At 39.0% G+C, this 288,358-nt stretch overlaps 9 protein-coding genes and 4 long non-coding RNA genes across 21 annotated transcripts; 7 read left to right on the plus strand and 6 right to left on the minus strand.

Annotated features, from left to right (window-relative positions):
* Positions 1–1,260: 1,260 nt before the first annotated feature.
* LOC116694473 (gonadotropin-releasing hormone II receptor-like) lies at positions 1,261–1,836 on the minus strand. Its single transcript, XM_032524191.1, has one exon. The coding sequence runs from the start codon at positions 1,742–1,744 to the stop codon at positions 1,271–1,273; it is 474 nt and encodes a 157-aa protein (XP_032380082.1). The 5' UTR covers positions 1,745–1,836; the 3' UTR covers positions 1,261–1,270.
* Positions 1,837–13,699: 11,863 nt separating this feature from the next.
* On the plus strand, positions 13,700–39,102 carry LOC116694393 (uncharacterized). Its single transcript, XR_004333142.1, has 3 exons — positions 13,700–14,603; positions 32,606–32,609; positions 39,091–39,102. It is a non-coding gene; the product is annotated as an uncharacterized LOC116694393 (long non-coding RNA).
* Positions 33,813–35,749, minus strand: si:dkeyp-59c12.1. Its single transcript, XM_032524125.1, has 4 exons — positions 35,538–35,749; positions 35,397–35,450; positions 35,236–35,312; positions 33,813–34,883 (listed from the first exon to the last, which is right to left on the minus strand). Exons 1-4 carry the CDS (start codon positions 35,584–35,586, stop codon positions 34,458–34,460), a joined length of 606 nt encoding a protein of 201 aa, XP_032380016.1. The 5' UTR covers positions 35,587–35,749; the 3' UTR covers positions 33,813–34,457.
* A 12,245-nt stretch (positions 39,103–51,347) lies between the features above and the next one.
* On the plus strand, positions 51,348–106,055 carry slco3a1a (solute carrier organic anion transporter family member 3A1a). Of its 2 annotated transcripts, XR_004332974.1 has the most exons (11): positions 51,348–51,506; positions 61,563–62,019; positions 81,913–82,011; positions 82,107–82,379; positions 83,010–83,174; positions 83,267–83,465; positions 85,938–86,106; positions 86,438–86,610; positions 86,810–86,874; positions 87,587–88,307; positions 106,044–106,055. XR_004332974.1 is itself a non-coding variant. In XM_032522834.1 (10 exons), exons 1-10 carry the CDS (start codon positions 51,348–51,350, stop codon positions 87,937–87,939), a joined length of 2,112 nt encoding a protein of 703 aa, XP_032378725.1. In that variant the 3' UTR covers positions 87,940–89,363. The 2 variants fall into 2 exon arrangements, 1 of the variants encoding a protein (XP_032378725.1); XM_032522834.1 differs by lacking the exon at positions 106,044–106,055 and having other exon boundaries at positions 87,587–89,363.
* st8sia2 (ST8 alpha-N-acetyl-neuraminide alpha-2,8-sialyltransferase 2) lies at positions 93,969–107,623 on the plus strand. Of its 2 annotated transcripts, none has more exons than XM_032522836.1 (6): positions 93,969–94,024; positions 96,837–96,890; positions 97,733–97,873; positions 97,968–98,225; positions 101,629–101,922; positions 105,043–107,623. In XM_032522836.1, the coding sequence occupies exons 1-6, from the start codon at positions 93,984–93,986 to the stop codon at positions 105,350–105,352; spliced, it is 1,098 nt and encodes a 365-aa protein (XP_032378727.1). In that variant the 5' UTR covers positions 93,969–93,983; the 3' UTR covers positions 105,353–107,623. The 2 variants fall into 2 exon arrangements, with proteins under 2 accessions (XP_032378727.1, XP_032378726.1); XM_032522835.1 differs by lacking the exon at positions 93,969–94,024 and adding an exon at positions 95,067–95,534.
* A 10-nt stretch (positions 107,624–107,633) lies between these two features.
* Positions 107,634–114,488, minus strand: fam174b (family with sequence similarity 174 member B). The gene is made up of 3 exons (XM_032522837.1): positions 113,847–114,488; positions 110,655–110,786; positions 107,634–109,784 (listed from the first exon to the last, which is right to left on the minus strand). The coding sequence occupies exons 1-3, from the start codon at positions 114,125–114,127 to the stop codon at positions 109,781–109,783; spliced, it is 417 nt and encodes a 138-aa protein (XP_032378728.1). The 5' UTR covers positions 114,128–114,488; the 3' UTR covers positions 107,634–109,780.
* A 3,645-nt stretch (positions 114,489–118,133) lies between these two features.
* Positions 118,134–145,849, plus strand: chd2 (chromodomain helicase DNA binding protein 2). 4 transcript variants are annotated; one of them, XM_032524469.1, is made up of 43 exons: positions 118,135–118,420; positions 119,701–119,766; positions 119,896–119,963; positions 123,019–123,076; positions 124,624–126,524; positions 128,021–128,053; positions 129,893–130,127; positions 130,784–130,870; positions 131,077–131,138; positions 131,591–131,707; positions 132,768–132,950; positions 133,506–133,645; positions 133,764–133,989; positions 134,078–134,178; positions 134,272–134,313; positions 134,461–134,639; positions 134,726–134,850; positions 134,951–135,167; positions 135,266–135,355; positions 135,469–135,659; positions 135,756–135,944; positions 136,043–136,205; positions 136,371–136,523; positions 137,093–137,164; positions 138,508–138,657; positions 138,756–138,904; positions 138,990–139,086; positions 139,177–139,269; positions 139,386–139,559; positions 139,686–139,855; positions 139,960–140,001; positions 140,098–140,237; positions 140,320–140,458; positions 140,573–140,723; positions 140,995–141,117; positions 141,224–141,343; positions 141,797–141,937; positions 142,174–142,290; positions 142,398–142,576; positions 142,664–142,763; positions 142,870–143,059; positions 143,649–143,910; positions 144,016–145,849. In XM_032524469.1, the coding sequence occupies exons 8-43, from the start codon at positions 130,784–130,786 to the stop codon at positions 144,299–144,301; spliced, it is 5,160 nt and encodes a 1,719-aa protein (XP_032380360.1). In that variant the 5' UTR covers positions 118,135–118,420; positions 119,701–119,766; positions 119,896–119,963; positions 123,019–123,076; positions 124,624–126,524; positions 128,021–128,053; positions 129,893–130,127; the 3' UTR covers positions 144,302–145,849. The 4 variants fall into 4 exon arrangements, with proteins under 4 accessions (XP_032380357.1, XP_032380359.1, XP_032380360.1 ...); XM_032524466.1 differs by lacking the exon at positions 128,021–128,053 and having other exon boundaries at positions 118,134–118,420; XM_032524467.1 differs by lacking the exon at positions 128,021–128,053 and having other exon boundaries at positions 118,136–118,420; positions 143,670–143,910.
* Positions 145,850–146,775: 926 nt separating this feature from the next.
* rgma (repulsive guidance molecule BMP co-receptor a) lies at positions 146,776–158,471 on the minus strand. The gene is made up of 4 exons (XM_032524470.1): positions 158,458–158,471; positions 154,365–154,480; positions 151,976–152,493; positions 146,776–149,707 (listed from the first exon to the last, which is right to left on the minus strand). The coding sequence occupies exons 1-4, from the start codon at positions 158,469–158,471 to the stop codon at positions 149,003–149,005; spliced, it is 1,353 nt and encodes a 450-aa protein (XP_032380361.1). The 3' UTR covers positions 146,776–149,002.
* Positions 158,472–232,833: 74,362 nt separating this feature from the next.
* Positions 232,834–240,081, plus strand: LOC116694735 (dynein heavy chain 6, axonemal). 2 transcript variants are annotated; one of them, XM_032524588.1, is made up of 17 exons: positions 232,834–233,143; positions 234,034–234,129; positions 234,261–234,337; positions 234,480–234,659; positions 234,751–234,855; positions 235,198–235,512; positions 235,689–235,823; positions 235,914–236,016; positions 236,132–236,195; positions 236,442–236,628; positions 236,782–236,883; positions 236,972–237,079; positions 237,224–237,313; positions 237,415–237,535; positions 238,607–238,758; positions 238,999–239,151; positions 239,405–240,079. In XM_032524588.1, exons 2-17 carry the CDS (start codon positions 234,054–234,056, stop codon positions 239,609–239,611), a joined length of 2,175 nt encoding a protein of 724 aa, XP_032380479.1. In that variant the 5' UTR covers positions 232,834–233,143; positions 234,034–234,053; the 3' UTR covers positions 239,612–240,079. The 2 variants fall into 2 exon arrangements, with proteins under 2 accessions (XP_032380479.1, XP_032380481.1); XM_032524590.1 differs by lacking the exon at positions 232,834–233,143 and adding an exon at positions 233,400–233,645 and having other exon boundaries at positions 239,405–240,081.
* Positions 240,082–245,802: 5,721 nt separating this feature from the next.
* LOC116694396 (uncharacterized) lies at positions 245,803–261,967 on the minus strand. Of its 2 annotated transcripts, XR_004333144.1 has the most exons (4): positions 261,758–261,967; positions 248,256–248,389; positions 247,473–247,565; positions 245,803–246,199 (listed from the first exon to the last, which is right to left on the minus strand). It is a non-coding gene; the product is annotated as an uncharacterized LOC116694396 (long non-coding RNA). The 2 variants fall into 2 exon arrangements; XR_004333143.1 differs by lacking the exon at positions 245,803–246,199 and having other exon boundaries at positions 247,103–247,565.
* Positions 254,364–270,878, plus strand: LOC116694397 (uncharacterized). Its single transcript, XR_004333146.1, has 3 exons — positions 254,364–254,374; positions 256,203–256,206; positions 270,787–270,878. It is a non-coding gene; the product is annotated as an uncharacterized LOC116694397 (long non-coding RNA).
* lysmd4 (LysM, putative peptidoglycan-binding, domain containing 4) lies at positions 263,657–273,327 on the minus strand. Of its 2 annotated transcripts, none has more exons than XM_032524127.1 (3): positions 273,201–273,327; positions 265,218–265,495; positions 263,657–265,109 (listed from the first exon to the last, which is right to left on the minus strand). In XM_032524127.1, the coding sequence occupies exons 2-3, from the start codon at positions 265,479–265,481 to the stop codon at positions 264,564–264,566; spliced, it is 810 nt and encodes a 269-aa protein (XP_032380018.1). In that variant the 5' UTR covers positions 265,482–265,495; positions 273,201–273,327; the 3' UTR covers positions 263,657–264,563. The 2 variants fall into 2 exon arrangements, with proteins under 2 accessions (XP_032380018.1, XP_032380017.1); XM_032524126.1 differs by having other exon boundaries at positions 273,248–273,326.
* A 3,130-nt stretch (positions 273,328–276,457) lies between these two features.
* Positions 276,458–278,871, plus strand: LOC116693633 (uncharacterized). The gene is made up of 3 exons (XR_004332966.1): positions 276,458–276,541; positions 278,376–278,441; positions 278,612–278,871. It is a non-coding gene; the product is annotated as an uncharacterized LOC116693633 (long non-coding RNA).
* The last annotated feature ends 9,487 nt before the right edge of the window (positions 278,872–288,358 follow it).

The raw sequence follows: 288,358 nt of genomic DNA on the forward strand, positions 1-288,358 counted from the left end.
TCCAGGGTCGGTACTCGCTCTGAAGCCAATCCCTGTCACTCTCTCACTCGATCTACCACACACTCCACACGCATACTGGCTAAGCTATTCTCTTAAAGAGATATTCCAGAACGTCCCAGACATCAGCGCACAAGTATTAACTTGCGTAGAGCCCCCGCAGAGGCATGAATCCCTCTTTAAGCTCTTAGGCGCTCTTAAACTGCATCACCTTATTTCTTGATTTTCTACCATCACAACTGCTATGGCTACTATAAGTGTAAATATACGCCGTAATTGCTGCTTGAACAAGGGGAGGGGAAGGACAGCATACTTTATTTATACAACGTAAACTTATTTTCAAGTTGTTAAATTCCCCAAATTCCCAGAAAGAATAGATTACATGCCCAATGTGTGACTAAATCACAAATTAATCACAAACTTAATCACAATTTATAATCACTAAGTTTGACAAGTTTAGTTGTCAGATCTTAACTTTTTTCAGTTTGGTTCAGTCACACTATATGTTGAGGAAATAATAAGGTAATCTTCCACTTGATGAGGTACTTGATAAACATTTCGGATATTTGCAAACCTCCTGAAAGCCTTTCATGTCAATGATCCCTCAAAATCATGCAAGACCTAAGTAGAAATCCAATCCAATTCATAGGAGTTATTGTGTTCAGCAGTTTATACCAAGTCCTGTTGTTCAGCAACCAGTGACCTGGAGCTTGTGCTTGTACAGTATGTGCTGGAGCAAATCATAAGCTAATGTTGAGTAATGTGAGGCTTCCCAAAACTTGCAATTTTAATTAACAATAACACTTAATTTAATGAGCGCAACAGGTGTTTTGTTGAGTATCAAATGGCAAAGTGTACCTATTCAGATATTTTATAATGTCTTTCACAAACATTATTGCAAGCAGCCCTGCCAACTGCATTTTTCAGGTTACATACGATTTGTTTGTGGGCCTTGAATACCTGGATGTTTTTCATCATGTCCCCTGCAGACTCAAACAATTATTTAATTAACCATCACCTCCATTTCTCAGCAAAGCTAAAGATAGATTCGCTAGGAGAAATCACACTGTCAGAGTTTCTTTAGCCTTTTTGAACGAGGTTTTATTTTCCTGCTAATCAAAAGCCAGTATGTGATGGGAGAGGTGTACAACCATTAGCTGTCATTTGACAAGAATCCTCATATAAGTGTAGAGAGGGGATTGACAAAGCAAACCGAATGGGTTTTCTCTTACCTGAGGGAGCGAGAGGACTACACTCATTGTCCAGGCCACAGTCAACATGATTTTGCTTTTCCTTTGGCCTCACTGATGCCCAGAGGATTGAGAATGGCAGACTGCCTATCCAAGCTAATGACCACAGTTACAAAAGCGCAGGAGTACATCGCCACCAGTTTCATGAACATCAGCAGCCTGCAGGCGACATCTCCAGCCTGCCACTGTACCGTGATGTTCCACACTGCGTCCACGGGCATAACGATGAAAGTCACCAGCAGGTCCGCCACAGTCAGGTTCATTATGAGGATCCTGACGTGCGACTTGCGCTTGCCGCCGTTGCCGGCTGCCCACAGAACAACCAAGTTGCACACAGCTGACACCGCGCACAGAGTGAAGGTTATGATGACTCTGACTTTGGCCGCCGTGGAGAAAGTGGGCAGCTGGAGCGCGTCTCCATTAGCACTGTAATTGCGCGCTGAGGTGGGTCCCTGGCAGCTGCCATTCATGGTTTGATCCATCAGCTGGTAGAACATAATGAACTGCGGAGTCTGACTGACAGGAGGCACATACAGGCAAATATCCCAGCTATCGTAGACGCGGTCTTAATTACTTCTCCAACTACAAGAACTTCCACCGTCAAAACTAAGAAGAAGAAGAAAAAAAACAATTATTGGTCCGATTTGTTATGCTGGTGTTTTAAACATGCCGCAATGTGCAGGTGATGGTCGATAGTGACACTTGTAACATGCCGTTCGGTAAAAATTCCTGGCACGTGCAACTTAATGTTCGCACAACAAATGACCAAACACCACGTTATTTAGCTTCTAGGTAGGCATGCAAAGTGACCACACAAACAGTCATGATCATAAATCAATTTAGAATAGAAAAAATATTACTAAACAGCAGGAAAAAATACGTGAGGAATACTGAAGTAGCCTACAGCTCTATTTGCTCAACTTCTAACCTTCATCTTTCATTTTTTTCACGGGTCCACAATCGCTTCCCTTAATTAAAGGTAGCCTACCTGCCTCGTTACTGCCCCCAAGGAAGAGAAAGAGAGAAAAGAAGGAATCTGAAGTAAACCAATTATGCAGCCAGATACAAATAGCGTCCCTGCAATTAGGAGCGGAGCTGACAGTGAGGGGGATCTCACTGAGCGGGTTTCTATTGCCGTCACTGCAGATGTTGCTTCATTCCTCCACTCCGACGCGCAAAATGACAAACGTTAGTGGGCTATCAGCCGCGTTGGTTTGATCCTTAAACGAACCACTGGAGCTCCTCTTACATTAGCGGGGGCGCGTGTGTTTTACCATTTTAAATCTCTGGTGAATATAAAAAGTGCTTGTGTTGATGCACCATTCAGTTTCAAATGTGAAAAAGAGTGCACTTTGAAGGACGATTAAGTAGAATGGCAATTAACTAGATGACACGTGCAGCAGGTATCTCTGTTACCTCGGTTACCGCTGAATAGGATGGAGACACCGGGTGAAGACTGCATGGTCCTTATGCAGTGATTAGAGAAGTAGCTTAGACCTACTCTAAAGTGTTCCACAATGTTGGAGCTTTATAAACTATTTTCAACAGGCCTGTTGATTTGTTGTAGGAACTGTAAAATAAAGACCGATGTTTCTGTGGTTATTTTACAACAGTCTGATGCTGGTTGCTACCATCTGACAATTTTTAGTTCCCAGAACGTTCTGGGAACATTTGTTTTTGATGGATCGGAAAGTCACACTCAACACACAGCCACTAGTCATAATGCAAAAAAGAGCAATAAGAATCATTCACAACGCCGGATTTCGGGATCATACAAATTCATTATTTCTAAAGTCTAAATTGCTAAAATACCATGATTAAATTGAATATCAAATTGCAGCATTCATGTTCAAAGTAAGAAATAGCCTATTGCCTGGGAATATACAAAAGATGTTCTCTGAAAGGGAGGGAGGGTAGCCTACGATTTAAGGGGAAGGGGAAATTTTAAGAGTAATAGATGTAGAACATCAAGGAAAAGATTATGTTTATCAATTTGCGGAGTTAAATTGTGGAACAAAATAAATAAGAACCTAAAGCAATGCCCAAACATATTCCTTTTCAAAAAAATGTACAAAGAAATTATTTTCAGAAGGTATAGAGAAGCACTGTAGAAAGTTTTGTTTGTGTTTTTTGTTTTGTTTATTTGTCTATATGTATGAGGGTATATGTGTATATGTATGTGTGTATGTATATGTGTAGGTATGTGTATATATATGGAAATATATAGCAACATAATTATAAATATTGTAAATTGAAGGAATGCAAGAATTAAAGGTGTAGGAGTACATAAGTTTTACTTCTTCCTACTCCTTTTCGCACATGTGATAGAGGTATGTTAACACAGGAAAGAAGGGTAGGCTACCTTGTTTGTTGTTTTTCTCTCCAATGTTTTTAAACATTGTTTTATTGCTTTTTTTATTTATTATTTTGTTTTTTTAGTTTTATTTGTATACACTTTCTCTTGCATGTTCGAAATAAAGATATCAATTCAATTCAAATTCAAAGTTTTCTTAATGTTCTGGGAACGTTCCCCTAACGTTATCCTAACGTTGCAACCTTTAGAGAACGTTCCCCTAACGTTATCCTAACGTTGCAACCTTTAGAGAACGTTCCCCTAACGTTATCCTAACGTTGCAACCTTTAGAGAACGTTCCCCTAACGTTATCCTAACGTTGCAACCTTTAGAGAACGTTCCAAATTATGGGTTATTTTTTCAACAAGTAACCATTTTCTGGGTTATGTATAGGGCTAATAGTTTGACCAAATTCCTGGGTTTCTGGGTTATTTTTCAAAGAGTAACCCATGTTCTGGGTTATAGGGACGGCTTGGGTATATCTCTCTCTCTCTCTCTCTTCTCTCTCTCTCTCTCTCTCTCCTCTCTCTCTCTCTCTTCTTATGGATTTTTTGTTGGAGGGGTGTATTTTATGGAGTTATTATCATGTCAACATTGTTTATAATACATTGTTGTAAAACATTGTTGTGTTGTGTACATTATGATAAAACAGTATCACCATTTGTAGGAGATATAAAGTGACACACCCTTTAAACATGAACTAGCAAAGAAATAGAAGAAATAAGTTAATATATTACATCCTTGTCCCTATAACATACACATCAGTCTGCCAGAAATTCAGAAGAAGAGGAAATAACGAAAGAAAACACCCCATTTTCCATTACATTTGATTAAAATAGGAAAAAGGGAAAATAAATAGGTCCAAGTGTGTGTTTGTATTATATACATTTTAATTTACTGTAATGCAATAAAACTGTAAAAGTGTTTAAAGTCTGTAATATAATGTAAAAAAATGTTTTATTTTCTGAAATAAGGCATACTGGCATAGCAACCCAAGTTTTTTCACCCAACTCCTGGGTTATAAAGGGAACAACTAATCTCTGTGCAACATGGTGGCCCAATGGTTAGCACTGTGGCCTTGAAGCAAGAAGGTTTTGGGTTTGAATCAAAGATATGTATTGTGTTATTTTAACCAAACATTTGGGTCAAGTATTTAACCCAGAAGTTGGGTCAAAAAGAATAACCCAATTTTCTGGGGTGAAATAACCTAGAAATTAGTTGGTCCCTTTTTAACCCAGGAGTTGGGTCAAAAATAACGATAAGCATATTATATCATATATAATTAAATATTATTATATACTGTATTAGAAGATATTTTCCAGTGAGTGCTGAGTGTTACTGCGCAGCCTCCAACTTGCAGATGTGGATGTGAAGTGGGCACCTCTGAAAGTTTTAAGTCTTCTGGTAGCTGTGCCAAGAGAAATCTCAATCTTCCAGAACTGGAGAGTGTAGGTACAGTGGGGCTCGAGAGTTTGGGCACCCCAGGTAAAGATTTGCAATAATGTGCATAAAGAAGCCTCTGATTGGAATGTAATTAAGAAAGGCAGTCATCAGGAACAGTGGAAGTTAAAGCAAGAGTGGAAAAGCCAAAAAAAAATATCAGGGCAGAACAGCTCGCAGGATTGTGAGAAAAGAAAGTCCAAAACCCACGTTGACTGCACGATCCATCCAAAAAGACCTGACAGACATGGAGTTGGGTTTCACCAAATTTCCCCTACAAAGAGATACTTGTACAAATATGGTCTTCATGGAAGAGTCATCAGAAGAAAACCTTCTACTACGTCCTCAGCACAAAAATCCGCATTTGAAGTTTGCAAATGAACATATAGACAAGCCTGATGCATTGTGGGAACAAGGTCTGTGGACCGATGAGGTTAAAATAGAACTTTTTGGCCGGAATGACCAACGGTACAGTATGTTTAGAGAAGAAAGGGCACAGAATTTAATGAAAAGAACCTCTGTCCAACTGTTGAGCATGGGGGTGGATCAATCATGCTTTGGGGTTGTGTAGAATGATAATTCCGGAGGCTTAATACTCTTTAGCCGGAGCTATTCCTTTTATTGAACACATGCAGTTGTCGCCAGTAAAAATCACATACATTCTTGCGATAAGATGCGAGGCTATGGCGAGATCTCACTTATTCTCTGTGCTACCTTAAAACCCATAGTAATGAACAGGCCAATAAAACATCCTTACATGTCATCTCCCCCCTTTTCTATCCTGTAACATTAAGTCAAACTGAAAACGATTATTGTGACAACCCTTGCCACTGTTGGCACACAAACCAACACATACTGGACCTCTTTCAAGCCGACCTATATACTAGAGTGGTACTTTATTAATAACTGTTTCTTAACTCATAATTGCCACATTAATTTCAGTAACTTGAATTTACCGTGAACTACATTATCAACATCAGTGGCAATACTCATTGTCCCGCTGTCCCTACTGTCCCAAACCGTCACTGGTCTACAGGTTAAGCCTGGTGACTGGTTTGCAAACTCGTCCAGATCTGGTCACAGTCTGATTGAGAAGAGGGTTTAAGGATGCTGCCTCACTCTGACTAAAAGGAGCAGTCTCTACCATGGCGGCACTTTCAGAGTGGGTGCCTGTCTCTGTCATCTCACAGGGCAATGCCGTTGTCGGCTGCGGAACTGGTCTAGGTTAAAGATGACGGCAATTTCGCCGCAGCACAGCTGCTTGTTGTGTCTTGATGACGAATGATCTTGGGGTGCTGCTGTTACTCAAGATCACCGCAGGTGAAGACCATGATTTTTTGTGATCCAACTTGGAGAATACATCTCCTGGCTGCAGGGCAAATACAAGTTATTTATTATCAACACAGAAAACAAAAGGTTATGAGGCTGCTTCAACCAAGTAACACATTTGGTAGCCTACACACTAAAAACTCCTGGGTCAAAAATAGTTATTAATATATATATATACATACATGTATATGTATGTATATAAATATATATATATATATATATATATATATATATATATATATTTTATATATATATATATTATATATATAAGCTGTTCTGTCTGATATTTTTCTTGGTCTTCCAGATCTTGCTTTAACTTCTACTGTTCCTGATGACTGCCATTTCTCAATTACATTCCAAACAGAGGCTTCTTTATGCACATTATTACAAATCTTTACCTGGGGTGCCCAAACTCTCGAGCCCCACTGTACCTACATGCTCCAGTTCTGCAAGATTGAGATTTCTCTTGGCACAGCTACCAGAAGACTTATGTGAAGGTGCTCACTTCACATCTACATCGGCAAGCTCAGTTGGAGGCTGCGCAGTAACACTCAGCACTCACCGGAAAATATCTTCTAATACAGTATATAATAATATATAATACTATATAACATATAACATAATATGCTTCTAAAATCCTTCACTGGTCTTGGTCCAGAGCAACGTTGTTCCCAGAACAAATGTTGGTCCATTTCTTTAACTGTCTATGGTGTTATCCTTTCTTTGCAGGACATGTCAAACAGCAGGGTAAAGTTTGCTCAGATCAACTGTTACTAATTATATTAACCATATACCTGTGGCGATGATGGCCTTCACGCAACCATTGTCGAAACACTTTAGCAACACGTACTGCCACAGGAGGAGGAGAAGAAAAGGAGAGGATAAGAAGAGGAGAGAAATAAGAGAGGAGAGACAATGAAGAAAGGAGAAGAGGTGTTATTTGTCAGCTAACATTTCATGATGGACTAACTGACCAACTGACTGACTTCTGACTGACTTCAGGCCAAAAACACCAACAGCTGTTTTCACAGAGATGAGACTTGAAGAGAGGAGGAGAGGAAGGAAGGAGAAGTGTTATTTGTCAGCTGACATAACGTCACGATGGCCTAAACCCACCAGTCTCCATGTAAATAAACAGTCAGCAGTTTAGCATCGTAAAACACACTCATAAGCGTTAAGTCACTTAACACTTCACCGTTAAAACACTGTATGCATTTAAAGTGTAAGCAAAATGGTGGTAGTATATATATATTGCTAAGGTTCACAATGCTAAACCCACCAGACTTCATGTAAATAAATAGTCATTTTAGCATCGTATAACACACTTCATTCAAACTTGACAGAAACCAAATAAAACTATGAAAAGCCATTTTTGCTCTTCTCTACACTTTTCCAAACATCAAACTCTAGTGTTGGTTGAAATAAACACATACTTTACCGATTTTCATGTGAAAATATGTTGGTTCTATACATGCCAAAAGTACTGTTTTTTTATATGGAGTCGGGTTAGTTTAGCACTAGCTACTTCATAGCCGTTTCTAGTCACAAGAAAGGTCATAAATACGTTATAAAAAGGTCTATCTCAGAAGGGATAAAACACTTAACACTTTAAATTATTTTATAATGAGTTTTATTGTTATTCGGATGTGCAGCAAGTAGTTGTCACACTGTTAAAATTTCTTGCGGAAATTTCTAGTTGTTCTTTATGATATACTGTGTGTATATCATAACACAAATCGTAACATCAGTTATCTCAAAAAAAGAAAATGGGGGGGGCTGTTTTCTAGATTAGAGCAATAGCCCCTCCAAATGTCTCAGCACATCCCTGCACTGCAGACAAACATGGAGTAGTAACAAAAGCCTAAGAACTAAGAAGTTTTCACTTTGCTTTTGGAAGTTAACACAGTGGTGACAGATCTCATCCCAGGTTGGATAGTTTGTTATAGAGAATAGGACCAAAGTGGATGAAGGTAGAAATAGGAAAAGAAGTTACAAAATGTGAATGATGTACATTACTTGACTATCTTTTCTGATAAGTTCATAATGTAGAATCAGTGAATACTTATTAAGGATGAAATTCATTGTGTGTGTCAATTTGTGTTATTTTGATTGCAAATTTGGCAATATGCACTGTTGAATCATAGTCGTAACTCAGGCCTATAGAGCCACTTACCAGAGCTACCAAAGCCACAGTGTCAATGTAATATATGGTGTATAGACTGCATTACACCCATAGCAACCCTAATGTAGAATAACACTGTGAGCAAACAAGCACAGGGTGCTGAACCACCTCAGTATGCCATCATTATGGTCCGGGGCAATCATTAAAATGGCCCTATATTCCAGAACAGTTTGCACCATGGGAGCTCCTAAATTATATATTCATTGGGTGGCACACAATCAGGCAGAATATTAGTGAGACTCGACAACTCCCATAAAATGCCTGCCCACACTATTAAAGATACCTCACACTGACTAACAGATGGCAACAAAACACTGTGGGCAACATTTAGCTCACAAGAAATGTAAACACATTTGTACAGAATATCATAAACATTTGAAGACATCATTTATTGGCCTACATACATTTTGTACATCCTGTACATTCAAACCCAAACCACTGACTCATGGCTCAGGGGTTTGTGTTTTGTGTTCTGCACACCAGGTAATGGATCTTTGTGCGGCAACATGAGTACCTGCTTTTTAAGACTTTTTTGAGACTCTGTCACAGAGGAGATTATTACATTTTGTGGTATTTTTTGTGGCAGTATATTTGTGAAATTCAGTAACCATCATATTGATGGTTTTATGGGACGGATGCAGTTCCAAATTTTTTTGAGATTTATCTCTTGTTCTTGTCATTGCATCCTCACCCAGTAAACAACCCTGTAGGTCGATTGTGCAAGCAGCTCACAATGACTCATACCAAATACCAAATTCCAAGTAAAGAGGCAGGTTGGGGTGGGTGGGCTTTGACTCAAGAGACTGGGTTTTTGTCCCCTGTGAAACTAAAGTCAGCTGTCTTGAAATTGATCAAGGTTTATGGATTTTTTTCTGTGACGCAATTACTTTCTCATTTTAGCGGTTTTACGTCATTTTTGGCCAATCCCTGCGAGGTAGGGCACAGAGCACGGAGGCAAAGACTGCGGAGGTATACGTCTTCTTTAATTCTGGGTTTGGTTATGCTCTGAAAGGTTAGACACAATCAGGTCAAAGTTTAAAATTAATTTAAACTTTGAGTTTAAAATTAATTTAAACTTTGAGTGCAGCACTCAGCAGCAACATTGAACAGTGCACCACTCCAATGGGAGCGCTTCCTCCAAATTGTCTTCAGCCCTCTCCCCAGAAACAATGGCACAGCCAGCGCAGAGCGGTTTCATCACGGATTGTGTGTAAGATGCAATACCTGCTATGTATTTATGTTATGACATAGTATTCTTTCAGTATAACATACCCACGTGAATTTAAATTCTCATCAGATGTTTTTTTGGTTTTAATGAATTCATTTCTTGCTGCAGTATCTACAATCTAATGTGTCTGTAAGTCTGGAAATAGATGGAGACAATTCTTTGTTTTTTGTCCTCAACGTGCTCTGTAATTTATTATGTATAAATTATATAACATCTCCATTGCTCTTTTTTAATAGAGGAATTAGAGAGGCTGCATAGGAATTTATGTATTAAAGAATACAGCTGTTGGTTCCTTCCTTTCTAATTCTCTTTTACAAAGAACACAAAGCCAAGAGAATAGGTTTGGTGAAGCCTTTACCAGTTTTGTCTTTAATTTGCACAATTAAATTCTGGGTTCAGACTCATCAATGCTGTCTGGAAGCAATTGCTGAACCATTATTGAAATTACACAATGGTCATTTATATTGTGTCCCGTTTGTCATAACGATACAGTCATTTTGAAAGTATAACTGATGTGTTGCATTTGTCATCCTTTAATTGCAAAGAGTGCATTCAGTCTGAAAACAAATCTACTGTAGAGATGTGTGTGTTTGGGACAATGTTCAATATACTGTCAAATTTTTGACATTTGAAATGGTGTGTTTCTCTGTCACAGAGAAACACTGTGACATTGCATATTTTATTGGGTAGAAATTGTGTTGTATCCCTAATCCATACAAACAGTGAAAACCAGTAGACCTCATTTGTTCTGATAAATGTTAGGCGTTACACCTTAAATACCTCAAAACAAACCTAAAACCCATTCAAATTATGTGGTCTCAGACAACACACTAATAGATAAAAGCTCCTTTCCAGTCCTGGATAATGGTGAGAGAGCTCACAGAGGCAGAGCGATTGAATACATCTCATAATCATATTTATTAAATCTAAGGGATGAAAAACAAATTTAAAAACTGTATTTCACACAGGTACTGCTCCATTTCTTTATTTTGCAGTTAATTTAACACACTAGTAATTCAGGGTTTGTGAGATGAAATAAAACAAAGGTGTGTGGGTTTGTTGTGAACCAGAAGTAGTTGGTCAGCAAAATAAACAGTTGAGATGGGAGATCAGTGTAATGCGATAATTACATTATAATAAAGATCTTCTGTTTTTGCTTCTTTTTATGGTTGATTCTTACATGCTGAAATGAAAAGGGAAGCTTGAAAGCTTTTGTGTGACTTTTGTTTTGTGTACGGGACAAGGTACAATGTCCCCGTAAACTATCTCTACCTATACATTCTTTCTCTTGGCAGTTGAGATAAACAGGATTTGTAACCTCGGGGTGAATGGCGTACAGAGGGGAAGAAGCAAAGTGGCACCAGACTGTCTCTTGTGTTTAGATTGTCTATCAGAAATGCTGAGTCATGTTTACAAAGGGGTGCTCCTTACACTCTGGGATGTATAAGCCATTTTTCTCTTCTACTTCACTGAAGACCTTTCCACACTGTGTTGCTGTTCTCTGTGAAATTGTTATTCCTATACCTGCATGTATAAATAAAATACAAAGACCAAACTCGGTTTTAGTTCTCAACCCTCTTATTTTTGTTTTACTCTCAAAACACTCTGCTGCAACAGAAACTTCCACAACAAACTTGGCGTTGTCGCCAGGATTGATTGGAAGCAGAGAGAGGACTCATTGGGTCGCTGAGGACTTGCTGTGCAGGGATCAAAAGATCGCTTGCCTCATTCCACGCTTAAGACGCATTCAGAGAGAGAGGATCAGAACCATGGAGGACTCTTGACTGATTCCACACCGATCCGACAAGCAAGGAAGCAATTTCAAGCAGCAGGGGTAAGATCAAAACTAAATGAATTAATTCGAAAGTGATTTGAATTGGATAATGAATCTTCCAGAAACAAATGCGTGACAAAGAAAGGACAAAAAAAGGACAAATTATTATCTTTATTGTTGGTACTACTGAAACAAATTCTGATGTTGTGAATTGAGTGAGTTGATATCTTTTGGGGTTTTTGTATATCAATTATGTAACTGGATTCACGGTCATTATGGTTGTATTTTTGAACAGGTAACGGGCATATTTTTGAGTATTATGGGGCGAAGAGGACAGGACCGCCAGCATCCGTCACATCTGCATTGAGTGGAAAAACCAACCAATATGTGGGAAAACCATGTTTGAAGAGTCTGTTTGCATGTTACAACAACCTGGTGGGCAACATTTGGAGAGCAGACCCCAAAAATGCCGCAGCCACGAAGGGCATGGTCGAGCCAGAGGAGGCTCCAGACACGGCAGAGGAGGCCAAGGTGGGTACCGTGGACAAAAGGATGAGCCCTAGAACCCAGACCAGTGTTGGTACTGCAAGGACTTTGCAGATTGGGTACATAACTGCCCAAAGAAAAAGCAAAAAACCACCACAGATGGACAACAACACCAAAGTCCAGAGTCCAAAACCTGATGAGGAAGGTATTTCAACCACACACACACACTCGCTTCAAGCAATGAAGAAATGCTTGGTACTGATACACAGTTTTTCTTTGCTATTAGGGATAATTGACAGGTTGGAAAGTTTTGAAAAAGAATCTAAAAAGTTAAAACTTACAGTATGTCGTCTTCTGAAGCCTACAAGAATGCAATGCCGTCACTGTTTAGTGTAAAGTTTACAGGGTTCCACTAGCGTTTTTGGTTTGACTCGGTCAAAAGAAACTCGTCCTTATGTATAGAAAAGGATTTCGCACCGAACTTTATTTGGTGTCTGTTTATTAGGTCAATTGGTGATCATGATGGCAAACAGTTAAACAAACAATTAGATCTTGTTCCCACTCTCATATACATGGAAACCGTGGGCAGAACTAGTTCCTAGCAAGCACTCTGTAATTCTGGTTGTCTGATTTATTCCACTTCATTGCACTCAGTTGTCGTGCTGATAATGTGCACTTTTAACATTGGTTTACTTCACACGAGGATTGAGAATTTTGTTCATGCTGGCACTGACATAACACATTTGTGTAGATTGACCATGTGCCTTTAATGCCCACTGACCATTGTGGCGTCTGTAATCCCCTGCCTCTGACTGCATGAGACTGACACTGCCATTGCCACAGCTAGTTTAGTACGGCGCCTGATGAAGAATCAGAAAGAGTATTTTCAGTAGGTACATAACTGGACATGTACCAAACCTCACATCCTGATTGTGCACTGATAACTGTTGCATCTGTTCGAACTGACACAAGTCGCTTTTTAATGGCACCACTTGTGTGGTGTTTTTCTCCTCTCTCAAGTGCATTGCTGCAATCCTCTCGCTAAATGAGAAGTTTTTCATCTGCTTAGGCCGTTTTCCTTGTAAATCACAGAATGCAGCTATTTTCAGTTTAGTTTAATTAGGATTTATTGAGACTGTGCCCCAAATGTCTGTGCACATCCCTGATGTCACTGTAAAACTTCTTGTTCAGAAGGCTATGAAGCTATTTTTCCAATTGGCTACTCACTTTGTTCAGCAGGACGTTTTTTTTTCTCTGGGTCATGTGATCACAGTTGATGGCAAATCCATCTCAGCTAACTGAAACTTTCTCAAACATCTCATTTAGAAAAGTCTTCTCCTTCTGGAAATATGATCCTATTACATATGTTTATTTCTAGTTATGCATTTATGGAAGCTCCATTGAGCTCCCTGATCCATAGTCACGTTCTCAGTTCACATCAAAGAATCTCTTGGATGCCCGAAGCTGATGAATCGTTGTGAATATGAAATTGACTCTGCAGTCTACCCCGACGCTGGGACTGCCAGATTCCTAAAAACAGTTTAATGCGGACCGTTGACAAGCACAAGAGCTACATGATCTCTGTGTTGCTACAACACCACGGCAACAAACTCCGCCCGATTGCGAATTTCTCTGCTGAACTTAATTCTGTGATACGGTGATGCCTCCGTCCAGTGGCTGCCGCTGAGGAAGCATTAAATGCATCCAGAAACACTGTAGGCTACTCAGACGTCGCGCTCCCTATTCCACATTCTGTGTCACACATTTTGTGGGAACAGAATGAAAAACTCATATATCTGGGGTTATGACCTTAGATACTCTACTACTGCACTGTTGTTAATCCTGCATTTCTTCTCCCCACATCCGATGACAGAGAGGAACAGTTATGTTGCACAGCTACAGGTGGTCTGTATACCACGGCCTGACCTCTTTAACACACCTCTCACTAGCCCTGATTTAATTGTTTATGTTTACAGTTCTGCTTCCAGAGACTCTGACACTGACCTGAACCATGTGGGTTTCTCCGTTGTACCTGATCCTGTTGTTGTTGATTTGGACCTCTGCCAACTCATCTCTCAGTACAAGCAGTGGAGCTCATTCACTAACAGAAGGCTACCCAGCCATTTCTTTCCTCATTTTCAAAAGTTGACACATGGGTTGGACCATGTGTAAAAAGGGGGATTGATCAGTATGGAAAAACAATTGAGGGACAAACAATTGTTTCAAAGTTATGAAACAACATTGGTTCACAAGAATACTGTCAGGCATGTGTCATGTCAAAACACATGCCTGATTGTGTAGTAGCCAAAGCCCTACTCACTGAAATAATTCCAAAATGGAGACTTCCAACCAAAATCTCAAGTATAGTGGTTTGCATTCAAAGTGCAACATGCCTACCCTTGACAGAAGCTCTGCCTATTGTACTGATGCAAATGAGAATGTGCACGCGCGAGCGACTTAACCTGTCACCCTTTTTTTTTTTTAAGCACCTCCACACATTGGACTTGGGCCAAGAGGACACCCACCGGACACACTGTCGTGTGAGGACCAACTGGTAATATATTGTAATATATTGTAATGGTAACCCCTCACTGCAGACTAGGCTTACAGAGGAGCAAGGCCATAGCACTACACAAATACACACACCCAGAGATAAGAGACAAACAGGAGTTGTGCATGTGGAATTTAGGTTCAGTAATGATTTTGATATACATTTTTGTTATCAATTACACAATGTGACATGTTCCCATATCAGGTAATAAATTGGATAAATAGACTTCATATTAGAAGTGCTTAGGTTTGATCTACTAGGCCTAAAAACTTTAATTCATAATGATTTTTAGAAATACCAGACTGCAAATAGTATTAGTGAATGTTACAAGCCAACAAAAAAAATATCATGAACAACATATTTGTGTTTACATTTGTCTTAGTTTATTGGTTACATTGAAACCAATAAAGGTTGACAGGAGATTTCCTCCTGAAAGTTGTTCATTTAATATTGTACTCTAGTGAGTTCTTCAGAAAAACTGCAATATTGACTTTGTATTTTAAGTGACCATATTACAAATTGTCTAAATTATTAATTGATATTGATGTTGCAAAACATTTTATTTTGGTGACCTGTGGATGCTGGGTGAGGTTTAGTGCTGAGAGGGTTTGAAACCCTGATGATTAAAACCATGTATCAACAACTTTAACACAGAGATTATGATTAATACAAACATTTAAATGAAAGTGTTTAATGTTGACATGAATGCCTAATGATAAATGAGAAAATGGTATACACATATTCATTTAATATTTACCCTCATATTTATATGTTCTCATATTATGCTTATTGAAGGTACAAAATGTTAAATTTTTTTTGATGATGCAAAAGTAATTCAGGTAAACTTACATACTTATATAATATAAGTTAAAGATACTTTCTTGTAAAATATGAACAACGTTTATAACATAAAGATAATAATATGTAATCTACTAATGTACGTGGTATATTATGAGAGACAGGTTCAGATTTCACAAGCAGGCCAGCCCAGTGAGGAGGAGTCTGAGAAGACTGTCACTGAGCTGCTGCCTGTAGGGCACACACATAGAAACTTTAAAGACTAAAGAGCTACGAGATAAGTAAATGTACTTTGTAATTAAGATAATGGGTTGCCTATAGATGGATTGTTGAGGAGTTAAATTTAACAGTTACTTTCACTCAGAAGTTAATTATGGTTGACCTACTGCTTGCCTTTATCTGAGAGACATTTAAATGATAGTTTTCCTATTAATAGAGTAAATATGCTTTTTTTCCAAAATGTCAAAAGCTGATGAAAATTGTAAAAATACAAAAGTAAAGTGCTGAAAATCAAAAATGCAGTTGATTAGAAGTTGAAAAAATAAACCTGACAAAGACTAAATATATTTCTGTGATTGAAATTTTAAGTTGCTGTAACTAGGGAATTTCCCCAGTCTGGGCAAAGTAAAATCTTTCTTATCTTATGTACAGTAGGTAGGTGATAAAAAAAACAGTTGATTTTTTATTTCAAAGACAAACTATGTCATTTTTAGGAATGACTAATTTCTTCAAAACACAAAAGAGTTAGTAGCAGAGTTTTGTCAAACTGCTTTCAGATATTGATGCAATCTGACATGTTTTGGTTAAGACAAATTGGGATTTCTTTCGTTTGCTTATGAAAAAAATGTGTTGTCATGAAACCACCCAACAAATATATAGGCCTACAAGTCCATCTGAAATGATTGCTTAATCACTTAGCTTGACAGAAGTGGTTTGATCATTTCAAAGAGTTGAAAAGAAGTGTACAACTGTGTAGAGTAGAGTGCATAGTACAGTTTTTCTTCCTACTCCATACTGATGTCAAAATGTGCCAGAGAGAAAAAAATAACCCAGAACATTCTTCTAAGCTTAAGAACAGCTTGATTCCACCAAATAACTTTGTCTGGCATCAGTCTGTCACTGTAGTTACAGTAGTCACTGTAGGCACTTAAAAGCACTTTCTCCAAAGAATCATTTGCTAGGAATTGTTAGATGTAATGACAAAAAGACAGGAAGTGAAAAGTCATAAAATCACCACTTATTCAGTTAAATCTGAAGTAACAAAAAAAAGAAACTCTAATCTGTGTTTTTCATCATGTTGCAAGCCCATGTATGCTGGTTGGAAACTTCACTTTAGTACAGCTGCAACTGACATTGATCCCCTGTGAGTGCTATTTTATCCACACTCTTGAACCAGTAAAAATAGTCTTTAAGTCACACACCTATTGAGATGACAAAGCGTGTTTTCAGTTCTGCAGTCTGTATTAAATGGTGTGTGTGTGTGTGCCTGTTCCTTTAGCACAAAGGTCATTGGCTTCAGCAATTTTAAACAGGATGATGGTCTTTCACACCAACAGAGGAAGGTTGAGAGAAATAGAGAGAAGCGGAAAAAATCATTTAGATTTTCATTTTACAAGCACGTCTGGAGACACTGCTATAGGCTGTATTCTAGAAATTATGTTTAAATACATCTGCCAGTGACATTATGATGGAAATTTAATTGCTGCAGGGATTAGGATCAGTGGGAAAGTTTTTGTCTTTTTTTTGTTAACAGAAAAACAGATAGCGAACAATCCCTGTCCTGTACTCGTAGACTGAAACACATTACCTACCAAAAGTAAAAGCATCTTTCTTAAGCTTTCTTTTAACCAGGAAGACAATCTTTTGAACCTTTTTGTCTGCCTGAACCTAAAAAAAGTCTTGCTGGTATGCCTTTTTTCTAGTTACAGGATTCCCAAATAAGCAACACTCTCATGGGTAATTTTGAAATTCCCTGACAAACAACCTATTTCATTGTTGCTCCACTTTGCACACGTTTGCCTTGCAAAGCCATTTTGGGTTAAATTGCTGCTTGCAGCTAGCAAATATCATCTTTTTGTTTTGTTAGGGGCAAGCCGAGTACACAATCTTAAAATAAAGTGTTGTTTTTTAAATTTAAGTGAAAGTCTGTCACATTTGACAACACTTAAACCTGTACTGCAGTGCCCCTGCGGTGTGTTTCAGCTATAGATGTCTGCATGTACCATCAGACAACACTGTCGTGAAGTGCACTGAGCGTTCACCATTTTCCCATAGGGTGGTTGTGGCTCAGTGGTAGAGCGGATGTCTGCCAATTGGAAGGTTGGGGGTTTGATCTTTGACCCTGCAATCACATGCAACCTTGGCAATAGTGTAAAAATATGTGCGTGAATGGTTCCTGTGCTATCAGTACTTGTTGAGGTGAGAAAAGCACTGTATAAGAACAGAGCCTTTACAATACTTTGAGCTTCTTTCTATTCTAGGTTAAGGTCAGGGTAACCGTTATGCTATCACCATCTTGTTAGGTCAGCTGGTTAGATTAAGGGATCATGCTAGAAAGATGTTTTCGCTGACGTTGGTTGAGCCATTTATGCTGACAGATCCTAATTTTACCTACTACATACATTTTGTTTGTATACAACAATTTTCACTAGCATTTTTTGGTGAAACAATGGCATTTGGCAAAATCATTTCATTAAATATATCTAGAAAATGTTCACTGGCAATAGTTATTATTTGGGTATTTCTTTATTATGTGCATCCACAAAGAATTGATTGATTGATTGATTGATTGATTGATTGATTGATTGATTGATTGATTGATTGATTGATTGATTGATTGATTGATTGATTGATATCTTTATTTCAAACATGCAAGAGAAAGTGTATACAAATAAAATGAAAAGAATAATGAACATGCAGATGTTTACTGTAGCAGGTCTAATGTAGACCATCTTAGCTGACTGGGATAGCATGCTTACACTTGCTAATTAGCACTAAACACAGAGTACTGTTGAGACCGATTGGAATGTCATTAGTTTTACAGGTATTTGGTCACAAACCAAAGCGTTGAACAAATGATGAGGAGAGTTAGATTAAAAGTCAGGAGGATTCATCCCGAGGGGGCATGAACGTGTGTGTCAAATTTCAGGGCAATAGTTTTTGAGAAATATCACAACACAAATGTGACCCTCATGGTGGTGCTAAACGTTGCAACTATGCTTCACATTTCTCTCTCTCTCCAATCCTAATCAGCTGAATTGTCATCAGCCGAATGTGGGCGTTTACTCTTTCACTTCAATCAACCCTATTTTGCCACAATTTCTGTGAGCTATTGCGTGTGTTGCATTCAAACTTTAAATCTACTCTTTGCTGCTGTAAATTTGTCATTTTAGGCTAAATCGATGTGACCCTCCTCCACTCCCTTCACCTCCAGTTCTCATCATTGCCAAGCACCCAGGGTTTCTTGATCATCAGAAGACCTGCTTCAAATCGCATCCATCCAGATCTTCAGGCTTCCTTTATCCCTTCATCACCTCCAGCAGTGTCTAGACTCCATCGGGGAATAAATTCCTATGTATATACACAGCCTCTGCACCCCTAATAATTTAATATTGCAATGAGTCCAATCACCGAAGACTCTTAACACATCAAAATATTATGCACCATGTTCAAACAACTTATTTCACTTCTAAATGAAGTTTCTCCTGATTGAAATGCAAACAGTGAACTGCAGCAGCACCCAAGTCTGACTGTAGAACCAATATTTTCCTCTGCAATTTTCTTCTCACTTGTGTATTGCTGTCAGCTTCCCAAAGTAGTGTGCAGTAATCAGCATGCTGATACTCTTCTCCACATGTGGAGCCTTGGCTCTGGACTGATGCTCTGACAATTGGAAAATGATCCACACAGAGATTAATTTGTTGTGCTTCAACATGAGCCCACAATTCAAACCTCTGTTGCCAGATCAAAACAAGACTATTATAATTTTAGATTGTCAAAAAGTGATTCATAAGGTCTACTTTAAAATTACAGTGATGACTTGACAGACAAAGAGACAGAGACAAATAGACATGCAGGCAGAGAGACACTGATAGACAGATAGACAGACAGACAAATAAAAAGCAGATAATTCCGACGTGCAGCCCTTTGCTGCTTGTCAAAATATTCTTTCAAAACCAAAAACTGACAAATGGGGGCAGGCAGAGAGACATACAAATACAAAGCAGACAAATAGACAAACAGGAGAAAAAACAGACAGACAGGCTTACAGAGTTCACTGAGCAGTTGATTTTTTGACACAGCTGCCCTCATGTGATCATTTTTAGAAATACAGTTTGTGGGCCCAATGGGGCAAAGTATATTGTTGTTGTAATGTAAAAAGCTGTAAATAAAGCTTTGATTTAATCCAAACTTAACAACTACACAATCATTCCAGTAGATGTGTTGTTCCTTTCTCTCCTGCAATGTTTAATGTCTTGTAATTTTATTTCATCATTAGACAGAGTTATATACCCTATGTGCGTGTTTATGTTGTGTCAGTAACCTTTTTTTACAAGAAAGTAAGTAGCTAGTAAATCAAAACAAACAGAAAGAAAATAATATATTTATTGTTAATTTTTCAACACACAGTTGAGTTCAAAATAATGGCAGTCCAACATCACAAACCTCATAAATCATATTTTTTGGTAGAAGTGATGTTTCTACATGTCAAATAATTTACTAGTAATTGTTGCAGAGTCATAGAAAATTCTCATTGCTCTCAATGCTCATTCTGTGTAATTGAATCTGTAATTGAAAGGGGCATGTTCAAAATAATAGCAGTGCTGGGTTCAATTAGTGAGGTGATTGATTCTGTGAAGAAAAAGGTTTCAATTATGGCCCATATTTAAGGAAGGAAGGAAGGAAGCAAATGTTGGGCATGCTGGTTATAGTGCATTTCACACTGAAATGCTCAGCAAAATGGGTTGTTCCAGACATTGCTCTAAGGAACAGCGGACTTTGATTAAAAAGTTGATTGGAGAAGGGAAAACATAAAGAAGTGCAGAAAATTATGGGCTGCTCAGCCAAAATGATTTCAAATGCCTTGAACTGGCAGCCAAAGACTGAACGACGTTGGAAAAAAACACTACCATTTGAATGGATTGAAGATTAGCCAAAATGGGACAGGCTCAACCAATGATCAGCTCCAGGAAAATCAAAGAAGACTTCCTGTGAGAAGTTACCTGTGAGTACTGTAACGATCAGAAGAAGGCTATGTGAAGTAAAGCTACCATCTAGAAGTCCCCGCAAAGTCACATTTCTGAAAAAAGACATGTACTGAATAGGTTGAAATTTGCCAAAGGACACACTGACTGGCCAAAGGAGAAATGGCGCAACATTCTGTGGAGTGATGAGAGCAAAATTGTTCATTTCGGATCTAGGGGCCGCAGACAGTTTGTCCAACGACCCCCATGCATTAAATTCAAGCCACAGTACACTGTAAAGTGGTGTTGGGCCTTTTTATATCATACCAAGGATCATGTATCAGTTTCAATAAATCAAAACACTTGAAGGTCATGTTTCCTTATGCTGAAGAGGAAATGCCTTTGAAATGGGTCTTTTCAACAAGACAATGACCCAAAACACAACAGTAAGCAACTAAAGTCTTTGTTCCAGATAAACAAGATTGATGTTGTCGAATGGCCAGCCCAATCCCCGGACCTCAGTTCCACAGAACACTTGTGGGGTGACATCAAAAATGCTGTTTCTGAGGCAAAACCCAGTAATGCAGAGGAAGTGTGGAATGAAAGTTCAAGTGTCCTGGGCTGGAATACCTGTTCACAGGTGCCAGAAGTTGGTTGACTCCATGCAACACAGATGTGAAGCAGTTCTCAGAAAAACTGATTATGCAGCTAAATGTTAGTGCAGTGATTCAAAGTAAAGCAAACCCTTGAGACACTTTTCAGTTCATACAGTAAATGTTTGAGTTTTTAAAGAAAAATGCAAATACTGCTTTTTTTATTTATTTATTTATTTATTATTTTTTTGAGCAGCCAAACATTACTATTTTCACTTTCTGTAAACAAACTTGATCAATTTCGGTCATGTTTTGATTTGGAATTGAATGTGCAGTGTTCCCAATGCATTGATATTATGGAATTAAAAGCTATTCTAAGGATTTTGAGCATTATTCACTTCTTTTAAACCCATCATTATTCTGAGCACAACTGTATATGTATTTTTTTTATTTTTTATTTTTTATTTTTTTTACTTGATTAACAAATGTTGAAAGATGAACAATAAATAGTTTATTAGGGTTTTGACCTAAATATATGATACTGTATGTGAATTCCTTTAGAATGTGTACATATTTACATCTTTTGTTTCTTACATGCTTAAGACTCAACACTGTTTATCCCTACAAGAGGCTGCAACAGCACCTTATGTGAGAATAATGAGCATTTCTGAAATCAAAATTTGAGTTATTAAAATGACCCAAAGAGCTTTAGCACTCTAAACTTATGTTGAAATCATCACATTAGACTGAATCTTTCTGCATCAGTGTAAGCGTAGCCAAAGCTGTATATGTTTGAATAATTTAGTTGTCAAAATCTCTTGCATTACCTTGAATTTGTTGCGGTTATGTGAAGCTCCGTCTCATTCATCCATCAACAAATGTTTTAGCTAATAACGTTAAGTGATGATGGGCGGTAGATTGTCACAAATGTCCCATCACTTCTAATTTTCTTGTCCGAGTTGAGTGCTTTCCCCCCCCAAACATCTGATGTTTCCAAGGGAACAGGAGTCTGTGATGCTGGCCTGCTGCCCAGCTCCAGAAGACTTTGACACTGGACAGCACTTTGTGCAATGAAGCACACAGACAGATGGCTATCAGCTTGATCAAACACACAAACATGAACCAAGGGAGCTGGTCTTACAACTCTGCTGTGTGTCATCTTGGAAAGACAAAATCAGCTTCACCCCTCATCAAACTACTGGAGGTAATTATTGATGTGCAGTAAAACAATGACATTGCTTTAGATGATTTTTTTTAGTACTTTGTTTAGTTTTTTAATACTAATAAGATGTCAATATCAACATTGACATTAGAAAACCTTTGTAAAACAAGTATAGGTTCCATTTTAATCTAAAAAGATGAACTTAAAGGAATAGTTCCACGTTTTAGGAAATATGCAAATTTGCTTTTTGCTAAGAGTTAGTAATTTAGACCGATATCAATATCATATCTGTCCATTCAACCTGAAACCGCAGCTAGCAGAGGGTTAGCTTAACATAGTGCAAAGAATGGAAACAAGGGAAAATAGGTAGCCTGTTGAATTCACAGTTTTTACCTTTCGGGTTTGGTACCATTTAAAGACACAAGATGCTTTAGATTAATTAGTGCACTTAGACTAGACTTAGACTTAGACTTCTCTTTATTGATCCTTTTGGGATGACTCCCGCAAGGAAATTGAAAGTTCCAGCAGCAGTTTTAGCAAGAACAAATAATCAAAAAATGGATAAAGACAGTATAAAGAAAACAAAAAATAAATAAATAAATAAAAATAGTAACAATAAGAACACTCATCAAGTAAACAAAGAAAAGACCATACATTATTATTAAAGTGACATTGTTGAGTACAGTGTTAAAGTGATTAAGTGACCAGGTGTGAATTTAAGTCCAGGTGTGCATGTATGTATGTCTGTATGTCTGTATGTGTACTGTATGAATGTACTGTATGTATGTCTGTATGCATGTATGCATGTATGTCTGTATGCATGTATGCATGTATGTCTGTATGTATGCATGTATGCATGTATGCATGCATGTCTGTATATCTGTATGCATGCATGTCTGTATGTCTGCATGTATGTTTGCATGTAGGCATGTATGTCTGTATGCATGTATGCATGTATGTCTGTATGCATGTATGTCTGTATGTCTGCATGTATGTTTGCATGTATGCATGTATGTCTGTATGCATGTATGCATGTTTGTCTGTATGTATGCATGTATGCATGTATGCATGTATGTCTGTATGTCTGTATGCATGCATGTCTGTATGTCTGCATGTATGTATGCATGTATGCATGTATGTCTGTATGCATGCATGCATGCATGTCTGTATGCATGTATGTATGTTTGTATGTATGTGTATGTGTATTGTCCTCTCTGCCCTATTTCCTCCTCCCCCCTAGTGAGGAGTTGTATAGTCTAATGGCATGAGGAACAAAGGACTCCTTGAGTCTGTTGGTCCGGCACTTGGGAAGGAGCAGCCTTCCACTGAACCGGCTCCTCTGGGTGCTGATGACGGTGTGCAGGGGGTGGCTGGCATTGTCAGTAATGTCCAGCAGTTTGTCCAGTGTCCTCCTCTCTGCCACCGTCACCAGCGAGTCCAGCTTCATGCCGACCACAGAGCCGGCCCGCCTGATCAGTTTATCCAGCCTGTGGGTGTCCTTCTTTGATATACTGCCCCCCCTCAGCACACCACAGTGTAGAAGAGGACACTGGTGACCACAGACTGGTAAAACATCCACAGCAGTTTGCTGCAGATGTTAAAGGAGCGCAGCCTCCTCAGGAAGTACAGCCGACTCTGTGTTTTCCTGTATAGGTGGCTGCTGTGTATTGTCCAGTCCAGTTTGCTGTCCAGCCACAGCCCGAGATATTTGTATGATTCAACTGCCTCCACCTCAACTCCCTCTAGCAGGACCGGTTGTGGTCTTGGTCTGGACCTCCCAAAGTCAACGACCAGCTCCTTCGTCTTAGAGGTGTTGAGCTGTAGGCAGTTGGTGCGACACCAGAGAGCAAAGTCCCCCACCAGACTCCAATACTCCTCCTCCCTGTCACCCCTAATACACCCAACGATGGCTGTGTCATCTGCGTACTTCTGTATGTGACACAGCTCTGAGTTGTAACAGAAGTCCGAGGTGTACAGGGTGAAGAGAAGAGGGGCCAGCACTGTGCCCTGGGGGGCTCCAGAGCCCCCCAGGGCACAGTTAAGTTAAGAGGTGCTAGTCAAATTTAGTTGATAAAATAAGATAACTGGCTGCTGGTAAGAGCTTTAAATGTATCCACACACTAATAGTATCATGATACTAATGGTATCAATCATCTAATGAATACTAAGGGTATCAATCTTTGTAGGAGCCATTTGTATCCACTTTTTTAGTTAGGTTAATTTAGTTATTTATCTTAGCCACTTGGGGGAGTATTGCACTGGGAGTGGGACGTCACTGAGAATTAAGTATATTTAAAAGTGTGGTAATTAGTGAGGGAAAGGTGTGGATGGCGGGGAACACATGGTTCTCACTGTAGCCGTGAGCACGCCACAACACTTTCAACACTGGGTAAAGTACCAATTTATGTGAAATACCCTTTTTCTACTTTTTTAGTAAACGGGAACACCACCCAAAGACAATCAATGCCTGGACTTAAGATATTTTTGCTACGCGTTAAGAGCACCATGCCATCCATACCGAGGCTTATAGGATAGCCTCCACAATCTTCTCACCTTATTCTCAGAAAGAAAGCAAATTAGTGTATTTCCCAAAATCTCACCATTCTTTTAATAAGTACATTTCATCTTCAAAGCAATTATCTGAATTAACTGGATACAATTCTTTTTTCTTTCTATTTAACTTTGTTTACAATGAAATCTATTGTTGTGATGTCAGTGTTAAACTTGGTAAAGCCACAAAAAATTGAAAAGAAGCCTCCGGTGGACGTGTCAGAAACAACAATGTAAATGAGGGCCAAAAATACAAACTCAGTCAGCTGCTTTCTTGTATTTACTGTATTTAATAGCAGTTTTGTTAAGGTTTTAAGAGTTTTCTGCAGCACTGCTCATGAGGACTCATGAATTCCCCAATTTACCTGACACAGAGGTGACTGCGGTTTCCTCTCTCCTGTTTTTGTGTGGAGTTCCTTTGGAGTTTATTCCAAAGACATGCAGCATGTCAACTGGAGTCTATAGGTGTACTATAATCACATCTTTATGAGTCTAAGGTGTTTCCCTGCCTTAGGCACAAGGACATAAGATTGCTATGCAGATGCCATTCATTTAGCAAAAACAGCCTAAAGGATTCATAACTAACATGCAAAACTATTTATGGACCTATTAGTCCTATTAGTCTCTAATATAATAAGTGCCCCACGAGACATCTTGCTCTGTGATCCTGAATTCTTTGGCAATACAAGCAATGCCATTCTTCACATTCAGTACACATTCCCTGCAACTCCCCTTTTCTCTGCATATTTCAGAGGATGAATATTAGACAAAGGGGCTGGTACACCACATCAGACCCCTGCAGTAAATTCTGCGTGGAAGGCTCAGCTGCGGAGATGTATGTGCATACTAAGAGGACACATGCTGTCCATGCTGTGTGGAACATTTTGCATGTAACCTGAATATCATGCAAGCCATCATTAAGGGTGAATCCAGGGTAAAACAACCTTTACATTTTGCATGTAGGTCACTCGTGCCACATAAGGGTTAAAACTTGACTTCAACAAGCAGAAAATGAATCTCTGATTCAACTAAAATATTATCAAGAGACCATGGTAATTTCCACTAGTTATTCATTGAAAAATGTTTTTGGATCCGTTTAGTCTATGAGTTTTAACAAATTCAGATAAAATGTTAAATGTAAAAAACACAATAAAAGTTGAGCAGCCAATGATCAGAGGAATTCATTTGGAAGGTCACAGAACATCTACTGATTTAAATCTCTTTAAAACTGCTTATCAGTCAACCAGTATCTTACTGTGGGTGATGTGGTCCTGGACAGATGTTGGGCGGTTTCTGTCTCAGTCAATCAGATCTGATCAAACATACACAGTTGTGATGAAGCAGATTAGCTGATTAGATTAATTATTTAATGTTAAATAGAAATACAGCAAAGGTTTTTCAGCCAAGTTTCCAGTGGCTTTTTCATCTGTGTTTTTGTACATCATCAGTTAGTTAAAAGTCTGTTGCCTGGCAACCTTACAGTAACATCAATCCTCAGTCCGATACACTGAGATAGAAACGGTGACAGTCTTTTCATCTAACTCTCGGTAAGAAAGCAAATATGCCCATTTCCGAAAATTTTGAACTATTCCTTTAGTTCTATACTGAGACTGAAATTTTTTTAAACAGTTTGAAATACACAACATACAGTTTTGTGATGTTAGAATAAATAGGAACAACATAGTTTAAAGTTAAAATATTTAATTGCCATTTGTGGCTCTGTATAAGAGCACGTATGGCCAGTTACTGCAGGCAGTATTTGCTGCAGGGCAAACCTGGTCAACTTCTCAACACGCATTACGGTGTGATGAGTCACTCATCACCATGCCTGATTTAATTTACCGGCTCACAGGCGCTACCCTGTCTCACTCACCCACCACATAAACCCTTCATGTGAGAGGAAACGTTTTCCCAACTCAATCACCCATTTTATATTAGATCAAAGCATTATCAGCTTACAGCACTATCAGCTGGACATGACTACCCTGCACTCAGTGGTGTGTCTGTATTAAAGGCTCAAGTGAGCATATAATCTCCTGTTTTGCAGGAGCTTGTTAGATGTTATGATTTAGATGCTAAAGCTGAAATACAAATTGCGTTTTGTCATTTAATTACTGTTGATGGGAGAAATGTTGCATAATCAAGTACAAACCTTTTCAATTATCATGTAAATTGAGAGTCTGGTAGATCAAGAGTGGTGGGCTTGAGACTGAAGAGACTCCTGTACCTGTTACAATCACTCAAGCCATTGTACACATCAAAGAGCACTTGTCAACAAAAAACATCCGCATTGCTGCCTTTAGTGACATTTGAAAGATTAAAAAAGGAAAGAATGGAAAAAAGTACAATACAATCTAGCACGAGCAGCAAAAGGTATTTGTGATTTATTGTATGCAAAAGGTCTGTTAGCACCAGCAAGATAAACCATTAAAAAGCACTACTGAACTTTGAACTTTCACTACTTTCAGCGCTGGGGGTTAAAGGATAGTTACTGTGTATACACACCAGGACCTATTTGCAAATCTGCTGAGCTGTAGAGCGCTGCAGGGGGTAAGTCTTTGCAGGGGAGCTCAGCAAAGGCAAAAGGGCATAAGCAAAGGGATAGTTGGCATTCTTGAAGAGTTAACACATTTCTTATTAAATCTGGTTAACAAAAAGGCTCATTGAGTTTGTTTTACAGTCCACACATTCCAGACCCCCCTATGTAAATCCTGTATTAGGAAATTGAAAGTTATTGTCAGATGGACAAAGCCTGTAATGCCATGAGGTAAGAGTCTAGGTGTTAGCATGCCTCAGCTCAAACAGGGGACATTACATTTTTGTAATTCTGAGAATTTTCTTCCTATAAAAGTGCATGAACCTACTTGTTCAAACTTGAGTTACTAGGCTAGAGATTTATCATTTAAAGTAACATTTTTGGAAAATGTGCTTACTTGCTTTCTTGCCGGGAGTTAGACAAGAGGATTGATACCACTCCATAATGTTCTATAAAAATACTCTATAGTAAAACATTATTATATTAGGTCTGTATTTAGCATACAGACCTAATATAATAATGTTTTCTTTCGTACAGAAACCCAAGAGTAAAAATTACAAGGTCCTGTTTTATGAGAGGTTATGTGTGAGACTATTTTTAAACTAGGAGCAGTTGACAGGCAACCAGAGTAGACTCAAGAAAAATGACCTTCTCTAGGCCAAGAAATGATCTAGCACATAACTCCCAAATATCAGGCATGTCACATTGTGTTGTGTTAGAACAGAGCCAAGCTAGGTGTTTCCTATTGTTTCCAGTCTTTATGCTAAGCTAAGTTAGCCAGCTATTGGCTCTAGTGTCATGCGTACATGGTAGAGTGGTATTGACCTCCTCATCTAATGCCCAGCATTAAAGGGGGTGAGCATATGTCCCAAATTCTCAAATTATTCTTTTAAAATAAATATTATGACACCACGTTGTGTGTGTGTGTGTGTGTGTGTGTGTGTGTGTGTGTGTGTGTGTGTGTGTGTGGTGTGTGTGTGTGTGTGTGTGTGTGTGTGTGTTCTGTCATGTCTATTTTAATAAGACTGTAACTTAAATGAATAGTAGAAAAGCAAAGATATTTAAACAGTTGATCCCAGTAAACTTTAAACTAGATCATACCTAAATTAATTAGTAAAAACCCTCTTCTCCTTTTTATTGTTTCTGTAGGGACAGCTCTCTTCCTTTGTGGGACAGAGCAACTGGTTGATTGATTGATTGATTTTATTGGAATATTAAAAAAGACAGTATGGACTGGAGTAACATACTGCAATTACCCAGTCGTTCTTGAAATGGTCTTAGCTGATTCACTACAAATAATCACATTTCAGTTTATATTTGGTCATAAACGCAATACAGTCATTCTGTAATCTCACCATTTCTTTTACTTCTTTGTTTACCAGGTCGCTGAACTTGTTGACCTCCAAGTCCATGCATCCTATTTAAGTTGCTCGCCTAGTAATGAAATTAACCCTGCTTGTATTTATTAAGGAAAGTAAATGAGAAAATGACACTGTGTTACTGCATTGATCGGTTGTGTTTCTTGAAAACGTGTTGCCAGCCAGGCATGAAACAGCACTCAGTTGAGGTCCAAAACGTGACCTGAAGCTATGAGATATTGATGCATGTGTTAGATTGTATTTCTGTTAGTTGTTTCTCTCCTATATTGTTTAATGTCAGATTTCTCTAAAGTTATGGTTGGCTGTTAAATCAGAAAATACAGAAATCTTTCTTGCGTATTATATTCCTTGCAAACAGAAGATTGGTAGGTTTCTTTACAGAAAGAGACTCACTCTGATTACCTGCAGGTAGATCTGGCATAATCATCAACTGCCTCAGAAACGTTTGGATTACAATCCACAGACTGTGTTGTAAATTAAAACTAATCAAGACATTAAAATGTCAAAACTTTTGCTGGTGAGCGCATTGTGTGATCTTGGTTTGTTTTAAGGCCTTAAGTATTTTCTAAGGAAACTTAAGGAATGCTTTTCATACTTTTTCATGGATACTGCACAGTACTTCATTGTTTACTCACTTCATTCTTCCATTAAGTGACTTTGGCTCAAAGCATCCAGTCAGAGTCCAATGATTTAGTTACTATTTGACTAAATTTTAAAAGGTGAGAGTCACGATATGCAATTTTGAATGAGTTGCAGTGCCAGATGCACTGAGACCATGCTCTCAGGAGCTGATAAACTCCTGGGATTCAATTGGACTAAATGGTGTTGTAAACAAACTGCTGATTACTTGTGGGTAGAAAATGCATTTTGGATGTAGGGGATTCATGATACTGTTGTTACAAATAGCAGACAGGCCACAAGTATTCAAACACCATCTCAGCATCAGTCTCAAAACGATCACTTTCTCAAACCTTAAACCAGTTGTTCCACTGTAGCTTGGTCTCTAGCAGTGATCACCAGCAATTCAGTTTCTACATGAGATTTTAAAGCCTCTTCTTCATGTGACAACCCACCGTTTCTGTTGGAGAAAAAGCATGTTGAAGACATGTGCCCAACTCTGACCCATGGACAGTGACACAGGCTAGTTAGAGCAGTATAATGATGTGTGGACTGGTTTCTTGCCCGGGGCTTTTTTGAAAGCAGGTTGTAAACATTGTTGCTAACCATAACATCTATTTTCCAATGATTAAATGTGGTCGGGCGCCTTGTTGTGAAGCACTTCCTACCTCTAGTTGGTTTCAGAAATAAGACATTAAGAATTGAACCCCAGTAATGCAGTCTCAAAAATCTGACTCAACAGATCTCTTCAGGTATAATGGGATGTGTTGTGTAATACGAAAATTAAGAAGAGACAAACACACAAGTACACAACATTCACTGAATAGACTATCATATCATTTACAGCCCTAGCGGATTCGCACAATTGTCCCCATGGGCTTTTATAAAAAGAATTACAAATAGATCAGGGAAATACAAAATACATGTACAAAGGTACAGACAATAAACAGAAAGTACAATTTAGAATAGAAGTGCCATAAATTAAGAAGAAACAACAAAAAGTAATAACATTTAAAAACTAGAAGTGCACTCAGGGTGTGCAGACCTCCGCCAAGGCCATGCCCTATCATGCAAAGTTAACATAAGTGAAAAATAATGTGTGTATCTGCCCCATGATTCAGATCTACTCCAAAGTCTAATGGCTTCTTCCTTGGCCAAAGCCTTCCACCAATTTTAATAAAAAATCGGGCTAGTAGTTTTTTCCCATATTCCTGTTGACAAACAAACACACAAACAAATAAAAACAAACTAGGCAAACAAAAAAATATATCCTCCTCGGCAGACGTAATATATACTAAAAGACACTTGATCACCCATCATCCCTCTTCACCCTTTAAAACTGTTTCAACTGGAATTTGCAAGGATTCCAGTTAAGATCCATTTTGGCTCTCACGATCCGCTGAACAGAAAAAAAGGTTGTTTCAAAGTGAGCTTTCAGCAATGGTTCTTCTTCAAGCATCAATGCTCAAACGAGGTCCCTCAGTGAATGAGAATTGCAGATGTCAGAGTGAGCAGGTGTCTTTTATTTCATGTAGGCCTCAGTACATGGAATCTCAGCTCCAGCAACTCTAAAAAGCCTTTATTTTGGTAACAATTGGAAAAAAAAACTGTTTTAATTCCCCATGGATGCATGATGACAGTCATTGTACAAAATGTCTTTAGAACATGGAAAAGAGTTTAGTTTCATAATTAGACTGATGCTTTAGTTCAGTGTCAGGTTGCTGTTTTCTGCAACTGATCTCTCCGATACCATCAGGTAGGTAAACATTACTGTACCTTGACTAATTCTTGCCTTGCAACATATAGGCTCCTCTGAAGGCAGAAGTATGTCATACACCAGCAAGGTATTTAAGAATAAGTGGCTTTTAGATGAATGTGATAGATATCTGAGATGTGCTGTGAGGCTTTGAAGTGTGAAGCTATAAAGACCAGCAGCACAAGTCTTACTTGAAATACTGGAGGACACACAGCTATTTTGTACTGTATTAGTGTTGGATGTAATACATGATAATGTACAGCTCTTTGAGGGGCATCTAGTGTAACCTGCTGCATGTGTGTACCATTAGTATGATGCAAGCAACATGTACTGTTATCATGGGATGAGCAGCCAAGAATATAGTGCACACAACGCATTTTCATGACACTTTTCCAACTCTTCATGTTGTACATAAAATGCATTTAATGGTGGAAAGTGCTTCACAGATGCTATTTGAAAGCTTTTTACAAACACAATTGGCAAAATGCCTGATTTGTTTCCCCTTTGTGCCAGTTGACATGTGTTAAGTGCATATTAATTAAAATTAATGTGAAAATTAGCTGAGTAGCTAACACTGGCGCATTTACAGGAATTTACAAAATAAATAAATCTTATATTCAGTGTGCCAAGTGTCCCAAAAGTATCTTTTGTTCACAAAATACCATTGAAGAAGTTTTATTTCAAAGGTTGTGAAGTAAGATGCTAATTATTATGCTAATGCTATTTTGTAATTTATCATTTACATTTTTCCAAATTCATTTTCCTCAGTGGCATGATGAGTGGTTACAGCTCATCTCTTGCTTGAGTCAACATTTTTTCATCTCAAACCGAATGATGTGGTTTGGAAATGTCTTTTTTACATATTTACATTTTTCTGTACAAATCTTGCTCCTTCCCTGTAACTGTTGGTGTTTTTGTGCCAGCAAAGAGAGACACATGAAAACAGATCTTGTAGGTGAAATATCTCTGTCAGGTCTCAGTTTATTCTGGGTCATGCTGTGAAGTGACCAGAGACTGTGACGTGGACCTGCAGGGGCCAGACTGCCCCAGTCTTACTTTGTTAACCCATGCCTTGTTCCTGTCAGATTCCTCATACACAAGAATAGAAGAGAGGGGGCGCTGGCACCAGATTACCTGCCATTTGACCTCCCATGCTGCTGCCTTAATAGCCACACAGATGGACATCTTCTTGACACCAAACAACAGAGGTTGAAGGGAGGAAAAGAAGAATAGACGTGTCTGCTGCCTAATGTTGGGGGGTCACACTAAGTTTACTGGAGCAGGCCAGCCACAAATTAGAGGATTTTTTCATGTGGGAAGTGGTCTCCTAGTTTCACAGAGGAATTCACAGACCCTCACTGGAAAAGAGGATGGGTCTGATGTGTCAGTATGATTTAGGATGTGGGGAAGACTGGGTGAGAAGTGAAAAGGTTCATTCAGATATGTGGATGTTTTAAAGCCAATATCATCTATGTGGACAGGCCCATTCAATAAACTGAATACTAAAACAAAGGTACTCAATCTCCTTCTCATAACTAAACAAATACTCAGTTAACAATTTTCGGCATGGTCTTTGATTTTGGACTGAACATCCACACATACAAGAGCTGTACCAAATGGGAGCGTGGCTGTTGGCAGTTAGTTCACAGAGTTTAGAGCCAGGACAGGCACAGTGCTGAGCATGCATCATTTCCTCCATGTGTCCATCATAGAAATATTATACATACTCACACAAATGAGGATGCAATTCTTGGCCAGCTTCTTCAAACATAAGAGTCCCTACCCGGTCCCTGGTGGCATTAGGTCGATACCAGTGCCAATACCAGTACCCCTAAAGTGATGCTGATGCCAATTCAATCAAGAGAGACTTTGTTGCAGATATGTAAATAATTATTGTACATTAGCATATAGAAATGTATAGAGTCTTTGGGGATTAGACTCTATCGTTGGAGCCTAGACATTGTTGATGGCGGAGAAAGAACCCAGAGACCGAACAAAGGAGCTGTCTGCTGGAAAGGGACTCAGGTTGCCGTGGCCGATGCAGCCCGGAGGTGGAAGGGGCGGAGGAGGGTTGCACGTTTTCCTGCAAAGACAGCTGATAGCAAGGAGAGAAGACTTTTAAAGCAGGATGTCATGCTGTGATTGGATCATGAATTTTGTGGCCAATTTTGGTTGATTTACTGACAAGTGAACGCCTCTTAACAGCTGAATAGTTTGAGGAAGAAAAAATGGTGATTGAAGTTATTTAGAAGTCTTCCTGAAAGAATTTGTGCTGAGTTCCGTTAGAGTACTTCATTTGATACTTTTTTCATTCATTGATTTTTTTTAAATATCTAGGTACAAAAATGTTTGAATTCAGGTATCGCTTGACTGGAGAAGTTTCAGTACTACTCAGTACTAGTTTATTATTACATTTGGGTATTGATACATAAAGTATCAAGGTCTCAAGTATTGATACATAGCCCTAGCAATTACTTTGAGATATAATGCATATGATGAATATAGTCCATAAGCTACCATCTTGCTCAAGTGCCTGCCACTAAGTTTCTACCAAATCTAGCCTTGTTTATCTGACTCCTTGTAATGTATGATGGTTTTCTCATTAATAAATAATCATGTTAACAGATTTTTAGAATCAACACAAATAAAAATCTTATTTTATGGTTTATTCAAATCCTTGTAAGACATAAAGACAGGTTTAGACGAACAAAACAGGACCCATAATTAATGAATTAAACATATCAGAGCTCATAAATATAGAAAACACTTTGGTATTTTGCTTTACGGTGTTTAGACTTGAATTACTACAAATATGTATTTTTTACTTCAACATGATTGAGCACTTATCAGTCACTTTTTCCACAAACGTTTCACTTGTGAATTGAAGAGCTTTTTTTTCAACCTTTGGTGATTATCGTGGCTAAAGGCACATTCAGTTTTTGCGTAGAATGTCTTCTTTTTAATTAAGCCACAGCTTAAACATATTGCATACCTTGTTGCACTTAATAGTATACGTATTACATGTCAAGCATCAGTATAACGATTGAGAGTGTAATCCATCAGTTTTGTGTGGCTTGAAGTGCAGCTAACTTCAAAACCTGTCACCAAAAAAACATCTGTAACATTGCTTTGTATCCATGAAGCTTAATGGCTTTTTTTCTTTCTGGAGTACCTTTGGCACATTAACATGGTAAAAGTTCACTGACAGACTGTGATATCCATCCAGTCAAACACACGTAATGTGTAACCTCTCTCCTGCATATCTTCTGTCTTCTGTCTTGTTGTGGTCTGACTAAAAAGAGTCTGTCCGTCTTCTGGCAAACACTGCGGACATGCTTTTCACTATACCCCTGAACCCCAGGGGCCTCTTCATTGTCAGCTTGGTGTCCTTCACCCTGTCCAACAGCCCGTGAAACACCATGAGCACGCTGTGATAGTTCTCGGCCGCTGACACCTCGTAGAAGAGGCAGTCCGTGTTGAGAGCCAGCATCTGGCCCTCCTCGCTCAGCACTATCCGCCTATGGTGCAGGTCCCTCTTGTTACCCACAATCACTATGGGTGCTTTGTCTGCTTTCAGATAGTCTTTAGTGGACTTGATGGTCTGAATGAGCCTGCTGACGGTGTTGAAACTGGCCCTGTCGCAGATGCTGTAGACGAGAACGTAGCCGTCTGCCCACTGGACCTTCTTCTCAAAGAGTGACGTCTCCATGGAAAAATCCTGTAAACATCAGATCATTTAGGTTGAAAAGTAACAAAATAGGCCTACATTTACTCAAACACTGTTCTTAAGTACAAATACCTGTAGTTTACTTAACTTTGTTCCATTTTATGTTACTTTATATTTCTATGCCACTAAATGTCACACAGAAATAATGTACTTTTTACTACGCTACAGCTATACTCATTAGTTACTTATTAACTTTTTTTATTAAATTATTTTACTTAATTTGAGGATTTGAGGAGTAGGCCTTGGCCTATACTTCATCTACCACAGCACAGCTTGTCAGCAGAATAAAGCATTCGATCATAAATCATTGATAAAAATTGTCAGATAGTTATTTATACCTTACCTCAGAACAAGGTGAATCCCAAACATTGAGAGTGATTTCCCTCCCATCTACCATATAACTGTGACTGTAGATGGATTCTGCAAGACAAACGTGAAGTTAATGGAAAGTCAGATGAAAGTAAAAAGCTGCATTTCATCGATGTTAATAAAACAGACACTTACCAATATTTCCATACTCTCCGATGAATCTTCGAGTTAAAAGACGCACAGTCAGCGCTGAAAAACAAAAGGCGTTAACGCATGTGTAACAGAAACGTGCCTAGGGCCAACCTCTAACTATTTCTCCGCTACAGACGTGTTTACCTGATTTCCCGACGCTTTCTGTCCCCATAACAACAATGTTGGCGTCCATGTTCAGTGAGACAGCTGTGTGTGGAGCCGCTGAGCTCCGTGTGAGGAGGAGGAGGCTGCTATACTGTTATTATAGGACACACAGGTGGGCGGAGTAAACAAATCACCCGTAACAACACCAGCAGCAGCAATAATGTAATGAGGGGGCCCTCACGTGTTCTCGAGCACGCGTCTGTGTGTGTCAGGAACCCGCCGCAGGTGAGCAAAAAAAACACCGCTTTAGTATCAATGATATTCCATGTGTGTTGTCATAAATGTAGAATAGATTTATCCTTTCAAGTGTTATTGTTTTTTTACAACAACACACAAGACTTAACCTCTGCTTTCTTATGGTGGTCATTTCAGTAGATTTATTGCATTATTGCATTAGGCTACTTCAAGTAGGCCTACTACTTCTCTAGTAAGCTAGTATTCACATGAAATAAAACAATAAAACATTGAGACCATTCAACAAAGCACACTGGGTAATAGCAATAGCCCATATAATCACTCAGACACTTTTCCCACTTCGGTCCCCCTACAGGTTGTTTCAATGGAACTACAACTTGCGCTATGGTCCCCGTACAGGTTGCCTCATAGGACACTAGCCTACTGGAAATAGTATCCATTGTTCGTCTACTATTTCATTACTAAATTCACTTCTGAGACTATTTAAGCGAGAAATCAACTATGTGGGGCTCAAGCAGTTTAACGAAAATTGTTGGCTATTGCAAATTTGTTCTGACTGTGTCGGATTTCAGAAGCTCCACAGTCTGACGTGGCAGCCGGCACAGCAGCCGGCCGCCTGCCGGGGGTCGCCGGCACGCCCAATTACACCTGACTGCAGTCCGCAGATCGGGGCTAGGCTTCACCCCGCTGTGAGCTGGCTGGAGCTCTCTCAGGAGACTCGCGGACAAGAGGCGTTTATTTCCCCGATCTCTTGTTCAAATAACTCAACACATAGCCTACATCCATTCTAGGATTAACTGGAACCTTTGGTTTTTCTAGGTTAAACTGCTCCACAATCATTGCGGGCGTAAGAAGCTCGCTGAATGCCCACGGTGAAAGGGCAGAAAGATACCCGTCTCCCTTTAACGGTCTTGTAAATAAGTTGTAACGTGTAAATCCGTCAGTCTTCCTCTATCATAGGCACCGATTTATGTATTCAGCTGTGCGTGGCCAAGGTGCACGCCCTTTAAAAAAAAGTAGTGGTGTTGCTGTCATGTTGCGATTGGTGTTGGGTCAGACCTATCTGCTAGCGATGGGGGGCCGAGAGCCACATGGAAAAGTATGCACCAAACAAGCTACTTTGAAATTTGCAGTTTTCATGAACACAAAGTTTGGGTGACCATCGCCCCTGGACTTAAAAAACGTTGGGTGACCCTCCCTTCAACAAAAAAATAAAAAAGACATAACCCTCCCCTGTTTTCCTCCGGTGGTCCATTCCAGAAATACCAAACGGTCCCTGGTACATCTTTGCCAAGCGCAAACAGTAGGCCCACAGAAAACATTACAAATTGAGGTCATGCCTTTTTTTGCCATTCATTTTGGAGGGACATAGAAAAATGTTTAGTTGGCGAAGGAATGGATCACGTTTGTTTTGACTAAAGATCTCAAAACCTCTCCGGTAGCCCCTTTATTAAAAGACGAACAGTCCATCCATCCAGTCCCTTATAGGCTGATTTTTTTTATCATGACATTTTAAGTAAGATCAGCGGTAGTGTATTTTATTCATATATTTCCATTACATGACACGTTATAGCCTACTTCTACTTTACTACGTTTCAGAGTAAAACATTGCACTTTTTACTACATTTATCTGACAGCTAGGCTACTTTGCTATTTATAATTTGACACAACTAATATGATAAGCTTATAAAATATGATTCATTGTTATAGATTAAACTACCCAATAGTATATAAAAACTAGCTCCACCTCAATCAACTATTAAAATGCTGTAGGGCCTACTCAGTTATAACAATAATCTCATGATATAAACCAATTTATAATAACACATGGGTCATTTTTCTACATTCATATCATAATATTTTAACTTTTGATTGTATACTATTATTTAAGTAACATTTTAATGCATGACTTTTACTTGTAACAGAGTATTTTTACACTGTATAGGCGTATTGCAAGTTATTAAAAAAGTAGTCCAAGTTGTAATCTGTGTGTTGATCCATTTAAGAGTTGCAGGTGTGGAAGTTTTAGAAGGTTTCACCTTTGAAACTTCAATCCAGTCTAATAAATCAATGTTTACTATTTGCAGCTGCAACATTAACAGCAACCACAAGGAGGAAGTAGATTTCAATAAATGTCTTACACTAACAGATGTATCTTCCTGAAGCCAGAAAAGGCAGAGGAGGCCAGTTGGACACTGATTGGCTTAACAGAAGCAGACCCTCAGGTAATTAGAGCTTGTGTGTGTGTGTGTGTGTGTGTGTGTGTGTGTGTGTGTGTGTGTGTGTGTGTGTGTGTGCGTGCCTGTGTGCGTGCGTGTCTGTGTGGGTGCGTGTTTGTGTGCGTGCGTGTCTGTGTGCGTATGTGTGTTTCCAGCTTCCCACAGGCTACTACACAATCCTGTTTCAATCTGCCTTGTGCCAGTAACCTGGTTTCTTGTGTGCACTTAAATGTTGTGCAGACAACATCAAGTCAGTCCAATATAAGATACACTTTTACTGAAACATGTTGTTTTTTTAAACATGTTTTCCCCAATAATCGAAACTGGCCAGTGCAACCCAACCCAAAAAAACTATTGTAATTTCCTGTACATAAATAAAGAACTCTGCAACAAATTGTTACAGAAAAATTCCCCAGAATGCAGAAAATGAAGTGTTTGATGTTCAAAATTTCAATTTTGCTCAGGAGTGGAGCTCTCCACACCAAACTGCCAAACTGTATGTATGTGATGTTAAATGAACGTGCAGTGAATGATGCAGCATCAAAGACTATTTTAGAAATAGAATTTCTCGGATTTAATGAAGCAAACATCTTTATCTTGCATGGTCATTTTAAATCCTCAGATACTTTGACAGAGAGAAATCTAAGGGTTTATTCATTTCCAAAGACTTGGGGATTACTGTAGGTATTGAGGTTACTACCAAACATTCTTTAGTACATTAAAAATCATATAGACTTTTTTATAGTCATAAAGACTCAGACCTCTGCACTGTTCAGAGGTATAGTCGTTACATACTCGTTTCATTGAAAGCCGTTTCACAAGAACTTGCTCAGGCTGTGTGCTTATGCAAATAAATCTTCTTACAGACTTAACTCACACTCGCTGTATGTGTGTGCGACAATTCCACTTTTCCCTGTTTCAAAACTGTGATAAGGAAATACACTGAAAACTATCCTCTCAACAAAAGACGCCAGATGGCAGGCCTTATTTAAATTTACACTTGATTTGCAATTCCGTTTGGAATGTGCCACTTTGAATAGAGAAGGATAAAACTGAAGTGAGTTGGTAATACACAGCTTGTCTGAAGGTGTGCACTTTATATTTACATTTCTTTTCAGCTCACTTCAAAACTATTATGCAATAAGTGTTTCATAGGATGCCGGTGAAGAAGACATTAAGATTCCACATATTCAATGTCTAGAAAACCTGTTTGCAAGGTTCATACCCTGTGGACATATGTTTCACTTCTCTGTGTAACAAGAAAAACCGACTGAGACTGAGTCCTCCTTATACACTAAGCAAAGGAACTTAAATGCTCAGGGTTTCTTATATTGGTTGATTGCTGTATGTATTTACAGTCTGCAACAGTCATGCATCTGTGCATTTTCTTGTCATAACAATTGCATTGCCAGACCTATCTCCACAGCACTGTGGATTAAGGTCTGGTTACAACACACATACGTTCTGGGAGAAGAGGAAAAAAAATGCCCAGGTTTTTTTTGCATTTCTTTAAACCAATCACAATTGTCTTGGGCTGTGCTAAGCTCCAGACGCAAATACGTGGCTCTGCGAAATGGTCTCGTGAAGGAACTTGTTTAGGTGTGATATTTGCATCCCAATAAAAGAAAATGCCACATACATTATTAAATCAAGTTAACTGTGCACACAATACGTGAGCTATTTTAATTTGCTGGATACATGGCTAAATGTTATTTGCTCTTTCCAGCGTATCACCCTGTGTTATGTTACGTCATCCACAGCAATCCTCCCACAATCTCTCCCAAAACGTCCCAGTTTGATAGTAAATGTATAGTAAACTATAAATTACTTGTAGTACTATGTCAATGAATAATAGTAATATTCTTTGTTAATCTTTTCTCTTTGGGTTTGGATAATTCTCTTTGGGTTCATCACTAAAAACGATTTCTCCTTATGATGGCAAGTAAAGTCCAGTCAAGAGGATCACAAAAGTCTGTAAGATTCATCTTCTGCCCATGAATGTCTGTAACAAAACAAAAACATAAAATAAATGGGGGTGCTAGTAGCTCAGTCCATAGGGATTTGCGTTGGGAACCGGAGGGTTGCTGGTTCAAATCCCCGTACGGACCAAAGTATGGTGGTGGACTGGTAGATGGAGAGGTGCCAGTTCACCTCCTGGGCACTGCCAAGGTGCTCTTGAGCAAGGCACCGAACCCCCAACCGCTCGGGGCGCCTTTCCATGGGCAGCCCCCTCACTCTGACATCTCTCCATTAGTGAATGTGTAGGTCCTGAGCATGTGTGTGTGTGATTCAGGCCTGTGTGTAATGTGTGTAATAACAACAGAGTGAAAAGTGTAGCTTCCCCTTGTGGGATTAATAAAGTATAATTAAAAAAAATTGCAATCTATAAGACAGTTGTTGACATATTTCAGTCTGGATGAAGAGATGGACCGACCAACAGACCAGCACTGCTAGCATGGCTAAAAACATTATATAGAGCATCTTTAAATATGTGTAAACTGAATAGCAGTGTTTAGACTGAAAGTGCATTTTTTTGGTCTGCATGTTGTTAAACAATGATATATTAATTGAGAATATTTCTATCACTAAAGGATGCGGAACAGAAGTCTACATATGGACATCTGCAGATAAAGACAGATTGAGATTTTAGTCCAAAGAAAAGAGATCATTTCTAAAGAACTAATCAGTTGCTTGCAGCTGATAAAACTGAAGGCATCCATCAGCAGCAGCCACTTAACACTTTAACACTGATGCTCTCATTAGACAGCTGTGATACAGGACTAGAAAAGAGGGAAGAGCAGGCCATTAGCATGTAATTTCCCAGACAGGAAGGAAGCTTTCATACTTGCATCATCAGAATTACAGGATGAGGAAAAAAGAACAGGGCACACCAGCCTTTACATACAGAGACTGAAATTATTCCTCCTCCCCTCCTGTCAGCACTGGCAGCTAAAGAGGGGGAAAGAGACCTTTCCAAACTAATATGTGGAGTAGTTATTTAAAAAGCCTTTACAATGTCCTCAATTCTGTTTTTAGCTTGGGTCTGATTGAAAATATAATAACTTTGACGTGTTGTCCTTGCAGATATTATCATACTTAATTCCTCCATGTCATCTAAAAGATGTGGTTTAATGGCACACATACTGACTCCACTCAATAAAAAAAGATCCTTTCCAGGCTGCTGTTCCACTGCAGCTGAGTTTGTCAAGCGACCATATGTTCACATGTTGCTTTTAGTTCAGTTGCATTTTCAAGAAGGGGTTGTGTGTTTACTGGGAAAAGTGCTGCCTGAATATTTCATGGTATAAATATGGTAAGTGGTGTGCAATGGTCTCGGGAGGCTCTATAGAATTTCACATAATATCTATGCCATATCTCCTATGTTTCCTCTCAGACTGTGCCCCAGGGCAAGAGAACTGCTGAATGTTTTACTTACGTAAATGAATTTTTGTTAGAAATAACTTTAACTTAAATAGTACAATGTTAAGCAAAAACATTGACTATTTCAACATTATTGTGCTTAACGCATGAAGGATTGTCAATAAAATAATCATTTGGGTTTTGTGTGTCCTGGAGTTGTGAAGAACCAAAATGTCTGTGGAACACATAAACACGTAATTAATTTTATATCTTTAAAGATGCACTAATCAATGTTTTTACACTAGCAATGGAACAATTCATATGTAATGTGGAAGGGACGCTTGTAGTGATGAACTCACATGATAATGAATCTCCAGTCCACATAAGCTCCACACCGTGTTTTAGTATATTTCACTCATTGTTTTGGTTTTACAGCAGCATCTTTTCTGTTTTGCCAGTCTCACAGCTCTCATCTGCATCATTTCCAGAAGCAGACAGCTGGGTATTTTTATTAGCTAAAACACTTTGATAATCCACCCTACACTAAGTGTAAAGAGACACATATTTCTTCACAGTAGTTTTAATGTCAACTGTGAACAACAAAAAATCAGCAGAGTGCTGAGGAACATTGTGTTGCGATCTGTGGAGACTCCACTGTCCCACGAGCATACGTATTTTCTCTAGTCCTGGATTTGTTTTTCTCACTACACTTTAGATTTTCCGTAGATCAGAGGACAATCACGTTACTCCTGTGATGCTGCAGATTGTGGAGGCAGGAAGGTCCACGCACACTGAGTAGCTTTCTGTTTATTTGCATACATTTACTGTATGCAAATGTGCTTGAGACAGACTATAGCAACAACACTGCCTGTGACTCCTTTCATTCTAGGTCTCTTTTTGGCGATGTTTTCAACCAGGATTGCAGAAAAGAAAATTAAAAGATCAAGATTTTAATCTTAAAAATCAGTGTTAAATAGTGATAGTAACAAAATCAAATGTTAAAATGTTGAATTCAAGTTGTGAAACCAACACTACACTGAGACTAGGAGTAGCACTGAGGCCAGGAAAGTCACATGAATATCTTGTGCTGTGCTGAGCAAAATGTGAAGTGAATTATCTCTTCAATTGCATGAAATCACCTTAACTCTGGACAGCCTCCAGTGACAGAGAGCCTTTTGGATGTGGTGCCCAATTAGTCAGCTTTTCAACATGAATTATCAGCTCACCACATGCCAAACATTGACAATCAAAATGTCAGCGACTAAAATATCTCCCTTGCAAAAGGAGCGATGAAATGTGCTGAGTGAAGGGATGGAGCCTACAAAACTGCTTGGCTGTCACTATGGACTGTTTCATGCTTTAAGCCCACACTGCAGAGGTATGTGCTGGTTACTGTTTCTCATAAGGATGGCTGTGAAATCCCACCATGTGGATAACCCCCATCTATCTTAAACAAAGCTGTGCTTTAACTTCCCCTTTAAGTCCAGGATGGCGACGTTTGATTGATGAGTCTGTTCCTCCGTAGTTGCCAGTTGTAGCTGAGCCATAGAAAGAAGGCTTTAATTAAAGGAATTATAGGCGTGTGGTGGTAATTCCCTTTCAAAAGAAGTCACATGACAAAACATGTACTTAACATAAACGTATGCACTAAAAGCTTTTTACCCTCAACCCTCTACTCTTAAGTAAGTAGACTAACTCTCAACTCGTCACGTATACGGGCGGATGGTCAGGACGCTTTGGCGTAATTTTTCAATGTGCTGGGTAGTCCGATAGACTTCAACGCATTGTTAATATTGTGAATTTAAACAACACTACTTGGTTAGGTTTAGGACAAGATCAGGTTAAATTAAGTTGTTAGAATTTCACGTACATAAATAACTTCAAGTATTTAAAATGAGTCACGGTTGACTTTTGCCTTCACACGAGACACAAGTGTCCTCCTGGTTAAAAAGTCCTGTGTTCGTTGTTAACTTATTTTAAGTTGATATGTTGAACTTGTTAGCAAACTGTTGATTATTTAAACATCCAGCAGACACTGAGAGACATTATCATTCATACAGGGTCGTGTTTCTGTCCACCTGATGAATGCAAATCCAATATTCACTCTCTTTTAACTCTCCACCAACTCCTGAGGGAAATACGGGGTTCTTTAGCTGCTAAATGATTTACTATGTTCACTAGCTATTCACTAACTGTTTGTCTGCTGTTTGGCGCTGAGCAGGAAGTGTACAGTAACTGTATAGAGCTGTTTACACTAAAAACAGCTTCAGCAGTGAGAGTGAACCAAAGCAGTGAAGTCGCAACTGGACAGTTAAACATTGAGCTGAAGTCACTGTTACTCATTGTTGTCACTGTAAAGCTCCATCAAGATGAGAGGAGCTGAAGATCCATGTATTCATTTTATACAAGTCCATCACTGATTGCATCCGCTTTCATGTTGTTATCAGGCCACAAAGGCCATAAGGCCGACAAGGCGAAACATGTAAGTCCGACAACAGTTGTTTTCGGTACTGTTGCTGGAGTTTTGACCTCTTGTTTGTCCTGTTGTACCACCAGATAAATAATTCTATAAATATCACATAAAACAGGCAATATACCATTTGCACAGCTACAAAAGTAACGCACTTGAACACAGGACCTAAACCCCAATCTTTTTGCTAATCTTATCTAGTCATTTTGGTGCCTGAACTTAAACTGGCATCGCCGCATGAGGGTTACCTTTTGTCAGCTAAACTTAACTGCAACAGCCGCATAAACAACCGGGCCTTGCGGTTAACTTCACAGCACAGCACGGTACAATATCATACATGAAAATGTGTAGGATAAAAACATATTAACTGTGCTTAAGTGTCTCTGGAGGGCAAACAAAATGAGTTTGGATTCAACTGTAGCACAAAATCCAGAAGCATGGGACTGCTGCTTAAGCCCATATAAGGGCTTTTTCTTAAACATCTTAACACAAGATACACAGTATACAATAACTCTTGTGATAAGCTGTTTAACTACCTCTGAATGTTATTTCAGATCTGTTTGCCTTCAGCCTTGTGACACTTTGTATAGCAAACATGAGATTAACCTGCAACGATAAAAGAGCACTTTAGGATATTTACATAGGGCATTTGTATATTTATGGTGTACATCATAATAAAGCTATACATTGAGGCTCATAAGGTCATTGAAGCCTGAACATGAGTCAACACAGTGCCAGTGCAGTTGCTCCAGGTTACATGTTGATGACATCATGGTGGCTCAGCTCTGTGGTTTCTTGCTTTGGGAGCAAGTTGTTCCTGTTTGCAAATATTGTTTGGACAGACAAATGGAGGCTGATGTGGGAAAACAAAAATGAACAAAAAACTGTGACTAGTCGAAGCCTGACGGAAACGTCCTCTCAACAGGTCCTCGGGGTGATCTTTTCTGTCCTGCCATTGTTTCCATCTCGCCCCATTTGTAACACTAAAATTTGTATGTGCATCCCCATGCTCAGCTAGCCCACCATTCTTCTTCCTTACCCTTTGTTAGTATGCCATCTGACTCGTCTTTCGGGTTTCAGCAGCTTTGCATTCTTCCTCCCTATAAACACATTCATGTGCCCATGTTTGGCATTGGGCTGGTGTTTCACAAGTCCTCACGAAGAAATATGCAGTTGTGTTTTGGAGAATGCCACCTCAGCTGGGTGGAGTAACTTGTATGTGAATCAAATGTTTGTAGTAGCATATGTTCCAGGAATGATCATTTAGATTAATGCTGAGTGAATAGCAGCTTCATGGGGCGAGGTTGCTTCCCGAAAATAAGCACATGCATCCCTTGGCTTTATTCAACCTGGAGAGAAAACTGGACCATGTTACTTTTTTCAGTGCTATGTTTGAAACCTTCTCCCCAGCAGTGAAGACGGTATTACTCTATTTTAAAACCAGACGCTGCCATCTCTATTGGTATTGGTGTAAAAATAGATAGCAGAGTGGCAGCATGGAATGGTTTAAAATTTAGAACAGACAGAAGCACGATATATTTAGACAGACGACAAATGAAAAAAGTGCCCTGTGACTTAAGCACATTATTTTTATAACTTCCCATTGGATTTGCAAATGCCATTTCATTGTCATTACGTTTATGTAGTATTTATGTGCCCTGAAGATCTCTGTCTGAGAACATTTACTTTGAGGTATTACTTCACTTCTGCTCACTCTGACTAACTGCAAGTAAATGGACAATGGCACTAATTATTGGTAGGCAAATCTGCACTCTTAAAGTCTGACGTCTCAATTACTCTTCCTTTTGTCAGAGTTGTAAGCAATGAGGGATTAAAACTGATCTCTTATTGAGAAAAGAACAATTAGTTATAAAGTCTAAACAGTTCTGCAATATGAATCCAGTTAAAAGTGATCTGCATCAAGTTAATAGTAAATCCAACACTTAACACAGATGGTTTCTCAGTACATGGCTTCATTCCAGCAGCAGCTAAAGGAATATCTTTACATTGTCTTTGTTTTGTTTTTGCGTTCCGGCCTTAGAGTTTTGGCACACGATGAAACTGAATTCTCAGTGAGTTATCTGAGGGAGACTTGACACCACAGGATATCATGGTGGGAGTTATCCACCAAATATTTCCTTGCAGTTGCTGGGAGTTTTAAGTAAACACCGTCCTCTGCAGAGGCTGCTCCCTCCAGGTGAATTCCAGCTCAGCAGCACTGCTTGGCTGAGGGGATGCAGCGCCTGAAGCCGAACTGGCTGGACATCAGTCTGATAGAGACAACTTTGGACTCAGAATGAAGGAGGATTCTGTCACTGTCTGAACATGCAGTGGAATTCATAGAGAACGGGTGTCAGTCTGAGTTTGTTAGAACTGAGAAAACTTTGTAACACTGGCGCTTTTTGTGCGTTTTTGCATAAATAAAAGTGAGAGATAACTTCAGTCATTTCAGTTACAATTATTGTCTTCAGGTTACATAATAATGACAGTATAGTTTTCCATTCTAAGAATAAGACTGGCAGAAGTTAAGAAATATAACATAGTCTTGACATAAGAAAGGATGTAGTTAGAAATAGACAACGTGAAGCAAGGAAAAGAAGATCAGAACCACTCTCATATCTTTGTGTTAGCTGGAGCCAGGGGACAATTAGCTTAGCTTAGCACAAAGACTGAAAACAAGGGGGAAATGGCTACCCCCCTCTGTCCAGCATAAGTTGCATTGAGTGATAAGTTAAAACAATTCGAACAAAGGCAAGCATTTAAACTTACTGTATATATACTGTATATATTATATATATTGTGTGGTTGGTGTGTGTGTGTGTGTGTGTGTGTGGGTGTGGGTGTGGTGTGTGTGTGTGTGTGTGTGTGTGTGTGTGTTTCTAGTCTAAAAACTTTTCCTTTGGTAGACAACAGTAACAGGTAGTGGAGGTATGTTTTCCTTTAGGCAACTAAAGGAAAACTAAAAACTTTAGGCAGTACTCTCAGTTATTCCTACCACTACCATGTTCCAGTGTTTCCCAGCAGACGGGCTGGGCTTCTTCTCCACAGTCCAACCCTTGTGGGGTGGAGCTGCTATTCCAAATTCTATAAATAGCAGTTGTTTCAGAGGCCAGAACAATAGTCTGCAGGCTTTTCCATTCACACATTCCTGGCACCAGTCCGAGCCGTCTCCACCCACAGCCTGTTATACAGTACCTGACTCATGTCCCTGGACGTCTACTATATGTAAACAGTGCTGCAAACACACACACACACACACACACTGACAATTGCATGATCAAACTCACACACATTTCTGCACTACATTTTCAATCCAACTATTCTCGTTCACAGAAACTCAGAAACTGGTCTAAACAGACTAGTTTATTAGAAGAATTACTGTATATATATGTATTAATGGATGGTACACAGATGTAGCATCTGTGGCGTTACAAGATAATTAAAAGGACAAACATCTCTTACACATATTCAGTTTAAAGCTCCTACTCAGATGTAGTCTGGCACCCACACAGGTGTTTCACTTGTCTGATGGACCTCAATCTTCTCAGAACCGTGTGGCTGTGTACGGACTGACTTTCTTCACTTTGGTTCTGCTGCACTTGTTAAGACATTTCACACTCGAAAGTGGCAAAGGTAATCTGTGAGTCCTGACAAAAAAGGCAGTGCTAGGAAAAAAAGGAGTCATCCCAATGTTTACAGGGTCTTATGCTCTTGATACAAACTAACATTGTAAGAGATTGGTATGTTTAAATTGCAAAAGAACAAAAGGACATGGACTGTAAAAAATATGTTCAGCCCCTGAAATTGAAATTGATGCACATATGAACATATTAACTTGAACATAAGGGAATAAAAAACATTGCTGAGAACATTAAACTTTAAGGTCTCCTTAATGTGTCATGAGGATATTGAGCTGGGGAACATAGGACCCTGGGAACATCAATACACTCCTGAGAAAATACTAGCTAGTCGGGAACATGCTACAACTAGTATTTAAGAATTAGGATCATAACAGCTTTCTGAGCTTACTGGCTAGCTCATTAAAAAAAGCAATATATTGTTTTAAATATGGCTGTGACTGAGCCTGAGATTCAATTAGGTTGAGAGAAAGTATCTCTTCTTATTATACTGTGAGAAATATATCAATTTGAAAGAGGGTTTCTTTGAATAAATAACATATATACTGTATATTCTGAGTTTATACAATACTCAGAAACAGCCCTATTTATGCAGAAGTTTGAGAATGGCAACACACAGAGAGCAAAAGGTGGGGGAAATCTTGTGTGCTGTCAGGTAACTATCCTGGAAATTTACCTCAATTGTACTTTTCTTGTGTAAAACATAATTATTGAATAATATGTAATTTACCTTTGTAAATCTTGAACATTCAGAACACACAACACACACACACACACACACACCACACACACACACACACACACACACAGGTAGCTGTTGCAGCTGTGTAGGTTACGGGGTCTTTGAACCATTAATCTTTCACACAATTTGAAACTAACATGTGGCTCAAACCAAACTATAGATTTACATTTCTCATAATGTTGTTCCTTTAGCTTTTAACATTTACATAGTACTTCTCTCAGTTTGGGCTCATCAGCACTCGGTGGGATATTAGTAGCCTAAGACTGAAACAGAGTTTGTCTGATTCAAGCTTCTGACTCTAAAACTGTCAGCTTGACAGTCAACATTTCGCCTTCGCTTCCAGCAGGCTGAATGTAGGAAGCAACATGCAGAAGCGTAGGAAGTATTTCTATGTGGGAGTTTGCTGGTCGAGAGGGAGGGAGCGTCTACAATTGATGACCATTTTGCATTGGACATCTGCCAAAAACTCAGTCAGAGATTGAGGGGGCCGCCCTGAATCACAGTTGACAGTTAAATTATGCAGCGATCATTTCTAGTTTTTATTGTGGGTTCATGTGTTGTTCTAAGAAAGTGAGACAGAGTAAGTTTCAGGTCCTCTGGGTTCACTACACGTGGAACTGAGGGTCATGGAAAATATTTTATTATTTTATTGCAGAACTATCACAGGGTTATCCTGATGTCGAAATGTACATTTTCTAGGCTTCAGTAATCACTGTCACAGGATTTAATCATTCACTCTGTTGAATCAAATGTTTTTTTGTGTTTTGCATTGGAGGAAAATGTTATGTTAAGATCTCAAAACGTAGCTTTCTTTGTTTTGTTTATTCGTAAGAACTAAAACGGCATATTAATATAATTTATTAGAGACGATAATGGATTTATTCTCTCGACTAGAATATTATCACGTAGTCTTATGAACTGTATGTTGTATCATTTTATAAAACGTTGGTACTGAGTATCTCAAGTAACAGGTCAAACAAGACAGACCAATAGTTTATGTGCAGGCTATAGTATTTAGGGCTGCAAGTAATGCTTATTATATCAATTAATCAAAAGTCAGAAAATAAAAAATATGCATTACAGATGTCTTAAATTGTCTTTTTCATCTGAGCAACAGTCTACAACTGAAATAAATATGTGGTTTACAATCTAACTGCCAATCAAGGACTTTTTACACAAGAAAGTAAAAAAATACTGGGAACCAAGCAATTGGCCCGTTCTGAACTGGCACACGTTTCAAGCCGGCACTGCACTAGTGATATAAAATAGACAAAATAGCAAACCCTTACATTGGGGAAGCCACAGGTTGGGAAATATTGTGCATTATTGATTGTAAAATTACTTGAGCACTTATCAATTCAGCTCTAATATAAAAGCATTGGTCTGAAATAGCTATAACCCTGTAAACCATTTTACATGTGACTTTGGTGTTTAGATGTGATGATGATGATCTCCTTGACCTTTGCATGTCTTCATGTTGCTGCTTCCAAGACTAGACAAAAAGCTGTGCAGAAAACCCTTGCAGCCTTTACACAAGATTTGTTTATAATCCTCTGTAGTTCCACCCCATCATCATCACATTATGTGGTTACATTACATCATAACCATCGCAATACCTCATCGTAGACATGCTGACAACATGACAATCCAATGGTGTATGTTGGAAACATCACAGCCCCTGCTACAACTTCAACAACGTGCTGTTAAAGAACGAGAGCTGCAATGATTAGTCAATTAATCATATTGTTGAGGGATTTGGTTTGAATGGCAACTATTATGAGAATTTAATTTAATTGTTTTGGGATATATGCTCATTTTCTTTCTTGCCAGTTAAGAAGTAAAGATTTATGTCACTCTCATGTCTAGAGTCATGCTAGCTGGGAATGTGGGAACTTTTGATGGATACATTTAACTATTTGCTGACATATTATAGACCAAATGATTAATCAAGAAAATAAGATCAATCGATAATGAAAATAATCTATAGTAGCAGCCCTAATCACTTTTAATGCCTGAACACAAACTATTTATTGTTTTCTATTTTCACTCATCGCTTTGTTTGACTTGTTGGAGATTATCAGGGATAATTCAAGGTTCTTACAATATAAGATATGATTGTTAGAAAGACTTTATGGTTGGCGGATACATCTAATTGATAATCCAAAAATATTCAGTTTACAGTGATATGAAAACACAGAAAAGCAGCACAGTCGTACATTAGAGAAGCCTGAACAAGAGAATGTTTACCATATTTATTTTGATAAATCAAAATCTTTTATTCTCAGCTAGTTTAATCTCTAAAATAATCCTTAGTTTCAACCCTGAGATTTAACAATCCCAATCAGCACCACAGATATAATCCCTGTAGATTTATGGTGGGGAAATTATACATCACAAAATGGCAGTGAGTCACTTTAAAACACCACAACACACACACACACACACACACACACACACACACACACACACACACACACACACACACAACACACACACACACACACACACACACACACACCACACACACACACACTTGGGGTCCCACAAGACTACTGCAGTGATTTTTCAAGTCAGAGGCAAGTTGAGCAGACTTGTGATGCGGCCTGCTACACAGCGCCTCTAGGGACATGCGTGCATATGCTGACAGAGGAGGAGAGTAGTAGAGAGAGGTGGGAGCGCGGAGACGGAGAGCAGAGCAGTCATTGTGCGTGAAGGACCTGACAGTCCGGAGCGGCAGGAGTTGGACGAGAGGGAGAATACGCCTGTAAACAGTACCTTCACCTGCAGCTGAAACCCAGAAAACCCCGCAGCGAAAATTAAAAGCGGCAATTTGACAGAAATTCGCTCCCGCGTGGTTAAACGTTACTTGTTCCTCTGCTAACACCTCAGGAGGGAGTTCACATGTTTCTGTACGTCGACGAAGAGGCAATGTTGCTAGGCGCAGACTGCCGGCAGAGCCCCGCGGAGTTTGGACGTGTGTTTCGTAGCTTGTCACATGTATGAAGACTATTTAACAACTGAATCCGGAGAAACAGTAACAAGGAGCACCGCGAATGTAGTCTTCAGGGGGGAAAGCGAGACACTGTACCTGCCAGTGTCTTCCCGCGGTCATCCTCTTGCGTCTTTCGGTTTCTCGCAGTACTGTGTGTGTAAAGTAAAGGGAGGATGCAGGTGAAGAAGCACCGGGACTCGGACCGCAGCGGCGGGGACATGCTGGAAGGAGACGGCCCCCGCAAAAACTCCTCATGCTTCTCAAATATCAAGATATTCTTGATATCGGAATGCGCCCTCATGTTGGCTCAGGGCACAGTTGGAGCATACCTGGTGAGTGCAACACAAGCCGAGTTTATGCGGGATTCACACTTTTAACGCTACTGAGACCCTGCTATTGTAGGACATATTAGCTATAGCTACATTTGACGTTACGTTGTATTCATAACGTTATATAAATTATATGAACATGGATATTGTTAACTGAACTATTATATTAAGGTTGGCTTGGTCAGCAATCTTACTTCTAACATTACTAACTAACTAACTTGGACTGAAGCTAAATGTTTCAACCATATCAATTCACGTTTCTACTAAACTTATTTAGCTATTATATAGTTAGCTAGCGTTAGCTAACTACTTCAACCGTTAGGTTAGCTAGCTAACCACTTCAACCGTTAGCTAGAACTACTTCAACCGTTAACTAACCGTTTATCCATTACTTTAGTAAACCATTTGAATTGGTTAACGTTAGTCATTACTTTTAATGCGAACTAGTTATTTCGTATTCTTTACTCTTAGCTAGTTAAGTCTTTCAAATAGCTAAAGGTCTTTTCAACTTTTAGCTATATTAACCGTTTATCCTTTACAGGGATGGGAACCCCTCCCATCCCTGTTATTTCCTGACTTTTACTCGCTATTTCACTTTCACTATTAATTGATAAAGAAATAAGGTTTTCAATACGTCCTCTTTTATCATAATACTTCAAAATGTGTATTTTCACGATGCAGTAGCAATGAAAACATTTAAACATAGAAAGATCTGAACTCGTGCAGAGACTCTAATATAGATTTTGTGGGACAATGTTCCAAAATATTCCTCAAAGCGTCCCAGAGGAGCTTAACAGCTTCAGGCAGTCACTGTGAACATTTAGTTTCAACATAAGCTATGTTTATTCTCCACGAATCACATGTTTCCTCGGGCTGCTCCCAATTAATAGTCTAAAACTTGAATGCCTTTGCCATATTTGGAGTGGAACATCTTATCTTCTCGGTTAGTGGACCTGCTGAGCATCAAGCATCCCGCAGCTCAGAGCAGCGACAGCACGTCTGTGCAACTCATAGTCAGTTAGGATGATTTCCTGAAGCAGACATCCTCTTTATTGTTTATTTCTAATAAAACCGGCATTACAATTGTTCTGCTTTCTATGACACATAAGCTTTGGACACCTGTTCAAACAGTTTGAACAATAAACCAGGTGAGGTTGGAAATTATTTACCATACTCACAAAAACATATGGTGCTTTTCAGGCCTACTTTGTTCGTCAACACAACAGAGCTAATTAACACAGAGCTTTATTTACGTACTGTGGTCACAACATTAGGAACATTAGGTTTTGGAGACAATCTGGTGATTGAATGATGGGACTAAAGAGCGCTTGCTGGCAGTAAGGGTAGAAAACTCAACTATCATGACCCCCTTTACTTTCTGTGAGCTGCTTACTGTACAAGGCTTTTAGCAGCCTGACTGCAAGTAAACACACAGTTGACCTGCACAGGCAAATACCACAGAAGAACAGACTTGAGTGTCATTGTTTCCTGATTCATTTAGGTTTTTCTCAGTTGTCAGAAATTAACTTTGCTATTTTTACAGTTTTTGTGTAAGTGATAGTGAATTAATGGACAGATTCTTTTCAGCAGTTGGTGACTTAGTCCCATGGACTTAACGGCTGCAGAATATTTTGATTAATCAAATAAATCATTTTGTGTATACATGTCAAAAAGGTAAGGGGAAAATGGCAATCACTACTTCCCCAAGCCCAAGCTGACATATTCAGATGTCTCATTTTATTTGTCTGACTAGAAATCTTAAACCTAAAGTTATTTAGTTTATGATATACTGTATGACAAAGAGAAGCAGAAAATCTTAAACTACAGGAACATGTGTATTGTTCCCACTTTTCTTAGAGTAACTTCATCAGATTGTAAGTGTAGTAGTAGTTGCTAATGCAACATCTACACTACTACGTCTTGGTTAAAAAACTAATATCTTTTGCTACGTTTACGCCTCTCATCCACAATACTACAGATTTTCCAAGCTCTTTAAAACGGAGACATTTGGAAACTTCTTCCCCCATTTAGGTTTGAAAACTCTGGGGTTGCTATGCAGTCAGGAATACATATCAGTTAGTCTTATCAGTTAGGTAGGCTTATATACCCTTTAGTAACAGTTCACCTCATCGTTGGTCCAAGCAAATAAATTCCGGGTCTTACTTTTTATCATTGTTCTTTCTCCAAAATATTTTTTTCATATTTTTAATTTATACTTCCATGATTTTCAATCTGTGAGTAATGCAAGAAGATCTTATTTCTGTTTGTACTGTCACATGCCTAGTGTGTGCATGCCCAGTGTGTACTAATGGTCATGGATATGCGTTGACAGATGTATAAATATGGACGGAGATTAGTTCTGCTACTAGAGTGGAATGGACAGAGATCATATTTGTTTCAAAACGGCGCATAAAAATGAAAACGTAGTAGATATAGCCTAAGCCCTGGGAAGCTCTATTTGTGATTTCTGTGTATGCAGCACCTGACGCTCTAAGCTTGGTTATAGTCAACAGATTCTCACTCCCATCGTGTAAAATACGGACGCTCGGTCAGGGTGCTTTTGGTATTGTTATTGACATGATACGCGGGACCAACAGGACAGTTGGGTTGGGGAAAAGAAGAAGGGACGGTTGCGACAGTTGGTTTAGGAAACGTGACACCTGGGACACGGTTCTTGGTCTCCTGGGTGGAAGTCCTGTGTTGTTTGACTTGTCCACCACCCCAACCAACCTCCCTATGCAGATTTTTGGCCTTTCATACTACTCCCTACCATAGTCGCTCTCAGTGCTACGTCATCTTCAAACCCTGTGTAGCTGCTGCTCTCCCTGGTGCATTCTACTAACGGGGCTTTTTAACAGCCACTGTCCAAACGGCCTTGTTTTACAAGTTTGGAATGAGAAAACGGTTGTTATAGTAACATCTAACTAACATCTTCAGACACTTCAGAGCTTGAGCTGCAAAGTGCAACTAACACCTAAACCGGGTTTCGTCTCAGCTGAGCAAACCTGTCAGACTGCAGTTGCACTGAATCAGCTGAGCTTTGGAAGAAGGGAGAGGCCCAAATATTTTTAAAAGAACATTGCCATTTTAAAACCATATTACATATAATTATTAATATCTGTGTTTCAGTAAAGAGCATTTGTTTGCCTAGATATCACTTACTTAGTTGCTTAATTTTTCATTAAGTGAATTTATTCTGAGATTTCAAATAATTAAGGTTAATATACAGACATAAATCAAAACATACAACACTCAGGTAATTTAGTATCACTGTGTCAGCCTTGGGACTTTTTTATTACCTTACACACTTTAGCCATTTACAGAATACTTGACGTCAGGTGCCCTTAAGAAAGTGTTAAAAGTTTATTAATCCAATGTCACAAGTGTTTAAGTTCAAACATTTTTAGCATTAAGAATAATAGACAGTTTATTCATATAGATAAATATTAAGAAACTTAAAAAATAAAGGGAATGCACATGGCTAACACTACAGATGTAGCTTATTTTAGGCACCTATAAAAGAACGCTTTAAAATTGTTAATTCCAAGCAATTAAAATACCTTTAGCTAACCTTCAGTTAACCTGTAGTAGGTTACACCTCATAAAACTGAATGAAAGCCAAGGCTTCAGTTAAAAACGTCAGCTGTCCCTTTTCAAATAGCACAATTTCAGCACTTCAACGTCAGTACCAAACCTTAATGTGTTGGAAGTAAATGTCAGCATTTACCTGTTTTATTGCTGCTTGCTGAAAATACAGACCCTGAAAAACAAGTATGGAAGTGTGCTCAGACATGACTCGTTCTTCTATTAGGTGAAGTAGGGATGTCGCACAACATGACGAGGTTTGTTTTGTTGCCATGCAACAGATTAAACATTTCCACAGTTTGACTTCAATGGAGAAAATGTGATTGTGACACACTGACCACTATGTAGTCCACTCAATTTTTCCTGTATAATTTATACTGGGTGTAATCCTCCTGGAAGCCTGCCTGTTTAAGTCAGAGTGGAAGTGCATAAACATGTTGAACCTGGAGACGAGGGATTAACTCACTCTTTCCACTGCTGAGCTGAGAGCAGAAGCGTTCAGTCACTCTGCTCGACCATGCCCCATGTAATGAGATGGGATGTGATCGGATTGGATGATGGCTTTGCTCCTCTACTATACTTTGTTGCAGTGTCACAGTCTATGCAGAGCTGAAGCTAATGTCAACTAGAGCCTGATTTAATATTATCGACAGGCCGATACTATCGGCCGATATTAGCATTTCCTGATCGGTATCGGCATTTATAATGGCCGATTTAATTCATCAGAATCATTTATGACAAATAAATGATTTTGATAAATGAATATTTAAAAAATAAAAACGGAATGTCAACCATGTCATGAGCATTGTTGTTGCATAGTTTGTCCACCAGGGGGAACTCTACAATGTCTGTGTTGGCAACACTGATTTTTTGTTGTTTTTGTTCAAAGGACTTTAAATTTTATATCTTAATTTTGTATTTTTATACATTTTATTTATCAGAACTTTAATATATTTTGATGTTCCTCTGTTCTGAAATTATATTATTTTATTGAAAACTCATAAATAACCACAAATAACTAATGGTAGGGAAATCTGTTTATGTTTTGTAACGCGTTTTTGGATTATTATTATTTTTTAAATATATATTGTCCTATAAATATTTTTAAATAACCAAATATTCGCATTGGTATCGGCTAAGGGTGATCCGATTGATCGGTCACTGATCGTTATCGGCCAATAAAGGCTTTAAATAGGTTGATCGTTGGTCTCCATAAAGGCTGATCAGATGGGCTGATGAGATGACGCACTACTTGTGAGAAAAAAAATTCTACCCACAGCTAAAATGGCTACATTCAGTGGTCTGGCAGTTCTACAAGGTGTCTGAAAAAGACAATACATTAGCGATTTGCAACATGTGTGCCAAGGAAATTCCACGAGGCGGAAAGCTCCAAATACATTTCAACACCACCAACTTCATCAGACATTTGAAGATTAGTCATGGAAAGGAATACGAGGAGTTTTCAAAGTTAGCTAGCGCTAAAGCAAAGAGAAAGCGGGGTCATGTAGCAGCTCCGGCGCCACCTACTCAGCTGTCTGTAACAGAGACATTGCAACGACAGCAACCCTACAGTAATGACAGCAAGAAAAAAAAGAAATAACAGCCAAAATAATGGAATTCATACAGTACAGGCCAAAAGGTTGACACACCTTCTCATTCAATGCGTTTTCTTTATTTTCATGACTATTTACATTGTAGATTATCACTGAAGGAATCAGAACTATGAATGAACACACATGAAATTCTGTACCTAACAAAAAAGTGTGAAATAACTTTTAAATAGGTCTTATATTTTAGATTTCTCAATATAGTCACCCTTTGCTTTTTTTAAAGCGCTGCAAACCCTTGGTGTTCTCTCAATGAGCTTCATGAGGTAGTCACCTGAAATGGTTTTCACTTCACAGGTGTGGCTTATCAGGGTTAATTAGTAGAATTTCTTTCCTTATTAAGGGAGTTGGGACCATCAGTTGTGTTGTGCAGAAGTCAGGTTGATACACAGCCGACAGCCCTATTGGACAACTGTTACATTCATATTATGGCAAGAACCAATCAGCTAAGTAAAGAGAAACAAGTTGCCATCATTACTTTAAGAAATACTTTAAGAAGGAAAGTGATGGAGTGCTGCGCCTCCACAGTCACTGGACCTGAACCCAGTTGAGATGGTTTGGGGTGAGCTGGGCCGCAGAATGAAGGTAAAAGGTCCAAGAAGGGCTAAGCATCTCTGGGAACTCCTTCAAGACTGCTGGGAAACCATTTCAGGTGACCACCTCTTGAAGCTCATCAAGAGAATGCCAAGAGTGTGCAAAGCAGTAATCAGAACAAAAGGGTGGCTACTTTGAAGAAACTAGAATATAAGACATGTTTTCAGTTATTTCACACTTTTTTGTTTAGTACATAATTCCACACGTGTCCATTCATAGTTTTGATGCCTTCCGTAAGAATCTACAATGTAAATAGTCATGAAAATAAAGAAAACTTATTGAATGAGAAGGTGTGTCAAACTTTTGGCCTACATTGTATGCATCAATCACCAGCCACTGTCAGTTGTGGAAGACAAAGGGTTCCGGCGACTCATGTCTTACATGGATTCACGCTACACTCTCCCAGAGCGTAAATATTTCACTGATGTTTGCCTGCCACAGTTATTCCAAACAGTGTTTGCACATGTTGGCACCCTTATGAAGGACAACATCACATTAATTAGCTTCACAAGTGACATTTGGAATTCAAATGTATGGCCCATGTCCATGTTGAGCCCAACTGCGCAGTTTATTAATCAAAACTTTTGAACTAAAAAAGAGTTTATTCTCAAGAATTTTCAGGGTCACACACCGCAGAGGCACTTGCTGCCGCATTCAGCAACATGTTTCGCAAATGGGGAATCCCAAAGGAAAAAGTGCAAGAACATAATGCCAAGAACATGGTAAAGGCCATGAGGGATGCAGATCTACCCAGCCTGCCGTGTATGGCTCATACACTGCAGCTTGCCGTTGCCGACAGAGTTTTATCACAACGCAGCATCACTGATATAATAGCCCGTGGAAGACGCATCGTCGGTCATTTCAAACATTCCCAGCTTGCCTATTCTCGACTTCAAAATATTCAGAAGCAACTTGACCAGTCTATTAAGAGGCTACAACAGGATTTACCTACCAGGTGGAGCAGTACAGTTAATATGCTACAGAGTCTGATGGAACAGAAGCGGGCCCTATGTGCTTATGGAGCTGACTATGACTTGCCTTTCATGTTCACCGGCAGCCAGTGGAAATTGGTGGAAAATATGATTTCAATACTTGACTCATTTGAAGAGCTCATGTACCAGATAAGCTCATCAACTACATTGGCTGCAGATGTTATACTATCTAACAGACCTGTAACTCATCTTCTGGAGAAAACAGCTGAGACGGACCACAGTGTAAAATCTTTGAAAGCCACGTTGTTGGAAGCAGCCCAGAAAAGATTCAGTGAAATTCAATCAAAGCGCCTGTGCACGCAACAGTGCTCAATTCGAGGTGAGAACTTCATTCACACATTCCTCTCTCTCTCTCTGTGTCTGGTAGAATGAAGCTAAATTTAAATAATTTCACTGTTAATTGAAAATACTGAATTCTCAAGGAGGCTTCCTAATTCATCTTGCAAGAAAATCTAACTGGGCCCAAATGATTGATACATGCCTGAAATAATTACAGTGTGCTAATCTTTTTGTAGGCAGGCTGGCTGGCATTTCCTTCAAATTGACTAAATTTACTAGAAAAATAAACATTTACAAGAAGAGTTAAGACTACAGAGTAAAAATGCAAATTTTGAGTATGCTATTGCCTATTAAATAAATCCATGTTTTGTTTTTCTTTTTAACAAAAAAAGGTATAAAGACAGATATTTCTCCGTGGCACTTAAGCCCCAGATTCGCGGCCTGCTTTCTGATGTCCTTGCCACTGGACAGGAGCAGCAAAATGGTGAGGCGAGTTTTGAAGCGACTGGCACCGAGCCCCAGAGAAAGTACCACGAGCTGGCTCCTTACATGCTATGTATGCTGAGTTGTTGGATGAAGATGGGGAACATGGTGACGGTGACATCAGCAGCTCAACATCATCGCAGATGAACCTCTACCTATCAGAGCCAGTCATCCCACAGAGCGGACAGCTACTTGTTTTTTGGCGGAACAATAAAAGTCGTTACCCCGCTCTTGCACAAGCAGCACGAGCCTACCTCTGTGCACCATGCACAAGTGTAGATAGCGAGCAACTTTTTAGTATAGCAGGGAATATTGTAGATGAGAAGGTGAACAAGCTGTCTGCCAAAAATGCAGAGATGCTTATATTTCTAAAGAAAAATCTGGCATTGATGCTTAACAAGTAACCTTTAGGAGATAGGGCTTTACTAATCTCTATTCCTCTTCTGTCTTTCTCATTGAATCATGATGCAGAAGACCTCATGACAGTGTAGCTGTGGTTCTGTTAATATGCAGTTCTTGAAATCCCAAGAGATGTAAAGTTTTTTTTTATGCTGTGCACTTTAAATGTATTTAGATTTAAAGGAGCTAAAAGAACATTTACAGTTAGAATTTTTCTGAAATTGACAAAACTACTTTGTTACTACTACTGAAAACATGTCTGCAGTGATTGAAAGGACAATTTTTAGATTTTGAGGACAAAAAGATTTATTTGTAAATCAAAAACAATTACTGAAATATTCTCTAAACATGTATGACTGTTATGTCATGGCTTTTATTTTCAGTTCATTACAGCAGGAGGACAAGCCTGAAATACTTTATACCTCATGCCTTTTTATCTTGACATCCCAAGATATGTGGATTTTTTTTCTTTGCTCTGCACTTTAAGTTTAAGTACAGTTTAAGTTTGTGTTAATTAACAATGACAGTTTTTTTGTAATTTATTTCAGAATAAGGCTTATTTGTTAAGCTCTAAGCTGATTAAGGTGTGTTTCTAACAGAGGAACTGGAATGTTGAACGTTTCCTGTCAATAAAAAGAAAACAGTTGACAATTCACAATACATTATCTGCTGTTAATTTTAATACATATGCATTGTTGTTTAGACTATTAAAATGAATATATTATAAATATATGACATGATAAATCGAAGGCTTCAAATAGACCCTATGATTTGTATCAACCAATACTGCTTTAAGCAGTCGGTGAAAGAAATCCTGAAAAAAATCCTGATCGGAGCACCCTTAGTATCGGCCTCAAAAATCCTTTAACGGTCGAGCTCTAATGTCAACAGTTTATTGGGGCCTGGCTTCATTTTTAACAACATTTTGTGAGAAAGAGCCACCAGAGGGGCAGAGATGTCATGACTCATTCTGAAGTTTTCTATCTACTCAGTGCCACTTAAAGGACTCTTGGTCAAACCGCTCCAGACAACCATCCCCCAATGCTTTGATGTGTATTGAAGATGTCACTGCAGCTGTGTTCAGAGCAGCTGCAAGAACAACTTGCTGTCACTTCTGCTTCATAAAGTCACAAAGGACAACTTTATTTTTATTTATTTTTTACTCCAATGACAAAGCAAAAAGGCTCTCCAGTCAGTGTGTGTTGTAGTTGACAATGACATCTCATTTATATTCTCTCATTCTTATATATATATATATATATATATATATATATATATACTTTTGATCAGTCACCACTACATTTGGCCTCCTGGAGCATAATCGAGCATGGACACATTTTCCACTGAAAAAACACAAGTTGATTCATCATGCAGGGATGTTTGTGTTGGCAGGATCCCGTCACAGATTGGGGTAATGGAAAATTGTGATGCCCTTTCAAGGACAGTTTGGGACAGATCTGAAAATAGCTTATGTTTAAAATGTGATGCTGTGGTTCACATGGCACAGAGACTATTCCCATATATCACAAGCTAACACATTTCTGCTCTGCTTTAAAACAGATTCATTATAAAGTGTTTGACTTTGAAATATGATGAACTTAGTGTTTAACACAGTTCATGCACTCTCTCGCAAACTGAAAATAATTATTTTTTTGTATTGTTTAAACTGTGACAACTACAGTTAACAAACCAAACTGGGCTAAACAACCATTTTGCTGCATTTTCTTTAGCTGGAAGTTGCTGGTAGGCTCTAGCTCTTGTGGATGAAGCATCTAGGGAAAGAGAGAGAAGCTTGTGATGAGCCGTTCCTACTGAAACTACATGTTGCTGTGCCCAGCTAATCAGAAACAGAGGCCTGTTTCCAGGGAGGAGCCACAGCGGGAAACATCTGAACAGCTTCTTATTCATATATTCCAATGGAAAGGCATAGTTTAAAACTGATAATGAAAATGCACTGATTGCAGTGCGACTGTGCGTTACATTGATAAATCATACAATGAATTGTCTCTTTCAGTTGGTCACATTAGATTCACACATCCTTTCGTATTTGTGCTTCCTTTTGGCTGCATTCAGCATCATTCCCATGAGCCTGGTTTGATTTTGTGTCTTGTGTTTTTTAGGTGAGTGTGTTGACCACCCTGGAGCGGCGGTTCAACCTGCAAAGTGCTGACGTAGGAGTGATAGCCAGCAGCTTTGAGATAGGCAACCTGGCTCTGATTCTGTTTGTCAGCTACTTTGGGGCCAAAGCACATCGGCCCCGTCTGATCGGCTGCGGGGGCATCGTCATGGCGCTCGGCGCCCTTCTCTCAGCTCTGCCGGAGTTTCTAACTAAGCAGTATGAGATAGAGGAAATGTGGAGGACTGACATGGGTCGGGATGTTTGCTCCAACTCCAGCAGCACAGATGTTCAGTTGGCTGAGGATGTAGTATGTGGAAAAAGGGCCAACACCAACATGATGTACCTGCTGCTGATTGGAGCTCAGGTCCTGCTGGGGATCGGAGCCACACCGGTGCAGCCCCTGGGGGTGTCCTACATCGATGATCATGTGAAGAAGAAAGACTCATCACTCTATATAGGTGAGTCACATTTATAAAACTTTGTGAACAAAATTATGGTTGCAACTAATGATTGTTTTCATTGTCAATTATTTCTCAATTAATCAATTAGTAGTTTGATCTAAAAAATTGTGAAATTGTGCTGTTTAAAATAAGCAGTGTCTTAAGAAACGGATGATTATCACACTGGAAATTAAAAATCAATTTGCTGCACCACGCTAATTTCCCAAGGCAACTAAAACTGCTACGGTGGAAAAACAACCATGAACGAGTTTGTTCATCGGGTGCGATGTTTGCACACTTTGAGTCAACACAGTATAAATACATGCTCTTCTGCTGCACACCATATCCCTTTGTTCCAAGCACAGGCCTGCTCATGTGAGTGCCAGGTGAGCAGATCTTGGAGCTTTTTAATCTCCATTACAGCCGTTTCAGTGGCAAAGAGGCCAGATGCAGGTTAAATGTATCTGCTTTGCCCAATCCTCTCTCAAAGGCAAGATGCTGCTGATGTGGCTTCTTTAAGGTTTAAAGGTGCATTAAAAGTGCTTTCTGTGCAAAGTTCTGAATACACAATGGCTGTTTAGGGATATGTATTTGCTGTGATATGTACATTTAGCCATTTCAGAATGCAGAAGGAAGCTTTAATGCTTGGCTCATTAAGCCATTTTCACTTTTTCTGGAAATCCATGTCAGAAATTTTACAGGAACAACCAGCCAGTGAAATATGGTACAGTGCTCATAAATATGCTGTATATACGGCATATAGATGAGCAACATATGCTGAAGGGAGTTTAGCATTTTGGGAAATACGGCTCAACAGTCACAGCGGGTTCCAGAAGTAAAAATACAATGCAATTTCTTCATTAACAATTAGAGTATAAGCCCTAAAATCGTAACCGTCAATGGTAGACTTAAAACCAGCTACCACTTGACTAAACGATTGTTTGTGCTCATATAGATGCCAAAGGTTCATGGGGCACCAACCTTGTTTTGAGATAAATGTCTTTTATTTGCGATGTCTTGGATAAGTACTTCATTACCCCCAATCCTGAACAAACCCACAGTGATGCCTCTGATTGGTGGAACTCATGCTGGTGAGGAGGGGGAGCTGTCAGTACCCGATCTGTGAGCATGCGCAAGATGAGAATCATGTTTTACGAGGATTTACGACACTGCACGAATCACCATCTGTTCCCACGCTTCTGCCGTTAGCCTCCACCAGGAAGCTAACGTTAGTTTAGCTAACAGCTAATTTGGCTAACTGCTAGCGGACAGCTTGATTCGGTCTTAAAAAAAAGTTATTATAGTTATTTTAAAGTTATTATAACCTAGCGGTTAGCTTAAGTAGCTGTTAACTAAACAAACATTAGCTTCCTTCATTTAATAATAATAATACATTTTATTTAAAGATGCCTTTCTTGGCACTCAAGGACGAAGGATTTAGTTGTGCGCGGTGATTTATGGGATGAGTAGTTCCTTCGTTCAATAATGAAATTATGTACACAGTCTTTGACCTTTTGACTTTTTCTGGATTTGTTTTTTCACTTAAAATAATAATGTTGTGTGTTTATGAGTAGCTGATTAGCCTAAGGCATGGTCTGAAACGCTTTTTATACAGATTTTTCCAGACGTCAATGGGAGAAATGAATGGGAAATTTACTTTGGGAACCCAAGGTCTCTCGGAGGAGGGGCGGGACTGTTGAGCTCTATACAATCTTGCCAAGAGTTGGATGAGAAGATTGATTCCATTCTCCAGACATCAGAGGGTATCAGTCTTCTCATCTAGATTTTGCCAAGATTTTAATGTGTACTGGGCCACATTAAGGCCCGCCTACTCAACTCAGAGCAGAACTACGTACTCATTCAAAGTATTTCTCATGTCAAAGAAACCACTGAGAGTAAATCATATTTTTTGGATGTTATCATACTGTCGGTGATGTGTCAGTGTTTTTGTTCCTTTGCTGCCTGCTCTTATATCCCCCCTGTTGTCTGGAGGTCTGTGCCCCACGTTTGCATGGAACTGGCAGCTGCCGGTAAACAATAACCTTATATTTAATTTCATAAACTTCCCGCAATATGTAGGATATTACTACAGACATTTGTGTTCTTACGTCACAACTTCCCATTTTGCTATTTATTAGTCTTGCATTGCCAGACCTTTCTCCACTGTGCTGGATTAAGCAGACAAGGCTGAGTGGTCAACTGTTTCATTTTCTATAAATTCTTCACAAATAAAAGTCCTCCGTTATTTTTCTTTAAAAAAATGTTTATTACAAAGCGGCAAAATCAGGGATTGCTGGTTCTTCATCAACAGTAACGGCAACTCCTATATTCAAAAATTAAACATAAATTGAGAAGATATAATGTAGAAACTAAACTAAGAGATTTAGTTAGAAGCAATAAACATACTGAGCTAAGCACACAGACTTTTAAAAACGTCTTTCCTCCTAAAACGGTCCTGGCGCTGATCAGTAGACATCCTATTGTCAACACATAAATGTGGGCAGCGTGAGAGAAACAATTAAAATGTATACACACACACACACACACACACACACACACACACACCCAGCCTACCGGTATGTGCAAACAGGAATTATGTAACTGTTTGCATATAGAGCAAGGAAGTGAGAGCCGATCACAAGTGGTCATTCAAGACGCATTTGGAGACGCGTTCTGCTGCCTGGTGGGGACACACGTACTTAGAGCTGTCCACTTGGGATCGGATTACTCAGAGCAGATTTAAGACCAGGTGGAAAGGCGCCTTTTTGATGGAGTAGATGAGATGTGTCAGCATAATGTGTGCTGTTTGTTATCAACGTGGAGCAGAGACAATAAGAGCCTGAATAGAGGATGAGTTTAGCCTGGCACTCGCCTCTTTTCTGATCCAGCAACATGCTGACCTGCGAACAAAGGCAGCTGTGTGCTCTGTACTGTAATCTCAAGCCCAAAGCTGATTTCTTAATTGGCGTTCATTGTGTTTATTTGTCCTTAACGTGCTTAAGCTTATGTGTTTTTTCAAAAAACACATAGTTTGAAACAATAAAGGGCCTGACAAAATGCCACAAAAGTGGCTTGTTAACAGTTTACAGTGGGAAGTGGACTGCGAGTGATTAAAGTTTGGCAGGTGTAAGGGAAGCAAGATTTGGTTCTGTCCTCCTCTGATAAGCTACAAGGAGAGTTGGAGAAAAAAACAATCGGTGAGCAGCAAGGAACAATGCGGTATTGAGTCGCGCTCAGCTGATTGTCCTAATCCTTCTGCTGCAGGCATGTCATGTGCCCCCAGCTGTATGAATGGAGTAGATTGTCTAAAATTCTGTGAGATTTCCTTTCACATACTGATAATGTATTTGGGTTATTCATCAGTTTACATCAACAAGTTCACATTGTTACAGCTGCGATAGAACGTTTTGTTTCAAAACATTGTCATGGCCAAATATTTGCTTATTTCTTGTAGGTTTTGCATAACTTCTGTAGGCTTTGTCTTTAGTCTTGTATTTTATTTTAAATTCACTATAAAGATACTTGGGAATAACAACATCACACAATTAAGTTCAAGATATGATAAATGTAGCTTAATTGTAAGATTTACAAAACATGAGAGTAAATTAATCCATCATCTCATCAGTTATTTTTTATCGACAGACAGGTATTTGAGAAGGTTTCAAGGGGAATTCTTGGGTTGATTTGAAAAAGCCATTAGCGAGGAAAACACCTTTTGAATCTGCAGCCAGAAGCTTGACATTCGTCTCATTACAGCTGCAGACAGTCGTGCTGTATAAAAGCATCAAGTAAAACTTCCCCTGTGATCTTATTTGCACACTGCCAGATTAAAAGTGTGTATCCTGTACATACGTTTGGCATATAGACGTTTTTACAGCTTTAAGTGTTGAAACGTTTTCTCACATTTATGGAAGACTGGGTTAAAATCAAAGTATTTACTTCACTTTCATGGTTTAATTATCTGAGATCACATAATTTAACTTGCAAGTTAAAGGAACATCGTAAACCCTATTTTATGGTACATTACACTTAGTGTAATTAAAACAGCTATTTTTTCCCGCAACAATTGTTGACTGCTGATGTTGTCAGTGCACATTTTTGCCTAGTGATGTGTTATTGTTAACATTAGAGCCTTAGCCAAATGGCCAGGTGGAAAGACTGTGCCTTCGGTAGAGGCGAGCCCCACCCTTTAAGAGTATGGCGGTGCAGGGAGAGCAAAGCAGAGAGGCCTGGAGAAGAGCCATAATTACAGAGTGAGACAGGAATGCCAACCAGACAGCCATGAGGTGGGTCTGAGAGGCCGGGACACACATGCATACCACACAGGCCTGTGAAAAACAACTCCTTCCGAGGCCCCAAGTGCCTTCTTTACTGTGTATACTGCAGCGGACCCAGCTTACTGCTGTTTAAACAGCTGTAAAATATACTCAAGCAAAGTCGGCTGTGTCTCTTAAGAGAACTTTTTGTCTCTATCTGGTTAAGATCTGTTCATTGTCATTGTAAAGAATTTTTAGGAACTTGTTCGGCTATGTGGTACATGTTCTTCTTAAAAGGAAATACTCAAGTGTTCTTAAGAAACAAATTTGAATGCCTTCACTAAACAGAGTCAAACATGTATTTTATGGCATCTTGATTTTGGTTTGTTTCCCAAGTCTAGACGTAGGCACTTGTCTCTGGCCAAAGTAAATAAATATAATTGGACAGATTGCGTCAACAGGCTCTTCATTCCCACTGCTCTATGACCTTTCACTATCCACAGCTAATTCTGGCTCTTCCCACAGGACCCCTGACTGCATAAATATACTGTACAGGACACACAGAGAAGGGTTTAGAGCTGGCATCATTTATCGTACAGCACAGACTCCACCCTGCTGCCGCTCCAGGTTTCAGAAGCCTTTAGCCAGCCTGCGATTTCTTTATGAAACTATAATGTGCAGTAGGGAGGGAAAGGATTACATTAATTAATCCATCAATGTCATGCCTATTTATACAAATTCTTCCAGATTTAGAAATGTCAACATTGCTTGTAGCACAATATAGGAAATATATGATCAGATTCAAAAGTGCTGATGGAGAAGAGGCTTAAAGTGCAATTTTATAATGTAGCTACTGTCAAGGTTTAAAGTCTAAATTACATTAAGTTTGTTATATATATATATATATATATTATATATTATTAATCATACTAATTATTTATATATATATATGTTACATATTCCAGCAATTTTCCAATGGTAAATTTTATCATTTTGGGTTCACTTCAACTCTGCAGGACAAATTTAGCTACAGGTTTGTTAGGAAAACCGATTGTAGTGGATCCTCGAGAGACTTGTCAACATTCTTGCTAAAATGCTCTGACTCCAAACAGTTGCTGCAGTAGGGCGTTTATATAAGCTACTTAAACTCAGCGCATGTTAATGTCATCTTGAAGGATTAGATTCTAAATGGGTTTTTCCGTCTCTGCCATAAGCTGCATGCTGAGTTTGCCTAACAACACCAGTTTGTTTCATCTCAAGATGATAAACAGCATTGCAGTGAAAGTTCATCAGTCAGCCGCTGCTCCACTGCATTATTGTTATGAACTGTGTGGGTTTGTCGTTTCGCCATGTTTGACCGGATGCTCATTCTGCTGTGCTTCAAGCTAAATGACCAGAGACGTTTACTGTAAGTTCTACTGCAGGCCCGGACACAGTGGCGACCCCTGCTTGGTTACCTCGGGTTAGTCTTAGAGTGTAGAGAGGGCACTGAACATGAGATTATCTTGTATCCAACTAGTCAACAACATGCTGCTGCTGTCTCAAAGCTAATCAGTAATTATCCTCAAATACTCTAAGTATCATGTAAAGGAGTCATAAAGGAACACAGCTGACATAATGCTAAGCAGAGGGAGACTGCAACACTTGCTTGTGTTTTGGTAAATGGAAGGTCATTGTGATTGAGTATTGGCTGCCCGAAGTTAAAGTTTTGTTTAAGTCTGAGAAGAGACATTTGATTTTTTTTTTTATTTGATTTGAATCTTCTGTAATTCCTTGAATCTAATTTGGTAATTTTATTCCTGCCTGGTGAGGATGTGGCAAAACATAAAGAGCAAATTTCTCTGCTGTTAATGATTTTTTTCATCAGCCGTTGCAGATACTGAGCTGATTGAAGAGTTGTTTATTCAGACGTGGTTCTGATATGAATCGGATGGGTCAGGGTGCAAAGCTATCTGGTGGTAGTAGTAAATGAACCTCCGAATGGTGTAGAGTCTGTTGATTATTACATTCATATATTTCTGCTGTGTGTCAGGCCATGTGGTAGCCTTATAAGGACTTGTCATCTGGCTGCTTGTGAAACTAGATGAACTCCCCCAGCCAATCTGCTGTTTTTGTGGGATAGAATTGCAGTGACACAGTAATTATACCAGTGTATGTTTTGAGTCTGTACAATCCTGTCTGTTGGACGTCTGGCTGGTCAGATCAGATCAAACAAATCTAGGAAATCTAAAAGTTTCACGAAATTTTGTTTTGTTTCAAAATATTACACACAAAATAGGGGGAAGCAGCGGAATTTGTTAACTAATTTCCATTTTAACTGTTCTATTAAATAAATATACAGTAGATATTAACTGGTAAAGTTATTTAGACTTAAAACAAGTCTTTATTTTTATGAAACTATCTAACTTGCATTACACTAATATAAGAGCAGAAATCTGGACTGGTCTAACACTAACAGACCAGTGTAAAACATCTTTGTGGATTGGCCTTAGCATGGTGCAACTGGAGACCCTTTTAAATATTGTTTTTAAAGCTCAATTGATGATGGGCCAACTTTTCAGGCCTGATGAACCTTTCATCCTTTAGTTTGACCGTAAGGGTACTGAGGAAGTATCAGTGAAAAGAGAGTAAATAGGTCAGACCTCTGCAGGAAATGGACCAGTGTTGGATAACAGATATGATGCCCGCAGGCCATCTCACCAGAGCCTGCAGAGCTGAATGTTGAAGCTTCTTGCTATTGCCATTTCTACTAGATTGCCATTTGCCACAGAGGACCCTAAGCTCAGCAGCTTGAACGGTGCCCCATGTGGAATCCTGCTGCATTGTATCTAGTATTTTGGACTAACTGGGCTTGTGGTTCCTTTTCCACTCCATCATGAATCCCTGTGGCCTCAGTAAACGTCACCATGCCACCATTCAGACATCTCGAGGCAATCTGGGTCAAACTCTGTATCTGCTGATTAAAAAGGGGATTTTTGGTCATCCATTGGGGGAGGAGCGTGGGGATAAGAGGTGGGTGGAGACAGATCATAAACACAGCAGCATCAGCAAGCCGTTGCCACAGAAACGACTGGTTGTTAGGCTGTTTTTTTTTTAGTGTTGGATTGAGATGCTGAGTCCTGCTGTGGAGGGTGCAGCTGTCACTCTCTTCTGCCTGATCTAAAAACCACACAGAGTTTAAAAAATCACATGGCTGAGGATCAGCTCCCATCATGGACTTGCAAACACGTAACTGCTCTGAAAAATGAACAGTTTAAGTGTACTGCAAGACCTGACCTTGAACAAGGACTTTGCTTTAGGAAATATAGATTCACGCTGTGCTTGTGGCTTTGCCACAAATCCCAAGCCTCATTGATTGAATGGTGTGTAAGTGGTTGCTCTCTGGGCTCCTAGGATTACTCGGAAGCATGTTCAGCACTAAATCTCCATATCACTCATGGTGGAGAGTGAGGGATAACAGTGCCTAATTAAATGGACTCTGATCAATAGGTGGGCAGTAATTAAAGTTAACCGTTTTGATTTAGTCAACTTTTATTTAATCAATGTGTAAATACAAGTGAGTCTATTTCGTTCTGGCTTCACGCTGATCCAACCTTGTTTTGCTTAATTTGGCTGATTGTGTGTGATATAAATGCTCAGTTTCTAATTGGTGGCTCGATTTTCAACCATATTTTCCAAGCCTTTGGCTCTGTCAACATTTTTATTCCTCAAACACTTCCCACGTGTCCTTCCCCATCGATTCTCTTCCTCAGGATGCAGCACAACAAGTCACATTTATAATTGGTGGTAGACATGATGTTTAACAATTGTCCTTATATTGTGTGCCTGCGTCCCACATGTTCCTGGAGAAAAGGGGGAAACAGGCTGTTGGCATCTCTATCCTGATAATTAGGCCAAGCCACCTGCTGAAGAAGCTGTAACCAGCTGCTGTCAAAGAGTCCCAAACCTCTCCATGCTCCTAGTCTTCAATAAAGCAGCTGCAACTCTTCTTCAGAGAGACGTAGAAACTCTGGTCTTTTGCCCTTTCTTCTCCATGCCTTCATCCTACCACCCAACTTCCCAACAATGGAGACTGTGGGTAGCTCCGTCTTGGTGCCAAGCAAACATCTGAAGCAGGATTACAAACAGATCACTGTAACAGGGCAGAACGACAAGGCTTTGCTCTGTTACATTAACTCCTACCTAGCGTCCATCCGTCCTTCTCTCCCTTCTGTCTCTGTCTCTCTTCTTCCTCTGCTCACCCGGTGTTCACAGAGCTGGCAGTCTGCTTTCAGCATCACATCAGTGATCTGTTTGAAAACATGCCCAGTCTGTTTACGTAATCTTATGGCACAGAAAGACCATCATTAATATTGTAACAAAGCGTGCCTTACTGTAATGTTTAAAAATCACTAGCCTTACATAGAAAAGATCTGGCAGCATTGATTCACATTTAAAAGCTGGTAATTTATATGACGTGCACGTCTGGTAAGTAACAATGAAGATCATTTCACTAGTTAGAAGTGTGTATTTAAATCTGACAAACATAAAACAAATGGATGGACTTTTAGTTACAGCATACTAATACTGAAGCCATTTTTGTTAATGAGGGCTTTCACTGCTTCCTGGAATAGTTGAAGAGTAATGACACAAGGTTAATTGGACTCAAAGATTAACTGCATGCCAAGTTAAAGTAGCTTAATGCCACTGACCTACAAGGTAGAAAAAGAACCTGATTTAGAGGCAGTCTGAGCACAATGTCTCCGTTCTATTATATTGTGCATGCTGACAGTGAGCCAGCATGCACCATACCAGGACCCTGAAACTGAAGCAGCTAAATGGAATTCATCCTTATTAGTATTTACTCTGGTGCTTTTCCTGCTGTGACATGTCAAAAAGTCCAAAAACTGCATTAAGACCTATATGTACAAGTATTGACTGGGCTTGATTGACTTCTACCTCGGACCTCTACCTCTAACTCTTTTGTCAGCTTTTCAGGCCGGGACAGATGACACATTTATTATTCTTGTCCGTGCATGGATTCTAGTAGCATCAGAGGTGTTGATTGTTTACAAGATAAGAAAATAAAAGATAAAAATGAGTTCAGATAGGGGAGGCAGGACCACCCACATATTTTTATAAACCTGTCTTGTATCCATTTACAGTTGTTGATTTGGACAAAATGCAATAGATGCTTTTTAAACAATCCTTCTCATTTAATTTCCTCTTGTCTGTTCACTTTCCTTTGCTTTTTTTTTTGCAAAGATCTAAGTGTTAACCACTAATATTTATACATAAGGAGACACACACAGGATATGGACACACATACAGAGTTTGTTCTTTTCCCAAATTTAATATGATGGCTTCACTCTGTCTTATATAATCTAAGAGGGCCGGATGTTGAACACATTTTTTTTCCATGACAGGGCTTCTGTGTTCCAGCTCTGACGTGTATCTTACTAAAGACCTTTTTTTTTCCTTTTCCATCTCGCTGCTGTGTGTTTTACTTGTGATTAAGGATTTTTCTCTATACTTTCACCTAAAGAGTCCTGGGATGTGGCAGCTCGTCGTAGCCTCGGAATTCTAAAAGAGTTTTATTTATATGTGTTGTGTGTGTGTGTGTGTGTGTGTGTGTGTGTGTGTGTGTGTGTGTGTGTGTGTGTGTATATATATATATATATATATATATATATATATATATATATATTACCTTTTGATACAATGCAAAATACAAACTATTATTTGCATTTCCTACAAAATCTTATTCCAAGGTAACATCTTCAGGTGCTTTCTTTTGTCTGACAACAGTCTAATCTCAAAGATGTTCAATTTACAATAATATGAAATGGAGAAAAGCTGATAACAGAAAATGTTTGTTTAAAAAAATGACTGAAACAGTCCGTAATTAAATTAGTTCCTGATGTATTTTCTATCATTAGACTAACTGATTAATTAACTTAACATTGCAGCTTTAATAAACAGATATTTGTTTTACTTTTGTATTCTAATGTACTATTAAAACTAATTATGTCAAACATAAATTTAGGTTTTTAGTGGCGTCTTTTAATCCACTAAGGTTTAGACTAAATTTTTAGTATAACAAATTCACACCAATTAAAATAAAAAATTAAATTGGCATCTATCAACAGTTTAAGGGTTTTTATTAAGCTTGACAGTATTTTGATCAGTTTGAAAAGATTGATAGTAAATTAAATATTTGTGGTGTTAATGCATTAAATGTTACTTGGTATTTCCCAAATGATCCTAACAAGCCTCTGACATGAGGAAGTGAAAGATGGGAGATGGTGGCGTCTGCTTAAAGTTTAGTGTCACACTAGATGACGTAAGTGTGATGTTTTCTTATTACATTACATTTTTTATGTAAAGCACATTATGTTGCATTTTATTATATATGTAATGTGCTATATATGTATATATAAGCTATATATATAAGATATATATATTTCCAAATGCTATAAAATTGAATAAGACTCCCCAAAATTAATGAAATTAGAGATTTGTACTTGCCAAAGAAATAAAGTTGACATGACTAGTAAAACACAAACTGTATGTACAGGAGGCTTAGTGAAAGTCACATGATTGTCCTGCTACATTTAAATAATTTGGTTATAAGCTGTCTAGACTCATGTCAGGAGTCTAAATATGAGGTAGCGAAGCCTTCAGTGAGGCCCGACGCTAACCTGCCATTTCAGGCTGTGACCTCTCTGAGGCTAAGATTGAGCCAGAGCTCAGCTTAACGCGACAGGGTGTTGAGGGCCGCTGAGAAGCCAATGTGTCCGCCAGCCGCAGCCCAGTTGACGCTCTGCAGTAAACCCCTCTGCTTCATCCTCAGGGTCAAAATGCTAATAGTTTCAAATGTGTCCTTTAGCAGCACTTCTTATTTGGCATCAGTGAAACATTCGTCTGCTCCGATGCAAGTTAGCAGTTGACTAGAAGGGAAGACGCTGTTTTACTGTCCGTTATTAGTTGGACGTGTGCGGATGGCTGGTTTTAAATTTTAGATGGTTTGACATACAAGCGGAATTTAAAGCAGGATGATCCTGATGTAATGGCATTTGAATGTGAGTTGAGAGCCTTCTTTAAGCTTTGGCTTGTTATTTAGGTCATGGCTGTGTATAGCCAACAGGATTACTATAGGGTACAGCTGACCAACAAACAATTTCAGTGTTTGACCCTCTTTGTAACAACAAATTGATAGTTAATTAGTCAATAAACAGAGAAAAAAATTGTTAGTCATTTTTCAAACCAAACAATCACTGTTTTCAGCCTTACAAATGTGAAGATTTGCTTTATAAATATGACAGTAAACTGAATATATTTTAGGTTTTTTTAAACTCTTGAGCTTAAAACAAGGCTAGGTTTTTGTTTTGATCAGGATCATTCGGGATGGGGATCATTTTAAAAAATTACCAGTAGCAATACCCTTAAAGTGATACAGATACCAATAGAGTACTTCATTGACAGTTCATGGTGTTTACACTGTTGAATTCTTTAAGTGTTTCACTGTTTTTAAAATAACAAAATGGTAACATCTTTCCAAAAGTCAATGAGTAATTGTGTTATGTGTTAATAATTGTGATTGCAATATTGACCGAAATAATTGTCATTATGATTTTTCCCATAATCGCATGCTGATTAAAAGTCCCTTTTTAACATGTAATAAGTATGTACCTATTAAAATAAACCCACAGTCCAACGAGGTACAAGATAACTATGAAAAATGTTAGTTTAACCAGCCCACATGCATTTTTTAAAAGATACAAACAATTGATATGGGTCATTTCTTTTTTACAGTTTGGTTAGGTGATGTGCTCATTTTATGTGAAAGAAAAAAACGTTTTTGATGTTAATACAACATCTTATTTGTGTGTTAAAGAAGTAATATTTACTCTGAAAAAGGGCTTTCTGCTGCCAGTTTCCGCAGCGTCTACATGTAACATCAATGCAGATAACTCAACTATGTCCTCTCCCTTAACACCAGAGCGCTGATTGACAAGTTGACGACCACCAATAATTCTGAATGTGAAAATTGTAAATCCTGGACATTTGGTTGCTGGAAGGGGGTCTCGCCCTGGGAGTAATTCAATGTAGAACTGCCACTGCTGATCCAAAGACTTTCTGTGAGAAAAGGACACCATATTCTGGAGTGTAATTGTAAGACATATGATGCTTTTGAGAAACAATTGCTAATAAAGCAAAGCTAAGAAGAAGCTACATGCTTTATTCACCTTAGTCAATGTTACAGTTGACAATTTTGTCTATAACATCACTAGCTAACAACATGCTAGGTAACAATAACCAGCTAACAACCAACAATATCTTATAAGAACTGGATACAATTTAAGGCTATCCGTCGAAATATTCATTTACATGTCATAAATCCAAATTTTCAGTATTAACAAGTGACAAATAGCTTTAAACCCACACATACAGTATGATTTGAAGCTTGTGCTTTTCCTCAGTAAAAAATGCTTTCAATTTACTAAACCCAGTTAAGAAAACATAACCAGTGAATGTGCATACCTAGAAATAGCTGAATGCTGGTTCTGTGCAGTTGAGGAGAGGAGAGGAAGTGTGTTTTCAGGAAGCAGACAGATGGTTGTTAGGTGTGGTGTGAGTTGAGGTGTGTCTGAATCTTTTGTGTAACTGTCAGTGTGAGTGCAGCCACCTTCCTTCAATGGGCATTCAGGAAATGGCCTGTACTCAGTCTGATATCTCTGGCCTTTTTTGAGTGTTTCTCTGCAATCTTAAATATGTCTTTACGCTTATGCACAGAGGATGTTATGACATGATGTACGACAGAGGAAGAAGATGGAGCTTTTGTTTGAAAGCTCTTCAAATTGTGTGGTCTTAAAAATGTACATTCACTTTTTGTAACCTTGATATCTTGTGTCGGCTTTATGCACTTCTTCCATCCCAAGACTCTTTTTTTTCCTGCTCTCAACTGACATGTTCAGAGATGGAGCTGAGACACTGGCTCTTGGCTTTATATTCAGTATCATTTAGCTCACTCTGTTTTAGTCTGGGCTTTTGTGAAAGTGGCACAATACTGTAGGTTGTTTGGCCTCCAGCATCACACTGTCCCTCTGCTCTAATTTTCCCTTTGCTCAAATTTGGCCAGATTAATGGAGGAGGAGAAGGAATTCATAAGAGCATGAAATAAACTGAAGACGGTGCGGGCGTAATGCATCTGACATTTCCATTACTATGATTTTTTTCTGTTTAGCCTCAATTTGTATCGTCTTATAATCTCCACCCCTTGGCTTGGTTTGTCCAAAGAAACTAAACTTTGGTACAAGTGGTCTTTGTGGAGGACCTTGTATCTGTGTTGAACAGCATTCAACCGGCCTCCTACTGGGTTTCACCTGGCTCCACATTAATCTCAGGAGCTATTTTATGAAGAGTGCAGCCCAACCTGTCACTGTTATCATATTATGGCTTATTCTTTGCACAGTGTTTTGGCTGAGCCATTACAAAAGTGTATGAGATGGAGGTGCTTGTATTTGGTTACATATTCAAAGGAAACACTCTCCAAGTGTGAAGATAAATAGCATGACGTCAAGGTGGAGAAGTGCTACATGTGTAGTACTAATAACATCCCTCTGTGGTTTTGAAGTGAAAGCATGGGCATTTGTACATTCAAAATTTATTTTAAGTAAACTTTCCCAATGTAGATTGTACGATATGGAAAGCAGCAGTGGGTTAATTATAGAGGTGTGACGAGATATTGTCCCCACAAGATCTCGCGAGGTTAAACGTGACAAGATTTCTCGTTGAGGTAAAAAGTGTCTCGCAATATCAGTACACAAGTGCAGAGCTTGAACAGAACAAGGTGCAGAACAAGTTGACTTGGAGTTTACTTTTGCAGAGTGATATCCGAAGGAAAAAAGCTGCCTATAGACCCAGCGATAGAACGTTAGAGAGTACCGCCGGTCTCTCACTCTCTCTCTCTTTCTGTCTTTCCCTCTCTCCCTCTTTCTCTCTTGGCCAAGACACACACGCTTCCACAGCACACAGTTTACTGTAGTGCTCTCTCGCGCAGACCACTCGTTCTCTGTTCAAATGAGTCGGGAAGCAGACAGCAAAACCTAACTTTACTTTTAATTATAATAAACAGAAATGTTTGAAAATTGATACTAGAGTAGCCTACTTTCTTGTTTAGTGCTGCAATTAATAAAATGCAAAAGAGGAGAAAAGAGCATCTGTCTTCACAAAAATCATCATTGTTTGATGGTAATTTATTTGTGCTTTAGAACGTAATCAATGTCAAACAATATTAAATTAAGCTTTATTTCTTTCTGTCTACTGTACAATGACAAATTCAAGTACAAAACATTTGGTCTTAACTACTGCCAGAAAACACTGAGTTATATTGTAACCTTTGATTTCTGAGTTAAGAGACTATCTTCTCACCATACATATGGAATAAATAACGGTGTAAATGTTAGTTATACAGGAGTTATACAGAACCTTTCAGTGCTTGGTTTTTATTTTGGGACTTTTGATTGAATAAAGACTATTTTCCCAGTTATATTCCTTTGTTGTAGTTTTCTGTAAAATAGAGTTAAAATCTTGTCTTGATCTTGTGAACCCAATTCCGTGTCTTGTCTCGTGAGCTGGCTGTCTCGTCACATCTTTATTTAATTAATATCCGGAACAGGACAAGCCTCATGGACAGGAGCTTTCCCAGCCTTTTCTGTTGGTCTCTAAACAAATTAGAGGGAGACAAAAACGATAGAACCAAGCTTTGTTAATTGAATTATATCTGACTTGCTCCCCTGAGAGTATAATTCAAGGGATACTAAAAGGCTCGGGCAAACTACAACATGAACAAATTGGTTTGTTTTGTACTAATCTTGTAACAGGACCGCTGAACAGGAAGGGAAGGGATTTTGAGGCAGTTTAGAAAAGTAGTGTGTTATCAAGATTACCCACGGCTATGGTTGTGTATTGAGTTGACCTTCATGGAGATTTAATGTGCTTAACTTAGGTTTTTTTGGTTGTGTTTTTTTTTTCCTTAATGCTGTTGTGAAAAACATAAAATTAACCCTTTACAGCTTGTACAGGCACAGTTGTCTTTTATCTATGACCTGAGAGCAAAGATCAATTATTTGAAAAAAAGATAAGGAGAAAGATAACTGCAGGTAGATGGACAAAATAAATTTGTTGATAACATAACCAAGCTTGTCAGTGTGTGCCCATGAGAATACTTCATAGTTCAAATAAGCTCTCATTAATGGGCACGTGTTATTTATCTCCTGAAATATTGAAACATTTTTAATTTCTTGCAGAGAGTTAGAGGAGAAGACCGATGCCACTTTTATGTCTGTATGTAAAGTACATAGCAGGAGGCAGTAAGCTTAGCTTAGCATAAAGACTGGAAGCAGGGGCGATCAGCTATCCAAAACGATAGTGAGGTTGCCAAAAAACCGGTGGAGACTCTGCACAGAAGTGCTGGGTGGACAGAAAAACAGATTGATATTGTCCATCAAGTAATGGTCACACTACATAACTCCCTATTAAACTACAAATGGTTGTCTTTACATCCTGGTTTATACGGTGAAATGAATTAGTAAGCTTTAGAAGTGCTGGTAGGTGGTTTTTGTTAGCTTTGGACAGAGCCAGACTAGCTCTTTCCTCCACAACCAACCCCCACCCCCTGCCCCCCATCCCCCAAACCGCTAGTCTGGCTCCATGCAAAAAAAGCTGTGGTTTTACTGGGAATTACTTGCCAGACTATTTCTTGGCAGGACACGGTGATTTCCTGGAGTGATTGCCAGGCTAGCTGTTCCACCCTGCTAAGCTAAGCTAAACTAATTAGCTCCCAGTTCTAGCTCTGGACAGACATGAGACTGGTATGGACCTTCTCACCTAACTCTCAGCAAGAAAGCAAATAAATATAGTTCCAAAAAATGTGCAACTATTCCTTTAAGCCAAACTGTAGAACGTACCACTAGACATAGGGCCCTATCTTGCACCCAGCGCAGCACAAAGCCCAACGCAAGTGTCTTTGCTATTTTAAGACCAACGCAGTTGTGAATTTCCTGTCCTACTCCCACATAATTTAAATATCAAATGCACCTGTGCCCATCTTTGTGCCCATTCGCGTGCTGGTCTTACAGGGAGGTGTGTTCAGGTGAATTCTTTGCGTATTGCTATCCTGCGGCAGCAGAAAGTGATTGCACCATTGACCAACCAAAACCTGGTCTAAAGTCAATAGCGCAGCATTTCATTGAATTTTAACAGCGCGTTTGTCTAGGCTTGTGCACAGCGTGCGCACACTATGCATGTTACACACACACAGGTACGCGCAGCAGCACACACACATGCAAAAGATTACAAAGAAATATATTATGGTGCAAGTCCGCCATCATAATAACAATGAGCCAAGGTACAACGCACCTGGCTTTTAAAGGGAATGGGAGATGACACTCTGATTGGTTTATTGAATGTTACGCCCAAAACACACCTATGAATTAATAAAGACACTAAGTACAACCCTTTTGAACCTTGTGCCCAGCGCACAGACCCAGTTTTTTACCATCAAACTAGCAAAAGTGGATTTGAAAAATGCCCTGCATGCACCTGCGCCATGCGCTTTAGATCGTTATAATAGGGCAGAGTGTGTGTTTTTTAACATGTTTCTTTGTAGCAGCTCCCACAGAGGTAAACAGGTTTTTATCTGGAGCACCTCACATTAAGTAGATTAGGCTAAATTTAATGGATGAATAGATTAGAACTATACTGAAGCAATGTTGGACTTGATACTTTGCTTATGTTTTGATAACAAGACAGAGTTCATGTTCAGCTTAATCCTATTGTGGGAGACTCAACCTACTGCATGCTGTTCCTCCGATGGCTTTGACCTTTAAAAAAAACTAGCAGAAATATCTTTCATGTGAATATATTTTTTATGTGATATTAATACCAACTTCAAAATTGCATTTGCCCTGTTTCTTGTGCAGAAGTAGCAGATTGATAAGCAGGCATGGTCCCTCAAAGATTAGTGATCTCTTCCACATGCTGCGGCACAATGTTATCATTAAGGAGACAGCGTTTCTTAAAGCAACCGGGGGTAGGCACGGCTCTCTGTGGAAACATGTGGACAGCTGAGCTGTCAACTCCTGCAAGGTGATTTGTCTAACTGAATTTCCTCTTTGTGGTTTCCTGTGGTGAGAGAAATCGTGATGTTGTTGCTATGAGAAGACAACACTCAGTTTCTAAGGAAACACTTGAAACAGAGAGTGCACAGACCTCATTTGCAGCACCACAGGCAAATACGCTAGTCACATAACGGCTGCAGCCCTCCTTCATAAAAGTGTTGTTAAACTGCAGTTTCATTGGTATCAAGTAAAAACTCCCTGATGTGCCCCAACGGCTCTTTCCTCTGTTTGTGGGTGTGTCTTTCTGTAGCCTATAAAGAAGTGGTTTAACGCTGTTGTTTAAGCTTAATTGTTTAAAACTTTGACTTTAGTCTTGCATTCAGACTGTCACCAGAGTAAATTAGATTTATTTTCATATTGCAAAGCCTCAGAAGCTAGCTGAAGGTAGTCATGCTCTGGTGCCTCATGATCACACAACTGTTTCTTTGTTAATTTCCATCCGTTTTGGTCTGACTGTCAACCGCAAAGATGTTTCAGCTGTATGGTTATAGGGTAAAAAAAGCAGTATGTTTCCATCCCAATGCGAAAACTTGTTTTCTTTTGTTTCACTCCTCCTCTTGCCTAAATGAGTCAGTTTATACCGCGTTGTAGATAGGGAGCCGCACGTAAACAAATCTGTGAGCCATTTCCTTTATGGGAAGAATAAACTATGATGTGAATGAGGCTACAATTATGTTAATATGTTGACTCCCTTTCTATGTGGGTGGTCAAGGCGGGAAGCAGACTGCATTCACTCAGCACTAGCAGAGACGTACCGAGCTTAGTCACTGTTTCCACGCTTGTTCATTAAGTGGCTGGTCCTGGCATTTGAGCATCTTACTGGAGGCTCCGCGCTGATAGCAGCAATGTTCAGGCCAACCTGCAGCCAGTAAAAGGGGATGTCTGTAATGCTGCAGGGCCGGGGGAGGAAGTGGAGTAGCAGAGATGATTTCATTTAATTTTGGTGGTAATTTGTAGCAAGCATTTCCGGGGGGGTTTGAATCGCAAACGTAGAACAAGATCTGTTTTTTTTCATTGTGTGCCAGATACATTCTTAACAGTGCAGTCTAATAATACCACAGATCGCAGGACACACAGGGAGAAATTTGTCTCCCAAATTGAACTTTGAGTCTTCATTATCTGCCTGCAGTCTGAGTCACATTGCCAGACTTTCACCCCTGACAGATCTCTAATGAGGATTTTGGATCCAGCTTTACATTTTATTTCCAGCTGCCCACGAGAGCAGATGTGGGACAAACTGCACTACACTGGGTTGTTTCTGTTGTCAGGTGTCGTCCTTGCAGTGTTTGTGTTTGTTCAGTGCCTCACTCTGCAAGGGTGACAAGGCTGAGCCATAATGAATATAGTTACTGTGTGTAGAATCCACCGCTGCTGTGTTTGCCTTGTGGTTTTAACTGGGTGATTTGATCTATCATGACAGCCAAAATGTTTCCCTGTTTGCTGTCTTGCTTCCCACTGCACCACCTGGAAAAGACCACATCAGAGTAGGATAGGCCTTCCTTGATGTGGATACATTTTTAAAAGTGTCTTGCTGCTCTGCATTCACAATGAAATATTTTTAATATTTTCTTAACTACATGTTTTGAGTCATTCACACATTCACTAATTATTGCATGCCACATTGGGCTTTAATGTTTTGAAAATAAAATGTAACTTGTTTGTCCAACCAGAGCAAGAAATGCGTCTCTTTATCTCGCCAAAAACACAATACACATAAGCATTACAGTTCATCAGTATTGTATGTGCAAAACAGAGCTACAAAGATAAATCGATTAGTTGTCAAGTATTGAATTATTGGCCGGTTTGAGTTTTTTTATTTAAAAAAGGTTCTCTCTTAGGGAACATTGATTGCACTTGGTACAAAGCTTCCCTTAGATCATGGGCCTCAAACACGCGGCCCGGGGGCCAATTGCAGCCCGCGGGAGGATATTTTGTGGCCCCCTACTTTACATCAAAGTTAAGTGTTAGTGCGGCCCGCGCGTTCTGAAACTTTTTGTCATTGCGCTTGTCACTTATGGGCTACCGTAGTAGTCTCCTGACAGCGGCGTAACGGTTGTCAAGCTAGCTAAGTACTCTTTGCGGCAAATGCCTGAGGTTTGACAATGTGATGTCTGTTGTTGTGAAATTCACCAACCATATCAGATCTAGGGGCTTAAAGCACCGGCAGTTCCGCGCCCTGTTTGGAGGAAATAGTTTTTTTTTTTGGAATACTTGATGCGGCCCAGCCAAACCCAGACTCTACTTCCAGCGGCCCCCAAGTAAGTTGAGTTTGAGACCCCTGCCTTAGATGCTTACCGGAGGTGGCACTCAGAAGGCTTTAAAAGTATTACACAGAGTCATGATTTTGGCTGGTGACCTGCAGTGCAATATTCACAGCTCTTCTAATTGAACTAGCCTCCTTGTTTTTGTCACTATAAATGTATTTCTGAAAGTGTCAGGTGACTAACTTAAGACCAAACAATCAAGTAAAGTTGATATTGGTTTCTGTGCAGGGATCCTCTTTTCTACACTGGTGTTCGGGCCTGCCTGTGGCTTCATCCTCGGCTCCCTCTGTACCAAGTTCTATGTAGATGCTATCTTTATTGACACCGGTGAGTTTGATATTTGTCCAGTGTTCCAGTCTCCATTAATTTAACATGTTTTTCTGTGTATGTGGGGTATTGACCTCTACTATGACTCTCAACAGATAAGCTGGGCATCACTCCAGAAGACCCGCGGTGGATCGGGGCCTGGTGGGCAGGCTTCCTGCTGTGTGGTGCCTTACTCTTTAGCTCAGCTCTCTTTATGTTTGGTTTCCCTCAGTCACTGCCATCCGCAGAGAGAGATGAGGGGGTAGACAGTGAGCAGGTTATGCTTCCTCCTTCTCCTAATGCAGAGTATGAGACTCCAAAGCCCAGCAATGGGGTTGTATGCAGCCCCGAGCCTGCCAACAGCCCCACCTGCTGTCAGCAACTCAGGGGTGAGTGTGCAAGGTCCAGTGTAGTACTGGAGCGTTGTCATGCTAGGAAAATACACATCTTTTAAAATACGTGACATACAGTATGTCTATTGATCAATTTATTTTCTATATTTTTCATATGTGAATAAAACTAAAATTTTAAACTCTAATGAGTTTGGTGTTTGGCTGTTGAAATTGTTCTGAAATGGTAACAACTTAGACCTGCTTAGTGATTGAAGAAGTGTTCAGCTCCTTCTGATTAGGTAAAAGTAATAATATCACAATGAAAAATGCTTCATCACAAGTCAAGTGCTATGCTGGAAATGTTATACTGTTAAATTTATTTGTTCACCAAATTACTTAAACTTTCTTATTTTTATGCTCTATGCAGATTTTGGTAGGTTTTCCATAAGTAGAGAGAGCCTGAAAACCTTGAAATCCTTTATTTTATTCATTGAGTATCCACCAAGTAATTAGTTTATTATATATTGTATTATATTTATTATTATTGATATTTCATTGCTATACAAATGTTATCAATGTATATCAGAGCAGGTGCCGAAACAGACTTAAAGGCAACAAGAGAGTCTGTCCTGGTAGCCGACATGCTAGGATATTAATGATCATCCTTCCTTGTTTCTTTATGCCCAGTGATCCCCAAGGTGACCAAGCACCTCCTATCAAACCCAGTGTTCACCTGCATCATCCTGGCAGCCTGTATGGAGATCGCGGTTGTGGCAGGCTTTGCAGCCTTTCTGGGGAAATACCTTGAGCAGCAGTTCCATCTCACCACCACCTCAGCAAACCAGCTGTTAGGTCTGTGTTTACTGCAAACATGCACAAGCCCCCATATACTATATACTGTCTACCAGTATAATAAATAGGTTCTGGTCCACTTTATTTTTAAGGTATGACCGCCATTCCATGTGCATGTCTGGGGATCTTCATGGGCGGTCTGCTGGTAAAGAAGCTGAACTTGTCAGCGCTGGGAGCCATCCGCATGGCCATGCTGGTCAACCTGATCTCCACCGCCTGCTACGTCTCCTTCCTGTTCCTAGGCTGCGACACCGGCCCTGTTGCAGGAGTGACAGTCCCATACAGAAATGAGTAAGAGAGAAGCTGGATAAATGGCAGCCATTTGTAATACATTGAATACAGTTTAAGGCAGTACCAACATAAATCTGAGAAGTTGTGATTAGGATAGCAGAGAAAACATAATAGTAATCTAAAAGTTATACTAAGATTTTCAGTCTCCCAACGAAATCTTTTCTTGTAATTTACTGAATTATTATATTTCTCAGGACTATTCAAATAGAACAAGGGGAAAAAAATGTGATTAAACTTGTGACAACTGCGAGTACAGATTGACAATTCTTTGTTTTAAGGGTTTTTACAAGACAAAGACAGTTACGAACCACTGGGTTAGATCAGTATTATTCTGATGTACTGAAAATAGTTTAAGTGATATTATGACACCTTGGGTGACACCACCAGATACACCTCTTAAATGTATCTTATGGCAAAAAGTTTAATTTCCTGGTTAACTGGTCTTTTGACATCCTTTGTTTGCCCAAGATTTTCCAGTTTAGCTAAGAGTCTATTTTCATGAAAAACTGGTTTGGTAACAACTAGCCAATCACATGCAATTCAACAGATCAGAAGCAGAGTATTGTATGTAAAATCCCCAGGAGAATGTTTGGTTGAATTCAGTGTCAAAAACTAACATCTCCATCTAGATTCAGCAGAGTGAGCTAAACTATAGATGATGAGTAATCATATTTTTCCATTACACGGTCAATCACAGCATTCTGCGGTCTGCTATTTCTGTATAACAGACAGTTGCTGTGATCATAGACTCAGGCAGACCATTTTTAAATCACTAAAATTATTTTTGACTCAATGTATGTGCTCAAACAGAGCTCATGCCGCTGAACAGCAGATCACAAAGGGAGAGAGAGGATGAAGGAAACAGGGAACACTTACAGCGCTAATGGCAACAGTGCAAACAGAGCATTAGTTAGCTCCATGGTTAGCTCACTCACCGCTACGGCCTGACTTCCACCCGAGGACCGGGCTCATCAGTGGTAAAGTTAACCGTCCCAACCAGGACGCAGGCGTTGTCAGCGGGTAACCTCTGTATGAGTAGCCGTGTAATAAACCCAATAATGTAGAGCGAGCCCGTCATTGTTGGCAAGTTCTTACCTTAGATTCTAAATCTGGTCCTATCATAAGGACTCAGTCATTCTTATAAATAGACATGAGCAGTAAACAAAATGATTGCAGTGAAAAGTAACATTGCTGCCAAGGCTAGGGGACTTTATTAGAGGTGAACTGCAGAGGTTCTAAATGTGTGAATAAAGATTCTTATCACTGCCAGTCATTGGGGCAAAGTGGGCTTACTTATTTTGTGTCATCTCATCGAGTTTATGAAAAAAAAGGTTTTCTATTCAGAAGGTGGCCTTGTGTTCTCCTGGACTGTACAGACCAAATACCAATGTAACAGAGTTCTGTGAATCAGTCACCGGTCACATTATAAGCGTTTTAGAGCTAAAATATTATGCAACAGGACAGCTCATTCACTTTTATATTAATAAGTCATAAAAAATGAAACTTTGTTCATTTATTGTAGCCTGCTTTTGTCTAGAGCTAGGAGTAGTTTGAAATGTTCCAATATTAGTGGCAATACAAAACCTGATGGAGATACCAAAAACACTAATGCAATTTTTCAAGAAAAAATGGAAAAGATTCATGGGCTCCTGTTTTTGGACTGTTGCTTGAATGAAAAAAAAGACAGTTTTTAAAGTCATTTTGGATTGAGTTTGGTAGATTAATCACCAATTAATCAATGCAATAATAGGTAGGTAAATTGATAATTAAAATAATTGTTAGTTGCAGCCCTTATCACAACAATGCTCAACACAAAAATATCACTATATCAAACCCTGGCCTGAGCTGTAGGAGGGAGGGAGAACTTAGTATTGATTACAAGCAAATCCACTTGTGTTATGTGTTACATGGAAATGGATTAGTTCACTGCGCAAGTGATTAATCAGAGGTTATAGATCAATAGAGCTGTTGTCATTTCCTTTTATTTTGCAATAAGCCTCTCCATTGGAAGAAACACAATGAAATGCCTCTGGTCTATACCATTGTGTTAGTAGGAGGTTTTCAGAGATACAGGTTGAATATTATGCATTCTCTTTCTTGGAGGCCAATTGTCCAGGAGTTTAGATCTACATGAGTCCAAGTTATCTGGTCGGCTGCCCCAGTAAAAACATACTTTATGATACAGACACATTTTTTGTACAGAAAAAGTGTTAAGGCTTGATACACAGCCATATAGTTTATACTTTATACTATATACTTTATTTCTTGATATATCAGTGTCAAAGCAGTATTTTTGTCTGCTCCATAGCAGGATAGCTGTCCAGTGCATTTTCTATGGAGACATTAAAAGTAAACCATAGTATCACTGATGAAGAGTGCTTCTTTGATTTTGTTTGTGCCACATACTGAACAGATATAGTTGGTACTTCCAGTTGGAAATGATGCTCATTTTCTCTCTGTGTCTCTGTTCAGGACTCTGCGGGTGGGCGAGAAACCAGAAGCTCAATGCATCAGTCGCTGCAACTGTTTCACCTCCTCCATCAGCCCTGTGTGCGGCTCCAACGGTGTCACCTACCTGTCCGCCTGCTTCGCCGGCTGCACCGGAACAGGAAACCCTCGGACCACATCAAGCATCTCTCAGGTCTTTACCCTAAGTCTTGTGGTGATGGCAATTAGTAACTGTAATCTTCTTATTTTGCCACAGAAAAAACACCAAATGAATTACTGTTGATGCAAACTTATCTTTGAACTTCTTAAAATGTTCTAAATACTTTGATGTTAAAAAAAAAGAAATACCCAGTATTTCCCAGTTTTGACGTCAGCTATCACATGCTGGACAATCAAGTGTGGCTGTGGTTGTTACCAGATTAGATGCTTAGTTGTACTGTATTGACCAGTGCACCAGCTATAACACATTTCCCATGTAATTTAATTAAGTTGAAGTTAATTTTGCATGGTTGTTCTCTTCAAAGAACCTGACGGGATGCGCTTGTGTATCCTCTGAGAGTGAATTGGCCACAGCGGTTCCAGGGAAATGTCCGACGCCGGGCTGCCAGGAGGCCTTCCTCATCTTCCTGTGTGTGATCTGTGCCTGCAGCCTGGTCGGAGCCATGGCCCAGACGCCCTCTGTTATCATCCTAATCAGGTGTGTTTGATATAAGCACGTCTTGCCTCTGTGTGTGTGTGTGTGTGTGTGGTGTGTGTGTGTGTGTGTGTGTGTGTGTGTGGTGTGTGTGTGTGTGTGTGTGTGTGTGTGTGTGTGTGTGTGTGTGTGTGTGTGTGTTCTTGCACAAAATCTATAAGAACATCAAAATATTAATTTATTTTACCTGCTTCTCTTGAAGGACTGTGAGCCCCGAGCTGAAATCGTACGCACTTGGAGTGTTGTTTCTTTTGCTACGACTCCTCGGTAAGACCTTTTATCAGATAACACATTCATTTCCGATACTATGGTTCTTTCTCAATACTCACACTTGTGGCATTTGCCTGTCAAGTGTTTGTGGGTTACAGAGCTCACTGAGACACGCTTAGATATTATCATTACTCATGCCAATACAGGCTTCGATCAACCTGAGATGCTTTGTTGGTTTCATTTATTTTCCACATTGAATCAAATCAGATCAACTGTACAGTCTTAGAGTTGATGACACTGAAAAAAACAAATGCATATGCAGAAGGTGGGAGGAGTAATGGAATTAAGAATATCTAAATCGAGTTATCTAAAAGCATGCAGGTCTGCTTTTACAAGTCCTTAAAAAGATACTGTATGTAAAATATATTTCACAGTTCCGTTAAATATAACATGAATAATTACTGTATATTTAATGCCAAATCCAATTAACTTCAACTTCTAAAATGAGTGGTAGTGTTGGGACAGACCCTCTTTAATCTGTTGCTCTATCTGTTGCTCCTCTGTTATCTGAAAGAAAGCGAATAAACAAATTTCCCAAAATCTCAAAAGATCTTCTATTTCTTTTAGAATGGAAAAAATCTGGAAAAGAGAAAAATGTCCGATTTATGATTTGATATTGACCCAAAATGCATATAAAGTAACGTTTGTTATCTTTAAAGTTATTGTGGAAACAGAGTGTGTGGGCTCAGTCAGTGTTTTTGTTTTACAGGATTCATCCCCCCTCCCCTGATCTTTGGTGCTGGGATCGACTCCACTTGCCTTTTCTGGAGTTCAGACTGCGGCGACCGGGGTGCTTGCCTGCTGTACGACAACATAGCTTACAGGCATCTGTACGTGGGCCTCGCCATCATCCTCAAGGGCATCGCTTTCCTTCTCTACACCACCACGTGGTATTGCTTACGCAGGAACTACAAGAAGTACATCAAAAGTCACGAGGGCTACATGACGGCGACTGAGTTTTACCCTTCCCTCACTGACGGGCCCAAACCAGTCGACAGGACAAAGTTTATATATAACCTAGAGGACCATGAGGTTTGTGAAAATATGGAGTCCGTTTTATAGTTTGTTATGCAAGCAAAGGGCAATATGGACATGCATATTCTCTTAAAGGAATAGTTTATTCTTCTTTTCTTGAAAGGAGAAAACAAAATATTTTCAATAAAGGCAATCTATGTAACGGCCCGTTCAGGTCACAGGACACGTTGCTCTCTACTGCGCTACACATCCTAGCTAAAGGGTCCATTTTAGTTTACGTATCAGCGAGGCGTTGTCCAGTGTTGCCGGTGAATTCCTGCGTTGAATCGGTGGTAGAAGACGACTTCAGTACTGTCTAGCTCAGTCCTAGTTGATAAGTGAGTGGTCATGATGCTTTCATAACTAGTTGCCATATTGTTTTGGGTCTGTCATGATTCAGTCAGTCAGTGCACTGTGTGTTCTGTCTGTCACTCTAAAAATTAGATTTTTAAGATAAAAAGATAATAATTGGGATGGTTCTTCATTTTCAGTTATTCATATTTAAAGTTGCCAAGTGTTTACAAACTAATAGTTCATCTGTTAATAAGTTTTATTTTAATATAGGATGGTTTCTTACAAAATGAGAACAGGAACACAAAGGCTGGGTTATTAGAGTGGTCTATTAAATGTTTTAACTGCCAGTAAAGTCTAATAACTTAAAACAAGGTAGTGTTCTCATGTCATCTTGCACTGTTCAGTTTGTCGTTCTCTTGCTGTATCACAGGCACTGTTTTTGATACTGTTTAGACTAGACTGTGAAGTCTTGTCTTTTAGGTGCAATTCATATCTGATACATCCATGTTCATAACTAGTTTTTTGTCAGAATGCAGGTTTGTTTTTCTTTATAGCCGTTTGTTAATGTTTGTTTGTACATCTGCAGAGTGTATTCAACCTAACATGTCTTAATAAGGGATTATTCAAATAAGAATGTTAATTTTATTTTTACACCTAGTGTAAGAGCAAATGTGTTTTGGACATTCAAGTAAAATACACGAAGAGTAATATATTAGTTTCATTAGGTCCAGACTCTTTTATTAGATTGTATTTGAAAGGACAGTATAAATTATATATAATCTAATTATCTGAGGTGTGTGTGTGTGGGTGTGTGTGTGTGTGTGTGTCTGATGTCACAGAAGATTTGGGACAACTCATTGGGATGAAAGTATTATGTTGCATTATTGTGGCAAATAAACAAACTGGGCCTGTTATATCTGGGATTAAGGTTACAAAATTGCTACAGGAGTTTGTGTGTGCAAGGTCAAACAAAGTGAACAACACGAAGACCACACTGAATTTATTCCTGGACGTGTATTTGAAGAACTCTTTTAACGAAACTCTGCAAATACTGTACAACCTGTTACTCTGCTGATCTCTCTGCATTTACAGTTTTGACATTGTCCCTTTTCTTACACTTTTTGTATGGCAACATATTGTTTATTTTAATCTGGAAATAAATTATTTTTCAGAAAATACATTCTAATGTGAGTGTTTTTGTATTCTTGTTAATAGACCTTTTCATTTCAGAGTGCTGTTTTGTCCAGCGTTTGGTATTATTCTGTCATGAACAACCTATACACAAAAAACTTCCTAACAATAAAAGACTAATTTAATCCAATAAGAGACATTTCAGGAAGAAAACATAAAATGAATATTAAATTAAAAGCACTACATGTTCTCCATTGTACTTGGATGTTTTATTGTCTTTAATAAAGCTGCAAAACTTATACTTACTAGTGTATTATACTTACTGATGAGGTTCAGACCGCTAGTTTATTTGTGTTGCGCCATTTTCAACAGCGAAGCAATTCAAATGCTTTACATAAGACATAAAAGAAACACAAGGTAATAGAAAATAAGAAAATAAGAGTAACCTAAATTTAAAACAGAAGGGATAAAAACCGACAGGGCTGTAAAAAATAAAAATGAATCCCCCAATGATTTATTGACTTAAAAAATTTTTTGGGTTCTTTGCAGTCCAGTATAGGTAAAAAAAAACAAAAGCGTTCTCCATTTTTAAATTTTTGAATCGGGGGGAAAAAGCGACCTTCCCAGCGACCTGAAGCACTAAAAGCAGAAAAATTTAGAAATGTATTTCCCCATAAACCATAGGTTTTAAAAACCCAGCAGTTTTTTTTTTTTAACTCATGTGTTTTACCCCCCCGGGTTTGGGGGTTTGTCAGCATCCTAATTTTTCCAATCCTGCTGAGACATAAGTTCTTAACTTTTGTCATTCTAAGGGATAGAAGGGATTTTGTGTTTGCCCAAATCTGGAAATATCCTAATTCCTATTTTTTGAATAATTTCCAGTTAGAAAAATATATATATATATATTATTCTGTAAATATACAAAGCACCAAGAAAATTTTGAAAATTTTTTAAAAATTAGCCCCTTTTAAAATAAAAAGCCAAAAACGCATTTTTTATTTTCAGCCACATTCCTGATGAAAACATTGTGTTTGTATCAAAAAATACCCTTTTTGGGGGAGCATTTTCAGTGATTACGAATTTCAGCTTTGATTTAAACTTTGGGCCCGGTTGTGAAGGTGAAATAAGAGGTGACATTTATTTTTTCCCAAAAACCCACAAATTTCCCAAAAATATTTCAAAGGACGCTCCCACGTTTCAACAAAGAACTCCCAAAACCGCACACAGCCAATTAGTCTGCCCACGCAGAGGGCGGAGGGTTTTTGGTTTGGGGTGTGTGGGTGTTGTGGTGGGGTGGTGGGTCTGTAAGTTAATAAAAGCCAATGACATGTATGACAAAGCTTCGTAAAGCAGGTCTCTCGGTACAAACTTGTTCTGGTACCGTCAATCGGGGGACTCACAAAATGAAAAAAAACACCCCGGGAAAAAGGGCCTTGTTTAAAGTCAAAACAACACCCACAACAATACACACACACAATCACCCAAAAAAACAGCCAAAACCCTAAATAACGTGTGCAGGCGGAGTTTTTTTTCTTTTTTTCAAAAGGCCAATTGCCTAAGGTGCTCAGTAAGACGAACTGTTGCACAACAACTCCGGCGGAAAATGAAAACAATAAATCCTCTGTGGAGAGCTTTGACTTATGTCTTTCTCATACTGTTGAGGGATATGCTGTATATGATTACTGAATAATAATCATAGTGGAGAGAGTGACTGAGTTCAGCCTTCTGACATTTAGATTTTCATGCCTGGATGCTGATTTTTTCAACAAGATCACAAACTGTAGAATATGATTGCAAATTTTTCAAAATATGTTACCTATAGAGTAGGAAACAGCATTAGATATTACCAGCTTGAATATGATTATGAGTCTTGTCATTATGCACACTCTCAAGGCTCCAGCTGCACTTTTCACTTGATGTAAATTAGTCCATTATCCATGTCTATGAAATGCACTTGTGTAGATAATATATGCATGAAATTTGAACACTTTACATTTGCTTTGACTAATTAACGCTTAATTTGCAACTAAACCCAAACCAACCAATGTGCCAATGGTGTGGTCAGGTATCACGTATGTTTTAGTCGTAAAAGCTAAAGATGTCAGTTCATTTTGGCCAACTATAAAGTCTGATAAACAAGAATGGCTATCTTTCCAGCTCCCAGCTCAGTCTGTACTCTGTACAACAGACAGCTGGCCACCTCCATCTTACCACCCCTTGCACCAGGAGTTCCACCTTCTACCCTCTGGACGGACGTATCGGGGCCCTATGCCCACGAGCTCCAGACCTCAAGGCTCATTCATTCCAAAGGCAACGGCCGCCATTATCCATAAACTATAGTCCACTTTATTGCACTTAGTACATTCTACTACTTGTGCTTTTTTACTCATTGCACTTTGCAAACTTGATGTTTGCTACTACTTGATGTTTATAGTGTCTTTGTTGTTGCCGTATGTACAGTATGTTTCTTATTACTTGTTGTTGGTGGTGGGGGGGGGGGTTATCACCCCTTGTTTTGTCTTTTTGTTTGTTTTGTATGCTGCACCATGGACAATAAAGATGTATTGAGTTAAATTTGTGGATTATCATTGGATGACGATGAGCAGGACCAAGTGAAAGTCCTGAAGGATGATGATGATGATGATGATGATGATGAACAAACGTATAAACTGGTGGTCACGGTAATACAAAGACATAAGGTCTGATGCATTTCTTTTTCCAAGGTCAGCAGTCTTGCCATTTTGTACGACAAAAAGCCCTGTGCGTTGCAAAAAAATACTAAGTAATGTAAGCTTCAAACCCATTTCTTTTGAATGATAGCGGTGTCCAATATCCATCACTTAGTGGGGATATCTCAGCTGAATATGAAAAGAAAGAAAGTCATCTCAGTCTTTCTCCAAGTGACCTACTCCAAAAACCTGCGCCAGTAGTTTGAAGAAGTATTTAGATCCTTAATTCAAGTATAAATATCAATAATAACAATGATATAAAAAAATTAAAAATAAATACTCTATAACAATTCAAATTCCGGCACCCAAGTAAAAATATCATCAGCAAAATGACCGTATTGTTATTGTTAGCTGGTCAAGGTGGAGCTAGTTTTAACTAATTTATATTTGGGCCAGTGGTTCCCAATCTAGGGGTCAGACCCCCTCCAAGGACTCACAAAATAAATCTGAGGGGTAGCGAGATGAATCATTGAACTGGAAAGAAGAAGAAACAAAAGTTCTGCAACACAATATATCCATTCAATTCCCTCTCATTGTTGCTCTTTTGTGGAATATTGGATCAATTGACCTCTTTGGGTCTTAAAGAGTTCTAAAACCATGAAACCATGTGATAGGTTTAGAGGGGAAATCAGTCTTCGATGCGACTGCTAACAACTGGAGACAACTGCTTTTGTTGTAGGGTTTGGGACTTTGGGACTGGTTTAATCTTGAACAATGCATACGTTTATCATATCTGTTTTTTTATGTGAAATCTTTATGTGAAAAACTAACTCATTTCTACAGCTGTTTAAATATAGTGGCATAAAAAGAAGGCCACAATATTTCTCTCCAAAATGTAGGCTAGTGTTAGAAGTAGGTCTATCAAAGATTTTTCTTTTAAAATGTAAAAACTCAAGCAAAGTACAAGTACCTTTAAATTGTACCTATGCCCAAACCTTAACGTGCTTTGTTACCCTCCACTACTGGTGACATCTTTAAAAAGATGTCCGTATCAAATGCAGTATGATCAATTTGGGGCTCGCTGTGTTTGGTGGCCACACGAGTTTCATTGAAGCTCTGACCTCTATTTTGAAATGTAGGCTATCAGAGCACACATCCCACATTAGATAACACTGCTCTCTGTGTTCGGATACGACTCTGCTTGGTGCAAACCTGCCTCACGCACCTGTCTGACTGTCTGTAGGCTACTGCGGTCTCACTCCTCCTCTTATTGTGAGCCAACAACACCTGGAGGAGAGTGGAAGCAACCCGGTGTTTTGGTTTAACTGGTTTTTAAGTTAACTGGTGATAGAGGCAGATGTGGTGTAGGTGTGCCATGAGAAACTCCGCAGAAATGATTACGTAGGTAGCTGCAGTGATGCCTGTTTGAAATACTGCAAACGTCAATAAATCGTCAAAATGTTCATGCTGTCATTATTTGTGTCATAATTGTGTTTTAAGTGTTGGTAATGACGTTTATTTAAACCTTCTGAAGTGTTTGCTGACTCTGCAGATGGAACACAAATAAAGACCGCTGAAATAAGCAGAACAGCGCTCAGTGCGCCCGATTAACTTGTGTCACACAAGTACTAGCATCGTCATAGGCTCATATCGATTCATTTACACTTACAAATACCTAATATTTAACATGGGCAACAAAACAGCTGTGTTGTAGAAATAAAACCAAAGTTTCCACACGTCAACATGGTGCACAAATTCAAACTCAATATGCAATGTAAGATCTAGGTCGTGTTAAAGGAAATACATTGACTAAATGCTAAACGTCCTTACCATTACTTTAAACACAATTATGACACAAATAATGACAGCATGAACCATTTTGTCGATTTATTGACGTTGCAGTATTTCAAACAGGCATCACTGCAGCTACCTACGTTGTGGTCTTCGTTCTTGCAACGGCATCACAAGTTAATTTAATAACAGTAGGCCTACTACAACATGGATTACGGTTTGATATCTGTTACATTTCAATACAGCCTGTAAGTAAAACATAAGCTACATATGAGGTTTACACCCAGCTGAATGCAGATGTGGCAACATGTGCATCCGCTCAGATTACGTTGTGATACATAGGCATTTATAGGCTAGATGTAATTATATTTATGTAGGCTACGATGGGTTATGTTAAGTTGCACCTTACAATCACGTTCCTTAATGTGCAGAATGCCTACTCATTCATCCAATACAAATGATACCTCTCGCTTATTGAAACGCATATTGCATATAGCACAGTGGGTCGGAGAGAAACGTATTTTTTATTGCTCTGGGTGTCTGGCACATATTTAGAATTGACTTGAAGTGCCGGAGTTCGAGCAAGTGTTGGTGTAGAAAGTCAATCTTATGAATGTCTAATAGTTGCAACATTATAGTTAGGAAACAATGCAATTTCAGATATGTACAATCCAATTGTTTAAAAGTTATTTTAAGTTTAGGGTATCATAATTACAAAAAACATTCCAGATAGTGTAATTTAAAATATCCAAAACTTCACTATGCCTTAAATATTACATACATCGCTATGAATGATATCTGAAGTTGAGTTGAGTCAGTAGGCCTATATGAAAAATCCATTTCGAAACATAGAAGTGATAGGTCAAATAAATAACAGATAACATGAAACGTCCCCGCTAACATACATCGACACATTATCATTCAACAGTATGCCTATATAATACACCAGTTTGCTTACATTTCAGAAACAGTGCTTTAACGGTGAAGTGTTATAGTCACAAGTCGATCGGGGTGTACCGTGACGTGCAGTAAGAGACACAGTCGCCAGACAACGGATGATAGTTCGTAACGACAACGGCAAGTGTTTGCATAAATGTCTGTCGGGGCAGGAATTAATGCTCAGCAACTCGTTTTTATCGTAAAGTTCACAAGACACTGACAAATAAATGTGAAATAGAAGGAAAGCGATATAATGTTATTTCCCGGTTATCGGGAATGGGTCCTGAGAGACCACGCCTACACCACATCTGCCTCTATCACCCGTTAACTCAAAACCAGTTAAAAACCCAAACCGGCCGAGGTGAAGATGGAGTTGTTGGCCGCTGCGCCTTTAAGACTGCATGTGGTCCACAGCTCGCTGCTCCCATGGCAGGCTCTGTAGGTGCACCACGCTTTTCAAAGTTTTTACTGGGGAATAGCTCCGGGGCAGGGGACACGGCAGCAGCGTCGCCCCCCCGGAAACACACACAAGGAACCATCAACCGAAGAGGGGGGGGGGGGAAGGACCGCAGCTCGCCTGGGAGTGTCGATAAGAACAATGGAAAGAGGTGGATAAACGGCTTTTCGATTCTAAATGGGAAACGCAAGAAGGTTAAGTAACAGTGTTTTGCTGAAAGGAGGGACTCCCGGTTGCAGCCCCCCCCCCCCCTCTCTCACCCATGCCGCTTGTGTTCCGCACGCTGCTGTTCGGCTTTGTAAACCTGGCCCGTTGGGGTTTTTCCAAAATTGGAGATTTGCAAAGTGGAGGAAAGAAACTGCCGAAAGTCCCACCTTTAATTTAAACGTGGGGTGGGGGGTTTTGTGTGTTTTGTGTGTTTTGTGTGTTTGGGGTGGGTGTTTTGGTTTTTGTGTGTGTTTGTGTGTGTGTTGTTGTGTGTGTGTGGGTGTGTGTGTGTGTGTGGTGTGTGTGTGGGGTGTTTGTGTGGTGGTGTGTGTGGGTGTTTTCCTAAACGATTTTCTGAATTGAAGTTTGGAGTTAAATTTAAAAAGCCTATGTGGGGATTTTTTTCTACATTTGTAACACAGGGGAGTGCAGCTGTTCACAGCACCCGCCAAAGGGGCCCCAAAGATTTTTTGCCCCTTGAGCCCCCCCGCATGCGGATAGGTACGTTACACTATAAAGGGGGGTGGGTGTGTGGGGGGTGCAAACAATTGGAAACAATAGGTTTTCCCCTCTTTTTCTTTTTAAACTTTAAAATTTCTGAGAGTGCCCCAAAATTGCACAGCCCCCCATGCAGTTGACCCCGAAAAAAACCCTTAATTTTCCCCAAAAATCGCTGTGCTTTTAAAACCCAAACCAATCTAAACATGCCCCATCTTTCCCTTTTCCCTCCTCTTTAGCATCACATCAAATAAAGATCCCGGGTTATCTAAAAGGGCAAAAATGACTTTTCCCTTTTTAATTTTCTCTGTAAAGGGTTTTGATATTCCCCCACTTTTCCCTTCAGAAAGAATTTTTTTTTAAAATGAAATTATCCGGCTAGGCTCTGTTGTACTGAGGTCATTTTGGGTTTTTTGATTCCCCGTGGAAAAAAAAAAAAACCCCTCCCACTTGTCCTAAAATGCAGTTTTAACCATTCTAACAATATATCAAAAGCCCCCAAAGGATTGAAAAATGAGTGAACGGGCCCCCCTTCTGTCAGGGGAAAGCCTCCTCTTTTTTTAGCTTCACACCCCTTTTCAAGACCAACTTAAATCACTCTGCCCCAAGGTCGGATCCAAATTTGGGGCCATTTTAAGGGCACATCAATGTTTCCGGGAAAGGGCATCTTGGCGGCTTTTTAAACACCCCTGTAAAAAGATTGCTCAGAAACAAAAACCCCTTTTTTTTACGGGGGCTCCATTAAGGCCACATTTCTCCTCTTTACACAGCAATGGGCCCCCAGTGGATAGTTTTAAAAAAATCCTTGTGCTTAAAAAAACAAAAATACCGTCCCGTATTAAATCCAGTGGGGGCATTTTTGTTCAGGTTTGGGTCCCGGAAAGCCCCATGTACAACCCGGCTTCATCCCTGCTTTTTATTCAAACATCAAAATTTTTTTTTTTTCCTTTTTTCTCTAGAAATACTGGACATCCAGAAGATGAACTTGCACCCTCCCCCTTTAAACCGCAGAGGCTAAAAAAATCTAATTATGTCCAGGCACACACACACACACACACACACACACACACACACACACACACATACATGGTACACATTGTATAGTTGGCATTGATCATATAATTCCTTTGCAGCCTTGACATAGTGAGCATCTCATTACTTTTTACAGTGAGAAGGCAGTTGCTATAATTACCCATCAATGTGGTTTTATCCATGTGACAGTGAAAACAGCTGCCATAACAATAAAGCTAAATTAAAAATGCTGTCTTTTAAATAACATCAGTGTTATTGCATTTAAATTATGTTTAAGCCTCACTGAAGCCAAGTCAAGGGAAGTCTATTTTTTTCTACACAGTGGTGAAGGAAATATTCAGATCTTTTGATTGATTTGTGATCTATGTAAAAATACTCCATTACAAGCAAAAGTCCTGTATAATAAGGTACAAAAGTATTGTTGGTAAATGTATTTAAAGTATCAAAAGTACTTATTATGCAGTAAAATAGGTATAGCGCAATAAGAAGTACCATTCATTTAGTGGAGTAAAAGTATAAATTAGCATAAAAGAGTTAAGCTTTAATTACAGTACTTAAGGGGGAAAAAAATTGTATTTGAATAAGTGTATTTAGTAATATTCCACCACTATTTTTATAACTCCAAATCACAAATTTGGGCTTTACAATTGGTACAACATATGACACCCTATGTTCTTACACCCTCGATTCGGATAGGAAAAATAAAAAATAACCCTTAATTTTGGCGGGAGGAAGAGGGAGAAATTACATACGTAGACCAAATAACAAGGTTTTGTTTTTTAACAATAGTGTGTCATCACCATGTCTTTTCATTCTCATTTAGAAAGGCTGCAGCCCACGTGGATCCGACTGGTTTGACGAGATTAAGCAAAGATGTAAATCATCTCGGCCCGAGCTACAATACCACTGCCAAGCTCTCATCAACCAACTGGACCTTCAACAAGACCCTCTCCAGCCTCATCAGGCAGACTCTTCGCTCTCAACAATTATCTCAATACATTTTCACATTCAACAAAGCAGAGTCTTTTATAACTAGTGTGTATTTTCTCTTTTCACAGGAAGAATATTCTAAGATTTCTTGATCCGGAGAGAGACATATCTATCCTGAAGGGCACACTGAAGCCAGGAGATATCATCCACTATGTGTTTGATCGCCACAGCACCATAAACATCTCAGAAAATCTCTACCGTCTTTTGCCAACTGTATCGCCCATGAAGAACCAACATCACAGGCGCTGCGCCATTGTGGGAAACTCCGGGATCCTGCTGAACAGCAGCTGTGGACCCGACATCGACTCTCATGACTTTGTTATCAGGTATTTTGTTTTTTTTTAACAGAAATGACATAAATGATTACAGGGTTGGAAGTCTTCCACTTGAAATAAATGATAGAACATTCTGGTCAAATTTGGCTGTAGCTGAAATGGATTACCACATAAGTTTTCAGTTGTAGGCTTATCTCACTTTACTAAGAGTATCATTCACATTGGAATGATAATGACATTCTTTAGTTCTCAGTTTAATTCATGTTTAGAGTCGGTGTTCATGCAGCTGGAAATATATTAATTGGGCTTTTGAAAAAGCTGTCACAATTTTTAATGATTTTAAAGTTGAAAACGAGCTGCTGGAATGAGAGCAATTAAATGCATGATTATACATTAAACTGACATTTTGAAAAGCCTTTGCATCCAGCAGAAACAGAAGAAGCCTTTGCATCCAGCAGAAACAGAAGAAGCCTTTGCATCCAGCTTTTTTAGAGAATCACCAGCGCTCTCAGGGGTCCTGCTCTCATGTACCAGAGAGTTGTGTTTGTGAAGCCGGCTCTGTCTTGTTTCTAAAGAGTCGCTGAGTGGGTTATTTATCACTATTCATACTTGTCATTGGAGGAAAATAAACCCGAGACACTTTGAAACGTACTCTATGGAAATCGGGATAATTGAGGCCGTCTAATTTTGGCATATGACACACGACATAGCTAATGTGGTGATGTAACTGATATGTGAGTAATAATGATGAGGAGTTAGTTGTCTGTGTGACTAGAGAGGAACAGTAACTTGAGCAAGGATGACTTATATATGCAGAGGGGGGGGGCAGATGATGACCCCGGGAATGGAACATGCAAGATCTGTGGAAAACATCCTGCCATAAATCATGGACTTTAATGTTATATATACTATAAATGGAGCAGGAGTAGATGTCTGTTGTAGCACCTCTTTCAGCTAAATGATCAATAGCTGAATAGGCCTCAACATGACTGTCCCTTTTTTATTCAGAAAGGTATTCTGTTGTCAGCGCATCTTGTGTTTGCTAAGTGCTGCGATGTTATGCTGATGAGAAGAGGTCGTGGTTTCTAGACCACAGCAGCATGGTAATAACGTCAGGGCACGGCGGTAATGGTTGTCTGAAGGCAGACAAGAGGGAATGGGACCTTTTTAAAAGCTATAAAATTCTCTCTGGTATTCACATTTCAGCTAAATATAGTTCTATATGCTCTGTGCTGGGTTGTAATTGAATATTTTTGGGTACTCAAGCAATTAAAAAATTGCCCTTTCAAAAATAAACTAGTCAGCTGGTGATGCATATTTGCCGTATACTGTAATCTTTGAACCAATTATTTCCTTAAGCAGGTATAGTACATCAGTTGTATTTTTTTTTTTTTTTAAGAGGCTTTCCGCCTTCAATCTTTGAGAGGGAGAGAGAGGGGGAAGACATGCAGGTTGGATTCAAACCCTGGACCTATGCGTCCAGGCATAAACCTCTCAGTACATGTGCGCCTGCTCTACCACTGAACCAACCTGGCCACTCAGCTGTATTATTGACAGCAACTATGAAGCTGTAAAAGAACCAAGTCCCTGTCCAGTGAAAACCATGCATTTTCAGATTACTGAATAATCAAGTGTTCTTTTACTTCCTTGTGCACTAAACAAAACCAAAAAACACTGGATTATCTGAAAAATGAAATGTGACTAAGCTGAAATGTTGATGTTCTGGAGATGCCTAGTTTTCACTGGACAGTCAGCAGCCACAACAACAGTATGTTGAGTTATTAAAACCAAGTACTCCTGGTGTGTTTTCCTGCCACACTGCAGGGACTAGAGATGCCTCACCGTGAAGATAATTACCAGCTTTGTGTTTTCTGGTATTTACTTGGAGACCAAGGTTAACATCAATGAACAAAATGCCATCCTGCCTTAATGCTGAATTTCACTTCTATTTTCTGCTTTATTTCACTCCTGGTAGAAATGTCAGCTATGCAAATGAGTATTAAATTGAAGGGGAAAATAAATTTGTCCTTAGTAAGGTGTGAGCTACTGGGAGATTTTAAGATTTTTGAAAACGTCTATGTGTGTACGTTAATTAACATTGCTGTGTGGCAGCTTGTCAGTGATAGGTGGAATATTTAAGCATATAGGTTTTCATCTGTATTTCATCTATTCTAAGGATCTTCCACAGAAAGCTTAGTTTGAGGTAACCTAATCCCACAGTTGAGAATAGATGTGCAATGTGTCCATCTTTTAGAAGGGTGTTACAAATAAGGAGTGGTTTGAAGGCAACACTGTATCACAGTAATACATGAGCTGACATGTGTAAGGACAAGAAGAAAAGTATAAAAGAGGTGTTGTGTTGTGTGTGTGTGTGTGTGTGTGTGGGTGTGGTTGTGTGTGGGGTGGTGTGTGTGTGTGTGTGTTGTGTGTGTGTGGTGTGTGTGTGTGTGTGTGTGTGTGTGTGGGTGTGTGTGTGTGTGTGTGTGGTGTGTGTGTGTGTGTGTGGTGTGTGTGTGTGGTGTGTGTGTGTGTTGGTGTGTGTGTGTGTTCGTTCCTTGTTCAATAATTGAATAAAGCTGCATTTAATCTAACTTTATTGGACTCGTCATTGGGCAGTCTCCTCCATCATTTCTAGTCAAGATTCCCAGATATCAGTCACCATAATCAGTTTATGAAATGAAAGACCTATCACAAAAACGCTACTGCATATTATTATTCAAGCTCATTTTAAGGGCAATGTGCATGTTGTCTTTCATTTAAGCTCACCTGTCAATCTGGTTAATGAATGAAGACCACAGCACGTGAACAGCATATGATTCTCATAATCGTTATGTTTATCAAACCATTCAGTGACCCCTCACCTCCTGCATTTATTACCTCTGCATAAATGTTGCTCTCCACTCTTTTATTCGGGTTTTCAATTTGTCACCCATCTCTCTGTTCATGTCATAGATTTAAGAAAACAAATGAGGGAACTGGCTCTACTCGCTGTCTCTATATTAAGTTTCTGAAATCCTTGAGGCCAGCCAGGAGCAAAAGTCTGTTAAATCTTTTGAAATTGAGTTTGGGTTTTCTTTTACATTAAATGATTAACATCCCACTACTTACAGACACATTTCAGGCTCTGTCTTGGCTTGTGTGTGTGCGTGCGTGCGTGCATGTGTGTTAAATCAAAGAAAAAGAAAATGTGGATGTCCTAGCTTTATCAGTCACTGAATCTGAACTGCAAGGGGAACTTGTGTTAACTATATGATAGACCTGTCTCCTCCTACTAAGTTTCTTATACCTGTAAAGCTTATGCGAAGCTGCTTTGAAGCTTGTTCGTTGCTCAACACTTCATTGAGAAACTTTCTTTAGGTTTATGTTTGGATCACAAGACAGAGATACAAGATAATAAAGGAATTAACTTACATTGACACTGACAATGAGTGACGTGGCTTTGCTTGTTTTGCAGGTGTAACCTGGCACCAGTGGAGGAGTACTTTCAGGACGTAGGGTGGCGGACCAACTTGGTGACCATGAATCCTTCAGTGGTGCAGCGGGCCTTCCAGGACCTGGTCAGCGAAGAGTGGAGGGATCGCTTCTTGCAGCGGCTTCAAAGCCTCACCGGCAGTGTTCTGTGGATCCCAGCCTTCATGGCCAAGGGGGGAGAGGAGCGCGTGGAGTGGGCCCTTCGTCTCATCCTGTTGCACACTGTGGACGTGCGCACCGCCTTCCCCTCGCTGCGCCTCCTCCATGCTGTCAGAGGGTAAGATGTAGCTCAGGCTGGCAGCCGCTGATCCTGGTGTGCTGCGTCTATTAAGAACACCTGTGCGCAGCATAGGAAACGCTAATCTGCAGCCCAGGTGGCTATTTTTAAACTGAGCATTAAAGCTGCTCTCCAGGGGCAGATAGTGTTGCTCTTTCTTCAATCAGTGTGCACCTGGATTCGCTCCCCCATTCACCGGGTGTAAAATCTGTCTTTGTATATTTGGGTCTGAAATGAATGACATAGTTCAAGTAGACATACAGGTAACTGTTTTTTATGATTTATTTGTGTGCTAGGATCAGGCGTTTATGTCTCTCTTAAACGAATAGTTGAACATTTTGAAAAATGGACTTGTTTGCCTTCTTGAGTGTTCGATGAAATGGTTGCTAGAATTATCATTATAATTGTGAGTTAACATAATAATTGTGAGTTAACATTATAATTGCCTCTTTCAGTTTTACAAACAAATTCAAGTTTTGAATGAATCCCAGGATACATCTTTTGGTTATATCACTATTATGTGACCCAGATAATGTAGAAACACAGGAACACGACCTATGAAGTAAACCAAACCTCCTAATTATCATAAAACATTGTATTTCTTTCTTTAATGAACATAAAACTGACAATTAACATCAACAGTCATACCACTTAGGACCTTAGCTACTGTTAGCAATGAATTGGGGTTAAACAAAGAAACTGAATATGTAAAAATAAAAAGAATTAGCAATTAGACAATTATTTAATAATTGTTACAGGTCTAAAGGTCGCTACTACTCATATATTTGCGTGTTAAGTAAAAAGCAGGAGGTGTTTAGCTTAAAGATTGGAAACAAGGAAAAAGCTGGCCTGGCTCAGCTCAAAGTTCAGAAATATGCCTACCCCCTCTAAAGCTCACTAATTATCCCATTGTTTCTTTGTTTAATCTGCACACAAGCAGAAATGTAACAAGTACAAGAGTCTATAGCCACACTGGCGGCTAAATGCTAATGCCAGCATGCTAACATGCTCACAATGTCTTCGCTAACATCCTGATGTTTAGAAGGTATAATGTTTGACTAACAGACTGACTGATAGTCCCATCCCTAGAACAATTCCAGGGGACTCGCATGCTTTGACTATTTCTCGGTGATCGACAACGGCAACTTTCCAGAGTTTTGTCGTCACGGTGAGGTTACCAGGCAACCACATAGAAAGGCTGATCGGATAGATAAAATGTTGTTCATGGTATCGATCCTCTCATTTAACTCTCTGCAAGAAGGCAAATAAGCACATTTCCCAAAATGTCAAGCTATTCCTTTAATTGAAGCTGACATCTTCACTGTGACCAGGTGTTCATTCTCAGCTTTTTGTGCATTGATTTTGAGACCGAGTTACTGACTCTACTTCTGAAAATGCTTTATGAAGAGATAAATTTGCAGTATGCATAAATGTTGTGCAAAATATATTTGTTAGCTCCAAATTCTGTTATATACAGTAATGAAATCCTTCTGTGAATCTTTTGCTGCTGTCCTTGCGTGCTCTCTCACCACAACCAGATTGTGCTCGGGACCTTTTCTTCCTTTGTTAAAAAGCCTAACAACCACCGCTGGTCAGGGACCAAATGATGCCATTTTGTATGCCCCAACTAACACTCTGTGTTGCGAAGGGGTATAACTGGGCCATTCATTTATAATTCTTCATTTATGAGTCTATCTGATCAGTGTTGTACAAGAGAAAATAATTTGTCTGAAATGTTCTTGAAGATGAAATTCATGCCTTTTTTCCTTTTTAAAGTGCTGTCTGTTAAATACTCCCGACCTGACCTTCTCTCGGTGCAAATTAACTTTATGTCCCCATCATGTACAGGAGGGAACAGAGGAGCTGCTCATTTTCACTCCAACCAAATGTCACAGCAGACCATTTCACTGATTAGTAGACATCTCCTCTGCTTGTTAAAATGCTGATCACCTGCTGTCGTGTTTGGTTGGACTGTAACCTGCCCTGTGGAGTTTGCCCTTCATGGCACAGGAACTGCTTTAAATGGTTCAACCTCTGCATCTCAACACGGCCTCCCACACCGACCACTGAGTGCACACGCCAGAGGAGGCGGCAGTAGGCCAGAGGCTGGAGAAATGGGCCAGTGTGACTGGAAAGCGAAATAAAGTTAGGTCTAAGTGAACGTCTGACCATCCTCCTCTGAGGGCAGCATGTGGCATCTCACTATAATAGGAGTTCCTAGGTCACCTAAAGTAGAAGAGCGTAGTTTTGTTCAACATATCCACCTGAACAACTAATTAAACTAATATTTAGTCTTCAAGAGTTATTATTCTGAAGAAACATGCAGTTAAAGCTTTGCCAGTAGGGTGAGGGGAAAACTATTTGTCTGGAAACTAAACAAATTGAAAGTGTTTGTTTCCTCTCCAGATGGCTGCACTTGAATCAAGATTTTTGAGCCACCAAATGTTTGGAATGATCGGGCTGCAAGAAACAATTCTTTTTATTTTCAATAAGTAAAAATACCTTTTCCTAGAGCCTGTCATCTTCTGATGTTGTTCCAGTCAACAGTGCAAAACCCAATATATTAATTTTAAAAGGATATGAAGAGAAAGGTGTAGCAAAGCTCTTCAGAAGCTGGATCCAGAGAGTGCTTGGTGTTCTTGCTTCATAAATGACTTAACTAAACAATAAATCTGTCATAATTGACAATCGACCAGCTGCTTCAGCATTAGTTCAAAAATAAGGACATTTCTTGCAGTTCATCCACTTAGCAAATGGAACACGAGATGAAAAGGTCATTTATTGATCATCAGCAGACAGTCCTTAAAGGGGCAGCTTGTTGGTCTACAGCAGAGAAACATCGGGCAAGCGCTTATTTTTTTTTTACATGTGTGACTTCTTAGGCTTCAGCTCCCCTCTGTGGGCTCTGGCCTACTGTATATCTGGATTAATCAAAACCCAGAGGGACGAAGGTCTTGTGAAGGACATAAGTGTTGCTCCCTAATGAAGGCTTACCTATGCGCTACCTAGAAAAGAGCTCTGGAGACATTGAATATATTCTTCCTTTTGCTGTATTTCCTAGGTGACAGTTAACGAATCATTGGATGCAGCTAATTGCATACTATATATTTTCGTCAACAGGTATTGGTTAACCAACAATGTCCACATCAAGCGTCCGACCACTGGGCTCCTCATGTACACGATGGCCACTCGCTTCTGTGAAGAGATCCATCTTTACGGCTTCTGGCCCTTCCCACTCGACCCACAGGGCAGATCAGTCAAATACCACTACTACGACACTCTAAAGTACGAGTACACGTCTAGCTCCAGTCCCCACACCATGCCTTTGGAGTTCAGGACCCTGAGCGCATTGCACAGACAGGGGGCGCTCCGACTCCACACTGGGACCTGTGATGCAGAGAGAACACAGAAGGAGCTCCAGAGAAAATGAGCTTAAAGGAGGATCTCGATGGAAACTACTTTCTTCACTGAGCAGACTCTGTACAAATGGTTTTCTTGTTTACACACTTTTATGAAACTTGAATTAACTTATTTTCAGTAATTGGAATGAACCTTTTGTATTTCAAGCTATTTAATGACTTGTTTCATTGGTTAATGAGATTTCTATGGCGACCTTTAAAATAATGAGACCCTTTTCTGCTGGTGTGACCAAACTGTTAATAGAGATCCTGTCTTGTTCATCTGTTGGCCCCTTTTTATTTATTTTATACAGTTTCTAGTATGGTTATAAGTTTAAAATTAAGGGTTAAGAACATATTTTTATGTTTTGTGTTAAAATTGGTCATGATACGCCATCATTTAATATCCCCAGTTTATGATATGACAGGGCTCCATTTAAGGCTCTATTGTAATTTGAAGAGCTGTTGAATTAATGACTCTTGTTGTGAGTCACTTTTTGGGCCACAAGATGGAAGCACTTAAAAATCAGGGAGAATGATGATATAAGAAGACTTGTTTGTCAACTCTTCAAACAAGTGTATTTTAATTTGATGTTCAACTTCTGATAACAAATTTTCCCCTGATGATGAACTTTTGAATGCTTTTGTAGCTTCTTATAAAGGGTGTTTACCAAAAGTCCAGTCAACCAGAGCTGCCATGTGATAAGGTTGGTTAACCAAAAGGAAAAATGGAAGCCTGTTGAATTGTATTCAGCGTCTTTGAGGACAAAGAGGGAGTGTACCAGCTGTGCACATAAGAATGTTTACACAGACTTAGCCGGCAGTAAACTCACTAACTTTTCTCAAAGAACACCAGCCCTGTTTCTGCACTGGAAATGTTAGTAGTGAGGGCAGACTGTAGTTGTGTTGTGGTAGTAAGAAAAGCTTAGCTTTCTTTACATGAATGTATTGGTGATATTCTTACAAGTCCTGTAAGAAAGGATGCCCATGTTGTGCTTTAAATAAATTACAGAAATGAATTCCAGTTAGCAGCAGTGTTAGTGTAATAACACCGAGAGGACGATTAGCTCGTAACTTGTTTGCCTTCATTTTAAATGATGTATGAAATATGCTTGTATAGTATGTTAGGGTTAGTATTTTAACTAATATAGGTTGATACAGATATGTGGGGAATCTTCATTGGATTTGAGAGTACTTTGTGCCTATAATCACTCAAATCTACCATTTAAAATTGAACCATTCACATACACAGTAATAACTGTTCAGGATTTATCTAAATCATTCTTGACAGGCTGGGAAAGATGTCTCAATAGTATCACCCACTTCCAAAACCCTTTATGCAGGTATGAATAAACACTGAAATAACTTCACATAGATAAATATACTTTACTGGATACTTGTTAAGTAATTGTGGTTAGAAAAGAATTCAGTTATGTTTATTTTTAGGCCAACAGATTTCAGGTTGGTCAAACCAATACATCAGTTTAATGCTAGGTTGGATTATATTGTTGAACTTTGAAACTTCCCCTCAGTGAGAGTCTTAAAGTTTAGTTGAGTTTTTTAGGATTTGTCTTTAAACAGGACTTTTTGCCGCTTTGGGTGTTTTCTGCAACAAAATGCCTTCCAAGAGCTCTGCAGCTAAACAAGTTGCCTCTCATGTGCTTCCAGCCATGTGATATGTGCATAACAGTGTTGTTTTTCCAAGATGCGCCTGTTGACTCGCATTTTGGATACTGAAGTTGTACTAGAGAGCGACCGGTATGATGCAATGAATGGTTTATTTGTCTGAGCTCGGCAAAAATAGAAACATTCTTCAACCAACACAATTAAGTTAATTAACCCCAAATTTGCCACCGTTGAAAAAACGTCATACTGACGTGTAGTTTCTGCTGAAAATCGGAGGGGGTTGTGCTGTATAGTTTTATCTGACCTCTTTTCATGTATACCGTATGTAAACATCTGTTTAATGTCCAAATTTCAGCAAACATGTCAGCTTTTGCATGTTTGATCTTGACTTGATACATACAACTTTGGTATTTACATTTTTGTTGTTAAAAATATTCAATATGACTCAAGGATACTTAAATTGTGCAGTTATGACAAAGTGAATGTACTTTTCTGTGGCAGAAAACAAAACAACAGAATGGAAAATAACAAGACTCCCCCTTAAAACGATGTAACACTTCAAAGAAAGTTTTTTTATTTCAGTACTGTTTCAAATAAATGGAAACAACTGTGGTTACACAAAACATCTCTGTCAAAAACCAAACAGGGACGTTTTTTTAATAAACTTCCAAAACAAACTTGTTTTTGTTTTAAATGTGGGATTGGGGAAATTAGCTACAGTCTTCAAATAGCTACCACAATGCAATGACTTTGATTCATTTTACAACAGGAACTGTCTGTAGCACATGATTCCGTTCTAGTAAAAGTCCAGAATTAGCATCTTTAAATGAGCAGGGTTTTTCCACCATTTCACACACAACTAAAGATAAAATAAAATATGTTGCCAAGATGGAAGAGGATAACTGTACAAGGGGGGACATACTTGCCTGGGTATGACTGAGGGAGCTGCAGCTTTCTGTACATTCAGTGAAAGACTAAAATGAAACATGACTCAATACTGAAATGAACAGTGGTCACATAGTCTGATGGAAAACAGAGGAAATAGCCAGCAGTCTGCTAAAGCACATGTCACAAATATGGTTAAAAGTTGGATTCACATATGATTGAAAAACATTCCCATACACTCCATATGGCTTGTGTATCTAACAGTAAATGTAGTAGTCTTCTATAAATGGCCATAACTTGGTTTGGAACAACAGAAACTACACAGTGTTCTCTTTCTCCTGGAAAGAACATTTTTGTTCAAGTTGAGCATTGCCAGTGTCATTCAGAAACAGCTGCAGCTGCGGGCCATGGTGCACTATCAAATAACAGTTTAGATTAAAGCAGGAGATCACCTCAGCCACTCACATTTGCTGCAGAAACCTATTAGTTGTACTGTTGATAATTTACTGCAGTTACATTCAGAGTGCAGACACACAAGGTTTGTAAACGCCTCTGAAATTTCTCCTGTGTACTTCATGTGAGACTTTCAGTTGATCATTGTGTAATTTGGTATTTGGTCAAACAAATTTGACAAACCAGTAATGATTTTCATTGTCTTTATTAGTAATGTAATACTTATCTAATGGGCCAAATCGTTTGAGGTAAAACCTCTATTTTAAACCCACGTGTCAAAACATTTCCACCAAGATAAGGACAATATTCTTTTTTTAGTTTTTACCAGAATCTGTACTGCACAGAGAAGCAACTCTTCAGGGGGAAAACATCAGTCCTGTTCAAGTCAGACATACTGACAGAGTCAGTGAGCCGTTAATGGAAATTGATGTGGGAGACATTCCATAATACTTTACTAGCTGGTCACATACTATTTCAAACAAGAGAGAACTGATTTTGGGGATTTAAAAAAAAAAAAAAAAAGAGCAACTAGACATTTGGCGACATAATTGTTTTGATTTAGAAAATAAGACACTGGGTGCATGTCCAACATATTAAATACTGAAAAAAACATCACTGCCAACCTGTTGATATTTTTCAGTGGTTACTTGATGCAATGACATTGTAAATTTATTAGCACACCCGATCAAAACAGATTACAGTATTCACATTGATAGCAAATAGATGTATTTCATGAACACCTTACAAATATAACCTGACTATATTACTTGAGATTTTAACCAAATTTGAATCTCAAAAATGGAGAACTTCAGCTGAGATAGCAGCAAAACAGGAACGTCTACAACAACACACGGTAAAAAAATATACGCGTACTCCATTGATAAAGGACAGACTCCCTTCGACAGTATATATGCACAATAAAGTGGTTAGTAGATAGAAATATATTTGGTATGAAAGTTTAGTTAAAAATATCAATAGATTCTTCAGTGTGCATTTTGTTTTTTTACATTTCAATAAAGTAATTCTGCACAATATTTGTTGCATGTTAACATTGTATGCATTAACTGACTGTCTTTCGTTTTAATATGGGAAGATCATAGCTTTGAAAGCAGGCCTTGGTTCCTCCTACTAACTCAGAAAATGTAAAAAAGAAAAGAAAAAAAGAGAGTAATTTCCATGTAATGATGTTTCGAAGACAACTGAACACCAAGTCTTTAACAAGCTGATTACTGAATGACTTTTGAGAAGAAGTCACAATATAAAGCCATCTGATCTTCAACATCAGAAACAATTGTGCAAGTTATTTGTGCCACATGATAGAAGCGTAAGCAAAGCAACAAACAATGATATCCATACGGCTCCAGTCCTTTAAACACAGGTAAAAGCCACGCACAAACAGCATTGCTGAAGACTTGAACAGTGTAAAGATTTAAGAAATCACTTGAGATGTCCCAGGCAGAACAGGAGATATCAAATATTGGTGTCCATGCTGGGATTCACCTGCAAAAAAACATGAAAATTCACAGTGACTTGACTGAATTATAATTTATAGCTGATGTTACGACCCATTTGGTCATCAGGAAATATGTTTTCCTGCAGAGACCTGTCTGACTTGGAAGTCAAGAATGCCATGTAAACAGGACGCCATATCTTCCTTTGAGGAAGTGGTTGTGAGTTAAAGAACAATTGAAAGAACGGAAGGGTGAAACCTAATGTCAACATCAGATTAACTAAAACAATGTTTCTTTAAAATAGTGTTTCTTCAAGAGGAGCAAGCAACAAATACACATACTACCACTATACTCCTTTTTTGTCTGTGTGTTTTATACTGTATCACATTACTTAAAATGTGTGTGTGATTTAATATTAATACTATTAGAGGTCTACTAAAAGCAGTGAGACACTCCGACATCTGCTTTAGTAACACAAGCTGACTAACTGGCGTGCCACCTGGCAACATTTAATAGTCAAAACAGAGTTCTGAGGTGATTTACATAGGTGAATCAAGAGTAAAACATTTTGTGACTACCGTACAATTGTAACAAGTAAGATAAGAAGAGGCATTGAGAAAAAGTAAGACTCGCAAAAACAGGCAAATTCAAAAGTAGTAAGATACGGTAAAGGCTTGTGTTTTTTTTAAATATATATCTCTTTAAGACCATATGATGCATTTCTGTAAAAATAAAAAGGCCAGAGTGTGAATTAGGGACTCGTTTATGTGCCCGAGTTATCACAATGTATATCTCCCCTGTGTCTATAGAGGGATTTATAGATTTCCATCAAATGGGTAGAACATTCTCAATGGGATTAGGCCTGCAATAGTTCTTATTTGGGCAGTATCAACAGGAGAAAAAGAAAAAAAGAACAAACCTGTATTTGACATCAAAGAGGGTTGAGTCATCCTCATCATCGTTCTCCTCATTAAGAGGGGCCATCTCCACACGCTCCGCAGGTGTTGTTATAATGTCATATTTTCTTGTTTTCCTGATTCGTCTACCAGATCTGTGGGAAAACGTTGCCAAACATGAGATGAACACAAGAAATTAAATCTCACCATTTAGGCTGACCGACTGAACCACATCAGCTGTAAACCTATTTTATTCGTTTCCACATGGTGAGAGTTAAATGTTGAGTTCTAAGGACCATGCTCAATGCTTTCCTCAGAATAAATAGTGCTGAAATGATTAATCCAATTGTGACAATTGATTCATCAACCTAAATGCCAAATATTCTGTATAGTTACAGCTTTTCAAATGTGACGATTTTCTGCTTTTTCAGTTTTATATCTTTGCAAAGCATTTTGAAGACAACACACTGGGCTCCGGTAACTTGTGATGGCCATTTTGAAGTTTTTCTGATGTGTTACAGACTAAAAGATCCATTGATTAATCTAGAAAAAAATTATCAACAGATTAATCAGTAATGAAAAACCTCAATTTCAGTCCTAATATGAAATATGATTATAGTAAACCTAATACAGCCTAAAGTCAGTAAATGTGATAAATGAAAAGATGATTTTAAGATCAGAACTGTAAAAAAGATATAGGCTACTTCACACAGGTCACAGACACATAAGGACACAAAAAGCCCAGGTTATATAACACACACACACACACACACACACACACACACACACATTATATATATATATATATATAAAAACCATCAGGTTGCTTCAAGTGGACTAGAATTCCCTGTAGGAACATATGCCTAAAGGCCCTGAAAGGAACTGAAACAACCACATGCTCCTGATCGATTAATTTACCAGGATCACTAAATCGCGACATTTATAGGGTGATATCAGGTAAAATGGGCCATCAGCTAAAATGGGCCATTTAAGGTTGGGGGTCCCAGCCCCTCTGGAATTTAGAGCCAATGACTGCAAAGGATTTCAGACTGTTGTCATAACTGTGCTGACAAGTAACAGGTGATTTGATTGGTTTATGGTTGCTATGGTGGGCGGGGCAATAGTTCAAATCAAGACTGCACCAGAAAGCTGCATGGTAAGTAGCCTGGCATATAAAAAATCTAACTAAACTTTTATAAGGATGAAAAATTATAAAAAACAAACATGCACATAAAAAAAACTGTGCATAATATCTGTCTTGATGGCATCCCCCAGAAATAAGCTGGGTTTGTTTGTATATGAAAATTATTTTTGAAAAAAATGATGTTTTTCCTAGCGGGCCCCAAATTTTCCTTAACCCACTGGTAAAAAGGGCCACATGGTTTCAGCTAAAATGGGCCATCCTCTGTGTCACTCAAAACACACATACCACATGTGTGTGAGGGTGTGTGTGTGTGGCACATACACATTCGCCCACAATCGCACACCAACCAACAACGCACACATGCACGGACACAAACGGTGTTCAGCAGGGCTTGGGCAAAGGCTGCCACACGTTGAAAATGCCCAGGCAGGGTTCCGGGAGACAGGGATGTTCCCACTCAATAAAGACATCCTCCTGAGACTGCTTTTGCCCCAGCAAGACCACCAAAAGGGTGCTACCATCCACTCTACCATCCTCACCACAAGGCCGCAGTCTCTCCAACCCCGCCACTGGACCATGGTCGCCCCTGTTGACCTTGAACCACTCTGCCCGCCAGCCATCAGCTCTGCTCTCTGGACATCAGTCCTCCCCTCCACAGCCAGACCTCAGTCGCCTGCCGATCCACCAGCCAGACCTCAGTCCTCTGCTTCCCTGACAACCCCTGCTACCTGTGGAACCACTGTACTTTTTCCAGATGAGAAGGTGGTGTTTGAGGAGGTTGTGTTGGAGGATGGTACCGGAGGAAGATAATGATATCTTCACCAGTTCACACCACAGGAAGAAACACACTCCCGGATGAGGACCTTCCACCTCCAATATAAAGTAATATTTTACTACTTTCAAACTTGACTTGTACATGACATGTTACACATGCATGCTCACGCAAACATACACATGCACATTCATGCATGCACACACACACACACATACACACAATTAGTCCCTAAATCATATAAAATGTACACAAAATAATTATCCTGTCTTGCAATAACATAGGCTCTTTTTGTCATTTTCTTTTTGTTCAGTCTGTGACATCACTGACTTGATCACAGTGCCACAAAGGAGAGAGCCATCAGAAAACGTATGAAGCCACCCTCATATATCTTTCAAGTGAGGAACACATTGACTATATCACAAAAAAACATCCAGCAAGAAACCAGCAAAGCAAGCCAGCAAGTGCCCGCTCAGCAAGCAACCAAAAGGGAAAAGAAAGCAGAAAAGAAAAGCAAGTCACCTTGCAAAGTTTGCAACACCCACTAAGGATCCTAAGGCTACTGAGGAATGGGTAAAATGTGACCTTGTTCTGCCTGGTTTCACCAAACCTGTGGCGAAGAGAATGGGATCTGTGCTGACGGGGGTTCATTTGCAAAGACTGTGTTTGAAACACCTTTTCATCACATACATACACTATGATATCAATGTTTAATATATCAGTTACCAGTTTTGTATGAATTTTTGTAGTTTGCGCATTTCGTTCAAAATGTGTTCTTCACCACACACACACACACACACACTGATCTGTCACTGATCTGTCACTGATCTGTGCTGTTCCAAAAAATTTAATTGCACATTTGATATGTGAGTTTGTACCCACAATGTGTTTTTAAAGGCACATATGAATATTTGTTTGAAATTGATGATAAATACCATTCCCTTTGCATTTTGACTGGCCGAAACAGCTGGCCCATTTTACCTAGATGCTGGCCCCTTTTACCTGAAACTGCTTATGCAAAAAAAGTTGGCACAGTGGATGTTCAAGAACTATAGGGCCTAAATAATTTATTTTATGACATAATTTCAACACAAAATGATCAAAAACAGTCATTAGTAATCATAAAAACACTTGGAAAGGCATATATAGTATTATATTATTTTCCCAACTGATTTACCAAAAAGTGGCCCAATTTAGCTGATATCACCCTACTGTTATTTCCTGGGACTGTGTCTGTGAGGCTTCTTACTGGCCTTACAGCTAGGCTATAGAACCGTCTAAGAAGCATTACCTGCTTACCTGACCACTTTGATGACTAGGCATGTGATGAGAGCAGCTGTTAACACGCAGATGAAAATAACAATGTTTTTCAGAGTTGGAAGATACGTCATTATAGATGAAATCCGGGATCCCACGGCGGCATCTGTCACATTAGGTGTCAGTTCATCTTGGCTGATGATGGTTGATGATGATGATGTTGAATTTAACTGCGTCGCGGGGGAAGAATGGGTTTGTAGTTCGCCACTGACCAGCCAAAGAGCCGCGATAATAAAAGTTAAAACCAGATTGTATGTCACCATGGTGCTGAAATAAAAAATTAAAGAAAATGCAAGCAGGATGTTCTTTCAGTAGCTTCTCGAAACTAGATGAAATGCGACAGCAGCTGTCACATTACAGAGCATCGGCTTATCACTGTTAGTTTTGGTTATTTACACAATAATGCGAAACGCAAATATCCATCTTTCTCCTCGTGCAAGCGTTTCCAAATGGTGGTCTACTAGGTGGTAACTTGTTTGACTCCAAACGTGTTTCCCTTGACGTGGGTTATAGCAATTCCTTATTGCATTTGGACTGCATGGAGATGAGGATTATCCGCCTCCGGAAGAGCTCCGCAGGCTGGCCTACTGTTCCCGGTGCTGAAGAGGTGGGCTTGTGCTGCATTCAAGGACGCTTCGTACTTTTAAACACAGCTGCTGTCAACAACAAGACATGTTGGCAACTTCAGTCGATTATTTATTTTAGTTAGGCTTATGTTTGATTACTCTTTTAAAGAAAAGTATCATGAAATAGCATTATAATAATAATATTATTAATACCAATAGTACTAATAATATTACCAATTCATTTAGACATCAAGTAGTAGCCTACACCTACACAGCGGCTAAGAACTTTTACTTAAATTAAAAGTAGCAATAGCCAACCACAGTGCAGAAGTATACTGCTCTACAAGCAAACATACTGCATCCAAAATCTTAATTCAGTAAAAGGCATAAACAATTCAATTCAATTCAAATTTAATTATATTTATAGCATCAATTCATAACAAGAGTTATCTCGTGACACTTTACAGATTAGGTCTAGACCACATTCTATAATTTACAAGGACTCCCTCCAGAGCAAGCAACAGTGTGACAGTGGCAAGGAAAAACTCCCTTTTAGGAAGAAACCTCGGACAGACCCAGGCTCTTATAGGCGGTGTCTGACGGGCCGGTTGGGGTCAGAATGAAGAGTGGCAATAACAGTCACAGTAAAAGATAATGGAACAGTAACTAAAAATAGTAGTTTGTAATAGTTCATGGCATAGCAGGGCACTGCAGGGCGTTACAAAGCACAGCAAGCGTAGCAGGATGCAACAGGGCATCACAGGACATGTAGCAGGACCACGTCAACAGCTGCAACCACAATTTTGGGCCTCCTGATCCAAGGAAGACACGATTACGCTTTATCTCCATTAATAGTTCAACTAGACATTGGGTTTACGATCCGCATAGTAGACCAACACTTAATTTACTACTACACAGAATCCAACTGATGGCTAGTGGGTAGGGGACTTAATTGATCTGAAAACTAGGACACCCTGTTTTGGTTCTGACGTCTTTTTTTTTTTTTTCCTGTTCACCGACTTCTGTGTGAGAGCTATTTGATCAAAGCCCACCAGATGGCAGCACGAAATAACAACGGCAGCTTGCATTTTCCTTCAACACCCAGGTCATGTGCAGCACTGACTGGTTTGAGCAGGCCGATCTGGAACAGGAGAGGAAGTGAGGAATACTGTCCACATACATGCACACAAACCCATAGAGTGCCTGTTCATCAGCTATATCTTGATTTTGCTAGGAGTTGTATTAGCCTACTCATTGAAGAGATTATTTCCTTTTCTCTACAAGGGAAGATACAAATCCTAAACTAAAGGGGGTTGTCACATTCCGAGAGGACGGTCTGAACTTTGCCCAGAGAAGCAGCCCTTATTGACCAGAGTGATCAGGTTACATTGTTTGAGAGGAGGGTATGGCAAAGTGAGACTACTGTTTTTGAAACTTGGCTTTTACCACAGTTTTAGTTTTTTCATGCTTCACTTTCAGTTTAGCTGCTATTAAGCGCATACTTGAAAAAGATAATTTTAGTCTACAATACAGTCATGAACTTTAGTCACATCGATTTTCAAACTTGTACTAAACTACACTTGTCCCTTACAAACCCCCTGGACATTTACCATTAATCTCTGCTGTTTGTTAAACATGACCACACCAGTACGTATACAGAATCATTTGTCTTGATAAGTGACAAGCAAACAAAGGAACATGTCCTATTGTTCTTATGTCAACTTATGTCAAGATTATTTGCAATGAAACACGTTTGGTGCGTATTCTTCTAACTGAAATACACAGCTTCTGCAACAGTGTTGAATAGCCGTCATTTTACAAAACAAATTGCTGCATTTCCACCTTCCCATTCTGACAAAGACATGTTTCATGTTAAATGCTGATCTTTGCTGCAGGTTAGTGTGAGTCAGAGTGTGCCTATGTGTCGTTGTAAGTGGTATCATACAATGGTAAATATAAAGGGCCTATATATTAGCTTTCCCTACTGACCACTAACTTAAGTCTCTACTAGCCTACTATGAAATGCCAACCTGTAGATTACATAAATTTACAGTGACCACAGTAAAGTCCTAAAATGACACTGTATCAAATACAGCAGGGAAAAAAACCTTAACCCTCCAAATCAGTTGAACTGTCATTTATGTAGTTTTCCTTTTTTTCTTTTATGCCCACCTTTTAACTATCTCCACAGCAAATGTGAGACTACAGCAGTAGTAAAAATCTGCCTTAAGTGAAACCCAATTGGTTTAGGAGAGGGTTATTATTCACTAAGCTTTGTGTTGCAACAACATGACCAACTAGAGTAGGCCTACCACTAAAAGAGCACAATTTTAGAACATTCAGAATCAGAATCAGCTTTATTGACCAGGTATGAAGAGACATACGAGGAATTTTCCTTTGGAGCATAGTTGCTCACAATGTGCTTACACATTCAAAACAAACAACCCAACAAACAATATACACACTAATATAGACACACTAATATATATACTCTAAACAGAAACAGGTGACTAACAAATATAAAGATTAAACAAACTGCATAGGTCATTTTGGTATCTCAATAGATTTGGTTGGTAAGCAGTTCCCTTTTGAAACCGATCTAACCAGTCAGTCAAGGCTGTGTTCACTTCACTTGTAACATTCGTCTTTGTAATGCACTTGCAGGGACCACTGTTGCTAGGCTGAAGATCTTTTTAGAGAAATCTTCCACTGCAGAGCGCATGCGCTGTAGTGTCAACCATCTCATTGGTCAGTGAATAGGGTGGAGTGCATACCACAGACTCCATAGTCTGTCCAAGAAAGGCTGTGCTGACTGAACAGCCAAAGTTTGCTAAATTTGGTTGTCCTCATTAAACTTTTTTCAAACTTTTTACAGTTAAAATAAATAAGTTCACTCTAATTGATTTTGTCACAAGCAGGGCAGGCATTTATGCTCAGTCATTAGTATCATTCAGAGGAGCCTTAAAGTAGCTTTTGAGTCTGACTTTCAGAAGAATTGTTGTTATTGTATGTAATATACAAATATTAAAAACAAAAAAATTCATCCTGTGCATGGTACTCCAAAAATTGATTTGTGCATGGCCTCAATCACACCCTCATTAGCCTACTGTGAAATGGTGACCATCATATATGATTGTAGTATGATTTCCTGATAGTATACTATCAGGAACTGAGCCTGATGTCTGAAATAGGTTGTGAGCTAAAGCACGTTATTGATCATTTATCGACAGCTCTGCACATACAACATGCGATTTTCTCCATGCAAGGTTTAAAGAAGGGTTGTGTTTCTGAATTAAGACCCAGAGGTTACTACCATGTATAAAACAGGTTATTACACATCAAATATATCTGTGTAATGAGGTAAGTGTAGTCTGAAAACAGGCACACTGGACAAGTGCCAAGAGAAAATGTGTTTTTCTACCCCTTAGCAAACATGTTCCCATATCTTCATATTCACAGTACTATCATTTTGCATCACTGTTGAAAAAATGATATATGTTTTTCTTTAATCGTAACAGTAGGTCACACAAAATAGTTGTTTACAATAAATGTTGACGTAAATGAACGTCCAATTTCGCTTTAATTGATTGCTTTGCTGCGTACAAAGTGTAGCTATTCCTTCATGACTAAAAACAACGTTCAAATAGTTTTGGTACGACACCTTTGGTGTTAAAGAAAACGTTTAAAATGTATTGCTATAGGTTTGAGCTAAGGCAGGACGAGTTTCGGCGGGTTAGAGCTAGCTAGATGGGGCTGGAGAGGAAGTGGAGTTTGGCTTACGTTGAGAGGAAAGTGGGCAGAGCCGCTGAAGGATATCAGCTCAGGCAGAAGCAGAGAGAACACACACAACAGAGAAGCAAGGCGTCGACAACGGAGAAGAGGAAGGGCGGAACGATGCGGCCGAAAGACCCACCAAAACGACGAAAATTGCCCAAAAATGCGACACAGACAGGGGTAGATGACGGCGGGTAGACTCAGGCTGGGAAATGGGTAAGAACCTACGAGTATTCTTAAATTTGTAGCTGAAAAATACGAATCGGGTGTATGGCAATATGGTGGATACAACGACAGTAAGACGCAGTGTTGTAAAAATGGCCATGATGTGTTGTCAGCGAAGAATACTGAAAACGAGGTAGTAAGTGTAAAATGCCTTTTAATTGTGTTTTAGTTGATGGAATTTGCATGTTTGGTAGCTCTTCTTTGTGTTACTTAAGTTAATATTTAGACAAGTACATTTGTCCTCACTTGTTTGGAGTTATTTTATCCTACGCATTTAAAATTTGCTTTGTCCTTGAAAGGGCAAATGACCTTGTGTGAATTTACTCGACAAAAATATTAAGTATAAGCAGATGTTTCGTCTTTTAAATGTCGTATTAAGAATGATTGGCATCAACACAACAATGTGGAGAATTTTGTTTCTTTTCAGTATATTACTTTTTTTGAGGTTTTTCATCGAATTGTAAATAAAAAGAATATTTAAAAATCGATAATTTTTCACATTGTCTGTACACATAGTGTACAGATGTAGTTACTAACAATATTTAAGCAAGTGTTAGACGCTTACTTACTTGCTAAATAATTAAAAATAGTTTAAATAAATTGTAACAATTGTATAAATGCTCAAAATATGAATATTGACTGCAATTCTTCCATTGTAGACACTATGCTGAAACTATACTTAATTTGTTTGCCAAAAAATAGGTAATAAAAGCTTAGACTTCGAAATACAAAATAGGGTGTTGGCTTTTAACCCTTTCAGGCACTGAATAGAGGAGTAACTTAAATATGTACATTCATTTTGTTTTCCATTTACATTACATCTGTACATTACACATATGAAGACATTTTTGTTAAAGCCTCACTATTAGTAATTGAATTTGAGAAAACACTAAATACTGCATTAAAATAAAATAAAATACATTCATCTTAATATCACATTATGGACAATGTTGTGGATGTATCCACACATGAAGGCAAGTACTACACATAATGTAACAGATTCTATTTTATAATGGTTAGTTATATATTAAGCTATATTGTTAAATCCAAAAGATTAGTATGTTGAGCCACTAAGACACAAAGATGCAACATTTTCCCGACTAAATGTGCTACCACTTATTGACGATTTTCTTAATCTGTTAATGAGCTGTGAAACATTCTTAAATAATCTTTAAAAAATCTTAAAACAAATAGCCTATTCATTTACAGTTTGCAGATATGTTAATGTTTTAACTACAAAAATGATCATAATCTTGTTTTGTATTTTGCAGGAATTCCCTTGATCTTTTACGAATTGCGTCAAAGAAGAAACAAGATCATCTGACCCAAGCTAAATGGTATGTTTCCTTTAACCAGTCAAGGCTTTGACGAACCAGCTTCATTGTCTTTACTGCTACATACATGAAGCCAGTAGGGTGTGCTGTTGTCACGTTTTATTTCTGAACCTTTGTTTTTCTACATTAAAGGGTTGACATGTAGCCACCATGGAGTTGCAAATTGAAGGTTTCAGGAGATTGCACTGCAACAGAGATTTGTAAGTATCATTTTTTTAAACGTATATTAAGTGTGCAGAAAATTCCTTGCATAGTACTTTTTCATTGAACCCTTCCTTTTTGTCAAATACTGAATGGACAGTTTTTTTTTTACTGACAAAAACAGCAGAGTGAACAGTGTATTCTTTAACTTCTGTGTGTATGTCATTATTAGGAAATACCGCTTGACGTTATGTCTAATGTAGTTACTATGAATTATAGCGGTTCATTTTGACTAAAAGTAGCTTAATGACAGTCGTGTTTGAAGTAGGACAGTTTTGCCCCCTAGTGTATAAGGTGGCAAGGACGTACATATCAACAAAAAATGCATATGTGATCAAACGCCTGACTCCAGGAGAGAGATTTTCATGTTTTTTTTTTTTAAATAAGTATGTAAATTAAGCTCATACATTATAGAGCACTTTAACTTTAAATGGTTTTGACTTATTAAAATAGTTTGACAGTTAAGCATACTGCTGAAAAGTAACTAAAATCATAGGATGCGCCCAGAAGTTGTCTTCGATGTTGGCCTCTTTCGCACGCTTTTTTGAATATTCAAAGTCTTGAATTTTTTTTTAGAGTTATCAAGGGAACATTTAAAGCAACACTAGAGAATGTTTTGTACTTTAAAAAAAAAAAATGTTTCCAACACCCTTTCAGTCACCCTTTCATCAACTCGTAACAGGGTGAACCGCACTGCATTCGCTTTGCGGCTCTCTACCGGCTATAAGCCCACCATGCAAGTTTGCCAGATCGGGTAGCGGATCTGTAGTTCCAATGAGACATAATGGGACAGTTCTGCTTTCAACCTGTAGAGGGACCAAAGCAGGAAAAGTTACATAGTGTTGCTTTAAAGACTGATTCCTTTATGTATTGGATTTTAATAAACATTCAGTTATTAAAAAAAATGTTTTATTTATATATTTTAAAAATAACGTCCAGGTAAGTAATATGTTCATAACGGTCTTTCAGCTACTTCACTAAAGCATTTCAAATCGTTATTCTTTTTGTTTAAACATGTCCCATGTAATAATAAAAAAAACTTGACAACTGACAATCATCACATTGCACTTGGTCATATTTAAAAAACTCTTTAAAACACTAACTGTGTCTTCTAATAGGGTTGCACAATTAATTGAATATTAATCCTCATTAATCAACATTATCCGTCATTAAATGAACAGATTTGACTTTTATATTGACGTTGAAAATGTGTACTACGCTCAAAGAAAATGCAGCTAAATACAAAAACAAAGTACTTCCTAAACTACCATGCAGCCAACAGGGGGAGATAAAGATGTTCTGGCATCACTTTTGGTGAGCCCTCTTGCCGCTGCGCACGCACCCTGTAGTGGCTGCATGTGAACATTTTTCTTGAATGATTACAAAATACTACAAACTGCAGTGCGATTAAATGTGTGAAGGCCTTGATAATGTTGCCTCACTGAATCCCGATCCTTGTCCAACATCAACTCCGACCTCAATAACAGCGACACTGTACAGTGGTCACCATATCCATCCTGCTCCACAAGACACTGAAATAACAAATGCATTTGCATTCAATTTGGTCAAAGATATGGGTCCTTAAGCTTAATTAAGCATTAAAAATAAAACTGATCTCAATATTAATCACAATAATCATGAAAATCCTTTTGGCTATTATCATGCAGTCCTAGCTGCAAGCCAGCAAGTGAGTTTGGTAGATTTGTGATCCCAAAATATATGATCACGCTTCAATTTCCTCAGTGCGAAGATACTTGCCATGCAGACTTCTAGCACAAATCAGCTCGGGAGAATACTGCTAACATCGCTCATACTGCCATATCTGTCAGTAGTTTGACAACCTGTACAACATCCCAAATGTAATTACATTACAGTTTTGATAACATGTTAGTTGCCAAACTGGCATTTCGCAAGGGTAATTGTAAAAGAACCATTTGCTAATTTGGGTACAATTACAGGTACAGATTCATTCTAGAAATGCAATTTAATTATGACCTGTATTAATTTCATTAATAGCTATTTGCTCAACATAAGTTTATTAGGTTCATTTGATCTGCGTTGTTCATCATTTCCTCATGTCAGTACTTTTGGTTTTTAGACACCAACATTTCAGCTTAATGCTGCCATTATTAGCATTTTTTTTTTTTTTTTTGCCAAAAGAATGGCATTGTAGAAACGATTGTATCAGAATATTAGGAAAAGGCACATTTTAAAACGGAAAGAAAAATCTTAACTTGCAACATAAACACAACCATTTCTTGTGATAAGGGATGCATGGATAAGGCATCTCTGAAACAATAATTGTAATTTGTTAAATATTTTCCATGGACATTGCTGAACTAAATAATGATAGCAAGCCGCTCTAAGCCTAGAAAAGCGATTTGCATTTTTGTTTTGCATTTTTCCAAAGTGTAACAAATAGCTGTATAAACTGTCAGGAGTCCTTATGACAAAAGCCTAAACCTATAAAAACCTCCCCCTAAAGAACATCAAATTTAAACCATACAATTAGCAACATCAATTGTTTAATTTGAGACTATGAATTTAGTAGATTTTTTTTAAATGATAAAAAGAAAAATGTTGCAGTCAATTGACAACTGTGAGATACATGTTTCCCATGAGCACATAAATGCACCACACAGGACAAGAATTGTCAACAGACTCAGTGACGTGTTCTGTTCACGTTTGCACATGCCTTAGTTGACAATGCAGGTGCTTTACTGACTGTATTACAGGCATTGCTTCTTGAAAAAAAACAGAAACCGTAGCTTTCCTGGAAATTAAATTCCAGCACAAACATTTTTCGTATAGAAATCAGCTATTAATCAATAGTTTTTACAGTTAAGGATGGAGATAATTGTGTAGTTTCTTCAAAGTCAAATGATTGTATGCTGGAAATTTTTTTTTTAAAGACATCTTTAGTCAGTTGCAATTAATGTGTAAAATCAGAAGATTCAAATGCCAGGTCCACTTATTTACTATTTGTGTTAATGTGATGGTGATATAGGTGTACAAATGTCATGTATCATTCATTGTCTTTCATCTTTTCCACAGCGGAGGAATGAGACCGATGTGAAGATTTTCGAATTTTGAAGAAAAAGAAGACAGCTCTGTAAGTTTTCCATGTTTATGAGTATTTATTCACATGCTTACTGAGCTTGTTAATATCATGGATAGAAATTCGGACTTTCTATGGATTAGGTTACTTATATCCTATTAAGATAGTTTGAGGATAACACACTCCTATTTAAAGCATACTCTATTAATCTGGAATGTATTGTTGCCATTCACTTTTAGTTCTAGTTCTAAAGGCTAGCAAATGACCGAGGTGTTAGCAGGTAGAGTGCATAAACAAGGGGTGCATTTGTATATGTAACTTTATTTTGATACATGTGTAACAATTTTTATTAGGTGGCTACTCTTATTATTGATTTAATATTATAAGCTAGTTTTACTGTGGCTTTATGTGGACATTGGCTGTGATGCTAACCCATTTCTCAAAGGATTTATATATTCTCAGTTTTTGCTTAAATTTGTATTGGCTCATCGCCTAATGTTGAAAATGTGATAAAACATGGCTGAAACAATGTCACAACTTTTTTTACTGCCATATTTCAACACTTCTGACTCAGCTACTAGGGACATTTTTTTTTTGTGTTAGTAGTAGTAGTAGTAGTAGTAGTAGTAGTAGTAGTAGTAGTAGATATGTGAAAATTGCGATTGTTTAGAGTTGCTTAAATAGTTATTGGATGCTCATGTTCTCCATCTGTTGGTTGATCATATATTGGCTTTGATGACTTGGGTAAACATTTTGTCAGTTTAGGCAATGGATCTTAGATTGCAAACCGCATTGTTCGCTCACATACCAGTGTTTTGTTGATCGTAATTTGTTTGAACATCACTGTTAAGTTCACGCAAAACATGTTGTGAAACAGGCTAACTCTAGAATCATCATACCCTGGTGGTCAGTTGATAAATTTATTTGCAAATTTATTGTAGCATTTACTCAACTCAGACTTCGTTATGCTGATTACTTCAAATGTACCAAACAATATATCAATTCAGAGCCTAAGAACAATTTAATAGATCTTACATTATCATCAGTATAGCTTGTTGCACTTCATACTGTCTTGGCCAGGACTGAAGTTGTAAAAGAGATTCTGAATCTCAATGGGATTATTCCTTTTTAAAATAAACGTTAATAAATAAAAAATAAAAAAATACTGTATAACTTAGTACCAAGAATTGTTAAGCGTGAGATTCTGCCAGAATCTTTTTACGTGATGCAAAAACATGTTTGGTGGTAGTATTTCAACAGCGTTGATCCTTTTAACAGTTATGTCGATAAATTACGAACATTACCCCCCCCCATCTGTAGTTAGCATTCTTTTGATATGACTTTAATTACAATATTAGAATAGCAATTTTGTTTAAATGTAAAAGTAACAACTGTGTACTTGCAGAAACTCATATTTTAAAATACATGAACATGCACTTCCGCAATGCTAGCTAACACAACTGAAAGCTAGCCATCCATGTATGTTTCTAAACTATCTTACTTTTAGTCTCGTTTAACATGCCTTCTTTAACTGCTGGACAGTGAATCATTTCAGTTGCACTATGGGCTTACAACTTTTCCTTCTTTTTTATCCTATCAAGACGGCATTCAACTGGATATTGCTGAAGTGGAGACAGCGTTGTTTAACGTGAAGATGGCAAAGTGGTTTGGCACTAGCCACATTTTGACAAGATGAAACTTTTTTTTCTGACTGGACTTTGACGATGGATTTTTGTTTTTTACGACAATGTGGACGCTGGAACACCGTTGCTGGCTGTACAGCGGACTTGAAAAATTATACTGTTTTTGGAAACAAATCAGCCTTTGTACATTTGATATTCGAATGTTGTTTTTTAAATAAAGTGTATCTCGTATTTTTTCCTGGCTTTGTTTCTTTAGCTAATAACCAGAAACTTCCAAGAGGATATTTGGCGTATTATTTTGATAATGTTTAAGTCCATTACCTCGGCTGTTTTGTTTTAAATATTTCAGCTAATCCGTACAACAAATTAATTTGGTTAGCACTGACTTTGTGTCACTACACTCAAGGTTTTACCGCAAAATTTATAAGCAAGCAGAGTTTACGGTAAACTTCGTACTGGGTTGATGAATCTCCTGATGTATACTCTCTTTTCTGGGTGTTCTACAAAGAATATCATCCCTGGATTAGTGAGATAAAGGAAAAGGGGTAGTAAATTAATAAATTCAAACAGTTCAATACACCAATTTTTGTAAGGTACATTGTAAGTAGAAAAGATTTTGGTCTCAACAAAAATGGTTTCCAAAGGCTTTCTAAAATGGCCCCTGGTGGTTCTTCTTCCTGTCTGAACAGGAAGTGATGCAATTGGTGCAACAGAACAAATATACTTTTATAAAGGCCCTGGGTATTCATACCTCTTTTTGAAGTGGGCAGTAAAGGTCTGAACCTCAAGTCTGGGGCTGAAAATAAATGTAAGTTTATATAAAAGCAAATTTTAAACATAATAAAAGGGGTGGGACTTAAACATCACCTGAGTGTGGGGTAAATGGAAATAACGTCAATCAAAGGCAAAGCTTTCAGAGCTAGGAAGGAGCTCTAGATGGCGGCTGAGCCTTGGGAAGGGTGCCATGGGCTTTCGTCAGACCGTTTCTCTTGCCCGTTTTTCGATCGAGACCACTTGCTTTTGATTAAAATGTAAGTGCTGTGATCGTACAATAGGTGTTTTAATAAGAATTTTGGCGTATAGTGAGGTTTTTGGGCTGATTTTTCGAGTTGTACGAGCCGTCTGTGCTGAGGGAGTGCTTGTCGTTGTTTTCCATACTGGTCTATGGCAGCCATGGCGCGCCTCCATTTTTAGTGTGCTGCTCGCCTCTGTCGCTCAGAGTCTGACAGCAGATGAAGACTTTAAAGGCCTAAAATGTTTTCGAAACAAGGCTATTTTTTGTAATTTATTGTTACGTTATTATTTTTACAGTTTTTTTTATTCGAGTCGGATAGACGCCTGTGATAGATCGAACGTGAATCTAATAGTTCTTTTATAGGTTACCACATTTCTTCACATTGAATTGGTCTGTTTACATTGTGTAGCGCATAATTTACTCATTTTCTCATGCTTAAACCTTATTTTTCTTACCCATCATGCGATGACGCAGTTGGAATTAATTGCATGCGGCTTGATGCGAGGACTATATTAAACGACATACAGTGGATATTTAACGTATTGTAACAGCACCTGCCATTTGTCTTTAGTTGTATTTCAAATCAGCGATGTAAATAATGATCGTCAAATCCTTCGATTTAATGCCTCTTTTCTTAACTCGTGTCGCACCTCCTGGATTTTAACTGCCACCTGAGCAAAGGCAATCGTGTGGGACTTGTGGTAGTTCATGCTTCCTCTAACTTTTTGACAGTAAATACCAGGACAAAAGACCATTCTATTACAGATTTTCAGGATACTATCATGATGAAGAATAAAACTAAAAAGCAAGAGGATGAAGGATCGACTCAAAGCAACGCATCAAGGTATGATACCTAAACTTTTAAAAAACCTTTTTCATATCTGGTGGGATTGTTTACCTTGTCAAGCATGGTTGATCACCTGTGTATACATTTGCGACGTTGTTTTGATGAAGTGCACCACTGTCATGAGTGACCTTGCTATTGTTTAATAGCCACACCCTGATTTTCTTACCATTTCTTTCACTCAAAACTGAGGTTTCAGGCCTGTGTTCAGACGACATTGCCCTCAAGATGTATGTGTTAAGACCACAACAAAACTAATTTGTCCTGTAATATGTTGCTAATTTGTCACAAATGTTTCATGTTCTATCGCTATAATGTAATGACCTTGTCTAACTAACGTTAGTTGGTACTGCATTGCACCATTTTATCAACGTTGTTGCTTGGTTTTTATTTATTTCAGAAACAATGTATTGCTTTGGTGTTGAGTATGGTCATTATTATATCCACACAAGATTTCTTAAAACATACTATGTCATTAGTTCTTTGACCTTAAATCCGGTTGCATGTGGCTTCAATATAAATGTTTATTTCAACCTGTAAGCTTTCATCTGGACATGCATTTAAAGTTTTGACCAAGTTATTAAGTTTAAAAAATAAAAATAAATCTAAGTTTGCTTATTCAGGTCCATCATCCCAGATATTTTAATGCCTTGTAAATCATTTTGTTTGCTTTTAGATGAATAGTTAAACTCAAAAACTACTACTACTACTTAGTGTTTTATGACTCTTGTCAGTGTTCACATGCTTACGTAACATACCCTTTTAACCTCCAACTCTTTAATCTTAGGTGAATGGTGTTTTTACTTTTGTTTTGTGGTCTTTTTTTTTGCAATGGGACAGTTTCAATTAAGCATGTTTGTCTTTATACACACTGATTGTTTATTATTAGAATTAATGAATGATTGCTTTCACTTGTCACATTTTAGCCATTGATGGCCCCTCTCCTATACATCAGTCATTTTTAAGTATCATAAGTTTCGAAGGCACTTTTTGTATTATTAACCTAATGGATATTGATGGTTAGTTGCAGCGTATGTTTTGAACATGTTTGATGCTTGTAAATATTTTTTTTAAATCTGGCTTTATCTGTATTACTTCAGGTAGATTAAATTTAAAGGGATACAGCCAGAAGGGTTGACATTTCAACATTATATTTCTTTTACAATATTGTCTGCTGTTCTTTTTTTAGAAACATGGTAAATATTTGCAAGTGTGTATCTATTATCCTCAGGTACCTGGATCGTCAAATATAAAAACAAGTGGTAACACTTTTATTTTCATCAATAAAGATGGTTTTTAAAACTAATACCAGGTGCATTTGCATGGTGTCAGAACAATGCAGGAAACAGCATAAGTGATTAGCCATTTTGTTAAAAGATGTTTGTATTTAGTTCATAAATGCAATGGCCCAATGTAAGTTTTTAGTGTTAGAATTGCTGCCATGTTTAACAAAAAGAATAATGCAGCCTGATCACAATAGACTGTTGTGTTTTTAGATAAAGACACAGACGTTTGGATACTAAATGCAGGTAATCACCCACACAGCCTTTTACTGACTGTACACTGCAGCAGGTTACATCACAATTGTAGTTTCTCTGTGTGATCTTGTGGCAGCCATTTTAGTATTTTCAGCTGTGTGAAAAATGTCTTCTGCTACTGATGACAGCCTAACTTTTTCATACTGATAGATGAGCATTGTGGGTATGCCCAGCAGTAGAAAGAGCAGCTGAAAATCTGGTGACTCAATGTAAAATTATATTTTACTGGAGTACTATATAAATGCTTTCCTGAGTCACAAAATGGCCCTTGCATTGTGTGCCCAGCTTGCTCACTTATCTATTAAAACTGAGCTCAGAACTACATGGAGGAGGAACAGGAAGAGTTCATAAATTGGAAAGCCTGCACACTGCTGTTATAGGCTAGACTTCCACCTAGCAACACACCAGCCAATAATAATTCGAGATTATGTTCATGTCCCGCCCACTTTTGACCTTACTTAAAGCGGAAGCAGCCATGCACTTCCGAGTTCGTTCATTGCGGCTGGTCGAACTGCACGTGTTTCAGGCAGTGCATTGTAATCATTTAGTGGAAAAATTGACGGTACTCTTCAGTATTATTCCGATAGTTAAATATCAATAAAATTGTTCTTTATACAGTAAGACAAGACACATGTTCTTTATACAGTAAGACAAATGTAAATCCTTTTGTTTTTTCAAAACACCCACCCGATACGTGAAATAATGATTTTAAGCCTGTATACTAATTTTAAACTTTTAAGAGAGACGCTGTTCAAAGCGATGCATGTAGGGCAATGATTCCTACGGATTCATTCTCAGTGAGTGCAGCGTCCCCACGTGCCCAGACAAGGTACTGCAGGTGTGGAAACCCAGACAGGAGAGGTCACCATCATATTAATTTATTGTCATCTCCAAAAATCCGCTAAGGTCTGTTGAAAAAAGAAGACGATACTTTTGTATCCCAATTGAACTTTGTTGCATTAGGACTTACCCCCTGTGACATGTAGCATATCATCTTGTTTTAGGGTCCCAAAATCATTTAATGCTCCTTGTTTGCAGTTTTTCTTTTCCTGAATAAATGACATGTGACAGTGGTTATCAACTAGAGGGTTTCGACCTCTAAAGGTGACCCAAGATAAATATAAGGAGTCATTTGTTAAAGAAACTTCTTTTACGTGCAATTTCTGTCATTTTTCCAACTCTGAATAACTTCATCTCTTTAGGTCTTTAAAATTCTTTAAATGAAACTATCTGGGAAGAACAAACATCACAATTTTGTTAATTGCTCACAACTCATTGCCAGCTAAAGCCATAACCTGTGATGTGAGGTCACAGGTGACATTGCTTCAATTTAAGGAGTCAAACGCTAAAATGGATCAATTCAGATTGTTGAGAATATGAACTGGGCTAGTAAATGTTCATACTTTTTTGTTCCACTTGATTATTTAACTGCTTTGTGTATACGTCACAAGTAATTGCAGGTTAGCAGAGATGAACGATTAGTAACAATTATCTTAATGACTAAAAGGATTTGTGGGCCTTAGAGGGGAATGAGTTACGGGTTATTATAAGACTGACTTAGGAACATGCTGCATGATGTAATTAGGTTTCTGTTTCCTCTCGGCTGACAGTCACAACTTACTCATGCCATCAAGCTCTTGTTGTTTCTCCATGTTGTAGTGAGAGTGTGTGCACTTTGAGTTTGAATTTGAAGACATTTGTAAGTTTCCACAACTGTACTCACATTTTGTCTTGTTGTTGTGTTGTTGTTGGTTGTACAGAATTATGTAAAACAGAGCTCAACATTTGCACTGCAGACTCGAAAGAATGAACATGTTCTTGTTCCTGTAGCAATTCAGCCTCTGAGGAATCCAACAGATCTGCGTCAGAGTCGGGGAGTCAGTCAGAGAGTGAGCATGGCAGTGAGCAGAGGAGATCCCACAATTCTGAGTCAAACAGCTCCTCAGAGTCAGAGAGTCACTCAGAGTCGGAGAGCGGCTCTGCAGGGTCCAAATCACAGCAAACCACAGCCGAAGTGAAAGACAAACCAGTTAAAAAGAAGGAGCGTCTGGCTGATGTGAAGAAGGTAAACGTCACTGAACTCTAGAGAGAGCCTAAGTCTTCTCTGGCAACTTAATGTTTTAAATGCAGATTCCTCTCCTCTAATAGTGGAGACCAAGTTAACTTTGTTTGTGTAATCAGGCTCTTAATGTGATTTATGAAGGTTTGACATGCAGGACAGTAGTTGCAGGCTAAGTTTTACTTTAGCCACATTGTCTGTGTATCTATGGTACGCTAGTGTCCCAGTTCCGTACTTCATCCTAATCAGGTTTTGAGTATGCAGTGTTCACAATAAAAAGGTGACAAAAAGTATACTCATAATAGTAAGTATGCATACTACAAAAAATGCTTGACTTTTAAATGTGCTGTTGATGTACACTATTGTTCCATAATGCAGTGCACAAAGGGAGAGGAAGTAATACTCAGCTATTGGGTAACAGGTGGTGGTAACCGCTACAGAATTTCTTTTACATTTTAATCAAACCGCATGCATTTTTGATCGACCTTCATCAGCACACATGATGCATATAATGCACAAGATCATGAAAACAATATCATCATTTGCAGCCCAATAACATATGCTTACAAAGTAGAATGCAGAATGGAATTGGGACATATTATATTTGTATTGTGCTAGAGAAAGTCAGCGGCTCTCTGAAAGCAGTCTGCCCCTGTTTACAGATGTGGGACGAACATCCAGATGTGTATGGGGTCAGGAGGTCAAATCGCAGTAGACAGGAGCCGGCTCGTTTAAACATTGGAGCTGGGGTAAGCAGATGTGAACAAAAGCTTGAAGGCAGGCAATGAATCAATAGAAGATTAATTATACTAATAAGCGTCATAACCCTCCGCCGCACAAACATTCCTATTAGCAACATTATCAACAAGCCATTTGTGCCATCTAGTGGACGTTTTACAGAACTGCTGTTATTAAAGCTCTTACAGAAATGTGCATCTGCTGACTGTATTTACAGGGTAGCAGTGACTCTGAGAGTGAAAGTCCCAAAAGAAAAACATCTCGAGCTAAGAAGAAAGAGTAAGTGTGGTCATTTTTGGGATTTTGTTTTAATATTATTTTATTTATTTGATAGGACAGCACCATATTCTTTTAATTCTGCCATGTTGAGACACAGATACTACCACAGAACTCTTTTGTCAGCAAGCTTTTTCTTATTCAACACTCTATCCATTCAGTAGTTTTGCACAATCCACATCTGTTTTTGTTGTCCGTCTGTGTTCGTATTGTGATCCTAACCATTTTAAGCTTGTTTGTAAATGGGTATCTGTTTGTTCCAAATGGGCTTATAGTTTCAGTCAGCCAGGTGATGTTCTACATTGACTTCAAATTTGATTGGTCAAATCAACAGCTAGTCCCTGATCAAATTGTGTTTTGGTGAACACCCTGAGGCCAGTATTTAATGAAATCAAAATTTGGTAATAGCAGTGATGGGCCTTAAGGGTGAACTTGTGGCATTTCTTTGTTGTAAGAAATATCTGGAAAGATGATGACTCAAATGATGAAGAGGAGGAGGAGGAGGCTTCCAACAGTACAGACAGTGAGCAGGAAGAGAAAAAAGTTAGATCCAGAAGACTTCCTGCTAGAAGGTAAGAGTGTAGCGAAGCCTGGCCATCAGACAGCTACCCACCCATCATCTCCAAATCATTCCATATTGTGTGAGCAGTTACCCCCCCTCCCCTTTATTTTGTGAAGTATACACCTGAATATCTCAGCCTTATGTTCTAAAATACGTCTAAAATCTAAATCATAAAACATGAGACAAATATTTAGGGGTCCAAACCTGAGGGGCTGGGAACCACAGCAGGGCTGTGGAACCTTATTATTTTTGTAAGGATTATTTTTCTCCTCCATTATTCTCCTCAGAGTAAAACTCGCGGTAAACCTCGGGCGTAACAATTGACCCACTTCCACCACTAGGTGGCGCTATAGCAGAACAATTAAATTGTTATCAGCTAAAGACTTGGGAGCAGTGTGTCATATCCCTCCACGATCCACTGCACCAAATTTGGATTGGCCATTTATTATTGCCTATAATCAACGTTTATTTGTTTGGTCTAAAAACTCAATGCATTTAAATGGGAAATTTGCAAGCGCAATATATCTGCCACAGTAAATGCTATCAACAAGAAACCTGTGAGGATTGTTTGGCATGTCGCTTGGAGGCTCTGTACCAAATTTGATAAAGATAGGTCATTAGGGCCGCTATAATCAACATATACCATTTTGGCCAATTGTTCAGGACGGTTGTTCCTGAAAAGAATTGATGTTCATAGATTGACTATGGATAACAGAATTGATGTTTTACTAACTTTTATAGAAAATAAAACCAGACGGACCAGAGGTTGCGAAAAATCTCCTTTAGGGCTTTGGGATATTTGCAACAGCACTGTACCGCCGACCTTGCAGCTCACACCTCTCAATATTTCCTGACGTTGGCCTCCCCACGTTACGCCACCAATTCGCCGATGTCGACTCTCGTCGGGGCGACTGGCGCAATGAGGCTTGGACCTCGGTCATAACTGCTTGCCGTTCTAGTTTTCAAATTGTAAATAAATGTTACTGCGGTTTGTCAGTTGGCCAAAAGAGACCAAAATCACTGTGACGATGATCCAGGATGTTGGTGCCTCTCTTACCTGTGTTTTACAGACCTCAGACCAAATCATCAACAGCCAAAAAACAGCTGTCTCAAAAAGGCAGGAAGTCTAGGAATCAGGACTCATCTGCTGAAGAAGATGATGACGACGACGATGATGACGACGATGACGACGATGACGACGAAGACACTCCAAAGAGACAGACTCGAAAAAGGGGTGCAACAAAAGTCAAAAGGTGCATTTCTGATTTTGTTTATATGTTCAGAGATTTAAAGATATTGTTGGTGCAGGTGTTCGGTTGCATTGAGCTATTAGACAGGGGCATTTAGTTTAGTTTTCTACATCCACGACATTCCACTTTCGGGATTTTTCCGTTGCCGACGGAAAATCTGCTGGATGTCACTATGTTTGGCCGGATGTCAGTTTCCCTCCACTTTCTTTGTGTTGGAATTTCAAACTGGTTGATTTATGAGGACTAAGGTTAACTGCTCCTCATATCTGCAGGGTAATTCCAGACAGCTAGCTAGACTATCTGTCCAACTTTTGAACTTACACATGTCACACCAAAACAAGTTCCTTCCTGAGACTTTTTTGCAGAGGTGCCGTGGCTCGCACTGCCCATGAGGCTTGTGATTGGTTTAAGAAAATGCTAATGCCATAAACCAGCGCACGTTTTTCTTCCACCCCGGAATGCTGTGTGGACTAGCCAGACCCCCCGTAGAGCTGTGGAGGAAAGTCTGGCAAAGCAGGACTCAACTTCACCCTTATCCCCTGTTCTGTTGTGTTACAGTTACAAAGAGGACCAACATGACTTTGAAACGGACTCTGATGACCTGATTGAAATGACAGGGGACGCATGCGAGGAGCAGCAGGATGACGACAGTGAGACCATTGAGAAGGTTATGGACACCAGGACAGGCAAAAAAGCAGGTGAAGCATTTTCACTTGTCTCTTTCTATTTTTAAAACCACATTTCTCATTAAAATACATTTTGAAACATATATAAAGTAAGTGTATTTATTTATTTATTTATTTTTTGCTCTTCCAGCCACTGGGGCTTCCACCACTGGGTATGCTGTGCAGGAAAATGGGGACCCGAATGAAGGCTTTGACCCCGAAAACGATGAAGGGGAGACTCATTATCTGATCAAGTGGAAGGGCTGGTCCTACATCCACAACACATGGGAGAGCATGGACTCTCTGATCCAGCAAAAGGTCAAGGGACTAAAGAAACTTGACAACTACAAAAAGAAGCACGATGAGCTCAATTCATGGTGAAAATCTTTGTCTTTACATTATCCTTGTCTTTTGGTTAGCTCATCTTTCGAGAAGTTTCATAGTTTATTCTTTCCCTGTTCATAGGTTGAAGAGGGCGTCACCTGAGGATGTAGAATTTCATAACTGCCAACAGGAGCTCATAGCTGATTTAAACAAGCAGTTTCAGATTATTGAGCGGATTATTGGTAAGAATTCATTATGAGATGTGTTTGCTTTTGTCTGGTAGTGCTGCAGATTATCTCTTTTGTTTGTACTAAAATTAATTCTATCATTAACAGCAACAAAAACAGGAAAGACACCAGGAACAGCTGAATTCCCCTGTGAGTCACTTTTCTAGTTTTTCACTATCACTGTTACTGTTTTTTTAAAGGTCTCGTGTGCTACGTATTTCTGTCACTTATCAAGTGCTTTTACTTATTGACACAATTGTTTGTCTTTTTCTAATTATTTGACTGCTCTTTAAACAGCTCATAGTCACAAGATGCCCTCCTCCAATGAGCCGGAGTATCTATGCAAGTGGATGGGACTGCCCTATTCAGAGTGCAGCTGGGAAGATGGAGCTTTGATTGGAAAGAAGTTTCAGCACTGCATCGACAGCTTCATAAACCGCAACTCCAGTAAAACCGTCCCCTCTAAAGACTGCAAGGTAAGGTTTTCATGTTTGTTTTTTTAAATTGCTTCCCTTTTGATAGTATTATATTTGTCTACCCTAATTAAATACATTTGTTTCAGGTGTTGAAGCAAAGACCAAGATTTGCTCCTTTGAAGAAACAGCCGTCATATATTGGAAATGACGTTCTTCAGCTCAGAGATTATCAGTTGGATGGGTTGAACTGGTTGGCTCACTCCTGGTGCAGGTACTGTGTAAATTTGATTTGTGTTTGTTTTGATTCCCTAATTTGAAAATAAGTTGGCTTTTATATAAAAAGCATGCTTTTTCTTATTCTTCGTGCTCAGGTGTAATAGTGTTATCCTGGCTGATGAGATGGGACTTGGAAAGACCATCCAAACCATCTCCTTCCTGTCGTACATGTTTCACCAACATCAGCTGTATGGACCCTTTTTAGTGGTGGTGCCTCTGTCCACTCTCACCTCCTGGCAGAGGGAGTTTGAAACCTGGGCCCCGGACATGAACGTGGTGGTCTACCTCGGGGACGTCATGAGCAGGAAATCGGTACTTTGAATCCTGCAGGGGTTTTCTCATACTGTCTGCTGGTTTCTCCAGAGTTGGTTACATAAACTTACGTTGTTATTCCTGGTGTTTTTATGTAGATCCGTGACTACGAGTGGGTGAACCATCAAACGAAAAGAATACGTTTCAATGCATTATTAACTACTTATGAAATTCTACTTAAAGACAAGGTATGTGCAGTGATTTCTTTAGGATTGTGTTTACATTTTTTATCATGCAGTATGTCTGTGCATGAAGAGAACCGAATCACTGTGGTTTAAAAAAACTTAAAATTTGTCTCCAGGGGGTGCTTGGGAACATCAACTGGGCATTTCTGGGTGTGGATGAAGCTCACAGGCTGAAGAATGACGACTCCCTGCTGTACAAAACATTAATGGAGTTCAGGTCCAACCACAGGCTCCTCATTACTGGCACTCCGCTGCAGAACTCCCTCAAAGAGCTCTGGTCACTGTTGCACTTCCTTATGCCTGACAAGTACGTCCTGGTTTAGAAGTAAAGCAGGAAAAACGCCATCAGTTAGAGTTCCAGCCAGGGATGGGTGACTTTTATTATCTCTGTCGTGCACAACAGGTTTTCTTCCTGGGAGGATTTTGAGGATGAACACGGGAAAGGAACGGATAACGGTTATCATAGTCTTCACAAAGTCCTCGAGCCCTTCCTTCTGCGACGTGTCAAGAAAGATGTGGAAAAATCTCTTCCTGCCAAGGTGGAACAGATCCTCCGTGTAGACATGACTGCACAGCAGAAACAATTCTACAAGTATGATGATTTTTTACGACCTCCGTCTTCGCAAACCTCTTGTGCAGTAGCTGCATTTCTCCTCCCCATTAATTGAATTTGTTCCTCAATATTTCCAGGTGGATTTTAACGAGGAATTACAGAGCTCTTTTCAAAGGCACCCGAGGCAGCTCCTCTGGCTTCCTGAACATAGTTATGGAACTTAAAAAGTGCTGCAACCACAGTTTCCTCATTAAACAGCCTGAGGATCCAGAAACTGAAACACAACAGGAACACCTGCAGGTATGTCTCCTTAAGAGCCCCTTTTAGCTCCCAGCAGCACCTTAGGATGTCTCTGCTCTGCAAAGGAAATTTGTTGTGACAAAGGAAAGTTGAAAACACGACAGACCAAAAGAATGCTCAGCGCTACTTCATTTTTCCTGACAGCCTAACTTTGAACCGTTTCAGGGTCTAGTGAGGGGCAGCGGGAAGCTGGTGCTGCTGGACAAGCTGCTAACCAGACTCCGAGAAAGAGGCAACAGAGTCCTGATCTTCTCCCAGATGGTCAGGATGTTGGACATTCTGGCTGAATACCTCGCCAAGAAGCGCTACACATTCCAGGTAAGATTTGCACAGGGCTACAGTTCTATACTTCGCATCTGCTTTGTTTTCTGCTAAAATAAAGTGTAACATAAAACTAGGCAATGTGCTTTGGGTACCTTTTTTATTACTATTTGCAGAAATATTAGCATAGAAACCATGCATATAGTGCTGTCATGCTTTCCATCGGGTTCCTCTAACATCTTGTAAAAAGTGTAACCTGCTGCACCACCAGTATCTCCAGAAACTGTGTCTACACTGACAGGCTTTTGGGGTGGTTGTGTTGGGTAGGTACGACTCGGATGAGGATCAGATGTCAGTGTTGTTGCGCACATACTCCGCCAGGCTGAGAGATCATGTGGTTATTTATATCAAGTTATTTTCTGCCAAAGACCACACAAACTGCTGCAAGTCACTCGACTCAGGTTGTTTTTGCTGACTTGGTCTCTGGTGTAGACTGTTGTATCAGTCCGAGCATATATACTGGGTACAATGGCATGTCAAGCAAAGTGATGCCAAGGTTATAGTGGAGAAATGCCCGGGAAATATTCAAAGGGTAATTTCTGTGTGTTTGCCTCTTTCCTCTTCAGCGGCTGGACGGTTCCATAAAGGGAGAAATCCGAAAGCAAGCACTTGACCACTTTAATGCAGAAGGCTCAGAGGTATGTGTACTAATAATGTAATTGTTGCTCTTTGAGTTGTAATATTAACATATCACAAAAAGCAGTCTCATTTTATTGGAATCGTGACTAGGGCTGTCCCAGGATGGATTTTTTTTGTACAACACACATTTGTGAAATCATCAAACTGTTGCTGTTACCGCCATTTAAAAATAATTTCAATCTCAGCTGTTCCTAAATAAAATAGTTCCTAAATAAACTTTTCAACTGCATTTATTCCTGTAGTAGTCAAATCGTTATATCGTATATACACTACTGGTCAAAAGAGTGGTTCATTTAGAAATTTCCATTGCGCTCCATTGTAGACAGAATACCTAGATCAGTTGCATAGTTTTTTTAACCAGTGCAGCAGTTGACAGATTACATTATGTGCTTACATTAGTGCAACCGGGTTCTTCAATGCTTTTCTAGTTAGTTTTTTAAAATTATATCAGATTAGTAAACAGAATGGGCTTTTGGAACATTGGATGAACAGTTGATGATAACGGGCAATGTAGATATGGCATTAAAGATCAGCCACACACTCAGATGAGCTGGTATTCTGTCTATAATGGAGTAGTATGGAAATTTGTAAGTGACCCCAAACGTTTGACTGGTAGTGTAGCCTAAATGTTTTTTTATTCCAGTTTTGTCATAAAGATGCGGCCGTTGCTGGAATATTGGTCCGTATCAGAGCATGTGAGCGGAGCGCGAGCGAGCGGGAAAATATCGGATGTAGCACAGAGCGGATGTTTTCAAAAGTTAAAGCGTCATCTTATCTCTCACACCATGGGGGTGGCAGTAGCTCAGTCCGTAGAGTTGGGGCGCTGGTTCAAGTCCCTGTACGGACCAAAAGTATGGTGGTGGACTGGTAGCTGGAGAGGTGCCAGTTCACTTCCTGGGCACTGCCAAGGTGCTTTTGAGCAAGGCACCGAACCCCCAACTGCTCGGGACGCCTTTCCATGGGCTGCCCCCTCACTCTGACATCTCTCCATTAGTGCATGTATAGAACCTGAGCATGTGTGTGTAATTCAGGCCTGTGTGTAATAACAGAGTGTAAAGCGTAGTTTCCCCTTGTGGGATTAATAAAGTATAATAAATTAAACAAAAAAAGTTAAAATAAAAATCCCTGTCCAGAATGGCTCCAACTGAGTTCTTGAGGAAATTTGGGACCCTCCACTCCGCTCACGTGCATTCGGCAGGCATGTCATTGGATTCAGCAAGCCCCCGTTTGTTATTGAACACAGACACACAGGCAACTGAACACTCTTTATTGACAAAAACCCACTTGCGGGGTAGGATTACATTTGATGGTGTATGTTGAGGTGTGTTGATCTGTTTTCCAGGACTTCTGCTTCCTGTTGTCCACCAGAGCTGGAGGTTTAGGGATAAACCTGGCCTCAGCAGACACTGTAGTCATCTTTGACTCTGACTGGAACCCTCAAAACGACCTGCAAGCACAAGCCAGGGCTCACAGGATTGGCCAGAAGAAACAGGTAATCCATGGCTCAAATTGATGGCTTTCATTGTAGATATGCTCCAGAATTGAAAGATTGGGTAGTAAGAAAATTACATCTATGCTTTCCTTTCATAGGTGAATATTTATCGACTTGTCACCAAAGGGACAGTGGAGGAGGACATTATTGAGAGGGCAAAGAAGAAGATGGTTTTGGACCATCTTGTCATACAGAGAATGGACACCACTGGTCGAACTGTACTGGACAGCAACTCAGGAAACACAAAGTAAGATGTCAGAAATCATCTTGTTTAATTTTAAGATACTGAAGCTCTCTGTGTGTTTTTAACTTTGCTTCTTTTTTTGCTACAGTTCAAACCCGTTCAATAAAGAAGAACTGACTGCTATCCTCAAATTTGGTGCAGAGGAGCTTTTCAAAGAGGCAGAAGGAGAGGAGTCTGAACCACAGGTACTGTATTATGGCTAATTATCTTTTGTCCATTCAAAATACTTGTTTTTCATATTTGAAAATCAAACCAGAATGTATTTCTTTCTGTAGGAGATGGATATTGATGAGATCTTGAGGCTGGCTGAAACAAGAGAAAGTGACCAGGGCTCCAGTGCTACGGATGAACTTCTGTCTCAGTTTAAGGTACCGGTTTCTATCGCAAAGTTTTTAAACACCTTGATCTGAAATTATGTCAATGTCAAGCATCCCTTTCTTTCAACTTCTTAATAGTTTCCTTCTTTCTCCTCATGTCGCTGCAGGTGGCCAATTTCTCCAGCATGGAAGAGAGCACTCCAGAGTTTGCGGATAAGTCCATACGGGAATGGGATGATATCATCCCTGAAGAGCAGCGACGCAAAATCGAGGAGGAGGAGAAGCAGCGGGAGATGGAAGACATCTTCATGCTGCCCAGAAGCAGGAGCTCTAACAAGAGGGTAAGGTTTATTTTAGAAAGGCGTGTTGTTCACTTACAGTGAACTGTTTATTTTAAGATGCTAACCATCTTCCAGCAGCTTATTTGTATTGGGTCATCAGGTGTCGCTGTGGTTCCTCTCTTTCAGGCTCAAGCCAACGATAGTGACAGCGACGTGGGCGCCAAGCTGAAGCACCGCTCCTCAGGCTCTGAAAGCGAGACTGATGATAGCGATGATGAAAAGAGGCCGAAGAAGAGAGGCAGACCCAGAGCTCGCAAAAACAATGTGGAGGGTTTCACTGATGCGGAGATCCGCAGGTAAAATATTTATTGAGCTTTTTTTCTGTTTCTACTTTTTGTATTATCAGCGTTTCCTTTCATGTACACAATTTAAAATGTATTAATGATCATGTCATTAACAGGTTCATTAAGGCATACAAGAAATTTGGATCTCCACTCGAAAGGTAAGCATTATACAATGATATTAATAATAAATGTATGCCTACATAATTTGATTGCATGGTTTGTCAGACAACGGGATTTCTCATTTCTGTGTCCAGGTTGGAGGCCATCGCTCGAGATTCTGAGCTGGTTGACAAATCCATAGCAGACCTAAAGAGACTTGGTGAACTGATCCATACTAGTTGTGTGACTGCAGTGCAGGAGCACGAGGAACACCTTAAGGAGAACCCAGTTGAGGGTATGTTGGGTTTACTTGTTTAGAGTTATTTGAAATCATTGCATTTTTTCAGGCCTACTAATTATGCTTGTTGTTATTCCAGCCAAGGGTCCCGGGAAACGCCGAGGAATTAACATCAAGATTTCAGGAGTGCAGGTCAACGCCAAGTCCATCATCCAGCATGAGGAAGAGTTTGAGCCCCTGCACAAAGTTGTGCCCTCCAATCCTGCTGAGAGAAATAAGTAAGATGCCACTGCAGTTAGAAGGAGGAGCATGGGCTTTTGTTCAAGATACAATATTAAGAGTAAGTGCATTTGTGTTGCAGATTAAATTTGACAAGTCTCTGTTTCCCATAGGTTCACTCTGACATGCAGGGTCAAGGTAGCCCACTTTGATGTAGACTGGGATCTGCAGGATGACATCCAACTCTTGCTTGGTACTTATGAGCACGGCTTTGGCAACTGGGATCTGATCAAGACGGACCCTGACCTTAAACTCGCTGATAAGGCAAATGTCTAATTTCTACCTTTATCACTTTATCACTCAAGTTGGATCAATGGATATCTAAATATAAGAACACAAGCACACACTGCTTAAGTTAATACATTTATTGTGTGCTTTTGGACCAAAACTTTCCCGTTTAGATATTGTATAATATGTTTTTATAAGTCAAGACCTGGTCAGATAGTTGAGAATGCTGCTATATTTCTTCTGTAGCTCGTAATCAGCACCTTTTCGAATCATATGTCCGTCTAACATTTACTTTCCCTCTGTGCAGATTCTCCCAGACGATCCAAGCAAGAAGCCCCAGGCCAAGCAGTTGCAGGCAAGAACAGAGTATCTTCTAAAGCTGCTGAAGAAAGAACAGGACAGTACAGACGTGTCTAAAACTGGGGAGGAGGTACGCTGCTATTACTCCCTGGGTTACTAATCCATACTGTTTTCACCACATGAAGTTTGCCTTTGACCTACCTCCCACACAGCTCATCCAGTCTCTTCCTCCACAGGTCAAAGTGAGGAAGAGGAAGTCTCGGGTGAAAAAGGAGAAGATTCTTAAGGATGAGCAGGGCAATGACATCTCCTCCCCCCGCCTGTCCGACAACCCATCAGAGGAGGGCGAGGTCAAGGTCCGTGTCATCTGCTAGTCTTTAGGGTTCAGGCTGAGTTACGCGTCTGTTTCGAGGTTTTCTGCTACCTACAGTACACGTGGAGTGTCTCATTGTAGCTGATGGGCTTCTCCTAAAATGTTTTTACTACAATAAGTTGCTATGCGTTGTATTTGCTCCTACTTTTTTCAAGTATAAGTAGTGTTTGACAGTAAAAGCAAAGATTTTCACTAAAGACATTTGATTTTGTGACCCAGAAAAGCCACTCTATCGTGTCTTTAATTGCAGTGATGCAAGTGGATAAACTGTAAATCAGGCCCTGCCAACGACAGAGTAACCACTGCAACACCTTCACAAAGAAATGTAATTCAGATATTAATTTAGATAAGCAGAGCAATGGTAGACTTGATTCACTAAATCCTTGTTCTCTCATGTTGTATGACCCTATGGTTGTCTTGTATTGTATTTGAGCAGGATGATGGAACAGAGAAGTCACCCGCCAAGAAAAGACAGAAGAAAAAGGATAACAAAGAGAACAAAGAAAAACAGGGAACTCCTAAAAAGGAGAAAGATGGAGACAAAGAAAAAAAGGGTCCCAAGCCCAGAAAAGAAAAGGTATTTATGACCTTATAAAATGTGCATTGTTCAATCTGTTTTAAATGTAAATGGATGTAATGTTGATGGAAAAACACAAAGCCATTGTAGCATCAAAATGCAACACGCAGCTGAAAGTCTTTAGCTAGAGGGTTGTGGCCTTTTGCCAGTCTGTCCTCCTCCTGTGAATAATTTATTCAAGGTATGATTGGATGAAGCAGGGTAATTGTCTTATGTCTCCTGTTTTTGTATTTCAGGCTAAAGGAGCCAAAGGGAAGAAGACTCAAGGTCCAGTTCACATTACGGCTGGGTCTGACCCCATTCCCATTCAAGGAAAGGAGGATGATGAACTCGACCAGGAGACTTTCAGTATTGTGAGTTTCGTATTTAGTACCCATGCAAAAATGAAGCCTGTGGAGTTTGACAAGTAATTTGTGAACAGTGCACTACAATAATATCAGTACTTTGTACTTGTGTGTAGTGTAAAGAGCGCATGAGGCCGGTAAAAAAGGCCCTGAAGCAGCTGGATAAACCAGATGAGGGTCTGTCGGACCAGGAGCAGCTCCAACACACTCGCACATGCCTACTAAAGATTGGAGACCGGATCTCCGAGTGCCTTAAAGCCTACAGCGACCCTGAACATGTCAAAATATGGCGGAGGTATGATTTGATATTACCTTTTGTGAAATGATTCCTGATGCTCAGCTGTTTAACTCTGCTAATGAGTATTTGTTCTTTTTTTGGCAGAAACCTCTGGATTTTTGTGTCCAAGTTTACAGAGTTTGGCGCAAGGAAGCTTCACAAGCTTTACAAAATGGCACAGAAGAAGCGATCACACGAGGAAGAGGCAAGTGGTTCCTAGCTGTAGTTAACACTGGTTCATCAGGTGTTCGGAAGTGAACTTGATGTTTTGTACATAATCCCACACTGAAAATATCCTGGGACATTTCCAGAAGGAGCAAAAGAAGAAGGATGATTCTGGAGGGAGGGTGAAAAACTTCAGACCAGAATCCTGTGGTTCCAGTCGAGACTCCATGGGTACGTCGTCCTCCAAACCTGGCTCTCACTCGAATCAGCCCGGCCCTCACGGACACCACAGAGAGTCGTACAACTCGGCTAATAAGCGGCACTTTAGCAATGATGGTACGTGAGGACAGAATTATTTTAGTTTAAGGCACAGAAAACTGAAAACAAAGTGAGAATTCGGTGAGCTTTAGAGGTGCTAGCAAGCAGATTTAGTTCACACTGGACAATGCCAGGCTTCCCCGTATCCAGTCTTTGTGCTGAGATAAGCTAACTATTTCCTGGCTGTATCTTCACATTCACCAAACAAATTTCCCCTCCAATGTCAAACTAGTTCTTTGATTGAATTTACTTATTAAATGATGCAATAATGTTTTTTTGTTAAATAGCAGATTCTCAAGATCAAGATAACTTTATTGTCCCCTGAGGGAAATTTGTCTTGGGCATCAGTACTACATTATGCTGCTGTAAACATCATTAAACACAGACTTTACACACACATACAACATACAATCCACCCTACGTTGCAGACAATGCACAAGTAACCAATGACCCTCCCCTGTCAATTGATAACCAAGTATATAAAACCTGAATAATAAAAACAGATAATTCTGTATAAATTGCACTAGAGCACATATAAAAGAAAACAGTATGACCGAAACAAAATACAACCGCCACAATACTATATAACAAAATCACATAAGATCAGATTCTACATGTTTCATTGCAGATAGAGGAGACTGGCAGAGGGACCGTAAATACAATTACCCAAGTAACAGCAACCAGTCATGGCAAGGAGACCGACATCACCAGTATGACCGCTATAAGGATCACTATAGTGATCGACGTCCACATGGAGACTCGTACCGCAGCTCAGGCAGTTACCGCAACAACAGCTCCCCTCGAAAAAGGCCATATGAGCAGTACAGCAACGACCGGGACCACAGGGGTCATAGACCCTATTATGACAGGTGAGAGTTACTCTGTTGACATGAGTTTTAGTTTTTTTATTATATATCACAGAACTGTAATGTCATACAACTGGTTTCATAGCATTGCCATAAATGACATTTCAGGCATTCAGACCCCAAGAGAAGACGTCCGGATGAATTCCGTCCCAGCTACCACCAGGGAAGAGAAGGCCCTCTTCAGGACTTCAGGAGGATGCCAGAGCACAGGCCGGCCGGTCCAGCCGGGCAAGAACACTACAGCAGGCCCTTCCACCCTGACAAACCTCCTCCGCCACAGGACCCTCGCTCCCCACAGGCTCAGAAGTCTCCCCAGGACTCACGCTCTCCGCCAGAGCGGCCCGCAGAGCCAAACACAGTGGCAGATCCTACCTGGAACAACAGGAAAACGTAAAAGTATGACAGTGCTGGCTAAGAAAGTGATCTGGGTGTTAAGTCCAGGTTCAAAGCCACGTACATGCTGCTGATCGACAAGTCTGGACATGCCAATCATAAGCTCACAGTTGGAAAGGGAATCAACATGAACCCTCTTTACCAGCAAAACTATTGTGCTCTTTTCTCCCAGTGGCTGCGAATGATTTGTGACCTGAAGGAAGAGGTTTGTTTTCCTCTTGTCATCTTCAAGATGGAAAAAAACTAAAACAAGCATCTTTATTTAAATTGATTGACTCAAATCAGTTAACCATGGTAAGACTGAATGGAGTGTAAATGGATGCTTAGTCCCATGGACTATTTTCTAAGGAGAATTTAGGATACATGAACCGATGACTGATCTTAATCCTAAAAGTGCCTGAAGGCTTTGGCCTTTCTGAATGGTAAATGTATGGGATTATTCCCAAAGGAAGCATGACATGGGAATTATTTTTTTGTGTTTAGCTTTAAGTCTTGCAAATGATGACAATTTCGATACAAAAGAATGTGTTCATCATCATCTGCACCTTCAAAATGTTTATCTTGAACATGTAGCTGAACTGAAGCACCATGTGGGTTAAAATGGTGGTTATGTCTCCTCTAAACACTCTACAAAAAGGTTTTTAGCTAATTCAAATTGCTCATGTGTACAAATAATCATTGTTTCTGTAATTGTGTAGCTACATAAATCATAGCAATCGTCTTGCTTTGTTCACTCTAACCACTTTCCCTCTTAGTAGGCCCAATGAAGCTTTGTAAGCAGTATTTATTGCAAAAATGTTTGCAAAGGCTCCTAACACTATGACTTAGAACAATCCTTTTAATTTTGCCTTTCAGTATTCTGATGATTAAGAGCGGTACTTTGGTGTAATTTCATTAATTCGTCTAGCCACATACAGTATGTAAGTACTCAATTATGTCTGAATATACTACGTGATAAAACATTTTCTTTCCTTATCCATTGTTGGGCAATGCTGTTGCTGGTAAGTTGTTGAAGGGTTATCAGGAAGTTGCTGATTACATTTGGTTATGTTTATTACCTTTGGTCCCTCTTTTCCTGTGCCAAACCTGCTCTGGCCCTCAAATTTAATTTCTTTTTTTTAAGCTTCTCCATTTGTGCCTTATTTATGTGACTATTATCATACTGTATATTGTTCATGGACAGTACTGGGGCCTAAAACAGGCAGGATGTAGTATTACTCATTTTTAGGAAATTGCTCTAAATGAAAATGTTAAGGGACTACGTATTCTGGTCATCATGTGGTTCAGTGGTTTTTCAAAAGAGTTGATGATTTGAGGGGAAAACATAAATATAAAGAAATCATGTGTGGTGGTCCAGGGCACTTAGCCAACCTGTTACAGTGAACAGCCAGCGCACCTTTTCTTCCATGTTAAGAAAGCTATAGTTCCTGTATCATATGTTCTTCAAGAAAGTCAAAATAATTTATATTTGTGACAAAACCACTCTTCATGAGACATGTGCTGTACATATGTTTGGACATATGTAATAAACTTTGTTACACAATGAAAATGTGTCTACTTTCATTTCCTTGTGGAGGACTTAAATAATATCTTCCTGATTTCATCATCACGCGGTCTCTACTGCAAAGACAGGCAATAGGTTTTCAGGACTGGAATGTATGAGTCAAAATTATAAATCATTTAATTATGATCCTATTCATACAATTAAGAGTGGTATAATGTTAAACAATTCAAACTTTATTATAAAAAAATGCAATCATATTAGTTGAGTTGTGAAATACAATCATTATGGTGAGTTTAAAGGAAGATAAATAAAACATCAAAATTAGAAGTAAATTTGTTATTTCTAAATATTTAAAGTCACCAGAAAACGAATTATGGACATTTTCATTTTTACGTCACCCTCTGAGTTTTCAGTTACAGAAAAACTGTCACTGAAAGAAGAGCTGTCACTGAAAATGGTCACTATATTTTTTAACTCATTTAATATGTTAAGTAATATCTCAAATACCATATTAATATCAACATAATTGTTAGGTAACTCTCATATATAAGCTTTCCTCTTTTATGCCAAAATTTACTGATGCATAATCTTAGATGCGTCTTAATCATGACAAGGGGTACAGGAAGTGGACATGTTTGGAGGTCTGCTATTGGCTGAGTCAGAGCTTGAGCTAGGCATTTGTGGGTTGACATGACTGTAGTCCCATAATTGTCTGCACTGAAAACGCACACTTACAACATTTCTAAAGTCAAGTTTTAGCTTTTAAGTTTTACATTTTAAAAAGACTTTGTAGATTTTTTTTACTCACAAGTTAAAATCAGTCTTGAGGTTTCTTACCAGAAACATCTGCTCACGTTCACTACTGCATCTTTACAGCAGGGGGCAGTCAAACACTGCAGGTGTATGTATGTAATGGTGAATTTCAAAACCTGCTCTCACAGCAACAGCAACTGAGACAAGAGGGCACCTCATTAACAAGACATTTTCTTTTATTCAATAAATAATTTACATTATAAACAGCTGGCATGTGGCACCACATTTGCTTTACATACAAACAGTTTGATCTTTCTGGCATTTCCCATTCAGCTATTTTTTAAAAATCTTTTCTACCATTAAAAGTCTGACATAGAATTTCAAACAAAAAAAATAAGAGCTAACTGTAAAAGAAAGCATAAAGTGCTTTAAATTCAAAAACATGAACACCCCAGAACATGTTCCTGCATATAAAGTGATGACAACCAGGATTTTATCACTTTCTCCACTTCAACAATAGGGGAGTATACTTTATATATAGTAAAGAATATTTTGTTCTGTGGTGTTCATATTTTTGCAACAATCCCTTTTCAAATAAAAAAGGTTCACATTCACCAAAACATCTGATGTACAAAAACAGGAGTGATAAATTTAAAACACAACTGGTAATATACAAATTGTAACTCACAAAACATATGTACAATCTCACATTTCACTTGTAGAACCATATACTGCAAAACTCACAACACAAATTACATCTATTAACACAAGATTCAACATTACAATCATTTGTTTGTATGATTATTTGTAGTCAAACTGCACCAATACATGTTCCAAATAGCAGTAGTAAGGTCTGCCGAATACTTCAGTGTAAAGGATATATGACCGTTAAAACTGAGTCCGAGTAGCAACTGTGTCTACAAGGGATAACTTACACATTATCAGATACTGCAGTTTAGAGCCAAAGATCAAAAAAGCAAAGGTGAGACTGCTAAAACAGAAACTAATGCAGCTTTAACAATGTGTTACTGTACTGCAAATTCACCCACAAACACAAATTATATACAGTTAAGAACCCCCCTAATGTGAATTGTTTAAGACTGAATGATGGAAATTCAGTTGTGAGGGAAATGTTGGCACAAGGGCTTGTTCTTTGGCAATGACTTAAGCCATGAAATCACGTCTACAGACATATGCTTGTCATTTACGCACAAAGCCACAGTCAGGTCAGCACACTGGTAGTCTATAACATGCTAAACTGACTAGTGGTGATGTCTTTACAGCTAGTACTAACAGTAACTACACCACTGAGACTTGAAATTGAGAATTAAATTCACAAAATGTTATCAAAGAGGTGTCTTAGTTTGATTGGCTAAACTACTGTCTGTAAACGAGTGCCCATAACGTTCTTTTGCTTTTCTTGTTAGCTACATTCACATTACAGATGTAAAACACAAAACACTATCTGATCAACAATGGAGTGAAAGGCTGTATGACACTGAAAATGAAAAGACTTTTTTTTTATCAGTTCCCTTTTGGGATTTGTTACTTGGCTTTTAGAGGCCATTTTGACAGACTATGGAGCACCTCGTCTTTTCTATTTCTGACATTTTGGGTGCAACAGAAAGACATGGGAAAGATTTCTCCCACTGGAGGTTCATTATCTCAATTTTGGACTCCGGCACCCACAAACACACAAAATCAACCACAGATTCTGAATTCTGCACACATATTGTACTAACAAACACACACACACACACACACACACACACACACACACACACACACACACACACACACACACACACACACACACACACACACACACACACACACAAACCTAACAATATGACCCATTAATCTCCACAGCAGACAACTGGAGACGCTGCTCTGACATCCTTTTGGCTGAGTGCTTCCTCCAAAAGGCTCAGGCTTTTCCAAAGCTGGAAACTAATCAAACATAGAGCTGCTTCTGGCCTTAGGTTAACAAAAGCCCCTGTCAGGTCCTCTCGCTTTGCCACATGAACCACGGAGAGCTTCACTGGCTTGGCACCAATGAGTGGATCAAGGGAGGGAGGATCAGCAAACTCTTCTTTCTGCAAAAGATCATCTTGTCCGGCTTCCCATAGGCATGCAGGCCCGGTGAGAATGTGGGATTTAATCCCAGGTGGATATCCTGAGCTCTGGTATAGCTGGGCTCTCTCACCGCTGCTCTCATCAAAGACTAGTCCTATGAAGCAGCTAAATAGACACGTGATGATTGGTGGGAGCACGGGGACCTCGTCTTGTCATTAGACTGAAGTCAAGACATGACAATACTAAAATGAGACTCAGGGCTGGGATGTCACAGAACCAGAGCCAAAAAGAGGATTCGATGTACGACACAGCAATGGTACTCTAAAACTCACCGACAGATACACCACGAGGATACTGTTGTAAACGGGACTATAGATGAACTGTGCAACACTCAATCCACAATAAGACAGCAAGGACATTGAGGAAGAGGAGTGAATGAAAATCTTTGACCCTCTGTGCTGCATTATTAATAAAAGCATCCTTTTCAAAGATGTGATGTCTGTTACTGTTTGAGTGGAGCACTTTTACATCCTCAAAGGCGTAGTAGGCTGCCATGGTGAAGTTTATGTCTCCAGAGGAGAGGAGATCAAACACGCAGGACTGAAAGTACAGGTCCTCCACTGGGAGCCGCTCTTTGCACTTGACCTTAGCGGACTGGTAGGTAAAGCCATGTGCCGCGGTGCTGCTCCTCGTCCTGCTTGCGATCTGGGCCTCCGCTGCTCGAGCTTTGAAGTTCCTGAAGTCGATGCGCTGGTTGGCTGGACAGCCGTGAAGACACAGGTACAAGTCCTGGTTATCACCTTCTTCCACAGAGTTGACAACTTCCTCAGGCATCCGCACAGCAAAGGTCAGGTAGCGTCCTACCTGCCGGACCACTATGGTTGTTCCAATGTACCTGGCCTGAATCTCCACATGCTGCCCAGGAACCTTCTCCACCACGCGCAGTGTGTTCGCTCCGTGCCGATCCCCTCCGTTCTTGGAGCCATCTGCAAATGCAGCTGGCAGCTCATCTGTCTCTGCGTGGTACATCTTCTGATCCACACATTCCTGGAAATTCTTAAAGATGATTGTCAACTGCAGGAGGACAGAAAAAGAAAGAAAGAAATGCAATTTACATTTAGCATAAATGATCATATGTGCCTTTAAGATTCTCACAAATGCAAGTCTGCAGTCATCAGTTGCTGGGTTTTTCAGAATCCTAGTGGACTGCAGTAAATGTAAACATCAGATTTAGAAAGGAAAGTGCTTCTACTTTTGCATTAAGAGCAAGTTTGTGCAATAGGTGCCATCTACCCCACCATCCCACTTAAGTGTCATATTTCAGCACTGCCTCAATATGGGGGAGGCCAAGGTAAACGCCCTCAAAAAACATGAGTCTCGGCCATGTAAAAATCAGGCCTCAGTTTGCAGACACAAAGACGATCCATTCATAGTGCTGAAAAACCTGCCTGTGAACCCCAGAACTATGCTCCAGGGAGTGGCGTTGGGCCAGGACAGAGCGATATACTCTGTAGCTAATTAAGTGAGACTGGTGGTCAGGACTCTGCAAGCTTGGTTTCATCAGGACACCAATAAGCCATTGTCAAAGCAGCGATACCAGGACAGGATAGGGACTCCGATGTCTGCTTGATTGGGAAAGAGGACGGGGGGAGGGGGGGTCTACGGAATACTCTACTAGCTTGAATATCCATCTGCTGCACCAGTTCTGTCTCAATTCCCCTAAACCTTGGCTATCCATTCCCACTTACATTAACTTCTGTTTTTTTCACTGGCTCATTCCTAAAGCATTTAATGAAAACAAACAAAAGAAAAATGCCTCTATTATCCCTCCATCAAAATGAAGATGGAAATAACCAGACAGTTTTATTTGCTGTAGCAAGAGCAATCCACCAACAACGAGTTCTGCTAATGCAGATATTTTACCAGAGGGGCCTTGTTTGCACAGGTGGCATTGGCTGCTGCCTTGCTTTCTCTTTGTCCAGAATCAAGATCTTTAAAAAAGCTGTCTCATTTGCTTCCAAGAATAGCAATACAAAAAATGCCATTACTTTAAAAGCTAAAAAAAACCCACAAATGTTTAATAGAGTATCATTAAGAAACCTTGATTGCAGAAAATTGTACTTTCAATGAATGTAATTAAGAACAAAGTCCTTTTATGCCTTAGTCTAAATACTTCAGTTATAATACGCCGCAAAGTGGCTGAGATCCACAATCATTGCTGTCAAAACTTTGCCAAATCTGGACCAAACGTTTGCCAACTACAAATACTCCTACCTCTTTGTTTTTGACCTCAAGTTCTACTGAAAATCATTTCAGACACAGCCATCCAATGTACCATTAAACAAAATCACTATAAGTAGGATTGCACTGCTGATGAAGCTATGAAAGAAAATATCTCATAACACAGACAAAATACCTACAGTTATGTACAGACACAACATTTCTTAACTTAATGTGCTCAGTGTGAGCTACAGAATAAGTAGGACAAACATCAGCCTGAGCTGTCTACTGTTAAAAGTGAAAATGGAGCCTTGTGTTAACATTTGACGCAGCACTGCTGTTCTAATGCTAACATATCATTTATAAAGCTTATCAAGATCTTTGCTTTTGAGCTGGGGTTGGCTTCATTATCTGTCATTATGGACCTCATCCAAACACTAACCAGAGTCCACAGTTTGACAGAGAAGCAGCCCTACAACAGCTCGCACAAACAAACCACACGAAAGAAGAGACCCACACAAACAAAAAATACCAACCACATGTTTTGTACAAAAAATTCACAAAAACAACAAATATGATACATCAATACAGCAAGGTGCAAGTAAAGATTATCTTGATCATAGATGCATTTGTTCATTTTAAAATAAAAGAAAACAGAAAAGAATACACATTTGAGATGCTGGTACAGCAAATGTTTTGGCATTTTTGCCTTATAAATTACTGTAACGATTAGTTGATTATCACAATAGCTGCTGAATGATTTTCTGTTGATGGTAGAGCTGAAACGACTAGTCAGTTGATGATTAATTAGTCAAGCAAAAATGCCCAAAATGTCCTAGTTCAAGGTTCTCAAATGTGAGAATTTGCTGCCTTTCTTTGTCCTATGTGATAATAAACTCAATAAAAATTTTGGACTGTTGGTAGATTTTGAAGATCTCCCCATGGAAATTGTGATAGACAATTTTTCTTAATAATTGGATAAAATAAACAGCAAATGAGTCTATAAATGTAAATAATTGTTAGATACAGCCCTAGTTGACTGACTGTTGATCAATAGTTATTGTTTCTGACCTAAGTAGACTATATTGACAAGCACAAAGGGTGAACAGAAAGGAGCCCCACCTTGCTCGTGGCGGTGGCCAGAGACCCTGGCACCACCGGAGTGTTGGTCACCTGGACAGACAGGTATTTGTTGTGGATGAGCGGCCAGGCTCCTTCCACCTTACACGTCTGAAACTCGTCCCCAAATGTTCTGAGGTGTGGGTCTCCAAAGAAGCCACAGTGAGTGTAGTTGGGCGGCGCTGTGTTGCGTGGAAGACTGCGCTCATATTGGCACACTTCCGGGCCGTCGGAGCGCTCCTGGCTGTCAGGCAGGAGTGGCGGGGGTGGAGGAGGAAGTGGGGTGCGGGCACGTGGTTGGGATGTCGGCCCCTCCTTGGAGCAGTTGTGTTGGGTCATTAGATCTTCTATGCCATGCTGGGCGGAGTGGTACGCCAAGTCCCCCCTGCAGGTTCGTGCGGTCCGACGTACACAGCTGTTGTACGCTCGCAGCGCTGTGCAAAACTCCTCCTCCGGTCCAGAGATCGAGGTGGAGGCCCAAAATTCAGAATTACACTTGAGGATCTTGCACTGCAGACTCACTGTCAGGGAGGATCAAGATACAGTTTGAGCAAAAGAAGAAAAACCAGAGGCCACCATGTCATTTAGAAAGATGAATGTGACACAGAAAAAGCTATAAATACACTTTGGCTGTTATGGAGAATAGTTTAAAAACACAGATTTACATTATACTAAATCTAAAGCAAGAATAATCAAGAATCTTTCAACTTATAATGAATACCCACACAACCATTGTTAGGCTGCAGAGCCAAATGTAGTCATAATATTCTTACATTCTAATTATACATATTATAATAATAATAACAAAGCAGTATTTTTTTTATGTTTTTCCACATTGTTTTGTCTAGTACCTAGTAAAATGTAGGCCCATAAAACACAATAAAAGGCTAGAGAAAAGAAATAAAAAATGGAAAACGCCATAATATATGATGAGTTTTGTTTGTACACCACATAAAATAACATCTTTTCAAATCTATATATTTTCAAAACTTGAAACTGTTTTTGCACCCAGTGGCTTCTGGTTTATGTAAAAAAAAAATGCCATTTGAGATCTTAATCTACACCTTTAGTGATAATTAACGCTGCTTGACCGTAGATTGTTGTCTCCAGCTTTATTGCCACATCCGGCCAACTCTTTACAGAAATGTTCTTCAAACATTTATCAGGATGCCATGTTGCCACACTATGTTTGACTAGTATTACCTTCCACTAATAGAGCATTCGTTTGAGTAGGGCTGTGAGAACATTCAGCCAGTGTCAAGGGGGGAAACCATATCAACACTTTGAAGTCACACTTTAAACAATATCCCTCCTCAAAGCTTCACCGCAGCTCTCTCCAACCCCCGCATCGCTCTCTATTTACCACCCATCTGATAGATGGCAATAAACCAATCTTTATCTCAACTATCAGTGCATTATCACTTTGTTGTTGACAGTAAGTGACTTAAGAGGAAAACTGATAAGGGGTTGGCAAACGTGCAAGGTGAGCTGAATGAGGTTTCCCCACTGCAAAAAGTGACCCATTGCAACCACTGCATTGTCAAATTACAAGGATAATAGGTCAATTAAAACGCAAAATTATGGGTGTCTAATCTAACGTTACACTAGCATTGGCTGCTGCAGTTCACTGGACCTTTTGAAAGACCTTAGATCGTATGGTGGAACAGGCACATTCAAACCATAATCCACCAGCATGCTCGCTAAAAAAAGGTTTCAAGGGCAACAATCAAAGAATCTCAAAATGTAATTTCTTGCATAATGACCAAACTTAAAGTTGGGTTATTACACACACACACACACACACACACATTGTCTTTGCACCTAAAGACCCAAACGTGGATAGTAAAAAGTACAATAAAACACTGACTAGTACTAGGTTACTTGAACTAGTCAAAGTGCGCTGTAATACCATAGTTGTTCACTTTCAAGCCTGTTGAAATATTTTCCAAACCTTTAACCTTTTCCAGACGTATGCACGTATAGCGCTTCGTCCTAAATCTATGTAATCTAGCTAGTAGCTAGATTTTAATCAGTTTTGTACTGAGTTTAATGGGATTCCAACGGATTCGCTATATTTGTTTTTTCTAACAATTTGCTGACTTCAGGAAAAATCGCATTTGTAATGTAGCCTTAGTAACTCGATCTACTTCAATTAGGATATTATAAAAATATCTCGGCTAATAAATAGGGACCGAATCTTGCAACGTTGGTGCAATTTGAAAAAGTAGAGTTAACGTATAGCTAGCTAATTAAAGTTAACTAGGTTACGTTATGGCTTATAAAATTCAACAACGTATCGGTGACATGCCAGAGGTTCGTCTTCTCTTTTACACGTGTACAACTTTTACTATTTACTTACTTTTGAATTTAAAAGTTAAAAGTGGCATCTTACCGGAGGGGAAGAGTGAGAGAAACACCGCGAGGACTCTGCACACGTCTAGCGCCGAGGGTCTTCCTCTTTTCCCCATAACCATCCATCCAGCTCGGGGTCGCACTTCACTCCTCTCCCTGGTCAAACCGGATTTAGGAAGGACAGAGAAGAAGAGTTAGAACTACCGAGTCCTTGTTGAGAAAACACAAGTCCATAAAGGAGGTCTGAAGTCGGTCCTTTCATCTCATCACTAACTGGTAAAACGTTTTTTTTTTTGCAAGCTTCGCTATGAGAGTTAGCTAGCTAAGTCAACGGCACTCAGTGCAGGACAAACGGCTGAAGCAGCCAGGCAATATATCTTCCTTTTAGGGAGTGTCGAGAAGGTGCAGCCTCTGTGGGCCAGCGGACACACTAAACCAATCACGGCTGCCTGTTCTGCCCTTAAACCCCCCTCTCCAAGTTTCAAATTACAACTATAATGTGCAGACTTGTTCGACGAAGACCGAGTCTTCCAGACCCACAAAGTGGTAGTCCACAACGCCATTTAAGAAAAGTTTGATTTGCGGCCATAACCTCGCTGTGGAGGGAAAATGTGAAAGGAAATCCCTTCACAGAGCATGTGTACAGAGATCAATGCAGAGGAAAGAGTAGGAGAACAACCAATCAATATAAACAGTCATCAAGTTTATTCTCAAAGAGCTGTAAAATGTCTGCTTTTACCCATCAAATCAGCACTCATAACCATGTTTAAACCTGTCATATGTAACGTTGAGCCTAGATCACTTAAAATGGTGGCTACAAGCCAAGTTAACCTCTTCAATCCCACAGACCCACTGGTTGCTAGGTCAATTTAACTCATGCATTGCAGCCAAAATCCTCATAATTTTGTTTTATATTCTAGTGGAGATCCCAAAGTTTCTAAAGATATCACATTTGTCAGGCTTAGGCTAATATTGGATACATGTGTACAAAATTATGCATAAAACATTACGAATATTCACATTTGATTAAGCAGTGGTGAGTCTTTGGTATACATGTTTCACTCACTGTAAGCATCATGTAACCTATAAACTAGATTTGGAACAAGCTGTTACAGAATACATAATCAGTAGGGGTGTAACGATAAGCCTACATCAATCTGGAAAGCTATATTGATTCAATGATCAACGATCCAACATCGTTGATGCAAATCATCATCTTTAAGTTATGCCTTTATTTTGAAATTCTCGCTTTATGTGTTTTTCTTTTCATTAAAAACAATGGTTTGTTTTTCATTTAAATGTCTAAAAGAGCTCAGTAATGAAATTGGCAAGTCAAATTTTAGTTGTTTTTTTGTGAGTTATTATTATTGTAATTGATTGTGTTAAATAGGCATATGATAATTTCATACCGATTGCACTGATCGTATCGTTGTCCAAAGAATCAATATATCGTATACGATAAAACTTTTGACATGATTAGAAACCCTAATAATTAGGGCTAAAACTAACTATTATTGTCATTGTCAAATTAATCCGCTAATTATTTTCTTGATTAGTCCTACTTATTTGTCTGTAAAACCCATCAACAGTTTCCCAAACTTGACGGATTAAAATTGGTTGATTTTTTTTCAACCAACAGTCCAAAACCTAAAGATATTTAGACTAAAGCATTAAATCCACGTTTGATGAGCAAATATTTGACACGTTTGCTCAAAAATGGCTAAAACCACAATTATCAAAATAGTTGCCAATTCATCTATTGATTAATTGCCTAATAGTTTCAGATCTATATGACAGACTGTCTGACAAACTAGGCTAGGTGATGGGGTTATGTTATAATGGGGGAACTGGATTTGAAAGGGTTATAGTGTAATATAACCTCCATTTAACCCACTTTGTGAAATAAGCCAGTAATGATATTATATAAACTCATCCTAAGGTTGTTAAATTGCTAGAGAAAACACAAAGAGAATGAGCTGTGTGTTCTGAATGACACAGCGCTGGACAGAAATAATGTACTTTTAACTAATGGCACTCGTTTCCAGTTACCTAGCATATAACAGTTAAACTTGCAAAACCAACCATGATGCCTTGATGTAGTTTAAACCACCCAACAGTACATGAAGGAATCCAACATGTACGGTTAACACATCAACAATTAGTGGCTTCCAATTGGTTATTTTTTAGCAATGTGGAGAATGTTTTGCAAGTTGCTTTAAAGGATTTGAATACATTTCCACTATCAGAAAAGCAGGCAGCAATCCCCTCCTCTAATACCACCTCCTTTGATTATCATGTACAAATGACACACTACTCCTGTCTTTTACTGCAATTCAAACCAAAATACTCCCAGAGAGATGGCTGTGCACTCAGGTTGACTGGCTATGCAGTATTTTTCCATAGTGCTGTGAACGTCTTTGTGAGTGCTGTCCCTCTCATGGATGATGGATACGTTCGTGTACAATGAGGTCTGAGCCTACACATGTTTTCAACAAGGGTGGCCCTGTGCAGACTCATTCCCAGCTCTAATATACCACGCATTCCCATCTGAAATGAATGACTGCAGCTGTAAGGTACACGCTGCTTTATGATTTGTTGTGATGGATTGTGGGATATTTTCTGGCTTTTATCAGCGAAACAATGGTTACAGAAGCAAACTCAAGAATGAAATTCAGCTATATAACTATAAGAGCTAAGATGCGGCTATATTTAAGTGTGACAGATTTATGTGTCAGTCGACCGTTGGTTAGAAAAAAAGCTCAGATCAATTGTTTCTTTATCACATCCTGAAAATAGATGGTGCCGATTGAACATTTGAAACCTGTTGCAGCGACTTTGCAGACAAAGATGCAACATGTCCGTACATTATTTACTACCAAGATGTTAATTTAGGATGTTTTGCCCCTGCTCATATAATTAGTCGGTGAATTGGTCCTGAATCCTTAGCCGATTATTTGTGTTAGAATTGTCTTTTTGAGAACAGTCATTTGTTATAAAACATTTTGGCATCACAATAGTCACAAGTCAGCTTTTTTTTCAAATGTTGAAATAATGGTAAGCTGTATCCCTAATTCTCATTTCAAAGGCTAATTTTGATCGGTTTCACTTCACCAATCAAAATGGATTGCTTTTTAATTGAATGTGTTTTACCTATGGGGTTTAACATCGCCATGTAGGGAAATGATAAACCATGTATGAATTAGGAAACATCTCCACAGAGAGATTTCTATAGAGACATCAGGCAAAGCATAAGCTCCACATTCTGTGACAGGTAAAAATGACATAATACAACCACAAAACTCCATAAATCCAGTTGGTAGCTACAATCCAATAACGTTTTATGGTGCTGCTTTAAATCTCTGATATCACCTGTCAAACATGACACAGTTTTGACATTTTTCTTGACCTAAATTTGGTGTAAGTAGGCTAATAATCGTGAACTGTTGCATCTCTTCAGTGTTCATTTTTGTGCACTAGCCTACATTTTTCCATGTATCTATCCGTCTTGACGGTGACAGCGGACTGATCCTTTTTTCCAACAGATGGCGCTTGTTGTGAGCTCTGATATGAAACCTCAAATCATGACACAAACGCACATGGCATTATGAGGACAACCAAACCTGTCATTACATGTGAGCTTTATGGACAGCTAGGTTATTGGTCTAATTGCAAGCTGTCATGCCATAGGATTTCAAATGTATTAAACGTGCAGCCAGCCGGCGCATTTGTCCTGTTGCACTGCTCTGAACAAGATCATCCTTTTTATTGCGTGTCAGATAGAAGTAGCCTCAACGGCATTTCTGATTGGGAGTAGATGTCACAAATGCTGATAATATGGCAAGCTAAATAAAATAGTGCTTCAAATTAAGCCTGTACTTTAAAAGGCACGAGTCAAATAACAGTTGTTACGCATTTGTTCTTTTGTGGATCAACCAAATTGATCAAGTTTTTAATATTGCAAAAATCCAGCTCTCCTGACTGTACATCTGGCTGAAAAATAGGCTACACATATTTTAGGGCATAGAGGTACAGTTTGAAACCCCAGCAAGCAAAGCAAAAACTGGCAAGACTCCTGCGTAAACTCAGTTTATGTAAAAATTCTAAATAAGTCTCCAACTAACAGACAAACCAACCTTGGCGGCTGCATGGGCTCTCCGCGACTTTGGGAGTCCTGCGGGAACCCGGAGGACAGCGAACAGGAGCGAGAGGAAGCAGACTCCTAAAAAATCTCCCCCTTAAAAAAAACTCGTTCTGTGTGTCACTGTAATCCGAAATCAAACGCACTCAGTAGCTTTCTGAGTGTTAAATCCGACAATCTGTGCATGGTGTCCACCGATCTGCGTCTCGGTGAAATGAAAGTGCTTTTTTTCTTTTTAGTTGGGATTCATTTAAACAGCCACTTCTCGCACCCGGGGGGACTCAGATCTCTGCAGCCATTGCTTAACTCATTTGACTATCGGTCAATCGGAAAGGAGACATTATGATAGATTAAGTCCAGTAATTGCCCTCATCCGCGCGTTGAATCCAAATTGTTGGTTATGGTCGACGCCGGGGAGAAAAAAGCCCAGAGGGCAGAGCTGCTGCTGCTGCTGCTGCTGCTGCGTACGGCCCGATCCGCTGTCTGGATGTTGTGAAATCGCTAGTTAGAAAGTGTGAGAGAGACAATGATCGGCTCTGCATGACGCCGCTGGGAACCCCAAATCTCAGCTGTGAAACCCCCCTTTTTCTTACTAGTTGTTCTCTCTTTGGGAGAGTCCTCAGACTGGAGTTAAAAACAGTGAGTGTTATTTTCTGTGAAAGCAAGTGAAACTATGTAGCCTATGCATTGCCAGCTCGTCATTTCTGAATAGTGATAGGTAGGCTACCATATTTTTGCCTTATTTCAGAATATGGACTATCTGTTCTGCAGGATTTGATAGAAGTTTCTTCACCTTTGACAACCCAAATAAAGCTGGATTGAACTGCTACTTCATTTACATACTTTACATGCTTTATTACTTTGTGGTGTTGATTTCCAACAAATAGCTCCCATTGTCAGAGCTACACCCTCGCCAGATAGCCTAACGTTTTGCAGAGCCTCATCACTGCAAATCACAGGTTGGAAAAAAGACAAATCCATAATAATCATGATTTATTGGAGGATCAGATGGACAAACACTTTTCCAGGGAGGAGAGGGGGTGGGGTATGCTCAAAGGCAGAGAGGGCTGCATGGAGGCTGCACCTGTGTTTTAGGATAGGACTGCATGCAGGAAAATACCACCACCCTCCCCCTTTTCCTCTTTAGCTTTTCAAGTCTCCACTATGTACAACCTAACTGGTTCTCTCTGCTCAAGTTTCCCTCTGATCAGGAAAATCCATCAGGGAGGGCCAAGGCTTACAGTATCCGAGTGAAGCAGCAGAATGCCAAATTCAGTGTTGTCACTGTGTCCAATCCAGCAGACATGGAGAGCTGATAGTTAAAACCCCTGGGATTTCACCTTAACACTGATGCAGTAGATGTTGTTAGCATGCAGCTACCGGACAGAGCTTTTACATTACATCATCCCTTTGTGCATCCAGCAAGAAACTGACCCCTGTAATCCACTCGTTTACTATCACAGCCCAGACCTGCCCTTTCCAGATGGCCACTGAGAGGCAACATATTTTACACTGATGTAACATAAGAACATGAAAGAGTGACACCCCAGTGTGAAAAGAATGGTGTTAGAGGTGCCGGATGCCGGCCCCATCTCAAACCCAGCTGGCGTACTCGCTGCCTTGCTGAGGTATTATGGCGAGTTAACACAGCAGGTCTGCTTTACATATCACCAGATTAATAAAACACTTTTTTTAGTGTTGCAGTTCAGTATCTGCTGCATTTTACAGAACAAATCAGTGACAGCCATGTAACTGTTACAGGCTCAAATGAAAGAAGCATTCAGTATTACTTCCCCTGGGGGCTCTCTGAGTTTCCTTTAGTAGCCTGTGATTTAGTCCATTATAAAAATCTCTTAAACTCAGGCTGCCTCAGCAAATAACTAAGAGCCAGAGCAATTTATTTTTCAAACCTTGTGTTATAAAAGTAATATAAATCCAGAAAAGATTGGCTTACTGATTCATATTACTCAAACTTCCCTGACACACAGAATATGTTGCTGCAGGATTTCAGCAACATTAACAATCGTAAACCGAAAACTGTACGTTCAACAAACATTCAAATGTTGCTTCACTTTACGGTGATTTCTTCAGATCATCACATGTTGTACTTCCCTACTGTGGGATCAAAAGTTCACTGTTGTCTTCTTGTTAAAGGACAATCATGATTTCAGATGCTGATCATCAGTTATCATTTCACCTTACTGATGACAGACTCAGTTTCAATACCTGTTGCATTGTATGCAAAAGTAATAATGATCTGTACATAACAAATTTGACTACATGTTGGGAGTGGATGACATTATGAAAGACATGCAGGAAACCGGTCGGCGATTCCAGTATTTCTGAGTCAGACATGGATTAGTAAACATTGTGTGCTCTCACTGACCTTCCAGTTGCCTTTTGAACTCCCGCAGCATAACAATTAGCTTGTCACAGAGGGCCGGGCCTTCTTTTTTCTTTTTTCTGTCAAATTGCTTGTATTTCGGACGCCCGTGAAAGATTTGACAGGGGCAGTTTGAGATTATACAGACGCATCCTAATGTTTCATTTCGGGATCATTGTGTGACCGAAAAGAAATGTTATTTTTTCTGTTGTTCTGTTTCTACACCATTTACAAAATAGTATCCATTGCCAAGTGGAGTTGATTAATATTTCATACACACCTGTAATAGAGCTGAAAAGGTTATTTTATACATTGATTACAAAATAATTTTTGTTAATCAATTAACTGTTAAAGTAATTTCCATCTTTTCCATTGTGAGGATTTGCTGCATTTCGTTGCCATATGTGATAATAACCTGTGTATCTTTAGGTCTTGGATTTTTGGTTGGATAAGACAAGACATTTGATGATATCACATTGGGCTTTAAGAAATGTATATACCAACCAATAAATCTATTAATTGAGAAAAAAACATCTGCAGTAATAACAGGCAGTAATAATCTAAATAAAAGGAACCACGGCTTCAATTAGGTTTCTTGAAAATTACAGCCAGAAAGAACAAATAAGTTGTTTAGTTTTAAAGGAATATTTAAAATTTTGCGTTTCAAAAAAAAGCTGTATTATCTTTTTTTCTTTTCTTATGAGGTTAATCAATTCTTCAATAAAAAATAAAAAATACAGTATTTATGCCAGTGTATAATATACAACTGTTACATTACTGTGCTTTAACATACTGTAGCTTATGGACCGCTTTAATTTTGATTTATCAGGTAAACTCTTTTGCCTTGTTGACAGGACGGGACACGGGATTGCAAACAGCTGCAGCAAATGTTAATGTCTATCTTCTCCTTTGAATGACACATGCAAGTCACACATATACTACATATACTTTTTATGAATATCCCTCAGTGTGTGGAATATTTTATTGCTGGCATGGTATTATGAACTGAAACACACCTTGTAGACCCCACTGAGTGCATCAAATAGGACTGAAGTGTAATTTTCTGTGTTAAAATTGACCTCTTACTTCCAAAGGTTTTTCCTCTTTTAAAGGCTGTTGTATGATAAAACACAGTTAACCAGTGAGAGTCCCTTAGCATTTATTGAAATACAAATAGACTAAGATGTATGCTTCATGTACATGATTGGCAATTTAAAAAGAGTGGGTAGTGCATCCAGCAGCACTGTCTTTGGTAATAAGGTGTGAGCATGAATGCAAAAAAAATCTATTAAGTGGTGATATGTGGGGCTCAGACAGTGTGTGGAATTACTGCCATAGTCAATATCAGTGCAGGAAGCTTGCAAAATGGCCTGTTGGTGCTCACAGAGGAATGGGCTTGAATGTGCATACCCTCATTACAGAATCTCCCTATCAAGAAGAGTTTCTTCTTCTTTTTTCTAAAGCCAGAATTATGCACAGTATTTAATTCCAGACATGAACAGAACCAGACAGAGTGTGTACAGACTGCAAGACAAATAATTAGCTCCGCTGCTAAACAGAACTGATCTTGGTAAAAGACACAGCACATCAAGCCAAGTTTTAGGGAAGACCATTAGTGAATGAATAACGGTTTTTGACCATGAGAAATCATCACACTTTTGCACCTGACAAGGTTTAAACAACACAGGCTGTTGCTGAGCAGCCATGGCTCCATTAGCATGCAAGATGTCATAAATGCATGCAAGGAAAACTGAGGCTTATCTCAATAAAACAGCTGCCTTTTCAATTTCCTGCTTCTGAAATTATGTGCAAAGAGTGAAGAACTATCTAAATTTTCAGTTTATAAATATATAAATTAGATAATGCTTTTCTCCACACAGTGTGAAACGCCTTTCCGGCAATTTCATTTATAGTAATTTGCGACTAATCAGTCGGGAAAATAATAAGCAATTTTGGCATTATGCATGTGTTTGTCTTTGCAGTCATATAAACTATTTTTGGATATTTGTTTTTTGGATTTTACACATACAATGGAAAAGAGTGCACCAATTTACATTCTTAGTAAACTAAAATTAAATACAGAAAATTTGTGAGTCACATTTATTCTTAAGACTAAGTGGATTAATATAATTATGTTTAAGCTTACTCCAGGTAAGGAAACCTTGTTTTCTTCACTGTCACAGCTGTATTAGCTGTATCAGTTGAACGTCTAGCCGAAATATTGTTAACTACACCAGTAGTTAACAATATTATATAATAGTCTCTGTAGCTTTCTATCAGAACCAATAGTTCCCCTCCATCCAAACTCAGACTATACATTGTTGACCTGTGTAAATGCAAGGCAATGATAACACTGACCGAAATACAAGCACAGACAAGTGTAGACCTTATCACAACAAGCTGATTCACAGTCTCAGTCCTGCTATTTGTATTATGTGCATTTGAAGGTAAATGCTGCCAATGTCAGCCAGCCTGAATTCTTCACAGCTCTTTTATGTCTTGGCTTTTTCTTGCTAGTTGAACTTTACTAGATTTCTGCAGTGTTGTCCTGTATGCACAGCTGCAGGGGCTACATCCTGCCCTTCCTTTTGTCCCATCTTGTCACAATAGCTGCAGAGGAAAGCTCAAGTTTTTGCAGGTGCCAGCAAATTATCTGCAGCCCCAAAATCTTTTTGCAGCTTTCATGCTCTGCTGATAGTGAGAAACAGGAATAGGCTGATTCTTTAAGCTGCACTGGGGAATCTAATGCATGTAGTGTTTGCCGTTGCCTTAATGTTTATCACATGAATAACAATTAATTTTGCTTTTAGAAACCATCACAATGCTGAAATCCAATAAGACACAGTCTGAAATGGATTCCTAAACCAGTCTAGCCAGTAAATCTCCAGCATTATAGCACTGTTGGCTTGCAAGTTTTTTACCTTTAGCCCCGGCTGCTTCTAGCTCTCTCTCTCTCTCTCTCTCTCTCTCTCTCTGTCTCTCTATTACTTTGACCACACACATTGATTTTAAAGTACCCCAGTTAGGGTAGCTGCTCCTACAAATCCCACTTTTTTAATAATCTAATTCCTTTCAAGCAAATAAGACCATTATTGCATGTACAAAAATCACTGAAAAGAATGTAAGTGTAATGTAAAAGTTTTTAGTCTACCCATTCAATGTCTGTGCAGTAAAATCAGTTTAATTTGCAATATAAAGTGGCAGTCCTATTTTAGTTTTAAACGATTATCACGGGTAAATTGCTTGATAAAATCTTAGAACAATCCATCCAACAGCGTAATTGTATCCTCAACGGGTGGAATGAATACATTTGCAATTCTAGGGCCTAAAAAAGATCATTTCCATGCTAGAATATTTATAGTCTCCTTAAAACTGTTGGAGAGTGGAATTCCGTGGGGGCCGAAAGAACAGATGGATCTAAAACTCATTAAGATGTATGCAGTCTCCTCAGCAGGCCGAAGAGAAGCTATTTCCCCTTCAATGCTCCCAAATATTTGGAAATGCCTCTTGTGTTGTTGCTGAAGACAGCGGGGCCACAGCACTACTAAATGCCATCCATGTTTGTATTACTCTGCAGCCTTGTAGTCCACTCCATCTTTGTAAAGTGTGTGGTTGCTCATTAATGAGCTGTGGAAATGTCAGCGCTTTGGGTTCAGATTAATTAAAGAGCCCACAGACGTCTAATTACAGGAGAAAGACTTACAGATATCCCCATCCCTCAGAGACAGTGGACCTTTCCCCCCAGGGCTGAATGATCGTTATTGATCGTCATATGTAAAATGATACTGTAATTTCTCTGTCTCGGCAGTTGCAATAGAAGCAGGTTAATTGGATCAGACCCTAAAAAGGAAAAAAAGATGAAACATTGATGCTGAACAAGCTATAAAGGTTTGATTTGTTATGCCTTAGCTCTGGGATTGTGTTTAATATGCAATGAGGTTAATTAACAGTAAGTCGAATGGTTGTGGAGCTCCACAGTCTGGCCCTGCCCTTGTGGTGGTGATGGCGTCAGGAGTTTGTTCAGGTGTTTGTCAAACAGTCTAATGGCGATTGAGGCTGTTGATGTTTTACTGACGGTTCTTTATGGCGAGCACCTCACACTGCGTGGCCCGCCTGAAAAGTTGTGAAACAGGAGGAGACTCTAGGCCCCCCCTCAGAAACAAAAATCCCAATGGCAGAGCCAAAATAACATCAGTGAGTCATAGTTGCCTCCAGGCCACGTTGACTTTATCTCCTCTGTCTCAACATGCTGGCTGGTCCTCTCACCAGTAACTTTAATTAAAGCTAAAGTAGGAGTTGCCACATATTTAACCTCATCGTAATATGTCTGTACGATACACAACCAGTTGTAGAGAGTTTAAGTCAAGATTTAGATTTATGTGATGGTCAAAAACTGTATTCAGATAAGTTGCCACCATCTTATTGTAATACAACTGAAATTATATTAGCAAAGGATTGACAACTTCCCCTTGCCATGTGGCAGTTAAGTTACACTTTGTAGAGAAAAGAGTAAAAGTGAATGGTGGTTTTCTGATCAGTCTGTATGCCCCTATGTATTGTCAACGTTTCTTCTCATTTGCTGCAATCAAAGCATCCCAAGGGAAGCAAAATACCTTTGGTTGATGAAAACTCAGGGATATGACAAATGACTTATTAGGTCAAATAGGTTGCCTTTTTTACGAAGAGCTATCACGTGCCCTGACAGTACCAGTGGGTGTCTGTCAGGACACGTGATAGCTCTTAGTAAATCAACTAAACCATTGGCTGTAAAAAGAAAAAAGATCCTCAGCAAGTTAATACCTATTTTAAATCAGCGGTTCAGGACAGTGTGATGAACTGTATGTGCAACAGATATGTACTATCAAACAAAAAAGTCTGTGCTGCTCTTAACAGCATGCATTGTTCTTGAACTGTGCAACCACTGACACAGTAAGCTGCCAAAGTAACTTTGAGGATAAAAAAGCATCCAAAAAGGCATGTAGGTACAGTAACTGAAAATATCCATGACAGGAAACTGTGATATCACAGGTCTTCCACCATTGGTTAAATGCACACTACTTAAATAAAGTAGCACACACAACATTAAATTGTGTGTATTTCACTAGCAGGAAACATTTCCAATTTAATGTTTTTTTTTTATGTTTTTTTTTAAGATCAAGTGCACAGTCTAAAGCCCTGATCAAGGAAATACATTTTCCCCTAAAGTCAACAGATCTTTGCCAGTGGTAGAGCCCAAAGCTATGCTGCTGCCTCTTGTTAGTCAGCTGGAAGCACCCAGCCGTCCACTTAGCACATGGCTATTATGTCCAGCACTCTGATAGGAGCTGGAGCTACCACTTCAACTTTACTGCAGGTGTGAGGAGCCAGGAAAGAGTCTGAAAATTAGCTCTTTGTACTTCTGAGCTGCACATTCGAAGGCAAGCAAGTTATTTTATGTGCACTCGCTGAACAAGAACATGAAAACAAGCTTCCTTTTAATCTCTGATTAAATATCTTTGCCCCATGAGTTGAATAGCAAGACTGGGGAGATATTGCATTCATAATCTCTATGATGAGCAGGCCTTTGAGGGTAGTGAGGCTTTCTAGTTGCCACAAACTGAACAAACAAGCACCAGAGAGGTGAGGAGTTGGTGACAGATTGGACTACATTCCTTGCAAAGGAGGAAAATATGTGGCCTTCCTGTTTCCTCTGAATATCAAACCACACCTGGATGAGCTCAAGGGCCAGTCCAAGTATAGCTGGTTTCCACAGCCTCAGGGCCCTTTTCTGTCTGACAATAACACGGCCATGCAAAACGCTGGCTTCCTCATTTTAGTTTAATGAGACCACTGTGTTGGCACAACAGGGGTTCATGTTGAAAAAGCCGTGGGCAAAATACACAGGGTGGCACAGCTGAAAAGCTAAATAACAGTGCAGTGTCATGTGCAACACACTGAATACAAGGTACACCTCCCGGTGCGTTACTTGTCACATTTAGATTGAGGAGGACATTATTGCTGCTTTGATGAGCTTCAATCTAAAGAGTATAAACCACTGTGCAGTGCTTTGATAAACATTTAATTTGGACGTGTGGGTTCAGATTTCAGCTTCTTTGCACCCTTCAGCAACAGCAACACAAATGCAGCACCTTGGGTTGTTTGCCGGAGTGAAAGCATTATTCCAAAATAGTCACCCCACTACTAGCCTTGTAGCATTAGTTTCTTTTGTGGGGTTACATAATTGCAGCAGTTCGTTACACAGTAAAACCAGTTACAAATAAACAGTGTTTTGCTCTATTCAAATGAGCTCAATTGATTGTGTTAGTGTTTAAATGTGCCAGTGGATAGTCAAACAGTGTCTGAAACACCCTCCATCCACATCTTTCCCACCTTGGAATTATGGGGTGGTTGCATTCAACTAGTTATGTAACTTTGAAAGACACTGAAAGTGTTAGTCTGTCAAGCAATGCCCAGTTTACGCAGTGATTGGCCAGGTGTGTAGAAGTAAGAAAGTAAGCAGGGTTTGAACTTCTATTTTGAGTTTTCTTTTTTCACACAACTACACTGCAACATAATGAATGCCTTTGACGAGAGACTGTCCGCCCCTTTCAATGACAGCACCCTGCCATGGTTGCCACACAAGATGTCAGCAGTCCACCTCACCTCATCTTAAAGGGTATTTTTGTCTTTTTTTCAACCTATTTTGCCATGCATTTGGGTCTAATAGACTGATGTGAACAAAAATCTTTGAAATTAGTCCAGTATTGAGTGAGAACGTTGTAACCGGGCTGTCTCAAACAGAGATGCAATGTAACCCAATGGGGCATTTGTGCACCCTCAAATTTTGTCCTCTTAAAGTGGGTTACATTGCATCTCTGTTTGAGACTAAAAGTGATTGTTTTTACCATTGACAGGCTCAGATAGTCATTCAAAGTTTCTGACATTAGCAATCTCATGAGGTGAATTCTTGTCTGAAGACAACGATGTGGAGCATGGGAAAATAGGGTCCAGGTTGAGAAAAAAAACAAAGTTACCCTTTAAGATTTGCTGTTCTTTGTTGTAATCGGTCCATGGAAGAGTTTGAAGCTGTTACCAGCCTGGCCTGGACAACCACATATACTTACTACCTAGTTCTTGTAAAAATGTAGGCTTTTGACCTTAACAGCAGCAGGTGCAGCTCACTTAGACTGTTGTACAGTCTGTAGGAAAGGTTAAGGCACACAGGCCAAAATATTTTAGCTTAAGTACATTACATGTGGGAATGTTCATGTTGTAAGCTTGTTAAATGTAATAAGTGATGTCTGAGAGACCCAAGCTAAAACTCTAATTTGTTGCATTGATTGTGTTGTAACTAAAAAGGAACTGCAGTTGTCTGCTACATCTGCAGTGGAAAAAGGGGAACAAGTCTTTTCATAAAGTAAAATGAGTCCTTTGTCTCAGCACAGAGGATGCATAGTTTTTTGGTTGACTTTTCCAGATGGCTGACACATGCTCATTTGCTTTCCAGCTGCTATCAGTCTCTTTTTTCACAGTAAGGTGATCCGCACTTATGATCCCAGCTGTATCTTTGCAGCAAATTCCAGGGTATCAGCAGTCAAACACTCTGCGTCTCTCGTGTAAGACCCAGCTTCACCCCATTTTTGGAAAACACTACAACACCCCACAGGCAAAGGAAATAAAACCGAGTGTGGGGCAGACAGATGTGAATGTGAAAAAAATAAACAAAGAGGAGAGAGATTTTATTTTACTCTTACCAATAACATCTTTAAATATAGCATTCTTTAGGGAGTGTTTCTTACACATTGCTGCTACCATCAGTATGTGGAGATCTGGAAAGAGCTCTTAGTCGGTCAGTGCAAGGAAATCTGAAATTACTCTAGCCATTTTAGATAAGACACTGAATTTCTGTTAGATCCCTGAGCCAAGAATGAATTCTGCTGTGCAAAACCCAGGGAATATGCCCATACCTGTCCTCTGATGCATCAACAGTATTGATTGACGGTACTGACTGTTTTTTTTAAGTAGCCTCAAAGCAGTTGTAGTAAGAAAGCTGGTCGAGAACGGAGACTTCAGTTTCTTGTAGGTATTGTCTCTTTTTATGTTTAAAATACCCTCATGCATTTTTTCAAATCTTCACCTATATGACCAATACAGTTGGGCGGTACCCAAATTTTGATACCGTCAAACCTCCTCCCTATTTAACCACGATATACTGTGTATACTGTCTTATTAAAAATTATGACGTAAGGCTCAAACGGCGTTACCAAACAAACACCGTTCAGAAACTGAATACCAAACACTAATACTGAAACACCTCTCCCTTCTCATTAGGTCGTAACTCGAAATGCTGCCAAACTGCAGAAGTCGTGTTCTTCTTCGAGACCAGGTCACTCGGTGCGCGACGTACCAACCCCCCCCCCCCAACCCACCTCTCTTTCTCCTCCACACGTGATGACAACCACACATAAGCATTTTTTGGCATGAAATTAAAAAAAATTATAAAATATTTAATCCTTGTCTTCTATATAAGTGCATTGCATGTTTTTTTGATGGTATTGAAACTGATACCGTTGCTATTTTTAAGACCCCACGGTATACCATATTACTGTATTATCACCGAACCCTAATAACCAACAACGATCCATTATACACACAACGCTCATTGTTCTAAATAAATCCAGAATTGCTTGGCATTTTACTTCCTCCTGCTTTCTCTTTCGATCTCATATTCCGTCTTTCTTTTGCATTTGCGCTCAGACACATACTTTTCCCACAATATTTTCCATCCATTTACCAAGTCCTTCTTTTTGCACCTGCACATTTTCTGTCACAATGCAGCAGGCTGACAAAGAACTGAAGCCATGGTATACAGAGGCAACTGTCAGCCAGTATAGCTTTAACACAATGGAAGGTAGAGAAAAAACTCTTCTAAAGCATCCAATTGGAACCACACAGGCAAACAGCTCAAATAAAACCAGGCAGAGAAGACTTAGACAGATACAGAAAGCATGAAGGGTGAATGAAAAGAGGGCTGGAGGATCCAGAGATGAGCATAGACAGGCCTCGCAGCGATCTACAGTGCTTCTGACATCCATGTAGCTGGATTCTTGCTTTTATCAACACAAGTGAAAGCAAAGCAAATACATCGCAAAGAAAGGTTTATTTGGCATTGACATTAAACATTAAAAACCATCCATTACATTGACAGCCATGCAAGCAGTGGCAACATCAGTCTTTATTCTCGCTTAATCAGTGCTTTCATGCCATGTTTTAACTCTTTTTTTCCCCTCAAGCTTTTCTTGCAAACACACATCAGAGATTGATATACGATCAAGCAGAGAATAATGCGTCTTCCATAAAACTGGGAGAACAATTGTTCATTTTGTGAACAAATAAAACCTTTGAGAGTGAGACTCAAACACCCTTCAGTTCCAAAAGATGATTGAATCCTGGATAAAGAAAGTTTAGTCTAACAATTTAACTATTTAATTAATGTATATTTCTAACTACCTCAACATGCTTCAGAGGCTATTAATCCTTTCCTTCTGCTCTCAGTCCGACACTCTGAACCTCTGGTTTGTGACACAGGAGTGCAACGCTGATTGGACTTGATGGCTCGTGCTGTTCTTTGGTTGAAAACCTGTTAGAAACAACTGGACGTCCTTTGTGCTGTGTTGAGCTCAGTGATAAAACCCCTTAACTTGTCAGGCTGGTTAAATAATTTTACAACAGTCTATTTTGTTTGCTAACAACACTCCGGATTATCGGTTTAACCATTTTCCCTCATGACAACTGTAATTAGATTTCACTTTTTAAACCCTGACATCATCGGCTGCTGCTGATACTTTCAGTGCTCCACGTGGGACGATCATGTGTTGTGTTCTCAGGAATTCACCAGCCAGTTTTAAATGTGAGTGTATGTGAGAAAACGGAAGCAGCAACTTCTGAATGTGCCTCTCTGTGGCTGCAGTGTATCTGCTCTCCTAATCCTCGACACAAAGCCTAGATGAGCAGCACCTTTGTGTGTGTCAGAATGGCAGGCTTAAGAAACAGGCCTCGGCATGCATGGCTCCTCACGCAGCAGCAACACGGTGGAAACTTAGCTGACACTGAGAACATCTACAGCAACATGGTGGAATAATGCTGGCAGGGATAAAAACACATCCATACGTGCACAAAAATGTACGCTCACGCGACAAATACGCTGTCTGTTTGGCACTGTGAATGTGTACGTGCTAAGCCGTTTTCTCCAGCAGTATAATGCAGATAACAACAGAAAAAAAGGAATTTATAATAAGTTGTTACAGGCTATTGATGTGTTTATTCCTGCATGAAATTGTGAGTGAATGATGAGGGTAAAAATTGTATCATGTGTTGAAGAAAAAACATGAATTTGGTTTGGTCTCACTGGCAGATTATAGAAACAGAGATGTTCTGAGGCTGCAGTGGTGGAAAGTACTGGTCTTAAGTACATACTCTTACTTGAGTATTTCCATTTTCTATTCCTTTCTACATCTGCTTAACCACGTTTTATGATGAAATACGTTTTACTCAAATACAATTAGTATAGTTACATTAAGCTATAGTTTTCAGACTTTTTAACAATATAGCTACTTTACATATTGAGATTTTACATAAAATGCATAGCAAGATGAAACCAATGTCTTCCAAACTTTATGACTTGTGACCTCTTACTAAAAAGAAGTATCTACTTTGCCCCCTTGTCACGTTTCCACCAAAGGGGTGATTTTCCCTCCACACTTCTTAGATTAATTCAAAAAAATGTTTGAGGCTTTATGTTATTGAGTATTTCACAAAGAAGCAAAACAATAAGTCAAAAAAATGAAAATAGATTTGTGTAACAGAAGAACCTCTTCATCTTTATGCCCTATTTATCATTTCAACATCCCCGATTTCTTTTGTAATTTATTTTTTGATCAACTGGCCTAACCCCAGGTTGGGAACCACCGGACAAATCCATCAAACTGTAAAGAAATGAAACTATGACCATGAACACTAGTAAAATGTTGCTTACCCATTGATACATCAGTATTAACAATCTAATAATATAATACATAATAAGTCAGTCTCATTTTTCTGCGTAATGGTAACTACACAATTTTGTTGAAAATGCTTACTGAAAGATATTTTAGCTAATAGAATAATTCTATATTGCTGTTGTCTATGTTGCTGTCCTTGAAGAAAAGGGAGCTTAAACCCTCCTCTGTCGTATGGTAAGTACATACGATAGAGACGGTGTCTTGAGCGTCCACCGTTCCAAATGTAATTACGAAAAAATTGTTTTATTTTCATTTAACCCACCCATGAAGTGTTGCATTATCTTCCTACACTGCATACTCAAGGTTTCCTCACCTGACTTATCCAGTGTTAGGTTGAGAGTACAGTTGACAGTTGATTCGTGCCATACAAATATGACCATGTAATGTTGATAAAGTTAATTTTACAATTCAATTCAATTTTATTATAGTATCAATTCATAACAAGAATTCTCAAGACACTTACAGATAGACCACACTCCGGAATTTCAAGGGACCCAACAGTTCTAGTAGTTTCCCAGAGCAAGCAACAAGTGCGACAGTGGCGAGGAAAACTTCCTTTTAGGCAGAAACTCTCTCACGAACCCAGGCTCTTGGTAGGCAGGTGTTGACGGGCGGTTGGGGTTAGAATGAAGAGTGGCAATAACAAAAATAAACAAACTAAAGTTAGAAACAAAGTATTATAAAACTTTGCATCATCACTGTTAGGACCATATAAACAAACCAGATTGATATCTTATTATTATTTAAGAGCCTTGGAGGATAACGAATCTCCCTGTGGAGTCTTGTAAGGTATTATAAAGCAGCAGTGGAACAGATGAGTGTATTGCTACCCCTCTTGCTTGAGAGGAGAATGAGGCAGATATAACCTGACCTGGCCACCTCCTTTTAAAGGAGCGTACTCACTGGAAAGTAAATGGGTCTCTTGAATAAAAGATATCTGTGTTTTGTGTTGCTTTAACCTAGATATTACTTGTTTTAATTTTACTTTCTTCCTAAGACCCCTAACGTTCCATGAAATAATATTTATTTTAGTGTCACCACTTATGAAGTCAGTAAACTAAGCTTATTTGCAACCCCCTTTTTAACCATGCCTTGTAATAAAATGATCAGTGTGCCTTCAGAACAAACAAAAATAAAAATAAAATAGGTTACATTAGGTCGGGTGTGTTCCGACAAATGCATGTAATGCGGATGTACAATGAAAAATATAATGTTGGTTTGTGACCCAGTGTGGTTAGGATCTTTAGTTAGTTACAGTAGCCTACATGAGTGGACAGTAGTCCAGACAAAGTGACTATTCCATTCATAATTTAAACGCTCCTTCAGTTAAAGCTTATCATAACAGTCCCTGAGAGTAACGCAGGACAACCTATTTTGCCACTTAGTCAGAGTTTTCTGATATGCCTACTTGCCGCTTATCAGCTGATGAGTCTTGAGGTGCGTTATGATTGATGTTTGCCTTCTTAATCTGTCGGATGAATTCTTCAGCTTGGGCTGCGGAGGTGAAGTAGTGCCAGGTTTTGTTGTGGATAATTCGCAATTTAACAGGAAACATAAATCCATACTCCTTATGCATTTGGCGCAGGCTTTGTTTCACTCCATCAAAAAGTTTCCTTTGACTTTGGACTTAAGCGGAGAGATCAGGGAAAAACATGACACGGCTCCGCTCAACTATGATTTCACCTTTCTGATGCACTGCCTTCATAACTCCGGCTCTGACTTGATATGTCAGGAATTTCACCATGAGAGCCCGTGGCTGTGTTCCATCCGACCCCCGCTGAACCTGTCTTGGCTGTGGCATTTTCCCTATTCTGTAAGCTTGCTCGATGGTTCACGGTTGTCCTGCTGCTTCCATGTTAAGGGCCTTAAGTAGCCATGTCATTAAGAATGCATACACATCTCCATTCTCCGACCCTTCGGGTAATAAAACCAGTCTCCGGTTGGAACCGTGTTGACGGTTTTTCAACTCTTCAATCTGTGAGGTAAGTTTCTGGACTTTTTTCCGTGTGGTGTCGGCCAGGGTTGTCAGCGAAGTTAGCTTGTACTCGGCTTTGCTAATGCGGGTTTCTGCTTCTGTGAGCCTTTCAGAAAATGTTCCTATGGCTTCTTTTATCTCTCTGTTGGATGAAACTACTTCATGTAACTGTGTGGAGAAGTTGTTCCTCAGGGACTGTATGGCTGTTACGATCTGGTTCTCATTGCGGCTAGCCTCCTCCTGAGTTAGCATCTTGCTTGCCGCCTGAGATTTCCTGTCATCCTTGTGTAGAGTTTGACCTTTTCAACATCATGTGCAATGTATTGCAGGGCTGTCACAAATAGCTCAATTTAGCTAGATATTAAAGGTAGAAATATTTTAATCCCCCCGGAGCCTAGCCCCACACAGTTGCGTGCCATAACCGGAAGCCGTTGTATTTATTTTTGTTGGCTGATGTTTTATGTAAATGTGAAAGAGTTAATAAATGGTTCTACACCAAGAAAAAACCCTTTCCTTAAAAAAAAAAATATATATGTTCTTTGCATGCATTCTTCACATACATGCTTGCGTGTGCGTCAATCCTGTGTTGCACCAGGGGGTGTCTGTTTCTACTTTCTGGATACTATGAGATATTCAGAGCAGCTCTCACTGAGACCCAAAAACATGCAGAGGAAGGGACTTTGTAGCAAAAATTTGAGTACTCCACTGTGGATTCACAGGAGCCACTTTTTAATGTTTAACTTTCTTTAATGACTAAGCAAAAGATTCTGGTTAAAATCCAATTTTAACCAATTTAGTTTACTTTCAATAGTCAGAAGTCAAAACTGTACTCAGAGTTAAGAGTTGGAGACTATAAGATTGTGAAGAAAAACTTTCAAAATATTTCCACCGAAGTTCAATGCAGTCTAACATCCATACATGCCATTCATGAATTTTCTATTTCAGGTAATGTCAGACTTTTGTATTTTTCACCATCCTAACCTTGGGATGTTCTGTTGTGGAGTGTAACACATTTAGACGCTGCCATTTTCATTAATGCTGTCATGTTTCTCTGGAGCTCCCAAAGGCAAACTCATTTTGGCAGCCTGGCATTGGATCAGGCCAACCACCTGTCATCTTATTTCTGCACATGGCCTCTCCTGTCAAACACTCTCTCACATTCCTCCCTGCGCCCCACACAGCACCTGTGATTGGCTCACCCATTGCCATCACAGCTGTCAGGCTCACACTCAGTGTTTTAATTAAAGTGATAGACCTCCCAAAAAGCTGTTTATTCTAACAGCTTGGTGTTTTATAGCCGAACCTAATAGAGCAAAAATGTAACGTTTGAAGATGCCAAATATCAAGTAATGTTATCTGACGCATGTAGATGTAAATGGGGCTCCAGTTAATAACTTTACATTATACAATGTGTTCACAGTGCCATTGTTTTAGCCATTTATCAAGTTAAAATGAAAAACATTCACTGGTTCCAGCTTATCAAATGTGCAAATTTTATGCTTTTCTTTGTCATAAATGACAGTGAAGTATAAATATATTTTGGTTGCGTGCATTAAAAATAAAAAAGACATTTAAACATGTCAAATTCAACTCTGGATAATTGTAATGGGAATTTTTTTTTATATATTTCCTGACCATGACCTAATCAGCTGATTCATTGCTTTGAAAATAATAATTTGTTGAAACCTCACATAATTTTTGGTTGGGAAAATGACTTTTCAACACATTTTTCTTTTGGAGCTTAGATTCTCTACTCCAACATGTAAAAGGCAGTTGTACAGACACAAATCAGCCGCAGCAGACTGAATGAAACACAAATGTGCAACGTCCCTGCAAAATTGGATATGTGTCAACTTCATCTCCAGAGAGTTTAGTTCCCAGAAAGCCGTAATATTCAGCACAATGACACTTACAACACATTGATCCAATTCATCCAGACTCTATGGGCTCATTTGGAAGTAAACTCACACACTTTTTTTTTTGCAGATCATTTTCAAAATCATTTGCCACTCAACATAATCTCACCAAGAGATTTCTAGGCAGGCAGCAAAATAAAGGTTTGTGTCGTGAATTTGTCAATTTTTCTTAAAGAATATTAAACTATTTTGCACATAATACAAATATCTGCATTACTCATTTTCAACATCAGCAGAATTAATATGTAAAGTATGTGGTTGGTTATGCAACAGGCTCACTGAAAGCCAGCAGCAGGAATAAAACAAAGAATATTGCAACAACAGAGCCAAGATAGAGTTTGTATTAGAAGCCAGCCTCTTAGTGTTGCCCATATTCGTGCATTAGTAGACATTATGGATGGTTTCTCCAACAGTGTTATTGTATTCACCTCTCTATGCTGCACCGGCAATTCCTCTGCAAATATCATCCTTTGATCCATTTCGTAGTGGTAATGCCTCACTGAAAATACAATCTGCGTGTCAGCAAAAAATACTTCTTTTCTTTTTTATGAGGTGGAGCTTTTTGAGGAAGAGAACTATGGACTCCGATGGCAGCAAACAGTTATTCAATTGTTCATGAAAATGTGTGCAAATCTGTACCAAAATGAAAACATCCCATAAATTATCTTTTAAAATTAGTGTAACATATTAACCCAATAACCCCTGAATGCAACGCATTATTCATGTTTGTGACAGTTGTCTTGTGAGGGCAAAACTTGTCCTCATGAAAAGCCGATTTGATGTTGAGTTTAAAGGGACATTTACATTTTTTTTCTTCTGAGTGCCTTTTTCTGTGATTCGACTCTGACGGCGACAGACTTTGATGTTTTCAGAAAGTGTAAATGGGAGCAGAGCTGAAAGAAGCGGCTGGGTATCACTGTGTGACTGACTATTCTTTTCATTTCTGAACACTAGTAGCTGAGCAGAACCTCAGCTGAGGATAAAGCATCTGATCTGTGCACTCAAATATAGCCAGGCCTCTAACATATTTACTAGATAGGCTTGTTACAATTATTATCCTGATAAGACAAAACGGAAACAACAAAAGGGCGGGGGGGGACTTTAAATGAGGCAAATCTTTTATCACAATGTCACTCAATGAAATTAGCCAGTAATGAAACTTTATTTTTCCTGAATGGCTCCAGTGTTTTGTTCAGCTGACAGAGCACTGAGTCTGAAGGAGTTCCTGAAAAAAAACTTTTTGAAATGCCCCCATTCAGGCCAAGGGAAAGGATTTCTTCCCAAGCCCAGTGTTCTCACACTTGTGCTTGCATCTCAAATAAACCTCCTATGGATTCCTAACTTCACAGAATGGCAGTGGGGGGAGGGGAGTTAGTGTTGCATGGAGTAAAGGGAGGGGGGAGGGGGGCACTGTGTGCCAAAACGAGCGTTTTATAGAGATGCTGATTTCTTATTCAGTGGCCCTCTATAAGAACAGGAACCCAGAGGAATGCACATCTACGATTCTCATTCAGAGGCCATAATGCATTGGTCCTATATGAGCTGAAAAAGAGTTTCCCCGGTGGGAAAATAGTGACCCCCCGAACCCGTTGGAAAGATAGCTGTGGTGCGGCGGGCTCGTGCTGCAGAGGTTCATTGTGGAGCGAGCGCTGCCTCTCACCTGCGCTGAAAGAGAGTGAAAGCCCTCTCGAGGTGTTTACACCAAGCCCTCCTCTGCCTTCCCACTGGAGCGAAGGAATAACAACATAAGTCCTGGCTGAAAGCTTGGAAAAGACCCTGTTGCTAGATCCTAATCAAGCCATTCAGAAGAGGCATGGTTGACAATTCATACTTATTTTGCAGATATTTTTCCTTTCATCCATTTTTTCGGAAGGACCGGTAGAGTATGGTGAATACATTATGAAGCATGAAGATTGTCAAGACAAAAATCGCAGTTACACCTGATAAGCATCATAAAACATCAGCTAAATCCAAGAAGTTAGATGGAGTATACAGGCTGAGCAAACACAATGAGCAGATAAGAGTTTTTAAATGTGTTGAGCGTTTCTAACAGCCATTTCGACAACATCTGAAGTAACTGACAGCCAAGTGGCTTCTAATAAACTAAATATGGTTGAACCTAAAAATATCATTTCAGCCACTAAATTAAATATGAACTTTGCTGTTTATATTTTGGACTACTGGAGGCATAGTGATACTGTAAAGTTCAGATACAACAGACCAAATGCATAAAGAAGAGCCAGTTAATCTATATCTTGGCGGAGCTGCTTGGATGTGCATTTACTTTCTTATTTTCCCCGAGTTGGAGCCAGCATTAAGACTCGTGCCACATTTGGAAGAATTAGAGATTATCCACTGTTCCAGCTGACACGACTGTTAAACAGATGTAGAACTGGAGACTGATATCCTCAGCGGAGTGAAGCCAAGAATCCCCACTGGATTTACAAACTGATGGACACATGACATTTGGGTTTTGTGTGTGTGTGTGAGTGTGTGTGTGTGTGTGTGACAAAGATAGAAAATACAGAGTACATGTTTTACATACCAACAAAGCACCTAAACAACAAGGCCATGAATGCAGCGGACTCATTCTGTAGTCTAGTTGGAGACTAATGTCAGCTCATTGGCAGTTGCACAGATAATGAGTTTCCTGGGTGATATTAGTATTTGCGGTGAGTTGTTCATGGTGGTCACATTAGAGATGCTCTTTATATAAAACTTCTGAAGAACCTCTGTTCAATGGGTCCACAGTCTAGGGAATGCTTTGTAAACAGCCAAAGATCAGTGCTTTTCTCCCGCCCCCCCTCCTCTCAGACTGTGTGGTTTTGATGCTAAGGCAGTTAAAGCAATGCTTCTCTTCCATAAACAAATGAACGTAACGTGGACTGGATGAACTGTTAATAGGGATACACCGATTGGAAATTTCTCAGCCGATACCGATACCAATGCAGATGTTTGTTGTTTTCTTTTATTTTTATCTGACGAATCACCATTTGAGGTAGTAGACTTTGACATATTTGTGCCAGATGATCTGTGGCAAACATTTTAAGTGTGACCGCATATGGTTATGTTTCTGCATTCAGTGTAAGCAACTAAAGATAAAGAGGTAACTTATGAAGGGACATATAAAAGGATTTATAAAAATAATAACTTTGACAATCGGACCTGAAAATGCTAAGTTTAATGTGACAGAGACATCAACAGTAAAGCAGATCTCGATATCAACCACTGGATGCTTGTTCAAGGAGAAAAGCTGTGTTATTTGTAGGTCCAATTAATCAATTCAGAGACAATAGAGAATTAAAGTATTTAGAGTCCCAGAGTGACGTGCCAGAGAGTTGCTAATGACTTCAGTGCACATGGCAGTGCTTGGCAACTGACTCCCCAAAACAGAGCAGAAAATAAGCCCTTGTGGCAGTCTCAGACCTCTAATTGGCCTCTCACCAGTGACAGCCTTGGCTAAAACTGAGCCCTGGTCACATACAAATAGAGAGGAGAGAGAAAGTTTATTATTCTTTGAGACTGAGGAGAATGAAAGGTGGCCTCCTTTTTGGAGGTACCTCCAGTGGGATTCATGCCAAACTGGAAAGATATATCCGTTCCCAGCAGAGACGCATGGCTGACATTAAAACTGACAACGCGCTCATTGTTGAGACATTACAGTGCTGCTGGCGTTATTGTTTTCTCAGACGTACACTGCTTTATTCTCTAATAAACTTGGACCAAGATGACAATCGGGCCAATATGTCCTTCTTGGAAAATTAATTAATTGATTTTTGTTTTTGTCAAAGAGTCAGCAACTACAAAGTTGAACTAAAGCTGCAAGCAGTGTTTGATGGGCCCTCGCACCTCCTTGTACGGTGGGGTTACTGGTGGACACCGCTCCTTGCGGCCGTGCATTTGCACTCAGACACTGCAAATCATCTCCAATGAAAAGGAAACTCTCTGCTGAGTTCAATTATACCTCACACCGACTCTACATAATGCAGTTAATCAGCTGTGAATGGGGGCATGGCTAAATCATAGGTGGCGGGTCAAACCATTTAAATTAATCATGACAAGATGCATCAGGATCTAAGTGGCTTACCACTTCTGCTGTACACTTTTCTAAAAGAAACATTAAATGTTTAAAAAGTTACTATAATATTCACACCTAATGATTTAAATTGCTACACTTGAATCATTGCATTGAAAAATTGAATCTGAACAGTATAGTTTGAAATTGAATTTATTTGTTTGGAACTGAAATCCAACAAAATATGATCATCAATGAAAATTCAACTCTCTATTTATCTTTACATTCAGTTCTTTCAATTCAAATTCAGTTCACAAAATGTCAAGTTACTTTGACAGACATCTGGGTACTTGAAGGATGAAGGAAGCGCAGATCAATATGTATCTTTTGCTCTCCCAAATCACCCACAATCCTATTTGTGCGCCTTTGCTGGCTTGTTAAAAAAACATACAATGGTGGACTTAAGCGGATCAAAGCAGAATTGGAGCGGCATCGCTGATGGCTCAAAAATCATTTAAATTTAAGTGTCTTTAGTGTTTGCTGTACATTTGTTATCACCGTTAATGTGTTACATTAATGTAAAGCTAAACAGTTTAACATTGCTGTTCATAATAAGGTAGATACATCACAAGCTAACGTTACACTAACTGAATCTATCATTTAAGATTAGGCTGTTAGCTGGTTTGCTGTCTTTTGTGCCATTTGTTTGTAAAGTTTAATGTCCGGTGGCATTTTCATCTCTTTTTATATGTTGTTACTGTATATGCGTAACGTTAGCAGAGATTTAGAAATTGATGTGTTTATCAATTGTAGCTGAGGATCAGAGGTAAATCTGCACCTTGTTTACTTTACTAGTGTCGTTAAATGAAAGCTAAAATGTATGAGTAGATTACCACGTAAAAAGTATATTGTAACGTTACGTTATACAGTGGGGCTCAAAAGTTTCGGCACCCCAGGTAAAAATCCGTATTAATGTGCATAAGGAAGCCAAGAAAAGATGGAAAAATCTCCAAAAGGCATTAAATGACAGATTAGACATTCGTATAATATGTCACAAAAAGTTAGATTTTATTTCCATCATTTACACTTTCAAAATAACAGAAAACAAAAAAAAGGGTGTCTGCAAAAGTTTGGGCACCCTGCAGAGTTAATACCTTGTACTGCCCCCTTTGGCAAGTATCACAGCTTGTAAACACTTCTTGTAGCCAGCCAAGAGTCTTTCAATTCTTGTTTGAGGTATCTTACCCCATTCTTCCTTCCAAAAGTCTTCCAGTTTTTTGAGATTTCTGGACTGTCTGTCACACACTGTTCTTTTAAGGTTTATCCAAAGATTTTCAGTTATGTTGAGATTGGAGATTGTGAAGGCCATGGCAAAACCTTCAGTTTACGCCTCTTGATGTAATCCACTGTGGATTTTGAGGTGTGTTTAGGATCATTATCCATTTGTAGAAGCCATCCTCTTTTTAACAGATAGCATAAGTTAGCTTACAAAATTTGCTTAAATCTTATTGAATCCATTTTTCCTTCTATTCGTGAAATGTTCCCTGTGCCACTGGCTGCAATACAACCCCAAAGCATGATTGACCCCCCCATGCTTAACAGTTGTACAGAGGTTCTTTTAGTTAAATTCTGTGCCCTTTCTTCTCCAAACGTACCTTTGCTAATTCTGGCCAAAAAGTTCTATTTTAACCTCACTGGTCCACAGAGCTTGTTTCCACAATGCATCAGGCTTGTCTATGTGTTCATTTGCAAACTTCAAAAGCAGTTTTTGTGGTGAGGACGTAGAAGAGGTTTTCTTTCGATGACTCTTCCATGAAGACCACATTTGTACAAGTATCTCTTTGTAGTGGAATGGTGACCATAACTCCAGTGTCTGCCAGGTCTTTTGTTTGGATCGTGCAGTCAAACGTGGGTTTTGACTTGATTTTCTCACAATCATGCGAGCTGTTCTGTCTGATATTTTTCTTGGTCTTCCAGATCTTGCTTTAACTTCCACTGTTCCTGGTGACTGCCATTTCTTAATTACATTCCAAACAGAGGATATTGGCATCTGAAAACGCTTTGCTATCTTCTTATAGCCTTCTCCTGCTTTGTGAGCGTCAACTATTTTCAGTTTCAGTTTTCTAGACAACTACTTAGAAGAACCTTGGTGCTGATTGTTGGGGCAAGGTCAGATGAATCTGGGCATTTAAAACCTTAAGATTGACATCACCTGGTCTCTCCAGACGATGATTGAGAACAATCCATGACACTGTCAGGTTTCAGCTTTCCAAAGGGGGTGGTGCATGCTACAAACTCTGTTTTCTGTTATTTTGTAAATGATGGAAATAAAATCTAACTTTTTTTAACATATAAAAATGTCTAATCTGTCATTTGATGTCTTTTGGAGATTTTTCTTTTTTTGGCTTCTTTACGTGGATTAATACATTTCTTTACCTGGGGTGCCCAAACATTTGAGCCCCACTGTAGCATTCATAACGGTAAATATCTTTTTTCTTGTGTTTGCTGTCTTTTAATTGGGACTAAGGAACAAACGAGGGTGGTCACTGAGGATGGAAGCCACAGCAGCAAGTTGGCCCTGGTTTGTTAACATGGATGAGGCATTAGGCAGTCTGCAGAAGTCTGACTGCCCCGATCCAAGAGGACAAACCAGGCCCAAGTGCTGCACTAGCATCACCAGAAGGGAGAAATGAGGAGTAGAGGGAAAGCAAAACACAAGAGAGCAGGGAGACAGAGGCCAAAGAGAGATTTTGAATAGATTATTTGCTATAATAAAAAATGCCATTAAAAAAATAAATGCATTAAATGAACTGCTTTGTCTGTGTCTTTAAGATTTTAGGTGTGTGTACATAATTTAAACTGTTTTTCAATGTCTAGTTTTCCATCAAACTAAAACCTGGACACAGGAAACTTCTAATTAATAATTATATTCAGATGCTACCTGTTTTAATAATAACTTGTTAGGTATACAAACTCTAAAAAGATATTAACGATACATGTATCTTCATTATAACATTTATTTTAATATTACTATATACTGTACACACAAGTCCAGACTTCCGACAGAAGGCGAAAGCTTTAGGTTAGCCCAGTAGTTATCCAACCTGTCCTGGTAAGATTAGAATTGTATCCCAAGCATATTTAAGCATAGCTGTAACATGAAGGAACTTTGTGTAACTGTAGTGGTGTAGTTTCTTCATCATGGTCTTGACTGACAACTGTTGACACTAACACCTACCTTTACTGTGTTAGTGGTGTTTATCAGTTGTGTTGTTATTATGACTTTTCATATGTTCGTTGAAGCTTGTGTGTCTACATTACTATTTAACATTTCTCACTTGCAATTTACTGCATGTGGTAGCTCATTAGCTAAAAGTAGCTTAAATTAAAAGGTAATGTAAACTGTTAGCTACTGTAAGCGTAATGTAATTAAGATTAATTAATTAACGCAATTCTCCTTACCAGTACGTGTTATGACAACTACAAACATTAACTCTCACAAGTTTTTATTTAATTGACAAGGGATAAATAAGAGATAACGACTATTGCTAACATCATAGCCTAATAGTGTCGTAATGTTACCTACCATCGCGCGTTGCGGTCAAAGTTGCTGACAATAGATTCTTCTCTTGCAAGCAGACGGACGCTGATTCACCTTCTCCATCTCAACAAAAAAATTGAACAGCACAGTTCACTGTTCCACAACCATTTCATCCAGTGTTTTGAAATGCAGCGTGCACAAATGACGTGCACTTGCTAGCCTGTTCCATTTACGTGTTCTCCAAGTGCAGCAGAGGAGCCTGGCCTAGCCTCTGAAGGACCTTGACTTTGAGAAACGTTGTCTATCTATTGATCTGCACTCCATTGCTCTTCCTTCATCCTTCAAGTACCCGGGTGTCTGTCACAGTAACTCGAAATTGAATTTTTTGAACTGACTTTTAATTTTTAATATTTAATTGGATTAAAGTTCAAAATAAACAAATAAATTAAATTTCAAACTATACTATTCAGATTCAGTTTTTCAATGCAATGATTCAAATTAAACAAGTCAAATTCAAATTATGTGATTTAAATTCAATTTTTCAATGCAATTATTCAAGCTTAGCAATTCAAATTCAAATATAAATGTTTCAAATTCAGTTTCTGTTGGCACATATTTCAACCCATACTTGTAATTTGTTATTCTTCATACATATATTTATATAATATAATATATTTATAATATAATATTATATATTTATACATTTATAATACAATCTGTGAATTAACTTTCACTTTTTTCTTTCGACAAATGATAACTGGTAATAATAGTAAAATAATGCATATGATGGAGCAATTTTTTCTGTAATTCATTACTTGCAGTTTGCATTGATATGAGAGAGTAGCCTTTTTCTATTCAAATGAGAGTGTTAATACTGCAGATATTTTGGGACACTGGATAATTTACTAAGTTACATCCCTGTCAGGCACTGTAGTTCAAAGCCAGAAACAGGAACTGGAAACTGGAGCAAAGTGAGATCTTAGATATGTATTTTTCCAACTTCAAAAACTTTTAGATTAAACGTGTGAAACCACACTGATGAAAATGTTTTTTTAATAACAGCAAAGAAGGAAAAAATACACAATGGCGGGTTGCAGTCTGTGAGAAATTATTTTACAAAATACATAATAACAATTCCCGCTTCTTAGGAAATGCAAGGCAGGTTGAAGGAAACAAGTCACAACATTACAGGTTTGATGGCATCAGGAGTATCCACAGTTTCTTGAATCCACTGTTTTCTCTGTGGTGTTTTTGTATGCTGGTGGTCAACCCTCACAGGTGCAGACAATTCCCCTGTTAAATCCATTCAGTTTGTTGAGGTAAAAGACCAGTAAGAGAGCGCAACAGATGGTCTAAGACCATACCTGTCAGCGTGCATGAGGGAGAGCAGGGAGCCCCGCTGCGGTGCAACTCAGCCCGCTCAGACCTCCCACATTTGTTTGGAGTGGTCCAGTCATTAGAAAAGAGTGTTTGTGCTGCAAAGTGACAAAGTCACCAATACGGGACACTGACAGGTGGTCAGAAGGATGATTCAAAACAAACAGAAACCAAACCACTTGTTATTTAACCATCACGATGAAAGCTAACAGCTGATAGCTAAAAACCTAAGAAATATTTTTGGGATATTCAAACAGTGTTGCACTTAAATGCACTTCATTATTGCAATAAAATTGGTGTATGTAGGAAAATATATAAAAAGCAACCAACAACAAACATTACAATTCAAACTGTTTCTGTAAATTTGAAACAAGTGTACAATAGTGCAGAGTGCAAAGAGTGCTGGAATAAACATTGAATGATTAGAATAATAGATTACTTCATTTACATGAAGTAGGTGGTTTGGTGTAGCATGCTGTAAGTACATACAGCATGCTTAGATTCATATTTGATAGTGATGACGGTGATATGTTCGTACATGTTAAAAACTGCGTTCAAACTGTAAAATTTTATCATTTATAGTTTGCAGGTGCAATGAACGTTTTAATGTTACGCAATCTAGAAGAATTCATAATCTCAAGGCAGTTGTTGGGTTTGTTCTTGTTGGCACAGAGATGACATTTCATTCAAATCAAACCACACCCAAACCCTGATTATTTGTCAACATTATTTGTGGATGACCTACATGTAGAGAAATAGAAGAAGAAGTCTGTGGTAACATTTTTTCAACTCAAGGTTTACTTACATTACTTTTCACAGAGCGTTCAACCATGTGTGGTGACACCTGAGCAAACTCTATTAGATGAAGATGGCTTTTAAGATTGAGAATAAAGTGCAATGCTTCACGCATTTGATGTAAAAATGCATAAATCTAAATCATAAAGTCATAAAGGTGGGATTCACGAATCTCTGCTACTATAGACAATTGTGATTCTTTCTAACCCGGAGTGCCTGAAAAATCTAATAATTACTGTATCGGGTATTTTAAAGCCAGTAAAAGTATGGGAGTGGAAAGAGAGACATTATTCCAGGGAAGATGATGAGAAAGACAGGAAATTATGCTGGAAAGTCTCACATCTAGTTCAACAGTTCTCCTCTTAAATCAACACAGAACCAAGGTCTGTGTCTCCAGGTCCTTCTCAGTGTACCTGTGCTTACATCTTTCTTGCAAAGCCTTTTAAATTAACCAACAACACACAGATGTAAATGGAGTTTACAGATATAACAAAAAGTCTTATGAAACATGTTGCTTTCACATTGAAAGGTATTGAAAAAAAATATCTTTTCTGTCCTGAGTAAGGAAAGGGGTCAGCCATTTGCCTGGAATTCATCATACTGACGTGTTGTGTTAGGCACTGGTTTAACTGGCTGGGTAAGATTAGCTTTATACTGAGACAGCTTTATAAAATGTTTGGCACTTAGAGCTCTGGCTGTTACATACCTGACATTACTCTGTTGAGACACGGATTGTCTTGACACTTCTTTTTTTAACACCTGCTCTCTTAGCTTGTGTCAGTCCTTGAGTTGATGGATGAAACAAAGGCAGGCGAGGAGGTGTTGGTCCAGAGGCGCAGGACTCAGGTGTGAACAGGTGTGTGGGTTCACTGCCATGCTGGAATGGGAGCAGTTCCAGGTGCACAGCTGTAGGGTGTGGCTCACACCCATATATATACACACACACACACACACACACACACACACACAAATATACACACACCCAGCCTCCCAGCCTGTGTTGAAATACTGAGTCCCTAGGAAGGAGAGAGAGGCGGGCTGGGGTTTCTGAATGAATTTAATCCTACATTGCAATAACTTTGAACAAGGAACCTTGAGGAATAATAGAGTGTATGTTTGGAAATGAGGGTAAGAGGGAGATAGAGGGGAAAATCTGTGAGAAAAGAACGGGAAAGCACAGGTTTTTGAATTCTATGCATGTAGGCGTGAGTGATCTGTGTATATTTAAGAAACAGTAGGGCCATAAGCAAACAGAGTGACAAAGAATGACGTTTGGGTGGTTGCATGTCTGGGAGCTAAATGCGTGGTAGTCTGGTTTCCTGGGAAACTATTGTTCTTATCAATCCATGATTAAACAACTTTGGTAATTTGCAATCTTGCTGTGACACATCCTGGTGAATTTCTGTTGGAAGAACACATCTGTATTGAACTTTTCTGAGCCCTGGACGGCATCAATCTCAGCCTCAGGACAGATTAAGTTGGAGACAAGCTCCATTTCTGCAGGGTGCATGATCTCTAAGTCTTCTCCATCAAAGGTCAGAGCAGCCGAGTGAAGAGAAGCATCGGGGCATTGCGTTGCTTGGTTGGTTGGGGAATTTAAAAAAAGAAAAAGATCAGTGGCTACTGTGGATGCCGTCAGGGGACACATACATACTATATGTGGACAGTGATGCAGGGAAGTCATGTATGGATTTTGAGCTTTCCATTCTGCAGCACTAATCCCCGCTTTTTCTTGTACAATACAGTCTCAACAGTCCCATTGACTGCCAGACAGTGTACCAGACAAGCAGTCTGACCTTTTCTGTCCTTGGAACAGTTGATGCTGTGTAATATATTCTGCCGTTGATTCCTTCTTTTCATCCTATGAATTTTAACAAGTTTTTTTCCTCCTCTCTGCAGTGGCACTGAGTTTTTCACTCTGTGTCTCTGCACTTCAGGATATTATTCCTCCTATTACCTTTCAGAACTGCAATCACCACATGTCCTGTGGAGAAACAAAGCTGCGAGACACAGTCAAAGATGGAAGCAGCGGAGGGAATGTCAATTTCCACCAATCGGCTCAGAGAAGAGGCTTTTTTTCCTGCAGCGTAAGATTAGGTTAATGTCAAATCTGTGATCCAATGAGCTCAAATGTGCTGAAGACAACCTGTGCTGAGGCAAATGGTGGAGGTGGGAGTGACTATCAAAATGGGCTGAATTCACTACTAGACAGCTGTTTTAAAATCAATGTCAACCTATTTTAATTTGCCTACAATCCCTAGATATGAATACATTTGTCAGTTGCAGCTGCCATTGATATTCCTCTTAGTGTCAAATCAGCCGACAATAAGTCAGGAGATGCCAAGAGTGTCCATGAGAATCCATTAGTCGTCTGTTGCTAATTACCAGTGACTCCGGGGTTGATTAAAAGAAATCACCAAGCAGCAGCACACAACATTATGCTAATGAAAACTCATTTGGAGAGGCAGAGCACGGCGCCGGCAAGTATTTGGACGACTTTTCTGTGCAGCCGAGCTGGCTGGAGTAAATGGCTTCTTGGACAGCATATCATTACAGACTGGAAGAAAAGGAAGTCTTGTGATGATGATGATGATGATGATGGATGATGATGATGATGATGGCCGAATTTCAATCATGTTTACGTTGTCCAAAAACTACACTGATGGATTTATTCCTACAGTGACTTTTATTTGTCCCTGCTTCTCATTTAGCATATATATATATTTTTGGGCTGCACTTACCCTGTGGCACAAACTAAGATATAACTCCCTGGCCTGTGCAGATAAGACATGTTTGGTCTGTTTTTAAAATTCACAATTGATTTTCTTATCTAATTAAAAACCCTCCAAGGGAAAGAGCAAGGCCCTAAAACAAACTCCTAATCACCAAATAAGGATTGCTTTGATGGCAGTAGGTATCGATACAAAAATGTCAGAAGATGCTGCGCCACACTGACAGCATGTTACAGACACGTGTTTGCTAAGAGACATTGATTATTCATTACACAAGCAATGCCAAGATCAATACTCCATCAGTGAACACCATTAAACCCACCACTAGCTCTCTGTGAGCCACATGGAGCATAACATTTGGTCAGCCAAACCAAAATACTTGACAGACCATTACAATGAAAATTAATGGATCAGAATAGCTCACAAAGTTTCATTATGTTCAGTACATGAAGCCAGTATATATGACTTATTTAAATGCACCGAAAACCTGTTTCTAAATCAATGTCTTACCATGATGGCAAGGTCCTTTATAAACTCTCACACTTTTTGCCAACAGTTTTGCATATTTCACTTGTTTCACTTTCTGTATTTTGTGTTATTGGTTGTGCTTTTCTCACTGAAAGTTTGAAATGGGTGGAGAAAGGTTAGAAAAAGGTGCTTCACATATTTCTACGAGTCAATCTGAGACAGCTGTGGTTCAGGTGGTAGAGCAGTGGTGTACCAATTAGTGGTTGGTAGTTCGATCCCTGGCCCTGAAGTCCCATATTGAAGTGTCCTTGGGCAAGACAATGAACCCCCAATTGCTCCCGGAGCTGCGCCATCGGTGTGTGCAACGCATTTTCATGAATGGGTTCGTATAATATCGTTCAAAAAATGTATTTGAGTGTTTATCTGATGAGCAGATAAATGTTATTTCTTGTACAGCAGCCTCTGCCACCGGTGTAGAAATGTGTGTGAGAATGGGGACAGTTCCTGTACTATGTAAAAGTGTTTTGAGTAGTCATTAAGACTAGAAAAGCGCTATATAAATGCAGTAAACAGCATAAACAGAAATAAAGTTAAGATTTGAACTTACTTTCCAGTGTCTAGTCTCAATAAGATCAACAAACAAACCTTTATACAAATACATTTTGTACTGCCTCACCTAATACTGATCTACATTTAGGGAGTGCAATATGTTACATTATATCATATCATAACATACTTGTGTTTTTTGTCTTGTTATCTTGTCTTGTAATATTGTTGTCGTTTACTGTCTTAGTGTTAAAAATGTTCCAATCTGTTGAGCACTTTTGGTTTTACTCTTGTGGTAGGAATGTCTGTCTTATCTGTTTATTTTTTAATGTCTTCTTCACCGTGGCGATGGTGAGAAACAAACTTTCGGTTCCTCTGCATGTTTAGTATATGTGAAGAAATTGAAAATAAAGCTGACTTGACTTGACATTATTGTTAGTCACTCAATTCCAAGTAAAAATCTATCTATCTATCTATCTATCTATCTATCTATCTATCTATCTTATCTATCTATCTATCTATCTATCTGTCTGTCTGTCTCTGTCCTACAATATTACCCTCTGGAATTTAGTGAAGTATAAGGTTAGTATGGGAGCCAGATGAATCTTTGTGCTCATGTTTTATTTACTCTGGCAGATACGTCTGGTCCCCTTTCCATTCAGACAGCTGTCTAGAGGACCTGGACCTGGACCTGGCCAGTCACAACCGTTTATCTCACATGGGATGGGATTGATACAATGACTTGTGGAGCCTTTGTGTTTCATGCTAAATACATGATGATGTCATTTTTGGTTCGCACGTTCTCACCGGCGACACTACGGCAAGCACGAAGTAAAGAAAAATAACAGGATGGCTGCAGCTGATGTGGAACTTTCTGTTGAAGTGCTAATTTCAAATTCTGATGGCAAAAATGGCAACACTCTTTCAAAGACATATTGATGCTATACAGCTCATCTCTGCATGCTGCAGTCTATTAACATTTGTCCATCTCTCAGGACTTTGATACTTTCCACCTTTGTATTTAGTCATGTGACCGTTTTTTCATTATTTCGTCCAAAATTCTAATATTATTTTATTATTTTTGACATCCAGCAAGAAATCCAGTGGACTTTATTGTAACTGTCATAATCCCCTGCTTCCTTTGTTTGATGAAAATAGCCCAGGGCTTTCCAGAGGTTCATCCTCATGCAGTTTAGCTTCAGATCCACCATCCAGCCCCTGAGCACCTGTTAAAGGCCACTTCTCCTCTGCATCTAATAAACAGCTCAAACTCTTGATCCTCTCACATTGCTTCCAGGCCACATTTCATCCTTAACATCTGTGATTCCCGGAGCATTTCCAAAAATCCCCTCGGCAGTTCAGTGATCTTTCTCAGCTGTTAGCGTGCCCTCAGGCCAGGGCAGCCATGCTATGTGCTCCAGCTGCAGGCTTTGCTATGGTCTCGGGGCCCCACTGAAGGGCACTATTGTCCATTCATGGGGTTCACTGTGTGAGAGGTCAGTTGAGGGAGAGCCTGTGCTGGGGCCTGGCAGGAAATGAAGGTGGAGTAGCAGTTTTTGCGACATGTGGGGCTTGAGCCTGAAAAAATAAAAGTCTAAATAAGCACAGAATAAGTTAAGTCACTATATCATATACTTTGAGTGTGTGTAACACTGAAAGCTATAGGATTGATGGATAAAAAAGAAGCTTATGCAAATGAACTTGGTGCTTGAATAAAATCTCAAAATGTATCATTTCTTTTTAGTACGTGTACTGTCGACAGTGTGCAGTGAGACGTTCAGACACATTTTGTAACTGAGAACCCAGAGTGCCTCACAGATGTGCTGATAAATCTTAATTTCTCACCCAGTTAAGCAATTCAGTCAGCTTCAGAGGTTGCTTCAAGCCAAAGGCACCTCTCAGGATCCAGGGAAACTGCAGAACAAATTGGAGAACAAACAGTCACACTGGGTCATTCACATTATCTTTTCCAAACGGCTCCAGACCTCAGAGTGGCTGACTGCACCCTAAATGAACATACCTCAGATTTCATACTCACCGTGACACTTTTTTAAAACCATTGTCACATAAATCTTTTTGTGTCCGAGTAGAGTCACATGTTTTACAGGGAAAGTAAGTTTTCATCAAAGACATTCAAAAGTTCTGTGTTAGCCCAACTAGTCCATCCATCTCAGTGAGATAGCGGGACTTCCAAGTCTTGGCTGGCTACCAAAACGATCTAAGAAATTAGACACCACTTTTGTCCACGGGCTCCCGCAGCTGTCAGATTAGGCTCAAGTCCCTTGTAGAAGGATAGTCTTCCACGAGGTCTCCTCCCAGCTGGACGTGCCTGGAACACCTCCCTAGGGAGGTGCCCAGGAGGCATCCTTACCAGATACCCAAACCACCTCAACTGGCTCCTTTCGACACAAAGGAGCAGCGGCTCTACTCTGAGCTCCTCACGGATGACTGTGCTTCCCATCCTATCTCTAAGCAAGACGCAAGCCACCCTCCTGAGGAAACCCAATTTGGCCGAACTTGCTTTTAAGTATTCCTAATTGCAACACTTAGTCTTAAGCTGTTCAAACTGACTGAGGTTGATAGAAAAATGAGACATGTCCTGTGCCATAGCAAGAAAATTAGTGGTTCTTGTAAAATGAATATACTAAAGCATCATCACACCAATTTGTAAATCCAATTTGTGCTTTCATTGTCTTGAGCAAAGTTAACAAAATCATAAAAAAATTGGCTCACACTCTCACTGTATTAACCCACTATGCAAAAAAAAAAAACACCTTTCAATGCTGACAGGCTTATGTCTCCAGATATGCTGGACTTTCATAAATAGGAGGATTTTCACCTCAGTAGGGAGATGCATATATCTCTACACATACAACTAATTATTTCTGTAAAAGCAGCTCCTTTTCAGCAGCAAACAAAAGCTGGAATTAAAAGGAAAGGAAGCCCTCCAATGCGGGAAGGAAAACACTGAGGAGGCTTGAGGGAATTTTTCAAAGCCCTTAAAGAGCTGAACAAGAGGCGAAAATTAGAAAGAAGAGAGAAGCAATTGCTTTCAAACAATGCATCCTTGCTAAGTCTATTTCCTTGTGGTACCAAACAAGGTCACATATTTTCATCCAAAGATAATGAGCGACCCTCTCTGAAAAGAGAAACACAGACAACATACATGGAGGTAATTCTTCAACATCAGCTGCAGTTCTTTGTTTCTGGTTTTCTGTCTACTGAACAGTGAAGGGAAAAGAGTAACAATTAGGATACAGACAATAGCAGACAAAAGTGATGATCCATATTACGCTTCATGCTCAGAGGTGTAGAGGGGGGAAGGGATGGCACAGACATGGGGGGCTGAGGGATTATGGGCCAAAAGGGTGTCTAAACGGCAGACCAACTGACCTTTCACTGCACCGGCAACTGGTAATCAGGAACAATTATAAAGACCTCTTGGCCACAAATCACCTAATCCTGTTGTGGGAGTGGAAGCCAAATGTAATTACAGCACTCTGGTACACTGACCTTACGCCTAGTGGAACTAAGCCCAGACGCCAACCAGAGCGATCCAACCGCCAACTTTAGACCAAAGTATTCTCATTTGGTCTGAAAGCGTGAACCACCTGTTTCCTCAAGCTACTGCTTCTTTATTCCCCTGACTTCTAGCTAATCAGCGCTCTGCATAATGTGAGTACATTTAGATGTGATATGGATGGCACCTTATGTTGGTCCAAAGCTATATCAAGTGAAATTGTTTTGTATGTGAATATAAAATGTGTCTTTTTTTGTCTTTATTGCCATTTTTATAGATATTTATTATGTGTTTTTTCTGCAAATTCCCATTAACTCTTCAATTCTCCATTGTTTCAAAGGTCAGTGCTGTCAAGACAGTTTCAATTGGTTAACAGCACAAACTAGCATATGAAAGTTCACCGAAGTTGACTTGTACACAAAGGCTCAGCACAGATTCACTTTGACTCTGCATCCACCCCAAAGTCCACTGTATTGCACTAAAATTAATTGGTTTTGTTCTGAACTCTGTAAATGCTGGTGTGACAACACACACACACACACACACACACACACACACACACACACACACACACACACACACACACACACACACACACACACACCACCACACACACAAATAAGCATGAAAAGTAGAAATGATCCTTTAGGCTGCAGTGAGGTAAGTAACTCTTCAGACTCTGCAGCATCCGCTCATCAATATGGGAGTCAGGCTGCAGAGATTAAGTCCTAAAGTCAGATGGCCAACTTCATTACCAACCTCCAACTTCAGCGACGGATTGATCAATCAGCACAATGAACTCTGACAATTAATAATGACTGCAGTTTTTGTTTCCTCAGTGGCTTCCTCCCAAGTTTATTTCTTCACACAAGAGAGTGACACCAAACTATGACTTCCCAGTGTATTATTTTTTTACCATTTACATGTATCTTTACAACAGCAAGTCGTCAATAATCAGTGTTTCTGCCTCATTTGCATGTCCAATCACTTCCTTTTGCATTTAATTCCATAAAGTAACCTCATGACTGATTCAATGTTTTGTGGAAAAAGGGGGGGTTTTGCCATATTCCTCCAAGGTGCAATTAAAGGGATCAGGATCAGTTTAGAGCTGCAACAGCAGCACCACATCAGATTAGATTAGAACTAATTCCAACATCCCACTGAACAACATTTATTTAATGCACCTTTAACTAAGCAACATCATTTGTTTAACACACCATTGATTTTACCTCACAACATAATCATTTGATGGATTATTTTGGCATCCCACCTGGAATGGCTTGAAATACTGCAACAAGCCAACAGTGGTGAACCACCGTTCAGATTGTCTTACAATATTATGCAGGTTGACTGTCATACTGTAATAAAAAATGTTTCTGGGCTTTTTAATGGATTGTAACTGGACATTTTTCCTGTGTGGCACTGACAAGACCATTCTTGATGCTTTCATTTCATTCTCCCAACAACCCTAGGCCTTCATGCAAGCAGCTGAAATAGAAAAGTATATTAATAAATTAGACATCAGTTTCTATTTCCCTGTTTACCAGTTACATTTGGTTGTCATCTGTGACAGAATCAAACTAAGCCGTGCTGTATGGAGTGACACACTTATAATTGTAGTCTGTCAGTTAAAAAAATGCCGGGGTATTAAATGTCAGTCAAACTGTGATAATTTAAACACCATATTTGACAACCCACTCATAGAATAGATGCAACCACCCACAATTCATTTAACTGTTCTATGGCATGGCTCCTAAATGAAATAGAAATGGCAATCAATCATTATGTAGCAGGGAGAAAGCCTCTGGGGACAGACCATGCTTTGAGAAGTGGAACAGATCAGGCAGTAAAGTTAGGAGAGAAACCATCAGCCAGGCAGTTGAGTTTTAGCTGTTAGTGGTGCAATCAGACGGATGTAAGCAAGGCAAATTCTTCTGTGTCTGCAATCGATTTTTTAAGAGTTTTACTTTTTATCTGACTGTGGGCACATCTTGTATTTAGAATATTAATGAACGAAAGGAAATGCTCACAGTAAGACTAATAACTAATTTAGTATACAAGACAATATTTGATTACACATGTGAAAAGTTGTTCAGAGCGCATACAGAAAATTACATCAACTGGGCAAGAAGGGCCGCTATAATAAGTACTGAGTAAGTAAAGTGCACCCTGTCTGCCTCCGTATGGCAGGAAACCCTTTATTTGGATATGATGAACATTTTTGCCCATAGTGCCACCATGTTGATTCCAAATAAACTTGCAATAACTTATTTTTTGGCCACTTGGGGGCAGCGTAAGCAAGCTGTAAACACAAGACTGAAAACACTTTTTAAGTTATGTTGAATGTGTTAGCAAACAATTGCTTATTTATCTAACCATCAGATACAGGGCTACATAAGCATTCTTTCGGAGTTGTATTTTTTGCCTGTTCACTTCCTGTTTAGCCCTATTGTACCGAATGTGATTGCAGCTCCACCAGTTCCAGCACCAGAGTTCCACTGGCGGCGGTCGCAGGCGAGTGCAAAATGAATCGGACTCTATGAAGCTATTGTCTCTTTCGTCTGATCGCTATTGAGAAATCTCAGATTTGATTGTGGTTTTTGCAAGTTCAAAATGGATTACAGGGCGAAAGCTGAATGAACGAGTACGTTTGTCCTTTTGATTTCTTACAGGTTGAGTCGTTAGCATTCTGCTAATGAATGCTGTTTGGTCAGTGAAGGACAGATTATGACTAGAGGTCCCGCTTGATTAGCTTGGATGCCAGGGTTACAAATCAACCACATTACAGGTCAAAAAGTTTGGTCTGGGCTCGATTCGTTGTGGAGCACCTGTGCTTGAACCAGAGCTGTTCAGACCAATCAAATTGTCAGGGCGGACATTGATGGACAGATGATCAACAATACTGTAATCAACCACGTCACCAAAGAGAACTTGGGTTGAATTTGTTTACAACAAAGATGGATGCTGCTGGAGAATTGAGAAGTGTAGATTTTGTTGTTGCGTTTGTCATAGAAGATGTCGACAAAACATTATTTTTAAAAGAGGAAAAGAGAACCGCGATCAAGGCATTTGTCAATTGCAAAGATGTTTTTGCCGTCCTTCCTACAGGATTCAGCAAAAGTTCAACATGCATCACATGCTCTTTTGCTCTGATTGGTCAATCCAATTGAGTGCAGAGGCATTTTCTTTACTGGTTTGGTTGAAACACGCCCCATAATCACAGCCCAATGGAGTAGTATCAGACTCATATTTTGACAAGAATCGGAGTATGACAATATCCGGCTTTGCTTGATGGTATCCGAAACGAAACCAGAATGTCAGAGTGAATATTTCGGCGTGGTCTTTAAAACATTAGCAAACCTCTTTCTAGCATGTGTATTGACAGGGAGAGCCTAACCTGTCAGCTGTGTTGCCGATGCCTCGAGAGACAAAAGTAGTTGACTCAGAGCTTGTTGTAAAGTAGTATCAATGGCCGTGTGATGCATCATTGACATTTTAGAACAAAAAAAAACTTCTAACACCCAGCAGTGTGTATTTTCTGAGCCTCCCCTTTTGAATGCAACATTGAAATTACTTGACAAAAAATGATATCCTGAGATAAGTGGATTTTGGGGAGTATAGCTCCATAGACCCCCATTCATTCTGCACTCGTCTGTGTGCGCCCCCTCATATGGAACCAGATTGGAACTGAAACCAGTTAAGAAGCCGGACGTATCAGGAGAGTGGAAGTTCTACCCGTATTAGAAATTCTTTGTCCAATATTCAGTCTCTTTTATCTCTGGTTTTGATCTTTTCCAACCCCTGAAGGAAACATCTGGCAGCTAAATGCTGCACTGTGTTTTAGCTGGTTGCTAACTGTATACGTTTGTCATTTCATGGCGGTATAGTGGCTTTTCAGCAACAACAAAAAGACTGGTATATCTGGAAAGGACGCTGATGATAGTGAACCAGAACAATAAAGTTGTGGACAGAAACCAAGCAATGATCTGAAAGACGCAGACACGCTTGGGAGACTGAGCAGAACTGCAGAGTCTGCTGATTCACTGGTTAACCTGCAAGTAGTTGTGATCCATGGCTTTTACATGAAATTATGGATTATTGCTACTTTAACAATCACAGTGTAATTGTCTAAATGAGTAAAGGTCTCTCTAAACCATCGTAGGGGCAGCTCTGCAAAGAGGTTTGTGTTTCTTACACATTTTCTTTTTTGAGTGAATTTCCTTAGTTGAGATAAGTTTATCAAAACACGTCTAGACAGAAAATTAGACAATACAGCTCACAGTGTGACACAACAAAGAGTTAAACCTTTCTTTCAGATTGCAGCATCTCCTGTTTCCAGCAAAAGTCTTTGAGGGGTAAAATAATGAGGGATGAAGATGCAACGGATGCATCTAACGTTACAGAGAAGTGCTCCCCTGAGCAAGCAGGGCAAGAGGAGAGGGACATGTACAAGTACAGGCAGAGGGCAAACAGCTTCTGAACTCAGACTGATGACTGCAGGAAAAACCTGATGAAGCATTTAAATACAGCTTCACATTCATCAGATTATTAGACACCAAAGTAAGATTTTTTCTATATTCAAACGCTTTAAACTATCTTTTTCGCATATCTAAAGAAGGTATATACACCCACACACACACACACACACTAAATTACCAACATGATTTATTTGGGGATCAGTCATTGTTAGCACCTCAGATGAATTGCTCTCCGTGTGTTTAGAGGAAAGTCACCAAGATATCGTGGAACATACAACTCCACCATCATCAAGCTGAATAAAATGTACATAGAGTGATTTTGTATGTGTCTTCCCACAGTAAAATCAGGCTTTCTAATATCATTACACCTTGGGGAAATCAGAGGCTTTTTGTTGTCGCTGCCTCTGTAAGAGGATTTTGAATAAACTCCTCTGAAAGCGAACGTGGAGGTTATCAGATGACTGCAGTGATTCTCCTGCGAGAATTTCCAGTCAACTGACTCCTAATGAGTTTTCTGCAGAAACAATTAGATATCAGCCATGCAAGACATAAGAAACTAGGCATCATGCCACATCGATTCAAAGCAACAATTTCTGATAAATGTCATTCTTCAGTTTCACACTGACAAATAATGGGACCGTTTGTCGGACATTGTGTTGCGTTTTTGCATTTGTGACACGAAGCACATTAAGGTGTTCTGATAATGGCCGTTGTTTATAAGATCATTGCTGTTTATCCGTTATGTTTGCTGCTGTAATATGTCCCGCATCTTGTGGAAGTGAATGTTGGAACTGTGCTTTTCCAAATGCCAACACTAACTTGTTTTCTTTGTTCCTCCTCTCTTGGGTTTGTTTGTGGTGCTCCTCTGATGCACTTTTGAAGCTGATATCAGTGCAAAATTTAGATGATGTTTTCTGCTTCCCATACTGTTTCTATCAGCCGCCTTGCTAAGAGCCTAAAAGGCTCATAGGAATACTTGTGATTTTTCAGAAGCTTGTTTTTTTTCATCAGAGGAGCAGCATTTGTGAGGCTTGTTCAGAACCTGGCAGCAATTTTGCAATTACTGTACCACCATGGTGTCAGTTGGATACACTTCCTGATATCATTCCTAAAAGACAAACAGAAATTCATCAGAAAATTTACACTTTTAGATGAAATATTGATAGTGTCTCTCTCCAGCATGTATGAAGGTCAGGTCTTTCCTTTATTGCAGTAGTACAAAGGTAGCTATCTTTGTGAAGTCTTTGTCACTCTGAGCCAAATCAATATTATTTGACATTTGTAGTGAGGTGCAGGGCAGCAGGGGTGAGACTGGAGTAGATTGTGTACAAAGGATGGGCTTTGGAAAGGGCTGACAGGCCCCAGTGTGACCATTAGCTTTGTGAGACACCCTGCGGTGCTTAAGGAGTGGGAGGTTGGCGAGGCGCTGTGGGCTTTTTATTTAGGAAACACGACAGGAGACCCAGATGAATAACCCAGCTAGGGAGCAGAGGATAATGGTAGGTTTCAGTCTTCAATGCAAAAATCAACGGGCATAAACAAAACATGGCTTAGTGATGCATTACAATTGAGGGCAGATAACCATATTTTCCACGCCACATTCCCCTGGCACAGATATACACAAGAAGATCCAGTGTAGACTGTCAAATGTACATGTTTTTTTGTGCTGTGATATAAGTGCTCATGGTAATGAAATCATGCTTCATTTTGTTTTAAATCCATCAGTCACGGAAACAATGTCTCTGAGCCAATACAGTAAACGTCACACTGATAGGAAAACAAAGCACATCAGATGAATAGAGCTAAGAAAAACCCACCAATCTGTACATAATATATCAAGTATTGTTTTAACTTTTGTTTCAAATAATATTTCTTTTGCTTTGTTTGAGCTATAATAGAGACAGAACCTTTATCTCTTCTCCCAGAAGATTTAAAGTATTGACAGGTTCACATTTAAAATTCATCAAAAACAATGAACCAGTAATGAGTATGGCAACAACAATAGACAAAACTGAAAAAGAAAAAAACTGCTGTTTCCTGCAATATAATCTGCATAATTAGATGTCATGACACAGATAAAATTACATAAAGGACAATTTAGAGTATTTTTAGTCAGGTGACAATTATACAATTTAAAATATCGAAATGTTTTCTTCAAATTTGCTATTTGGAGAGAAGTTTGGTTTCAACATATTTACCAAGATGATGCAATGACATGATATTTGGAAAAAATCGTTTTTCTCAGTGAGACTGATTGCAGCTCAGAAAAGGCCATTTTCTTCTTTCTGTACCTGCTGTGCCGAATTCAAGAGAGAGAAGAGCAATAGTGACTCATGGATCAGAATATTGATTTCAGCGGAACAGGGTTTCATCATAATTATCATGCAAGACGAGTCTCTGTGAGCCGTTCTACTGTGAAGACTCCACTGTGGCATACTCAGGGACAGGTATTATGAAATAATGAGGGATTTGAACCAGCGGATCAATAATTGAGCAGTTTTATTTCTCTTGTGCTGTCGTCGTCTGACTGCAAACCAATGCTGTAACCGGTGCTGTATTAACATGTTGCTGTGAAGCTGCTGCCAGTTTGTTCCTCCCACTTTAAATCTGACCACAGGGAAGCCGCAGGGCAGCAACACATGGGATGAATAACTTTCCATTTAATGCAGTCTATACTCCTATAAACTCCTGTAAACTATCCCTGTAGTAACTTTTACACCTGCTGGTATTGCATTCTGTTTCAGGTGTATTTACCAACACCCATACAGCACAAATAAAAAGATTACATCTAAACAGATATTTTGTATCACTTTGCACGAGTTATTTGTTTTCAAATAGCTCCAATTCTTTGTGTGAAAGACTGTTGAGGCTACAATATTTCACTCTCGCCAGTGAAACCCAGGACATAATCAATAAGACATGCCAAACAATAGAACACAATGATTTGAGTTTAATACCCTTGGCTCGAGAATCACTAATGTTCCTGTTGCAGGAAAATCGATCTAAAACGCATAGTGAAAGTACATCAAACACATGCAGGGCTAACAGGGTGCTACACAAACAGTGTGGCGTCTGCATGCTACACACACCGTGTCATTTGGTGTCTGTCTGCAAGTCATGCTGTGAGAAACTGAAGAATCTTTAGTATTGTGGCATTTCCATTTACTGTATTGGATCAGATCAACACTTGTTGTTTAAGGGTTATACAGTTGAACTGCAATTTCATCAAACACACCAGAGACTAATTTGCTTTTGTTTTACACAATTGAAACTGCAGCTTAAACAACAACTGATATGTTAACATTTAATAAGTTTGAATACATACATACACTCAACAAAATTATAAATGAAGGGGGGTCCAAGAACCAGTCAGTATCTGGTGTCATGGTTATGGTTAGGGGTAGGGTAATGCTCACATTTGATGGCGTCTGGCACTCTGGAGAGGTGTTTTCATCAAGGATGAACCCTAACCCTAACCATAACTCTGACCATACACTGGATACTGACTGGTTTTCGGACTGGTTTTTGAATGAAATGTCTCACCATCATCAGGTCTGAATTTTAATGTAAAAATGCAAAAAAAACAAAATTGCAATCAGCCTCAGCTAGTACTTTGTGTGTGTGTTTATAATGCTAATTAACAATAGGTAACAAACCTTGATGGTGAACATGATAAACTGTAAATATAGTAAATAAATATAGTTTATAGATTTATGTAATACAATATAAATCTATAAACTATAAACATTACCTGCTACACATCAGCATGTTAGTATTGTCATTGTGAGCATGTTAGCATGTTGATATTAGCATTAGCAGCCTCACAGAGCTGCTGGGATGGCTGTGGAAATTTAGTCTTGTTAGGCTAAATCTGATTCATCCGCTTGATTATTTTGTTAAATTTAAAGGTCTAATGAGACAGGTTCTGCAAAATAGCCCACATTACATCCAATCCTTGTGCCCAACGTTTTGCTATGTAATGTGTTTATCTTTAATCACCCTGTTTTAATGAGTTCTGCAATCGCAAAACATTTTCACAGGTTTCAATTTTTGCATCGTTAATTCTCCATAATTTAATTTGTTGACATTAATAAAGCAACAGGGATAGATACAGTATCACAGTCAATGGGCACGTTCAGGCTGCGGTGTCTTCAGGACTACATTTTGCATTCCCTCGGATAAATAGTACAGTACTACACTGTACCATACGGGCAGAGTTGGGACAAACTTGTAAAATAAAGTGGAGAGGTTTGTTCAGAGAGTTAAGTGTAGAGGCCAACATGTAATTAATTAACCATGTCCCTGAGGCAGAAAATGACAGCCACATTTTAGGCTTCTATTACAGGGTGTTGAGTTGCAGGCCTCAGGGGGGTCTGCCACATCTCAGGAATCTCTCCCTCTCAAATCAGATACATGATAAATATTCAATGACACAAGGGCTTATGGGTAACAACGGGTTCCGTTTCCCTGAACTTGATGGAAGAGGGGCTTGACGGAGCAACGTAATACAGATCCTCAAACCAAAGCGCAAGTCTGCATCAACACCCCCTCGGGATTCACCCTCTGATCTCCAAAACCGTAGACGCCAGTGTCAGTAAATGATCCCCGCAGCACACTCCTCTCCTTACAGGTAAAAGTACGCTGCAGGACCAACCCAAATTCACACAGAGGGAGGGAAGTGTGATGAAAGCATATTTAATGTTTAAAACACTTCCCCGTTTTTTTTGATTGCTAAACTTCAGTGGGCACAACTGAAGCCACATGTGCAAAACTCAAACTACAGTCTGCACTACCAACAGTCACCTGAGCTAAACAGTTCACTTCACCTGCAAAACTCATTCCAAGCAACACAACTCTTAACACACTTCTCAAAAAAGGCTCAGCGCAGCCAAACACTATGAACAATCCTCACTGAGATAACACACACATATAAGGCAAAAAAGAAGGAATGAAAATCAGCAGGTTGCTTCAATAAAGTATTTTGTCCCTAGTAATTTATGTAATTACTGGGAAAAAAACTAAAGTTTACGATTTCTATGAGTATTTTTTTAATACTTTCAACAATTTTCCCATTATCTTAACGCACCAACACACCTACAACACACAACTGGCAAAACGTTGATATGCTCAAAATCACACCTCGTAAACTAAACTTCAACACTAATTTTCAAAATACAATACAGTTTTTTGCAATTGCTGGGACAGATTTTTCAATACTTTTAACAATTTTCCAAAACTCTTAACACAGTTAGCACTACATCTGCATGTGTAAGCTATACTATTAACACATTTCTTGTTGCATTAACATACAATGCATACAATTAACACAAATTTAAAATGCTTAAACTCCTTTTACACACAAGCTCAAACAAGACCAAAACAATAGATTTTTACTGCCAAATTATCAATGATTTTACACTGTAGGTCAGAACAGATTACACCATGTTCTAAACCTTACCTTACAGGCTAAATTCAAAGTGAACAAATATATTTATATTGTGAATTGAAACACAAATATGTTCCCTGTATTTTATTACATTGCTAATGAGAAACAGCTTATTGAAGTTATGCAAATGTTGGAACATCACCATGTGCGCAACGCAATCTCCAACAATGGTGCACTCCTGCATAAATGTGAGATTGGCCCCTACAACACCGACCGCCTTCTTCTGTTTTTAGAAGACCTGCACGAAAGACTGGTGCCAGAGGTAGAAAGGGGGCAGGTGGGAGACCACTTGCCAATATATGTGATCACATGGGACAATGTAGCATTCCACCATTCCTGTACAATCACAGCCTGGTTTGACGCCCATCCAAGGATGATGTTCCACTTCCTTGCCCCTTACTCTCCTCTCCTCAACCCCATTGAGGAGTTTTTCTCAGCCTGGAGATGGAAGGTTTTTGACCATCGTCCACATGACCAAATGTCCCTCCTTGATGCAATGGATGCTGCATGCCAAGACATCACAGCTGAACACTGCCAGGGGTGGATAAGGCATGCAAAAAGAGTCTTCCCACAATGCCTTGCCAGAGAAGACATCAGGTGTGATGTGACTAAGAAAATGTGGCCAAGTGCAGAAGACAGAGCAGATTAGAAGATTACTTTTTTATTATCATTATTCCGGTGTTCTTTCTGTTTGTATATCTTGCAGTAATGTCATTTTGCAAATAAAGTCTTTCTTGCAGCAATTCTGTCTCTGTCTTTTTTTTATAAACTGTACATTCTATAAAGCTACTCTGAGATGGTCATTCATTTTTTTGTATTGAATTTCTGCAGCAAAAGAAACAAAATGCATGTGCAAAACACAATCTGTGATCAATACAATATACTGTCTACTGTATAAGGGCATACCTGACACATTGAAAATAATGCAGTTTATGTAATTTCAGCTTATGATAGTGTTTTTTTTGTCATTGTGTTATGATTGACTAAATGTTCCTGTTGGAAGAGAACATGGGTTAGTGTTTGGAATAATTGCTTTATTTTGAAACATGTTTGCAGTGTTTTGTTAGACATAGTGTGTAGTGTTAGTGTATTATTGTATTTTGAAAATTCGTTTTGGAGTTTAGTTTACAATGTGTGAATTTGAGCATGAAATTAACCGTTTTGCCAATTGTGTGTTTTAGGTGTGTTGGTGCGTTAAGAGTTCAGGAAACGTGTTAAATGTTTTGAAAAATCTGTCATAGCGATTCTAAAAAACTATAAATGAAATCACAAACTCTATTTATTGTACCATCCCTGAGAAGACGTTAAATTGTGGTGCAATTGCTCACAACCCCTGGCTTACAAAGGGTTTTTAAAATGTATCACATATAAACAAACTTTACAAATATTTCTTAAAAACACCAAGTGCCAGGAATAAGGAAATATACAGTAATTATAGGAATAAACCAAGGAAAGTAACCATTATGCATACCTCATACAAGCATCAAAGGGTGACTCCAAGAAGTCTTGGAAAGTGCTAAATGAAGTACTTAACAAGAGCCAAAACAGGACTGTGCTCCCAAACACTGTTAATAATTCGACTAATGACATTGATCTTTAATAATTACTTTGTCTCCCTTGGGGAAAAACTCTCCAACAACATGCACCAACCTCAGGGTATCTCTCCTAATCATTATTTGCCAGGCAACTATGTCAACTCTTTCTTTATGAAGCCAAGTGACTGTAATGAAGTCTATAAAATAGCATGATTCTGAAAGCCATTGCAATTGATATCATGGAGCCACTTACTTATTGTGTGAACCTTTCATTGCTCTCTGGAACTGTGCTGATAAGGGCAAAAATTATACCAGTTTTTAAATCTGGGGATAAAAATGAAATGAGCAATTATTGTCCCAAATCTATTTTGCCTTTAATCTCTAAGGTCTTAGAGACAGTAGTGTACAAGAGGTTAAATGTCTACCTTGATAAGCTAAATATTATTGTTTCTTCCCAATATGGCTTTAGAAAAAGAAGTACCACATGTACAGTATGGCTGTACTAGATCTGACTGAAAAGATCAATGATGCCATTGATAAAGGTAACTGTGGTATTGTATTTTTGTTTTAGAGTTATCCAAGGCATTTGACACTATTGATTTTGATTTTGACATTGAATAAATTACGTCATTATGTGACTTCAGTTGTGCCCATTGGGGTTTAGGAATTGAAAAACTGTAACATTTTGGTACCATTGGTACAAGCTTTGTTGGTCTGCCTCCTGTGCCTCAGCGTCTAGGGTTAACGTTTGCTGTGTTTGCTTCTGCAGTTACTGAAGTCGCTCTTTGACAGCATGATCAATAGAGCAGATTACTTCAAACTGTCAGCTATCACCTTTCTTTCAGAGCTGGGAAAATGAGCTCAACACAACGGCAATGGAGTGCAAGCTGTTTGTGAGAGTAATGATGTTTTTTTTTTAACAAATAGTCACATTGTACTGTAAACCTTTTGGGCATCACAAAACAAAATATCCAATTCGATTAAATCTCAAAAGAGCTTATTTCAATACACTTTGGCATAATCAGAGGTGTAACAATGTGAAGCTGATTAACTGTAAATCAGTTCCTCACATCAGCATATTGAACAAAACGGCATGTTAATGAGACAGAGGATGGGCAAACTGTGCTCTCAGCCTTTGACCTTCATTAAGTCATCAGACTCGGCTACTTGACCGGCGGTCAGGATGCTCAGTCACACTGTCCTGCAGCTCTAACACGATACAAACCCAGCTTTTACTGGAGACGATCACAAGGTTATGTGTCTTTGGATTTCAGTAACTTTATGTCTTAGAAATATATTCTTTTAATTCATTTTCACAAATTTCTTTTAAAAGAAGATGTCATTGCTGGCTGCATGGCAAATGTTCACTGGCAAACAAAATGTTGCTATTGATAATTTTGCAAATATGTTCAATGTGCACAAATTGAGATTTTTGCAGATGTGTTGATGGAGAACCTTTCTCATCATGTCCAAAAAATTAAATATATCGGTGAACCGTTACATCTCTCTTAAAACATATTTGCTGGTGCAAATTACTAAACACAGTTTCGTGGAGACAGGGTAGATTATGACAGTATCAATGTATAATACTTTTGAATTCTGAATACAGCATTAAACTGATATGCATATGAAAGCAGAATTGGAGCACTATATATACAGTATAAACACGGATATTCATATCAATGCTGCTTCAGTAGTGTTTGTTAAGTGTTTTTTCACTCAGTGTTTTACTTGCTGACATCAAAATAAGCATTTGCTGGCAGCTGAGGTGCATTACGCACAAACTCAATTTAGTTTTCAATCTTCCAGAGACTTATTACAGGAACACAGCGTAAGAGATATGATGAAGGGAAAATGCATTTGTAATGAAATGATTCTGTATAGTCTGGAAAGTTAATTAGTGCCGTATGATTCGATTGGATATCTGGCGCTGCTGGGCAGCTAACAACAGGTAACTCAAGTAATCATGAGTAGAAAGCATATCTCCTGAGCCAAATGTTCAGACATTAAAACTCAGTGGCCACACTGCTGCTCACACATAAAGAATCCTGGTAATCATACAACAGGCCTTAATCCTATTAAAATAGATCGCTTACATACTGCATAACACCAAGTCAATAGAGATACATGTAATCTCATTGCCTTTGTAAAAAAAGATTGCCCTAAAGATACTTAAGTTGGTATTAATTTCACTCTATTGATGGGGCCCAGGGAAGGCAATGAGGCTGACACTGTGTCTCTAGTGAACATTTGACAGAGGGAAACGGGTTACATGAATACTTCATGGGCTTTGGGTGCATATTCCCCGCATTGACAACATGTTTGTCCTGCTGGAAATTACATCTTTTAAGTGCAGCATTTCACGCTGTGGTGAAGTGTTACTGCTTTTAAATACAGATGAATTGTGACGTGTGACACGTTGACACTAACATTAAAAGCGGGAGTCTTGCTGCTCCCACCTGCAGCGCAGTGACAAATCTACAGCCATCTCTATGGCAACTGGTGGCTACTTGATAACAAATGATCTTGCGGAGGTCTGAATCCATAACTGATCTGTAGAAATTAAACAAGAAGAAGTTGGGATTTGAATTCATTACACACTGATAAGATGCTCTCATATTCAAAGCCCAGCCAATGAAGAAGCAGAGGATTATACACAAACCATCACTCCTCGACACTCACATCATCATAGTGAGAAATAAACTAACTCACTTTCAGAGGAGCCTGTCAGCTTAACTGTGACCCAATTAATAGCAGAGAGCAGTGCCTTGGAGAGCTGTGTTGCAGTGCTTAACCATGTTAATGAGTTCAGCCTCCTCACCGGAACTGGCAGTGGCTTCACCGCTGCCGTGTAAGTTTAATTTAATTTATGAAATGATTGCAGCTTAAAGGAGTCAGTGACTGCATCAACAGGGGGAAACAGCTCAACCATGACAGTGTAATAATACAGCAAATAAGAACAATGTGAAAGCGGGAGGGGAAACTACAGTAACAGATAATCACATGACATTATTCGTCTGATGGATGGTGAACCTGACTCCTGTCATGACGTTGAGCTGCAGCTCACAGTTGGTACAACAAATAGTCCAGTCATTTTGAGCCAAAATGTGGGTCAACCTTGAACAAATTGCAACACAAGCAAACTCTCAAACAAATTTTGTATCTTCAGTATGTCTTGAGTAAGGAAAAAAAGCCTTGAAGAATCCAATTAGGGAAAAGTTTCAAAAAATACCCAAGCATAGCCTATTCATACGCCTATTTATTCTTTTTCTCACCTGAATAGGGTAAAAAATACAATCTTTAGATATCACTATGAAAATTACTGAGTTGATTATTCACACCAAGCCAATCAAAAAATGTATGTACGCTTTTTAATTGTTTGTTAACATGGGCAAATGGTGCATAATCTAATTACGGATTGTTGGGATTTACAATTGACTGAACCCTGAGACCGGAGCAGGATTTAGATCCAACAGTATTTGCTAATTTGCACAATACAACAACAGATCTAAATATTGGGTATAGCCAGGTGAAAATGTCTTGTTGAATCTTTTGATATCTTACAGAAAAATACTTAATGTTAAGATCTGAATGAAACCAATTTAGGCTACCCATGAGCATTAATACATAGAGGCAGGAAGAAATTAGTATCAATACTATTATTGCCGAGATAGGGTTTGGAGCTGGGTCAGTGGGACTGTTTCTGGGGGATGAGGCTGAGCGACTACCACTAGAGAATCTCATCTTCCTTCCCATCACAGGCCATCTGCATTGAGTTTGTGCATTACACTCCTCTGCAGTGTCCACAGGCCGGAATGCATTCTGTCTTGTTTTCACAAGGGATTTGTGCTAGTTAAGACAACACTACCTCCTGCTCCTAAACAGCTCATGAAGGTCATACGGTGCAGCTACCAGTCTGACTGCAGTAGAATGTACCCCGGCATGTGGACACTGCAGGGGAGTGAGCTGCACAAAAAAGACTGTGATGATGTGGTTGAAAGCACCAGAAAAGACCAGTAGGTGGACATCACATTTTAGATGAAATATAATTAAATCTACAATATCAAGCTAGAAAATGGGAATCTGTAAGTAAAAGTAAATTATAGTATGAATAATTGTCATATATTTGTTGAGAAACTGAAAACTGCCTCAGTGAGATTTAAGATATAATTTCTCAGGATGTACGAACAGTGTGATGAAGTGTAGATGTGCTGAATGTTGCACAAGTGCCCTCAGAGATTGGAGGAGATGCCTTTTCCCCATTACATCCAGTGAAGCATCAATTGGATCTCAGTGTGCGATAAAAATGATCCCTCAGTGGGTAAGAATGCAGATGAACTTTGTGTTTTTCATCAACACTATTTTCCATGCTTATGTGTAGTAAACAACAAGGCAGCTCTTTTAATCTATTTGAAGTGCCCTCAAATCTGTGCTTGACTTTTAAGAGCTTTGTCCGACAGTTAGGAGTGCAGAGCTGACTATTATGTGCAGCTCTGCTCCAGCAGGCAGAGTGAGATGCAGCCACTCGAGAGGAAAAACCAACTCAATATATGCGTCTGAATCTATGTGGCTCCTGTCATTTGAAATTTACAGCATACACGAGTCAAAGTGCAATACAAAATGACAGCAAATGGCTTGTTTTCCTGCAGCTTTAAAGCAAACCAAAGGACAAAGACCTGCAGTCACGAGCTTTTATTTGCATGCAAGACACACAAATCACAGAAACATTATATAATTAATTAGCCATGCTAGAGAAAAGAGAGGTTCTTCATAGTAATTGAAATCATCGAAGACTCTTGTGGGTCTGAACGATGCTTATTACAATGACATCCTTATGTGAAATGTCACTTTTAAAAGCCAACATGCATGTAACGTATGTTGATTATTTTTGTATATATTTGTATAATATAGTATTTCTGCTCAGACGTAATGAGTATGAATATTACCTGCACTGACTGTAAATTGCCAATAATTGGAAATGGTCTCGGCATCTCCATCATCAGTGAAGATTACAAATAATAGCAGATACAAAATCATTCAGCGTCTGCTCTTTGAAGGGCAGACACAGATAACTGTAATCAGTTGTGCAGAATTGCGTAGATAATTGCTCGCTTCAAGGGTTATTTGGTAACTTTGTAAACTGTTTAGTTCACGGAACCCAGACTTATATAGAGTCAATTTATTTTCATCTCATTAAGAGAAAAAAAGGAGCCACAAAAGGTAGATTGGGTTTACACCCTGGACAAATGGACTGCACTCACTAAACCCCAAAAGCAAATAATGATGATGGAGAAAGATGTAAATTGTGGCCTTTTGAATTATATCGTATATAGCTGTACCCCAAGCCTTCTTCTGTGCTTGTGACTTTGCCAGAGAAACAGAGGATTTTTTATTCTGCCGACTCTTGTTCAAGACTGGCAATTCTTAGTTTACTCTTTAAAAAGGCACTTTAAAATGCAAATGAATATTTAACGCTGTTCTTCCTACTGGGAGAGTTTAATGAAGTGAAGAAAAAAACACTGCCTTATTTCCATACAGCAGAAGAAATCTCTGCTGCTGCTGTGATCATATCAGCCTGCTGACGGACGACTGTTGCTTTTGCTCTCCGCCTGTTTATGCAGAGCTGAGTCATGAAAACATTTAAAATTCAAATCTGGATATGACAACGTGATGACATATAATATATCAGTTGTGATGACAAGAAACCAATTTGAACACAAGAAAAAACGTGTTTATCATGAATAGGAAAACATCCTATGGGTGCTGTTGGCATCTGTATTTGTCACAGTCAGCCTTTTGAGCAAACTGAGCAGAACTGTACTTACTACTGTGTTTACAATCTGCTGCCAAACCTGCCGTACATACCCTGTAGATAATACGTCCACTGTAATGAAAGCCATGTATCTGTAGTAATTCTGCCAACACTGTAATCTTTAAGTTGTATTAGTATTGTACAATGACATTGCATTTAATATACGTAAATGTATGTATTATACTGTTTTATAGCGTGTTATCTGGTAGGATGCACACTAAACAGTGACAGCTGTGCAACATTTCACTGCGCTGATAACATTGTTAACAGATAACACTGAAAGTTAGGTATTAGCCATGCCAGCGGTAGTTGGTCGGTCGATAGGACTGTTTTGGTCCAGAGTAGAGCAGGCACCTTTTATTTTAATTTATAACTGCTGTTTGAATGAAAAAAACATGTTGAGAATATTTAATCTTTAATCAGTATAAGCACCGCAGGCTGTTCTAATGGGACACATTTGTAAAATGCACTGTCCATTGTCACCTATAGCATTTTGTTTTTGTCTTCTGTTTATTACTAATGAGACATTATAAACTTTGAGTTTCTTGTTAAAAGTCACAAACATTTTCATTGTAAGCATGTTAGAATTTAGCTCAACAGTATGCTATTCCCAAGTCCACTTGTCTTCTTGTGCTTCAGTTGCATGTATCGTAGCACCACTGCCAGCAAGTCATCCTCCTTTTACACAAGGTGGCTAGTTGGTCTAGGGGTATGATTCTCGCTTCGGGTGGGAGAGGAACCTGGGTTTATATTCCGGACAAACCCTTTCTAAGAAAGGTGAGGTGTGAGTCTCAGAGGTAAAGTAGATTTAAATGTAACAGTATCCACACTTTTGCACAATTAAAAGCAGTAAGAGATGTAGAGAAAGAGCTGTTTGGTCTGGATAACAACTTGGAATATTCAAACCATATTCTTAGATAGAAAACGTGCCTTCTGAAATGCACAGCAGGATCATCAGCTTGGGCTTTTATCTCTCTGAGAGAGAGAAAAAAAATAGATGAAGGTATTTATCTCTGAGAGGATTTTTTGCTTTGATACTCCTTTGCAATAAATCTGTCTCCTGTCTTCAAAGAGACAATACAGTCTCTGTGGAGCATATTCTGTCAGCGAGACACCTAAAAACCTTCATACGTGCTCTGTCTGACTCACTGACTTAGTGTCTTTAATTGTTTCTCCAACCTTTGTGTGAAAAAAGTTAGTGAGATTCTTACAGCTGCTATACACGATCAACTACCCTCATTGTTGTATTCAGGAATTATACAGAGCAGGTACTTTAGTAATGTCAGGAAGAGAGAGGAGGCAGTATTGCAAATCAATCATTTCTATTCTCTCTAAACCTATTCACTTAACAGAGAACAAAGGACAGGAGAGCCAATCGTAGGTTTGGCACACATTGTGATAAAGGGCAGATATTCAAGAAACACACATTGGCTTTAGTTTAGTTAATTTCTTTTTAAATTGACCAATTTATCTTAATCTGAAAGGCTTTGAGATAAAATGACTATATTACTTAGCAGTGCTGAAGATCCTTTGTTATGGGTGGACAATGCATGCATCCACCCACACATTAAATTCATGAGATTAAAGCATGAAGACAATGACACATAAAAAGAACCGTAACAGTGGGTATTGTCATTAAAATTCAACTATAAAGGTTTCTCCATCACCATGTTTATGCTGCTACACCTGTAAACTCTCTTTTCAGTATACTATAACTGGACGTCTTTTGCATTTATTAATTAGGTCGCAGGCTGCTTTATTTTGTTTAAATACATGTTCATGTTTTCAATATTCAATCAGATCTGTGTGTCACCTGAGCAACCCATGAATCATCTTAGAAGTCTTGTAATAACTTAGATCAAAATTTAGCAGATTGTGGGATGTTTTCCTGAGAAGCCAAATAACATTTAAATTTGGTGCTGATTGACAGGGTTAGTTTGCAAAACCGTTAAATGGACAAAACAATGATTTTTTCACCTACTTTCTTAATTAACTATACTATTCTATGTGTTTTATTTGAATCATATTTTAATATTTAGAAAGAAAACACTGCAAACCCTGCTGACCCATAATCATTTATTTACATTTACAGGTTAGATAAAAAAAAAAAAAAACGTCAAACACATTCACTGTGTCAAGCTTTTCACATATTTACAGATGTTGTATAGGAATCCATTTAAAATGTGTTACAAAGGTAACACCATATCAATATTCTGCACAGTATTTCTGGAGCTGTTTTGAAGGCAGATTTTTCTCCAGCTGGCTGAGGCTGGCTGTTTCTTCCTCCTTCAGTGTTTGTGCTAAGCTAGTCTACAAAAACAAAACAGTCTCAATCTGTCACTAATTTGTGCTTTTTTCAACGGTCAGTATTCACAGGAGAATTACCAAATAATAAAATACTATTGGCTGATTTGAGTTCTCAAACAGCATGAATGAGCTTTGATATTTATAATGTGTTTTACTGTTATAAACTCTACTCTTCATTTTTTTAATCAGCATCCAGTCTATAGTAAGCGTAACTTGTTCAGACATGATGACAAAGAGAACAAGCTGTGAATTGGACAATCAGGATCATCAGGAAAACGTGATGAATCTCCAGGGACTCTGCTCTCTGAACCATCCTGCACTTTTACATTCAGTATTTCTCTGTGGTACCAAAGCATTACAGTAAGACACGCTTAATACTGAGCAGAAAAAAAGCTAAAGCTACAAGGGTGCTAAAGCTTACAAGCCTGAGCTTGACATGGGCCGTGCCAATTGTGTAGACAGGCTCATTAAAGGCTGCCTCCCCTTGTGTGACAGCAGCCATTTGTTTAAGAGCCTATCTCCTCTCCAGCCAACCCAGATGCGATAAGTCAAAGCATAAGAGCGCTCGCAGAGACACCTGACAAATGACAGTGTGTACCTGGCTCGGATTGTAGCAGCATCTCTTCGGAAGAGCAATGTCCAAAAGGAATCAATTTCCTGAAATGAATCTCAGCCAAGACAAAAATCTGCAAGATGTTCATGCGAAAATGTGGTCTGACAAGAAGTCAACTTTAGATGGAGAGAGAATGCAATATGTGCAACAACAGGTGTGGGTCAGATTACGTCATTCAATGAAATACATATCTATGGCAATATCACTGAAAGATTTAGTTACTTAGAATAACAAAACAGTGGTTGCTCATTTTTACTACTGCTTTAGCTCACTGCCTCAATACATATTTGTTGTTAACTTTTGTGAGAGGTTTCACAGGAAATATTTAGAATTGGTGAAAAGTAAATCATTTAAATGCCTCCTATTTCAACTGAGACGTGAAACATGATTGAAAGCTCTAGAATTGCTACTTAATGGACTTAGAGGTAAGATTGGTTTTGTTGACTGCTGTTCCAAGGTCAAGAATGAACTTTAAAGTTCAACTTTTGAGCTGACATGAACAAGAAGTCCTTTTTTTTTATATATATAGCCAAAGATTATCAACAGATACAAAAAAATTACAACAGAGACATTGGAACGCGTTCCAGAGCCAAAAACACAGAGAGGAAAGCTTGGAGGGAGGGAGACACAACAACCCATGCAGAAACAGACACACACATACATTAACAAACAGACACACATGCAGACAAACACAAGACAAGGGACCAAACACAAGCACAGGTTCAGTCAGTGATGTTGCGCCAAGTGTCCAGGGTCTTTCCTGGCTCTCAATGGATCCATGTTGTTGACATTTCAATGTACACAACATCCATAAAGGAAAGGGTCCATGTAGGGATAGACAGGTCATGAGGTGGTTTGCAATCATTTTCTTTGCAGCTGTAAGTCCAGCAAATACAGCACGTTTTGAGTTCTGGAGAGCTGAAAGGCATACAGATCATTCAGAGTCAAAACATTGACAGTAACAGGCACAGTAACATTAATCAAGACAGAAATTTTGGATGCAATATTGGTCCAGAACTGACCAAAAGGAGAGTACTCCCAGAACATGTGAAGAATTGGACCTTGGGCTTTTATTGGGCAGAAAGTGCATAAAGGACTGTTAATTATTTTCATGTGGTGCATTTTTACAGGGGTAAGTTATGTCCTATGAATGTAACTGCAGTGAATCTGCTGGTGGTCTGGATTGCGTGATACTTCTGGAATGTTTGACCATAAATCACTCCAGTTGAGATTTTAGGCTGCACAGTAAATAACTTTCGGATAGGATTGATGGGCATGAACAAGAAGTCTTTAAAGTGCTCCAAAAAATGGACATTTGAATATCTAATTCCTTGAAAAGTGGGGAAACTGAAAGCAATTGTGTGATATGACTGAAAGCTCCAACAGCGTGAGGTGCCAAGAAAGTGTTCTTATACTTAAAATTGGTTCCTTAAAAAAAATTATAAATAGTTCTTAAAAAAGGTCCCTGGTGCCAAGATACTTCAAACACAATCCAGTAAAACTAAATATCATAATATCACCTCTCTCCATGTACTGCATTTCACTCATAATTCAGATCTTTGCTCAACTTGACCTTCACCTTCTCTTCTCCCTGAGAACTTTAACGAAGCAAAAAAAGCTGAATTTGAACTCCACATAGTTTTACAACCTCCACATTAAAGGAGAATTCCGAGGAATTTCAACACATCGTTCTGTTGTTTCTGAATTGGGAGTGCTGTCAGTAGAGAAAAAAATGAAACTAATCGGTGCTGCCTACACCGCGTTATCCTCCTGCAAGAGTTAGCTCCCAACAAGCTTAAACAGGGGTTAAACTTGTTTATAGCTTCTAAACATGTTCAAAATGTCATTACAAGTGCCTACCAATGTGAAGTTATTCCTTCAGAGTGAACACAGTGAATCTGACTGCTGTAGATGTGAAAGAAATGCATGAAAGTTGTGTTAATTCAGCTGTGTTTAGTTCTGTTGTTAAGACAGCAGTTAGAGTGTTTAGGGACCGTCTACAAACTACAACACAGAAAGGAGATAAAACAAAATTATGTAGGCTATCAATTTAATGATTAAATAAGGTAGTGTCTCCAAACTTACCTCAATTCTTACCTCAAAGCTGTCTCCTGCTAGTTGTACTACAGCACTTACTTTAAAAAAATAAGCATATGCCTATTTTTGAAAATATGTTTGTATTTCTTTTTGGTGTTGTAGTTTGTAGATTGTCCCGAAGCACACCGGAACTAAACACTTTCATCCATTTCTGTCACATCTACTGCAGTCAGATTTGCTGTGTTCACTTGGAAGGAATCACTTCACATGGGTGGCCACTTGTAATGACATTTTGAACATGTTAAGAGGCGTAAAAACATGTTTAAAACATGCCCTGTTTAAGCCTTTTGGATGTAGGCAGCACCAATTGTTGTAGTTTTTCTCTCTACCGACAGCACTCCAAATTTACAAACAACAGAGCTACTTGTTGAATTTGACCAGAATTTTCCTTTAATAACCACAGTTTTACGTAGAACCTCTCAGCTGTAAAATGTGGCAATCATAACACATCATTGACCCTCAAAATGCTTTTGCCTTTGAAAAGCCATTTTTTCCATCCTGCATATACACTGTACATAATGGCACAGACCCTTGCGCCTCAAAGAGTACCCCAACCTGGAAAGAATTCACATACAAATATCTAAAACATGCTTAATTTTTACTGGAATGCATCACATGAACGCCAAAGTATAAAATTCACTTTGCCTTTAAAATACAATTTTTAGGGAAAAAGAAATCAGTGATGATGCTGACCTCCATTACTCTCAGCCTTTTAATTAGACATTAAACAAAGGCTAGGAGCTGTGAAAGGTTAAGCTGCTAAAGTTGTGTGCTGTCTGTTTTTCACTTCCATTATAGCAGTCTCCCTCTGGCTGTATCGAGTGTCTGCTGCTCAGGATGTGGCGCAACAATTAATCCTCAGATTGATTCACTTCCCATTGAATTGTCCCCAAACTCAAGCTGTAATTCAACCTGTCCTTGTTAATCCTAGACCCTGCCTCACTCACACAACTTAAAAAAGATGGGCGAGACATGTAGCAACTGTTTATTTATCAATTTCAACTCTATTGAAAGCATCGTTGTGGCTCAGTTCAACATTTTCATTTTGAGGAGGGAGTTTCAAATTGGTAAAAAAAAAAGAAATATTGGATCATTATAAAGTTTCAAATATCTTGACATTGTAACAGAAGTAGTTCTTCTTTTTTCAGTTCTAGCTCCGGAACAACTACTAAATGAATCTTGTGGTGAGATTTGTTTGTCAAGAATGGACTTTCAGTCTAAACTTTAAGTTTGTGGTTGAGAAGTCCTAAGAAATACGTTGACAATTTGGGAAAAACACTTACTCGCTTTCATGCTGAGAATGGGATGAGAAGATCAATACTACTCTTAGCATAAAATAATGTACATTTGGATGCAAAGCTATCCATACAGATGGATAGCATACACAAATACACAGACAGTGTATCCATAAAATAGTCCAGGCTAAGCAACAACTTATTATCCTCGGTCTCATCTAATAATCCAGTAGGCGTTTTTTTCAGCAGTTTTTTAAACACAAACATAACAATAATGTTACATGTTGTAGCAAAAACAAAATAGAGCTCACTTGCTTGAGAAGATAACCTGTGTGTGTCAGTACTGTAGCATTTGCAGCAGTGCCTGAATTGGAACAGAAAAGGTGCCAGTAATTCAGCAGTTGCATGGCATTAACATTGCATGTGTCTTGGATATATTTATATTCATACATATATCTTGAAGGAGTGACCTTGAATAGTCAGCCATTCTATGATTCATTCTAAGGTTTCCTTGGATCAGGGAGGCTCTAAAATCATGTTTGCAGCTGTTGCCGTGGTCCTGCTACACGTCCTGCGATGCCCTGTTACGTCCTGCGATGCCCTGTTACATCCTGCTACGCTATGTTGTGCCTTGTAACGCCCCTGAAGTATTTTTAGTCACTGTTCCTTTATCTTTTACTGTAACTGTTATTGTCATTCTTCATTTCAACCCCAACCGGCCCGTCAGACACCGCCTACCAAGAGCCTGGGTCTGTCTGAGGTTTCTTCCCAAAGGGGAGTTTTTCCTCGCCTCTGTCACACTGTTGCTTGCTCTGGAGGGAACTACTAGAACTGTTGGGTCCTTGTAAATTATAGAGTGTGGTCTAGACCTACTCTATCCGTTAAGTGGCTCAAGACAACTCTTGTTTTGAATTGATACCTTACATAAATTGAATTGAAATTTTATTGAGACTGATTTGATTATTGTGTAAGGCTACAGCCAGAGGACAGTTAGCTTAGCACAAAAACTGGAAACAGGGGTAAACAGCTAGCTTGACTCTGTCCAAAGGTAACAAAATTACCCCTACCAGCACCTCTAAAGCTCATTAATAAACATGTTACATAGTTTGTTGTTGAAAGAAAGAAAAAAGGTTGTGTTTTTAGTTTCAAGTTGTGAAAGTTGGACTATTTCCAGGAAGTTATCGTTATACTTTGTCGTTTGTATGAAATGAACAAAAAAACACATAACATGTTAATAAGTGAGCTCAAAGCTGCTGGTAGATTTAGTTATCTTTGGACAGAGCCATGTCTAGTTCCCCGTTTCCAGCTTTTATGCTAAGCTAATGCTCCTCTGGTTTCGGTCTTATGTTTAACATGCAGATTGCAGTGTATCTTTCTGTTCTCAATAAACATTTAATGTTACTTTATTAGTATTATAATAATATATATATATTTCTCTATCTTGTATTGTTTCTAAATGTAGCACTTGAAGCAGCTCGGCATATTTGAAGTTGATGTTGATTCTTGCAATTGGAATCTTTATGGTGGAATGCACTTATTCTAAATCGCTTTGTATGAAAGCATGCACTAAATTAAGGTAATGTAATGTAAACGCCATTTCTTAAAATTCTATTTGTTTAAAGTGCTCCAACCTTTACAGTTCATTGATTCAAAATCTATTTGCCGAGGGAGATAGAAAATCAAAAGCTCCAGCACAGCTACTAAATGGACCTTGTGGTGAGATTGTTTTGTCATCCAAAGGTCTTCTTTCCCCTTGATGAGCAAAACAACACCTGCAGTAGCTGTACAAAGCCACTGCTGGAGAGAAGGTAATAATGGAAGTGAATAGCAGTAGAGGTTGAGCTGTCTTTCAATTCTTCCTTTGTTTAAAACTGAAAGGAATCCAATAAGCATCGAAAGATAATGTCATGACAATGTTCAAAGTAAAAAAAACAATTTTTTGTTGTTCTATTAAGACAATAAATATTGAGCTGGTTATTCAGCTATGTACTGTAGCTGCAGGATTTCAAAGTGTGCTGCAGTCTGAGATTTCCTCTGATCACGTTTCCATTGATAAAATGTTGAAGCAGCATTTTTTTTTCGAGTGAGATTTCATATCACAGTTGGGAGGTATTATATATTTATATTAAAAAGCTTTCAGCGCAATCAATCTTACCTCAGGGACATGAAAAAGAAGCTTAATAAGTTTTTATGAGCAGCAGCTTTTTGGGCCTTATAGTGGTCCTGTTTATTATGATTATAGTGCAGCACTATAGGGCTCAAGGGGCCACTTTGAAATGGTGAGAACAAATATTTCACAACTGGGAAATTTGTGTGGGGTTCAGTCGGCAAGATAGTTTAAACCACTGACTTCTGGGGACAGTAGTGGAACATGAGACGGTAACAATACTAATCCGCTTCAAAGGCAATGTGCTTGTCACAAGTTCTTTAAAAGCTCACTCTCCCAGTCAGAAATTGCCAGAGGGGAAACCACTAGTCTGCACTTTGATCTTGCCAGGTCTATCACTTTTGATAAGAGCATCTGAAGCAAATGAGGACAATATTGTCATTCAAGAAGCATGCTCGGATGTATGGCACGTTAATTAACGTAAACTGCTGGATGCTCAAACTGCATTACAAGAGTTTGAAATTAGGTATATTTCTTGTTTGTTTTTTCATTCTTTTTGGCAAAGATTTACAGTGATTTCAAATAATGTGAATCTGAACTGCCTTAAGTTTATACTGTACTGTAGCACTCCACATTTCTCAAAGAAATGGTCAGACAAAGATGAACAGAAATGGAAAGAAACAAAATATAGATATAGGCAATGTTACATTAAATGGATACACAGTATATGCAGAATTAATGTCCTGTGCGTCAGATGTGAGAAATGTTTAATGTACACTTCATTTACAACATTCGTGTTTCTCACCATTCTCTTTATGTTCAAAGCTAAACTAAGTTTCCTCTATACTGCGGTATACAAATTACAATTATCTGCAGCTTTTGTTCAATTCATCAATGTTGAGCGTTCAACCATTTAAAATAGTCAAATACAAATGTGTTAAAACTTAGAGCCATTTATTTCTTCATCACTGCAGACACATGTCACATTAAAATGGGGATAACTAGAAAAGAAGATAATCCAGCAGAGGGAGAGGATGTCGGCTCTACTTGATTTTAAGAACTGATTCTACCTGATATTCAAACCTCTTTAGTCCTCAGCCGTTTGCAGATCTTGACATAATTGAGAGTTATGGTATTTCATTGTTAGAGCGTAGCCTGAAGACAAACATAAGAAAAACCAGTGTGTACTATTACATAATGTGAGGTGTCACATAGCTAAATAAATGCAGAGGGCAGTATATACAGCAGAGCCACAGCTTTGAAGAGTTAACCTCACTTCACCAATAAAGAGGTTTTGGAATAGTTCTAGTGGGATTACTAAATAAAGCAGTCTATGTGGTAACGGCTTCTCTCAATTTGAGAGAAAAACAAAACTGGCAATGGAGTGACATTCCCCAACCGCGATATAACCTAAAAATAAACAGGAAAGCCTGCGAGAACATTTACAGCTCATTCTGCTCGTGATAATGAAAGCCCGCTGACTCAATCAGCAGAAAGCTAACATGCCGGGGGGCTTCTCTTGTGAAGGCACCCTGTCTTTACTGAGCCCAAAATCTAAATACAGTTCAGTCAGTTGTTCCACGACGAGGACGGAATCCACATTATTCCCATCTGCCGAACCCTCCTTTACAGCACCTTGGAGTAGACTTTACCAAGGAGGCTGACAAGTGTGATGCCCCTGTAATTGGCACACACCCTCTGGTCCCCCTTTTTTAACAGAGGAACCCCCACCCTGGTCTGCCACTTCTTAGGCACGCTCCCAAACTTCCACGCAATGTTAAACCACTGGAGTTAAATGAAAATAATTTATCATGTCTTTTTCACAAATACCCATAAATAAAAATGTTTGAACTTCAGAGTGCACTCAATATCTTAGTACTAATGTTTTTATTGTTACTGGAAGATTCTGTTTTATTTTACAGCTCTGATGTCGCACATATCACGGTGAAAAGCTCACATAAGACGGATGAGGATACAATAGAAGACAACTGTGAACATGAGACGCATCAGTCTCTGATCAATAATGAGCTTATGACAGTGATGGACTGCAGGAGTTGCAGAGAAATTGGAGAGACAAATTGTCCAGAGCTCAGAATACACAGTCCCCCCTTGGTGCAAGGTCACTAAAAGTGAGGTGATTGGTGTCAGGCATGATCTCCAAAAGTTCCTTTTACCGTAGTAAAAGGTTCATTAGTTACTGTTGTTTTTACAAGAAGTGTTGCTCGTTGTAAATACTTAATGTACCTTTATCTTATGTTTGTTAAAATTGCCACAATTCTTATTAGACAGCAGCCATATTGATTTATGTCAACTCTGTGTGGAAGGCTGCAGAGCAGGTGGAAACATTTAATGGCAGATCTAGGGCTGAACCATATGGTTGAAATCAACATGGCATAAGATATGATAAAATGTTTTTCTGCTATTGATGTTCTTCTGCACTCAACTATGCAGCGAGCCAAACATGTTTCCAATAAAGGTTGAAGACAACAGATTGCCTTTGAGGTTTGTACTGGAAGTAATTGTGAAACTGTGAAGACAGTATTGGATAACATTGTCAATAATAGTGATTACAAATCAGAAAACGATGAGATTCCATGAATAAGAGTTAAATCAAAGGTGTTATAATACAGCAACAAGGAAACTGGATTCACAAAAGTATAGATTAGCTTTCATATAGTTGCATTGTGCTTTATTTCGTTGGATGTACAGCACATTAATTAATCTGGCAAATAAAGACATAAATCCACAAGATTAATTAAAATAGTAAAATACTGTTCAAACAGTTAGCCCAATAGTAACTCCACATCATTAGAATGTTGTAATAGCAACACACAAACTCCAGATTAGGTTCAGATTGGTTAGCAGTAAATTAATCACAGAAAGACTAAACACAACCAAATCACAAATTAGCAGTTCCAAAACAACTGTAATTATTATATTAATATTATTGATAATACACTTTATTTATATAGCACTTGTCAAAGACACAACTAATAAAGCATTGGTGGCTAAGGCTGGGTAGCAAACGTAGCGAACCAACCGAATTACCTTCACAGTATCAAGTATTGAAAAATGCCTTGTCCTTCAATATCAAATATCAATTCCTAATGAGTAAATCTCAACATCAGTGAGCCAATGAGCATGCAACATGCTTGTACCAAGATCTAACGTTACACGTCGTAGAGTCATGTATGTAGTTGTATTTTGAGAGGCTTAACTACAGTTTGTCACATTCTTAAAATGGATTTCTTTTAAAAATTGGTATTAGCATATCTATCATAATAAAAAGTTTTGAACCATACCCCAACTGTGGCTAAATACCATTTTGCTGCTTTTGTTCCAGGGTCCTATTGTTCATGCTGGCTCAGAGCCTTAGTCATTCTTATTATCATTGTTAATATTATAAAGTTACACCTGTGCTTTTCCTACTCATGTTGTAATGTCTGCTGTGAAAAAAGCCTATGTGATCATGTATCACAATACCATGTCCCTTAAAGCTGGTAAACAATAATATTAAATTATGGCTCAACACTAGCAGATCTCAAGTACTCTATAGTATTGTTTTGCCACTGGCTTCTTTTTCAATGTTGAATGAAGCGATACGTTTCTGAAAGGTCAGGATGGATGGTGGGTGTACAAACCGCAGGATTTTGTCTCCAGAGACTTGGATTTGCATCCTGAATCACATCTGTTGTTAGGTTTAGACAACAAAAACACTTTGGTCAAGGTTATGGAAAGATGGTGGCTGTGGTTGAATGTTAATAAGCACATTATGCTTCAAATCGCAGATGTTTTCTGTTATAAACCAAGACCATGATCTTTCCCTGACCTCAACCAAGCGCTGTAAATGACTAAACACAACCATGAAAAGTAGAATTGTAGTCACTATGAGCAGGTATGTTAATGCAAAACCATTTTGGATGGTAAACAAATGAAATTACGTTGTTAACAAACATTCAACTGATACGTTCAGTATCTACATTTTTCGTCATTATGTTAAATAATAGAAATAGAACTATAATCCAGTCTGCAATCGTGCTGCAGACTGAATATTTTTTTATCCAGATGGTTATGTCCGTGACCTGAATGTATGCTGATCCATGAGACACAAACTAGAGCTACATGTATCCTGTAGCCTAACATGTGTGGTATTTAAAGCATTACAACATGATAGCCAAATTGTGATATTGTTGGCAATATGTGTTTTATAGCATTAACTCCAGATAAATGTTGTTTATCTTAATGATTCTGTTTCGCTTCAGTTAAAATATGGTTCTGTCAACATTTCTCTACCTGCCATCATGAGGAAATCTGAATGCTTAATTAGAAGAAGAAAAATAACTTCTGTTTCATGTCAATACAATACTGGAATTCACTACCCACTACTATCAAAGATATACTTGTATATTTCACCTTTACAATACACCTTAAAACACGGCTGTCCGACAACTATAACTGCACACATTATTCTGTCAGATGTGATGTGTGTTTGATGTGAAATAGTCATTTTTGCTGCCACTCCATCTCTGTGGCCAGCCTCCATATTGTCTTCTTTGTGCTTTCTATGTGACTTCTGGGACTATTCTCCTTTCTCTCGTCTCCTTTGTATTGTCTTTATTGCATGGACTGCTTTAATGCCTTTTCCATCAACTGTGCTTGTTTTTTTGTGTGCACTTGGTTGTATGTCTTAATCATTTTTGCTCAGGCCTGCTGTCATTATAGATATAATGTCATTTATTTTAATTTGTTAACCATTGTATTTTAGGATGCCTACTGTCCTGGCCGGGAACTAAAGCTGGTTCTGCTTGAAGCATCAAGCAGATTTCTTAAATAAAACAGCAAGTAAAGGCTGGCACTTTGTGATGACAAGTTATGATACTTGGGCGCCTGGGTAGCTCACTTTTTAGAGTGTACTCCCATATCTAGAGGTGTACTCCTCGACGCAGCGGAAAAACACTAATTTGACATTGGACTGAGCAGTTTTGAAAATACCACAGCCAAAGAAAAAAAAAAGCTGAAAAATCAATACAAAAGCATGGTACCGTCACACTGTGAATTGCTATCTGGTGCTCTCACAGAGTTATTCCTTATCTGGACTAAATCAGGAATTACAAAAATAAAAGTGGGATTGATTCCATTCTCGCCAATTGAGGGATACAGGCAGCAATGCTCACCGCTTTAAAATAAGATGTGTTCTACTTGACTAAAGTGGATTTTTGCATGGAACCCATGTGGAAACCAATAACATGCTGGAATCAAAGCACGCCTTCAGTTTAAACACACACATACTCACAACACACACACACACACACACACACACACACACACACACACCACACACACACACCACACACACACACACACACCACACACACACATTTCATTTCCCTGTCTCCCAGATACAATGACAGGTTTTACATAAAAGACTGGTTTTTTCTCTGGAAAAAAAGCAAGCGGAGTACAGTATTTGACAAAGAAAGATAGCATGCTCCCAGAATAGCATATTTTTGATGAGGAGGGATAGTGATGATTAGTGTCTGAGACTAATACTGGGTATTTTTCACGTTTTGAACTCGGGTTAATCATGAGGGATGATACTGTTTCCAGTCCATTCAATGGAAGCAGAATTTGTAACTAAAGTACTACCCTGAAGAAGATTTCATTAGGCAGAAAAGAACAAATATAGGTGAGAAGACATTTCATTTGGTTCTGCATCTACCATTTCTGCACAGCCTGGTGGGTGATCCAATGCTGTGTCGTAGTTTGCGGGTGATACTAAAGGGCGTCAACCGTACTCCAGTGAGCCATCAATTCACGTCACATAATTAATCCAAGTGTAGGCCTCTGCCACACACAGAGAGCCCCCTCTGCTCTCCCACCATACATGAAATATATTCCAGCACTGCTGCACATAGCCAGATTTTGGCACCCAGTTGAACACAAGCGAGAAAAAGATTGGGAAAAAAGTTGGACAAACTTGAAAAAAACCTCTGTCAGACTATAAAATAATATGTAGTGCAAGTCGATGTGGACTGTCTTGCCTAAAAGGAGTCATATATACCACTCAAATGTCAAACCTTCCTAGCGTGTGCCACATCTGAACTGCAGACAACAACACTGGATCTGTTGAAATCCATACAAACCACACATACTGTACACTTTCTTAGCTGTTTCAAACCGTCATGCTCATTTTTGTCATTAATCATGAATCTTAATTGATTAAAGAGATGGAAAACACGCTTATTCACTTTCTTGCTGAGACATAAGAAGATTGATGCTACACTTATATCTGCATGGCAATCATAAGGCTACAGCAGCTGTTTAGCTTAGCTTAGCACAAAGACTGGAAATGGGAAAACAGCAAGGAAAAACAGCTAGCCCAGCTCTTTCCAACAGTAAAAGAAATCCACTCCCAGCACCTTTAAAGGGGTGGCAATAGCTCAGTCAGTGGGAAGTTGGGTCGCTGGTGCAGGTCCCTGTTCAGACCAAAGTACAGAGTGTGGATTGGTAGCTGGAGAGATGCCACTTCACCTTCTGGGCACTGCCAGGTGCTCTTGAGCAAGGCATTGTACCCCCAACTGCTCAGGGGGCTGGTCCAGCTTGTAGCCCACTCACTCTGACATCTCTCCATTTGTGCATGAATAGGTTTGTGAACAGGTGTGTGTATTTCAGGCCTCTGTGTGTCATGATGTTATCATGGCTGTTAGTTTTTTCTCGTTTTGTGTGCCTTGTTTGTTTCCCCTCATGTTTTTTTTCCCTTCCTGTGCTATCTGTAAGCTGTGGGCGCGGCTTAGCTGGCAGTGGGCACCAGGTAAAGCTCATTGTCTAATCATCCTGCTGCAGTACTTAAGGCCAGCTCTGTGATCCACTAGAGCGGTATTGGTGCTCTCCTGGCTCCCTGCGTAAATCTGTGTTTCTGGTATTGTGGCTTGTGTAGCTTATGTGTTCTCTCTTGTTGCAGCCTGCCTTGCTTACTTGTGTTCACGCTTCTTGTTTACTTGCCGGCTTGCCTGCCTGCCTGCTCCCCTGCTCACTCGTCGCTGATTACAAGGATTGAATTCAGCCTCAAATTGTTTGTACTCTGGAGAATTCCTCACCACATGGTCATCGTCCCCAAGTCGCTGGACACGCTCTGGAGAGCGCACTGCACCCACCACTCGCCACTCGATCTCCTTGACGCACCCCCCTCCTGTTGTCACCTGCACAATAATAGTATATAGTTTTACGTATTAAATCACTTTATCGCGTATCCTGTGTTGTCATTGCTTTTGGGTCCAACCTACAGTGCTGTTCCGTAACAGTGTGTAGTGATTACTATAAAAAAAACAGAGTGTGAATTGTAATTCCCCCACTGGGGATCAATACACAGTTTAAAATAAAAAAGCTCACTAATTGGCATGTTTTATCTCATTTGCTGAAAACTTGAGCCCATGCTTGAGTGCCAAAAACTGCAGTTACTGGAATGGCCACTTGCTGCTGGCAAAAGGAGTCAATCCCATAGACCGCTAATATACGGTCTATGGGCTGCAGCTGTAGCCGACCGGGAAGTTGTGGTCCGTTTGTAAACAGATGGGAGGCTGACAAACTCCTTTATATCCGGCTGCTTCAGCTAAGGTAGCGTAAATGTAGGCTAACGGCAACTTAGCAATGGGATGTGAAACGTAATGACATGTTTATTAATTCATTTGATAGTGCTTGATATGTGCCTTATATTGGGGGATCTACAGGAGACAGAACGCAAGCTCCTGGATGGACGTCTTCCAGGAGTTCCAAAAAACTGGAGACAATGGGGATTTCATGGACAAGGGTCTCATCCAGTTCTGCTTTCTGAAGATTATCCGAGTAAGTCTTCCACTGTCCATATCTTCAATATAGTAGCCTACATCTCAGGGCTGTATTTGGTGTTGTTTTGATATGAACCTGCTTTCATATCCATTTGCCGCCTGCTCCACCTGTCTGTATACCTGTCTGTAGGCTCCATCTGTCAATGAGACAAACATGAAATACACTTGAACCTCGTAGCTCATATCTAATCCAACTTTACAAGTGTGTCACAACTAAGGATGAATCATTTCAAACATTATACTTTCATTGCTATTATTTTTGTAACATAGAACTACACTTTGTTAACATAGAGCTTAATACTGGGTTCACATAGACCTACATGGGATTTTGTATTCAGTATTTGAACCACAGATGTAACTAAATGATTAAGCTAAAGTGGAGCTGTCCAGGGTTTGATATCGACTACTGTTTAGTGTTCACTTGTTTTCCTTTAACCCAAATATCCAATTAATGACTAGCTACTTGGAGTCAAATGGAGCCACATATTTCCAAAAAGAAGAGGAAACCAAAAGCACTCTGTCAAAAAATGTAAACAGTCTTTATGGCTAGATCATGAGGAAGGAAGGAAGGAAGGAAGGGAGGGTGTAACCCACAGCACACAGATTCCCCTTAAGTAGACCGGTTCATTACACACACCTGAGCAGGTAGACAATGAACTCACAGGTAAAAGTACAAGGTCTCACCAGTAGATGGCTCTTCAAAATGTAAGAAAAGATATGTGATGAAAAAATGTGGAAATAAAGAGATAGACAAAACAATAATGATAAATCAATGTACAAGCAACAAAATCTCTAGAGCAACACAGCATCAGACCAAAAATACAAGAAAAACTATAAGAAAAAAGACTGTAATCAGCCCGTCATTGAGTTATGGATATACTGTAGCTTGCATTTGGTATGTGTAATAAGTTTCTCTCTGCAATAATAATTTGATTTGATCACCACAAATATTCTTTCGGATTGTTTCTAGCTTTTGGTTTCCTCTTCTTTTATGAATGTTTCTGTCCCCCACCAAAGAGCACCCCTCATAACATGTGTCTAAACTTCTGAGCTCTCTAGACTTTTTTCTCTCTGTAGCTACATATGTCTTCTTTTCAAAGCCCATTTGGCAACAATATGTAGTTTTTTTGTCCTGGGGTCGATACTCTTATCTTCATTATTAAGGCTACTATGGCTGAGAAGCTGGAGCACAGCATTATCCTACTGATAACCCCACCATAGCATAAAACAATACGGCACTTACCCATTATATGTGCTATAATGATATATAATAAATATATGCAGTGTAATTCCATGTACAAATTTTCAAAAGAAGTCCTCATACATATTGAAATCCTCATGTTTTTGTGTTGCAGAATGAGCTAGACACCGTTGTGACAATGTGGGACAACCATCGCATTCGAGCAGGTGGAAACGGACACCCTAACTATTATTGGAAACCATGTCTGATGTGCAATGTACCTGAGCTCTATCACGCACAAGATTATTTGCATCCACTACAGTATGAAAGAGTGGGGATTGTTCTCCAAGAGGACATCTGTCTGTGGAAAACAGACATTCCCTGAGACCAGGACCTGCATGAGCTCTGTTTGATGGGGATGGAAGAGAACAATATAGCACAGTGTCATAACGCGACAGAGGCAATACGACTTTATAAAGACCTGAGGCCATCACTGATGTTGTTGTAGCACACAGACAAAGGCACTGTCCATGGTTCTAATAACTATGATGATGATTATGGCATTTCCAGTGATGAGGCCTCTCCAAAAGTTTACATTTCTCAGGTATCATTGGCCTTTGCATCAGTTGATGCTGTGTTGAAATCTTTTACTAAAATAATATGATTTCTGTGTAGTAGGCCAGGTTGATAATGTTGGGTCTTGGGACCAGCAAGGGCACTTTTGGGTTTTCCGGTCATGGAATTCTGGAAAAAAAGCATTCAGCATGGTAATAGCATGGTAATAAAGGATTAGAACCGACTAATCAACTTAAAAAATATTAGTCAACACAGTTTTAAAAAGACTTTACAAACAGAAATTCACAAACAGTTGAAACATTTTAATTGTAAAACATTTTCAATGCAAACATTTTAAACTCAAAAGCCAGTGCTTTAATTTAAATAACATAAAAATGTGGACCCAGGAAAGTGCAGGGTCCTATTTGTTGAATCAAATTAAGCAAAACAAAATCATTTCTCAAAATTGGCTTATAAATGAAATGCACGTAGGCCAACATATGAGGTGTGGTCAGAAAAGAAACAGGAGTGGGCTCACAAAAAATGTATTTTAAATCTAATCTACAAGTTTTCCTGGTAAGATTTTGAGTTTTTCCAGGTAAGACTGCTAAAAATGGTTCTACTTAAGTCAATATTCCTTTAAGTGTGGTTAGAAAATTGTATATCTAGCACATTTGACACTGACAACATAGAACCGCACTGGCAATATAAACTCTGCCAGGTTTGAAGAGCTGCATAGCATTACGCTGTAATTTATTAGCCATGTTTAGGTTTAATTTGACCATCAATGGAAAAACATCAACCTCAAACAGTTGGCCAGTTTTCACATACAACTTGTCCGAGAATACATTGTCACATTTCTTTTTTTGTAAATAAATTGTCTTTATTGAAATATTAACTCAAGTGTGATTATTTTTTTTCACAGTCCCTTTAGCTGTCATATTAGACAGATTCCAGCCGACCAGGTCCTCGGCGGATCAATCACGTTTATCTCATCATCGTCACCGTCCTGTAGGTGTGTCTATTGCAGCACCAGGCTTGTAAAACTTGGACAAACTGTCAAACTAGAGCATGGATGCCAGACGAACTTGGCCCCGAAGTTCGGTCTGGACTTTATCCGTTGTGGAGCAACTATGCTCAAATCATAGTTGTTTGGACCAATCAAATTGTCAGGATAGGCTTCATACGATGATGGACAGATCATTTGCTGTTCTTCCTACGGGATTCGGCAATAGTTCAACAAACGTCACATACTCCGTTGCTCTGATTGGTTGTAGGTCTATCCAATTAAGTGCAGTCAGACTCATATTCTGAATAGAATCTGAGTATGACCACATTAGGCTAGTCAAAGTAGGCAGTGCTGATCCAATATGAATCCATATTCTGGTAGTGTTTTGCCTATTTCTTACCTCAAATGTCTTCAGAAACACATTTTAGTATACTGTTTAGCATGAATTCAAAAAAGTTTGCAGCACACAGACACCTTAAAGATTTGGTTTTGTTTTATTACATACGCACAAAGGGATCAGCCAGAGAGGTTGAGTCCACGAAAGGAGTTTGGAAGGAATGAGAGGATTTAGTGGCATTACAAATTTGCTGTTATTGTAACTGTAATGAGTTAAAAATGTATTTTATTTATTCTAATTGCCAATTTATATTTTATTTAATTTTAAATATCAGTTAAGGTTTTGTTTGTTATTTGTGAATTTCATCTTATTGGGTAAAAAGATGAGCATGCTGAGCTCCTTCCCTTTGTAAGGCATCTCTAGGACCTGTCCAGCAGAGGGTTGAAAAACATTACAGTACATATACTGTATATACTGGTGTGACAACTGACTTATGTGTATCAACAAGATAGTTATTTCATGTGTATTCTGTATGTGTGTTGTGTGTCTGATTGCTTGCTGCAACACTGGAATTTCCCTTTTTTTCAGATCAATACAAATCTATCTAGTTCATGGGATGACATATAAAAATCTTCACAGTTACTTTGTGGTAAAATGGCTCATAACCAAACTCTCATCCTTTCTCAGTCATTCACATTCAATGGCAATGTCATTAAATCCTGTTTAACAAAAAGTTATAAATGATTAGTTTGATTGTTGCCTGGTCAGTTACAATGTTTTTTTTACAATTAATTAATCAATTGCATCAGTACCTTGCAGTTGGCCTTAGGGTTGTCGGAGAAAGGGAACAATGCTGTCTGGTGCATCATCTTCACTGGCTTGGTGTCATTCTGAAAACAACACACTGACATTTAGGAACGAAATACAGTGTGGGCTGGGATTCCCTCCTCACTGCTAATCATTTTTCCTCGCAGAAGATGGGAGTTGCTGGTCAACGGCTGCCTCCGTCAGTTAGTTAGTGTTATTAAAGGGTTAGTTTGGATTCACCAAAGTCATGCAATAACAAAAACAAACTAAGAGATTGAGGTATTGGTAGATAAGCAGCTCCTAATGTCCTGGTAGTTTAAATTAGTTAGGTAGTTTGTTGGTGGCTTGTAAGAACCCCTCGAGTTTCCCCTGCATTTACTTCAACAAGGCTCTCTTGTGGCAAGGTAAAGTGGTGGAAAAATCTAAATATAGCACACTTAAATAGTGCATAGTACATTTAAACTGATATGGATTTTTTTTTTAACCCCTTATCTTGTCTACGGGTCAAATTTGACCCTTTTCCAAAACGTTTCTATATCAGAAATGTGGGTTTCTTTCAAACAAATTGTCTAAAAAAGTAACGTGGATGGTTCCCAACAACGCTCCTCACAAGTTAAATGAATGATCAGTTTCCTACTTTCATTGAATATGGGTGTTTTGTCAATTTAATAGCATTTGGAGAAAAATAATTGATTAAAAAAGAAGTCAAAAAAAGACAAATGTCAATAAAAGTGACTAAAATGTGAATAAATGTCCAAAAAGTGACAAAAATGTCAAAAAATGTGACAAATGTAAAATTAAAGAAAAGCTTTGAAAATTTGGGGAAAAACCCACGATAATTTCAAAAGACTCAGAAACAGTCAACAAACGTTGAAAAAGTGACAAAAACATCGGGGGAAAGACACAAAAGGGTCAAAAAGACGACCAAAAACAAAATTTTGACTCAGAAAAACAAAACTTTGCAGGTCGGCGGGAAGACAACATGAGGGTTAAGTGGTCATTTATCTGCTGGCTAAAATGTGTGTTGCTGTTCACCGTTTGATTTAGCGTGAATCGGTCCATGGTGGTACAGACGTAATTTGGTTGGAACCCAAAAAAGTACTGAGTTCGGTACCCAACCCTAGCCATGATGTAGAATTATTTTGCTTTACCTTTTTTCACTACTTTCAATGAAGAAGTCCAAATTAGTGTCTATATGCAAAAATATCTATATGCTACGTGTAATTCTAAAAATATTTGTACAATTAATGTCCATACAGAACAAACGGAATGGGACAAAAACTAGAAAAAGTGATTTCGATACACGCTGTGAGCATATGTGTAAAACAATATTCATGTTGTTTTTATTCTTCTGACAAGTAACAGCATCTAAATAAAAAAATGAAGAAGCATTGTGGTGTTCCCGGTGAATGTAAGCTCCACTATATACAGTAGGCTACATAGGCCACGTTATTGGTCCAGGGATGTGAGACTTATTGGGAAGGTTATGAAACCAAAGTAAGTTCTAATAAAAACATGAAGCCTACATATTACGGAGTAATACAAACTGTCCTTTATTAGAGAAGGACAAGCAACAAGAAAATTAATCATGAATGTATTGATCTCTGACCAGTCTGCCATTAATATCATATCTGGGAATATCGCTGCATTTTCCCACTTAATCTCCGCGGCGTCCTGTATAAACCTGAAGCTGAGACCACGGGGACCGCGCTGCTCATGTCTACTTTTACAGAGAGAGTGGACACTGTCAAAGCACAGGTCTGCCGGCGGTCAGCGGCCACCGGTCAGCGACCACCGGGCAGCGGCCTCCGGGCAGCGACCACCGGGCAGCGGGCACTGGGTAACGGCCAGCGGGCAGCGGTCAGCGGCCTCCGGGCAGCGCCGCACGCCAGGCAGCCTCGACACACTACCGGCCCACCGGGAAAAGTCCCGACTCTCAGGATTGCCACTCCGCATCTGGGTGCCAGTGCAACCATTTCTAACCTTCTAAACAACTGCTATAGTAGGGTTTAAATCGAACGCGACAACAATAGTGACAAATTATGCATGTTAATAAAAAATAAAACAGAACACATGCAGAAGACAACGGAATAACTTAAACACGTTTATTTGGGATCAGAGCGTTAGCTGATTTAACACAGGAGACAGAGCGTTAGCTGATTTAACACAGGAGACTCCAAGATTAATTTTAGCCAGGCTAACAATTACCGGCTTAATCCCAGCAATTTAGCTAATACATCAGTACACGATCTGTCAATGTTGTAGCGGTTAGCCGTTAGCCTCATGGATGTAAGAGGACTGTTAGCCTCCACCGCCGTTAGCTTCCCGGCTAACCGCTAGCTTTGATTTAGTCTACATACCGTTACTCAAACTAAACATTGGGGAAAGCAGCTACAGCTAATTTAAGACTTTACAGTAATAATAAAGACAATTATTGAGTGAGCACAAGTAAAGTAGAACTGACGTAACCACTATTATATATATCGCTGTTATGTTATATAATACAAATATCATAATTGAACTTAAACATGCTGTTTCAGCTAGCGGTTAGCCGAATTAGCTGTTAGCTAAACTAACGTTAGCTTTCCGGTGGAGGCTAACAGCAGACCGCTAGTGTGGAACGGATCGTGCAGTGCCGTAAATTTCTGGTAAATCCTCGTGATTATCATCTGCGCATGCGCGAACATAATGCACATGCGCAGAACGGATCGTGCAGACAGGACGGATCGTGTACCGACAGCAACCTTCAACTGTCTAGCCAGCAACGTGTTTTTGTTTGACGGGAGATAATTGTGTTGCTAGGAAACGTAAACCTCAGCTCCATAGACATAAAGTTAACGCTAAATGCCTGTACTCAGCTAGAGCTAGGTCCGCAAAAGTTCCGGTATATTAGCTTTATCAATAGTTAAAAACGTTAGCTAGCATTACGTTAGCCAGTTTGCATACCTGTAGAAACGAAGTTACACAGATAGTAGTTGCTAACTACGTAAGTTGAAAAAAAGTTTGCAAACGGTAAGTTAACGCACACTCTTCTCTCATAGTAATATATTTTCTTCACGCATGCAAACATTTTCTTCTTATATACATGTATTATTTACAATTTAGCATGAGATCAAAAATTATGAATATGTTTGTTAAATATAGAAATATGAGAGAAAAGTATATATTTGTGTGTGAATTAAAATACAGAAATATAAGAGTTAGCAGCAACCTTTACTTTCTATGCCAGCAACATGTTTTTGTTTGACGGGAGATAATTGTGTTGCTAGGAAACCATAAACCTCAGCTCCATTCATCACGTTAACGCTAAATGCCTATACTCCGCTCTAGCTAGTTCCGCAAAAGTTCCGATATTAGCTTTATCGATAGTTAAAAACGTTGGCTAGCGTTACGCCATAACGGTAGCCAGTTTGCATACTTGTCGAAGACAATGCTTACTCAACGAGACGAAGTGACGTTACACAGATAGTAGTTGCTAACTAGCATTAAGCAAGTTGAAAAAAGTTGGCAAACAGTAAGTTAACGGTAATTAAATTGAGTTCGTTAGCATTCATTATCTTACGTTATCTTTAACAACAGTTAAGTTACCTTGCCACAATTTCTTTTTGCATATTATTGCTTAACGTGTGTATTGTAACTAACGTAACAGCTAGCTAGCGTCAATGGTATGTGTGGGAATGTTCTGGGACCACAAATTGAGCTAATATTTGACTTGAACTTGGCTAGGTATCTGGCTAACGTTAACGTTACTTAAAGTAATAAAGTAAATCATTTTTTTCTTCATATCACTATTTTCTCTGATTAAAAAAGAAAACTCTAGCTGATGTTACTAAAGTAACGTTAGTACTAAGCTAATGCTAACGTTACATCCCAATTTATTTTCCTCTGTGCTGCTGTCCCAGAGCCTGAGGGAATACATGTCATGGCCTCTGCATCTCCATCTCCGAGTGACTCTCTACTGAACCTCCCTGGTCAAAGCAGGGGAAATAATTCCAGAGGTAGGCCAAGCTAATATAGAGCATTTAGGTAGTCACTATGCAAATGGTTAGTTATGTATTACATGTTATACAGTATAGCTAAAAAGCATAGGTTTGTCAACTCTTAATTCAATGTTGACATGCTGTCACAGAGCGGCTGCACAAGCTCCCTGCACTACAGAACTCCACCATCCTACCAAGGCCCCCGGTCCCTGTTCCAGACATACAGGTGAGACTGAGACAATATGAAATACCATCTACTGTACACCTAATTTAGTACTCCCCATACTATTAATATAATTAGTCCAAAAGTAATTACAATATGCAGGTGTGGGTCTTTTGTAAATATCAATGTCTTCCCCCTTATCTAGTCCTTGCTGAATAGGAGTGTAAAACGGAAAGAGCCCAGCCTCAAACACTTACAAGCCCGTCAGCAGATGTATTTCCCGGGCTGGGACACTCGATCGCCTTCATCTCAACAAACAGAGCCGCCACACAGGCAGCGTCAAAAATATCCTGTCCACCTACCTCCTCTGCAATCCACGACCAAGGTCAGTGACGACTGACAAGAATAAGCATTGCTGTAAAGATGTCTCTAGCGCTTGATAGACAGGTTTCTCAAAAGTATCTCTACAATTAAAGGCAAATCCAGGCGGGTACAATCAATCACCTTCATCTCGACCAACCAAGCAGCCACGTGAAAAAAAACAACCTGTCCACCTACCTCCACTGCAATACAGGAACAAGGTCAGTGATGAGTAAGCATTGCTTTAAAATTGTCTGTAGTGCCTGATGGACAGGTACCACAAAAGTATCTTCAACTAAATGTTTCCATACATCAAAAATAAAGTAAATTCTAAAAAACAAGACTACCATAAAAACTGTGGCAGAAGTATCAAGATTTCAAGCTCACCTGCCAGTCTAATTAACTGGTGACTAAATGTGGTGTAATGTTAGAAGGGAAAATCAGGCTCAGGCAGAAGCTTGACAAACCCTTCGGTAAAGGCTCAATTCACTGTTTATTGCCTGTTAAAGGAGCTACTTGCAGGAGATATTTATTTTTGATTGTGTCGTTCTACCACTCCTCAGTTGTTTAAGAATGTGCCAACCCCAAGTCACCCCAAAGGACCGCTGTACACAGTTGAAGTCTATGAGTACAGTAAGGATGACTATTTGATGGTAACCCATAAAGGTGTGGTATCAGTGTATGAGGAGGACTATGACTTCATAACCCATGAGCGCTGGGAAGAGGAGTACGAGTACCACTGCGAGCTGAGCCGCATCCCCTTCTTTGCCCTCTTCAAAAAGTTGAAACCATTCCATGTCTGGCGCACCACAGTTCGCTGGAAGAAGATTCATTTGACCAGGAAGTCCCTCCAAAACCGTTTGTTTTTTGTCAATCAGGTACGTGACAATGCGTATAAATTGAGATCTGGATTTTCCCTAATCCGTCTTAATGGTCTTGAATACAGAATGCACACTGTAAATATGCTTAGTGAGGGAAACATCTTTGAGGTTTACACATTTTAGTTACTGTAAGTAGTGCGGATATTGTTTTAACATTTGCAGATGTCTTACAGCCTCTACGTTCTGCACTGATAGACATCAGGAAAATGTGTTACCAAATCAGTGACACAGGCTTGTTTCACATTGAGAAAAAACACACCTACACACTGCAAGAGTTTCAGGATGTCCAGTACAAACAACTGCAAGAGGTGCTATTCTACATCCATACAAATATCGGTCCAAATGTTTGAAGTATGCCTCCTCAGCAGCTCATTGCCCTCATTTGTTCATTATTGTAGGTGTCGAGTAACTTGAGGAAGTTTCAAGACCTGGTAAAGGAGGTGACAGTTTCTGCATGTACCAACTACTTGCCGAAACTTGAATCCAGATCTCATAAACTAAGTGTGTGCACATTGACCATATGGAGACACAGAAATGTACATACTGTACATAGACAGTACAGCATATCCAGTATTAAAATATAAGTGATAGTGAAAGTGTTTTTTGTCCATCACAGATGAGCAAAAGGACAAGAAAAGTCTTCCATGGCTCAAGACTTTTCAATCCAGCCGCCTCATATGGTGGGTCATTTTATTGTACTTGTTGCTCTTAAATTCTCTTTGCTTTCTATCTCTATTTGCATTGTGGACATACCAACTATTTCTTTGTCTACTATACGTGGCATACTGTGACAATTAGTCAATAAAACAGAGCAATTGTTAACACCTTTTCTCCTCATGCTATGATAGGTAAAATAATTGCTAATTATTCAGGCACGTCTATCACATTAACCCAGTCCAATCCTCCTCTGTCCCTCACCTACCCAGCTTTATCCGTCTTGTTGACTATTTGGTTGTCAACGCCTTGCACGTCTTAGTGGTGAATGTAGTCACAGAACTGCTGGCTGTGCTCCAGGAGCAGGTACGCCGAACGCCTAGCCATGGCATTATTCAGAGCTGGAACCAGCCTGCTGAGGCTGCCTCTGACCCTACTGAAGAACAGACTGAAAAGAAGGTAAGTAATTATTAATATTATTATTATTATTATTATTATTATTAAATTGTATTGTTCACAGTGAAACCACAATAATTCCTATATCCACCAAATTGAGTTTTCACGCAAACACAGAGCAGAATTCAGTTTTGGTTAAGGTTGTGTCTTTGTTAGTCTGTTGAGCCAGAAACTCGCCGTGACCCTCCTATGTTCACCTCTGAGCTGATGCTGGACCCACATGCTTTGACTTACAAACCCTCTGAGGAGAACTTTCAGGTTAGTTTTCTCAAACTGCCTCAAACTAACATTATTTACTATCTATTAAATACCAATCTACAGTATATTATTTTGTTAATTCCTACAGGAGAGTTTTGCAGAGATCATTGGGGGGTTTAAGAAAGCAGTGATGTCAGTCACTACACTTACAGCAGATCCTGATTTGGATTCATTGACAGATCCTGGAGACTATGAGGTAGTAAAAGAATCACCACCTCAACTTGACCGCCCTAATGTGTATAGTCAGAGTAACTTAGTTGTTCTAAATGCTAATGTTGTTGATATGTCAAAAAAGCTGTACTCAAGTCTATTGTTTTTACATACTTTTGTTAACTTTTAGAAAGTGGAACGTAACTATGAAGAAAGCCCCTATTTGGAATCTCTTATAGAAAATGATGACCACCTTCAAAGTATGATCCAGGACGTCAAGGTCAGTTTTTACTTTAACTTACTGCATAGTTTCTATCTCTGGAGATTGCACTTTGTATTTACATTACTGCGTATGAGTAAGCTTGAATTCTTTCCCCCCAGGAATCTCTCCATTTTGCCTTTGATGCAGCAAAAGTGTACTCGCACACATTTGAGCGTTTTCGGCTGTTCTATAAAGAGAATGAGAGTCTGGATCTGGATGCAATGCGCCAACAGGATCATGGTGATGTACCATACATCAACACAAACATTACTTTAGTATCACATCTCACACTCACAACACAAAGAGCAGTTCAGCTGAGAGTAGTGCTCATCTAAGTCTTTGTCCTTTGTTAGCTGTACTGGTATTGGAAGCATAGTTTGGGCACTTAAAGACACAAAAACATTGTTGCTTAAACCAGTACTGTGCCTTTTCTTGCATTAACAGTCCCAATGAAAGTATAGTATAATATGTTTCTAACCAAACCACAAAATTGCCACCAAGCACTGCGTAGAATAGTTAAAATTATCTCAACTTTGACCTCCTTGCTGCTGACCTTTCAAACTGCAACCAATAAATAAAGAGGTAGCCAGAAACTATGGTGACGTTTCCCCACACTGCACTTTGCCTTTGAAGTGCCTCTACTATGCTCTGTGCCCTAACTTGCAGCTTTACAGCTGATCATGTGTAGGTAACTTTACATCCGAGATGTGACGAGACATTGCCAACCTGTATCAGAAAATCAAAGACTACTATAGTACACCGTCCCAGTTAGGTTTACGTCATATAGTGACCACTATTTGCATCTTTCAAATCTTTCCAATTTTGCCAAGAGTGTAGGTAAAATACTGATCTATATGGAATTTTTTTGCCCTTAATTATAAAACTGTTGTGGTTAAAGCATGAAATCCTCAAAGGTTTGAATGAAATACTCACTTCATGTCTAAAGATGGAAGTTTTATTTTGTATATTGTTTTACCTTTTTTTTTTAAATTCACCATACATCTTAATCAGTGCTACTGAATGTTGTTTTGACTGAAATGATTACTAGCCTATATAATGACTGTCTGACAGAGCACCTTAAAAATGTCTGGGAAGACTGTTCTAAGAAGGGAGAGGGATAATGGTAGTTTCTTTTTTGGATGAGTTAGGAAGAGTTTCCAAAGATTTAATTTATTATAATTTGTTGTCACAGTGCCTAATCTGTTCATGGGGAAAAGCACCACCTGACTGGACACACAAAATAAAGAAACTCAAAGCATACAAAATAACAGTTCTTCATGACTGATAGATGTTGACTGCTTTGTCTCACAGGTTTATCCTTTTTTGAAAAAGCACTGGATTCCTACCATAGGGAGCATAAGGAAGCCTTAGCCATCCAACAGAAGAGACATCTGGGCTTACTGCTTGTGGATAACACGGAGCTCAAAGAGAAGCTTGTGTCTTCCCCGCTCCGCTGTCTGGAGGTGAGGACTAGCAATGTGCAAACACTTACTACTGGGATTACACAACTGTTTTTGGTTTAAGAGTAATGATGCATGTATGGCCATGCGATTTAAACAAAAGGCCAGTGAGGCTATTCAAACCTCACTGAAATCAAAACATAGGCAATGTCCAGAGCGTAAGTGAGTGAAAACACATAAAGTTACAGTAAAAATGTAAAAGATATGTAGGAATCATTGCTCTGCTCCGCATCTCTTCTCCAGGTCATCAGTGAGATGTTTACCAAGCTTGCGAAGAAGAAGGCAGAGACTGCCATTGCTGAGGCTCGTGAAGCTCAGTTCAAACTAGAGTGCAGTCCCTCCACTACAGCTGAGTTAGACAACTACCTCACATTTCTGGATGAGATAAAGGAGAGGGTAAGACAAACACTTCAGATTAAAGCAGTTTCTTTAGCAATCATTAAACATTCAGATGTAGATAAAAAATGTTTTCTTGTATATAGTCATCCACCCAGTCTTCTCTCTTCTCTTTTGTCTCCTCATCAATCAATCAATCAAGCAATAAGTCAATCAACCAATCTTTTTCTCATGAAATTGGCACAATTCAATTTGTTCCTGATATTCTAAAACACTGTATTGTTTTTACTCTTTTTTTTCTCACTTTCCCCAGATTACGGTTCTTGAGGGGGAGCAGGAGACAATATGTCAGATGATTGACAGGTACTCAGTTCCTTTTCCACTTGAGGATCTGATTATTTTCGGCACCTTGCAACCCACCCTTAGCTCATTGCACAGCCTCATTGATGAGGCAGTGGAAGAGAGGCAGTCCACCATCGACAAGCTGTGCAGCTCACTGCAAAAGAATGCAATAAAATGACTTTATAAATATACAACACCTGCTACAATGGCAAATGCTTCAAAGACAGAGTTAGGGACCACAGCACACTGGTTCCCACTTGTCTGCATGTTTTAGGCAATTCTGCTTGTTTTCAGAGTTTGTGACAATATCTTATTTTTTTGAATTTGACAAAAATTGAGCTTTTGGTATGTGGCCAAAACTAGAAATTTATTACACATTTTGCAGCACCAATAGTTTTTGTTTTTCTCTTTCGTTCTTCTCTCTACTGACAGCATTTCAAATTTCAAAACAACACAGCTACTTGTTAGAATCAACCAGAATTTTCCTTTAAGGCACACTTGCGCATTGGCTTCACTTTTCCGACCCGGAGGTTTTGCCCATTATTTTTTACAGTCTCTGGTAGTGAATAGCGAGAGACAAATACTTCTTTGATCGCGTTTTATTTGATCCATGAACTACACATAGGCTAAAATTTAATTGTCAGATAGCAATACAGCTAGTTTGACAAATAAGTTTATGTAATAAAAACATGTAATTTTCTCTGCTCAACAAATGAATCAGTAAATGATATTAGACTTGTTTTTCTATTCCTTACATTGTCAATACTTGTTTCACTTAATAGTTGAATTTAATAATAGTTGATTTTTTTTCAACAATAGATAACTTGTCACATACAAGATGAATAAAGTGAGAGTATTCTGTTTTAGAAAGTAATGGGCTACTACTTGATTTCTACAGCCCTGTGTGATGTTGAATGAATCTGGATTAACAGTACAATTCCTTTTTAGAGTAGCCTGAAAAAGAGATAAAATAGGGCTTTAATTAATTAGCAGCCTGAACAAAGATTTCATAATATAGCTTTTATTGGATATTTAAGCCTTTACATTTAAAATTCTGTATCAGAATGGTCTGAAATTATGCAAGTGACACTCTGCAGATGCATTTCATCACTTTGAGGTGAGGCTCTACTTTGTCAAATGCTTTATAAAAATCCAGCGATAGTATTACAGCGTCAGATTGTTACTTGTAGTAGTAACTAGTTGAGCCAAAATGCAAACAAAACGAAGACCAGAATGATAGTCTAACAGGTTTATTCCAGTGTCGGGGATGAATAATGAAAGAAACCAAGTCCAAGACAAATCCAAAGCCATCCAGGGTGCAGACCGTGAGTGGTACCGTGTCCGATAATCAAGTGATCCAAGGTGGAGGGCAGGAGTGGTGGATGCCAGGAGTGGTGGTGGAAGCAGGAGTCAGGTTCACGGAAACTGTGGCAAACTAAGAACAATAAGTACAAGCAAAGTACACTAGCTAATCCAAAAAGTAGAGTCATCAAAGAGACTAATGTTGTAGTCTAAACTAGGATCTGACAAGGAGCGGTAGGTTGACCGGGGATTTGAAGCAGAGGTGATTGGATCTGATGAGCTGCAGCTGGAACCCTGACTCCCGCACACCAGGCTTCACTCCTGCAATCAAGGACAGACCGAGGGGAGGGGGGGGGCAGAGACAGGGTGCAACCAGCAGCAGACCTAACACAGATTCCACATATTCAGAGGAATCTATTAGATCAAGAATAAGCCTGGTGTTACAGCTTATATGCCGATTAGCCATAAAACCAGTTTGAGTTTCATTTATAATTTGGCTCAATACTTTTTTTTAGGCGCCTGGCAAAAATGAATGAAAGTATTTTATAATCTACATTTAGCAATGTTATAGGTCCCCAGTTTTCTAACAAAAGAGGATCTTTATCTGGTTTGTGAAGTAAGGTTATTACACCCTGCTTCATAGTAGTCATTTCCTCATTATCGATACAATATACTCGTAGCATGTTAAAAAATGGAGCTTCAATTATGTTACAAAAGCATCTATAAAACAGGAAGACCATTCCTGGAGATTTCCCTTTTTTCATTTTATTTACAGCTTCAAGAATTTCAGATTTGAAGATTTAAGGTTTATCACAGTCAGAGCAAAGAAATAACTTGTATTCATTTTTCTCTAGAGCGTATAAAGGCTCCTTTGGTCTTATTTATATATAATCAGACTTGACAGCTTTAATTCTTCCTCTTCGGTAAGAGTATTTTTATTTATTAAAGAGTTCTGTTCTGCCATTGTTTCTAGTTCTCTCAAACTGTTACGTTTTTTCATTTCCTTACTAAATTTAATAGCTAATTCTCTGATTTTAAATTTAAAGAATTCCCTTTTTCGAACATTGCTAAGTTCATTGCAATTGAAAATGTCACAAGCAGTAGCTTCCACTGATTTACAAAAGGCTTCATCATTCAATAGATTGCAGTTAAAGTTCCAGAAACCACGAGATTTCCTGGTTTGCTCTTGTGGATTAGCAAAAGTGCCCACTATCAGTTTGTGATCTGAAAAGGCATAGCTGTGTAATGTTTCAGAAACATATTGTAAAGTATAGGAGGAAATTAACCATAGCTCAATTTGAGATTGTAGAGAGCCACTAACATTACCCCATGCTATATTCTTTTTGATAAGGATGTAAATACCGCCAGACTTCAATAACACCAAGTTGTTCACACAATTGTGATATAGGTTTAAATTTTGCCTATTCATACGCCTATTCATTCTTTTTCTCACCCAAATAGGGTAAAAATTTGAACCTTTAGATATCACTATGAAAATAACAAAATAACTGAGTTGATTATTTACACCAAGACAAACAAAAAAATATATTACAAGTTTTTTTTTTTTTAATTGTTTGTTAACATAGGCAAACGGTGCATAATCTAATTACAATTAAATACTTAATGTTAAGGTCTGAATGGGCCCATTTAGGCTACCCATGAGTATTAATACATATAAAAAACATCTGTTTAAAACTGCCTATTCCACCTAAATGTCTATTGCTCTGCCTTTTCCGTTGTTTTGTTGTATAGTATTTGTTTTGCTGTTCTTAATTTATGAATTCCCTGTGCGGCGTCCTTGAGTGCCAAGAAAGGCGTCTTTAAATAAAATGGATATATATATATATATATATATATAGAGAGAGAGAGAGAGAGAGAGAGAGGCAGGAAGAAGTAACCAGCCTTTATTAATTATTATTGCCCAAATAGGGTTACACTATTCAGGTGAGAAAACGATTGAATAGGCTATATTTGGATATTTTTTGACATTTTCCCTTGTTGGCTTCTGTTGCAATTTGTTCAAGGTTGACCCACATTTAGGCTTAAAGTGAGTCGACTATTAGAGCACTTGAAGGCATCATATTCCTACGTCATTAGGTCTGGCTGTTACCATGGACACGGAGAACAACGCTCCAAGTTTCAATCGTTCAAGAGGAATTGACGCTAAAGCTCATGTTGCAAGCATAGACCGTTATACGGTCTATGGTCAATCCCCATAGAGCCTCATGTTAAGAATTAAAAATGCTTACAACGGTTTTGGTCTTTATAGCTGAGTTCCCACTTCAACTGTAAGGGGTGAATTTTTTTTTTATAACTCACTGGTATTAATTATAGATGATGAAGGCTTCAAATTATGCATAAAGGGCTTTGCCGCTTTGAGTGACAGGTGGATGCTGTCACAGGAGACTGTAGACTTCTTTTGGCCCGCCTCAGCTCTATCCAGGCACCCCTTCTTTGCCCATTTATGGATTAGCTGCGGACGTCAGGCACTGCCAAGATGACTTTGGACAGAGCCACCAGGAGATGCCCACTTTGACCTTCATTTTTGCTCTTCAGAAACCTATGTGCGTCGGCACAGAGACTATGTCCATATTTTATACAGTCTATGGTTTAGACATGAGATTCGTACAGGTCTTTTTATCTAACTATCAGCAAGAACAACCTAAAATGTCAAACTGTCTTTCTGCATAGCTGTCCATCATGTGCACTGTAAACATTTATGGTTTTATCACCCAGCTAGGGTTTCAGGTTGCAGTGCATACACATCTTTGCTGATGGCTTTCTTTTCTACATTCTAAGAAGATGAATAATCAAGTGGGCATCTGCTGGAGCAAGACTACTGAATATTGACATTACTGCCATCAAAAGGTGTTTGTCCACAGCACAGCTTGTTTCCTTGGAAACATGCCATGCACTCTCTGTCTCCTGGCCTCTACTTTAATCTTCTCCTACTCCTGTGTGAAGCTACTGATGCTATGGTACACATTAGTTTGGATGATAAAGTGATATCTCATTGTTTCTTTCTTTATTCACGTATTTGGATTCCCTGGGTTGGCAGAAAAGGAATATATCCCATCATACAACACTTGCTGCCCTAGCAACTTAATATTCTCCTCATGTGTTGGACTGGAATCGCTAGCTGCATGGCAGGGTTGTCACACAGAAACAAGAGTAAAATGTCATACCGCCCGCCAAGGAGACTACTGCCAACGCACAATAATTATACAAGACAAATGAAATGAAGATTTTATCAATAGGAATATACTTTAAAAGAAAAACATTTAACTGTAGCTTGTTCTAATATAGTCTTATATTGCCAGACCTTCCTCCTCCAGGAGGGTCTGGCTAGTCTACACAGCATTCCTGGTTGGGAGAAAAACATCTGATTCATTGGCATCACTTTAAACCAATCACAATTGTTTTGGTCAGCGCTAATGTGTGATTCGGCGCAACAGTGCCTCTTCCACGTTTTGGTGGAGCATGTGTACGTTCAAAGGTTGTGTAAGTCCTGCAACAGAAAAGATAAACAGACAGATAGTCTAGCGAGCTGTCTGGATTTACCCAGCAGAGATCTGAGAAGCAGTAACCCATAGTCCTCATACATCCACCAGAGTTAAAAATGGCAACACAAAGAAAGCGGAAAGTGACGGACATCTGGCCAAAATGAAGGACATCTGGCGCAATTTCCGGCAGCACCTAAACAATCCTGTAAATGAAACGTCGTCGATATAGACTAATTCTGACATGACAAGTAATGAGGATTACATGTTGCACTGCAGCATATTGTGAAACCATAAAGCTCAGTTCACACTCTTTTGACATTTTATTTACAAATCTTCTTGGCCATATTATATTCTCTCTTTATATTCGTACTTGACGCCTCAGTGGCCTATTTTGTTCTCTTGATTTAGAGTCTTAAAAACCGTTGAGGTGCTGTTTCATGTTTATTGATGTCTGTTGTAAATCCCCACAGTGTCCTTGAGTACTTTTGTAAATTGCAGAGGATAAGCAAGGTTAAAACATTCAATTATAAGTCTTCTATCAAAACATTTTTTATTATAGGATATATTCTATGAACCCTGAATGACACATTTTTCTCAAATATACTAGCTGGACCTTCATATGAAAAAGACTTCTTTGTAGCAAGGTCATTACATTTTTGATCTCTGCAGACAGACTCTGACCGCTCCGGATTAGTGTTTTCACCAAACAGGCTGTTGACTCCAACAAAAATAAGCAGGCTAATGGGCTGAATCTCATTTCTCTGTCTTACCCCTTCCCCTTACCCCTTTCTCTTAGTTTTGCGCGTTCATGTGAGTCTATTCTGACCGTAAGAGTGCCCACTGATACACAGTGACAGGCAGGCACAGAGTGGAAACACACCTATACACCTACACATTATTTGTCACACATTTGGATAGAGAACAAGGTAAAAAGAGACACATGAAAACGACGGTAATGTTGCTTTATGAATTGCATCTATGGTCACTGAAATATTTTGATTGTGTAATGTCAAAAAATTCTCCAGAGAGGGGAACAGGCTATTGCTTTTCATCCAGTTATCTCAAATAGCACACAAGTGACTCAAAGGACAACAGTGGACCCTGTAAATTTACAAATTTAGCAAACATTTTACAAGAAAAGCTTCAAGGGAAAGTTGTGTGTAACAAGAAAGTTTGTGTATTCGCCCTATTTATTTGTGAATTGTATTGATCTTTGTCTCTGGCTGATGGTATCATAAAGGACTTTAACAGATTTAATACAAAGGTAACTGATAGAACGTTTTTCTTTCAACATTCACCTCCATTAAAACTTCACGGTAAGCTAATTTATGTACTGTGACTTTAAGTCACAACAGAGGTATTAAATATAATAAAAGTTAGAAAGTTTCATCTGTGGAGCACTCAAGAACGAAAGACCAGTATTCTGGGACTATAAAGGTCTGCTTGTGTGCAGTTTTAATGGAGTATTTTTGAGAAGTTTTCAAGGTTAAATGATTCTGTAATTCACAAAACAGTTCTGAAAAAATATAAATAACTGTATGTAGTAGGCCTTTGAGGGTTTTTTTCTGCATTTCTTTCCGGTTAATTGTCTTGCAAACACCGTGTTGGGAACCGCTGTCCTGAGAATATGTTAATGTACTACTAATTTGTTGTTTCAAATATTCGAAGAACCGTGTCCTTTAGTAATATATTTTCTAACCAGATAATTAGTATAATGAGCTGTTTTTAAAATATACACTGTCTATAAGGAAAATACACAAACATACACACACACCACGCAAAATGAATGAGCAAGACAGACAGGGAGAGAGAAGGAGAGGGAGAAGTGCTATTGATTTAACAGCCAGTTAATTCAAGTCTGTTGTTACCTAATACACACTGATCTATCACCAATCACATCCTACAGCAGAGCACTAAATGCAATTTGCCCCAAGCATGTTGATCCTCTTTCAATAAGACACCTGGGAAAGGAAAAGGGATATAATAAAGAGAGGATTCTGCAAACAGTGACTCATACATGATGAGCCAACTATGTGAGTTTATTACCAGGAATCTTCAACAAAACAAGAGATGTATTCAGGTTTGATCATATTTGATGTACCTGAAGACCTTCCATATTTGGATTTTTCAATTCCTTATCCGAGTCAAGGGTCAAAGGATGGAGGGTGTTGTATGCTATACAGATTGTTAAGCCTCTTGCATTGTGACTTGTGATATTGGGCTATATTTATACAACTGCTGTGACTTTACTTGACTACTGCATAACTCAGCTGCTAGATAGTTCTTTGTCCATATGAGCTCATTTATGAATTGGTTCTTGATCGAAACATCTCTTCAGGTATTCAACTTTTTGATGTGATCTACATAGGCACATCTAAAGGAATTAAGTGAAATTTTCTAAGTCTCCATTTTTCCCCTGCTGTGATGTTTTTTGGGACAATCAGAACCAAGCAAAACAGACCTTTTCTTTTTACGTTGAAAACAAATGGCTGATAAGGCAGTTAATTACCTTTAACTGTGAATAATTTTGAAAGCATCCAGGTAAGTGCTTTTTTTTGATGCAGACAAAGATAACGATCCAGTCATAACACAATAACCAATAATAAACCATAAAGCTGCAGGAATACATGTCTGATGTTATCCCCGTGCAACCAGTTGAGCATTAACTTGGCTCTGGGATTCAAAATTGCTATTTTCATGCTGCCTTATTCTAAACAGATGGCAGATAAAGGCAGGAGCATGTTGCTTTGCAATTTGTCCATGGAATGACTCAAACATATGGAAGAAAGCTTCCACATTCAAACTAGAGCAATCCTTACCTCATTGCCTTTCTTCTAGTGCCGCTTTACCTAGATTTAACTTTGTTACCGTCTCTACTGGGAAATCTAGCAAAATCAGCGCTGTGTTTGTTCGTCACTTTTGTACTCTGTGGTTTTAATGAACATTGCAGTCTTTAGGTCTGTTTGGTTTATCGTCTCTTTCTACCAAATTGAATAACAATGTCTACTAAGCTAAGTCAATTGACAGAAAATGAATGAGCAACTTTTTTAATAGTTTATTAACAGTTGAAGTCATTTTCAGGCTAAAACAATAACACTTTTTTGACGGTTGGTTGCTGGAGAACCTAGTTTTGTTCGTAGTGTACAGTAAGTGTATAGAGATTGTGTACAACTGTCTACCTGTCTAACACAGCAACTCACTAGGTCACCATACAGTAGGTTCACCCTATAGCACTGTTTTGATTATTTTCCTCCATGAGTTCATGAGCAGTCATCCTCTATCTTCCGGCTTGGATCAGCATCATTTAGGGTATTTTTCCACCATAAACTGCAGAAATGGAAATTTTTCTCTTGAAAAATGCCATTATGAACTATGAAAAATGAAAAATATATAACATCCACACACTGTATGTATTGGTATTATTAAGTTTACACTAGGAACATAAGCAACATCATCATTGAAATAAAAGCCAATGGATGATGATGATCGTGACAACTGTATGCTAAACTGAGAAATAGAATGGAGATGCAATATATATCTGTGTTACTGTAGACTCACTTCAGTAAACAGACTCCAGTTATTGTGAAATAGGTTTGTCTTGGATATGTGCAGCACACTGAAGTACAGTAATATTCTGTATTTGCAGCTAATGAGAAACATGCAAACAGTGAATGTATCCAATACTTGAAAACTGCTAACTGGTTCAGTTGTGTTCAAGCTGCGTCTTAGAGCAGTGTTGTCTTAACATAAACCAGATGTTTTTTGGGAATTTTTTGACAGAGAAACACCTCTTTGGCATATGACTTTTAGCTCAGTTTGAGGTAGCATAGGTGGAGTTAATTGTTGTTAAATAACAGTTTAACAAATGAACAGGAGAAGAAAACATAGGAGAGTGTATCAGTTTAATAAATCATTATACGCTGAATGAAGAAATAACAGTGTTTTGAATGATACAAGTGTCTTTGCTCTGTCTGTAACCTATACAGAGTGTGTCTGGATTGCAACAGAATTACTTACACCCTGTTGTGGTCCTTCCCTTGGCTGTTTGGGTTTGGATGTGTCCCAGACAAAATTCTGTCCAAATAAGATCAATGTGTTCATGCTCCCCTCCTCTGAGTGGGCACTCTCCCACAGCTCCAGAGCCCAGCAGTCTGACAGGAGGAATAAAAGTTGCCACATATGAAGCTCATGTTAAGGCCCTGACACACCAACCTGACGGCCAACTGGCGGCAGAAAAGGCAGTTGGACTGACTGCCACCCCAAGTTGGTCCAAAAATGCCTCCGAACACACCAAAGCGACACCGACTTGAGCGTACGTTCTGCGTGTGCGCGAGACGTGATACGTCTCCAAAACAGCAGGCAGTGCCAATCTGTGTACTGTCGCCCAGAAAATGAAAACCGGCAGCCGATTGGACAAACGTGTCACGTGGGTCTGGCTTCGATGGAATTTCAAAGCCAGACTCATATCTTTACAAAAATAGTTCACAAAACTTGTTTGTGAAAACATGCATGGCCATGAGAAATAGGCCACGCAGTTGCTGAAACTGTCTTCATTTACGATCAACAAAGGTCAGTTTAAAAGATTTTGAACAGATTTTGAGAAGCACTCGTCTCGCTCGTTCCACTCGTCATATCTGAGTTAGCACTCCACTCAATTGGTCATTGAGTCCGACTGCCCGCCTTCTGATTCAACATGTCAGGTTGGCCAAAATATAGGTCGATGGCTCCTCCGGCTGACGATGGCGCGGATCACACCGAATAGACTCGAGTCACTGACCTCACCAGACTGTCCATACTGCCGATAATCGGGTTGGTGTGTCAGGGCCTTTAGGGAGGTGCAAAAGTCTTGTTTATGCAAAATCACACATTCACAGTAAGACTGTTAATCTTGTCCAAGTGACATTAAGATAAAACAAAGTATTGCCGGATACCTTTACAGCTCCGTTGAGAGAGTGTGTCTAATTGTATCACAGCTAATTACAGCAGCAAAAGCTGTGTAATAAGAAACCAGGATAATGATCCATTACAACAGAGTAAGATCATCAGGGCTTCTAGCACCTAGTGGGCTTGCTCAATGCTGTGGTTGTAAACATATAATAGCTTAATGGCGGGACAATTTGGAAGCAGCTGGAGGCAAAGCAGCCGAGGCAGCTGTTTCAGTTCACACCAGCAGAGGAGGGGGAATACTGCAAACCACAACACTGCATTAGCATAGAGCTCATCACAGTGTGAGCACACACGCACACGCATACACAGTTCTTTTTGTAAGCAAACATCACACCCAATAAAGTAGTAAAATAGTAAAACTGCAGCTTTAAAAAAAAGGTCCAAAATGTCAATCTATGTTTAATTCAGGGGGTCTAATGCAAAGAAGATGAATTTCAACAGAGGACAATGTTGATCACACAGTCAAAACAAAGAAATATCATACAATCTTACAAGACCATTACATTGTTTGGAATTTTAGGTCTTTTGTGTAGTGAAATCATTGTCACTCATCATTGCTAATAAAACAAATAAAAGAGCAGGTATTGCTGCAGAAATTAAATCCATATGTAGCTGAGCACAGTTATTACTGCAGTTTCTCATTTTGAAGCCGGTGACAACAAACAGTATTCATTACAGAATAACAGAATAACCCAGATTCTTTTCAAACGGAGACTTCAGGAGCTACAGTACCCTCTACTGGCAAAGATATCTTTTAGGTCTGTGGTTCCTGAAAACATACCCACAAGAAGGTCCACAAGAAAAACCATCAGTCACATTCCCCTGCCCACAAGCTGAGAAACTGTAATTTTGTGGCTTGGACAAAGTGATTTACTTGGACAAGATGACTGAGGTTTTATGCTCCAGCTGATGTTTGTTCCTCAGCATGAATCTGTCGTGTTTGTTGTTGCCTTTTGAAACAATGGACATTACAAATGGTTCAGATACGTGCTTGTGTTTTTGATCCATTTTGGAGAAGTTGAGCCTAGTGAGCCTCAGCTCACTAGAAAACAACTACCTTAAGATATAGGCTGTCTTCCTGCTGTCTGCGTGAGCCACACGTTGTTACAGACTGTGATTGTAAACAATAAAGCTGACTGTGGTGCCGCTCTGTTCTCAAGTGGAGAACCACTTGCATTCACTCTCAGCACAAGCACGTATTGTGTGCCACTGAATTTTTTTGGCACCTGTGCAAACACACACACACACACACACACACACACACACACACTTTATATATTGTGGCTTTGTTGAGAGAGAGAGCCATTACTGAAAATCACTTTGTGATCCGCACTCATTTTCCTTCTGAGTTCCAGAGTTATTTGATTAAAAAAAGAGATTACCCCTTGGTGGCTTGGCTAGGACACATTGTGTGATTTGTAATAAATTGCAAAGAGTCATATCAGCGGTAGCTTTCAGAAATTGTAATCCTACCCCAGATGCTCCAAACTGACATGCTGAAGGTAGAAGGGAAGGCACCTTTCCCACAATGGCACCTCATGCTGTGGCATGGCAGGAAAATACAGAAACCCTTATTTACAGCCCTTTGCTCAAATAAAGAAATAGCAGGTACATCCTCACATCAACAAAGCACAGAAGATGAGCAAGTAGTGGAGGTTCAGGGAGGCTAACAGCTGTACTGCTTCATCTACTGCAGTAAATGTACATAAACACTCTTTTCCTTCTGGAGTCTTGTTTCTATTTTTCGAGTGATTATGAAAAATATGGTAAAGCTTGACCCATGAATGTGAAAAATAGGAAGCAGACTCTGCCTACAGCTGCGAACAATTACAAATGGTGGATGGAATGCTTCTCTGCTGCTGCTCTCAGGAATGTGCATCATTGCCCTTTGTCCTCTGAACAAATTGGGGGGAAAGACTATTCAAGCCAGTATAATCCGTGCATTATGAGTGTTTTAAAGCTGTCATACTTTACATTCTTTTAACTGATACCTATCTTGACACCTGTGAAAATGCCAAAAAAATTGCATTGCATTTTTACATTGTTAAATTTAGATATGACATTAAAGTACATGTGTTACCAAATTTTAAAACCTTCAGATAAGTCTGGAAATGTCTAAATGTTCCGAAGACAATGTACATGTTTAAAATTCACTGTTCAAATGCTAAAGTAGTTTTTTATTTTAGTTTTTGGGGCATTTTAGGCCTTTATTTGATAGGATAGCTAAAGTCTTGAATGGGGAGAGAGAGGGGAAATGACATGCAGCAAAGGGCTGCAAGTTGGAATCAAACCCTGCGGCTGCCGTGTCGAGGACTGAGACTCTGTACATGGGGCGCATGCTCAACCAGGTGAGCTGACTAGGCGCCCCAATGCTGAAATAGTTTAAGTTGATGTGGCATTGAAGTACAAAAACTGGAGGTAAGTTTAAATTGCAGTTAAACTTGAAGCGCTAATCTTATAGTTGAACTGTCAGGAACTGTACACACAGAATGATAAAGTATCAGTTGATTTAAAAGTGCTGAAAGAATACTAAATGTCAATGGTAGCGTTGGTGATACAAGTGGAACTGGAAGTAATTATTGTCAGCTCAAGTGTATGACGACGAATTGTGATGTGGGTTAAAGTGTCAGCTGAACTTTAGGCAGTTGAAGTACAATTTAAATCATGTATCAACAGGGAAACTTAGAGAAGCTGAAGAAGTTTTAGCTTTTTGCTGTTGAAAGAAGATCTGAAAGGGTTTGAAGTGCAGTCAAAGTGTAAGCAGTGAAAGGAGTTGAAATGTCAGTGGAAAAGACAGGTGAATGCAGTTAAAATGTCAGTTGACGTGGAAGCGCTGAAGTGTGCACTGTACGGTGTTAAAATGTAAGTCATCCCAGGAAAACTGAAGTGCCACAGCAACAACAGAAGCATAGTGTAGATAATCAACCTTAATATGTTATACAAATGAGCATCTATTAAATCAAATAAGAAGCATCATTTGTTTTTTAAATAAGGCTACTATAAAGGTCACACAAAAACCTGTTAAGTGAGTACTGACACAGATAAACAATAAAGTGAAGAAATATTACATGAATACAACAAGTATTGGGGGATATTTGCTATTTTATCTGCTAAAAACGTCAATTTGAATATACTCAAATATTAATATGATTTATTTGAGTTTTCAACTTGCATAACCTTTCACATGTCACTTTTAATAGCTCCTTTCAATCACTGTCACACAGGGGAGAAAAGAGAACTAAACATCAATACACGGCAAACCAGAAGCTTAATTAAAGGAAAGCGAACAATATTATTGACAGCTCTACTAAAAAGAAAGCCAAGTTATCAACTTCTCAAAATTCAGATTTCCTTTTTTTTTTTCTTTTTTCTAAAACACACAGCAGTTTAAGGTTATAATCTCAGCAGGTTTGCACAGTGCGTTAGCTGTGCAAATGAGGACGGATCCTTCTTTAAAATCTTCATTCCAACCTGACAAGTTTAAACAAAGCAATTTCAGGCCCAACTGCACCTGCAGTATTGACGTGCCTCGTCAGGGGTGTCTAGCAGGAAGACAATAATTTGTCTTGTAACATGACTGAAATGAGCTCAGAGTCTTGATGCTGTTGGCTGGGAGCAGGGTGACAGGTAGTAACAGCTCTATTTCACGTTATTTCAGCGTCATTTAGAGCTACCAAAAACCACGCACTATGATGCAATAACCTGCTTATGATAAACAGCTTTGTGGTTAATGCGATTGATTTAAAGTACTTAGATACAAAATGTACCATTAATTATATGAATTGACTATAACTTGTAAGATAATAATAATAACACATTTTATTTAAAGACGCCTTTCTTGGCACTCAAGGACAAAACAAAAAAACACTAAGATCAGAAATAAGTGTAAGGCTGCCGATATTCTACATTTTTGTTGTCAATAATTTCTAAAGGCTGAAACCAACAATGCATTAGTCCCCAGTTTCACTGTGGCCATTTGTTCCTTTTCACTTGAAGACGAAGACTACAAATTATATTTAATTTAAAAAAAAAAAGGCTCAGTAATTTCCAAAAAACACCTGTGCACTTAAGTTTTCAACAAATGTTACTCTAACAGGAGTGAATCTGGAATTTGTTGGGGACTATTTATATGGTATGTATGGTTTTGACTCGAAATAAACTACAGTGCCCAGGTTCACCATAAAGAAGGAATATGTCCTTCAGTGTATCGCTGTGGCTCGTTGATGTGTTTTTTAACAGTTTTTGAACAACAAAATAGATGGCACAGAGGAATAATCTACGTATATCAGTTTGTAGCTACATAATAAAATAATTGGATTAATGTATTGTTTGTTTTATTTCTTTTCACGGGATTTGTTTACAATAACAACAATGAGGAATATCACCAGATGTATCCTTCATCAAAGAAAGACAAAATGTTTATTGCATTTCAGGTTTTTTTCAGCTTGAAACGATCTGTTATAAAGAGCTTTTTTTCTAAAAGAGGATCCGCTTTCACTTTGCACTTCCTTCAGTGGGTCTGAGGGCTGAGGTTGCTAGGCGATGTTGGCTATCTCCGTGGTGACATGATCCCCTTTGGGCCTGATTCACACTCATCACCTCCACAGACAGATACAGGGACACGTGCATACACACATGCACAATGCCCACACACACTCACACTGGTATCCAGAGCTCTTTCTCTCGCTCTGCTGTTATCTCTGTGATGCTGTTGGCACTCACTCATTGCTGTGCTGAGAGGGGCTTCAACTGTCTGACCTGAAGAACTTGAGAGAACACCACTCCGTTGTCAAGGAGAACCAAATGGTGACAATGAAGAAGACATGGTAACAAGAGCCGCTCAGCACCTCCTCCGTCTACCACTCAAACAAGTTGGGAACAGAAAGATCTGTTTGTTCTCCATTTGGAATTATTAAGATCCGTAAATGTGAGTTCTTCACATTCCTGAGATAATTTTGGTTGAGGTTCAGAAATGACAAAAAACTAACTACAGTATGTCATCAAAAACTAAAACATTTAATAGATAGCATTTGGTTAACAATACTAAGAGTCAACAGCCATGGCAGCAACTGTATGAGCTTGTACATAACCTAATGCTAACACTAGCATGCTAACATAGTTATGTTTGGTAGGTATGATGTTTGCCATGTTCACCACCATCACATTTGCTAAGTAGCACTAAATACTAAGTACAACTGAGTCTGTTAGGAAAATTTTGCAGCTATTTAGTCATAAAATAAAGTATTGAACAAATAAAAACGTTTACTTGATTATTGCGCTATGAAAAGGGATCACCAAAGTTATTACAATTCATCCTGAGTGGAACATGAATGTGTGTACCAAATTTCAAGGCAATCCATCCAATAGTTGTTTAGACATTTGAAGCCACAAATGCCGACCTCATGGTGATGGAAGAGGAAATGTCAGGAGACCATCAAAGTCATTAGGATACATCATCTGGGAACTATTTGTAGAAAAGTTGTAACAATCTATCCAGTAGATGTTCAGATATTTTGCTGGATAAATTAAATCTGAGACCTGTTGGCACTAGATTGAAAGTCAGAGGTTCACCAAAGTCATTAGGATTCAACTTTCGGGACCACGAATGTTTCTACTTTCATTCATGGCAATCCATCCAATAGTTGTTGAGGTATTTTAGTCCGGACTAAACCAACCAACCAATGTTGCCATCCGTTGAGCCACAACGCTAACAGGGTTAAAAAAAACAACAACAAGGAAATATCTTTAGAAATAAATAAAGCTAACTCTCAGAAGCATTTCCAAGTCAATGTTTTCATGTCTCAAGTCTGACCACAGAGGACTGCTAAGCACTTGTCAAGTCAAACTTGAAACTAAAAACTGTCACATGAAACACTATTGTCTGATCATTGACCTGGATTAAGAGTCAATAGCCAGCATAGACACACACACACACACACACACACACACAGTCTGTGTACACAGTACCTCCAAGCATAGAAAGGAATCATGTTTTCCATTCCCCCACTCTCCCTTCACTGCAGCAGTATCCATGGGAGCATGAATCAGGTCAGAAAAACATATCAACACAAGGAAAATCATATCAATACCAGAGTGAGGAGAAAATGAGTAAGTGTGATTTTATAGTGGATTCATAAAGCGAGTCGTCATATTACAATCAATTTAAAGAGTTTTGACAGAAGTCGGGCAAGTCAAGTGTTTCTCAATGTATCAAATCTGAAGTCATCAAAATGATGACTATAAATAGATGTGAGTCCAAGCATGTTTTGTAAATGCCTACTTTATTCAGAGTCAAATCAGCTAATATTTGTGTCCGTTTTAGGCTGATATCAGTTTTCAATTCTTTTCTTAGTGTATTATTTTTAATAACGGATATATCATTTTTCCTATTTGCCACAGCAGCCCAAAATAAAATGCTCATTGGCCGCTGTGTGTGTAGTTGTATAGATCTGTCTAGTTGTGTATGTGTATGGAAGTATATTTCGGGTGTATCTGAATGTTTTTTTTTGTATTTCAAACGTACATGTACAGGCTGTAAAAATGTTTTCCTGCTGGTACACAAAAAGATTGCAAGGGTGAAAGAAAACACTCTCCTGTAAAATGTATTTTGCAAGTTTGTTAATCTTTCATTTGCACATAAAAAAGCTTGACTCTGCTTGAATATTTAGCGGTAATAAGACAGACCACAGCACAAATTCGAAGTCTATGATCTTTCTATGTACACAAGTCTGGGGCTGCTTGTATGTTTATCACAAGGCTGAGAGTCACGGGGACAGGAGTGTGCTTACATTTCACAAAGGGGGATACTCTACTAATCCTGATTGCTGTCTTGCCACTATTTAAGTGGGGTGCATCTACACGCACAGTTAAAAACAAATGTTTGTAAGTTTACTGATGCAGAGGTATCTCTGTAACACCCTTCATCAGAGCTGCTAAAGTCTCTAATAATGTTGAGGAAAGGATATTATCATCAGATAACAATGGTTACAGAAATGTTTGACAGGCTGCGCACATAAGTGACGTACTTAAAATATTCTATAACATGTACAGCTCACTCAGAGAGTTCACTCCGATTCTCCTGACACATTTTTTTCCAAGTTCTAATGACCTTTACATTTATTTTGGGCTATGTAATTTTTGTTTTTAGCAGTGCATTAATTATATAGACATCAAAATAAGACCGTAATGCTCTGCTCTGACCTATACCAACAGGAGTCACGGATAGAGCTCTGAAAGAGTTATATTTGTACAGCTGTAGCTGTACAACTGGACAACCGGACTGCATATCCTTTACTGGACCCAACCTGACCCCTTATTTTCCTGTTTTTGTCTTACACTTTTAGTTTTTCCATTTCACATGCAGAAAAACACACAAAAGAGAACCCGTTGCCCTCAGTTTATACACTGGCTTCAATCGTTGTAATCTGCTGAAAGATCCGCTTGTATCCTTAAACTGCAACCACAATTAATGACCAATAAACCTGACTGTGTACACAAAACAAAACTGGATCAGTTTACTTTATCTTTCTTCATCTCTCACGTCTGCATATTCTGGCATCAATGTAGCATCTCAGAAATAAAACAATGATTGGGTAACTTCCCATCATAATTTTCATTATGATTTGAAAGGTCTCACATCAGTTCCTTCAGAGACGGTTTTTGTCTGTCTCCCCACTGCCAAATAATCGTTACAATTCAGTTTTCAGCCTGTCACTGTGTCTTTATCTGGTCTTGGATCAGGTGCCACTTGCCAAAGGACAAGTACTCCCCCACGTATGTCACTTTTGTGAGCTCAGAGATGAGCGATAGATGCTTGTTCCCTGTGTCCATTCTTTTTGTTGGCTTTCCTCTATCATGTTTGGATCATACCTCACCTACTTGACAGTCACTATCCGTCACTTGTTGGTTGTGTCAGTAAAGTGTTAAATGCAGCTGCAGGACAAGATAAGATGTAACGTCTTGTAATGACCAACATTAGAGACAAACAAAAAAATATCATCCAGTAAAACAATTTTTCGAAAATTCATTTTGCATACATAATTTTAACTTAATCTATCTATGTTGTATCTATCTTTATGCAAAATACCTATTAGTTTCTCTTCTAAACTCTTAAAATGCCTTTTTTTAGTTCTTGTATCTTATTGATGTATACACAATTAAATAAATGTCTAAAAATGTTTAGTTGCCATTCTATTCATTTCATCCGTCATTCAGGCCTTTTGTAATTTTTGACGTGTTTCAGACACGACTTGCAATGGCCAACTTTTTTTTGCGGACGTGTGAGCAACGGCAAACATGAGCGCAGCTTTCACAAGCAAATAACTTTTCCTTTGAAAGCCTCCTCTGAGAACATCTGCACAGGAACATCTGGGAATGGCAGGAAATTCGGCATCTCTCAGCGTGACGTGCAATGAATGTTTTTCAAGTACTTCAGAGAGATGAGCAGAGTATTGAGTCCTGCAACCTCCAAACTCCTGACATGATTTATGAAGTCCAGCAGCAAGTGGTTCTCATTATCATGTCATCTTCCAAGCAAATTGCAGTATTGGGCTCACAGCTGGGGTGATGTTTGTCTCCTGGAATAACTTTTGTTATATTGTGTTTTCACTATACATATGTCCACAACGTTGTTCCAGCTTTTGTTAACAATACACTTGGTGTGAAAATGAAGGTTCCAGAAGAGGATTTTCTTATCATTAACAGTTGCTACAGTGTACATACTTGCATTATCTTCTCTTTTATTTCACTAAACCAACAAAAGTCCTGAAAGTACGGAATAAAACCACAGAACTAAAACTGTATTTTAATAACAGGAATCCCCCACCAGTTTGAGGGGCATTCCAGTTCCAGTTAAAAAAAAACCATTCGGTTTTAATAGAGTTCATCTGGCAGTGGGGAGACACGAATTTTGCGCCAGGAATTATGGTATAAATTGTCCCTGAGACTGGAGGACTTAACAGACTGAACAGACTGCACCTGGTCTGACACAACTGTTTAGCACACACTTCTGCAGCTCAGATCCAGAGGCCTGATTTTTTTGTTAAGGCCTTCAAAAAGGCAGAAAATAGAAAAGGATAATGGTCTCTTTGGCCAGTTATTTAAAAAAACCAATGTGTTTAAAGTGTTTAATTTGGCATGTACAAGCTAGTGAAAGAGTAGGACATGAAAAAAAAAATGAATTCCTCTTATGGAGACAATGAAAATCTTAACTCACTCAGAATCTTTTAAATCAATTTACGTCTGATCACCTTTTGTAATAACCTCATGGTTAATTTGAATGTTTATGATGGATTTTTTGGTGCATATGTCTTTATCTATATTATGTAGAGTTATTTCTGGTTTCTTGGTTCCCAACAAACTGTAATGTCTTTGTTTTCCCTCTATTGAAAATGTTACTGCAAGTGAATCTAAGGTCACTTCAGAGGCATACATTTAGTGGTTAGAGATACAGGGTTAACTTCATCAGCACTGCAGGTGTAATATACTATTAGAGTACTGAGAGCCCATATTGAGCCTCCTGTTTATGTCTTGTTGTGCTTCTTTGAGCCAAGCAGGTGCTCAGTTGAGTTGCATCCAGTGATTTCACGGAAGCATGTCCAACCCATTATCCTCTCTTCATCCATGCCTGTCTCAGTGGATTCTCTCTTCCTGCCAACATTTTACATTGTCCTTTGCAGCCAACAAGGACACAATGGAGTGGAAGTTTACATGAGAAAGTATATGATCTCAGCAATACCGTTTAAAATAAGATTGTCAGACTTTTAAAACAATTTTTTGTGAGTCATTGAACCAGTTCTGCAAAAGTACCAGCTGCTACATTGCGTTTTTCTCATAGTAAAAATCAAAAACTCTACCCACAAAAAGGGAAATCCTGAGACAAATGAGTCAATTTCATGTTAAACAGCTTTGAAAGACTTTGTGATTTATTCTATATCTTTGAGGAGTATTTAACGTCTCTCACAGCATGTTCCTCTATAGATTTAAGTTATAGTTATAACATCACACACATGAAGTTGAAAAACTATAGCACTGATAAGGGAGTATTTTTCTGAATACGTCAGTTGTATATGTATGGTCACTGCAGGAGAAAATGTAATACAGCAGGAAAAGAAAAAATAATAGTAGAAAAATATAGAAGCATTTAAAGCAACACAAAGCGCATACACTAACACAGTTGTAGAGTCAAAGAAAAGCTGCTATCAATTTTCAAAACACTACGCAGACTATGAGTAAGAAGCATTTGTATCCGTGTGAATTGCTCAAATACAGGTATTCAGTTTAATTTAAAAGGTTTACAAACCTGTTTAGTGGCCTAATGACGTTTCTTATAATCAGATTTGTGGTGATGTATTTCTGAAAATAATTAAGATAGTAATGATTGAATTAAGAAGTCACAAAGCTAAACATCTCATTACAGCCATTAAATAATGGCCGTGCTCCTGTCTGCAAGTCGAGGTGTCCTTGAGCAAGACACTAAACCCCAAGTTGCTCCCACTGGGCAGGCCAGCGCTTTGCATGGTCAGTTCTACTATTGGTGTATGAATGTGTGTGAATGGGTGAATGAGCAGCAAATTGTAAAGCACTTTGTCTGGTAAGGTAAAAAGGTGCTATATAAAAGCAGTCCATTTACCATTTAGGCCTACTGTTTTGCCTTGCCAAATTTGACTATTTCCCCCTCATTTGTTTTTGAAATGGGTTCTGTTCTATTCCCGGTTTCCTATGAATACCATAAAGACGTAGTGTGTCTTCAAGCTATTTTTTTCACAGAACTAATAGCACCTCATTTAATACCTTATACATGTTTTGAATAAGCTATAATAATTTAAATCTGGAACATTTAAACTTTCTAATTCAATGTTCCTTTCTATCAATACTCAAAGTTGAGGTACAGTGTGAGTATGATGGATAGAAGAACATATTGTGTTGCAAAGCTAAATGTTCTTAAGCTAAATGTAACTAGTAATTTTACTACTTCAAGAATTATTATAATACATAGATTGTACAACTACTAAGTGAAGATGTCTATTGTGCATTTCTACAGTACACACATACTGAAATCTTGAAGGTGTCACACGGATTCAAGACACAACAATAATGAAAGACTATATAACGTACTCTCTCTTTATGTACTCTATCTGTCTGGTTGGACTAGAAGCGTCCCTCGGGTGAAGACCCCTCAAACCTCGGCAGGAATGTAAAACAGGTGCTGCACAATTGGTTCCTCCACAGTGGGGGCGAAAGAAAAACAGCCGCCCCTGCAGGAACATGAGTGACAGTACATCACATTCTCCAGCCAGCTGTGTCTCCAGATGATCCCTTACTTACACAGGCAGACTTAAGGGATAACATTCAGCATGCAGAAAACTATAGAATGCATTCTCAGTCAAATCGCCACTCTGTTGGCTTAATTTTTCTTGATAGCATATTTTAGGGCTTTTTTTCTGGTGGATTCGTTTTCATATTACAAATGCATGTTATATCAAAAGATGTGCTGATAAAAACAAATTGAACAGTCTTAGCTCATTCCTTGACACCTTGTGTGGTTTTCAAGTGGTGCTCCAACATCTGGCATGGGTTTATACACTGAAATTCTGGCTGGGGATCCAAAGAGAAGAGTTTTTAATTGAATCCACTCCGAAGCATGTGAGACTGAAATGTCTTCTGGTGAGAACCTTCGAATACACACTCATGTTGCTTTGTCATCTGACCTGTTTCACAGATTGAAATAGTTTTTTCGTCCCATTTTTTTTTTTTTTTTTTACTCCTATGTCAAACTGACAATCTATTTATATGTGAAGAGTGAAGAGTAAGTTCTTTTTGCAGAATGGATAGTCTTGTCCAGACAAAGATAGTTAAAAAAAGAAAGAAAATATATATTTGATTTAAAGCCTTTTCAACAATCCGTTGGTTTATCAATGTCTTCTGCTGCCTCCCTTCCATTAATCCAGCCCTGACCGTACCACATACCGGCACAACACTAAACCTACTGCTGTGCAACAATAAACACATTCACAGCCCACAGACAGCAAATTGCTTCTCTCATTCCCCACCACACCCTGCCTTCATTCTCAGCCACCTGCAAAACAAACTGTGCTGGAAATTTCACTACAAATTACTCTGTGTCTGCCAAATCCCCCCGGGAGCTGAGGAAATCAAAACCCCTGGATCTCCCTGCCCCCATTGAAACAGACCTCAGCCTCACTCCCACAGAAATCATGCAGAATGTAGTCATGTTTATACATTTTTTTTTTATTTATTCAAGAAATGTATGTAATGCACTTTGATAGATAGAAGTTTTCAATCTTATCTATAATTTTTATTTGGCTTTAAAAGTCAAGACAAGCTGTTAACCTTTTCCCCAAAAAGCTGATTGAAATGAAAGTGCCTGGAGGTGAAGAACCATATGAAAGTTGCCAGTTTACTTCTTGTCAACACCAATTGTACGAACAACCCATACTTCTTTGGGCTTCAGGTCAACATGACATCCTGAAACTAAGTCTTCATTCCCACTAAGAAAGAGTGAAAACTGAGACCTGTTTCGCTTCAGGGGAAAATCAAAGGAAGGCACATACCTTAGCAGTGAATAATGATCAACAGCATAAACTCAACAGGGTTTACATTGTAAGGGCCACAGAGCCTCCTGGTGACGGCTCTGCAGAACTCCAAACAGACAGGAATGTCAGAGAGTGAAAGAGAGAAATAGAAAGAGAGAGAGAGAGAGAGAGAGAGAGAGAGAGAGAGAGAGAACGAGAGAGAGTGAGTCAGTGGCCGATGTGCTAGAGAGATGAGTGTTGAAAGCTCCTTGGAAAAAGGATTAGGGCTGTTTATGTTGGCCAAGTGGCCCGCTGCCAGCTGCTCAAGTGTGCAAACTTCTTAAAGCTGCAGAGCTTCGGGTTGCTCGTGAATCTTTTCACTGTATTTACCCTTCACCCAGACGGTATGGATGGTTTTGCTTTGTTCAAGGGGGAAAGCCCCCTCCACTTCAGCCCCCACCTCCATAAAAGCATGCTCTACCCCAAAAATGTGCTGGATTTAAACCCAGCCTTTTGCGACACCATCCCCCAAAAACACAGTGTGCATAGAGTCATTTATTTTCAACTTAAATATGAAAGTAAATGTCCACTAAATACATTTGAAAGAAAGTAATGACATTTAAGTTAAATACTGTATAGGCATTTAGTCATTGTTTTCTGACAGCGATGTGTCAGCCAAATCCTTCAGAACACCAGAGCTCTGCGACCTGGAACTAGATCAGAGCAGGGTTCGTGAGCTGTATATGAGATGAGGGTCTCATGTCATGGAATAATAAAGGGAATAGAGCCTCTGCCGCAATAGAGCTAAACTACTGAACTTGTGTTCTCATGTCTCAGAAAATACTGATATAGCTTATTTTCCCCCTAGGTTATAGGACTACTGATGATGTAGAGGACTTCAATGGTTTTAAGGAATGGATTTACATATTCACAAACTTCATAACTTATTCAGCTGTCCCTGTCCTTCAGAAGTTTTTACAGCAGTGAAAATGTCTCTTTAGGATGTGTCTTATAGTGTGTGCTTTCGCTTTAAACATAGGGCACAAAGTGTTTGGATAGTAGTGTTTAGGAATACTATCTTTCAAACAGAATATCCAGGTTCAAACCCTGATTCGTGAACCTAGCACTGATTTTCCTATTATTTTTAGCATTGCCAACCTTGTGCTTTAATTTCTACACGGAAAAGGCAAAAAACTATACATTTAGCCTTTGGGCCTTTTAAATCCAAGTGGTTGTGTTACTGAGTGAAAACATTTCATTTGCACATTGTGTTTATTTTATTTGTGTATTCATTGTTGATTTGGAAATACAACTGCTCATATTTAAAACATGGACTGTGGGGTAGGCCTTCTATTCAAATTACATGTTTTTTTTTTTTTTATCATGCCAAACATATCAAAACTTAAATTCACAGCTAACAAGTTATGAAGAGTGTTTTTCTCTCAATGCCAATCCAAGTAAGACACGGAAAACTGGCATTGATCTAAAACCTTTGTATGGTGTTTGAGTCATGTAACCCTTTAGCAAATCACATTGCAGGTGTTCCTCACATATTGTATTTGTATACTTAAATAGTAAGTATAGTATATAGTATATATACTGGATTTTACTGTAAATACAATGAGAAAATGTGTCCAAATTGGCTACAAGCAGCTGCACAAGCCTTGTTAATCATCATTAAAACCTATTTTTAGCCAGGTTAGCTCAGTTGGTAGAGTAAACACCACAGCAACAGTTTGAGCATGGTGCCATCATTTGGTAGCTGTAGGTACAGCAACTAATCAAAACATTGAAAAGGTAGTCTGCCAAAATACATACTCTATCTTTACCTTTTTTGTGAGGTCTAATCCCAGTAAATTGTGTGTTTATGATCTCAATACACAAGTACAAGATAAGAAAGTTAAAGACAAAAGAAAAGACATTGTCATGTCAGAGAAGACTTCAGACACTTTCACACTATAAAGTTTGTATTCAAATAGAAACATGCTTTATAAAAAAATTTCTTGCACATCCATCATGTCAAATTTTCCATCAAAATGGCTTAAAAGTTGAAAGAAATATGTCGACAAAATCCAGTTTCTTAAATTAAAATACTTCAGATTTTAAAAAGTGCATTGGACAAGCCACCTGCTCACGGTGGACACAATTACCCATCAAAAAACGTAAGATGGAGTATGCAATACTGTATAAACCTGACAATGAAGTACTTTTAATTATATCTCACACTTATTTCAGGGAAATTATAGATGACTAAATGCAACACCTTGTATTTTAAATGATGCAAGGTGTCAAATGAATACATACAATCTGCAATCAATCAAAGATGTGTATTGCACCAAATTCCTAATGTAAACACAAAACATAGCCACAAATAAGTTATATCAAACAAGGCACACAATTAATGATCAAACCTATGTCAAATACAATTCAACTTTAAATGCGTCTATCATTTTAGGAAAAAGTTTATATATAAATATATTACTGTATTGGAACAGATAACAAGATTGTGCCCAATGTGACACTGATATGATGACAACAGGCACTGGTGGAAAGGCAGGCTGTGATAAAGTCTACACAGAAATGCCTACAGAACAAATGTCCCCCCCCCCCCAAGACAAATACACTTTCCATTTGCAATTATTCAGCTTATGTCATGTGAGGAGGTTAAGATACAAACATTTAATAATTCCTCAAATTTAGTAAAACACAACTTAATTAATAGTGTCAAGAGAACTTAAAAGGTGATATTTACTGAAATATGATGGTATTGCATTGCTTTATCTTGATTATCAACTACTTATGAGACCATCTTACCCAAAAAAGATTCTGGTTTTCTCAGTCTGGACTATCCTGGTCCTCTTGTACCAAGGCCTGTCCCTGAGGAGTTTGAGGAGATGGTGAATGACTGTAAAGCACCACTACCACCTGTTGGTAAAACTACTCCATTATCTTTTGTTTTGAAATAAATTACATAAAATAAGGGCAGGACGATGCCTATCAGGAGCATGGCCACTACAGCGTTCCACCACTGTATACCCCAGTCTGCACCGTGACTGGTCAGGTTCTGTCCTCTGAAACCAAACCTTTGCTGTTTTTCTGAGTTTAACAAGAAATCCTCATCTTGATCATTTGTGATCTGAATCAGTTTTTCAATATCGTGGTCCACATCCATTAGAAAGTCTGTGACCTCCTGCAGATGTGGTTGGGCTCTGGCTCGGTCCTGAGGCTTCATAGGTGTGGTAGATGAATGTGGTATTTCTCCTTGAGGGTCACTTAGGTCTGTGTACGTCTCCGTTAAAAAGCTGTGTTTCTGAACAGGTATTTTGATAGATTTCAGTGCAAATAAATCTTGTCCCTGCATAAGGTTGTTTACCCGCTTTATATCTGCCACCTGTTGACAGAAACAGGAATGTCAACACTAAATATGCCACCTAAGACATGAACACCAGAAGTGATTAAAAAAACAAAAAAAAACTTCAGAGACTATCCAAAACTTTACCTTACAGCCATATTGTAGTGCAAGCTTGTTGAGGTTGTCACCCTCTAACACCTCCCGCTCCAGCAGCTGGAGGTTCCTCAGACTGTCCTGTTCTTGCTCTTGAAAAACCCGTGGCCTCATCTCCATGGCATTAAGCTCCTCATCATCCGAGGATACAGTAGACTCATTGGGCCTCCTATTGAACATGTACACCTGGCCATCTGCACTGGCATGGACATCCACCGGGGCCTGGAAAGCCTGCGAAACGTGCTCCCCTCGCCGCATAGTCAAGCACTAACCTGTAAGGAATGTCCCAACATTTAAGAAAGGAGACAAATAAATACCTTTTTAAATTTTACTCAAAATTTTAAAAGGTATTTAATACATTTAAAAAGGTATTCAGTACATGTAACAGTTACACTTATTCATGCATACTTCTAACCTAACTTCTGCTCCACTGCCTTGTGTAACTGAGCAGGGGTTTCTCATAGGTTTCTTTCATGTCTCTTAGACTCAAGCACAATTTGAGCATCTTATCAATCATTTTCAAAGAGTTTTAGCCAATGGCACACAGCCTCATAGCAGGTGCAGTTGTTGAATGCTTAAGGAGTCCAGCAACTGAAACATCTTCTTTATTACAAAACTACAGTTATCCATAAACAGTAACATAAACGTGTCAAATGTTAGGTGAGCATTCCTATAGACACCCAGCATTCATGTACAATTATGTTTTGAATCTAGTGGACCACATGACAGGTAACACCATTCTCTATCCCTGACCTAACATACCTTTTAAAATCTGCCTTTAAAACCAATACACTCACCCAAATAGAGAGCAGATACTTTGCGGCTTGACCTGGCCTTATATCTACATTTACTTTTAACTGCTTACACAGGGGCTGACCCCACTGGCTTGTTTAGGGAATTTCATCTGAAAGACCCTTTCAGTAGTACAGCCGTCATCACTGCTTATGGCTGTACATGTGTTTTACATACTAATTTATGTAAGAAATCTCCATATTATTGTCTTACCCAATGCACCTGCTGTCCTCAAATCCTAGCCCTCATCTAAGCAAAGAGCAGATCATAGCCATGACCCAACCTTATATTATCTACATTCTATCTGCTTAGGCTGGCCTGCAGTGGCTGGCCACCATCACTGCTGACCTACTTGCAATAGCACTAGTCATACAGGCCAAAGGTTTGGTTAAACCTTTTCATTCAATTTGTTTCCTTTATTTTCATGACTCTTTACATTGTAGATTATCACTGAAGGCATCAGAACTATGAATGAACACATATGGAATTATGTACTTAACAAAAAAGTGTGAAATAACTTTTAAATAGGTGTTAAATTTTAGATTTCTCAAAGTGACCACCCTTTGCTTTTTTGATAGCGCTGCAAACCCTTGGTGTTCTCTCAATGAGCTTCATGAGGTAGTCACCTGAAATGGTTTTCACTTCACAGGTGTGCCTTATCAGGGTTAATTAGTAGAATTTCTTTCCTTATTAAGGGAGTTGGGACCATCAGTTGTGTTGTGCAGAAGTCAGGTTGATACACAGCCTACAGCCCTATTGGACAACTGCAATTCATATTATGGCAAGAACCAATCAGCTAAGTAAAGAGAAACGACTGTCGACCATCATTCTTACAGAAATGATGGTCAGTCGGTCCGGAAAGTTGCGAAAACTTTGAATGTGTCCCCAAGTGCAGTCGCAACAACCATCAAGCACTACAACGAAACTGGTTCACACGAGGACCATCACAGAAAAGGAAGACCAAGAGTCACCTCTGCTGCTGAGAATAAGTTCATTGGCATCACCAGCCTCAAAAATCGCAAGTTAAAAGCAGCTCAGATTAGAGACCAGATGAATACCACACAGGGTTTTAGCAGCAGACACATCTCTAGAACAACTGTTAGAAGGAGACTGTGCGAATCAGGCCTTCATGGTCAAATAGCAGCTAGGAAACCACTGCTAAGGAGAAGCAACAAGCAGAAGAGATCTATTTGGGCAAAGAAACAAAAGGAATGGATATTAGACCAGTGGAATCTGTGCTTCGGTCTGATGAGTCCAAATTTGAGATCTTTGGTTCCAATCGATGTGTCTTTGTGCGACGCAGAAAAGGTGACGTGATGGATTCTACATGCCTGGTTCCCACCGTGAAGCATGGAAGAGGAGGTGAGATGGTGTTGGCTTTGCTGGTGACACTGTTGGGGATTTATTCAAAATTGAAGGCATACTGAATGAGCATGGCTACCACAGCATCCTGCAGCGGCATGCCATCCCATCCAGTTTGCGTTTAGTTATTTATTTTTCAACAGGACAATGACCCCAAACACACCTCCAGGCTGTGTATGGGCTATTTGACCAAGAAGGAGAGTGATGGAGTGTTGCGCCTCCACAGTCACCGGACCTGAACCCAATCAAGATGGTTTGGGGAGAGCTGGACTGCAGAGTGAAGGCAAAAGGGCCAACAAGTGCTAAGCATCTCTGGGAACTCCTTCAAGACTGCTGGGAAACCATTTCAGATGACTACCTCTTGAAGCTCATCAAGAGAATGCCAAGAGTGTGCAAAGCAGTAATCAGAACAAAAGGGTGGCTACTTTGAAGAAACATATAAGACATGTTTTCAGTTATTTCACACTTTGTTAAGCACATAATTCCATATGTGTTCATTCATAGTTTTGATGCCTTCAGTGAGAATCTACAATGTAAATAGTCATAAAAATAAAGAAAACGCATTGAATGAGAAGGCGTAACCAAACTTTTGGCCTGTACTGTGTGTGCATGTATGTATAGATAGATAGATAGATAGATAGATAGATAGATAGATAGATAGATAGATGATATAGATAGATCCACAAGTAAGCAACCTGTTATCTGTTATGAGAAACTTCTCATGAGCCATGTCCGTTGACCTGGCTGTCTTATCGAAGAGAAGAACTTGTGTCAATTTAAAGAGTGCAAGCATGTGCAGTTTTGTTGAGTCGGGCCCACAACACAAAACTAATGTTCATATTTTGGTCACAACAAGCTCAAAGATAATATTTGGTTAATGGCAACATATCAGTCTCGAGTACAATACCTCATGTCATAAAACATCCGTTTTATAATTGCAATTATAGTTGCTGTCAAGTAAGAGTGCGCGCGCTATGTTCTGCTTCCTTTTTAAAGAGGAACTGCAAAACACATGGAGCAGCACACGCGTTGCCATGGTTACCTGAGCTTGAATAGCGCTAAAGTTAGCAAGCTACATCACACGTGTCCTTGACAATTATCACGATTTATCGAGTTGTGTAAATTTAAGAGTATTTTATATTTGGGATCAATACTAATGCCGCATATCCAACGTTACTATGACTCTGGCTGGTTTGCTTTGCGTTCCCAACACATATTATGTTACAAACATAGACCGTTAATATGAATGGACAGAGCACGTGTGACGTCACCCATTGGTTTGTGGAGATCAGAAATGAGTCGTCGAGTTTGCGTTTATGGGCGCAGCCATCTTGGTTGCGGATGTGACGATTTTAGAGAAGAGGGCGGAGTGAGAGAGGAGCCACCGACCGGTGGGCGGGATATACAGTCTATGGGCGGGATCTGACTGACGTTAGCTGAGAGTTAGCAACGCTGCTCTACCGTTACCTTAGCTAACCACTTTCACCACCAATGTGGTTGCAACTGCAGCTGAATAATTCAAGGTAAGATTTAGCTTCACTAGGTTTTAAGTATATCTTTGTCCCATATAGTCTATGGTTATATAACATATAAGAGTCACATTGCAAAGTAAACGTATCTGAAGTTACCATGTAAATTGTCTGTAATGTTAGCTTGCCGCTTAACTAGCTATGGTAAAACATGCTAACGTTAATTTTTTTAATTGAAGTTTACTTCTCGTAGTTTAAACGTAGTGTCAGCGAAATGCTAAACGGCAATTGTCAATGCTTATCATTATGTAACGCTATTAGCACATGTATAACCAAGTTTCTTATAACGTTTGGCTAACTGTAATAACCATAATGCACCAATAATGTGCTACTGTTTGCCCTGTCAGTCTATAGTTGGGGCATTTAACCTTGACATGCTGTTAAGAGCTAATGTTAGCAGAAATAAGCTTATTTAACTAAGTTACAGTTACACTAAAGAACAATGGACTGTTGTTGATTCATGTGTATTCTCCTGGATAATTAATGAAGTACAGTTACATGCTAGTGTGCATAGATATTTAACTATGAGGGGCTCAAATGGAAATTGATGATTCTTTCATTCTTTTAGAAATGAGTGCTGAGAGCCACGATGGCATGTTCACCCCCCAAATGCCCCAGAAATAAGCAATAGTATTAGTTAATTTTCTTTTACTATATATTGTATAACATTAAACTTTAATCAGACTTTTTTACAACTAAGCCAAGGTAATAAAGCATTTTCAAATAGTGTGTAATTAAGAGTGCTGTTCATTTAACCTTTTTCTCTATAGCTTAAAATATTTGCTTGGCTGGTCTGTGGTGGAAGAGACTTCTCCCTTTCTTTTACCAGCCCCTACAAGGAAGAGCTGTCCCGGACGTCCTCCTTATTCACTGTGGCGGGAATGACCTGAGAGATGTCAAGGGCGTCAACCTTGTCGCAGGGATGGAGGACGACCTGCAGCACCTCCACCTGCAGTATCCAGGCATGATAGCACAAGTGCTGTAAGAGTTAAATGTTAAGCTGTATTTTTATATTGGGATTTGTAATGTCAACCATTTCTACTGTAATTAACAGTGTGACAGAGATTCAACGACCTCTTTATTATGCAGACATGTCTTGTGACAGTTAAGTTTGCCTTTACCTTAACCCACAGCAGTGTTTTATGTGTGGAATTTACTCTTGTAAAAGGTGAACTACATTATTTAATTCATATATTTTTAAAAATCTTTAGTGTTTGGTTAATGTATTTTTTTTAAAGTTGATGCCCATTTCAATGTGAAATAAAGGTCCTTCTAAAGCTACATTTGTTGTTTTTCTGAAGTAACTATAATAAGAACATCCAGCATTGTAGTCATACAAGAAGACATTGATAATTTTATAGAATTTGTAATTGATAAAAAGTGTCTTTCTATTTTGGCTTTAATACACATAAATGTTACCATACTTGCTTTCTTGTGTATTTTGAACATTTTTAGTAGGTAATTGAAAGTGCCCTAGGTGCTGTTTAATCTGTGCAGGGCTATTGTAAAATCATAGCGTATGATCACAAATTGCAAAGGAGAATTAAACAACTTATTAAATGTCAGTAACGATTAAATCAAATCAGGTACATTTGATTTAATCATTAGTTACTGACATTTTAAAGTATGAAAACTAAAAACCATACAAGGACATGCAATGTAAATATTTAATTCTAACAGTACATAAATACATAAAATATACAAGACCCTTTATGTGAAATTACCAAACATACTTTCACTGTGACTGCTAGAGTATATTCATTATTTTATTCCAGTTTAATATTTATAAAGTTTTAATCCACAAAACTACTTAAGTTACTACTATCACCTCTCAAACTACAGCAGAAACTAAGTCAACCACAAGAAATTGAACCTTGAAGTGCCAAAAGTTGGTCTGTCCTTTCAGCAGAAGAAGCTGAACCAAAAATGATTTTCTGGCATTTTTACAATCAGAACACATTTGAGAACTTTGGATGTGGTCAACGCTCTGGTTTCCACATCCAGATGAAATGGCACTAAATACGCCGCTCTACACAACAGGTCTTCCTTCTGGAGGCTCTATACAACAGGTCTTCCTTCTGGAGGCTTTATACAACAGGTCTTCCTTCTGGAGGCTCTATACAACAGGTCTTCTTCTGGAGGCTTTAACAACAGGTCTTCTTTGGAGGCTCTAACAACAGGTCTTCCTTCTGGAGGCTCTGCTCATTCAGTTTTCAGTGTGGATACCTTTGTAGTTCCAGTAAAAGACATACATGTAGTTAAGGCATGGTAGATCACAATTAATTATATTAATATATGAGCTAATTTATGAGACACACACTAAATTATTTATTTAAATTAATAATACCTGCTTGTCTCTAAAAAACTGATCTTCCTCAAAGTGTGAACTGCAGACGTGACTTTTCGTGGTTCCATTTGCTGGTCTCTCTCTCCTCATGTTCACCAACCATTGCTTCAGCCTGGCCTCATCAAAAGGAAGTCTGTTTGGAAATAAATTCATGTTGTGCATTTAGAACTCACATCCCAAAGGTGTATATACTATCAATTTACACTAACAAGGCACCACATCTGATGTATGCATCTGTAATGAAAATGATTGATATGTATATTTAATAGATTAATATAATGTCATACCCCAACGTAACTTTACAATAATGTCTAATTGTTTCATGTGCGCCATTTTATCGCTAACAATCTGACCCACTCCCCCACCCGGAGACCTCCGTCTCCAAGTCAACGCGCTCCCTCCCGCAGCTTAGTCCGTGTGGTGATGGTGATGCTGGGTGGGTGCTGCCGCGGCGAGGGGGACAGGGTGCCTGTAACCTCTCGCCCAGAAAGATCCGCAGCCCCGACTGGGGTGGGGTGTGCAGGCCTCGCCATGACCGTCTTTCGCCCGCCTCCGGGTAACGTTGCCCAAACTTTCGGGATACATATATTTGACTCAAAAGCAGGTCTACGTTTGACGTACAAATCCGCCACACGAAGATATGAGGGGTTATGTCTGAATCACACGCTGTTCCACGATGATCTTACCCCGTGCTAATAGGGTTTATGAATTTGCAATATAACGCTAGCTACATCAGGCTTTGATTTTAAGCTAACGTTACCATTACATGCGCATCGATTAGCACTCATACCCCCTATTACAGATCAACAGATCACAGGCGAGATCGTTGGCGAGATCGGTGCATACCTACTGTATTCGACTGTAACATTAAATATATTTTAATACGTTTATACATAGACTGTATGCGTTTATACGGTCTGCATAGCCTTATTAGTTAGCCCGCTAGCTTGCTTAGCAAGGTGCAATCTAGAAGCTAGCTAACTGATATTAATTGAGATGCTAACGTTGGCTAACGAAAAACTGTATTAAAACAAAATATAATTTTACTTACCGGAAAAACTGAACTGCCGATTCCTTTGAGTGTCTTGCCGTGCAACCCAACGCTGAACAAGACATTATTATCCAACCAAAGTGTCACAGCCACAGCGATGAAACGTAGTCAACCCCCAAAATGAAGTTCACGTGCCGTGGACAAGCTTTGCTAACACTCTGTCATGATTGACAGGCCGAGAACTGTCAATCACATCATAGCCACGCCCTAAAACACCCCCGGCTTTATCGCCTATTTTAAAATCAACGAGACCGTAATTTCAAAAATGAACATCATTCTGTATTGCAGAATACTTAGAACTAGCGATCAAGACCATAAACTCATTATGAAGATGTTTACTGAGGTAATAAATCAAGTGAGAAGTGGCTCATTTCTCCATAGACTTCTATTGAAACCAACCTCTTTTGCAACCACGCGTGTCGCCCTCTGCAGGAATTCAGATAGAATGCAGGTTTAAGTTACTTCCGCAGTGGTTGCACTTTTCGAAACCGGATGCTCTGTCCACTTATATTAACGGTCTATGGTTACAAACCGCACAAGAGTTCACTTGTGGGTCGAAAGCTCCTTTTGAGGGGGTCTAAAAGGGGGAGACCAAAGCAAACAGAAAAACGCACAGTAGGCTAGTTCGTTTGACAGCACTCTAATCACCATGCATGTTTTCAATACTAACATTAGTATTTACGTGCATTTTACTTACCTAGTAACGTTAACGTTATATAAACTAAGTTAACGCAAGCAAAAGCTCTAGCAGGTTAGCTTAAGCTTTTGACAGCATGTAAAGTTATCCTACATTCCATGGCAGACAGCAAGTCAGCGAACTGCTTTACTTCAGCTCCAGTTACAGTTAACTTTAGCCAACCAGCTCATGTGCTCGACACCAATACTAGGCTACTTACAGAAATACAGTGTCAAAAACTTTGCTGTCCTGTCCCCAACTAGTTACCTTATCCAAATGCTTTGGCAACAGTATGGCAGGACACCACCTTCCTACTGCAGTCCTACCTGCTACTAACATATTACAACTTATTGTTCTCTTAATACATCTATAATTACAACCTTCCTTTCTTTGACTGTCTATGATTACAACAGCAACTTGTGTCGCGGAGCTAGCTACTGGTTGGCCTGCTTATTCTTCTTTGTGCTTTACCGAAAGATTGCATCCTTAACTTTGCACTACTGCCATCTTCTGGAGATAGTTAACTCCTACAGTGTCTAGTTAGCATGTCCGATTTTCCTTATCATTCTCATTAGGAAATTGTTGTTGTTGTTGTTGTTCTTCTCTTGTTTCAGAGTGGATTGCAAAGAACTTTTATGTGCATGCCTTTCTTTTACTGCAAATCGTGCATACCTCCAGTATGTTCTTTACTCATGCTCCTGTTATACCAAATCTTTTCTTTTCTTCCAACATGAAGATTCTCAAAAGATATTTTTCCTGTAACAAGCACATGCTCAGTTTCTGGTATCTCACAATCATAAAAATCAGTTGGATGTTTCACTATAATGTGATGTGTGCTGTTTAGGTTGTTGTCTGCTTATTGTTACTTGCGTTTTTCATTTTGTTACCCTACTCCTAAACATAGCCAGTGTTTTGTAAATGGCTCCCTTTTATTGCGTTATCCCAATGCTGTTGCTAATGTTGAGTTAGGCCTCTACTTTTCACCACATTATTTATTGTCCTTCAATTCATTACCTGCCTTTTTTTCCAACCTGTCTGCTCTCTCATTTCTCTCTCAGAATTAATAAATGTGCAGCGACCCTCATGATTGTTATATTTCCCCCCGTCTAACCATTCTATAATTTGTAAACAAGACTTCATAAAGACAATCCTAATGACCTCTGGCTGTACCTGACTTTATGTATTCAAGGGCCAGGGCCCACACAGTTTCCTACTTCTTTTTCTTGTTGAGTTTTATGGCGTTGGCATCATGGATGTTTTACAAGACCAACCATCCCCATGTATATTATTAAAAATAATATACAGTCTATAAGCGTGTCATCCATGTGTCCACCACACAGACTGTAGAAACAGTGGACACAGCAGCAATGACGTCACCCATTGGTTTGTGGAATACCTTTTTGGAAGCATGGATGTATAATCCCACGTACACTGTCCTGCTGCCTCAAATACTTGCAAGTACCACGAATGTATATAATTCAAATACAATGTTTACTCCTCTTTGAGTAGCCTACGATACAAAATGAAACAATATGTTAGTAGCAAAGTGATCCCATTCATGTTATTGACCATTCTATAGTCCAGACAAGTTGTGTGAGTTAGTTCAAATCCTTCCCATATACAAAGTTCAAGAAGCTCCTGAAAAAAAATGTATTTTCTTGACCACACAGATTGCAGATGGTTAGCCTACTTCTTCTTTGTACCCTCTATAGAACGTGACACACCATTGACAACAACAATAACAATCATTTTTATTTCCAAAAAACCCTTACAAAAACGTTGAAATGAGGGAAACTATATTTTGATGCTAATTTGTCTTTTTTTGTTTTTTGTAAATTGCAGTGTGTGACACTGTGGGCACCACTGTCGCATACACACAGATTTTCCTGTTTATGTAATACCTGTTCACATTCATACATTGAGCCATTACAAGTGAAAGAAATTTATGGTAATGAGACTTAAATAGTGAATTCACTTTCTGTCAATCTTGTCATTTGACATGAATCCACAATCCCAATAGAATTGCTCAGTAGAGCGATAGTGAGGTGAAATTATTATTTTAAATGTTGCTTCATACATGCAAAACTCAAGTTTATCAAAACTTGAGTTGAGTATCATGTCAAATTCACAATGAGCTAATGTGGCCTACTCAATGTGGCCTCTTTGGGCATGTGAGAGTGTTGGAGATGGGGTATTTTGGACTGAACATGATCAGCCTAACAGCAAACAAGCAACTAAAAAAACATATTTCAGCTTAGAAGAAACTACCAGATCTCAGAGAATATAAAAGATGTGCACATTTCATACTAAAAGTACAAAAATATACACAGATTCATTGGAATATCTTTTTCTATGATGGCTTACAGCTCTGCACTAAAAATATGCCCATATCATATGTTTCAAAACCATGTTTCACTATATAGAAAAACATATGAGATTTCCTTTTCAGCGTATTTTCTCTTTAAATGCTGATTAATATTTAGTATCTAAAAAGCGCCTCTATGTCTGACATCTGTTGGTAGAAAGTCCTCATTACATCTAATCTAATCCATTGAAGCACTCCTCTGTCCCTCTGTAAGCTTCCCAGTACAAGACTTGTGGTGGGGAGACAGCAACAGCAAACAGCGAGAATGCTAGAAAGTGAACTGATCCAGATTGATCCCTAGGTCCACAGGGAAAGAACCAAAAAGGTTTTAGAAAAGTCACCATAGTGGTTGGGCTTTCTTTGACCACTAGATAGAGCTATTGATCTTTCATATCTGTGGACATTGGTTCTAAGCTGCTCGTCTGCTTATCAGATGCTGAGTGGCTTTTGGGAAGGGGCAAAACATTACTTTAATGGCATTCTGTTATTGATTGCTATTGTTAACAGATGTTAACAGAACAGGAATATTCAGTTTGGTAGTTTATTTGAAAATATTACAGCCATGGTTAATTGTCTCATGAATGCCGCCACAAAAAGTAGAGTAGAATCCCTTCTATCAATCCACCAAAAGGAAAGCCAAGATTGAGTCAAGATCCAATGTCCTGCTCATGAAAAATGTAAATTTTATCCACAGGATTTGAAGGAATAGTTTGCACTTTTAAAAGAAAACCCCAGTACTTAGTTAAATTGGAAATTACAAATGTAACGGTACAGCAACTGTTTAAAATGCCTATCCTATTCAGTAATTGGTGTTATTTTGAATCAATGCCCATTACGGTTTGGAGCGTGACAAACGTCATGCCTACAAGGAACCTGATTGGTCAACACCAAACAGCGTGCATTAATTTGAATGTACGTACTTTGATAGCTGTAATCCGATGCCTCCCATGAGATGTACAGTTTAGCTAACAGAAAAGTGACTTTGGGGTTTATTATAAACAGGCGAGCGAAGTAAAAATTGCCACCACGTGGAAGTGTATGTCTAAAAGGGTTTGAGCCATGGCCTAACCCAGACCACTTCCGTCTTGCCAAAAAGTCCTTTCAAAGCACCAGTTTGCGGTGACCCTGTCCGGACAAAACCCCACAGCGTTTGTTGCAGTGCAGTGCGCAGTATGTAGCTACGTAGGACGACAATGGTAAGCAAGTTATGATTTTACGCTAACGTTAGTAAATATTAGCATAAGACGGTCCGTTGTCATAAAACAATGGTCATATGTCAAAATTGTTCACCTAGCAGAAATATAATAATGCATGACTTCATAGCTAGCTAAAACCACATATGCAGGGACCCACCAAGGTAACTTAGAAAACTTTAACGTTAGCTAGCTCAAAAACTCACACAAGTTTAGCTAACTCACACACGTTAGCTTACATTTAGCTAAACTAGCTACTATAGAGACGCTAACGTTACTACAGTCTTTGTACAGTTCAGTTACTTGTGTCATTATGGGAATAACTTTACATGTTATAAAAAAAGTGTCAAGTAAAAATAAAATAAAACTTAATTTTTTTTTCAACTGGACTGGTTGCACAGGGGCATTCCCATAGAATTACTAAGCTGTTGCTTTAGCAATGCCAGTTAAAGTTCACACATACTCTTCTTGATTAGTATAATTGAGTATACTTTTTAAGATTACTGAAACCCCATCAACAATCCTCATAAAGTACTTGGCCTGCCAATATTTTGGAAGTTTCTAATAATATGGAGAGAAGGGACCTACTGTAACCTGTCAGAAATCACCTGTAACTACAGCCAAACCATTTCAGGTGGCTTGTCTTATCTTCATATGTATGGACAAGAAACAATAATCACTCTGGGCAGCATCTGGTTTTGGGCCCAAGGGGTCACATATTCTGATAACAGCTGTCAAAATATGTGACCCCTTGGGCAGAGTGATTATTGTTTCTTGTCTATACATATGAAGATAAGACAAGTCACCTGAAATGGTTTGGCTGTAGTTACAGGTGATTTCTGACAGGTTACAGTAGGGTCACATATTCTGATAACAGCTGTCAAAATATGTGACCCCTTGGGCCCAAAACCAGATGCTGACCAGAGTGATTATTGTTTCTTGTCCATACATATGAAGATAAGACAAGTCACCTGAAATGTTTTCTTTATTTAGATTTACAATAAGACACTAGTCACTCAAATACAGCCTATATCTCAAGCATGTATATACAACAACATTTCTAAACTCTCGGCGCTGAACCTTCATTATAAACAGCCTGCAGTTTACGCTGATAGCGTAACAGAGCCGTGACGAAGTCGTCTGTTTGAGTAAGATCAACCTGCACAGTGGCAACAGCGCCCCCTACAGTCACAAGATACGGTGGTCACAGAATTTGGTGTTACACCGGCACTCCTCACCCAAGTCCTTTAAAAATGAATATCCGTAGAATATCTGTATAGTCTGATACTGTTTATTTTCATTACATTCATCTTGACTTTCTTTTGACATACAGCTGCACAGTGTACACATAGCCTACAATAAGCCTGAATTACATTAGTAAATCAGTTTAAGGCTTGACAGAAAAATAGCTCTACTTATAAATATGATAGAAATAACCTACGTGAGTTGCCCTTGATAGTTTCCTGTAATATTTTGTGTAATGTCCTACAGTATTTAATAGTATTGTATGGTATTTATTTTTGTTGAGTGATTTATACAGGACTTGAACTCCTAACGCTGTGTGTTTCTTGTGTCTTCATAAAGCATGTGGGGCATTTTTTGACAGTGTTGATGATGTACTGCTGCAAACAATGCATTGGTCATAGATTGGGTTTGATAAAGCTAATACTGCTCCATCAAAATATGCCTTGATTGGCCTTGATCCCAATCTGATCTAGCTCATCCACTGTACAGAGTCTAGCCTCAGGGTCAAAATACTTGTGACTTTATTTGTTTTGTGAGCTGTTGCCCACAGGGAATACCATTGATATTGATACATATTTATGGTCAATTAAAGGTGCACTATCATAAGGAAGGAGATGCAAAGAGATCCCAAGCCAAGCAGGAAGAGAAAGCAGTACAGGTGAGAATTGCGACTGAACTGTAATGCTATCTAATATGGCAAATACCTGTGATTTGATTAGTAGCTGCAATGTACAGTATTTTTTTGTTGTAATTCCTATTAAATGAAAGAATAAAATTTAAAACTAGTCAGAACAGATATCAAGTATAAAATACTTGTCCAAACAACAGTTTTAGATGGAGAAAGACAAAGCACACCTACATACTGTAGAGCAGAAAGAGAGAAGTGATAAGGTAAGTTGTATTGTCATCACACAAACCATGACATTGGAATAGTGGCAGGTGTTATTGTGGAACATTTCACATATGGCTAACTGAATTGCAGTCCATACAAGCATTTCCAGAAAGCACTTTTTCAACGGAACCTTTTTAAGTGCTTGTTGTCATTAGTGCTAGAAGCAAGGACAATAAATAGAAAGTGACACAGAGACTGAAAGGAACTTTTCCCACTTTGTTCCCCTACCGGTCGGAAACGGAATTGTCCATTACCGCTCACGTAATGTCTCATTTGATCTATAGATATGCTACCCGATCTGGCAAACTTGTGCAATGGACAATTCTTCTTTCAACCTGTATGAGGACCGGAGTGGGAAAAGTTCCTTAATGTTGATTTAAAGGTGCCTTGCCAGAGTTTTTACTTGTATTTTTTCATATGTGTTTATGTTATATTGTGAATGTGAAAATAAACTGCTGCCTCCTCTTGTCAGCTCTAGCCACTGAAAAGAAATAAGCGGAGAAATCGGGTAAATTACAAAAGCTGGTCAGTCTGATGTCATTTTGCCTGAGCTCATTATTATTCATGAGCTCGCCCAGTTGCGCTGGTTAAAGGATGCTGATAGCCAGGCTCTCATTGGCTTGCTGTTAGCCTCATTGAATTTTAATTAGAAATGGCACAGCTGAGTCTTCCTGCATGCTTTCTACAGTCCCTGACAAAAGTCTTGTCGCTTGTGTACAAATTGACCTGAAGTGCGTCTGAAATATATTTCTAATCAAGATTTATTTACAAGAAATGGCTCATTTTAATCCCAACAGCTTTTGTAATAATGTTTCAGTGCAAAAAGAAACTGTCAAAAAGTATTCTAATATTCACAGCTTAGTAATGCCCATTGAGTCAATTTTTGCAAAGACATAAGTGTTGTCGCCTTGTCATATGAGCTTCACCTGTGACTAATAATGGATCAATTAGGTCTCAGGTGTGTATAAAAACAACCCCAGTACACTAGACCTTCACATCAACTGCAACTAGACATCTGCAAACATGCCTACGATTGACCCTGAGACTAAAGTTTTGATTATCAAGAGGCTGAAGACCAGATCCACTGCTGATGTGGCAGACACCTTCAATGTGTCTCAGCGTCATGTACAGAGGATTAAAAAAACATTTGAAGACACTGGAGATGTTTTTGACAAGCCCAGGTCACCCAGACCCCGCAAGACAACTGCTCGAGAGGACCGTTTGTTGGCTCGAAAATCCAAGGCCAGCCCATTTTCCACTGCAGCAGAGCTCCACCAGACCTGGTCCCCTGAAGTCCCTGTGTCAACCAGAACGATTTGTCGGATTCTGTCTTGAAATGGCCTCCATGGTTGAATCAGTGCCCAGAAGCCAGCACTGAACTAAAGACAATTGAAAAACCGTTTGGCATTTGCCAAGGCCCACAGCCTGCTAAAAGGATGGACGATGGAAAAGTGGAAGAAAGTGGATTTTTCAGATGAATCTTCTGTTGAATTACACCACAGTTGCCGACAATATTGCAGGAGACCTACTGGAGCCCGCATGGATCCAAGATTCACCCAGAAAACAATGAAGTTTGGTGGCGGAAAAATCATGGTCTGGGGTTACATCCAGTATGGGGTGTGCGAGAGATCTGCAGGGTGGAAGGCAACATCAATAGTCTCAAATACCAAGAAATCTTAGCTACCTCTTATATTCCCAACCATAAAAGAGGCCAAATTCTGCAGCAGGATGGTGCTCCATCGCATACTTCCATCTCCACTTCAAAGTTCCTCAAGGCGAAGAAGATCAAGATGCTCCAGGATTGGCCGGCCCAGTCACCAGACATGAACATCATTGAGCATATGTGGGTTAGGATGAAAGAAGAAGCATAGAAGACCAAACCAAAGAATATTGATGAACTCTGGGAGGCATGCAAGACTGCTTTCCTAGCTATTCCTGATGACTTAATCAATACATTGTATGAATCCTTGCCAAACCGCATGGATGCAGTCCTTCAAGCTCATGGAAGTCATACAAGATATTAAATTTGAATCTCACAGCACCATTGTTTAATTTGCTGACATATTTTAGTATTTGTAGTAAATTTGTTCAATTTCTTTATAGGCGACCAAACTTTTGTCTTGCCAAAATTTGACCTTTCTGTCTTGTTTAAATAATAAATCTTTTTTTAGTGAAACTAATTTATTTCAGTGCATTGAACATCATTTGGGAGGGTTTTAGCTTTTCATATGAGCTATTGCTATTGAGCTATTTCTTACACCAATTGATTAATTAAAAGTCAGTTAATAGCAGGTGTTTCTACAAAATAGATAAGCGACAAGACTTTTGTCAGGGACTGTATACCACGTTAGAATAGCTTGTAACAAGGTAACCAAGGCATTTTTTCAAACAATGTTAGAGTCTATGGTAGAACTTCAGACATTAACACAAGGTAATGAAATACGTGTGGCAGGGCACCTTTTAAGAGTGAACACATGTTCTGTTAAAATTGTGATTGTCAATACTGTAGAGCCTTTCTTTCTCTTGTCAGGGATGTTTTTATGTCCCAGCTGAATGTACGTATTGATACCATTAACTTAGAGTCATCTTGTGATTTGTATCTCTGAGGCAGAGTTAAGGCCATATCAGAATATCATAGACAAGATACATCCCAGTTCTGAAGATAAAATCTCTTATGTCATACTCTCTTTGTTACTGTCTGTGTTTTGTGTGTTGAGGTATTAGAAATACCACGTGGAGAATGCAGGAAATGTGATTGGTCAGCAAGGGGGGTTGTGTTTTCTCCTAAAAGTTTTTGATGTTGGTAGAGATTGTTTACAGTTAAGACAACTACTACAACAACTACTTTTCAGTAACCCAAATGCTGCTCTCTGTGATTTCCGCTCTCTGTTGCAGTGAATGAAACACAATTACTTTGGCTGAATGATTGTAATGCAGTTGTCACTGTGGAAATAGTCACTTACAGGGTTTGTCCCCTGTGAGAATGACCCCTAAAGTTGCGCTGAAATCATGCAGAAATTAGCTTCGGTTTTCTCTGTTGCTGGAGACTGAGAGAAAAGAGACTCCAGAGATTTCAACACACAAACCATTAAAATGGTGCACAAGCTATTGTAGAGTTTACCCGGTCTATGATGAGTTCAACCATTGAAATGGTCAGTGTATGAGAGGGAGTGGCATGGACGATAAACCTGTGGAGACAATAATACTTTCTTCTTGCTCATAGTCTATTAATGTGATTTACCTTTTTTTTGTTTGTGTTATTTTATGGATAGTTGTTAGACACAATAACTGCTCCAAGGCAAACATGAGCACAGTCTCAGGTTAAATGAATGATGTGGTGATGAGTAATCGTGTTAAATAATCGTTGATTTTCAATATTGACTAAAATAGTTGTGATTTATTTTTTCCATAATAAAGCAGCCCTATTAACCAGTTTGTCATTTTAGTTATTTATTCATCCGTACAGCTGAAATGGATTACTCCAAATGGGAAAACATGTTGTACGAACAACAACAAAAAAAGGTAGTGTAATTAAAGTGTGAATGTGTGTTGTAAAATCGACTGTTAATGGAGATATTAGCATAGTGTGCTGTTAAATGAAAAAATAATAATTATTAAAGTCTACAGAGACATAATAAATGGCAGCATTTTCTGTTCCTTCAGCTGAAATTGAAGGATGGAAGTGATTATTATGTGACAAGATATTATAGGGTTTGCAAGGAATTGTTCAAGATCAGAAAAAAACATTCTTGTTTTTTATGTGTAGAAATGTGCACTTTAATGCATTAGAAAAATCTTTGTTGTAGGGCTGCACGATTATGGCAAAAATGATAATCACGATTATTTTGATCAAAATTTTGATCGCGATTATTCTCACGATTATTTGTTGATTTTAACCAAAACAAATTTTATTGTCACATAGGCTATTTATAACTTCAAGAGGGAGGGAGTGTGTGCGGGTCCCGCACGGGTTGAAGGGCGGATAAACACAGCGTCTGTATCTTAACTGCGCTGCATTTTTATTAACTATGATATTCTGGCCATGGGTCACATCTCTGGCCCAAGTCCTGGTCCAGGTCCAGGTCCAGGTCCAGCAGCTCCGTCTCACACTGTTACTCTACCAACTGAAGTTAGTTGCATTCAATAACTTCTGTGTTCTTCGCCGTGGCGACCGCGATATCAGAGTTACCCGCGGAAACACTGGTTTGCCCCTCATACTTAACAATATACAGCTGTGTTAGTTACAATTAAAACTGTGGACAAATGTCAGAAGTGTGGACCGGGCCGCTGTGTGGCGGGGCGTGGAGAGTAAGAGGAGAGAGAGTAGAAAGATCCCACACAGGCACGGCTTTACAGACGAAATGGGTCATGTAATGCAAATTAAACCATATCCATATAAACAATATTGCAGCGGATGCGAGGACATAAGCGCCGGTGCGTCCTAGAGGAGCTAACAGCTAACAGACGCTACTAGCACCGACTAGCACTGCTAACTGCTGTTGTCTGAAAAACAATACACGGGACAAAAAGTTGCGTTTACTGGTAAACTGGTAAACCTTGATACCGACGTATAACCGACTGCTATCTGTTGAGTTTTCCTCACGTTACTCTGTCCTCTGTGACTGTCTACATCTTGAAACTAAACTGCACGGGGTGCAGTGAACTACTCTGACTGGCTCATGATCAGACGGTAGTAGTGGTAGATTGGCTTTGCAAAAAACCCGGAGCGTTCAATGAAATGACGCTTTAAAAAAAATAATCGCTCGATCACGCAAATTTGATCGTGGGAAGTTGAAATCGTGATCGCAATTAAAATTCGATTAATTGTGCAGCCCTACTTTGTAGCTGACCTGTCAATTGATATACAATATCTACCCTGCAGTAGACTGAAAGAACGTGTATAAATAAGCAGGGTTGTGGCTTGAACAATTGATTTGACAAGGATAAAGCATCTTTTTTTTTCTACTCAGTGGTTTTAGTTTTGCCTTTTATGAAATGTGTACATTATTTCAAGTCACATGTCCTACCGGGCTAAGCTACAAGCAAGACATAGAGTTAACAGCAGTCATGCATATTCTAGTGTTTCTTTCCACATATGCATAGTCATTTAGCCGGAAACCTCAAATGACCTGGAGTTGACTCCTTTAACTAGAAAGCCTAATTGACTCAAAAGCAAATCTAATTTGATTTTGTGTTTAAGGACATAAACCAGTCTCTTAATTAAAAGACTAATTCAGTAGTAATTGATCTCATATGTGGATACTGTTGCCCTTTTTTAACCATAAAAAATAGTTTTCATTATTGTATGTCCGCCAGCTCAACCATGGCATTAAGTGAAAGTAAACCTTAATGTTTACTTTATCGTGTCATGAAATCAACCTTTGCATTTGAAAACGCTGAACGAAAGTAAAGTTAATGTTGCCTTAGAGGGAATCGTCATATAATTTGAGAGAGAGAGAGAATGGGCTTTGCTCTAAATGATTCAGAGCAAAGATTAAAAATGTATTGAGGTGAAAAATTCATGTTTTGAACATTTATAAAGTTATTGCCAAATGGACACATTATATTGAATTTCAGTATCTTGTGTTAAAACATAAGTCAAAGCCAAATGACTGAACTTCTACTCTTACAAAACAAACGCATTTAGATGTTACATGTATGCACAACATGCTTGCTTCACTATTTAAATATTGTCATGTTATAACAGCGGTTTGGATAAATTAGTGGTAATAGTTCAGCTACAAATATCAATAAAATGCTTCGTTAGGGTAAATATTTAATAAAATCTCCTGTTTCTCTGCTCACTTTAGCCTCGAACCAGTTTGGTTAGCTAAAGTTTTCATCAACATGAGGCGCTACAAGAAGTCGTGTGTTTTTTAATGGCGGTATTGAAGGGCAAATCTTTCATGTCATCATTAGCATCTACTGTAACACTTATTATTTTCATTGTTATTGAAGTGTTGACACATGCCTGATTACACCCTATTGCCGTACACTGTGAGAAACATTTGATTATTTGTCTCGCAGAAAATAGAGCATAAGAATTTTGTTTTCATCAGCTGGGTGGATGTTGAAACGAACCACAGGTGACTGGAGGTTTGTCTCGGAAATCTGTGGGGGACCTTTAGTTGTTAGTGCGGGGAAAACCAAATTAAATCCTTATGGCTCAGGGTCATGGCAACAGTTCAGATGTTTATTGATTAAACGTCAGCTGCCCAGGTGAACAGGATTCACAACTCAGAGAGGCCTAATTCAACAATCCATCACTAGTGAAGGAGCATTCAAACCAACACATCATCAGTGTATGTTTAGATCATCATGTATAACTCTGATATAATTCTACAACATTGGAAAAGTGCTATCATGCTGTATATAAGGTGGTTGTTTTTGAACTTCTGTTAGCACTTAATGTTGGGTCAAATGAATGTATAACTGAGCAATGGATAAAGATTATGACCAATGTGCTTGTTGTATGTTTGTTGGACAATGCCACCTTTCAGAGAAATGGCTTGAAAAAAAAATCTTTTACGCCTTTAAGTTTACTTTCAAGCAAAAATTAAGAAAAAAATTTGATTCCAGCTTCTTAACCCTTGTGCTGTCCTTGGGTCAAACTGACCCTTTTCAAAGTGTTTTATATCAGAAAAATTGATTTCTTTCAACCAAATTGCCCAAAAATAACATGGATGATTCCTTATGTTCTTCAGGTAAAAAAATTGATTACTTTTATTGAATAATTTGGTGGTTTTATTTAATTTTCTAGCATTTGTATTATTTTTTTTGATGGTTTCATATCAGTATCTGGACTAAACTCTGACATCTACCCATCTGAGATCCACTCAACATCCTGTGATCTTAACTATTAGTCAAAATAATTCATAACTTCTGCCTTTTAAACTAAAAACTGATGTATAATTTGATATAAATGATGTTTGTTGACCATGAATTCCAAGAATAAGTGTAAAACCTGTTATTAAACCAGCTCAAGTTTAAAAAAAAAAAAAAAAAAAAGGCGACAAAAACATCAGAGAAAGCACAAAAAAATGTTAATTTTCAATTTTGACCTGGAAGGACAATTTCATGGATAACAGGAAGACAACACCAGGGTTAAATGTAAAAGTTTGCTGTTTTTCTCCATTTATATAGCTTTGTAAAAAGAATATTTGCTTGGTTGGACAAAAGAAGCAATCTAAGGAAGTCACAATGGGACCTTGGAACTTGCAATGGACATTTAAAAAAATATTTTCTGATGTTTTATTGACCAAAATATTAATTAAGGGAAAAAAAGCATATTATTTGATTGTGAAATAAATCTGTAGTTGTAGGGATGCATCGATCCAATACTGATATCAAATGTCCGGCCGATACTTGGGTGTTGGTGACAATAGGGCAGAGTTTTTTTTTTTATTGTTGTTATTATTATTATTATTATTATTATTAATCAATTTTTTTGTCTCTTCACCCCCACCTACTGGTACACGTCCAAAGAAAAAAAAAAACACAACATAGCATGCAGCTAAAGACACAGGGCAACGTAGGCTTACCAATAGTCTTCAGCTGCACTTTTTCAGACACCATGGCCACTGCCTTAGTCATAGATGACGGAGAAAAAGAACTGGAAAAATCCTCCCGCTTCCCTAAAGTCACCGGTTGGACAATGTTTTGCCTTCTGTGAGTTATATAACAAACAACAAATGGTAAAGCTTGTGGGCGGTAAAACTAAATTGCTTTTAAATAAAGTTGTGTACTTTTTCCAAATATCACCTGTAAATCAAGTACTTAATCACACTAAAATTTATTTATCTATAATTTACCTATTTTAAACTAAACAACATGAATTTCTTATTCAAGTGCTTTAAACAAACATTTTATAATAATGCCGTATTTCAACACAACAGTAAGGTAAATTTAATTGAGTATTTCCATTCTCCTATTCGCCTATTTTATGTTTTACTTATGTATTGTTTTAGCTCTAGTTACTTTGCATATTCAAATTAATTATACACAATATTATGAATGATCTGTAATGTATTAAAGTGGATAAAGAGGAGACTTTGTTTAGCCGGTGGTGAAATTCACAAGCTAGGTGCTAAGTCAATCTTTCGCTGTTATATTGTTGAAAGTAACTCAAAAGTAGTGTAACGCCTTACAATTCAGAGACAGTAATATTGTAATATAACTAATTACTCTAAAATGACAGAAACTAGTAATCTATAATGTGTTACGTAACTTACCCAACACTGTTGGCCGATAACCAAATTCCAGGTGGTGGGATCAAGACCATCAGATCAGTGCATCCTTAGGTAGTTGCAGCTCTATTCTCAATTTCCGTTATATATATATAAAAAAAAAAAAGATTCACCAAAAATTGAGACTATGTTGTCACGATAATATTCAGTATATAATTGAATATTAGACAACGATACATGAGGTTAACTATGCCTCTGTGAGGACAGAAATTAAGAGCAAACATGCTGGTTTAAAAAAACAAGCATACTTGCATATCATAATAGTGTGTCAATGATGGTGTACTTTAGGCTGCTTTGGGTACAATTTCAGGCAAGGAAGGCCTTAAGCCACGGGACTGAGCAGTTTGCTGATAGGTGCTGTGCAACTGTAGTGGGGTATATTAATTTGGATCCCAAACCCTAAGGGTGACCACTCACATGAGAGACACAGCTCTGGCAGTCGTGGTCTTTATGCAGGCCATGAGCATACAGTGGCACATAACCTTGCCCTGTCACCACCCTCGCCAATGTGTCAGCTAACATTACTATGATTGACGTTGAGCCAGCAATCCAGCCCTATGAGATCTGAGGCTCTGTATAACCTCGCCCTAGCTGAGTACCAGAGCTAGGGCATTTGGGGCATGGTACTGGATCATGATGCCTTCTGTGTTTGTAGCCTGTGCCTCTGTTAAACAAGGGCACAAGCCTTTGTGACCTTGTTTAAATTCAAGCTTTTTTAATAGTGTTATCTGAGCCGAAATCTGAATGTTTTTGTGAAATATTACTCTTATTACAAACCGATAACTAAATAATAAAAAAAAGTGCTTTTACAGAAAAGTACAGGAGGCAACATGTTAACATAGTGGCATAATTTAAAGGAATCTATCCTCCTATTGACCGGTATCAGTGACGGGGAATTAATAAAACGATATACTTGATCTACACTCACCTATAGGATTATTAGGAACACCCTTCTAATACTGTGTTTGACCCCCTTTCGCCTTCAGAACTGCCTTAATTCTACGTGGCATTGATTCAACAAGGTGCTGAAAGCATTCTTTAGAAATGTTGGCCCATATTAATAGGATAGCATCTTGCAGTTGATGGAGATTGGTGGGATGCACATCCAGGGCACAAAGCTCCTGTTCCACCACATCCCAAAGATGCTCTGTAGGGTTGAGATCTGGTGACTGCGGGGGCCATTTTAGTATAGTGAACTCAGTGTCATGTTCAAGAACCCAATTTGAAATGATTCAAGCTTTTTGACATGGTGCATTATCCTGCTGGAAGTAGCCATCAGAAAATGGGTACATGGTGGCCATAAAGAGATGGACATGGTCAGAAACAATGCTCAGGTAGGCCGTGGCATTTAAATGATGCCCAATTGGCACTAAGGGGCCTAAAATGTGCCAAGAAAACACCTACCACACCATTACACCACCACCACCAGCACAGTGG

This window comes from Etheostoma spectabile, chromosome 8, assembly GCF_008692095.1.
Source record: "Etheostoma spectabile isolate EspeVRDwgs_2016 chromosome 8, UIUC_Espe_1.0, whole genome shotgun sequence".
NCBI lineage: Eukaryota > Metazoa > Chordata > Actinopteri > Perciformes > Percidae > Etheostoma > Etheostoma spectabile.

Bases quoted from the DNA above. Each gene is read 5' to 3' on its own strand.
- LOC116694473 (XM_032524191.1), bottom strand. From the start codon at position 1,744: ATGTTCTACCAGCTGATGGATCAAACCATGAATGGCAGCTGCCAGGGA.
- si:dkeyp-59c12.1 (XM_032524125.1), bottom strand. From the start codon at position 35,586: ATGGACGCCAACATTGTTGTTATGGGGACAGAAAGCGTCGGGAAATCA. The intron at 35,451-35,537 runs GTAAACACGTCT...TTTGTTTTTCAG, and splicing joins AGAAAGCGTCGGGAAATCAG to CGCTGACTGTGCGTCTTTTA. The intron at 35,313-35,396 runs GTAAGTGTCTGT...TTTGTCTTGCAG, and splicing joins CGGAGAGTATGGAAATATTG to AATCCATCTACAGTCACAGT.
- slco3a1a (XM_032522834.1), top strand. From the start codon at position 51,348: ATGCAGGTGAAGAAGCACCGGGACTCGGACCGCAGCGGCGGGGACATG. The intron at 51,507-61,562 runs GTGAGTGCAACA...TGTGTTTTTTAG, and splicing joins GCACAGTTGGAGCATACCTG to GTGAGTGTGTTGACCACCCT. The intron at 86,107-86,437 runs GTCTTTACCCTA...TTCTCTTCAAAG, and splicing joins CCACATCAAGCATCTCTCAG to AACCTGACGGGATGCGCTTG.
- st8sia2 (XM_032522835.1), top strand. From the start codon at position 95,350: ATGGGAAACGCAAGAAGGTTAAGTAACAGTGTTTTGCTGAAAGGAGGG. The intron at 98,226-101,628 runs GTATTTTGTTTT...CTTGTTTTGCAG, and splicing joins TCTCATGACTTTGTTATCAG to GTGTAACCTGGCACCAGTGG. The intron at 101,923-105,042 runs GTAAGATGTAGC...TTTCGTCAACAG, and splicing joins CTCCTCCATGCTGTCAGAGG to GTATTGGTTAACCAACAATG.
- fam174b (XM_032522837.1), bottom strand. From the start codon at position 114,127: ATGGTGACATACAATCTGGTTTTAACTTTTATTATCGCGGCTCTTTGG. The intron at 110,787-113,846 runs GTAAGCAGGTAA...GTTTTCCCACAG, and splicing joins CTAGTCATCAAAGTGGTCAG to ATCTGGTAGACGAATCAGGA.
- chd2 (XM_032524466.1), top strand. From the start codon at position 126,463: ATGATGAAGAATAAAACTAAAAAGCAAGAGGATGAAGGATCGACTCAA. The intron at 140,238-140,319 runs GTATGTTGGGTT...TTGTTATTCCAG, and splicing joins TAAGGAGAACCCAGTTGAGG to CCAAGGGTCCCGGGAAACGC. The intron at 141,344-141,796 runs GTCCGTGTCATC...GTATTTGAGCAG, and splicing joins CAGAGGAGGGCGAGGTCAAG to GATGATGGAACAGAGAAGTC.
- rgma (XM_032524470.1), bottom strand. The intron at 152,494-154,364 runs GTAAGATGCCAC...CCTCCCTGACAG, and splicing joins TCTCTCACTCTTCCCCTCCG to TGAGTCTGCAGTGCAAGATC. The intron at 149,708-151,975 runs GTGGGGCTCCTT...GTCCTCCTGCAG, and splicing joins TGGCCACCGCCACGAGCAAG to TTGACAATCATCTTTAAGAA.
- LOC116694735 (XM_032524588.1), top strand. From the start codon at position 234,054: ATGGCCTCTGCATCTCCATCTCCGAGTGACTCTCTACTGAACCTCCCT. The intron at 234,130-234,260 runs GTAGGCCAAGCT...ATGCTGTCACAG, and splicing joins CAGGGGAAATAATTCCAGAG to AGCGGCTGCACAAGCTCCCT. The intron at 239,152-239,404 runs GTAAGACAAACA...CACTTTCCCCAG, and splicing joins TGGATGAGATAAAGGAGAGG to ATTACGGTTCTTGAGGGGGA.
- lysmd4 (XM_032524127.1), bottom strand. From the start codon at position 265,481: ATGCGGCGAGGGGAGCACGTTTCGCAGGCTTTCCAGGCCCCGGTGGAT. The intron at 265,110-265,217 runs GTAAAGTTTTGG...TTCTGTCAACAG, and splicing joins CACTACAATATGGCTGTAAG to GTGGCAGATATAAAGCGGGT.